Genomic DNA, 286,905 nt, shown 5'->3' with positions numbered 1-286,905 from the left:
CCAAGTGATGCTCCCAACTCAAAATAGCATTTAACTTTAGAGTAGACTCTTGTCATACCATTTTGTTGATGGGAGAACAGAACCCAACGGGGGGAGAGGGGGACTTACCTAAGATGATTTAAAAATTGACTGTGAAAGGGTCTGACCTCTGGGTCAAATCCCAGATGCCCTGAAGAGCTGAGAGAGGGTGAGTTCCAGAACAATCCCCAAGCTTGAGGAGATGAGAGCATCTCTCCAGGAGTGCCAAATACCTGTGACCCAGTGCTCTCTCAGCCACCAGCTCTGACTGGTTTCTGGTGGTGTTTTGGTCTAAGTTTCAGTTAATGTTAGAGGGCAACTAGGATGTACGTGTCTCTCAAAAGGAGCTCGGAGCCTGTCCCCGAGATATTGAGTCCTAGGCAGAGTTCTGACACTTAGATGGTGTATTCCTGACCCCACACCTCAGTGCCCTGCTGTTGGAAGAGGAAGCACATTGATGCTCAGCTCAGCCAGGGTTTGCTGCTAATGGGTTGGTGGGGTTTTGTTTGGGGGTGGTTTTGTTTTGAAGGGTTCCCCATTTTTAAAGTCTCTATTGAACTATCACTCATCTCCATGGCTGTAAGTTTCTTAGTGTTTCCAAATCAGGTGCTTCACTTAGCCCATCTTTGAGAATCAGGTAAAATCCTTCCCTGAGGCTTGGGAAGGTCCAGGGACAGCCTAGATCCCTGCAGATATGTCACACATGCTTGGGAACCTTCGTCGGCTGGAAGAGACCTGGCTCCCAGTCACTGAGATCGATGACTGACAATTGAGTGGAGCGAAGGGCAGGGCAGTGGCATCCCTGTCCTCCGGCTCTGGTTTGTTCTGGATGAGGAAGCCAGCCCTGGCCAAGGGAGTCAGAAATTCCATTGGAATGGGGCCTGGAGCTCCTGAGTCAAAGCCAGGGCTGTCCTGGGACATTAGGTGACCACAGAGATCATTCTGTGACCCTCCTGACCCTTGAGTCCACCAAGGCTGTTTTCAGGCAGTGACGTCAGAAAGGAGGCAGTAGAGGTCACCCTGGGAAGGAGAGCAAGTATCAAAGAGGGCTGTGGGTGTGGGCGCGCCCACCCTACCCCTCCTCTGCCTTAGCAACCACAACAATTTTCAGGATAGACATAATCTCCAGCCTGCAAAGGTGCTGCTTTCTGAGCTTCGGCTGGGGCTGGTTTCTAGGTGTGATGTCTCTCCAAGTCCTAGAGACAGATGCCCTGGGGAGGGGCTGTGCTGGGGGTATCTCACCTGCTAGGTGGCCAGAGGCTGAAGAGGCTGAGACATCTTTGGTGGCTTCTCCATGTCTCTCAATAAAATATGAAGCTAGGACACGAACAAAGACTGACCTACCTAGCAACGTCCCTGGTGATAGAAAAGGGGACAAGGCCACAGACGCAGCCCCATCCTCCCCACTCAAGACCCTCTCCCCCCAATCTGTGCCACACAGGTCAGGGACAGGTGCCCTCTGCTCTAAGATCTGCAATTCCCCACTGCTCCCACAGGGGGCACTCCCTGCCCCATGGTCCTCTCTTACTTCTTGTTCCCTACTGTTTCCTCACTCACAGGTTCTCAGCCTCTTCCCACCCTATCATCGCTCCACCAGCCCAGTTGAAATATCTGGCGACTAGGGAGGGTCTCTGCTTCCAACTTGCACCCCGTGGTCAAGAGCACTGGCTGCTCTTGCAGAGGATCTGGGTTAAGTTCCCAGCACCCACACAGAGTCTCACAATCAGCTGTAACTCCAGCTCCATGGGATCTGATGCCCTCTTCTGGATCTTGCAGTCATCCAACTGCATGTGGCATTCACACATACGTGCAGGCAGGCATGCATGCACACGCACACACACGTCAAAAAGTCTTAAATAATATAAATCAATCAATCAATCAATCAATGAATCAATCAATCAATAAATAAATAAATAAATAAATAAATACAGGAGACACCCGTGTCTACCCATGTGTGAGAGTCCGACAGAGTTCTGTGCAGTTTCCAATGGGAACAGAGGGGCTTCAATTCCTCTGATGAAGCTGGCTCCCTTTCCATCCCTGCCAGCTGCTCAGCCTCACCATCTGTCAGGTGACCATCAACAAGAGGTCTGCCAAGCCGTGCCACCCCAAGAATGCAGTGGGGTTCCTGACCACCTGGAGTGGAGAGCCGCCTTCCTCCTGAGAAGCTCACCTCCTGCTCTGACCAGGAGGAAAAGCTGCTAACTGCAGAGGTCGGAGCTGGTTTAATTTTATACCTTTGTTAAGTCTGGACCTCTAAAAGAAAAAACCAAAATTCTGTCTTTTTCCAACTTTTCAAAACTTAACTCATGTGGAGGAAAAAGAAAGATTAGGGTAAAATTTCAAATATTCAATTCAAATGTAGGACTTGTGACTTTGATTTGGAAGCCTGAGGGGTTGTCTGGAATTCGGGATGTTTGGGGGACATAGATAACAGACAGGACCAAGTCACCATCTTGAAAGACGAGATCCACGTCCCACTGTGTAAAACACGATCCCTCTTTCTCCAATCCTTCCTCCAGGGTGGCCTCAGAGCCAGCAATTTGAGATAAAGAATCCACACTTGTGTGTGCATGTACATGTTTGTGTGTTCTCGTAAGGGGGGTACATGTGTGCACATATATAGAGTGTGGAAGGCCAGAGTCCCAAAGCCACTCTCTATCCTATTTTTGAGGCAGGCATGCACACGCACACTCATTTGGCTAGACCGGCTGGCAAGTGAGCCCCAGGAATCCTCTTGCCTCTGCCTCCCCTTTGCTGGGATTTCAGATATGCACTGTCACATCTGACTTCTTACATGGGCTCTGGGGATCTGGACTCAGGTCCTCATGATTATGCAATGATTACTGTACCAGCTGAGCCATCGCCCCAGCCCAAGAATCAATACACTATAAGAAAGAGGTGCTAAAATATGGACCTTTACTAAGATGCCTGAGGGGAAAAAAAAAAGATAAATTTAAGAGAAGCAAAGGTATTCTCAGAGGACCAATTGGAGAAAGGGAAGACTTCTTGGTGGTGCAGGATTGCCCCAGGGCTCTGTTCTGAGCAGTCCCACTTGGGCTACATCCATGTCATTTTTCCGGCCCAGTGTGATTAGAATTCTTGAGGAAAAATTCTGAAATGAAGTCTGAGCAATCCTCCCTCTCCTCAAATGTAGCTCAGTATCTCTGGACAAAGACATCCACACAATGAAAAGAACACAGCAAGGGGAGGTGCTGATGTCGAAGGCCCTGTGTCTAGGTTCTATGCACCATGAACCTTCAGTCTAGAAAATATTCCAAGACATGTCAGCAAATCATAGCCTTCAGTGTAAATCTGGCCCAGTACTTGATTTTATAAATAAAGTTTTATTGAGACATAACCATGCTCTTTCTTCCTGTAAAGCTCACAAGGCACTTTCTGTCCTGGGAGCAGGAAGACGACCCAGGCAGGTTCTCCCTGCCATCAGCCCCAGTGGTCTGGGCAGCCAGCCCAGTGGGATGACGCACTCTAGGGCCTGAGCTGAGCTGGCTGGGGGCAGGACGTGTCAGCCTGGGCCTCCTCTCTGGGAGCATGTTCCCACAGAGCTGCTGGCAGCCTAGCCAGAGTGATGGGCTGGAGAGAGTGGAAAGGAAAGCCTGCAACATGTCCTATGTTCCCACTGCCTCAGGGTCACTAGAGCTGAAACTGTCTGTCGGACTGTAGCCACAAGCATTCAATCTGTCATGAGAGCCCAGGAAGAGGCCTAGCCCAGATACTGTTCTCCATCCCTATTATGACCCAATGAGACTTAACCTGGAAGCACTCTTGGCTCTGAATGGCAAAATGAAGCCAGCAGAGCCCTGGGACACAGTGTGCTGGGCTGGCCAGGGGCCACCTTGAGAACCAAGGTCATTGAGGCTTAGGCTTGGCAGGAGAGTGGACAGGGGCCAGCCTGGAGCCATGCCCTCCCTGACAGCTTTACAGCGCTGACTCAGTCTTGGAAAGGTGCCAGGGTAATGACATCATGAGCCTCCCTGGCATGGCATGTCGCTGTGATGGGCGTGGCTGCTACATGCTCTGGAACCCAGAGCCAGGAGGTCCCCTGTTTCAAGCTGTGGCAGGTGACCAGCACTCAGGCTGGAGTCCAAGGCTGTCTAGAGCCAGGTCTTCCCACATGGGGCCTTGCACAGTCCCTGGACTTGTCCATTGCCATAAAGGACCCTCTGGACACCATCACACACGGGTACCAGGTGAAATGCAAATGTGCCTAGGTTGGAACAAGTGACCCTGACTGGATAATGTCAGCTCTCATGGTGCCTGAGGAGCTCGGCCACCTGGCAGGGCATCCTGTGAAGGTCACCTGAGATTCTGGTCCAGGTTCAGAGCTGGCCTCCCACACGTGGGACATAGATCCAAGCCCCTGCACAGGACCTGCTCTCAGCTAACATTGCACTGGGCCTCTTGCAGTCCTGCCCCTCCCATCCCAAGGAGGAAGCCATCAGCTCACACCACACCCTGCCCAGCCCTGACTCCTTGATGTCCCAGCCACCCTGAGCCACCTGCTTCCAGCTGAGCCTCAGGAGATTCCCAAAGCGCCTGCATGTGTGCAGATGCCATGCACATGTGGATGCATATGTGTGGAGATCAACTTTGGATCTTGGTTTTCAGGTACTATCTACCCTGTTTTTTGAAATGAGGTCTTGTCATTAGCCTGGAGATCACCAGTTTAGTAGGCTGGCTAGCTGGCCAAGGAGCCCCCTATCTCCACCTCCCCTGTACTGAGATCGCAAGTATGTTTCCCAGTTCTATGGCCGATGTCCGGCTTCCCAACATCACAGGCTGGCTCTTCTTGGTTACAAGTGGCATTTTGGCCATATTCTTACACTGTCCCCCTTCTGTGTACCTTAATCACCTCTTCTTAGGAATCCCCTCAGATTGGATCAAGGCTCTTCTGAAGGACCTTCTGTTAACTCTTCCACCCCTTTGAAGACCCTGCCTGCGGGTAAGATAACACCTTGAAGTCTTCAGGGCTGAGACTTCAGTACATGGCTTCATGGGGGATAAAAGTCATGGTATCGGGTGTGCAGAGGGCTTGTTGGAAGCCTCCCCAGGGCTGGGACTCCCTAGGAAGCCAGGGAGGCAGGGCTGTCCTAGGTAGCAACAGGCCCTCCAAGTCAAGTCCCTTTCCCTCATGCATGCTGCCCTCTCCCCTCGCGGCCTCTCAAGGGTTAACACAAGGCTCCAGTGCTGGATGGATTTACTGCCCCCCAAGCTCTATCAGGCGCCCTGGCTGGAGGGTTCTCATTTCTCCCTTAATCACTTGCCCTGCAATCAGAAGAGATAGCCAGGCCTGTGCTGGGCGGCTGCAGCTGCGCACTATTTATTTACTTTTGCTCAGCCGGGGAACGGCTGCAATTTAAAGGTTCAGGTCTCAGCTACCCTGCCTGATGCAAACCCGCTTAAACACTTCCATATTGCTCCAGTGAGCTGTCACTGGAAGCTGCCCCTGCTCCCACACCCTCTCCCTAGATGGGGAGCTGAGAGAGCAGGTGTTCCAGCTCACCAGGCTGGCCAGCCAAAGGGAGAGTCAGTCATCCTTCAAACCCAAGCTGCCACTGCCTGGGAGAGCAAGGCAGAAGGCCTTCAGGCCATGAGCAGTGAGGGGGCCACACCAGGAGGGGGCCAGGTCACCCCCGACCACTCACCCAAATGGAAAACCCATCTTCTCTGCTGCTAGCCCAGCTTACCCTAATTCCTGTGCCAAATGGTGTAATTACCACTTGAGTTGTCAAATGGCCTCCAGACGGCCTTACCGTTCACATCAGAGATTTAATAAGCTTTTAGGCGTTGACCCCTGCCGCTGGCCCCCACCTGCACACCCTATTGGTGAAATCTGAGCGCACAATTAGATCTGATAATGAGAGCCGGGCGCTCAGCCTTGAACTCTGCAGCCGCCTCCAGAGGTGCCATAGAGTAACCTCATGCCCTGACAAATGGCATGCACCCACCACAGAGGCCTCATGCGTGGCCTCAGGAGGACACCTGGGAGCTCACAGGGAAGTTTTAAGGCCTGGGAATTCCAGAGGCTGGAGCTTTGCAAGCCCCAGCAGCTTGGTTGCAGGCACAGGTTCCAGTCAGTTCCACCTGGTTAGAAGCATTTCTCTTAGTCACCTTGTCTACACGAAGAGCGAATAGTGGCAGCCAGTGTGTTGACTGACCCACCCCTCTGTGTTACGAGCTACCAGCTCCATGGTAAAGCCTTCCTAGACAGCCATGGCAGCCAGTAGTCCCATTTCATTGTCCTGTTTGAAATATTAAATTATTCTAACCTGGGACGGGGCAGACACTTCTAATAGTTACAGAATTACCACTTCCAGGATGTACATGCTCATTCAATACAATAATACAAGTGCCATCTCCAGCCCGATCTGTAGATTGGAAAAACACATCACAGAGAGGTTAAGCAACTTGCCCCAAATCACACAGCTGGAGAGCATCGGAAACGAGACTTGAAGTCATGTGAGGCATCAAAACAAATGTACAGGGCAGCCAGGCTCCCATCTGGGTAAAATATAATTTGATTTAAAATGTGTTGATGCAAAGGTAGGCTGTGTGCCGTATGTATTAAACAAAGTTTATGGTTCGTGTGAGGACCTGGAGATGGGGACTTTTTCCAGAAAGGCTCCACGTGCTGGTCTTTGTGCTCCGACATGCCAATGGAGATGGGCAGGTATGAAGAAGTAGGCCAGAGGCTTCTGCTTGAGGGTGAGGGGAGCCACGGGTGAGGGACGATGGGGTTCCTGGCCAGGGTCTGAAATGTCTACGGGGAATCTCATCTCTGGTGCTTGCCAGGAAGCATTCCGCTTGGGCAGCCCCAGAGGCCAAGGCCATCTGGAGACTCCATTGGGCAATGTGTGTGTTCAGACCCTTCCCTGTCAGTGTCTCTCCTCGGGGTCAGTTCTCCATCCTTACAGGGACTCTGGGTGCCGTGACTGTGATGACTGTGTCGCCATTCCTGCTGAGTCAAATGGCTGATACTTGAGGAGAGGTGATCATACCCTGTGTTGTGATGTTAAGGTCATAAGGGGACCGTGAAGGTGACCCAGCTCAAACAGGCTGCGGACAGTGTGGCGGTTTTTACAAAACACTGGTGTGGAGAGCGATAGCTTTCAAACATAACACAAGATGCAAGGCAATGCTCTGTGGAGGTCCCAGCTGAGCTATCACCTAGGCAGACAGGCAGGTAAAGGAGGGGGGAGGGGAGGGTGGGAGCACGGTCTCAGCTCTGCAGGGAGTAGGAGTGAACGCTCTGACAGAAAGTCTTAAATCTATTTATGTGAGGTGGGACTCCTGGTGACATCCCTGGGACTCCAGTGGCACCTATGTTCAAAGACCCACCAAGAATCAGCTTCATCTTGGAACCTCCAGATGTGCTCATGCACACGCCAAGAAGTGGACCAAGGGCAGCCTGTCTTGCATCAGGGCTCTGTTGCCAAGCAAGAGTCCCCATGGCCCGAGACCACCAACAGACCCATGCCCCCATGCTTGGACATCCTCTGCTCCACCTGCCCCTGACCCCCATCCACTTGGAGAACCTTTGCTCAGATCCAGGGTGCCTTCCCCTCATCCCAGTGTGACCCACAGCATCTCCAACTCCATGTCCCTGCTTCCCTAACTCAGTTCCACCCTACACCTGACAGGCTCTCAGCTCTGGTCCTGGTTGGTGGCTGGGAATGCCTGTCCATTCACGGGTGTCCACTTTGTGTTTTCATCCTCCACTCTGCATACAACCTGCGGAGCCCCAGGAAGTGAGATGAGATGAGCAATTGTACCCATGTCACAGGCAGAGAACCGAGGGTCAGGGATGCCCGGCATGATGGCCAGGATCTACTTTACTCATGTAGAGGCAGAACCCCACTTCAGCAGGCTCAGAAGCAGCACATTCCCAGGAGGCGGCAGGGAGCAGAGGGCGGACTGCCTTCCCAATTCCAAAGTCTGTCTCCAAGCTGGGGGTGTAGCCAAGAAGCAGAATGCCCAGTACTAGAAGCCCTGGGTTCACTCCATATCACACAAAACAGAAAATCTCCATGTGGCCATGTGCGCACATAAATGAATGTGCACGTGTGGGCATGTGCATGTCAAGAAATGGATTTGGGACTTGAGTAATGGCTCAGTGGTTAAAAGCACTGGTTTCTCTTGCAGAGAACTCAGGTTTGTTTCCTAGCACACACATGGTGACTCACAACCATCCAAAACTCCAGTTCCAGGGGCTCCAGCACACTCTCCGGCCTCCAGGCAGCAGGCACACGTGGTGCACATACACACAGGCAAAATACCCATACACATAAAATTAAAATAAATAAGTATAAAAAAGAAAACAGATGCATGCGTGTGCCTGTGTGTGTGTGTCCCAGAAACAAGAACCCCAAAGTCTCAGGAAGACAGTGTGAAGCCACTGGGCTAGGCTGCCACGTTCATGTTTTCCTATGACCCTGCTTTGGGAAAACATAAGCCAATAAACAGAGCCAGCACTGAGCCTGTGGCTTCTGGCTTTAGCCAAGAGCACTTCCAGAGTGAAGAGGAATCTGGGGGTTCTCTATGGCTAAGTACAAAACCCATAGAAGACAAGAACCCCAGAACTAAGAAGAGCCCCCACTTCCACCTCAGGCTGACTTTCAGAAACAGAGGAGCCAGGGCAAGCCAGTGGGCCCATCTCTCCCTGTCGGAGGACCTGCTGGAGTCTGTCAGAGGTGATGCACCATGCATGTCTCCCTGCAGAACATAGTGCATTGCTCAGGTGGGTCAGACCCCACCGAGTACTACAGGCAGGCCTTACCACTCTCTGCCTGTGCCTACTGGGCTCCCTCCACACCTTCTCCTGTCTCTTAGCTGAAGGGAACAGCACTCCCAGCCACACATCCTCCCATATCCCTAGACACCCAAGTCCCACAGCCAAAGGATTGATCTCTAGTGTCGTCAGTATTGGCCATGTTACCATGGAAACAGTGCTGACAATGCTCATTGAAGCCTCTGCTATAGACTATAGTCCCATTGCCTCAGGGCAGTCTTCCCGGGTTTTAGGGTACTCGGGGTGTGGGCTTAGCTTACCACTATAGACAATAAGAATTTAGCCTCTCCTACATCCAATTTAGACCTGGCTGTGGACTCTGGAATTTCTTCCAACCACTGCTTCAAGGAGATAATGTCAGACCTGGTCAACAGAAGCAGACGAAAACTTTGAGAGGTCCCAAGAGGTAGAGCAGAGCTGGCAAGATGGCTCAGCAGGTCAGAACTCTTGCCACTGAGACTGACAACCTGAGTTTGATCCCCAAAACCTACATGGTGGAAAAAAGAGAACTGTCTCTTACAAATTGTCATCTGTCCTCCACACATGTGCGGTGGTACAAGAGCGAGCGCACGCATGTGCACGCACGCACACACCCACACCCCCCCACACACACATTTTTTAAGAGAAAGATGGAGCAACAGAGAACATATTTATGAAGCTGAAGATAACCTAATTTCCAGAGTCTGGCCCAAGCTCCCATATCCGCAAGATTAGAGCGCTTGATGCAAATGATGGACCCTGAATGGCCCTTCCAAGTTTTAATGTGTGACTTTGAAGCCAGGGACCTGAGACTCCGTGTTTTAAACAAGCAGTCCTGAGAGTAAAGTTGCAATCATTCCCCACACTCCTCCCCCGACTCTAGCCTGATGGGAGCGTCTTCAGAAGTTGGTACTGAGGATGGGTTAAGAGTGGTTCTCCTGCACAGCGCCCCTGCAGGCCACATAGTGCACTGCACCCCACCGCCCCTCCTGGTTGATGATCACCCTCCGCCCAACACAAAGAATGGGAGGAAACCGGAATATGCACACACACACACACACACACACACACACACACACACACACACATCGCTCTCTGCGGGGGCATCTCACACGGGCAGAGGGCTGGGGCCCGGGGCAGAGGAGTGGTAGCTGGAGCTGGGCCATGGTACGGAGGGGCCTGGGAAACACCCCTACCCCCACCCCCTACAGCTGGCCAGGGCCATCACAGCCAGAATCTGCAAGCTCATCACTGCTGGCTTGGAAACCTCACCAGAGACAGAGTACAGGACACATCCTGCTGGGCAGAGATAAGAGAGAACCCCAGGTTCTCACCACTTAGCTGCCCCTGGGGAGCAGAGAGCTGACCCTGGCTTGGCTGACTGTGAGGAAGGTGCCCAAAACAAACACATGGGGAAGTGCTGCCCTCCCCCTTCACCCTTCACCCACTTTGGGAAAGGACTTCTTGGGGAGATGAGGGGGATCTGCAACCACATGGAACAGACTCTATTAACCTGGTTACTGAGCTCAGCCCTGTGAGTTGCAGGGCCCTGGGCAAGTGGTTATGCCTGTTTCCCTACCTGAAAAATAGAAAATAAAACGGTGAGGCAGATGGAGTGTCCAAGATTCACATGGGTCCTTGTTTCAGGAGTCACAGACGATAGCTAGGACCTCAGATCCCTGCCCAGCTTCCAGGACGGTCACCTGGGTCTCCCCAACTCTTCTACTCCAACTCTGCATACCAGGGAAGGAGGACTTTCCAGCCAGGGAAGAGGCAAGCTCCATGATGCCCAGACTCCTGAGACCTCACTCAGGACTGGTGAGCATTAAACCTGTGGGAGGCTGGAGTTCATCCACATTCCACAGGGCTATGCCATCTCTGCAATTGAAACAAATGGGAATATTTGAGCTGTTTGCATACATTCAAAAATAATAACAAAAAGTTGAGTCTCCCAGAGTGTGCACCATATGTAGGGTCCCTTCCATGCCCTTCCCAGTCCCAGTGACCTGTACTCCATAGTGAGGGAAACCGAATGTGAAGCCAAAAGCCCCCGTCTGGGGTCCCCTGGTGCTAATCTGGAGCAGGTGGAGGCGATATCTCCCTTTGCATCTGTCCTGACTCTGTGCCTTCCCACCTATGAGCCTCTCTAGGCAGCGCCTCTTCATGTCTCTCTAAATGTCCCTACAGGATGTTGGGACAGTGATGAGCAGATGAACGTCTAAAGAGTCTAAATCTAATTGAATTGGTTTTATTTCCCAGATCTGACTTGAGCCTGTCTGGTCTACCAGGGATGCCCTGCCATTTAGAACCATCTGGAGGGTTCTTGGGAGCTTTGAGGGTCCCAGCTGGCAAGGATTTGATTCTTTAACCTCAGGGAAGTGGGGTGCATTAAGACCAAGCCAATGTTTGGGGTGTATGTGTGCATGATGTGTGCGTGGTGTGTGTGTGTGATGTGTGTGTGGCATTGGGGTAACACCAAATAATCTGCTAGGAGCTTGTCCGGTTGTCTGTTGATGTACTATCCCCCCATTCCCTCCCAGTGAGGCCCTGCCCTATATAAACACAGCCTGTATGGTAGGGTGGACTGACATTAAAATGGGAGCCTCCAGGGAGAAGGGGAACAGCCTCTCTGTTGCCATAAAGATTCCAAAGCAGCACTTTCAGGGCCCTATACAAGCACCTGAACTACCCCTGTGCACCTAGTCACCCCTGCCCCAGGTCACACCACGGCCTTGAGTGTAACCAGGAGCCAGGCACGTCACCAGGCTTTCCACACTGGAATATGTAATTCCATAAGCAAACATTAGCAGATCTAGAAGGAGAGCTGGACTCCAGCGCAGACGTGGATGGGAACCTCAACACGCCCCACCACCACTTTCATCAATGGCCAAACCAAAAACGTAGCAAAGACGCTGAGCTAAACAAGCCATACTACAGAGCTAGCGGACACAACAGGCGTCGACAGGCATGCCGTCCTGAAGCTGCAGAATACAGCAGAATATAACCTCTGACCCCCATGGAATAAAACCTGGGCAATTCTAAAATCCACGGAGAGAGAAGTGTGCCAAGTCAGCAGGAGTGGATGGAGAACTCAAAAGGGAAAATTTGAATTTTCTTAAAACCGAGGAACACAGCATAAAACACCTGGGAGCAGGGAGCCGACGTGACTGAGGAGGGGAGTCAGAGCAAAGCCCAGACAGCTGACCAGTTAGAGATTCCAAATGATCCAACGACAGAACTCGGGAAACTGGAAAAGAAAAATAAAACAAACCCGGATTAGCAGAAGGAAAGAAATAACAAAGACATACAATTGAGATTTAAAAAAAAATACGAAATACCAATGAATAAAGAGTTAATGGGTTAGGCTTTTGTTTTGTTTTATCTTTAAACAAAACACAAAGTCTTAGCTGAACTAATCAAGGAAAAGCAACACAGGTCAACAGAAGTAAAATTAGAGATGAGAATGGGACGTTATAAGCAGCAGCAGAGAAACACAAAGGCTCCTCGGGGACTGTTACAAATACCCAATGTGCCAGTAAGTTGGAAAACCTAGAAGGAACAAATGGACATGTCCTGGATGCATAAAACCTGCTAAAATGGAACCGTGAGAGCATAACACACACACAAACCAGTGACAAGTGACAACATTGTATCAGTCATCAGAAGCTTCCCAAGGAAGGAAGGACCAGGCACAGATGGCTTTGGGGCTCAACACCCCCAAACCTCTCAAGACCTAAGGTAACTTCCTTTCAAAGTGAAGGGTAGTTCAATTCCTGTCAAGCTCATTCTACAATGCCAACATTTCCTGACGGCCGAGATCAGACCAGGCTATAAAGAAAGAGGGAGGGAGGGGAGAACTGGTGACCGTGTCCAGTGAACAGAGATGTAAGAATTCTCAACAAATATCAGCAAACTGAGCCTAACGCACATCAGAACTACTACATGTGTCTGGAGAGGTGGCTCAGCAGGAAAGATGTGAGCCACACAACCTGATGACCCGAACACATCATCTGAGTGACCATCGCGCCTATGAAGACACACTCAGCTTCACTGGCCATTGGTACCACAATGAGATGCCACCTCAAGTTAGTGTGGCTTTTATCAAAAAAGACAAAAGCAGGGGCAAGAGGGCTCAGGGAGTAAAAATGCTCACCATGCATGCGTGAGGACCTGGGTTCAAACACACAGAACCCACAGAGAAGCTGGATGCACCGCCCATCTGTAATCCTAGCACTCCTGTGGGGAGGTGGAAAGTGGAGGCAGGAGGATCCCTGGAATGTCATACTCCTCCCCACGAATACAGGTGATTACTGTGTTCCAATTAAAAACAAAATGTATTTGTAAAAATATATTAAGTACAATATTATATAGATTCGATATAGATGCTGTTTTAAACTGCGTTGCCATAAGCAAGGAGCTCAATTGCTTAGGTGTAGCAGCCACTCTGTGGCCCCTGGCACTCAGGTCTGCTCCCTGAGTAAGGCCTGCCTCAAGTCTGAGAGGCTATGGGGTGGGTCCTTATGTCTTGCTCTGTGAGGGGCTGCTTGTCTTAGTGGCACTTGGTCTCTTAAGGACTACTTTCTGGCCCCACTCTTTCAACACTACATTTCCCCGATCTCTTTTAGCCTTTATCCCAGGAATGGGCTATGGTGGATGTTGGGACTATCTTAGATTATTCATGACAGACAAGTGGTCCATTGAGAGTCTCTGCCCTACCTGTTAGGCAGGTGCTGGGGAGGATCTTGGCATGCAGTACACCCATTATTCAGTTGTGTCTGATGCCCAGTTACATACAAAAGATGATTCTGGACAATGGGCTAAGAACTCACAAATGGTTGGTGCTCGGCACCTGTTAACACTGCAGCCTCAGAATGCTCCAGACAACCACCCCGTGAGGGGACTCAGGGGATCCTTCCTACATTATAGATTGAGGCCATGCAGCATAGCATGAGGAAGAAGTCTACCTATGGGGATGTTCTTGATACCCAAGAGTCAGCTGTGGTTGGTTGTTGTTTGTTTTTGCTTTTTTGAGGGAGCGCCACCCAGCTCCCAAGTAAGCCACACACGGAGGCTTATTCTTAATTATAAATGCCCGGCCTTAGCTTGGCTTAGTTTCTTGCCAGCTTTCCTTAACATAACTTATCCTGCCTACCTACCTTTTGCCTCTGGGCTTTTCCTTTTCTATTCCTGTCTACCTTTCTTTATTTCTTACTCCATGGCTTGCTGTGTAGCTGAGTGGCTAGCCCCTGGATGGAGTCCTCCTCCTTCTCTGGCTGCTCACTCTCCCTTTCCAGATTTCTCCTTCTATATATACTCTCTGCCTGCCAGCCCTGCCTATCCTTTCTCCTGCCTTGCTATTGGCTAGTTCTTTATTAGATCATCAGGTGTTTTAGACAGGCACAGTAGTTAACACAGTGTCACAAAGTTAAACAAATACTACATAAACAAAAGTAACACACCTTAAAATATTCTACTACAGTCAGCACTTGGAGGGAAGTTACCAGGGTGACCACAATCCTTGACTCCATCTGTGGGCCAGATACCGGTCCTCACTGCAGCCCTTGGGTATCTAGCTGCAGCTACTCCCCAGAAGAGAAAGCTGTGTGGGGTAGGAGAGGCTGCAAATCTTGCCTATGAATCTGTGATGTTCAGAGAAGAAGGCAAACATGGGTAGTCCACTGCCCTTTTGGGCTATCATCTGTGACTGACCTCTGCCAAACATGCCTTCTGCCCCAAAGATTCTATGCCTCCCCAAACTGAGGACTGAGTATTCAGACCTGAGGGGGAGGAATAATAGGGTTCTCTTGGGTGAACCTCAGAGGTCAGGGAAGCAAATTTTACCAAAGGAGTTCAAGACAAGTAAGGGTGGGAGGGGGCGGTAGGGTTGGGAAGCCCTGGATGCCCACCTCCTGCTTACCTACCACAAGTCTCCTTGCACCCTCCCTGGAGAGATGTCCTCAGTTTCCCACAGCACTATTGCAGCCTCAACTGGGAGAGGGCTGTGCCCAGGCTCTGCAGCCCCCACCTGGGGGCTTAGCACATGCATATCTCTCAGCCAACTCACCAGCCACCCTGTGCCTCAATTTCCTTCTCATAGGAGAAGCTACATGTTTGCTGGGGAGTGGTGGATCACAGTGCTGACTCCTAGGTTTCTCTAAGTTGTAAACACCCTCCTAATGAAGCAAAGACTGAAATATTCAGAAGTACCAAACATCTTGTCAGAAAGTCTGAAGTTTTGATGTTTCCTCATTGTCTAATCAGAGAAAGGACCGAATGACCTTCGGGTCTGTCCCACAGGCTCCAGGGCCCGGCTAGTCACCCACATGTCACTCCTTGTGCCTCCTGGTTGTGGGAGCCCACAGAGGCTTCCTAGTGAGAAATTACTCAGGGTCAGAGAATCTGAGCTTGCTTTACCCAGCAGGGCTGCATAATAAGGTGATTTGGTCACAGGCATGGTTACCAGGTGTCAGGAAAGGCCTACACTTGGCTGTATAGTCTGCTTTGATCTTGCAAGGGGGAAGGAAGTCTTTTGCCTCTCCCCTTGGCATATTATAAAAAGCCCTTTTCAATAAAGGATGAGGCTGCTGGGTATTGAACCAGGCCCTCCTGAAGCTATCCTGTGTTTCTTCCTTCTTATCATCTAGGTCTCTCTTTCTATCTGATATTTCCTCATTTCTTTCTCCTCCACCTAAACACTTTTCAAAAGGTGGGAGCAGGCTCCCACACCTGGTCCACTGGATTTATATGTTTACATTGTTGTGACCAAATACCCAACAGAAGTACTGGAGGGCGATTCAGACCCACGGATCAGATGGAGCAGTCCATCAAGGCAGAGGAGGGAGGAGGGCAGCTGGAGGAGTGGGTTCAGCCAGTGGCTGAGGGAGCATCCAACACGGCAGACAGGAGGCAAAGCCCTCAGAACAGAAGCAGGGTGGGGCTGCAGCCCTCCAAGCCGCCCCCGGCAGAGACCCACCTCTGCCAGGCATGCCTCTTGCCCTAAAGGTTTTGCTATTTCCCAAAACTCTACCACCTGGCGGAGGACTGAGTATTCAAACGTAGGAGCCTGTGGGGGAGGTTTGACACACAGAACAAGGCGGGGGTAGGTTTCCTCTGTTTGGGGATGGAAGAAGACTCCTGGTGTGACATTCAACCTGTCACCAATGAGGCACAGAGACTGAAGCTGAGCAGTAGGACTCCCCACCTGGGCTACCCTCCTCCAGCTCCCTGCCTGAGACAGCTCAGTTCTTTTGGCCTCTTCCCTGCAGCCCAGTGAGTTCTTCCCTGGGTCACCATGCCTGTCCTCAGCAGACATCTTTGGAAGGACAAACACAGAGCCAGTTGGCTAGCTGTCTCCATGTTCTCCAACAGCGTCTGCCCAGTTCTCAGGCCTCCTCCCTCTTGCCTATTGGAGATGATTGACAGGGAGCCATTCAATGGTTGGTTTTATTTTTATTGATGAAACTTGTCTACCTGTTATCTCAAGGCTCAGCACAGGACCCTAGAAGCAGAACCATTTCCCTCTGTGATAGAGGCTGGGATACCTCAGAAGAGTTCTGGGAAGCCACAACCAAGGGTCCAGCCAGCTCAAGTGCTCCCACATTACCCCCCCTGCCCCCCCCCGCCTCCCCCCCGCCCCCCCTCGCGCACAGCCTCCTTTTTTTTTTTTTTTTTTTTTTTTTTTTTTGTCTTCATCTATATAGTGGTAATAATCAGACCAGCCATGTGGCCTCATGGAGAGTGGAACTTGGGCATCCCTCCTGCTTCACTGGCTCTCACCCTGACCACACTGCCCCCATTATGACCCACAACCAATCTTCCATGCCTTGCTCCCTGCATCAGCTTCCAAGCCCTGGCCCTCCTCCTGGACCCAGGGATGTAAGGATGGAGTGAGCAGTGAGCCCAGGCTACCAGACTACCTGAGCAGAGGGAGAGGAGAGTGCTCTCTTTTCTTCTAGCTCTGGAGGATCCCCGCAGTGTCTCCCCAGGACCGGCACCAGACGAAGCTCCCAGAGGACAGCTGATGCTGGCACCTGCGTCTGTCTTGACCACTGTGTCCCAGAGGGTCCAGATGAAGAAAGAACTCACAAGATTCAGGTTATGGGGCAGCTATCTAACTGGAGACCTCTGGCTTTGTTTTTCATAGAAGTAGCTTCCTGCTGGCCTTCATCTCCTGTGAGTGAGGGAATGTACCCAGAAGTCCTCAAATCCTGTAAAGATCTTCTACATCTGGGATGGGGGTCTAAGACCCCACAAGCCTAACCTGAGCTGGTGGCAGCCCCTCAGGTACAAGAACACGCCTCCCTAGTTTCTAGCATATTAGAGCTGGCAGTTCCCTGTGGACATTTGTTTCGTGTTTACTGTTTGCTTGGCTCACCCTCCTCCTACAGCGAGAGAAAAGCAGGATCCAGCAAGTCTGGAGAAATGCCCCCAGGGACCCCCAGCTAGGTGGTGTCAGCAAGGTGGAGCTGGCAGCTCTCTGCTTATTTCTGAGTTGGGGGACAGAGGGGGTTGAGGGTGACAGCCATAACAGACCATTACTGCCAACCAGGCCCTTCCCTCCCAAGTGCAAATCCCCACACCTGGAAAGCAAGATGTAAACTCCAGTTTATGCAGAAGAAAACAGCCAAAGAGCTGAAAATGTAAGAAACTCACTGAAAGGGCCCTCAAAACAAGAGGCAGAACCCTACAAGACCCCAAAGCTGCCCTCTCTGGCAACTTTGCTCCCTGCCTCTGCTCCCCAATTCATCTACTCATCCAGTCACCCTACAAAGGGCTACTCAGCAAAACACTATGTGGCCTTTTAAGAATGTGCAGGCTGGGGGTCTAGCTCAGCTGGTAAGGTGCTTGCCTAGCATGTAGGAATCCCTGGGTTCCATCCCCCTGGTGGCACATGTCTGTCATCCCCACCCTTAGGAGATAGAAGCATGAAGATCAGAATTTCAAGATCATTCTCAGCTACATAGAAAGCTCATAGCCAGCCTGAGCTACGTGAGACCCTGTCTCGGGCGGGTTTAAAGTATTAAAAAGTATGGTTGCTAACTCAACAGCTTGAACTCAAGTCTCCAGTTTTCCCTGGCTCAGCCCTCAGGGAGTGCTTCCTTCAATTGTCCAGGGAGGCTACTGACATTCTCCACCTGCTTAACTTGTTGGGAGACACCAGCAAGTGAGTTTGAAAATGCCACTAGTTTGCCTACTGGATGAGTAGATGCCTTGGGTGCGTTGGAGTATCCATGGCTGGAAGCATGTCTGGAAAGTTTCAGAAATCTGGGGCACTTACACACTTATAAGTGCCTGGGTTCCAGTTAAAGGCAAGTCAACTAGTGAGTTAAAAACCAACGTTGTACAACCACCAGGTTGAGGTCCAGGACACTGGGTGGCCAAGGGTGTGGAGGGAGAGCAGTGTCACTGAACAGCAGCATGGTGCCACCCAAGCCTTTTGCATCTCCGAGCTGGGTGATCAGGAAGATTTCTTCTGTGCTGTCCGACCACTGCCCCTGCTGGCCAAGTTATATCCCCAGACAGAGAAGCCAGGAGAGAGATCTGGGATTCACCTTCCCTGCAGCTAGCTGGGAAGGGTTTTGCCTCTCAAAGTGCAGATTTGTACAAGAAGCCTTCTTTCTGAGAGCCCGGTGGGTTTGATCTGTGGGGCTTGTTTGCACAAAGGAGCATGAGTTCTTCCTCCTCACACCCGGTTCAGACATGTTAGCTGATCCCTGAACACCCATCCAGAGTTTTTTTTCTCCTTCCAAAAGGACTGCATGAGGGTATGCAAGGGGCCAAGATCAAACTCCTGGGATCCTTCAGGACCAGCTCCCCCTGAAGTGACAGGGGAGGGGGGTCCTGGGGTGAAGGCTGCATACCTCAGGAGGCTCCTGGTCTGTTGGGGGTCTGCATTTCTTTTTACCTTTTAACTAAAACACGCCACCAAAGATTGGCCCTGATTGTCTTCAGCTGTCGAGAGGAACGGACTGTGTCTCCCCACCTTTATTCCTAGAGATCAATCGTGACTTTCTCAGAAAACAGAAATTGAAAAGTTTACAAATACGAGGCGCAGGCTCTGAACCAGCACGCTGTTGTCGACACTATTGGTGACAGATGCAGCCGGCGCCTGCCAGGGATCCGGGCCTCCCAAGCCGTTCTTGTACTCCCACATGTAGAGGGGGCTCCAAGTCTGATTTCTCCCCTTCCACGGAAGGGAAAAAAAGTCTCCAAAGGGGCTGGGATCGCTGCACCAGTGGGAAAAACCCACCAGCTTGCCAGGCAATGGGAAGTTTGTGGACATGGCCAGGCAGGCTGGGGAGTTCTCCATTTAAATACTCTCCCAACAGTCCCACACATCGACTCGGAAAGTCCTGACATGCTTGGTTCCTGAAAGCTGAAATATTTTCAGTTAGATGAAAAAAAGAAATGTTTGCTGTTGAATGGCCTATTACAGCTGTCACCATCCTGATTTCTAGAAATAAACAAGGCTGTGAGAAGGCTAGCCTCGGCAGAAATGCAAGTTAACACTAATTGGTGGGGTAATTAAATTATCCCTTAAGCCAACGTGCCAGGTGAGCGGCTTTCTCTACACGTTCGTTCTGAGAGTAACCCTCCATGCAACTGTGGAAATGTGAATGGCTCTCGCCAGAGTCATTCCTTTCATTTTCTAGAGGTTTCTACGTATCAAATAGCTAAGAAACCAAGGCGCAAGGGAGTTAGTTCACATTTTCTCCGGATCATCTTACAGAAGCTCGCTCGACACAAACACAGCCCAACACACAAAGTTTATTTTTTAATGTGTTAGTATCTTGCACAAGAAAAATAGCACTAAGTTACAGGAAGATTTATTTACATGGTAACTGTTCACTGGTGTCTGCCGCTCAGTTCTGAATGACTTTTTCCCAAAGGGCAGAATCTTTAAACCAGAACAGAATTTATTTAAACAGCTGGGTTTTTTTTTCACAATCATTTTATTAATACACAGGCCCTTGCTGTGAACGGTGGGTAACTAACTTGTACAATTTGTAAATACATACAAGCATAAAAGCCAGTGTGTCATTCAATTAAAAATTTAAAAAAACGATATAAGATTAATTACTACCAGACCAGATGAAGTCACGTTTCTCCCCCACAGCTCTGTCTTTAACTAGTACTTCAAGTGTGGAATCATAGGCAACCCCCTCACACTCATCCCCAAGAAGAAATAGCACCATTCTTAGAAAAGGAAATAAATCTTTTTGCTGCTTTTGTTGAATTCCAGATTGTTTGAGATATTTTGCCGACATGCAGACTGCCTTTTAAATTAAAAATGATACGGCTAACAGTTGGCTAAAAGAAATTAATGAGTCACATGTCCGTCAGGGTCATCTGCAAATGTCTTTAAATTGTTTTAATTTAAACATTCATGCATTGAACAACGTGACCACGATTCTTAGGGAGAAGGGTAGAAAAAAATGTTCATTTGAGGAATAAAGTGAAAACTCTTCCCGACCGGAAAACAGTGACAGAAGAGAAAGCTAGCAGCCAGGTGCTCAGACACACAGCGGCTAAGGCTCAGACGCTCTCCACCATCCAGAGAGACTGGGTTCCCATGATGATTGACACCTGTCAATTCACCTTCATCACAATTCCACTGATAGCCGGTCTCCATGATGATAGAGGAAGAAGAGCAAAGGTGTCGTCCTCTTCTACATGGTCAGTCACCTTATGAAATAAAGTGGCCCCTAAGCTTCTCACACCTCTCTCCGCCCCTTGCTGGAAGCATCTCTCCCAGGCCCTTTCCTAGGGATCAGACATTTGGTGACAGACATTTGGCTTAACTACTTTAAATACTCTTTGAGAGCTGGCACCTTGCAGAGGCCTCACAGAAGTATCTCATCTTTCTGCAGAGCGCTCCGCTTGCTCGCTCGCTAGAAGAGAGGCAGGGACAGGCTTGCAGCAGACCTCACTGTCCTGCTTTTCCCACCCCCATCCTTCCCTCATGTCTCTAGAAGTCACAGCACCATCTGCTGGACAGTCGCCAGACGGCCAGAGAAGGGCGCTTTCTGCTAAGGCGTCTGGAGTGAAGAAAAGGAATGCAGACTGATTGAACAGCACAGAGAAACGGCAGCCTGCATCTCTGTGTGAGCCTTGGGTGTCTGGCCCGTTGCCTACCACTTTTCTTTTCTTTCTCTTTTTTTAATTAAGAAAATTGTTGTTTTTAACTATTTAAGAGTTTTGTGCTAAGCAGTGAATTTCTAGAGTAAAAGATATCTTCCTTTCCATTTTTCCCTCTATATACCTCCTGGAGTTGGGGATGCTAGACATACACACAAACACACCAAACACACACACACACACACACACACACACACACACACACACTCAATGTATACATGCACCCATCCCTACACACATGTGCACTGCACACATACATGCATCTATTACATATGCACATCCACAAACACACAATACACACACCTTGCTGATTGGGGCAAAGTGCTTTAAAAATAAATACCGTGTGTGTGTGTGTGTGTGTGTGTGTGTGTGTGTGTGTGTGTATACATGTGTGGGTGCCAGTGAAGATAGAGGCATTGAATCATGTGGAGCTGGAGTTACAGAAAGTTTCGAGCCACCTGATATGGATGCTGGGACTCAAACATGGATCCTCTGAAAGAGCAGCAAGAGCTCTTAAAGGCTGAGCCGTTGCTCCAGCCCCTGATCGAGTTCTTTAATCCTTCCCGGACCCCATGGGCTTCCAGAACACAAAGCACAGGACGGGAGTAACCCAAATATTATTTCAATTTTTTTTTCAGGCACTTAAGCAAAATAACTTTCTTTTTTTACATTTATGTAACTTTTGTTATAAATATAATCACACTCCAATTCCACATCTGCCTAATGTCGGTTTCTGGATTTTCCTATGCAAATAACCGCCCTGCCTTCCTCACTGTCCGCTCCTAGAGCGGCTGGCTTTGTCTTGCGGTTCAGATATTGCTTTCTCTTTGTAATTAAAGTCAAGGTATTCTTGTCACCAGAGAGGCTGATTTACATGTGTGTTTCTATATATAAAGATAGAATTTCCCGTGGCCTGTAACATTCATTTTTGTTTTCTTTACAGTTCCTTCAGTGTTTTGGGACATTTGGAAGATTTTTTAAAAAATTGGCAACTTAGGTTTACAAATTAAAATTGCAATCAAATTTATTTTGTATCACAGTTCACCAATTCTAAAAGAGGAACATTTTTACCGGGTCTTGTTTCTCTTTATTATACATCATAAAAAAAAAATAATAAGTGATCTCGGAACCCAAAGCTGGGCTTGCTATCATATTACAGTCACAGACTGTCTCGTTTCGGGTGTGTGCAGAGACCAGAGTATTTACTTTCTGTAACTTAATTTCTCACTCAATAGAGTTTGAAAGCTCTGGATATTATAAAGGCAAACTCATTTTCTGCTGGAATAAAATGAGAAAATGAAAATTTTGAAATTCATTTTATTTGGTAAATTCAGTAGGGACTCACCGTGAACCCCTGAGATAAAGCAGCCCGCCCTGTTTACTTTCTCCATCTTTTAGAGCCTTAAAATGAAAATAGAAGTCCCTCCCTGCCTTCCTATGTGATGTTTGTGTAGAAATTCTAGAATCTCCTTCCTAAAAGCGGAGAACAGAGCTAAAGCTGACTGCGCTGGCCCTCGAGAGCCGGGAGGCTGCGGAGAGTCACCCCAAGCTGAAGCAGAGCTCAGGGATGAAAGGGTTGGGGACACTCACGGTTCTGAGTCCACTTCCCCGCCTGATCTTGATTCCAAAAGGAAACGAGGCTGTTTTGTGCAGAACCAGAAATGAGTATCCAGGAAGCTGGCAAAGTCACTAACCAAACAATCGACTGCAGAAACACAACAAAAAATTTTAAAAACCAAATTCAGACTTTTTCCATAATGGAAAAGTGAGTGAGGAGTGGGGAGGGGAACAGAGCATGTTTTAACTTTTTCCAGTGGCCTGTGCTGGCCCCAGGTTAATCTAAGTTCGAGTTTGGAATATTAGCCTCTGTATCCGTGTTATGCGAAGGCTGGTTTGACTGGCTGCCATGGATGCAGGCTGATCGCAACCCCCAAGTCCTCTGTATAGACAGCCAGTTTCTCCTGCAGATCTGCAGCCCATGCCTTAAATTCACAGCCAGTGCCCCTAGCAAACTCCCTGATGACAGGAAATGGGGACATGTTAAGGACATTTCAACGGCATTTGCTTCGAAGCTGGGATGGGAGGGATAAATATTTAATGACTGGTCCGACCATGAAGACATAGATGGAGGGAGATTGGGTGTTCCAAGCATGTGGTCGGCATCCTGTGGCCTTGCAGCAGAGAGACTTCACCCTGAATTCCCATGAATTGGGGGAAAAATAAAAAGCATTTGCATCCTGCGGAGGGCCATGTTTTAAATTCTCGGTTGTTGATAAATTAATTAAAGGGCAGTCCTCCACGGCTGGAATTTCTTGGGAAAGAATGACCATTGTTTTGTGTTTGTGGTGTCGAGATGTGCATGAATGTCTGTGTCTGTGTGCATGCATGTATGTGACTGCAGTGTATGTGTGTGTGTGTGTGCATTTACACATAGTGTATGTAAGTGTGTGTACAGTAGGGGGATGTGTGCATGTATGTGTCTGTGTAGATGTATATATGCATATATGTGTGTCTGTGTATGTGGATATGTATGTTCATGAGTGTGTGCACATGCATATGTTGTATGTGTACGTGTGTGTCTCTGTATGCATATATATATGTGTGTGTGTGTGCGCACGTGCGTGCGTGCGTGCGTGCGTGTGTGTGTGTGTGTGTGTGTGTGTGTGTGTGTGTGTTTCTTCCTGGGATCAAAAGGATAAAGAACATGTTCCCCCCAATCAACTAAACACTGGCGCACAGAAATGCACAGCCTGTGTATAACAGTGTCCTGCAGGAACCCGTCTTGAATTTTTTTAAGTCCTCTCTTTGATCAAAAGCCGGCAGAAAATTCCATTTCTTCTCGTTCTGTTGCGTTTAACATGGACTAACACAGGGTGAGTTTAAACAAACAGCTGGCTGGGGCATGAATGCGCCTTTCAGTCTGGGGAGCTTGAGGTGGGCTGGATCCGTGGGAGGGGTGGCAGTCCGGGGATTAGCTGGAGGGGAGAAAAGCTAGGGTTTAGGAGGCAGCAGCTAAGACTGTCCTAAGCCCATGAGAAAGGCCCAAAGCTGCTTCCACACCCTGAGCCCGTGTGGAGCGGCTGAACTGTTGAAATTCTTCTGCCTGGAAGATAAATGGCCTACTTTACTCTAAAGTGTCAAGTAGAGAAAACAAAACAAAACAAAAATCCCTTCGAAGTGGATTTGCGAAGGATAAGCTGCATGTACTCAGCGCACAGCAAGAGGGTGCATGGGGGGTGGGGGAACCAGAGGGGCTTCTGACTCCAGCACCCAAGGGTGGAATTAAGGGAACTGGAAGAGGCCTGGGCCAGACTTGGGTCCCTTCGAGGTTCGGCCAGAGGCTGCTTGCTCCTGCCAACCCCCATCCAAGGCACCAATGTCAGCTTCCCAGGTCCAGACTCCAAGCCGCCTAAATGTGCCACAGCACTTCGGGGCCCTCCAGGGTGTCGAAACTGGCCTGTACTGGGGCACACGGTTACCTGGAGGCCACTGTGGAGGTTGAGGGTGGGATTTGGGGTGTTCCTGGGTCCAGCTACCCTGGAAAAAAAGGAATTGGCTGGCCCCAGAAGGACAGATGATCTGAGCTGCTGAGACTCCTGATGTCGCTGTCTGTGCCGCGTTCACCACCATTCACACTGGTGTTTTCGTTTGAAGAAGGCCATTGTCAGCCCAGGCCATGACAACCTTCCTTGACTGCTGAGGTCTGGAATCTCAATTGTCACACCTTGCAGAAGACAGTTGTCCTATCAGATGCAATCAAAAGAACTCCCCCGAGGCCCAGCTCAGGCAGGAATCCAATAGTCAGATGGGTCATAGCTAAAAATCGTACAGGAGTCCTATCCAACTCCATGATTTTATCTTTCCCCTGACTGTGGGTGCAACCCTCAGAGCTCAGGATGGGCACTGGACACTGGAGAGAGAGAGAGAGAGAGAGAGAGAGAGAGAGAGAGAGAGAGAGAGAGAGAGAGAGAGAAGAAAATGCCATTCCGAGTGGCTAGCGGCTGGAGTAATTTATTAGCAACTTTGTATGCCCCCAGGGAAGGCAGCTAATAAAGTAGGGACATTTTGTGAAGATTTGAGCCAGAGGAGAGGACAGGGCAGTGATACAAACTGACAAGACTGGATTGCTGTGTGGAGGAGGCTGACAAGCATCTGGCTGGTGAATGTCCCTTTAGCTCTTGGCGGCTTGTGTTCTAGTATAGTCTAGTTTTCAAGCATGCTAGCGCAGCAGACACGGTTGAAGCCTGGAGCCAGCTGGGAGCTGATGGCTGCATTAAGGTGGGAAAGGAAAAGATGTGGAAGGCCAAGGACATACACTGTTCCTCCTTTAACGGTTTTTTTTTCTGAATCACCAAAAAAATAAATAAATAAAAAATAAACCATAAATGTCGCAAACGTATGGATCAAAGAATTTAGAGATCATGGGTGTGTGCACACTAACACGTTTTATTTTAAATTTATTTATTTTAAGCAGCAGCTTGGTTCTTCTGTCCAAAAACCCCCTTTCAAACTATCACCCCGACTCCCACAGAGCTGCCCTCATGAATGTAAACACAAGCATTTCCCACCAACCCCCTTGTTGGAATGTTCCGAAACACTAGCATCCACACTTTCGTTTTACCGCAGCCGTGGCTTCGTGGCCCAGTACGAGGGTGTGGAACAAGCGGGCAGAGGAGCCTCGTGGTATGGAGCTTCATATAAATCCTGAGTGCTGGTGGGCCAGGAGGAGAGTGGGCCGCACAGCAGGCAAACCCAAGGTACCAGCCAGAGGCCTCGCCTTTATGAGGCCCAGTGAGCCGGGGACTGAAGCTGGGACCTCGGGAGCTTCATCGGGCACTTGATGAATTGGATGAGGGGTCGACTGCCCTCCTGGGGCACCAAGCACTAGAAAACCAAGTTTTATTAGCCTAATAAAATGGAAGAGGGAACAGTCAGGAGCATTTCAGCTGGAAGAGTAAATGCTGAGGACTGAAGAGAGGCAACTGACTTTGAGAATATTAAAAGAATGTGTCGCAGGAGCTGCATGCATTCCGGTGTCTGAGCCGCTGGGAAGCCAGGCACACAGAGAGGACTCCTTCCATTCCACTCAGCACCAAAGCCAGGAAGGCAAGCCAGGCAAAGGTCTGTGTGTGCAGCCCTAGGGAGCCCAGGAGAATGAGCCTGCCCCGTCCCTGACATGGGAAGTGCCACACAGGAGTCTCTTCAAAGCAAGGCAAGGAGAGCATCAAAGCAAACACATCCTAGGCAGACGGACACGACAAGGCTGTTTTACACACTGCAGCCTACGCCTTGGATCCAACAGGACAGTGGGAGTGTACATTAGGATGGAGGCCACACACACTAGCACACTGGCTGCTTAGCTGTAAAGGACAAGCTTGTGGGTCCTGGGCTGAGGCTTCATCTTGGTGACTCTGCCTGGTCCCACGCATTCACCAGCACACCCAGATGTCAAGGATGTCTCTCAGGACAATGGCTGCTGGCAATGACCCTGCAACCCTAAGAAGGGGAACAGACCCCGTGTCAGGAAACAAACAGGCCTTCTGCCTGTCAGACCGCCCCTAGGTGTCACAGACTCCAGAGCTGCAGACAGCATCAGTGACCTCAGCTCCAGCCTCCCGGTCCCCTACTCAGGAGACAGCGCTGTCTCTGGAGGAGTGTCCCCACCTCCCTGCCCAAAGGCCCCACCCCTTCTCAAACATGTTTGCACATATATATGCACATGCTCCCTGCAGGCCGACGGCCTCAGATGCAGCGACACCCCAGTTTTGCCTAGCTCTGACATGAGGTCAGTTCTCCGGTGTGTGTTAATCCACTGTGTGCTTCCTGGGTTATTTAGCCCTGAGAGTTGGGGGAGACTAGCTATTTCAAAAAGCAAAAATTAAAATTCACAGGGAATTTTGAGGACACCCAAAGGACACCTCTTGTTACAGTGACGTCTCAGACTCAGCACAGAGGGCAGGGCTGGCTCAGCTTGTGCCTGTAATTCCGGTACTCAAGAGGCAGAGGCAGGAGGAGTGCTGTGTGTTCAAGACCAGTTTGGTCTGCACAGTGAGTTCCAGGCCAGTCAGGGCCACACAGCAAACTTGAGAGAGAGAGAATAAAAGAAGGAAGACCAGCAAGAGGGTTGAGTGTGTAAAGTCACTTATAGCCCAAGACTGACAACCTGGGACCAACACGCAAGTTGTCCTCTGACCTGCACATGAGTCTTATAGCACTTATGAACCCACACACATGTAATAAACCTTTTAAAGGTCTCTTTTTAAATGTGACTTCATGTTAAAAATAGTTTATCACATGTAACAACTGCCCCACACAGGGGCCGTTCGTGACAGGGAAACATGAGATGGTTGGTGGGCATTCTCTCTTTCTCTCTCTCTCTCTCTCTCTCTCTCTCTCTCTCTCTCTCTCTCTCTCTCTCTCTCTCTCTCTCTCTCTCCCCCTCGTGTGTGTGTGTGTGTGTGTGTGTGTGTCTGTCTGTCTGTCTGTCTGTCTGTCCATCTGTCTGTGTGTCTGCCATCTCACTGCTTGGGTTACAGGATGCAGCTTCAGCTTCAAGGCTAACAACATCCTCAGGCAGATGTGGAACTTCTGGACATCACCTTGGATGATAGTGACTCACTTGGAGACCCTCCTAGCTCAGAGCCCTCCCTACTGGACTTTGCCAGAAGATGGACCTTATGTCAGATTAGGGAGAGAGACAGAGACAGAAATAGAAATGGAAACATAAAGAGAAGTGGGGACAGACTCAGGAAACATGGAGCGGAGCCTGCCACCAGTTCCAGCTACCACCCTAGTGTCCTCTCCACCAGCAGACATCTGCAGATACTCCCCCCTGCCTGGACATTGCAAATACACCGAGTCACGTGCTTGTATCTCAGCCCAGCCCCGGGCTAGAGCCAGTGCTGTTTCCATTTTACAGCAAAGAGAACTCTACCAAGTGTTGGTGGGATGACCAGGTACCCACATTCTGATCCTACAAAGGGGTCTGTATTCGGGTTTTAAATATCATTTCAGATATGATACACAATGAGGTATGCACAGACAACTTCCAAGGCCACCTCAGCCCTACACAATACAAGCCATGTGCAGTGAGATCTGTGTGCAGGACTCCTGGGACCAGGCCAGCAGCAGCATGAGGAGGGGACAGGAATGTCTTCCTGGTCAGTTTCCTCATGCAGATGGCCAGCACAAAAGTGGGTAGGCATAAGCAACCTTGACCTGGTTTTTGGAGGCCCGGACCCCTTAATGCGTACAGAAGCCCCTCTTCTGCTGTGAGTGAGAACTTCAGCCCCTCTCTGCAGCTCTGACCTGGCCCAACCCTAGAGTTAAAATCGCAGGGCTTGCATGGGGTTGTGACAACTAGAGGCAGTTGGTTGTCTACACTGAACAATCCAGATTCTACAAACAGGTGTTGGCAATATTCAATAAAACCAAGGTCACAGAGGTTTGGGGGAAGCACAGGGAGGTGTATGGCCTGCTAAGGAGGTCTAGCCGAAGGTGATCTTCCTGTGATGATCTTTCTGAATGGAGGCCATGTCTCCATGGCCCACTGTGTGGGCCCCACGGGGAAGACCTGATGCTTCCCCCATTTGTTGGCCCAGTGACCTAAATGAATGGCTGGATTAACAACTCCAGCTAGTTCACCCATGAACAGCAGCAGACATGATAGCCGGCAGTCCGCAGCCCAGGACCTCAGCTCTAAAATGCGCCACACCCCCATGCTGCCGCACCCAGGTGCTCTCTCAGAGCCCCCACCTCATGGGTCAAGAAGCCAAGGTGAGTGAAGGGTCTGCCATCAGCTGCTCAGCCACCAGTTGCTGAGCTGAGGTTTGCACCCACAGCAAGGCCCCTGCACTGTACCTGTCTGGTGTAAACCAGGGAATCATGAGGGTCCACCTCTTGGTAAGCCAATGAGGAAAACTATGGGGGGCCACAGAGGCTCCCTAGTAAGACCTTACTTAAGGTCAGAGAATCTGAGCTTGCTTTACCCAGCGGGGCTGCATAATAGGTCGATTTGGCCAGGGCTGTGAGTACCAAGTGTTTTGAAGGGTCTACACTTGGCTGTACATTGTGCTTCGATCTTGAAGGGGGAGGGGGGTGCCTTTCCCCTTAGTATTGTATAGAAAGCTCATTAGACTAAATCTCAGGTGACTGGGTATTGACCCAGGGTCCTCCAGAAGTTATCCTGTGTCTCTGTCTTTCTCTCTATCTACGTCTGTATTTTTATCTAATACTTCCTCATTCCTCTCTCCTCCCCGCAAGAACCCTTCCCACCAAAAAACCCAGGGACTAAAGGCCATTCAGACCTCACCACCACCGATTCAATGAGAGACCTGCTCCCCTGCACCAAGAACCCTCTGCTGCTCCAGTTGCAGACGCTCAGTTTGGATGCCTCTGTGGGAAAACCGGAAGCTCCCCAAGACACTGTAGCACAGGGCTAAACCTGAGGATGCAAAAGCAGCCGGTCTGAGCTCTCACTTCTTTTGGAGTGAATCTGTTGACCCAGGAAGACTTTGCTTTTTGTTTGTTTGTTTTGTTTTTATTTTTCAAGACAGGGTTTCTCTGGACTTTGCTTTTTGAGACCACAAAATGGGGGGTCTTAAAGCCTTGTTTGTGGGTTTCTTGCGTAGTAATGAATTAAAAGCCTTGGCTGGTTCTGAGCAGAGCAGAAAAAAGCTGGGTGCAGTCATCTGGGCTGCACCCCCATCTGCATTTCCTCCCCATGATCCAGGGCATTCAGTCCTGCCTGCCCACCACAGGTGATTTCCACAAGAGGGAAAGGTGGGGGGGGGGGGAGAGGAAAGTTCTAGAGAGAATCTTCAGTCATGTGTGAACCTCATTGCTTTGAAACACCCACCACAGGGCAAAGGCAAGTTCCTTATCTTTAGGAATACCAGGAAAGAAAAGGAAAGGAAAGGAAACGAAACGAAATGAAATGAAACAAAAGAAAAGAAACGAGAAGAAAAGAAAAGAAAAGAAAAGAAAAGAAAAGAAAAGAAAAGAAAAGAAAAGAAAAGAAAAGAAAAGAGCAAGACCCCTGGCTGTGTGAAAGGCCACTGCCTCATGTCCCCAAAAGGAGAGCTTGTCCACAGCCTCTGGAAAGCCTCAGTGGGTGAGGGGAAGGGCTGGAGAGAACAAGTGATCAGAAGCAAGAAGCCTGCAGCTGGGAAGGGCAGGCTCCCTCCCGGTCGGTCAGCCCAGTGAAGCAGCCTCCTGGCTTTCTGGGAGGTTTCTAGCTCTGGGAGCTCCGCTTCATGCACAAGCCAACTGTCCTGAGTCACCTGTTAAAAAGCCATTGGCTAGGAGTCCTAGCTGGGGTCACCAACATAGATTCCTGGGAGTTTCCATTGCACTAGGTTTCTATCTCGTCTCCAAAATGACCCCCAATTCCAGCTGTCTCTCCCAGTACTCCCAGAGCGGGGGCTGCCTCTGACTCTTGTTGGGTTTTGGGACCCTTATCCTCATACTGGATTGCCTCATCCAGCCTTCAGCTTGATATGCCATGTTTGGTTGATATTCACGGGAGGCCTGCCCTCCTCTGAACAGAAATGGAGGAGGAGTGGATGGGGGTGCAGAGGGGAGGTGCGGGGGGACACTGGAAGCAGAGGAAGAAGGGGAAACAGTGGTCGGGTTGTAAAATAAATAAATATTATTTTTTTAAAGGAAATTTAAAAAAAAGCCATTGGCTCCACAGATCAAAGAAGCTGAGCAAGACGCATATGGAAAAGAGAAGTTATAAAAATCAGCACAGAACAGCTCTGATGAGGAGAGGCCAAGAGATGGAGAGATCAGAGCAGAGGTCCTGCGGCCAGCAGAGGCTGGGAACTCAGCATGGACTGAAAACCACATCCAATCCGTGCAGAAGTGTCGGTGCCTGGACTATAGCTGGGCCCTTCCCAGAGCTGCAACTGCCGTCCTGACCCCCACCCCATGCCCCTCACCCAGTCCCTACAGCAGCAGCAGAGCTCAGCTGCTCTACTGAGCACAGAGGGCAAAGGGCGCATTAAAGGTAGATGTTCCCTGTGTCAGGAAAGACCCTGCCAAGTACAAAGAAAGTGGAGGACGAGCATCCAGGACAGGCAGATCCCACACTGTGAGATGCCCACATACCACTTAGAAAGCCCACTAGGGGCCAACAAAATGGCACGATAGGTAAAAGCACCTAGTGTCAAGCCTGATGGCCTGAGTTCAATCCCTGGAACCCACATGGTGAAGGAGAGAATAGATGTCACCAAGTTACCCTCTGACCTTCATAAACATACCGTGACACACACACACACACACACACACACACACACACACACACACACACACAAAGTAAATGATATAATTAAATAATGGTGAGGAACACTAAGGTACATTAGAAATAAAAGCCATCAGGAAAGCAGGCAAAATTAAAAATACAAAAAAAAAAAACCGAGAAAAAGACCCGCTCACCTACCAACCAGCACAACCAAGATAAAAACCCACTCACCTACCAAATGGCACGGCATCCTGAACACGTGAACAGTGTGTTCAGATCCGAAGAAGATTGTGCGGCTAAGAATAGTTGAATACCTTTTCAAAGCCCATCCCAGCCAGTGATCAAAGCAGATCCCACACACGCCTGCCTCTTCGTCCTTCAGCCTGGAGCGGGCAGAGCTTGGTGTTACTGTGTCACACAGGAAGGACGACTTCGGCTCCCACTGCAGCCCCACAATGTGTCCACCTCGCAGGTGTCGTCTGCACGCTCTGCTTCCCTGCAGAAAGAACCACAAACGAGCGAGCGTCTCCTGTGGGCAGTTTTTACAACTTACAGGGAGGATGCCAGTGAGGGCTGGGTGATAAATCTGCATGACAGGCAGACACCGCGGCTCCCCAGAGCCTGCATCTGAGGACCTGAGGACCCAGAACCAGCCAACGCTCACAGAAGCTCGCAGAGTAAGTCCCAACCTTGCACAGTGCCCAGCGCTCAGAAACAAGGACCAGAAAGCTGTGACCAAAACCGAGCTGGGAGCTGCTGTCCAGGTTCAGTCTTTACCTGCAGCTTTTCCTGTTTTTTCCACACCGCCTGAGTTACTTTTATAATGTCAATTTTATCTTTGAGATAGATGTGTGTACATTTTGTGTCAGAGATTCTCCTCAGAGAAATGACAATAGACATGCATTGAATTATATCAAAAATGTATTATAAATAACATTTATGAAAACTATTGGTAGCATTAACCAATACTAGTCAAAATCACACTCCCTGACAGCAGCTCTTTTGAGAATTAACACATAAAAAGTATATTTTTGCCCACTGTATATGATAACATGTATTTAAATTAGATCCTAAATGCATTGTAGATGGTCTCTATAAATATTCTAACCAAATATTTACCATTAATTTTAACATTAATCGTGTTATATTAATGTTATATAGTATTGATACTATTAACCAATACTAAATATTCCACAATGGAAAAATCTTCTGCAGATTAATTTTAGAAGTGATAACATTTACTTAAATGTATGAACTTGACTTATTAATTATATTACAAAGGTATATATGTTTATATGTATGAATCTTAATCTCAATTTTAAAAAAAAAAGCAAAGTATATAAAAATGTCTGGTCATTTATAATAAAAAATCTAAAGTGGGTTGTTCCTGAGCAGCCTAAGAAAGGAAAGCTAGGATTGGCTGAGCGAAGAAGGGGCTGTGCTTAGCAGGGCGGATCACCTGCACCCTGGAAGGCAGCTTGTGCTTAGCAGGGCAGATCACCTACACCCTGGGAGGCAGCTTGTACTTAGCAGGGCAGATCACCTGAGCCCTGGAAGGCAGCTTGTGCCTCCACCGCACACTCCAGCAGGACAATGCTGACCTCACAGAGCTGTGCAAAGTTCCATGAGCTAACCCAGAGCTTCAGCCAAGGCAGACAGGGATGCTGTCCTCCACAAGCCCCTGAAAATCTTCTTCAGTCCGTGATGTTTAATGGTTTAATGACTTTGACGATAAGTAGAGGGAATTTAGAAAAGACCAGGAAATATAAACCAGAAGGTGAATATCGTGGCTGATTTCCCACATGCAGGAGACACCTCCAGCCCCCAGGGCTCTCCAGCTCCCAGGAGGGCCCCACACCTATCCATCCTCCACAGCTCCAGAGACCAGAGTGCTGAATTTGTGCAGATGCCCCCAGAGGAGTCTGGGAAGCTGCCAGCGCCTCAGCCAATCACTCAGGACGAGGACAGGGGCTTGACTGGAGCATCTTTGCACAGAGAACTGTGGGTGCATCAGGCCCCTTCTTTTCTCTTCCCTCTGTTGTCCCCAACTCTAAAGAATGATACGGTGTTCTAGGTGAACACATGGAGTTAGAGCCAAGCTGGTGGCAGGCAGACAGGACGGGGTATCCTAGTGACCGCCTGTAAGTTGCTTGCTCTGTAATGAAAGACAGCAGCCGACACCAGTGGGCATATAAGATGGTGGGCCTCACACAGGCCATCTCTTTCAGTCACATGTCAGGGTCCCTGTTAGAGGTGCAGCACAGAACTAACCATGACAAACAAAAGCAAGCCCACACACAGAATAAATACATAAATGACAGCATGCAGGAAATTTTGTTTTTAGATAAGGTCTCACTCTATATGTAACCCAGCCTGGCCTGGAACGCTCGGAAATCCTCCTGTCTCAGCCTCCTGAGCACTAGAATCATAGGAGTGAGCTGCTATACCCTACATGGTATTTACAAATGGAAATTCTGGCTCAGAAAGAGACCCTACCACTGAAGCATGTGCCATTACTAATTTCTGTAAACCAGAAACTTCTGACTCTGGCTAGGTGGGGACATTGCCTCTGAGATGAACAAGCCAAGATGCCAGCCCTTCGCTATACTGTCCAAGAAGGGTCCAAGAGAGACACTCTGCCCCCTGGAGGTTGTGAGTGGAACACAATTCCAGGGCCTCGTGTTGGAAGAATAAGGGGGCCCGCGGATGGCGGGTTTAATGTTCTCTTTACCCAACCAGCCCTTTCTCCCTGACACTGCCAGCCAGATTAATATGATGGACAGTTAGAGGCCTTTCCATGCTGTGCCTGGGGACGTCTCTCCATAGGAGTGTGTCCTTGTCCTCCCTAGGATCTGGTGACTTTGTGCCTGCTGTCCCTTAGGCTGAGCTCTGCTGGTCTGGCTTCCAGGTCTCCCACCTTCTGGGGGTGTGCCGACACAGCTGTAGATCATAACTTAATTGTTCTCAAAGCGACTCAACAGCAAGCCATGCTTTGTGCCTTCAGCAAAACCCCAGTACATGCTGTGCCAGCACAAGAAGTGCTAATGTGTCCTACAGACAGCCGTGACCACCCACGGATGTCTCATAATCCATCTTGCTCCCCAGTGATGGGGATCCAAGCCCTTCCCGATTACTCAAACCATAGTAAACACCTTCCTTGACAGGATTCTGCCAGCACTTGCTGTTCGTGAATTTTACCTTCCTCTGAGTTGGAGCAGGGGGCGGGGGGCAGGGATTCTGTCACCCATGAGCCTGTTGTACGGGACCATAAGTATGTCACCAGCAGCATCTACACATCCCAGCTAGTGCGGGCATAACTAATCCTTATGTGTTACCCAGCTTCCTGCTGGTCTCAGGTAGACCAGCAGGAAATATCAGACCCCACACTCAAGTGACTTCATCCCTGGTCTCCTCCAAGCAGCATAATGAGGATCCTAGTGGCTGACTGGGCTCCTGGCTCCCATGTGATGCCACCAGCAAAGGCTCAGTTGTGTGTGTTCCCTTCATCTTATTCCAACTGAGGCAGCCACAGGATCTCCCTGAACCTTTCATCTGTCTCCAAACGAAGGACTCAGCTGGACCTCAGGACACTGGTCACAGGTGGAAAAGGGCCTGCTGGCAGGATAGTGTAGTAGTTATAGCAACCGATACTCTACAGTGAGGGCGCATGCAGTCCTGGTATCCATAATCCGGGGGTGTCTGCTCTGTGAGCTTGGCTGCTGGCCGCCTATAATCACTCACCCAGTCCTCACTGTAACTGTGGACATGCTGCTGCATTGTCAATAGTGTCCCATCTTACAGACAAGACCACTGAGCCACAGAGGTGAACCATGGGCCCTGGGCCACAAGCAGACAAGTTGACAAGTTGACCCATCCGGTTCCAACCCCAGGTAGTGTGACACAGCATGGCTTGGAGGCTGCAGAGCCTCAGAAGCCCTAGACTACTGTGGCCTCGTGACACAGCAGCCTTCTAGACACCCCAGTGCAGCTGTGATTGACCTAAACCCAGCCTCTGTGATGTTCACCTGCACTGCAGAGGACAGGAATATAAAGAGGGAAACACATAAGCATGCACATGCATGCATGTAATGAATGCATTCCATGTGTGTGGATATGCAGCTGTGTGTGTGTGTGCACATACAGCCACATGCAGATTCATGGCAGAGTATTGTTGTTGGAGGTTTTTGCGGGGGCCCGCCACCCAGTTCCCAAATAAATCACACGCGGGGGCTTATTATTACTTATGAATGCCCGGCCTTAGTTTGGCTTAGTTTCTAGCCAGCTTTCCTTAAATTAACCCGTCTACCTTTTGCCTCTGGGCTTTTCCCATTCTCTAACTTCTGTAAATCTTACTCTTTCTCCATGGCTTGCTGCTTGTGTAGCTGGGTAGCTGGCCCCTGGAGTCCTCCTCCTCCTGCTGCTAGCTCTTAGATCTTTCCTCCCAGTTCTCTTCTTCTATATATCCTGTCTGCCAGCCCCGCCTATCCTCTCTCCTGCCTTGCTATCGGCCAGTTCTTTATTAGACCATCAGATATTTTACACAGGCGCAGTAACACAGCGTCACAGAGTTAATCAAACTCAATATAAACAAAAGTAACACACCTTAAAATATTCTGCTACAGAGTATGTCATAAGCAAGGATGCATAAGAGTATGCATCCTTGGAGCCAGGCATGCAAGTCCACACTTGGGAGGCTGAGGCAGGAGGATCTAGACTTCAAGGCCAGCCTGCGCTACACGCCAGCTTCAAAGCCAGCTTCAACTACATAGCTGACTATTTCAAAAACAGACAGAAATGCACTCTGGGAAATCTGCCTCTGCAGGAGGTCATGACTCCTGCAAACTTGGATGGGGTGGGTCACTGTCATTACTCAGCCTGCTTCTAGATGCAGTCAGCTTTTATTTCATGGATAAGAATATGCTAGAATGGTAACAAACAGCTGGCTGACTGTGGTTAACATGACACCCGCACCACAGCCGCATGCTGTCATTACCAAGTATCTATCATGTACTGTCCGTGACTTCCTATGTGTGCTAGGCTACTGGGTGACTGACAGGAAGTGCAGCAAGTGGGGTCAAGTCAGTGTCCTACAAACTGAAGTAATTTGTCCCCAGAGCTAGCTTCATATTATGAGACCATCACCACATGAGATCTGCGGTTGACTGGATGCTCTGTGGGGCATGAATGTACACACATGCACATACTTATATGCACACACAAACATGCATGTATGTGCACACACACAGAAATAGATGGGAAAGCCATGAACATATTTGCAGAAGAAAAATAATAAGCCATGTAATCAGCAATTCCAAAACCAAATTTTCCCTCCCTACCCAAAATGTTCTGTGGCGCTGGAAAGATGGCTCAGTAAGAGTGTTTACTGCTCTTGCCAAGGACCTAAGTTCATAACCACCTGTAATTCCATCTCCAGGAGATCCAATGCCCTCTGCTGGCCTCTTTGGGCACTGCACTTACATGCACATACACATACATACATACATACATACATGCATACATACATACATAGACACATAATTTTAAAAATAAAATTTCTATAAAGTTCTGTGATCAGGTAGATTTGAGAAGCACAGCCTCTCCCAACTGTTTCCTGATGCCTCACAAGAGACCCAGGCACTGCAGTAAATGCTCCCATTCAGCTGGCTGACATCATTTCTCAAGAACATCGGACGGGGACACTCACATTTTCATCTCCTTCTTCAGCTTGATGATGGACATCTGTCACGTGCTGTGTGCTAGACAAATGGCCTCCCACCTCACCAAGGCTGCTGTCCAGATGCCAATAAAGCCAATCTGCGGAGGCAGAGTCCAACAGCGCCATGTATCCATCCAGGAGCAAGTGAGCATCCAGACGCCTACGGTCACTACAGCTGAGCTCACAAGGGACTGAGGGATCAATAAGGAGGGCACAGTGTGTGGAATGATGGTGACAGGCAGAGGCAGAGGCCCTGGTTGTGTGCAGGTAAGCCCAAGATATATCCAGATATATACAGATACCCAGTTTCTGGTGACAAAGGTAATTAAAGAGCCAGTGAGAGGTGGTGGCATCCAAGGTGGGTGCAGATGCTTCTGAGGGACCCTGCTTCACAGACGACAGGCGCTGTCAGGTAATGCCTGGGTATCTGGACTCATGTCTGGCTTCTCTTTAATGTGGGAGAAATAGTTGTGTTTATGTGTCTTTCACAAAAGCCAGTGGTTCCCCGGGGTTGGCAGTCCACATCTTGATTTGATCGTGGTCTGGTTTTGAGTGCCGTGACACAGAGATTCACAGAACAGGCCGTCAGCTCCCACTCATTCCCGATTCACCCCTTGAGGGGGCCTGGCTCTTGTTGTCATGTATATTTTACTTTTACACATGGAGTAAACACACTGCACATTGTAAACATCTCTGCCTTAGGCTGTCACGTATTTTTAGCGAAGTTAAGCATAAGAAAAACAAACCCTATTTATCTTCATTTTTACCACGTTCAGCACTTTTCTCTCCATTTCTTTCTGGGCATCCAAGATTCTGCCTCTCCATTCACTTCCTCCCTAATAAGCTCAATTTGTCGAGTAGGGCAGGCCCCGCCAGGGAAAAGGTCCCTCGTTTTCACATGCCTGGGAAAAATACATTTGTCTTCCTTTTTTTGAAAGGTGGTTTTCACTGGGGATAGGATTCTTGGCTGAAAGGGATTTATTCTGTCTGTCAGCACCATGAAGAGACCATTTCAGTGTGTCAGGGCTCACATAGTTTCTGGGGAGAAGTCCTTGTAGTTCTGGCCTTGGAGCCTCTTCTGGTACTGAGCCCTTACCTGGCTGCCTTGAAGAATTTTATCTTTACTTTCTGCTTTCAGATTTAACGATTTTGTGTGTGGAACACAAACTGTTTATTCTCCTTAGTGTTAACTGACCTTATATGCTTTTCTTCTTAGATTTTGAATTTAATATATTGTGTGTGTGTGTGTGTGTGTGTGTGTGTGTGTGTGTGTGTGTGTGTTCTCATATGTGCATGAGCATACAGAGGTATGGACAGCGTCTTCTACAATCACTTTCTACCTTATATATTGAGACAGGGTCTTTTACTGAACCCATAACTTGACAACTCCAGGTAGTCTGGCTTTCCAGCTTGTTCTAGGGAATCCCGTTTCTACCTTCCACATACTGGGACTACAGGTCGGCTGCCGTGCCCACCCTGCTTTTTTGTGGGTTCCAGAGATCTGAACTCTGGTAGTCACATTTACACACAAGCACTTTACCCATGAGTCATCTTCCTAACTGCTCGATTATTATTTTTTATGTCTTGGTCATTATCTCATTAACTGCTTTTCTGCCTCATTTGTCTGTCTATCTATCTATCTGTCTATCTATCTACCTATCTATCTATCTATCTATCTATCTATCTATCTATCTTCATTTTTCTCTTCCTCTGTCCCCTCCCTCTCTTCTGGGATCCCAGTGTCTCGAATGTTAGACTTTAATATCATCCCTTGGCTCCCAGATGCTCTGTTCCATTCGCTGTGGCCCTGGCCTTGGGGATTTCAGTGGATTTGTTCTCAACACACTGATTCTGAAGGCAATCTTCAGGCCCCACTAAGACTTGAGCTTTCTTCTGGCATTTTCGTTTGCCCTGTGGTTAGTGAATGCTTCTCACTATTTCTAATCAAGTTTTAACATAGGACTCCTTTTAAATTCCTTCTCTGATAATGCCAGCATCTGGGGAGCCTGGCTCTGTGACTTTTCTCGTCTCTCCACAGAGAATTGTCTTCAATTGAAAGCCATGAACGAGGGAGGTGGCTCAGAAGGTAAAAGCCGGGCCCCTCTAACAATCAGGGTCCATGACGGCTCTGCTCTGTGCAGAATGTTCTTTGCCTATTTTCTTCTCCAGGCCATGATGGGTTTACAAGGCCAGTGACCCTTCCCCCGAGCTTTTGTTCCTGATGAGAGGACATCTTAGCAGGGCCTTGTGCTTTTCCATCATGGAGGCTTCCCCTCCCCAGGACACCCCTGCAAAGGTCCTCGCCTGTCCTCTACTCTCTCACTAGAGTTTCTTATGAGCGCCCAGCATGGTTAGGAAGAAGTGAGCATGAGTGTGAACTCCATGAGCCCAGTCTCCAAGGAGTTCATAGCAACTTATTATCATAGCAACACCTGCCCAAGACTCACCTGTCTGATAATGTTAGTTAGTGTACCCTGCACACCTGTGCACCCCTTGCTTCCTCCTGAGCGGGGGAGGTGACCCAGGGCTTTAAGGCATCCATCTTTTTGTAAAGTGGAGAAGGGCTGTCTGCTCTGTGACCTCTGTTCACATTCTGGAAGGTCATCTAACTTCTCATCATTAGGATGCATCCAACTCTCTTTCCTACTGACCACATCCTGAGTGGAACCGAGGGACTTCCATGTTTAACATGACAAGAAAGCTGTCATTAGGAAAATGTGGGACAGAAGAGACGTCAAGGTTCCTGAGGGCATGAGAAGGTGAGATGACAGCCATCAGGGGAGGCCACTGTCGGAGCTCTGGCACAGGGAAGGGTGTGTCCCTGTCTGTCTCCATTAGCCCTTTTGTGGGATGATCAGCGTAACAAAAGCTGGGAACTTCTCAGTGAGGGAGCTGTGGCTTGGCTCCACAGGGCTGTTTTGGGGTCTAGCCCTCTGTCCCTGATCCCAGCTCTTCTCAGTGTTGGAGGGAGGGGCTACAGTAGCGGAGTGGAACCTCACGGTGACTCTGAGCCTTTTCCTGGAATTCTGTCCTGTCACTTCTTCCTTTATTCAAAGCAGAGCAGGAGACCGAGACCAGAGTTACTGGACGGGCATGCAGGTGCCAGGTGAGGCACACGGAAGTAGACTACGATGTATGGGGAACAACAGTACGGCCGGCTAGAGTGTCACCAAGAGCACAGGCTGAGGGACATCTAGTCTGATGGCATCAATTTCCATGGTGAAGTAGGAAACAAATCAGCTTTTGCTTCAAAGGGAGGAAAGTAGTCAGGTGTGTGTGCATGTGCGTGCATTTATGCATAGGTATGTGTGTGCACGTGTGTGTCATGTGTGCATGGGTTGTGTGTGCACATGTGTGTGTCATGTGTGCATGGGGGTATGTGTGCACATGTGTGTGTCATGTGTGCATGGGGGTATGTGTGCACATGTGTGTGTCATGTGTGCATGGGTGTCTGTGTGCACATGTGTGTGTCATGTGTGCATGGGGGTATGTGTGCACATGTGTGTGTCATGTGTGCATGGGTGTGTGTGTGCACATGTGTGTGTCATGTGTGCATGGGTGTGTGTGTGCACATGTGTGTGTCATGTGTGCATGGGTGTCTGTGTGCACATGTGTATGCATGTGGAGGCCAGAGTCAAGCTCAGGTGTCATTTCTTAGGAGACATCCACCTTATATTTTCAGACAGGATGTCACACTGAGACTCACCTATTTGACTATAGTCACTGACCAAGGCTCCCCACCCCCTGCCTCAGCACTGGGACTATAAACTGGCATCACCACTCCTGACTCTTTTTTTTTTCTTTTTTTTTTTTTTTTGGAGGGGGTGTGGAGTTTGAGACAGTTTCTCTGTGTAACAGTACTAGCTGTCCTGGAATTCACTTTGTAGACCAGGCTGGCCTCAAACTCACAGAGATCCAACTACCTCTGCCTCCCTGAATGCTGGGATTAAAGGCCTGCACCACCATGCCCGGCTCACCCCGGCTCTTAACATGGGTGCTGGGGATTGAACTCAGGTCCCTAAGGCTATGTGGCCAGCACTTTACTGACTGATTCAGCTCCCCAGCCCTGCAGTCAGGTGTTGAGAGTATGGAGTATAGGAATTGGGGGGGGGGGGAGCTTTGAAGCTGTAAGAAGGCATGGGGCTCCTGGCTTCAGCCCGGATGCAAGCTGGGGCCTCCTGCCCCTGATGTGTGCCTCTCAGGCAGCCTCACTCCACCTCCTTGGGGATGTTTCCATTAGCTTCCCTGCTCGGTCTCAGAAGGATAGAGAGGGTAAAATCATGTTTTCATAATTATCCATTGGCAGCAGCCCCTGCTAGTCACTGTGTTATAATGGGAGGTACTTGGCCAGGGCACCAGGAGTGAGTGACAGCTAGAAATCCAGGTGGTAGGGACTCTGTCCAGAGGTGTGCTTGACATGCCTAAATTCTGGTTTTGCTAGAACATTCCAAAGGACATTTCAGATTCTTTTCATTGTAGTCAAATGCACCCCGGTGTTTGCTCTGTCTGATTCAATTTTCAGGTCCATGGCAGCCAAAAGAAATCGAAGCTAGGTCCAAGCTACCCTGCTTCTGGTGCCCACACGCTGGTTTCTGGGCACTTGCAAATTTTACCAAGCCTTCCCTTGACCTAGAGACTGTTCTATGCCAGCATCAAGGGGATTCCAGACCTAGTCCACATTCCAATGGATAGACTTTGCCAGAGCCCTAAAGCCTGGCCAGGCCCTGATGGTCAAGAAGCTGACAAGAGTATGAAGGCCACTTCCAGGGCTGTCCCCATACCTTCCTCTCAGGTCCAACTCCCTTGTGCCACCGTCTTGTCTTGCTTTAATCTGGAGCAGAGAAAAGTCCCGATTCCCCAGATAGAGCCAATGTCATTTCAAGGGCAGTGGAGGTCTGTGTAGCTCTTCAATGACCAATCTCACAGGCCCACCATGGCTAAACCAAGCCAGCAGGGGGAGGCCAGGCCAAGGCTCTGAAGTCAGAGTGAAGCTACTTGTGCATGCACAAGAGCTTCTTCCCCACAGACATCTGACCTTGGGCATGACCTTGCTGTGACCTCATCAGCTGGCAGAGCTCAGCTATAATGAAGTCAACACAGACCAGACACAGAGCCCACGTCCAGCACTGAATACACAGACTCCCCTGGCCCAGGTCCTCTTTCCTGGGGTTGGGAAGGAAAGGAGTGGGGAGCTGGCCAGTCTCTCCACCCATCACCCCAGGCATTGTTGGAACCAGAAGCCAGCCAAGGCATCATCTCAAAATTCCCATCTCCAGACAGTTGTGAACAGGTCATTTCCCAGAACTACTGCCCTGCTGGGGTACAGAAGCAAACACAGCCCCCTAAGTAGGACATTCATTTAGCTACTGGGGGAGTCAGCTACAGAGTGTCACAACCATAGGCCATTGGGTAACCCTGTCCTTTATCAGGTGTTTGCAAGGTTATAACACAGGCCAGGGCACAACTGAAAACCTTTGAGCTCCCGTGAGGGCAGGTAATTCCAAGTGGGCAGGAGGGGACGAGAGGTAGACTTAAAGAAAGACCCCTGAGTGGCTGGAGCAGGAACAGGGCAGGCTGGCACGGAGCTGTGGAGCGAGATAGAGCCAGAGGCTGCTGGGAGAAATGATCGTGGCTTAGAGAGAGCAGGAGTGAGATTCAATGGGGGCACCTGCATTACAGACGGAGCTAGGCCTGTGTTCTAACCACAGGCCCTAAAGTCCACACGGATGGCTAGGAGGAATGGCCCAGTGTGTATGCTAAGTAGAAGGACTGACAGCCGGCACAGACCCCTGGGCTGTAAGTGACCAGGGAAACTACACAGATGTAGAGGGCTGGAATCCAAGGCTGGGTGGCTAGAAAACTAATCCGTTAAGCAGGCCTCAGACTATGGGGGTCTGGGTAAGGCCCCTCAACCCCACATAGTTTCAGTATTTAAAAACGAAAGAAATCCAAGAGACCCATCTTCCCTGAATGACCTCTCTACAGAGTCTGGAGAGAATATTACCATGATGCTCGTGGAGACTCAGTCCCCCAAACACACCCAAAGGCGGCAGCCTGGTAGCTTGCAAGCACCCCAGTGTGACCCCCTCTTCCTCATCCCACACTGGGTAACTTCTCCCCTCACCTGCAGAAGGCTTTGCCCCCTGCCAGTGAGAGCCAAGAGCCTTGCTAGTGCCTCCAGACACTTCCTTCCTCCTGCTGCAGAGCCTGCCAGGCCCTTGGGTCCAGCCTAAAGTCCCTGTGCCTCAACAGAGTTGATGGAAGCTTCTACTGTCCTGGCCCACAGCCACCCAAATGGCTCATCTCCCAGGCCTTTTGAATGTGGCTGCAGTTGGAGACCAGGTATTTAGAGGCAGTTCTATGGCCAATGCCTTATCGACATGTCCCACACGTCCCGGGGAGCACAGTGCAAAATTAGTCCCTTCCCTACCCCAAGCTGGTGCAGATGGCCTTCAGGTTACATAGGCTTGAGTCCACGTCTGCCAGTTTCCAGCTGTGCGACCCTGAGGAATTACCTGTCCTCTCTGAGCCTCTGAATGCTACAAGCGATGCTGCGCAAGTGTCCTGAGGCTTAGGGAGATGGCTCAGCTGCCAAGTGCTTGCTGCACAGGCGTGAGGAAGTGAGCTGAAGCCCCAGAATACACACTGGGAAGAAAAAAAAAAAGCAAGAGCAGAAGGTGTAACAAGATGGTAGCATGCTTGCCAAGCATGCATAAGGCCTCAGGTTCCATCACCAGCACATACACCACCACCACCACCCCTTATTTAAAAAAAAAAAAAAAGCCAAGCCCATCTGTGTACACTAGCATCTTAGTTAGGGTTTTTTATTGCTGTGAAGAGATATCATGACCACAGCAACTCTTAAAAAAAAAAAAAAAAAAAAAAAAAAAACCTTTAATTGGGGCTTGCTTACCATTTCAGAGGTTCAGTCCATTATCATCATGACAGGGAGCATGGTGGCATGCAGTCAGATGTGGTGCTGGAGGAGCTGAGAGTCCTACATCTTGCAGGCAATAGGAAGTTGCCTGAGCAGAGGCAACCTCAAAGCCCGCCCCCACAGTCACACACTTCCTCCAACAAGGCCACACCCACTCCAGCAAAGCCACACCTCCAAACGGTGCCACTCCCTATGAGATCATGGGGGCCGACTATATTCAAACTACCACAACCTGTAACCCCAGTGTTGGGGAAGCAGAAGCAGGGGGAGGGGCTCACTGACCAATCAATCTAGCAGAATCAATCAGTAACCTCCAAGTTCAGTCAGAGATCCTGTCTCAAAAAATAACATGATGAGTGACTGAGGAAGATGCCTAACATCAACCTCTGGCTGCCACACACAAACGCACACCCATAAGAACACACACAGGTGCACACCCACACCCATAGGAACACACACATGCACACACACACAGGTGCACACCCACACTCATAGGAACACACACACACATGCATGCACACACACATTTGTTGGGAAGATGAAACAAGATAGCCACAAGAAAAGAGATTTTAAGGATAACTAACCTGCAGTGAGTCCTCAAGTCCTCAACGAGTGACAACCAAGGTAACGGCTGTCATGGGTAGGGTGGGTGGGGCTTGTGCTGAACAAGAACTGCTATGCACTGCATAAACACGGTATATACAATTGCACAATTATGTCCGAAGCCTTACACAGTGTTTGCTGTGTTCAGATACGCGTTGGGTTACTGCAGCTGTGGCTGCCTCCAGACTCTCCCATCAGTCAAGAAATGCACCTCACCCCCATTTCACGGCTGAGGAAGTGGAGTGTCCCAGGACCCCTTGCCAAGGCTAGTCTGTGTGCCCCTGGGGCCCTGTAAGCCAGAACGTTTCAATTCCATTCCTCCTAAAACGAACAGCAAAAATCTACTGAACTGTAGTCCTTACATGATGCATTCAGCAAACTGTGACAGAAACAGTTCTCTTCAAAGAAGCAGTGCTCTGTGGAGAATTTGTGGCGCCATGTCACCCTCTTGGACACGTGGATGAAAAACCAAACAAGCACAAAGGTGGGCAGAGAGGTGACATTGGCAAATGGGGGACTCTGGACTCCATTCGATGCCAAGTCCTCCAACTGGGGTAATGACTAATTTGAAAAGGAATTACAAATTAGGTAAAATTACAGGAAAATCTTAAAAAACAAGACCTTTGCTGACAAAGTAGAGTATGACAAGCCAACTTGTGACTCTTGTTCTAATGGAAGGGGGCATGGCTCCCCCGTCATTTAAAACCTTCGTTGGGACCCAAAATGGACGAAAAAAAAATTACTTCAAGTAAAGTGAGCATATTGGATGACAATGCTTTTTACTTCTGTTTTGCTTTTCGTTTTGAGCAAAGCGTAAGTTGACAAAGGCATGCGCATTAACGCTTTCCTGAGTCCTCACGGGGGTGTTGGTTGTAGTGCTAGGAGAGCGCTCTCTGACGGCCTTCAGCAATGTTCATTTTCAGAATACACATTTTGTACTCCCCCAACCCCAAAAAAGGAGGGTCTTATTCCATAGCCACTAAGGCTGGCCCAGAACTCACCATAAAGTTCAGACCGGCCTCAAACTGGCTGCAACCCTCCTGCCTCAGCCTCCTGAGTACTGGGATCTCAGTGAAGTGGTCACAATGGCCCTTGTATCTCTTAAGTTAACTATTTGTTCTAAGTAATCTGTACTTTTAGGTATTGTTATGGAATTTTCTTATTAGTCTCACTTGACAGGTCCTTGCATATTAATTGTAATGTAATTGTTTGGTTTTTTTTTAATGTATGGACCTTGTAATTAGTGTAGTCAACTGAAAAAAAAAATTTAGGATTACCAGGGGACTGGAGAGATGGCTCAGTGTTTAAGAGTGCTAGCTGCCCTTCCGGAGGACCAGGGTTTGAGTCCCAGCACCCACATGTGGCTCACAACAATCTATAATTGCAGTTCCAGGGGATCAGATGCCCTCTTCTGACTTCCTTGGAGACTGCATTCATGTGGTACACAGACATGCAGGCAAAACATCCATATTCATAAAATAAATAAATAAACCTAGAGTCACTTAGGAGGCACGCCCCTGTGAGGGATTATCCTGATTCTTTTAACTGAGGCAAGGAAGATCCATTTTAATTGTTGCTAGGACCATTCTCCTGGCAGGGCACCCCAGTCTGTACAATATGGAGGAAGCCAACTGAACACCACCGTGCATTCATCGCTCTCTGCCTCCTGACTGTGGATGCCATGTGACAAGCTGCCTCAAGCTCCTGCTACCTTGGCCCCCACCCGACCATGACAAATTGTACTCTTGGACTGTAAGCTGAATAAACTCTTTCTCCCTCAGGTTCTTTTTTCAGGGTATTTTATCAAAGCAGCAGGGGAAGAAACTAAGACAGACCTTGTAATATCATGTCTGACCCCAGGAGGAAAGGGAGCCACTCTCCTGGGTTACCTGGAGAAACACCTGTCAAGCATCCATAGTCACATGTGTGTGAGCAAGACGTCAACTCCGGGCACATCTGGTGCAATGCCTGCAGTTTACCTGCATGGCAGCTTACCATCTCCACACTGAATGCAACTTGCCCTCCTGGTCACGTCCTCCTCAGTCAGAAGCCCTTCTGTGTATTCCCGCCTGCTTTCTTCCAAGCCTCGTTACACATGGCGTCTTGGGCTCCCATCTCTCTGCATTTTCCACAATCACTAGGTCTTGTCTGGCTTTCTCAACATTGTCTTCCCAGTGGGGGCAAGTCATCTGAGTCACTCATGGGCTGTCTCTCTTCCCCCACAGCATTGCCATCGTCTGTCAGTAGCCTGTTAGGACATAGTACATGTTGAAGGCCTGTGAGAGTTTCATAGCCTGAGATTCTCCGTTTAGGCTAGGCTGGCTATCCAATGAGCCCCAGAAATCTGCCTGTCTCCACCTCCCCAGCCCTGGGATTACAGGAGTATACCAGCTGGCCTGGCTTGAGTTCTATCCATCTGTCTGTCTGTCTGTCTGTCTATCTATATCTGTCTGTCTATCTCTGTCTCTCTCTGTGTCTCTGTGTCTCTGTCTGTCTCTCTCTCTCTCTCTCTCTCTCTCTCTCTCTCTCTCTCTCTCTCTCTTTATTATGAGTTCTGGAGATCAAACTCAGGTCCTTATACTTGCAAGGTCAGCATTTTATGCACCAAGCCATCTAGTCTCCCCAGCCTATTTGAAGTAGAGGAACAGACCCTCACACTCAGAGGGTGCCCCTGCAACCTGTACGGGCTGCCAGTCAAGACTATGTCACCTGCAAAAGCATCTTCAAGGGTGAGCACAAAAACATAATGTCAAGGGCCTCTGTGTGCCTCTCGCTCTCTCCGCTCCTGTCTCCAGTGCCGGGTTCCCCCAGTTTATGGAAGTATTTCCTTGCAACAAGATATGCCTGAAAGCTTGGGCCTGGATCAAGGAAAAACAGGGCATGCTAATTTCAAGGCAAATTAATTAAAATGCAACCCTGGCTCCCTGGAAATCACAGAGCAACTGCCTTCAATGGTTGGTGGCCAGCCAGCAGAAACTGTCTCTACCGTGCCCAGCCTCCAGTGCCTTGTTTCCATCTCCATCTTGTGATGTTGTCCCTCACGGAGCTCGGCTCTGGGTACCAGCAACATTTCCAACCCCAGCATTCAGTGCTGCTGAATCAGTGGGTGTTTCAGTCAGGGTTCAGTCAGGGTTCAGTGGCCGGCAGATGAGGTGATTAAGGCAGGGCGCAGTGCACAACTGTGATCCCAGCACACGGAAGGCTGAGGCAGGAGGATCAAAAGTTTGAGGTCAGCCTGGGCTGTACAGCAAGACCCTCTTTTAGGAAGGAAGAAAGCAGGAAATGATGCCAGAGGGCAAAGTGGGTGTGATGTGCTGGGAAACAGGCCCTCTAAAACTGTGACCACACCAGGCACTCTCTCCTGGGTGCTGTATTTGCGAGGGGTTTGAGTCGTAGAAAAGACGAAAATAAACAGACGCACACACACTTTAAAGATGGGGAAACTGAGGCTCAGGGGCCCAAGAAGGCTCCTGAGAACACACTAGATGGGATAAGAACAAAAAGAGGGAAAGAGATGAAATCAGGGGAGAGGCGGGAGAGGGAGCAGCTTGCCTCCAGGGTTTTGACAAGGATGGTTCTTTTCTTCCTTTTTTCTCTTTAAAGAGTGAGGGCATAGTCACTGAAGAGCAACAGCATGGAGTCCAAAGAGAACTGTACCACGCATCTGAGCTGCCTGTCCTCTGTGTGACTGAAATGGGGTTCTTATGCTGCAACATAAAAAAACCGTTGCCATGGAGCTGGGCACTGGCCATCATCCCAGCACTCAGGAGGCTGAGGCAGGAGGATCATCAGTTTGAGGCCATCTTGGGCTACAGATGAGACCCTGTCTCCAAAAGAAAAAGGAACATTTTTCAAAGCTGCTGCGGGATCATCTTGGGAGGGCGGCCACCTAGGAACCGCCCCTGTTTTCCTAAGATAGCGGCTTTACGTTTCCTCTTTCTACATGGTAATGAGACCCAAAGGGCGCTGCTTGCCCGTCCAGCCAGCCATCTATTAAAATTCATTCTTCCCTTCATCTTTGTACTGTTTATTTTATAAACAGAGACACTGTGTCTGAGAGGTCCAGTAGCTCAAAGCCACACTTTTCTGGTGAAATCTAACCACTTTCCACTTTTATATCTAAAAACGAAGCAAAGCTTTCAGAAGGTATTTCCACCCAAATGGGTCCGTTTTCCAGGGGGGAGGTGGAAACCTCATCCAGCCATCGGAGGCCCATAAATGCAGGGCTCTCTACAAGAACTCATGATGCAGGTTATCCTCTATGGAAGTCATATTACTGAGGACCCATGACTAAGTGACCTTACTCTTCCTATGGGCGATGGAGCACCCCTCAATAAGACAAGGAAACTTTTGGGACCATTGCCTTATAGATGGATGGGCAGGGCTGGCGAGACAGCTCGGTCAGTAACGTGCTTGTGTGGATACATGAGGGCCTGGCCTCTATCCCCAGAACCCACATACGCAGCTGGGCATGGCGACACATACTCTAATCCCTGTGCTGAGGAGTGATGGATATAGGGGCTCACTGTTCTGACCTGGGACAGTGACAGATATGTCCAATCCAGAGGACTCATCAAAGGCTTGTTACAAGGTAAGACGAAAGAAGCATCCTTGCTGGCCAAGGGCAAAGCCTCTAACTCACAGTCACCAATAGTCCACTGAGATAAAGAGCCTTCCCACATACAGGGCCCCGAAGAACACAGGGTCACACCCAGGGAAGAACCAGCTAGGAAAGCAAGAGCTTCATAGCCCGTAGGTGTCAGCACACGCCCTACCTGCTCCCCAAGATTGGAGTCAAGCATGAAGAGGAGAGGAAGGGGAGGGGACATGAGTTCTGAGCTGCACCATCCTGGGAGTTCATCCTCCATGAGCCAGTTAACCCCTTAGGTGCTGCAACCATTTCCAGGTGCCTCCCACAGACAGCTCCTGCCCCCAAACCCGCCAACCCTCAATGCCACCCCTCTAAAGACCCACACCCTGCCAGCCTCAATGCCCCCAATCCACCAGGACAATCCCCCACCTTGAATGCGAACAATGCCACATCACGGACTGAGGTCCAAAACTAATAAAGAGGAAAAAGCCAGCCAAACACCAGCTGTCACCTCTGTTTCCTGCCTCAAGCGCCTGCCACCATGGTGGACTGTCCCTCAGACAGTGAGCCAAATAAACCCTTGCTTCCTTAAGCTGTCCTTGTCACGTACTTGGTCACAAGGGGAGAAGCAACTAAGACAGTCAGTCCTTAGTGAAGAACGGGGCGGGGTGTAGAATCACGTGAGCTTCCAAAGCCCTGGGTAGAAGAACACAGGTGTGCTACACAGTGGCCCTGTCGCGGAATATTTGATCCCATTGTGAAACCCCGAGACTGTAATAAAATTAACCTTGGATCACGGGGTGGAGCCAGCGACTAGTTGACAATAATTAGCCATAGAGAATACAAAGGACCCAGGGAGATGGATAGAGAAGAAACACAGGACGGAATCAGGAGGGACTAGCTGGGTCTCTGATTAAATAAATAAATTAATTAATTAATTAAATTTAAAAAAAAGGAAAGTCACTTCCTCTGATTCTTTGATCTATCATGTTTCACCCCAATATCTGACTCCCAAGTCTTTATTAGTAATAGAACAACTTAGACAAAAACAACGGTGACCACGCTGCTCTCTGCTCACAGGTGGCCTGCTCACCAGCACACTAGGTAGCCTTTGTCCCCTCTCTCTTTTCCTACTTCTTCTTGACTTCCTGTGATGGCCCTGAAGAAGACATCCTGCATCCATGCCCTTGCCTCAGCAGCTGCCCCTGTGGGACCCATGGAAAGTCACCATGCATGGAGTGGACTGCACAGCTGAAATTTCAGACAGATTGAAATGCTGCATGTGTAAGCTGGACCAAAGTCCTTGAACTCTGTGTCTTCACCTGCAAAGTAGAGAGAGCATTGGGACCAACCAACAATACTGCAAAGGACGAAATGAGCTGGTTCCCACATGGCACCTTCCAGAACATTCTGTACGTGGGAAGCACTCATCCTGTTATGCAGCTCTGTCCTCCACACCTGTTGTGGTCATGGACACTATGAAACCGCAGTAGCTGTGAACACCCACAGAAGATCCTCAAAAGACTGGGCCGGATAACTCCCCTCCAGAAAGGTGTTGGGGAGAGTCCTCAGACCCACAACCTCTAGCCACTCACGAACACCTGCCCTCCCCCAGCAGCACGTGGTCTCTGGAGACGCTGGCATGCACAGGAGGCAGAAGGCTGATTAGGGGCACTCCGTCTTGGGGGAGTTATTACCCACACTGCTGCCAGTGACGCTGTTGGTTCACCACACTGGACTCATGGAATCCCGTTAGTCTTCACCGCCCTTGCTGTCTGAGGTGAATAGACTCAGACAGCCCAGGAAAAATCTCCAAACACAACATCCCTGCCAACACTGGGTGTGTTTCTAATTCTTCAATGTTTCTGCTTAAAAATGAGGATTCCAGGTGATCGATCACCTGTGGGCTGTTCTTGCTGAAACCAATACTGAGACAGAGAACTTCGATATTGTTGTTTCCAAACTTCTTTAGAAGCAGTATATTTCCACTCACTGAAACTGTTAGTTTTATAATTGGTATAGAATGTTCTCTATGAACACACAGGGCTGGAAAGATGACGACGGGTGAGAGTGTTAGCGACACAGGCAGGAGGGCCTGAGTTCCAATCCTGGCATCCACACATTCGGGGAAGAGGTAGAAAGTTATCTGGGGCCTGCTGACTGCCAGCCTAGCCCAGACTCAATGAGAGAGCCCATCTCAGGGGAATAAGGGGGAGAGTGATAGGGCAGGACTCGAGTCCTCCTCTGGCCTGTGCACAGGCACACATACCCACACGTACACACTTCCATATACAACACACAATTTTAAAATGTTAACTAAAAAGACATTTATTTTATTTATATTTATGTCGCTATGTGTGTGCCTCTGCGTGTGTGTGTGTGTGTGTGTGTGTGTGTGTGTGTGCCTGTGCACACGTGTGAGGGAATCCAGAGAGGCCAAAAGAGGACACTGCATCCCCTGGAGCTGGAGTTACAGGTAGTCGTGAGCCACCCGGCACAGGGGCTAAGAACTGAACCTGGGTCCTCTGCAGGAGCAGCCACGCTCTTAACCCCTGAGCCACCTCTCCAGCCTCTCCTCTTTTAAATGTGAACTCATTTTTGACACAGAACCTTACTCTCTCTGAGGCCTAAGCTGGCCTTGGACTCACAGTGATCCTCCTGCCTCAGCTTCCTGGGTGCTGAGATGACAGGGGTTAGACACCATCCTCAGCACCACACCATATTACTAAATCCAGTCACGTTAAGTAACTTGTCACATAGAACATCTTGAAGTGTATAGAGACAGCAGATGCATGTTTTGCACAAACACAATAAGTAGGTTAAGATAATGATAAGAAAACTTTACTGTAAATAGATATCAAAACTGTCCAGAGTAAGTTTCTAATTACATATGCATTACACATCCCATGTAGAGTTGCTGGCAGAAGTGCCTCATTCCTGCCCTAGCAGGGCCCCAGGGCACTGTTAATAGTATACAGCATAAGCATTGATTTACTGTTCTCAGATCTGACAGATTCCAAATTGTGAAACTGATCCGGCCCCAGGGCCTCAGATCTGGGCCTCAGATAAGGGACCCTAGTTTTGGACACTAGAAATTACTAAGGCTGGCTAAATACCCGTGGGACTCCACCAGGGCTCTGTGTAAATTATCTCACCAGTCCCCACAGAAATCTGAGGCCCTCAAAGCTCTGGGTGGGTGGAGACGCTGTCTCACACTAGCTGTGTGCAGCTGTCAGATGCTCTGGTCAGAAGGCTGCCTGCCCCAGAGCCCCATGAACCTCCCAGCTTGCCGTAGGGAGGTTCCTGAGGCCAGCACACCCTCACTCACCACAGCAGTGAACACAACACTCAACACACTCCAAGCTGTTTGTCAAGGGCTTACAGAGGATTTCTTGACAACCCCCAGAGACACTCTCCGTATCCACAGGACACGAGGCACAGCTGTCGGAACTCCCAGTGGCCATGAGTGCACAGCTTCAGCAGGGGACAGAGTGGGTGGCAAGTGTGGAAGCCCCTTGCAAACAATGTGGGCATTGTCTGCCAAGAAGAGAAGAAAGAGAGAGACCCTGTTGCAGACAAATCTCCTGTGCCTAACTCCCAAGGGCTTCTACATCTGCAGCTCCTGCCAGGATGGGCCACTTCAGGCACTTTTAGGCACCCAGGGCTTGTGCCTGAGTCAACAACTCTGGTTTGACCCCCAACCCTACTCCTAGCTCTGGGACTTAAGATAAGGCATGAACAGTTTCTGAGCCTATGGTTCCTCATCAATGAAGTAGGAATATGTAACAACTGTGGCCACCTCAGGGAGCCATTCCCATGCTGTGACAGGTGTGAAGAGCCCAGCCACTGGAAGCCATGGTCTAAGCAAACTGCAGCAGCTTCATGCCAAATCAAAAACATGAAACAATTCAGGTGTGCCTTAACAGGGGGATGTGTATGCTGGCTAAGATGTGTGGCCATAATGAAATTCACATAGCAACAAGAAAGAGCAAAACTCAACAGATAATTCCACATACACTGTGACAAACAAAAGAAGATCCAATCAGAAGATGATTGGTTGCCTCCATAACAGCCAAGCCATTATTACATCAGTGGGCACATCTTGCTGGTTGGTCAGTGTTGTGGCTTATAGGGTTCACAGCTAAATGAGACTGGTTTTTCTCCTCTACTGACCCACATCTTCTGGCACTATGAAAACTAGCCAGAGGGAGGAAGTTCAGTTCTAGCTTAATGTCTGTGTCAATCAAAGTGTATGGTGCTTCTAACAATCAGACCTTAATGCCTAGTTTTGGTGGGCAACCAAGATCAGTGACATCACTTAAATTGTTTGGGCTCTAACCAGCATGAGCTGTGGCATTTGGGAACAAAATTATTTATCTGCAGAGTGCCTCCCTTCAAACTCTTTTAAATTAAAATTTTTGTTAGCTTACAAAATAATAAATTTCCATATAGCTTTTTCCTTAGTTTTGGTTAACCCTTTCTCCACCCCCATGCCCACTCCACAGGAGGTCCAGGTACTGGGGGTCTGGTCAAAGCCCCTGGCTAGGGCAGTCAGGAGCCCTAGCAGAGATCTTACTCAGCCCTGTTATTATGCTAAATGGGACACATCATCAAACTGCCCTCCAAACACTTACACTTCTACCCATAGATCACTGCTACTCAGCCTTGGTCACAAGAAGCTTCTGTTTGCCCATGGGTGATGACTAAGGCAGAGACTCAAAACTGGCCAAAGGCCTGATAAGTGGCTATCATCCCCAAATGGGTTGACCCCTCCAAGACTTAGGGAACATCACTGAAGAGAGGCAGAAAGAATGTAAGAGCTGGAGGGAGGGCTGTGAATGCTGTCTCCAGGATGTGACACAGCCATGACCCTAATGAACTCACAGGAGCTGTGCTGTGGATATCGCTCTGTATAAATAAAACACTGATTGGCCAGTAGCCAGGAAGGAAGATAGGTGGGACAAGCAGAAAAGAGAATTCTGGGAACAGGAAGGCTGAGTCAGGAGCTGCTTGCCAGCCACTACCATGAGTACCAACATGTAAGATGCTGGTAAGCCATGAGCCATGTGGCAAGGTGTAGATTTATAGAAATGGGTTAATTTAAGATGTAAGAACTAGATAGCCAGAAGCCTGAGCCATTAGGCCAAACAGTTTAAATAATACAAGAGTCTGTGTGTTTATTTTATAAGTGGGCTGCGGGACGGCCAGGGCTTGGCGGGAGCTGGAGAGAAACTCTCCAGCTACACAGCTGTGGTTACTGCGCAAGACTGGACCTGTCAATATTCCATCAAGGATGAAGGAAGAGTTGGTGAGGCCCAGCCCTCCTTGGAGATCTGTAGGTAGTTAGTGGATGCTGAAGCAGGGGGTTTATATTTCTCAGGAGTGTGGCCACTGGTAAATTTCTCTTGCTCAAGTGAGTAATCGCCACTTGTTCATGCAGGCCACCCAAATTAAATAAATGGCCATGAAAGAAAAAAAGACGTGAAGGGGGTGGGGGGGCACTTACAAGAGGGAGAAGAGACTTGGTGGGAGAGAGGAAGGGATAAGTAGATAGTAGGCTGATGTGATCAAAGTACATTTTATATATAGGAAGTTCTGAAAGGATAAATAATTTCGCATTTTACAATTAAATGAGAGAGGACAACTCAAAGAGACAGGTAACAGGTGTGCTGGCTAATTTTATGTCAACTTGACACAAGCTATAGTCATTGAAGAGGAGGGAGCCTCATCTGAGAAAATGCCTCCATAATATCAGGCTGTAGGCAAGCCTGTAGGGCATCTTCTTAACTAGTGATGGATGGGGGAGGGCCCAGCCCACTGTGAGTAGTGCCATCCCTGGGCTGGTGATCCTGGATTCTATAAGAAGGCAGGCTGAGATGGGCGGTGGTGGCGCATACCTTTAATCCCAGCACTCGGGAGGCAGAGCCAGGCGGATCTCTGTGAGATCGAGGCCAGCCTGGTCTACAGAGTGAGTTCCAGGACAGGCACCAAAACTACACAGAGAAACCCTGTCTCGAAAAACCCAAGAAGAAGGAGGAGGAGAAGGAGAAGAAAGAGAAGGAGAAGGAGAAGGAGAAGGAGAAGGAGAAGGAGAAGGAGAAGGAGAAGGAGGAGAAGGAGGAGGAGGAGGAGGAGGAGGAGGAGGAGGAGGAGGAGGAGGAGGAGGAGGAGGAGGAGGAGAAGAAGAAGAAGAAGAAGAAGAAGAAGAAGAAGAAGAAGAAGAAGAAGAAGAAGAAGAAGAAGAAGAAGAAGAAGAAGGCAGGCTGAACAAGCCATGAGGAGCAAGCCAGTAAACAGCATGGCCTCTGCACTGACTCCTGCCTCCAGATTCAAGCCTGCTTAAATTCCAGCCCTGACTTCCTTCAGTGATAAACAGTGATGTGGAAGTGTAAATCAAACTTTTTCTCCCCCACTTGCTTTTGGTCCTGGTGCTTTGTCACAGCAAACCAGGACACAGTGACCCAAGGCACAGCAGTCCACTGCAGGAGAGGTCACTGATGCAGAGGGAGGTGAATGGAAATCCCCAGGAGGCAGGTGATCTCCATCTTGACCTATGTCATCACACAAGGGTCCATATGTAAAATAGTGGATCAGCTTCACCCTACATTAACCTTCAAGGGAAAAGAATGGAGAAGAAGATGCCGTTACCATCTGACGGGCGAGATTTGAGGCAGCGGCCCCCCACTCCGGGCCTGTTAGAACCAGCAAACAGAGGGTGTCTGTGAACCACTTCTTCGGCTTCACTCTGCCGTGACTTTGAGCTTCCCTCTGATTAGGGTATTTTTTTTCTTTTGGAAGAAAGAGGGAAGTTGGGGGTAGAGGGTAACACAAAGTGGAGAGCAAGAGCTGGTCCAGGGCCAAAGTAACCAGCCGCCTTCCAAGACCAGGCTGACAGGAGTGCACCCTGGAATTCCCTCTGCATGCCCAGAGCCTCGGCTTCTCCACCAAGCCCCACATTCCTGCAGGGGACCAGGCGGCCTCTGCTAGAGTGTAGCTCATGGTCAAGGTTAGGCCCTGGTGAGAGGCAGGGCCCAGGCTCTGATCCATCCTGGCTAGGGGGCAGAGAGATGCAGAGCACCACTCCCTCCCAGCCAGACCGCCTCCCTACCATTCTCTAAACACTTCTGTGTTTGTCTAGAGCACATAGGCAGCGGCTGTCCTGGGGTGCTGGGCTCAGTGAATTCACTTCTCACTAACCCCAAAGGGGAGGCAGGAGCCCAGCACTCTGGCCACCTAAGCTAGTCTTCCAGGCCCCTCTGATGTCCAACAAGACACAGGGCCAGGCTCACTCCACTCATGAGGTCCTGCCTCTTTTGTCCTGTGTGTGGCTTTTCCTAGATCGTGTGAGGCCCTTCCTTTCAGAAATTCAGGAATATTCTTCCCAATCACAAGTGACTTCTGGCTGCCCCAGTGTCTTTAACATTGGAAGGGGTCTACATGCCATCTTGTGCATGTGTATAAAGTGTGCACATGACATGCTAAAGGATAATATCTATCCAGAAAAGTGCAGGGTGACTGGGTTGTCCCAGCCTAAATGTAGCCAGTGCTGGGTAAGGATGGAAGGACCTAGATCCTGGGAGCTGCATGCAGCCCCAGTGCCAGCTTTCAGGTGAAAGACAGTGACTCCGTTTCTCTTCTATTGTGATTAAAATACTCTGGCCAAAGCAACTTAAAGTAAAGAGGTCTTTTTAGCTCACATTTCAAGGTATAGTCCTTCAGGGTGAAGTCACAGCTGACAAGAGTCCTCAATCCCCACCAGCCCCATCCTGGCCATCTGTACCCTGAAGGCATCCACCACCCAAACATATGACATCAGATGCTCCACCTGCTCGCTGGATGATAGACTTGGGGGAGCTGGGTACCAGGGACTCCATACATAGAGTACATGATGTGAATGGTTAGCAGTGGACTCTAGACCTAGTTTGTTGGTTGGCATTTTCCTGGTGCAGACTTTCCTGTTTCTTAAGTTTTAAACACTTTGTGTTTTGTTTTAGGTGTGAGCCTTGTAAGTAGCATATGGCAGAAATTTAGGCCAAGCCGTGAAAGCCCCTGTGGTTAAGGTGAGCTATTGCCCCAACCCTGCAATTTAGGAACAGAGTGCCCAGTTCATAGATGAAGAAACTAAGGCCAAAGGGCTCCCCATAAGACATGGCAAGGTATAGGATGTGCTCACATCTGGAACCACACAAAGAGCTGCTAGACAAGGGGATACAGGCAGTGTGAGTGTGTAAAACAAGAAGAATGCAGAGAAGCCATCACATCAGCTGACTCTGAGGAAAAGGCTGAGACCCCACACCTCCAACTCCCTCCTGGGGAAAGAGGAAGGGGTACCCCTACTTGGACACAAGGAGATGCAGCCAGCCCAGGCTGAGGGAGCCTGGAAATCTGTTCCTTATCTCCCACATTATCCTGCTGAGCAGTCAGGCAGGGGACTTCATAACTAAAAGTTCTCTAAGCTGGGAAGAGTGGCCTACACCTCTAATCCCTGCATTTAGGAGACTGAAGCAGGAGGATCCCAAGTTCAAGGCCATCCTGAGCTACATATCAAGACCTTTTCTCAAAACAAATCAAAAGACTGGACACGCAAGTAACCACCTGTAATTGCAGCACTCAGGAGGCTGAGGCAGGAGGATTGCCACAAGTTTACTGTGGTCTACATAGTGAGTTCCAGACCAGCCAGAACTCCATAGCAAGACCTGTCTCAAAAACAAATAAGTAAATAAATAAAATGTAGGGACAGGGAAGATGGTTCAAAGAGTAACTCACTCTCCACACAAGTGTGAGCTCAGGGGGTTGGCACCTCAGACCCACGTAAAAGCCAGGTGGACATGGCAGCTGCCTGTAATCGGGATGGGTGCTCAAAGGCAGAAACAGGGGATTCCCCAGGGCAAACTGCACTAGCCAGAACCACCAAGTTGCAGGTTCAGTGAGGGAACCTGCCTCAAAAGAGTGGAGAGTGACCAAGGAAGAGCCCAACATCAACTTCAGGCCTCCACATGCATGAACACACACACACACACACACAAACACACACATACACACACACACACACACACACACACACACACACACAATCTCTAAACATCCCAGTGCCAGCATTCTGGCCCTTCCAGACCTCTCAGGAGACGGCTCCTTCCCTCCTCCCCTTGCTGTGCACACACTTGACATTTGGCTCCAAAGCACATTGAAACTGGCATTGTGTCACAGCCAGTGTCCCTAAGTGGGAGCCTGGCACTTGCCCTGGCCTCACTGGGGTCTAACCGCTGGAGACTCCACCCCTGCCCTGGTGGGAAGCAGCCTCCAGGAAGGGGCTATCACATTGGTGGGCTCCATGGCGGCCCACTTTGTGAGTCCAGCCTAATAAGTCACCTCACCCTTGAGTCTCTCCCCTCTGTCCATACCAGCCCAGGCCACCAGCTAGCTACCTTCTGGGACACTCCTGGTGAAGAACTGGCTAGGGTGTGGTACAGGCCAGAGAGGGCCCACCCTGGATGTTCTGTCCCATTCAGCAATCTGTTTCTAATTCCCTGACCCAGGGAGCGACTAACCCACCTCCCTGGCCGCCCCGCAGGCTCCGCATGCCTTGAAGATTACACGCTGAGCTGAGTGCTGAGCGAGTTCTGTCCACCCAGCAAGACAGCGGAGAGCAGAGAGCGAGGACAACGCGTTCTATTGTTCCGCCGCCGCCGCCTTCCCAACACCGACAGGCAAGAGAATGTCTCAGAGAGATGGATGGAAGAAAAACATTCCCAGCAAGGGCTCCCGTGGACCTGCCCACCACACCTCACCCTTCAGCCTCCATGTGCCTGCGACCAGCAGCTCTTCTCCTACCAAACAAAATGTCCTTCGCCCTCCTGGGTCTCTATACCTGAGAAAGTGAGCCTGAAAAGTGGTACTTAGTACTTGGTACCTTTTTGAAGCAGTTGTTGTTCATCTGCTTTGAAGGTCTTTACATGAACACTGACCCTCACAGCAGCCCAGTGGAAGGCTTTTCTTCACTACAGTTTGTAGAGAAATGAAAAGAATAACAGAGCAGTCAAGTGACTGGTCGGTCCATGGTCGCACAGCCCCACACAGGCATGGGCTTCAGAAGCTGAACTCAGGGCCATCAATCCCATCTGCATCTTCCCTCAGGCCTGCCAACCGCCATGCTTAGAGTTTTGACAGGGAGATGGAGGACACTCACATTCTAGCATCCAGAAGAGGAGACCATCGTAGGATAAAATCGGCTGTTGTTTCCTTTACCGTTAGAATCACAAAGCCTGTGTCTAGAACATTCCACCGTATTTAGGGATTACCCCCTCACAGCCTGTTTATTGCTCTTGTCAAATCCGTGTCAAATACTGCAGGAGACAGGAAGGCACTGATTTGAAAACTTTCTGAAGAAACTCTTACCCTTCCCTGCGGCTTGCTTCCTCCCAGATCCTCTGATGTTGCCTGGGAGACACTATAGTCCAGAGTGAGAAGAGCGGAGCACAGCTGGGTCGTTCCTGGGACCAGTTGTATTTGGCTGTTCTAGAACATTCTGTGACATGCACAGCTGCCAGTAGCCAGTAAGTGGCTGTTGTAGGGCTAGTGCAGTGCTGAATCTGGACCTCAGATGCCTCACTCTGTGGGCCAAATGGTGCCCAAGGCTAAGTGGAGACTGAAGAGACATAACCAGGGCCAGGGAGGAAACAGAACTGAAGCCAAATGAGAAAGTGGATTTCCAGGAAGAACAGAGCTGGGGGCTGGGTAGGAGGTAGAAGAAGAGAAGAGATTGGCAGTCGCTTGAAAAGAGAAAGCTGTTGAAGTACCAAAGCAAGAAACTGCGATATAAAGTAACCCTTGTCAACCATTCCCAGCATCCAAGTGACTCTCCAGGTTCCAGAAAAGATAGTCCTGGAGAAAAGATAGTGTTGGAACTTCCTTTCGGGACTATGAGTCCTTGCCATCCAGAACCCCCTCTTCTTTGCTCCCATCAGACATCACTAATTGATCACAGAACACCTACTAGTTAATGGTATTTTCAAACCTGGTGTTGTTTTCAGCACTAAGCTAGCGTCGAACACTGCTGTGGCAACTGTAGTAAACAAACCACAAAATGCTTCCTGTGAGCATGGGATAAATAACTCATCTGCTTCTCATTACAGCTATGTATAACACTAGTACTGTCTCCACTTTATGAATGAGAAAGCTGAGACACAGGGGGATGACACTGATGCCCAGGTTCTACAGCTAGTGAGTGACAGAGCAAGAATCAGGGTCCAGGGAGGTGACTCAGGAGACCAAGTTGATGTTCACAGAGTAGCTACAGACATCAGATGAGGTCAGCATGCTCAGCTCAAGGTATGGAGGCCAAGGATGGTTTGATCCTGCTTACACACTAGTTGTTTCCCTCTGCTGGGATGGTCCATCTGCTCTTGACCTTGGGCCAGGTATCCATGGGTAGGCTGAGAAGATAAAGTAGTGTTGACGCAGAAAGACGATAGTGGCAGAAGCCCTGGTTAGAACCTCCCAGGCACACACCAGTCCATGGCCTGAGCACATGCAGACCTCCTGGAAAGGCATTTCGTCCCCTCTCACAGCCCACCAAAGCATCATCAAGAACCCTCCTGCTCCTCCATACCTGGGGACTACCTACCCACACCCCTGTCCAGCAGCAAAGAGACAGCGATCTCTCCTCATTCCTTTCCCCTGTCCCCACGTTTAATAAGGGCAGGGTAACATGTGGATGTGAGACAGATCTTCTCCTGAGCCAGTCACCCCAGGAGGCAGGCAAAGGGCCACGAAAACCAGCTGTGGACTCTAAAGGAGAGGCAGGTAGCCATGGAAAACAGCCGCACCCGGCTCCCCCCGACAGCCCAGTGTCCTCCACCCACCACCTAGCACCCTGGGACCCCGGCGCCGGGAACAAGAAAGGGCTTGGAGAAGAAGGTGGTAAGTGGGTTCTGCTGAGGACTCCGGAGTTCTCAAAAACGAAAGAAAAACAGGCCGTTGGTGACTCCGGGAAACGAAAGATCTCTCTCTCTCTCTCTCTCTCTCTCTCTCTCTCTCTCTCTCTCTCTCTCTCTCTCTCTCTCTGTTGTTCTTATCTCTCTGGGGACTTTGGCTCCTTTGGAAGCTGTAGGGAGTCCAAAGACCCTCCTTGGAATGTCTCAACATGTACAAAATTCATGGGGTGTAGAAGAAATTGCAAGGAATAACCATCCAAACGGCCTCAAGGGGAAGGACAGACGCACTGCTGGGGAGCACGGATCTCACAGCTTCCTGACCTCAGACACCCTGAGCTCAGACTGTAGTCTCAAAAAGCTAACACTTCTGTGCTGGGAGGAGAAACCAGCCACGGCCAGCTGGTGACAAAGTGACAGGATTTGTTAATGGCTCTGGCTCATGGCCTGTGTCCATAATGGGAGGAAAGGCCAGGTTCCAATCCGAGCTCCGGGAAGACAAAGAAGTGGAGTTTCCCATCCAGCCTCACCAATCCCTGAATTCCGTCCACAGATACTGTAGTTAGGGCACCAAGGTTAGTCCTGAGACCCCAACTTGCTATTCCGACCTCCTCAGAGCAGCGAAGGGGAAACCTCAGCGGCACGCCATACCCTTGGGACCTTTCAGGCCAGCCCACAAAGTAAAGAACATTCCAAAATGCTTGTTTCGGGGCTTGGGGGAAGCTCAAGGGTAAGTGTGCCTACTGCACACATGTGCCTTTAACCCTAGCAACGTGGCGGGCAGACAGAAGGATCACTGGGATTTGCTGGCCTCTAGCTGAGCTCCAGGTTCAATGACAGACCTTAGCTTAAGAGAATAAGGTAAGAAGTGATAGAGCAGATACCTAACGTCCTTCGTCCTATGTCCCCCATGTGTAAGTGTAAGTGTCCATCACTCAGGCTCCGCCATGCCCCAGGGAGGCCAGAGTCTACAGCTTCTAAAAACAAGGCTGTTCCATGCCTGCTGTGGCCCAGCATGAAGGTTGGGCTGAGTCTCCATGCATGTGTTCCCCTCAGCTTGCCAAGGGCTGGGCCCAGGGTGTGCACAGGAGCCCCCACGGGCCAGGTCAGGGAGTGTGTGAAGCGGCTCCCTCTGGCTGGCCCGTGGATGTCCCCCCCCCCCCCCCCGCAGCCTTTGGGCCTCACCCTGCTCCCCTACCACCGTGCACGCGCTCATTCTGCCAGCAATTCTCAGGGTGTAACCTGGAAACTGCAAAGCCATGAACCCTGGTGCAAGCCAGAATGGACAAATGCTTCAGGGTGGTCACTGGCAGGTGACCAGGCATGGCCCAGACCGTCATGTGTAAGATGAGGATAAAGCCATGGTTGGTTTGTGTCACTGTTCCCAGCCACTTGACGGAGCAGTTGCTAGGTGGCAGTTAAGATTGCTCCCATTCCCACCCCTGAGTCTACCCATCTGCACAGGAGGAATAGGGGCTCTGGGCGGTCAGCTCTGCTCTCTCCAGTACACATAGATCCCCAGAAATAAGTGTGTTCTTTAGGTGGAATGACCACAGCAAAGACCAGAGTGGCATGAGACTGGGGGATGACTGCCGGGTCTGTCACAAGGCAACACCCCAAATACCACTACACATGTAAAGGGGCTTCTCTTTGTTCTAAGTCAGCCCCTTCCAGAAGCCATTGTCCCTGCAGCCTGCTGGCTGCTCTCCTAACTCCACTTTTCTAAAGAAGCTTAAAGGACCACATACTCCCACCCCCACCCCCATCCCCACCCCGGGGCAGGGGTGCTGGAAACAAACCAGCCTGACCCTTAAAAGACTTCCCGAAGGTCCTCCAGTGGAGGGTGGATCTTTCTGGAGAGGAGCCACAGGCTCAGCGTTCTCAGACACACTGTCTTGGGGACAGACCCCAGTGACGGCCACTGGCCCAACCTGCAATTTAGGCTTAGCCCGGAGATGAGGGCGGGCGGCACCGGCTTCGGGCCAGACTCCAGGGCAACCTCAGTAATGAAAGGATGGGAAGCCAGCGTGTCACTGAGAACTCTCTTCTTCGGAAAGGAAAGCCCCCCCCTCCTCCGCAGCATCAAGTCTCTGCAGGGAAAAACTGAGGCACTGGATCTCCATGACTGGAGGTAGGAGCTCAGCTTCTGAGTACTGCTGTGGAGGGCCCCAAGCAAGCTGGATGGAGCAGACTAAAGGGACAATACCCACACAGCCCTTGTGCATTTGGAAAGCTCAGCCCGAAGCAAAGGGCCCGGGCCACCTCGCCATGCCCTACAGGAACTGAGGTTCCTAGCGGTTGGCAGTCAATGACCCCGGGTAGCTTTGGTCCCCACCCAGAATCTGTGTTCCAGAAGCCTGTGGTGAGCAGGAATTAATGACCCATGTGGCCTTGGTGGCCCCACGTTGCTAGGACTTGCTATGTGTGCTCAGCAAACTGTTTCTAGAAGATTCTATCCTACTCAAGGAAGTATTTTGAGAAAGAGTTTCTTTACATTCACTAACTTCCTGTGCCCATGTTCAGCAACTAGCCAGAGACAGGTCCACAATGTTACACAACATTTAGCCACCCATGAAGATAAGGGTGTCCTGCCAAGTGCTGCTACGGGGAAGAGCCTCAAACACAGCCCTCGGTGCCAGAAGCTAGGCACAAGAGACCACATCTGTTATTTCCTTTCTGTGAAGTGTCCAGGACGGGCAAACCTGTGGCATCCGGGAGATCATATTTGCCTAGGATGGGAAGGAGAGCTGAGTGACAACTGCCTAGTTCAAGTTTTCTGAAAACACTCTAGGGCTGTGAAGGCCACACAGCTTTGAATAGAGAAAACCCAGAACCCCACATGGCAAATGAGAAACTTCCAGTGTGTGAGTTATACCTTTAAAATTCAGAATAAGAGAAAAAGGGACCAGAGAGACAACTCAGTGGTCAAGAGCACTGGCAGCTCTTCCAGAGGACCCGGGTTCAATTCCCAGCACCCACATGGCAGCTCACAACCAGTTCCCAGGGATTCCATGCCCTCTTCTGGCCTCCCAGGGCACCAGCATGCACATGGTACACAGACACTCATGCAGGCAAAACATCCATATATATAAAATGACAAAATGAGAGAGACAGAGACAGAGAGAACCCAACATTTCCATTCCCTAGCTGTGTGATTGACCTCCACACCTTAGTTTTTTTACACCAAGAGAATCATCATAGTCTTACTAACATCCGTGTCATCAAGACCAATCAGGCACTTGGGTATGGGACTAACATGGAGCCTACTGTCCCCCACACAATTGTGCTTCCTCCCACCCCAGGCCATGCAATGGTCAGCGTGAAGCCAGGTATATGAGATGAAGCCCATTGAGAGTTCCACGTGACTTGCACATTGGCCAGCACTGTTCCCAGACACACACTTCCCTAGGACAGGACAGGGCTGTGGCTGTGCAGCTCAAGACTTGCAGGGACAAGGAACCAGGACAAGCTGACCCCTCCTGGGAATGCAAGTTGACCCAACTGTTTGTGATTGTGGCAGACAAGGAGAGACACCATCCCCTAGCAGGTGTCAGGTGCCCAGTGACTTCTGTTAATGCGTCAACACAATTCTGCATTTTTATGCATGTTGGCACCAAAATGTCGCACTGTGTGGGGTCGGGGAGGGTTTCTGTTTCCTTCTTCCAGATTCTCTATCTCCCAGGCTTTTTTTCTAGTGGACATGTATTTTTATGATACTTTTAGAGAATGTTGCTTTCTGGATTTTGAAGCTAAAAAGCCCCCCCAAAAAAACCTCTATTTAGGGAAAAGATACTTTGTGGGGGGACTAACCAGAAGAAGAAGAAAGGGAGCTGAGGGGAGCAGGCAGGGGCACAGGGAGACTATGGAGGAAGGGAATAAGTGTGTGTGTGTGTGTGTGTGTGTGTGTGTGTGTGTGTGTGTGTGTGCCATGAAGCAAGCACCAACAGCTTTCACACACAAGGCTGGGACAGTAAGCTGGAAGTGGGACTCAGAATGGAGTCCTTGAAACTGGGTTGCTTCCTGGAGGGTGGGACGGTCACATGCATGCCAGATGACAGAGGTTCTCTTCAGGAAGACTGGCTGCCCATGTTCTCACACTGCTATGATTTTGGTAAGGCCACGAAAAGCCTGGTCCCCAGAATGGCTCCCCTGGGACACAGTGGGACCTTCAGGCACTTACACTCAGAGTCAGAGTTGCAGGAGACTCAGCAACCATTCTTTTATGGTGGCAGCCAGAAGCCTGGGGATGCATTTCCCAGAATCCTCTGCCATCTAGAGCATTCTAGATTAGACTCCATCAGTGAGAGCCCTTCACACAATATCTAGGAAGGGCAATGGACATCCCCACCCCTCCCCAGCCTTCTGTAACAGACCTGTTGACTCCAGCACTGCCCCACCTGCCTCAGAGCTATAGGCTGGTACTACCATCGGCACAGTCCCCAACGCACCTGCTACACCAAACTTCTGAGCACTCGAAGCACCTCCAAGCCTCGTCCTTCAGCTCTCCAGCAGATTGGAAACACTTGATCCCCTGTGTTAATGCTCTTCTTCTTGGCATGGTGGGAACATTTCCCTCGGTGTCCTGAGAACAGGTTTCAACACAGACCAAATGCCTTCATCTTTTAGGACAATGGTACCCACCACCAAAGCACAGGTGACTGTGGTTCTTTCTCATCTGTCTAGCTCTATCTCTCCAAGTCCACAGAGAATATAATGGGCACAGCTGGACCAGGGCCAGGTCGACCACTCTCCCCAGCCAATGTCCTGATACCTGTCCTACTTCCTCCGGGGAACCGTCATAGGCCACTGTGCCCTGCTCTCAGCTTTCTGTCACAAAGCCCCACCTTAAAGGGATCCTGGGTCTCCCTCAGGGCAGAGCATCAGCAGTGGGTCCCAAGTACCTGAGCAAAGATGACTCATCCTTGGTTATTAAAGGACATTGCCTTTGCACCCTGGAGATGCAGAGAAATGTCTGTCGGCCATGTGTGGAGCACAGCTTCCTCTGGGTTGAGGTGAGTCAGGGTCAGAAGCTACTGCACAGGGAAGTGCTTGTTGTGTGGAGAACTTGGTAACGACGGGGCTGGAGAAGTGTTTGGCCTCTTGGTGAGACTATTATCCCCATTTTCTGGATGGATTATTTCCTGGATCCCTGAACTCTCTGCCCCAGTCTCTAGGCTGAAAGCCCCATGGACTCGGAGATTCCTGGAACACATTGGTTGCTCCCACTGCTGCAGGTGAAGCAGAACCTTGATTAGGGGCCCAGGGCTCCTGAGCCAAGTGAGGAGCAGTGGGGAACCTGCTTGGCCACCTCTGCCTGCTGCCTCCACCTGCTCTGCCACAGGCAGGATGTGACAGACTCAAGACACAAGAAGTCATTTGTGGCTCAGGGTTATTATTTCACATGTGGTGGAATATATGTATATATTTATTTTGGGCCCATCCGAGCTTTGAAACTTCAGTGTCTAAATTGCCAGGATTATATGAATTCCTTTTCAAAATCGCTGTCATGGTTTGGATCTGTCTCCCCACTGTGTAAGACAACACCACCACTTGCTCCCTGAAGCCTTTCTTCTCGGGCCACATGGATGGACGGATGCACCATCCAGTTGTACTGGCTTGGAGAGGACTGGGGAAGACCATCCCTGTGGGCCTGGCACCTCTGCAGACTATGAGTCACAGCCCCAGGGCCAGCTCAGGACACCCTGGGCGTGGAAATGGCTGGGGCAGGCTGGGACCACACAATTTATTATGCTACATGTTTCCCCTTGGTAATAATAATAATAATAATAATAATAATAATAATAATAATAATAATAATAATAAATTGTGGTGGAGAAAGTTTCAAGTGCCAAGCAGGTTGTTGTGAGCAGGGAGTGCTTGTATCCCAGGGCTGGCGGGGGAGGTGCCAAGTGGCCCTTGTTTCTCCAACATGAGAACATGGCAAAATAAGTTCCCAGAAGAGGCTAAAGATGACTGGATGAGTCAGAATTGCAAGGCCCTTAGCAGCATCCACACGTGGCACCCCAGACCTCTAGAACGTCTGCCCTGGGTTCACAGGCAGGGAATCAGGTACGGTCAGAGCTCTCTCCCCTCTGCCTGCACCCTGAGTCAGAGTTCCCACTCGCTCCCTTTGCCTTTGCTTCTTTAGAGAGCTCCAGTGGAGAACATTATTGAGACATAGACCTTGTCTTCAGCCTTCACTGTGTGTGTGCATTTGCCACACGTATGACAGAGGCCAACCTTCAGTGCTGTTCCCCAGGCACTCACTTCGTTTTGTACTGAAAGATTTTATTTTGGGTTATGTGTGTGTGTGTGTGTGTGTGTGTGTGTGTGTGTGTGTGTGTAGCGGGGGAGATGTGCTGTGCTTACCCTTGGAACCCCAAAGAGGGTGTCTGATCTCCTTAGATCTAGAGTTACAGGCAATTGTGAGCTGCCCAACATGGGTGCTGGGAACTGAACTTAGGTCTTCTGCAAGAGAAGCAAATGTTCTTAACCTCTGAGCCACAGCTGAGCCATCTCATGTTCCTCCTTGTGTTTTGAGACAGGGCCTCCATGGACCTGGCCCTCAAGCCCCAAGGGATCTGCCTATTTCTACCTCCCCTACTCTGGGATTACAAGCATTCACCACCACATACAGCTATTTTTCAGCTCTGGGGACTAGACTCTAGAGGATCTACCCTAAGGCAGGTCTACCCTCCCATGAGAGCTGGCCAGCCTGACCTGATGACCAAGGAGCCAGTCTTCACATACACCTGCTAGGAGGGCAGGGACTCACGCTTTGCTCTGGCCACTCCTAACAAGGAGGAACATGAGGGCAGCACTCTGGCACTGTGGCCAAGTGTTACCAGAGTGAGCTGCCCCAGCCTGGAAACATGCAAACAGCTTTGTGGGCCACATCTCCCTCCCCACCCCCACCCTGCTCTGTGGCACTGAGCCCTGACCCCAGCAGCCACCCTCCCCCCCAACATCCAGTGCCTCCCGGTGCCCACACCCAGCCAGGCTGAGAAAAGCAGGAGCTCAGCCCCTGTTTCTCCTCCCCTGAGGGATACTTCAGCAAGCCTGCCTGGGCCGCCTGGGCTTCAGGGAGGCCACCGGCCCGACCTGTGGGTCTAGTGCAGCCTGCCCAGACTAAACATCCCTGATTAAGTCCTGCAAAGGTTAAATGGGCAATTAGGCAGGTTGCGAAAAGCTGGACTGGCCCTTTGCCCCACAGGGCCACGCCTGGACGCCAGTCTCAGCAAAGGGACCCCTCCCACCTCGAAGGGCTGACCTCCCACCTATGCACGGTCTCCGGCTCCACACTGCAGGCCTGACCCACAGTGTTTAAACCAGCAGTGGACAGCAGTAATCACAGCAGCATGTGCTAACCTTGGGGGAGGGGAGCACAGTGCTGAGCGTCTGCAGCGGACCTGAGGCCACAAGACAGAGCCTCCCTCCCCTTCACCCCTTGACCCAACCCTTCCGAGTCCTGTCAGCACTTCCTTAAGAACACACCCCAAACCCAGACATCTTGGTCACCCACTGCTACCCTAGACCAACCCTTGACTATCAACACCCTAGTCCTGTCACAGCTACAGAGGGGACCTGCCTCAGTGTCCCATACCAGAAGGCCTCCCCACACTGCAAGGCAGACTCACGTGCTGGCCCGTCCCTTGGACATAAGTCAAAAGGTCCTCAGGTCTGGCTGCTCCTCTCATTAGCCTACCATGTTAACTGGCCCTGCCATTCCTGCCCTGTCTCTGACATTCGCCATCAGGTCCCGGTGTAGAACGCCCTTCTCCAAGTCATCAGCAGGACTCGTACTCTCTCTTCTTGGCTACATGCTATCCCATCAGAGGCATCCAGGGTCAACTTCCCAAAGCAACAGCAGAACCCAGGAGGCCCTGCTGGCCGTCCTCCACAGTGAGACGCCTCCTGCTGGGCCTGAGGCGCTGTGCTGTCCGTCTCTGCCTCTGCTTTTGTACCAGCTCCAGGAACACAGGGGGCTTTGGCTTTTGTGTCCACAGGAGTGTCCCACACCCAGCACCGAGACTCCCAAGAGGTGCCGTGTGCTGCTGTGGCCGGACAGCACCAACACGGAACTGACACTTCTTGATGGGTGGAGAAACTGAGGCTCAGGCTGTTAGATGCCTTGCCCAAGGAGACCCAGCAAACTACGCAGTGGGGTTCAAACCCAGCCCTTGCTGGCTTCCAAACCCCGTTTCTTAGATTTTGCTGTTGCTCTGTGGGGCTGGAATGAAGCCCAGGGTCTCACCCATAGTAACTATGAGCTAAACTACCACCAGCCCAGCCCCGGACTCTTAACCACTGCAAAGTTGGAGAGTGCCAAAGAAGGGAGCTTACCCAGGAGGATAGCAGAGGGTCATCTCCTCCCATGCCCACCTTCACATCAGTCAGATGATGGGATAAGTCCTGTGTTCACACTCCCTGGCTGTCTGCAGCCCTGAAGAAAAGCAGAACCTTCCAGACACAGGCTTCTCCCAATAAATGGTGTCTCATTACAGCAAAGGGCAGGAGCTGGCCTTGTGTGTAGACAGGCGTTGGGGCTGTGATAATTTAACTATGGGCACATCCTGACAGGCCATCAAACCAAAACCCAGGGCAGGTCGTCACTGCCACTCCCTGGTCTTCCAATGCCCACCATTTCACTGCCTTTTGACACACACACACACACACACACACACACACACACACACACACACACACACACAGGTGACCACAAATGTGAAGCCCCAAGGGAACCAGAGGCATCTGTAGGTATTTGTGTAGGAACTGACCAAAAAAAAGTGTGCCAAGGGTTGAACCCAGGGCCTAGATGCCCTTGATAAGCACTCTTCCAAACCGGGATGGGGCCTGCCAATCCTGGTCTGGATAAACCCACAGTGGAATTGGCAGTAGCCTGCCTGCCTAACCATGGAGGCACGTGTTCCCTTTTCAGCCCTCTTTTTGTTTTGTTTTATTTTAAAACAGGGTCCTGCTAAACTGCTCAGACTGAACTTGTGTTTACAATCCTCCTGCCTCAGCCTACTGAATGTTAGGATTGGCACTCACCATTATAATATATATATATATATATATATATGTGTGTGTGTGTGTGTGTGTGTGTGTGTGTGTGTGTGTGTGTGTGTATGTATATATATATGTGTGTGTATGTATGTGTATATATACATATATATATTAGTATTATTATAAGGTGGAATGTAAATCTGGGGAATAACATTTAAATAAAAAGAGCATAAAAATTCCCAAATAGTACCATTTAAGACAAAACGGTAAAGTTCTTGATCTTGATTCTGTGAATAGAGTTTTCAGAGTCAGCTTTCCAGTGAGGTAGCCAGTGCCAGCCTGGACTCTCCTGGCTTGAGCTCCTCTCCAAACACTCTGAGATGAGGATGGAGGAAGAGGTCCAGGAGCTGGGTGGCTCCAGGAAGCCCCTCTGGGAAAACAAGAGACTGAGACAAAGAGAAAAGACAGATCAACAGAATGCAAAGACCGGGAATTCGCTCAAGTTCTCGACAATTTGCAGAGAGACAAGTGGGCATACTGAAAAATAAAACCATTTTCCAAACAGCTAAAGATTTACAAAAACAGAAACTTTTAAGGATGGCCAGAGAGCTCCGTTTTATTTCCCCAACAAATACAACATCAAAAGGTCTCAGGCGTGGGGTCAACGAGATGGCTCCGCAGGTAAAGGCACTGGCTGTGCATGCCCGACAACCTGAGTTCGCTCCTCAGGACCCACATCGAAGTGGAAGGAGACAGCCAAGTCCACAAAGTTGTCCTCTGACCTCCACGTGTGCACCTTGGCACCCCCCACACACACACACACATGTACATCATACAAGCAAAAAATAATTTTAAAATGTTTTAATAAGGTCTTGGCCTTCAAATTCAATTTAATTTTTCTATATCAGGCATCTATCTAAAAATAAAATATATGGTCTTCTGCAGAAATGTAATATAGAGTCTTTGCATGGAGATCATGTCTCCATCTGACTTCTTTCACATAGCAGGTTTTTCAAGATTCTTTTAAGTCTTTATTTCCTATTATTAAGTGTGTATGGTGTATGTGTGTAGCATGATACATGTGTAGAAGGAAAACTTGTGAAGTCAGTTCTCTCTGTCCACATTTACATGGGTTCTGGGCATCAAACTCAGTCCACCCAGGGCTTGTAGCCCTGGGCCATTTCTCTAGCCCTCATGAAGCAGGCTTTTGAGCCCACTGCATCATGGGCATAGGTAACTCCTCCTTTTCATGGCTGAGCTTAATTCTGCCTGCAGATCAGGTGTATAAACCACCTCAAGACTTGGAAAGTCAAAAAGGAGGACGCTCTTAATTGCAGTGTGCAAGCACCCTGCAGAAGGGCCTGGAAGATAGACTTGAGGCTGTCCGGGTGCCCCCACATCTGAGACAGAACCTGGCTGCAGGGTCTCCCCTGTGCTGAGCAGGTAACAACTGACTTCGGGTCTTCCTACACCGGGCAGGTGACACACGAAGAAGTCTGCCAGCTCCTTGCACTGCCATCCACTACGTCACAAGATTTGGTTCCTCTGGCCCAGTGGAAGCCAGACTCCTCCTGGGGGCCTTCAAGTCCCTCTGGATCTGCCTTGTCAACCCCGTTCTAGCCTCCACCACCTCTGACTTACCGTTTGCTCTAATCCTGCTGAGGCGCATCTGACTCCCAGAACTGTACCAAACACTGAGCACGTGTTCTCTCCCTCCCAGACGACTCCCCTCTCGTCCTAACCCTTGTCACTCCAAAGACCCAAGCTCGAGAATTCTCGCCAGGACAGCGAGGTCACCACACCACATCCTGTCATTTGAATGGTGATCTGTCCCCCTGATGGACCTCCTCTATGAAGGGCAGAAAGCAGGCCCAGTCACTCCTCAAGCTTCAGCACCATGCCGGCATCTCACATTCCCTGTGAGCCCATGATGGTAAGAACAGGAATGGAGCCAGTGAGTTAGAGTTGGAGCCAGGTACCCGCCCTAAACCTGCACCCTTATTCCAAGGGGCAAGCATGCCAATATGTGTGAGGGCTACTGTCACAGTGTCCAGGATTAACAGTGGCTATGTACTTGCCACTCTGCCCAGTGCCAGCCAATGAGCCTACTCCACCCCATAGATAGGCCTACCCCAGAGCCCAGGCTGCACAGCTCTGGAATTCAACACTGCCTTCTTCAAAAGATGCAACTGATACTGGGCCCAGGTCTGATGGTTCGGAGCCCACTTGCAGACCTACATAACCAAGGTGAAGACCAAGGAGGAGTGGCCCGTGTTCACCTGCTATCACCCTGCAGTAGACATCGTCACCTCTGAGGGTGAACTATCAGGGGTACCACTCTGTCTCCACTCACTCACCAGGAGCTCACATGCTGTGTCCAAATGCTGTGAGTGAAGGAAGGAATTGCTTAGATTTCCCACAGAAGCAGTGGCCTTCAAAATCCCTTAGGGACCCTAAGACCCCATGTGGGGAACACCCAATGAGATGCCCTCAAAGACCCAAGGCCTCCTCCAGCAGCTGGTGACCTTTCACCCCACTGACCAGAGGAAGACCACCAGGGAAGCAGGGGCAGTGGTGAGGGGTCAGTCTGGGAGGGCAATGGCGTTTCCAGGAGGACCACTTCTGGGGGGTCTTTGGGGGAGGAGCAGGAAGGGCTGAAAGGCCGGAGGGGGCAAAGGTGAGGGATGAGGGCATGGGGCCACAAGCTGGGAGGTCACAGGAAGGAGGTACCCAAAAGCCCAAAGCTGTCTGTGCAGCCCTATGAGCTTCCCACCCTCCTGTAGTTCCCGTTTGAAGGAAAATAAGAGAGAAAACACAAAGGAGACAAGAGAGGAAGGAGATGACATGGAGAGACAGGAGATGGAGAGTGTGCCTGGCTGTGCCAGGCTCTGGTGACGGACGGAGACAGGGATAGATGGAGACAGACGGTGACTGGCTCAGGACTGAGCAGAGCACGGTGGCTGGGGCAGGGGTGGACAACCCAGGGAGGAGGCAGATCCCAAGGCAGGGAACCTGAGGGTGAGCGGTCAGGGGAGGGGCACCTGACTCCTCCCTGACACTCTTCCTGGGGAGCCTCAGTGACTCTGAGGAAACAGAACAGCAAAGAACGCAAGTAAAGTGGTGAACCTGCTTCAGGAACAGTGGACTCAGCCTGGACCTAAGGACCTTCTCCTCCTCCTCCTCCTCCTCCTCCTCCTCCTCCTCCTCCTCCTCCTCCTCTTTCTCCTCCACCTCCTCCTCTTCCTCCTCCTCCTCTTTCTCCTCCTTCTCCTCCTCTTCCTCCTCCTCCTCTTTCTCCTCCTTCTCCTCCTCTTCCTCCTCCTCTTTCTCCTCTTTCTCCTCCTCCTTCTCCCCTTCGCTCTTTCTCCTGCTGCTCCTCTCTCTCTCTCTCTCTCTCTCTCTCTCTCTCTCTCTCTCTCTCTCTCTCTCTCCCCTGTCTCTGTCTCCATCTCCATCTCCCTCTATGTGTCTCTGTTTCAGTGTTTCCCTCCCCAGCTCCCCCCACACACACACGTTTGTGTGTCTGTCCATCTCTGCCTTCTGTCTCCTGCTATCCTGATCTCCTCAGGTGACGTGCGGGGCAGGCGTGAGGCTCACAGACAATGCTCAGAAGAGATCAGCCCAGTGTGGCTGAGGGCCTGGAGCCCTCGCTGGCGGTGAGCGTCCACTGTCGTCAGGCTCACACAGCCCAGCCCAGCACTAATTACAGCGCAGCATGTCGTGCTATTTTGATTCATATTTCCTGTCTGGAAAACAGGCTGCAGTACTGGGCACTGGCCAGGACAGAGGCCAGGAGGGCAGGGCCGGAACCTGCCCATCACTGACCAGAGTCTGCTTCAGGAAATGGGAACTTTCCAGGGAGGCGGGCTGCCCCACCCCCACCCACCCCCACACTGCCCATACTCAGGGAGAGGGGGATGTGCTGACCCCTGGCTGCACTGGAGCCCAGGCTTGGAGTCAGACAGTGTTGGGTTCAAATCCTCCCAAGTCTCTTCCTGGCATTGGCACCAGCCAGCCCAGAGCTTGTCTGGAACCTGGCAGCCTGGTCTTGCACTGTGGTTGCACACACACACACACACACACACACACACACACACACACACACACGCCAGTTCCTCGTCACAGGCCGGATTTCCTTCGGTGTCACCCTCATTCCTACAGTGTCAGAGCAGGAGAAATGCCGTGGGCAAGAGGCCTTTCTCTACACACAGCAGAGTTACATAGGAGAGTCAGCTCCCCAGTGTTAACACAGTGAGGTCTGTGAGGTTTCTACTTCCTCGTCTGTAAAATGGGTTTGCACTAGCGCTGGCCTAGAGGGTGCTTGTGCAGACTGAGTGGGTCAGCCTATGTGCCCAGCTCAGTACAGCACTCCTTTGCTCACCATGGAGAAGGACCACAAGGAGGCTTCACACGACACAGGCCAGGTGTATCTGTGACTGTTCATGCCCAGGGGTGTGCCTCTAAGAAGCATGTGCACAATGAAGCATGAACATCTGTGAGGATGTGTGTACCATGCCCGCGTGCCTACATGAGTGTGGGGGGATGTTCATCTCCACACCAGTGTCTACATGCACACATACACCCGGTGTGCATGGGTGTTTTCCTATATCCCATGTGTGAATGTATAAACATTAATCTTGCTGTAAGGGGGAAAAAGAATGGAGAAGCTGCTTTTATGAAACCCAAGTGTCCTTTGACAGATGATTGGGTAAGCAGATGTGGCCTTTCCACGAGGCACAATATTGTTTGTAACCAGAGGCTTTTCTCTGTCCCGTCCCATTCCACTGCTGCTTTTAAATAATCACTCAGAGGCTTATATTAACTACAAACTGTTTGGCCTATGGCTCAGGCTTATTACTAGCTAGCTCTTACATTTGAATTAACACATTTCTATTAATCTATGTATCACCACATGGCCCGTGGCTTACCGGTTCTTCCACGTCTTGCTTCTTGGACGGCTTGTAGCATCTGGCCTGACTCCACCCTTCTTCATCTCCGTCTTCAGTTTGAATGTACTGCCTAACCTTATTCTGCCTCGCCATCGGCCGAACCGCTTTATTTATCAACCAATGAGAGCAACACTATTCACAGTGTATAGAAAGACATCCCACAGCAATTACTCATTCACAAAGACTGAGCATATCACAGCATGGGCAGGTGCTAAAAGCTTGATGCCAAGCGAGGGACCTGCGAGGTGGAATCCCATCCAGATGAAATGCCTAGAACAGGTAGGTGTGGGGTGAAAACACACTGCTAGCTGGGGCCAGAGGCTCCCCACAAGGGCCATGGGAGGTTTATGGGGTAAAAATGTTGTAGAATTGATTCAGAGTGGCCCGCACCATTTGGCAAGGTTGTGGATGGATGGATGAGCCTTTTCCTGAGTAAGATGAAACATGACGATGAGTTTGAAGGAATCCTGCTTCCCATCAGCTCAAAGATTATAAAATGAAGTGGTGCTCCTTGGAGGGAGTCACACCCTAAGCCTGGCAGTTCCCAGGTCCCAGAGTGGTGTGGCTCCAGGGATCACCCAGCCTCCTGACCCCAGCTCTAAGTCCTGTCTGTGCTACAGATGATAGAAGCAAATGAAGCCAATGGATTTCTGTCCTCTGCTGGGGGAAGGAACCTCCTGTTGCCTTCTGACAGCGTCTTCACAGGGCCCATGTTCAAGGCCTTGCTGTGTCTTCATTACCACACCTTCCTCATCCTCATTCACATTAAAAGAAAGGAACCTGAGGCCCAGAGAGGCAGAGGGTTGCTTCACCCTGACCCAAAGCCTGGAGACTGGCTGTGACATCTACCTTCCCAGCTGCCCTGAAGGGAGCACAAGACTTTCTGGATGGACCTGTAGATACCCACGGTTCCAGACAACTCTTGACTCAGACCCTGCCCCAGCTCTGCTCCCCACCCCTTGCTCTGTCCCCAAAACAGCAAGAGAAAGCACCCTGCCCTGTTCTGGGTACCATCCTTGATGGGAAAACATTGAGTCCCAGCAGCCAGAGAGCATCAAGACCCCCATTTCCCCCCATATAGAACCATTTCCTCACTTGGGGTCCTCCTCATGAATGGTACCTGGGAAATTCAAGCAAGCGTGGGCTCGGGTCATAGGTCACAGATCCAAAAGCCGTAGTAATCTGCCAGGAAACACTGCTTCAGATTCTTGCAAGAGCCCTGAGGGGTGAGCAAGAGGCTAGAGATACTGCCAAGGTAGCAGAGAGGGGTCCTGATGGGGTGTGAATGGGGGCCTGGAGGTCTCTGTAGCAAAAGCTGATGTTCCCCTTCTGAAGGGCTTGTCTCTTAGTTACCATCCGAAACCGTATGCCTTTCTGTGATGAAGATGTCTCCTAAGCATGGCTTTGAACAGAATATGACATGATGCAGGCTTGAGGGTGAGACCAGGCATGACCGTCAGGATAAGAATAGTACGCTCCCATTCACAACAAGCCCAGCATGGTGGATGCTGGGTCCTCACACCTCCCTAAAAGAGCTCACTTGGAAACCCCCATGAAGAAGGAGAAAAAGATGGCCTCATGGGGTGAGTGGGGAGTGTAAGACCCAAGGGGTGTGATCGAAGTCCTCATATGCACAGGGTCAAATACCAAAACAAAGCCAATTCCTCTGTAGAATTAATATGTGTTAACTAAAATAATAAGCTCGTAACATTACAGGACAGATCCACAGTAAACACAACAATGAAATGTATAAGAGTCCACCCTGCCCCTGGCAACATCAGCTGAGGGTGGAGGCTGGGTGAATTCTGGAATCCACAGACCTCAAAGACCCCAGGCTCATCAAGCTCCCTACACAGCCTGGAACCAGCTGCCCACCCTCATCCAGCTTCCCCAGCAGGTCTGTGGAAACACCTCCCACAAGGCAGTCCCACTGTGGAAGCAGCCTGGACCCCGGTAGACAGTGCTGCCCATAGTACCCACAAGCAGCTGCAGTGCTGTCCCTGCAGTGAGATTAGGAATTGTGAGCACACACAGTCACAGAGCACAGCCCAGGGTGCCACACACAGGACTGTTTTCCTGGAGATGAGAGTTGAGAACTTTTTGTTTGTTATTGAGGTTTTGTTTTTTGTTTGTTTTTGTTTTGTTGTTGTTATTGTTTTAGAGACAGGGCTTCTCTGTGTAGTCCTGGATGTCCTGGAACTCACTCTGTAGGCCAGGCTGGCCTCAAACTCGGAGGTCCACCTGCCTCCGCCTCCAGAGTGCTGGGACTAAAGGTGTGCGCTGCCACCACCATCTGGCTGAGAGTTGGATTTTTTTCACAAAATTTTTTCAAAAATTTCTTTGTATCTGGTGGTTCCTACCTCCTCTGCTGGGCTGACAGCGCACTGCTGAGGATTGTGGGCAGCTCCCAGGAGACCTGCAGGGAAACTGAGCAAGAAGCTCACCAGCACCCACAATGAACCTTCTCATGACCTCTGGCACTCTGCCCTCATGAGCCAGTCTGCTGGGGAAAATCAAGACCAAAACCCACTGGAGGTGGAAGCCAGCTTCTCTTAGCACCTGGTGGGGCCACCCAAGATGGTCCCCTCACCTTGAGACCACCAGGCTAAGGCCAACCCATGCCACGGAGCAGAGGCAACTGTCAGTGACTCTCTCTCTCTCTCTCTCTCTCTCTCTCTCTCTCTCTCTCTCTCTCTCTCTCTCTCACACACACACACACACACACACACACACACTCACTCACGCGGCTTCTTCTACTTCAAATGTTCTGGGGTTCTCCATAAATACCCAGGAACCCCCGGGTCAGCGGAGGGCTCGGAGCACTTTGCCTCCACTGTTTTATGAGCCTTGTAGTCCCCCCTCCCTTGACGCTGGTGCAAAGATCCTTCTTTAAGCTATAAATTGAATTAAAAATTCACATTTAATATTCAGTTATGGTGCGGTTAGGGGTTTTATGGGCGGCCGTTGCCCTTCCTATTTGCTTACAATGTTGCCCCTCATGTTGCCAAACCCCGGCTGCTCGGCCTGCCAGGAGGATGCCAAGTTATTAACAATTATTACCTTTTACAGTCGTTTTTGGCCCCAGCCTGCTTTTTTGGTGGTCTCATAATTTCAAAACAGGGACCTTTGAAATCTTACCCCAAGACCAAGCGGGCTTGGGGACCACACTTCCTCACTCCCACCGAGCAGCCCAGTTCCCATTATGAAAGTTTGTCTGCCTTTGGCTCCCAGCGGGAGCTCCAGGCCAGTCCTGAAATCTGGGGAACAGGATCTCCCAGAGAGGGATAGGACAAGTCACCCCACTTGCTGGGAATGGGAGACCTTATGCTGTCAGGACGTGTGCCAGGAGTGATGTAGTCACCTGAGCTGGGTCACAAACTGGAAGCATGCTGTGGCCCCATTATGCCACCCTCAGGACTATCCTTAGCTACAGACTATCTGGAGTTGTTAGCTACATTGTTAGGCCCCCAGGTGTGTGATCTGGGTACAGGACAGACTGAGTCCGTGTGTGGGGAGGCCAGAAGAAGACATCAGATATCTTCCTCATTCCTGCTGCATGTGTGTGTGTGTGTGTGTGTGTGTGTGTGTGTGTGTGTGTGTGTATACAAGTGTTTTGCCTGCATATGTGTATGTGCACCATATACACAGCTGGTACCCGAAGAGACCAGAGAGGATATAGAATGCCATATGGGTGCTGAAAATTGAGCCCAGGTCCTCTGCAAGAGCAGCAGATGCTCTTAACTGCTGAGCTATTTCTCCTTATTTTACCAGACAGGGTCTCCCTCTGAACCTGGAGCTCATCAGTTCAGCTAAAATAACTGAGCAACAAGCAACCAGGAGCCACTACCTCCTTAGCGTCAGGAATAAAAACACAAGTTGTCACACCGAGCTTAAGTGTGTGCTTGGGATTGAACTTAGGTCCTTAAGCTTGTCTGGCAGGCAGTTTATAAACTGAGCCATCCTCAACCTGTCAAGTGTTTAGTGACAAAATTAAACAATAATTGAGCTATGCCTGCAGACAATATTGGTATAGTTAATACATCTGTTCTTTTGCTTTTTAAAGTGTAGATAAATAATATAAGAAAAATAATTGATTAAACTTAAGCTACATATCCTTAAAAAATAAAATAAAATAAACTGAGCCATCACCCCAGCCCCCAAGAAGCTCTGAAAAATGCTTTTTCTTCAGTAGATTGCACTTGCTTTTACAGTTGTAAAGATGTTTTTATTAATTTGTATATGTAGAATGTAGATATCATGCTGCTACTCTTATGTATTCAAAGTATATTGTTGTAAATTTTATATAAATGATAATTTATAGTATATTGTATAAGTAAAAATATAGGTTATAATGCATTATAGAAATATCTATAGCATATTATATAATTTTAAAATATAAATTTGTGGACTGAAGGGACAGCTTAGCAGTTAAGAGAAGCTTTGCAGCTTTGCAGAAGACCTAGGTTTGGTCCCAGCACCCACATAGCAGCTTTACAATCACCTGCAGCTCCTGTTCCAGGGGAATCTAGTGTCCTCTTCTGGTCTCCATGCATACTCACACACATACACGTGCATCCACACATAAATAATAAAATAAATCCTTTTTAAAAGGCTGACTTTCAAAACTGAGGCTCCCTCGGCATCTCCAATCCCCACTGAGTCCAGCTGTTCCAGGCCTGTGTGTTCCTGAGACCTCTGTGCCTTTCTAAGTGACCATCACCCCCCACACACACACAGGTACCCTAGAGACTCCTGAGGGCCCAGCCTCTGCAAGGATCCCAGTTATGTCCATTATTCAGAGACCCCAGGACAATAGCCGTTACTGGAACTCAGTCTTCATGCAAGCAGCCACTGTACAGCAACAATCTCATGGGCATCCGAATGGCTGAGCCAGCAACAGTGTGAAGACAAAGGAGAGGTCACTGCTCCTGGTCATGGGGACATCGCTCTGCTACATTGATTTGGATCCTTGGCACGGTCAGGATACAGCAGCAGATCTTCAGTCAAAAGACTTCCATCCCCAACTCCCTCCTTGTTGCACCCCCCTCACAGCAGCAACCGTGAAGATGGCCAAGAGAATCTTGAACAGCTCAGGCTTGGTTCAGAAGGTGCAGGCAGGAGGGTAGGAAGTCCAGACTTATCCTCCTTGGTCACACAATGAGCTTGAGGCCAGCCTGAGTGCTGTGGTTAATATAGATGTCAGTTTGACAACGTCTAAAATTGTCTAAAAGCCCAGCCTTCGGGCATATCTGTGAGGAAGTTTCTAGATTAGGTAAGTGAGGTGGGAAGACCCACCTGACTTTGGGTGTCACCATTCAGAGAATGAGGTTTAGCACCAGTGAAAGAGAGAAGGCAAGCTGAGCACCAGCATCCATCTCTCTGCTCCTGCCTCCATGCCTTCCTCTCCAAGATGGACCATATCCCCAAACTGTGGGGACAAGAAGCCCTTCCTTTTTTACGTTGTTTTTGTTAGGTGTGTCATCATAGCAGCAGAAAGAAACTGAGTCACAATCTTCCACTCTGTTGGCAGCACATCAGCCACCGCCTCCAAGGTGCACAGCAGGTCCGTCCTCAAGGGACTGGAGAAGGCATCCTTCCTCCACAACACATCAAGAGGGCCTGTTCCATGCTTGCCCACATTAAAGACGGAAAAGCAAACGTGTGGCCAGCTTGAGCATTGAGCAGCAAGGCCATTTCTGGAAAGAAGTGGGACAGCAATGGAGTTTTTTTCAGCCCCTGAATAAAAAGTGTCCTTTGGCAGGCGATAATTACATTCAGGAAGGCAATTAAAGTTTTAATAATTTAATTACCTTCCTGCAAACCCATCAAGAGAAAATACAGAGTGAAAACATTTTTGAGGGCGGGCAAGCCCAAGGAAGGTGATCAAACGCCTGAGATAGCTGGGCTCCCGGGGAGTTGACACATTAATTTTTACGGGCTGGCCGCCGTTATTAATAGGCAAAGCTAGATGGAAGTATTTTTCCACCGCGGGGGACCACACCATCATTTGATCCCGGACGCTACAGCAAACACAGCCTTGGTTTCTTTCTGGACGGAAACCTTGTTTTCCTGGACCCACATTCACTTGAGGCGAGTCCAGCTTTTTGAGGCTGAGCTTCACAGAGTGAGCTCGGCTGCATTCAGGACTGCCCTTGGGGACATCAATAAGAAACCCAGAGAGGAGATCAAAGCCAGCTGGTTAGAAACCTTGGGACAGGGCTGACGTGGCCGGGCACCGTGGGCAGGAGCCTCCTGCAGCTGGCCGCCCATCATAGCTGGCCTGGGCCTCCAGTCTTAACCCCATCATTAGAGTCACACCTACAACCGTCACCTGGACAGGTATTTAGTCCACGGCTCTATAGTAAAATACACACAAGGTAACATTTACCCTGCTAACTGTCCTGAGCGGTACAGTTCAGTGGCAGGACCTGCAATCACTTCCTGTCACATGAGCACCACTATGCAGCCTCCACCCAGCCAATCAGCAGTTCGGGTCTGCATTCCAGCACATTTCCTGTGCATGGTATCTGATACACATTCAGAGAGAGAGAGAGAGAGAGAGAGAGAGAGAGAGAGAGAGAGAGAGAGAGAGAGAGAGAATCTGAAAAGAAAACTCAGAATCAACCTGGAAGACCTACAGAGCCACAGATGATACAATACAGGTAACCATAAAAATTACCACACAAAACCAGGCATCTGGCTCACAGAACCCTAGCACATCCCAGGCTGAGGCAGGAGGACTGCTACAAGTTTAAGGCCAAATAGGGAGTTCCTGAGCTACTTATAAAACTCTTTCTCAATAAACACACACTGGAAAGAGGTCTATGCCACCTCAGTTTGGTGAGGAAACACCTGCTGAGCAGTTGAGAGCTAGAGCAACTGGATGCTGTCCACTGGGTCTGTGAAGACCGTGTCCACAAGACAGGAGGCAGGGATGGCTGCCAACCCCATCAGGTCCTTCCTGCTCTCCTGAGTGCTGCTTCAGGGAGGTTCTAGGCAGGAAAGGAGAGATGTGAGGGTTCCTAAGAAGAAGCACAAGTGAGGTACCCAGGAAGGGTCCACCCACATCAAAAGTGGAAGGGGTACAAGCACTTGTGGTCCAGAGGAGGCAGTTATCACATCAGGATCAAGCATCTGCCTCTTCCACTTTAAGGCTACAACTGTGTGATCAAGCCAGTGCTTATTGAACATATTTTCTAGCAAGGGATCCTTATGATGTTTTCTTCCCTTTTTTGCATGAATACAAACAACACTGAAAGTGATGCCTTTGTAATTGTATAGATTTAACTTTTCTTTTTGTTTGTTAGTTTGTTTTTACTTTTCAAAATTAGCTATGAAGCCCAGTCTGGCCTTCAACTTACAGCAATCCTCCTGTCTCTGCCTTCCAAATGCTAGGCTTATAGGCTTACAACACCTTTGAGACATTTTTTTCCCCTGGGAGATATGAATATACCTACAGATAAATTCACTACAGATACAGCACCAACAGATTCCACTCAATCCAGACTGGGAAGCCAATGGGCTGAACTGGGGTCACAGGAGCCTGGGGAGCTTAAGGTTAGTCGCGCTACCAAAGAGCTCTCTCCGCTGGCCAGAGTTAAATTACACCCTTGGGAGGGATAGGGTCTCATGTGCCTGGCACTGTCTTCCACAGCCTCCTCAGCTTCCACAAGGAAGTGCTAGGCTTAGTGACCCAGTTCCCTGAGATGATCTTCAGGCGACCACAGCTGCACTGATTTCAATATGACAATGGCCAGAGGGTGGGATTCCACAGGTCACCACGAGTGGGATCTGTCAGAACTAGAATGACTAGGTCAAAGGATCCAAGCTTTACATTCCCAAAGTGCCTTCTTGCACATGGCCTCGGTTTACCCTTTCATCAATGGTGAAAACACACATTTCTGCAGCTCCATAAGTCCTTCCACAATCTACCCACTCAAGCAGCTTCCAAGAAGAGTCCATGTGCAGTTAGGACAGAGTCTCATGCACTGACTGCGAGGTGCAGGAGAGAGAGGCCACAGTTTGAGCGAGGGTCTAGTGACCCTCCCCAACCCCACCTTCTAAGTGAGGATGTCAACCGAACCAATCTTCAGAGCCTTTTGCAAGTAGTCACAGTTACTCTGATGAGGGTGGCCGCTGTATGCTCAGAGATAGCGTTCCACGACACTAGAGATGCATGTTCCTACCTCCATTCTGAAGATAGCTCAGAGACATTAAGTAACTCACCCAAGGTTGCACAGCCAGTAGGTATGAAGCACAAATTGAAGCTCAGGCTCAGGCCTACCTGAGCTTAACCTTGACTGCTTCTTGTGAGTTGTAATAGATCCTGTCTCTTCACGGTGGGGCTTACATCACAGGTGTGGCAGAAGGGCCTTGCTAGCAGGTCCTAGATCCCTTGTGCCTGACTCAACATAAAGAAGACGGACATCCCAAAGCCTTCTTGGAGAACTTGGGGACAAGTTGTGCCGGCCTGCCCACCATGCAGCCACTGAAGGAAAGTAGGATTCACAGGTTTCAGGTGTGAGGATGTCCAAGGTGGGGCCTTTGAGACCCAGAGCCTGATGAGAGGTCCTTTGGTCACCAGAGACTTTGTCTTTGGAGGGAATTACTGTAGTCACCCATGAACACTGGTTAGTTCTCAGGGGAAGGCTCTATCCATTAAGGGCAGCCTCTCCCTAATCAACACAACACCACTGGCCACATAGCACTCGCCCGGGAGATCCTCACCAGGGCCAGGGCCAGGGCCGTGCTATGTAGACTTCCACCTCGAAAACCATGAGCGGTATCAACCCATTAATGCCTCTTATTTCTTTTCTTTTTTTTTTTTCTCCTGAATTTGTGACACACTGTAGCTGAAGTTTTCCTGATCCTGCCCGGTTCCCAGGGCCTCACAGTCCCACAGCCGCTCAGATCCAAATGAACACACAGAGGCTTATATTAATTAAAACTGCTCAGCCATTAGCTCAGGCCTACCACTGACTAACCCTTACACTTAAACTCAGCCCATTTCTGTTAATCTATATGTTGCCACGTGTTCCGTGGCTTTACCTGTGTGCCATTAATGCTGCTCCCTGGATGGCAGGATGGCGTCTCCTGACTCAGCCTTCCTCTTCCCAGAATTCTCCTTGTTTGCTTATCCCACCTATACTTCCAGTCTTGCTACTGGCCAATCAGCGTTTTATTAAACCAATGAACAAAAGCATTATTCCACAGTAACACACAGTCTCATGTAGCCTGGAGCCACCATCACCCGGGGCTCTGTAAATGCCAGGCAAGCACTCCACACTGACCTGTACTCCAAGCCCCTTCTTTTTATAAGTACCCAGCCACTGGTAGTTTGTGACAGCCACAGAAAGCAGACTAAAACTAAGAGCCCAAGAATCATTGTCACCCGCTAGACCTCAAAGTTCTACCTGTCTCCCTACTGTGTGGTCAGTAAGTTGACCGCAGCTGATTCACACTGGGCTTCAGGGGCGTTTCTGCAGGGAGTGTCTGGAGGTGTGGGGGTGGTGCTAGATGCAGAAAGCACAAGGAAATTGGGGTCCCTTCCTCTTACCATGGGGCACACCTAACCTAACCCTGCCTCCCAGCACCATATCTGGGCCTAAGATCTGTGAAGCCTCCTCTTCTTGTGACTATGTCCAGGTCCTGAACCTTGATCCCGCCAGGGCCTCTGCTGGCCACTCAGCTGCTGAAGCCAACACTCTCCATGCTCTGGTATGTAGCTGGGCTCCACACTCTAAGCAGGGGGCTCCGCCGGCCCTCCCTTGAGAGTTCTACAGGCTAAGGGACGTTCCCACTGCTCTGAGGTCTGTCTGACTCTCAACCAGGGCCAGGTGCTAGGCCTGGCAGCTTCCTGGGACCAGTAGGTGAAGGGTGTGGGCAGCAGCAAGGACTCAGTACCCCTGCTCTGGCCCATCCCTCCTCCAGCTGAATGAGACCCGGCTGGGTCCTGCAGCTTTTCCCGATCTTAGAGTCTTCTATACTGCCACTTGTGCACTTTTCACCTCCATCTGTGAGGAATGAGCAGAGAAGTGATGAGCTTTGGTGATATTTTATTTGTATTAAAATGTTATTTGTATGTTAGTAAATGAAGTTGCCCGGGGGTCAGAGCTATTAGCAAGCCATAGGAAAGCAGAGCAGTGATGGCGTACACTTGTAATCCCAGCACTTGGTAAGCAGAGCTAGGTAAGTCTCTGTGTGTTCAGGGATACAGCCAGCATGGAGACACATACCTTTAATCTCAAGACCAATCATAGAAAACCTAGAGGTCTATACAGACAGGCCGTGACGAGGTGGTCATGTGGTTGGGTTTACAACCAATGAGAAGGCAGAACAGAAACTCTATATAAGGACTTTAACACAGGAAGTAGCTCTGGTTCGGAGAGGTAGGACCACCGCAGGAGGAACAGTAAGGTTTTAGTTTAGCTCTGACCTCTTGGCTTTCTTCTTTGCATTGGTTCTGTGTTTCTTATTTAATAAGATGGTTGGTTACTTCTACAATGAGCCCTTCTCCCTCCCAGTCCTTCCAACAAGACAGTGTCCAGGAGGCCCATGTGTAGGAGTTGGAGAGATGGCCCAGCGGCTAAGAGCCCTGAGTCGGCTGAGAAGAGACAACTTGGTTGAGGAATTGCCTAGATCAGATTGGCCTGTCAGCACACCTCTGGGAGACTGGTATCCCGTCATCCTCCTTCAGGAGCTGTGGTGTCCAACCCTGCTCCACTGTGACCTAATGGACGGATGTGACTAGGCCAGTTCAGCACAGTCCTCACCAGCTGTCCCAGCATGGAGCAGGCAGTGACCTCATGGCCCTCTAGAGACAGTGCTCAGCTGCAGGACCTGAACTAGCCCCACCCTAGAGCCCTCCCAGGGGAATCTCCAGATAAGTGGAGTCATGAGTGACCACCCAGAAAGAGTCAGAGACTGGAGAGAGAGGAGCAAGGAGTCCCCAGCACACAGCTGCAGTCTCAGACACAGAGATCAGGAGCAGGGGGAGAGAGACAGGAGAACCCCCAATCTGTCATCTTCAGTTCCTCTGTACCCAGTTCTGAGCTGTGGTGATGGCAGAAGCTTCCTGTTTGGTCAGGTGATTAGAGTGAACCTGGGTACACAGGCTATCTCCATCCTAAGGCCCTGCCTCCCTGTGCCCCGCCCCCAGCCCAACACAGGTGCAGATGGGAGGTGACAGCAACAGACAGGATCATCAAGTCCCACCTCTGAACAAGAGGACGCCAAGGGAAGCCCCAGGTGGCAGACGACACAAACAAGACACTGTTTAAAGCTGTTCATGAACACCAGCTCACCTCCACACCTCACAGCAGGTGTGTGACCCTGACACAAGGCCCAGAAGGCTAGAAGAGCTTGACTACAGAAACAGGACCAGCTACACACATTCAGGACCAAAACATCTTGAGCAGCATTGTTCCAATGTGCACAGCTAGGCAGCCACACGAATCCCAGCTCAGGAAGGAAACTGGGCAGAGCATGCCTGGACACAATCAACAGTGTGGACAAGCTGGGTGTGGAGGTTACCACCTGTAAACCCAGCCCTCACACAGCAAAGACAGAGGACTGAGATCCTGGCCAGCCTGTTCTATGTGGTCATACCCCGCATCAACAAAGCAAACAACAAAATAACAATGCATGACCTACATCCTCCATGGTAGTGACACAGTCCTGGACTCCTAGTCTTACAAAGAAACATCGAACCTTCCAGGTAAAAATCAAAATCACATTCCAACGACTTCCACTCAGAACAAAACTCACAGATGCTCACAGTGACCTGCCGGATCCCGAAGGCATTGTGCTGAGGGGAAGGACCCAGACTGACAGGCTTACCTGCTCCATGTTCCCTCTATGTGGGCCTGGGATGGCTCTTACTCACTGTAGTGCTTGAAGTCTTGGCCATAGCAGTAAGGTGAGAAAGGGGATACAAATCAGGAAAGGAGTCAGGTTGACTTACTTGCAAACAGTGTGATCCTATACTGAAAAGAATCTAAAGCAGTGTTTCTCAACCTTCCTAACGCTGCAACCCTTTAATACAGTTCCTCGTGTTGTGGTGACCCCCAACCATAAAACTAGCTCATCGCTACTTCATAACTGTAATTTTGCTTCTGTTATGAATTGCACTGTAAATATCAAATATGCAGGACAGCTGACTCCCAGAGGGGTCACTACCCAGAGGTTGAGAACCACTAAAGATTCCATCAGAGGTTGTCGATCTGATAAGCACTTTCAGCAAAGTAGCAGTCCTCATCAAAATTCCAATGATATTCTCCACAAAAAAATTAGGGAAACCTAATCTTGACTTTCACAAGGAAGCACAGAACCAGACTGCCCATAACACGTGAGAATCCTACAGGACCGGGAGATCCGAGCACACCCAAGGGCAGGAAATCGTTTTCTGGACAGTGACAGTTGCCTTGCAGTGACCTCGGGCTCCACTCCTGCAGCAATCTGCTGCAGAGAGAAGACACCAACTCCCCACCACCTGCCTCTTGCTGAGGCACCTCTGCTGTTCCTGACTGTGCAGAACAACCACTTCAGAGCAGGTAGTTTGCACTCCTGGACCCTGGCCCTGAGTACAACAGCTCCTCCCAACCGTATGCAAACCAAACTCTTCCTGGGCACTTCCAACAGCCCTTAGCGCTGAGGAGGAGGAGGATGGTGAAGATGGTGAGACGGTGGCATGGCTTGTGGGTGTGGTGGCAATGGCAGGGATGGTGGCGATGGTGATGGTGACGATGGTGATGGTGGCGATGGCAGTGATGGTGATAAACGGTGATGGTGGTGAATGATAATAACGAGAACAGTGATGGTGGTAATGGTGATAGTGATAATGAGGATTGTGATTATCGTGGCGATGGTGGTGGTAGTGATCATAGAGATGATAATAGTGGTATCATGTTTTTAATGATGTATTCAAGAAAACTATCTAAAAGCCTTGATAGGGTCCGTGGCTCACACCAAGCCATCGGGAACAGCTCTGTTGATTGCTTTCTCACAGGAAAGCTCTGGTTTGAAATGTGACACTAAGCAATTCTGAGTGGTTGCTGGTGTCTCTCGGCACACAGGTTTATGAATTATGACTCCTCAAAGCTATAGCCAGCAGAGGCCCTTTGCAAGCTGCCCCACACCACTCAGAGGAGTAAACAGCTTCTTTTAGCCACAATGCCACGTTTCAGTTAGGGTCTCCCGAGAGCCTCTGACAGCATGTCCAAGTCTTGATCTCTCTGACCCACACTGTTCCCCTCTGTGCTAGCTACATTACAGGCATGCAGTCCCATAGGGAGGTGGCAGAAACTTCCAGTAACCTCATGCCCAAACCTCACAGCTCAGCAACTCCCAGGCACAGAGAGCCTCTCTTTCCCAAAGTTCCAGCAAAAGACCTTTCTCAACGGCCCTGCACAGACTGCTGGTCTGTGTGACATCACCAGGCTGTCACTGTGGCCAGAAGCCGGTACCACAACCACACTAAGCAAGGATGAGAAAGAACTGGGCTGGGAGAACAGGAACGGGGCTCCTTGAAGGGGAACTCAGATGCTGCTTCTAGAAGAAGTTGGTTGCTGAGGAAGAAAACACAAAAATGGTCAATCGTGGCAACCCTCCAGCACCCAGCAGGCCAGGCCTAGCCAAGCCTGCTGGTCTCACCTTTACTGGGGGCTTTCGATTAAGGCCTGACTGATTCCTACAAACCCAGGCAGAACTGAAGAGATGGGGCTTCTGACCCAGGCTACAGGGAGAGACTGGGCTTCACAGCCTTGGATGAGAGAAGACAGGTCTGCCTTCCAGGAAAGAGTTAACATCGAAGGGGAGGCCCCAGCATGGTGCCCAATGGGAGGAAGCCCACCCACTGCGCATGTTTGACCAGGCTTCCTGTGGGGGGCAGGAAAGACTGGGTGGCCCAGCAAGGTATGCTGGGGTGAGTCTGGTTAGTCAGAAAGACCCAGAGCAAGGGAGCCTTGGGTCAACTCGTGTCCCCTGGGCCCTTGGGTTGAGTTCATTCTTCTCAGCTGATATCATGAGGCATCTCATGGTCTGGAGGAGAAAGGAAATGATTCCCCTGGAATGTTCCATCTAGGGGTTGTACTCGGATCCAGGAGGTCACAGGAGCTGGAGGATGGAAAGAATATACCAGTGTGTGAGTATATTTGCATGAGAGTGCATGTGTGTGAGCATGCTTGTGTGTGCCTGTTAGCATACATATGTGTGTGTGTGTGTGTGTGTGTGTGTGCCTCTGTGAACAAGAAGGTGTATGAGCATGAATGTGTGTATATGTGAGTATATGTGTTCATGTATGCATGTGTATGTGGGAGCATGTTTGTGTGTGAGCATATGCTTGGACACACACCTGGATCCATGTGAGTGTGTTTGTGTGTAGACATATGTGTGAACAGGTTTGTATATGGACATGTGTGTCCTTCTCCAACAGAAAAAGTCTAGAAACAGAGTGGGAGACCCAGAACCACAAGGCTGCCATTCAGCCTCCAGCAAGGAGCCGCCAACCTGCCACAGGCGACTTCTTCAGACTGTTTCCATCGCTCAACAAGAGTGAGTCAGCCTGGAAGTCTTGCCCCTAGGACATGTCATCATGGTGATGCATTTGTGTGCAGACACGTGTGTGGATGAGGGGTGGAGCCCAGCCCTCCACTTTAAACCTGAGGTTCATCTCTTTCCACGAAGCTTTCTAAACATCGGCAGAGCCACCGTATTTACACCCAAGCATAAACATTGTTTTTTCCTCCTAGTTGACTGCTCACTGAGGGTCCAGGAGGAAAGGCCTTAGGCTCAGCACCCGCCCCTGAAGCAAGAACCCAAAGCCTTTTGAGAAGGAACTGCCAGATGTCCACAGTAGACATAGTCACTGTCACTCAGACAGGAGTGGCCTAAGGACCTGGGGCCAAGGTATAAAGGTGGGTGTGGCCTGTGAACAGGCAGGAACCGCCTGAGAGGTGTGGTGCTTCCAGCAGTCCCTAAACAACCAAGAGCAAATTCCCACAAGAGAAGTGTCCCCAAAGATACACAGGTCTCCAGCCTCAAGGCTCCTGCAGCTTCTCAGTGCAGCCTTTCAGCGTAGAAAACTGACTACTATGGGGGGCGGGGGAGGGGAGTTACAGAGCATGTGCACGCACGCACATAAGCATGGAGGATACCCTCCGCAGCAGCTGAGCAGGGTGGACAGGAGATGACACTCATGTCTGAGGACGGCTGCCCCTAGAATGCAGTGAGGGGAGGTCGGAAGCAGTGTGGAGGTCCCAGGGGCTGATTAGAACCATTTGTGGGGTCAGCACGAGGCAGGCCTGCGAGCTGCAAACCAGGACAATGTCGGCTCTGTTCTGCTCCAGAGCAGATGCCAACGCTGCCTCTGACTTTACAGCTTTTTCTTGGCTGTGCGGGTGAAAGAGCTGATTAAAAACGGGCCGCTGGATACTCAACAGCCTCCCGGAATGTGGTACAGGACGCGCCGGGCCGGGCCATAATCCTCGCTGGCTCCAGCTCCCACGGAAAATGTGCAACCCGCGCATCCAGCCTCGAAGGCCAGAGGCTCAGGAACTGCCCACACTCTCTGGGCCTCCTGCCAGCTCGGACCCAGGGCCCAGACCTTACTAGCACTGAGCAGCAAGGGCACTTCCAGCCTTTGTGGGACTGATGAACCCTAAGCACCGAATGGACCATCCAGGTCAGGTCCACGTGCTGAGCAGCGGCAGCCTGGTGTAGGTAAAACCCAGAAAGCCTGGGGCGTTGGGTTTCAGAGACAAGTCACTGTGTGGTCTGTGCCGAGTGCCAAGACTTTCCAACCATACATTTGGACAGCGGTTACTCAAGTTTGGGTAAGAAAACACTTACCCAATTTCCGAGCAGACTGTGGAGTAAGGGGCCTGTACCAGACACCGGCATCGCAGTGTGCTTCCCAGAAGCGTGGCCCTAGCCACGTATGTCCACGGGGCTCATGGGGCAGCGGCCACGCCTGGCCCTGTGCCCCATCCACGAGATGGCAAACTCCCTGGAGCCTTGCTGAGACGTCCACACCACCGGTTCCCTGCCAGAAGGTCGAGGCTCCCGAGAGGGAGCTGGAATGCTGATTGGAAACTGAAAACACTCCGTTAACGAGGAGCCAGAGGAGGCTGGAAATGCCAAAGCTGGAAGGAGATTTGGAGAGGGGCGAGCTCGGGTCTCCAGGCCTCTGAAGCCTTGTCCATAAAACGAGGGGGTGAGGTGAGGGAGGCAAGCCCAGGCCACCCAAGGTGTTAGTGGCTCAGCTGGCCTCAGACCCCTGACCCCGTGCAGGGCCACCTTCCACATGTCAGGCCTCATCTAAGGCAGAGCCCTGGGAGCTGCTGCCTCTAGGAATGTGAACACATCTGCTCCTGACAGAGGGAGGGACTAGCCCATACAAGGGCACAATCCCACCATTTCTTTCTTCACAGGGGACCAGAGATGGGCCTGACCCCGGAGCTCTGCTGACTAAGGCTGCTGCATATGGAACACATGAATTCTGCTGCATATCAGCATGTCTTGTGCTGTTGGAAAGAAGAGAGGAAGGGAGACAAGAGGGAGCAGAGAGAGGAAGGGACAACCATAGTACATTTGTGACTATATATATATATATATATATATATATATATATATATATATAATGTTTACTGAGACTCTGCCTCACCCCATTCCCAGCCACTGGTAATATGAAGATGCCCAGGTATGACCTCTGTTGACATTACCAGTGAGATGTGGAAGGCATTGAAAGGCCATAAGAACCCAGATAATTCTCCTCCCTTCCCACCCAATGGATGGGGCATGTGCTTGCTTCCCCAAAGCCCAGTGTCCAGCAGACTGACAGAAACCCAAAACTGGCTGGTTGGTAGCTGATGCTGACTAGCTGTTTGGCTGGTCAGCTGACTAATTACTACTTGTTACTGGTTAGGATGGCTATGGCTTATGGGTTTATTGACTAATTTTGTGGGCTGTTAGCCAGGTAGGTGGATGCTTGGTTGGTTGGTCTTTTTGGTCAGTTGGTTGGTTAATTGATTGGTTGGTTGGTTGGTTTGGTTGGTCAGTTGGTTGGTTAATTGATTGGTTGGGTGATTGGTTAGTTGGTTGGTTAACTGATTGGTTGGTTGGTTTGGTTGGTTAATTGATTGGTTAGTTGGTCGGTTGACTAGTTAGTTGATTGGTTGGGTGATAGTTAGCTAGGTGAAAAAAAAAACCCAGATTGAACCAACATAGTAATCTAAATAGAAGATGGACTTCAGGGTTGAAAGCTAAAGAGACCATCCCCATCTCTGCCACTTCAACATCCTGTGGCCATGAGAAAGTCCCTTCATAGCCTTTATCAACAGCTAAAAGTGTTCCCTGCAGAAGCCTGGCACTCTGAGTTTGATCCCTGGAGCCCACGTAAAGGTGAAAGAGGAGAGCCATACAGTTGTCCTCTGATCTCCACACACATCGTGCACACATGTTCCCACACATAATAATAACGATGATGATGATACATTTCTATGTTTAGAAAAGAAAGTCCCTTCTGGAAGACTAGTCAGGAAGAGGACAGAGCTCTGCCAGAGTAGGAAGGGACAAGAGAAGGTAGTGGGAGTGAATAGGACCAAAATGTCACAATAAAACCCATTACTGTGCATTGTTGATACGTAATAATAAAATGGATAAGTAAATCTCTTTAGTCAAGCCTCATAGTTCACAGTAATCCCAGAAGTCTGGAGGCTAAAGCAGGAGGATCACCATGAGATCAAGACCAGCCTGAGCTACAGGAAGAGACTCTCTCAAGGACAAAAACAAAAACCAAAGTCCCTTCACATTGGTCCCCTCCAATCTCTAAGTTGCTCACTGCACAGCAGGTTTGTGTCAAATATTCTGCAAGTAGCATTTTCAAGGGACAAAAGTGCACTCTGTAAGTGGCAGGTGTTGTCATCTGCTCAGCAACCTTTTTTCTTTTTTTTTCTGGAGCTGAGGACCGAACCCAGGGCCTTGTGCTTGCTAGGCAAGCGCTCTACCACTGAGCTAAATCCCCAACCCGGAAGGACTCAATCTATAATGTGTGAGATGTGCTTGCCACAACCCCACCAGGCACCACTTGGAGATTCTACACATGGTCTCCGTGTAAGTCTAGCAGTCCCCATGAAGAAGGACTACAGATCATGCCAGCTACTGCAGGACAAGAGCCAACCTGAAACTCCCAAGGTGTAAAGAAAACATTTGAAGGGGTTTCAGATTCTATGGACTGCAGGGTAGGAGATGGCCACCTGGGATGAGGAACCAGCTCAAAATGCCCGCTCTTAAGGAAGGAAGCTCCAGGGACAAACACAGACAATTGGTAAAACACAGCCAGCCACACCCAGAGCAAGAATGATGACTAGTGCCCACACTTAAGAGGTGGAAACAGGGGGTTCAAGAGTTCAGGGTCAGCCGGTAGTGGCACACGCCTTTAATCCCAGCACTCGGGAGGCAGAGACAGGCAGATCTCTGTGAGTTCAAGGCCAGCTTGGTCTATAGAGTGAGATCTAGGACAGGCACCAAAACTATACAGAGAAACCCTGTCTTGAAAAAAACCAAAAAAAAAAAAAAAAAAAAAAAAAGAGTTCAAGGTCATCCTTGTCTACACAGCAAGTTCAAGGCTAGCTTGGGGAACATGAGACTCTGTCTCAAAACAGCAGAAAAAAGCATGCCCATATCTCACACTCACAAAGATCATATTCCTGTTACTATCCATTTCCAGATGAGGGAACGGGCTCAGGCTCTAGTAAACCTCAGGTTGCTAGAGTTTGAAAGCCCTCTTTTCTAGTGCCGAGGAACACTTCCAGAGTTCTGAAGCAAAAACATGTACTGAGCACAAACCTTGTGTTGCAGAACATCTCTGAAACCGACGTCCCGTGATTTAATCCAGGCAGGTAGATGTTTGTGTCCATGTGTTTTGCAAAGCTACTGCTCAAACAAACATAGATGTGTCCCAAGTCATTCCTTTTTTAATTTCTCATTTAAAAATCCCAAAGACAGCCGGGCGGTGGTGGTGCACGCCTTTAATCCCAGCACTCGGGAGGCAGAACCAGGCAGGTCTCTGTGAGTTTGAGACCAGCCTGGTCTACAGAGTGAGATCCAGGACAGGCTCCAAAGCAACACAGAGAAACCCTGTCTCAAAAGACCAAAAAGAAAAAACACAAAGACAGCTGGATGGTGGTGGCACACTTTTAATCCTAGCACTTGGGAGGCAGAGACAGGCAGATATCTGTGAGTTCAAGACCAGCCTGGTCTACAGAGCTAGTTCCAGAACAGTCAAGACCACACACACACACACACACACACACACACACACACACACACACACACACGGACAAAAAAAATTTGTCTCAAAAAATCAACAAATAAATAAATAATAGAATAAAAATCCCAAAGAACTATAAATGAAAACTAAAATTGTGGATACATCACACAACTGTGGAAAGCATCATGACAGCTGGGTTTTTAGCTCTTATGAAATGGGCTCAGCTTTCACATACCTGGGTGATAGAAGACCAGCCCAACCTCATTGCTCCAGGATGCTGAGAAATAAAGATGGCTTCCTCCTGCTTCCTGGTCATGTCTGACTTTTTGCAGTGAAATTGTTCTACTTGCCCATCCCTACATGTGCCCTCCTTATTCTGATGGTAGATTAGACACAACAATGGAGAAAAATCAGTGAATTAAGCTAAAGGATCCTCCAGAATGCTGCACAAGAAACACTAAGGGAGAAAACACGCAGGGGATCTAGAGGCAAAAGATAAAATAGGTAGTTCTAACACATGCCCCAGAACATTCCTAAGAAATAAAACAGACTGAGAAAAATGTTTTTAAATGAATTAAATTCCAAAATGTTTCCAAAATCAAACCAGATCATGAGTATTCAGTCTGAAGGAGCACACTGACTCACAAGCAGTTTGGGATGGAAGGATAGATGATGGATGACTGAATAATAAATTCATGGTGGCTAGACAAATGGATAGATGACAGATAGATGGATGGATGGGTGGGCGGGTACATTGTAGAAGATAAATGACTTATAAAAAGACTTTCTAAGGATGGAGAGACAACTTAGGGGTTAAAACACTGGCTGCTCTTCCAGAGGACCCAAGTTCAATTCCCAGCACCCACATGGCAGCTCACAACTGTCTGTAATTACAGTCCCAGAGGATCCAACACCCTCTTATGATTTCCTCAGATTCCAGGCACACAAATGTGGTACACAGACATATATGCAAACAAAACACCCATGTGCGTTAAATAGATGTAGATAGATAGATAGATAGATAGATAGATAGATAGATGGATGGATGGATGGATGGATGGATGGATGGATGGATGGATGGATGGATGGTTGGATGGATGGATAGATAGATAGATAGATAGATAGATAGATAGATAGATAGATAGATAGATAGGTGTTTTTAAGTAGAAAGACACTCTCTAGTCTTAAACCATTTGGAAAGCAATATGGGAAAATTGCTAACTAAATTGATAATGGTTTTAAAATGAGAGACAAACATGCAAATCATAAAAGTTAGTAAATTTGAGGATACTGAAAAGGAGGCAAGGCTGTCCCCATGAGTGACTTTTCAGTGGTAGGTGGATGTAAGAATGTCCTTCAAATTGCCCTAGGAAGAAAACAATCATCCCACAGTCTCCAAACAACTAAGAAATGTTCATCCTTATTGCCATGATCACCCACAGCAGCAGCATCACCATCATCACCATCGGCATCATCATAACCATCTGTACATCACCACCATTATCATGATCATCATTGTCATCATCACACCACGACCACCACCATCGTCACTCTCGGTCATCATTTCTAGAAATCACTGCTGTGAACATTGTCCACCACACTTAATTTTCCCTGCATCCACTCATTTCATCCTCATGAGACCCTCAGGGCCACAGGCAGAATCACTGTTACCATTTTGCAGATGAGAAGCTGAAAAGTCACAAAACCTGATGCCTGTCCCACAGCTGAAAACTCTTAGCTTGATGCCAGGGGGGCATGCCTATACCCTCTGTCCTGCCTCCTGTCTCATGCCGAGTTCATGGTGTCAACTCCACTGTTTTGCAAAGGGCATTCCTTGTACCTGGAGCCAAACGCATTCATCAGCGCCATTCACAGAGGTTTACGAAGACCCAGTATACCCTGGAGCTTGTTCAAGGCCCCCAAGACCCTGAGTTAGATCTTGCATGGCTCATTTCGTCACACGCTGATGGGAAATGCCAGGGAAAACATTTTATAAGTTTAAAAACACAAACAAGCATATTAAAAGCTTTCCAAGGTGTCCGTTATAAAGAGCATGGGCGTGAGGGCACTGAGCCTGGTGGAAAGGGAAGGCCCAGAGAGACGTGAAGGGAGGCCCCTCCCCCGCCCCCCCCCTCCTCAGTTCCCTGGAAAACTGTTTTCACAGGTGGAAAGTGACTGCATTTCAATCGGGATCAAATCCCAGCAGCCCTGGCAGCCCTCACAAGCGCCCACGCGGAGCAGAGCTGGCTTGGCTAACTTCCCACCATATAGCCTATTTCTGCAGGTCTCTGGATATTAAAAAAAAAAAAAGATAAACTCAACTAAAACCCAAATGCATCGACTTGCTCCTGCCCAGCACGTGGGAGGGTGTCTCACGGTTTACACTGCATGCCTTCAATGCACTGTCTTTAAATACTGCAAACTTAATATAATCACGGTGCCATGTGTCAAATCCTTACCAAGTCCCAAACTACAGAAGCACAGCAATCTCCTACCCCCCCACCCCCCACCCCACCCCACCCCCGATAAAGCATGTCATGCTCAGAGAGCCGTGGAGAGACTTGGTTCTCCAAAACCGTGAGGTAATCTGGTCCTCAGGGCTGTCCCTATCTCAGCAATCACCCGGCTGGCCCCAAAAACATGGGGGCTTAAAAAGGAACAGCAGCTAACAGCTCCAGGGGTTCTGAAGCCTATTTCCCATGGGAAAGACCTTAGACTGCCTTTAATACAACCAGTAAATGCTGCTGCAGGCCAGGTTCCTGCTCTAATCACTTTGCAGAGAGATATATATATATATGCATATATATATATGCAAATACACACACACACACACACACACACACATCTATGGTTCAAGGGCCAGTGTCCCCCTCAAGAAAGTGTCAGGAAGAGGCTTCGACTCCATGTCACCCTATGAACAAAGAGCTACCTGGTTTAGCCCACACACAGGGACTTCTGCCAGTAATCCCAGAAGCACTCAGGAGCCTGAAGCAGGGAGGTATCCTTAAGCTCAACACCAACCTGAGCTCCGTAGTGAGTGTATCTCAAGAAACAGGGCTGGGGGTGTGGTTCTCTTGGTAGAATGCTGGCCTAGCACATACAAAGTCCTAGGTTCCAGTCCCCACAGGGCATAAAGCAGGCATGGTGTCGCTCACCTATAATCAGCACTCAGGAGGTAAAGGCAGGAAGGTCAGGAGCTTAAGGTCATGCTTGGCCACATAATATCTGAGGCCAGCCTGGGCTACATGAGACCCTGTCTCAGAGGAAATAAAAACCTAGCAGTCCACCCGAAGCTGAATGCCCCAGCAGTCACCTATTTGCCCTGAATCTTGTCAATTTGACGCTGGGACCCAGAGGATTGCATCTCTGGCCTCGAAGCTGCTTCACAGCTGATGAGGGTTCGAGCTTTGTGGGTCTACTGAGCAGCTGCCTCTGCCCAGCCTGGGACACAGTGGGCGTGCCGCCCTCTGTCACTCTGTCGGGGAGGTTTCTGAGGCAGCTGTGCTCCTGTGAAGCTCAAGGGAACTCAGATTCAAGCCTTTTCTCCCTTGGGCTGGGAGGAGTCCAGAGCCTGGAGCGAGCACTATATGGTGCCTCTTTCCTCTGTTCTGGCTGCTGTGGAGCCAGCACCCGGATACCGCCGTCAATTTCTGAAGCCGGCAACAGTTACCTGACTCAAGTCCCTGTGTTTTTCTGCATGGCCTCACCCTCCTTTTTCCAAATTTCCTGAGAGAGGACCATGTCGGAGCCTGGACAGGAACAGTCCAGATAGCACTGGTTACATCTCATCTGAAATCAACACCTGCAGCAAGGGACAGAAAACAAGATGGGCAGTCACCATGGAGGGTCCTCCAACTACAGGTGACATGGAAGCCAGTCCTGACACCCGTGAAATGCCATTATTTTACAGTAAAGGAAACGTTTTGAGGAGCTCCGTGGGCAGGGGAAGAGGACCAACAGGAAGCAATGGGTGAGGGTGAAGGGCAAAAACAGCGAAGTCCAGTGACTTACATCTCAAAACCGCAGATTCCTGCACGTCCCAGAAGGAAAGGAGGGGAGGGATACGGGGAAGTGTGCTCAAAGTGTGTCAGACACACGCGCGTGTGACCTTATAGAACCCTATGTAATAAAAAGAATTTTCTGACGTATGATGTGTGTGTGTCCGAGTGCACATACACACACACATACACACATACACACACACACACACACACACACACACACACACACACACCCCAAAAAGGAAAATATAAAGAAACCTATTATTTTGTACATGTACTAAAAACAATAATAAATTGTTTTCAGTGCTTTACTTAAGCCAGTTACTTATTCTATCATTAATATTCTTAAAATAGCACTAAAAGCCCAAAACTCTGCTATCTTTGGTATAACTGAAGAGGACCAGAGTGAGATCTGCAACATCATTGCTAAAGCTAGAAACCAGAAGGTGAGAGACCCAGCTTCCCACCCCAGAGCCACCCAGAGCTGAGAGACAGATCATCCCCCCACAAGTCTGACAGAAGTTGTTATGTACATGGCATGTGTCCCTGTTACACACAGGTAAATGGTCAATGAGGGGAGGAGAGAGAGGCTGACCCTGCTCGGTTGTGAGCCATGGCGGCAGCGGGTCAGATCACAAAGAGGGTTCTCGGTAAATCTGAATGATGGACATAGAAGCGTCTCCCTAAAAGAATGATCCAGGCCCATCTTTCCAGAACTAGGAGATGCCTTTCTGGAAGTGCCTGGAAGGTGAGCACTTCCCGAACACATGGCAAGCCTCAGCCTCCTCAGCAGGAACCCTTCTCTAAGCAGGTTGGATTCTTGTAAACTCTCCAAGAAAGTCCCAAATTCCATCCTCGTAACCCCAGACCCGGGACCCTAATGGGACAGGCGGTTTCCATTTTCCTCAGCCTCCTACTTTTCCAAACAGGACAGGAAGATGAGTAGTCTTCAAAGAATTCTTCATGTTCATACGAAAAGGCAGATTCCCATCTGCCTGAAGGTTGCTTTTGGGCCAAAGCCACAGGGATCATGGAGTGCCTTTGGATGCTCTGATGAGCTCCTGGCCGCCCAGTTTCACCCCAGCAAGGAGGAGGCCAGCCCCAGTTTGCAGAGCCCCGGTCCCAGCCTAGGCTTTGCTCCCTACTCCCTGGAGCTCACTGGGACCTGTAGCATCTGGCAGGCCTCCCACTCGCGGGGCTGGCGGGCCTGCAAAGCTCACATCTGCTGCCCTGGCCACAGTGATCTATGTTCCCACCGCCAAGGCCTGCGGTGCCAACCCCACGTCGAGAGCAGGATTGTGGTGGTCTGTCTGTGTTTGTTGAAATTGGGCCTGGAGCAAGGGCCTCGCCGGCCGGCGAGACTCCCTGGAATGTGCGCGAGGGCCTGTGCAGCCAGCTCTGTCAGCAATCTCAGGAAATGGCTTCAGGGCTGGGCCAGCACAGGCTCCCCCAGAACACACCGTCAGGAGGGGACCAAGGGACAGACGCAGCTGCCAGGACAGAGGTCCCTTTTGTGTGAACACCACCATCCTATCCTCTCTGGGTTTGCAGTGTGAGGCCCTGACTTATCTGGACTAAGTAGAAAATCAAATAGGAAAGCAGAATTTTTTCATCTGACTCAGAGAGCGTTTTCCAGAAAGAAAACTAAAAGCATGCTGTGTTCGAAGCTGCTAGCACAGGCTCTGAGCACTGGTGTTAATGTAAGAACAGCGATGCACTAGTAATCTACAGTGTATTTTGCCTACATTTATATCTGTGGACCACAGACAGGCCTGTGGAGGCCAGAAGACCTGGATCCCTGGAACTAGAGTTACAGACAGTTGTCAGCCACCAGGTGGGTGCTGGGAATCGAACCTGGGTCCTCTGAAAGAGCAGCCAGTGCTCTTAACTGCTGAGCCACCTTTCCAGCCCATTGTGCTAATTTCCAAATAAGGCTGTCCACATCCACGTGACTCACTGGGCAGGGGTCTCAGCACTGGCTGAGGGCAGAGTGATGGTGATGTCCTCTATGAAAGACGCATGACAGAGGACACACCTTCACAAGGGACCGTCTTAGAAACAGGAGTGTACGCCTCAGAAGGGGAGCTCAGGCAGCACTCCCCAAGGGTTTCCTGGCAGAGGCGGCAGCTCAGTTTCCCAGCGTGGAAGAGCATAGAGGAACTCGAAGCATGGCCCGTGGGGAAACCGCACTCACTCTCCACTCTGTGGATCTGAGGGCCATCCCCAGCAGCTCTGGTGGCTGCTCCCAAGGGCCAGCTGTGGTTGGATGCAGGGCTCACGAAGTAAGGAGCAGCTGGCAGAGGCCACACCTGTGTGTGACAGATATGGTTCATTAGACTCTAATGTGGAGCCAAGGGGCGCTCACGGCAGGGTGAAGTAGGCAGGGTAGAAACAGTGAGACAAGAGTGGAGACCCAGCAGAGGCTGAGGTCTGAGAGCAAAGTACCGGAGACTCGCAGGCCCTTGGGGGGGGGGGGGGGTACGGGGTCAGGGGCAACCAATGCCATGTCCTTTGCTTCTGTCGTTCAAGTAGCCGTATGTGAGCTCTGGTGGGGAGGAAGTCACCTCACACAAGTGCTGGGACAGGAGCTGACACCAGGTGCATTCTGTGGCTGGCTGGCTGAGTACTGTTCTTGGTTCTCCTTTGTTTATGAGATGCTTGCTGCCTGGAGGGAGGAGGGTCCCTTCACAGTGTCATTGTGACCCAAGAGCTAAGGGGGTAGCGCTAGCACAGTAGAGCTTCTAAGTCCAGTTCTAGTACATTCAAGGACTGTGTAGATTGCCATGGGCAGAGTACAGTAGGCATTCAATTAATCCAGAGCGCAGTAGATGTCCTCCCTGGCTGGGAGCTCACCAGCCTAGGCTGGCTGGCCAGTGAGCCCCAGGGAGCTCCCTGTCTCGGTCTCCCCAGCACTGGGATTACAAGCGCACACCACCAAGCCCAGCTTTTACACAGCTTTGGATCAAACTCACGCATCTGAAGCAAGCACTTTACCCACTGAGTTATGACCCCAGACCATCAGCAGGGCTTTGCATTATGGGCCAGGATATGGCCTGCCTCACCACCTTCAAGAGGACTTTGGCTTTCCAGGACATTTGGCAGGAGGCCTTCCAATGCAGCCAAGCTCCTAGGAACATATTCACACGTGCTCTCACACAAGCGTGCCAACACACATGGGCTGCAACACTCACTGAAGCAAAATGTGCAATAGCAAAGACTCAGAGAGTTTACCCAAAGGGGACGGTTCAGTGAACTACAGCGCAGCCATACAAGAACTCCGTGGAGTTGAAAAGGAAGGTGGAAGCTCTGACATGAAAGATGGGCCGCGGCTCATGTTGAGTGAAGAGAGCGGGCTGCAGACCCTCGAGCCTCGTATAATCCCATTTGTGTAAGAAAGCATAAATACGCGTGATTGTTTATACAGACATTGGAAGTTCTGGACACAGTGACAAGAGACTCTTCACCAGTCATTCTGAGAGCCATCAGCCTTGCGGCCGCTTTGCTTCCCTTTTCCATCGCTTGAATTGTTTCCAAGAGCGGCATGCTCGGGGCGAGTAAACGTGCCCTTCCTCTGCTTTCTGTTATGGAAAAAGTCAAACGTATGCCACAACAGAGAGGAGCCCCATCGTTCCCATCCCCAGCTTTAAAAACCACGGGCTCACATCCAAGCCTGCTTCATCTCCACCCTGCCCTCCCAGCCCCCACCCTTCAGCACACCCCAAAATCACATCACATCGCCGGTGACAGAAAGTATCAAGTGGGTGTCCTGATTTACAATCCCTTGTTACATTGTAAATTACTTTGTAACAGTTTGCTTCTACCAGAATAAGGGCTACACATTGCAAATGTGTTTTGCTTGGGTTTGGTTTATTTATGTATGATCTTGCGTGTGCATGAGTGTGGGTGTGTGGGTGAACGGGTGTGCATGCACGTACCGTGACCCATGTGTGGAGGTCAGAGGGCAACTTTCTGGCGTCAGTACTCTCCTTTGACCACATGGGTTCCAGGGAAGGGGTAGACAACCCAATACTTTATCCAGGAGTCAGCCAGACCCCTACCACTGCTCCCTAGCTTTGTGACTATGGACAGTTTACTCAGCAGGCATGATGCCCTTCCCAACAGAGCTGCCCCATCTCTATTATGTAGGCCAAGTCCAAGCCTCTGAGGGCCGCTGCACACAATCTGTCCACTTACAGCATGAAGGTTCAGGGCTAATGGTACGGGGTGACACTGCCTGGCCTTCTTGGGCCATTAGTGTCACAGAAGCCCCAGGAAACCCATCCATTTTTACCCCATGCAAGTTTTCCACCACTGCCAAGGATAGAGAGTACCACCAGCCCTCAGCAAAACCTCTGGAGCCACATGTGTCTCAGAGCTCCTACGTGGGGATTACAGACAGGCCACATTATCTCTGTATCTGGCAAAGATAATCAAATATTTAGGCCAAGCTCTGCCACTCAACTCCTCTGTGTCAAATTTACACAAAACGTTTCTGGGCTCTGGTCTGTCTTAGTCACTTTGGTGATTGCTGTGACAAAGAGGGGAAGGAGGGGTTTATTCAGGTGCAGCCCGCCATGGTGGGGAAGGCACAGCAATGGGAGCATCAGGCTGTTGGTCACATTGAGTCTGCAGTCAGGAAGCAGAGAGAGATGAACTCGGGTACTCAGCTCAAGCTCTCCACTGTGCAGTCAGGACCCCACCCACAGGACAGTGCTGCCCACATTTAGGGTGAGTCCTCCCTCCTCAGTTAAACCTCTGGAACAATCCTCATAAATACATCGAGGGTGTGTTTCCATGGTGATTCAGTTCTATTGGTTAGTTCTTACCGTCAGCGTGACACAACCTGGAGGCTCTTAGGAAGACACAACCCTCATTGACTAGTTGCTTCCATCAGATTGGCCTGTGGCTGTGGCTGTGAGGAATTATCTCAATGGATCATTGATATGAGAGAGCCCAGCCCCACTGTAAGGAGAGCCATTACTCCTGGGCAAGTGGGCCTGGACTGTACAGGAAAGCCAGTCAGCAGCATTCCTCCAGGGCCCCTTGTTGCTGAAGTTTTCCTGTGTCCCGCCCAGTGTGCAGCCACTCAGAGGCTTAAATTAATTAAAACTGCTCAGCCATTAGCTCAGGCTTACTACTGACTAGCTTTTACACTTAAACTCAGCCCATTTCTGTTAATCTATATGTCGCCACGTGTTCCATGGCTTTACCTGTGTGCCATTACATGCTGCTCCCTGGATGGCGGGCTGGCATCTCCTGACTCAGCCTTCCTCTTCCCAGAATTCCCCTTGTCCCACATATACTTCCTGCCTGGCTACAAGCCAATCAGCATTTTATTAAACCAGTGTACAAAAGCATTATTCCACAGCATCCCCTGCTTCGGTTCCTGCCTGACTTCCCTCAATAACCTGGAAGTATAAGTTGAAATAGACCCTTTCTTTCCCTAAGTTGCCCTTGGTCATTGTGTTTACCACAGCACAAGACAGCGAACTAAAATACTGATCAAGTTGACAGGGATGAACCATCACATTGTCTTTTGAGATTTGAGTGCTGCAGATGAAGGTGTGTGATTGGCCAATGTGATTATGAGAAAGCCACATTGGGGGGGGGGGGGGGCACACGGGGCAATGGTGTGACTCACCCATGTGATCTGGTGACAAGCACAAGGCTAATAATAGGTCCTAAAGACCTGAATCTTCTGACCAGTAATAATCCAGGACCCTACACTTGAAAGGTCCTTTGGGCTAAGGGAGGATTGGGCGGCAATGGGGTCCTGAGAGGAGAGCAAGCCCAGTGATCACGTCACCCACACACTAGTCACTAGACGTGGTGCCATGGGCCTCACGCTCCCAGAAGCCCTGGAGATCTGCTAATGGCACCCATTCTGGAAGCACACAGTGGGCTTTCTCCATTCCCCCAGCACGTCTTCTTTCTTCTAGTACCTCCGACCTCTGATACAAGCCACCTCTCTCCCCAGTCAAACACTACCTTCTAGTGAGAGGGCCATCTGCTCATGACTCCACTCTCAGGGCGGCAGGAGAGAATGGATGATCCCATCAGAATCCTTCTCTGAGCGCTTTCATGGTCCTTAGGCAGGAATGGCATTCCTGGCCACCGTCAGACAAGAGCGAGGTCGGGTGGCTTGTAAGGCCACTCTGCTTATGGGCAGAAGTTGCTCAGGGCAAGAACCAGGGAGAAAGGGGAGGCAGGAAAAGAGGAGGAGGAAGAGGAAGATGAAGAAAAGGAAGAGAATGATGGGAAAGAAAAAGAGGAGGAGGAAAAAGAGGAAGAAGAGGAGGAGGAGGAAGAGGAAGAAGAGGCGGAGCGATGAGCAACAGCCCGAGTTAGAGAGAGTAACTGAGCCGTCATAAACAGCGGGTGCTCTCACCCTCTCCTGTGGTCTGGATTTCAACGGAGCTGGGGAGGCGGGGACACAGGGTGCAGGTCCCCACCAGGTTCTAGCAGCTGGCCAGGCACAGCCACCGCCTTGTAAATGGGAGCTGTGTTGGAAGCAAGTTCATGCTTCTGTGTGGGTTGGGGCGTGGGGTGCCTCTCCCCCGCCCCCATCCTGACCCACCCAGCACCTGTCAGGAAACACTGACCCCATTGCAGAGCTCAGCTTTACACGGACTCTGTCTAACACCTTGTAAAGAAGGCCACTGGAGCAGAAGATTAAAGGGCACCATTAACTAAGTTGTTTTATTTCTTCAGAGACCGAAGGCAAGCTGAAACTGTGCAAGGAAACATCGCCCCGTTGTTTACTCTCTGTTACCAGGCACTGTGAGGTGCCCCCAGAGGCACCCCAGGCGGGTCACGGTGGTGGTTTATAAGGTGTAAGTGTTGGGGGGCAGCCAGCACCAGCCTGCAGGGAAGCTGGGCCAGTCACATGGGTCAGCATGGAAAGTCAGCACCAATAAAAGCTCACAGGGCCCCAGCCCAATGGGGTCCTGAAGGAGGTCTGCTTGGCTCTCAAGTCCTGCATGGAATGTATGTCAGGACCCTGCCCATTTACACTACTGTGCTCCTACATGGAGGCCCTCAAGGAGCTCAGGCTGGCTCGGGAGAGAGCGGGGCCTGCCATTCTGATCACGGAGTAGGGGCATGGGAGGAGGGGGAACTCCACTGGGTACAGCTTGAGACATTGAGGCTCTCTGGGTGATGGCCTTCTCACCTGCTCTACCTCAGGAAGCAAGAGGCTTTGGCAAAACCTTCCATGGTGGAAGACCAAAAGCCAATGTGGATGGCAGGATCCAAACAGAGGGCTTTAGGTGGGAAGAAGCCCAGAGGGGCAGGAGCCTTCCAGACTCGGCAGCTAGCGGTTACCCCTCACCCCGTGTCTCATTCTCAATCTCCCTCTCTCTCTTTTTTCCTTGTTTCTTCTTTCTCCTCTCATGTCTTTTCTCGCTCAGGCCCTCTTTTTCCTTCTCTTCTCTCCTCTCATCTCTCTCTCTCTCCATGCCTTACCTGGGCTCCCCTCTCACCCTTGGCTGAGTGTCCTCTGCCTCTCCTGGGTCTTCTGCTCCTCTGGTATAGACTGCCATCCAGGTGGGCTAGGCGATGTGCCCAGCCCTAGAGGGCAGTCTCTGAGTTTCTAGGTGGGAGGATCTGCCCATGTCCATCTCTAGCCCAAAAAACAAGGGCTAGAGGATACAAGAAAAGTCACCCTTTCTCCCCTCCTGAAGCTGTCACAAAAGCATATCAAAGCCAGGCATGGCGGCACTCGCCTTTGATCCCAGCACTCAGAAGGCAGAGACAGGCAGACCTCCCCAAGTTCAGGGTCAACCTGGTATACACAGTAAGTTCCAAGTCAGCCAGGGCTGTATAGTGAGACCCAGTTAAAAAGAGAGAGAGAGAGAGAGAGAGAGAGAGAGAGAGAGAGAGAGAGAGAGAGAGAGAAGAAAGAAACCTGCTTGCTGAGCCCCTACCATATCTTCTAAAAAACTAAAAGTAAAGTAATTTCTAAAAGTAAATTTATTTCCAGCTAAGAACATGGCTCAGTGGTAGAGCACATGTCTAGCATGCACTTAAAAAAAAAAAAAACAAGAAGAAAAAAAAGAAAAGAAAGAAAGATTCATTTCAAAGCTAACCATGGTGGCACGCTCCTGTCACCCCAGCTCTCCGGATGCCTAGGCTACTCAGAGTTCAAAGCCAGCCTGTGCTATAGATTAGACCAGTGAGGGAGGGAGGGAGGGGAGGGAGGGAGGGAGGGAGGGGAAGAAGAGGGAGAAAAGAAGGGAGGGTAGAAAAGGGAGAAGAGGAGAGGAGAAGAGAGAAGGGAGGAAGGGAGAAAAAAGAAGGGGAGAGAGGAGAGGAGAGGGGAGGGAAGGGGAGGGGAGGGGAGGGAAGGGGAAGGGAGGGGAGGGAAGGGGAGGATTCATTTCTAAATGACCCCCTTGCTTCCTTTGGATCTTTGCTCTCCTGGTTCTCCTTTAAGCCAACTTTCCCTTCTCAACAACTTGCTGGTGCCCTAAATGCTGCTCTTCTTTATGTCCCTGTTGTATTTAAAGAAGAGTCACAGTTTGGTCTTTTGAAAGTATGCACTGTTGACCTGACCAAACCAGGCCTGGCCTCTGCTCCAAGGGCCTCTTACCAACAGGCACCTGGGGTTAGGGCTTCGGGTTTGTACACATCAGAAAGCAGGCACCAGGAAGACATCTCTGACCAGGAAACTCCTCAGGGGTCACTGGTGTGGGGGACAAGGACAGCTTCAGATGGGGCAGGGTCTCCAGGAGACTTGGGAGGAGGGAACCTGAGGCTCAGATGTGCCAAGTGCTGACAGGCTTGTTCTGTAATTACAGGACGCTGAACAGCACAGAGAGGAAGAGGGAGGGGCCTGGGAGCAGGAACGCTGTTATTCTAGCATCTCAGAGAGGAGGCATTTTCTTCAAAGATAATCAGATAAGGAAGCAAGATGAGACTTGTCACAAGCTTGCCCCCCCCCCAGCACAGTGCTGTCTACAGGAAGCAAACATTAATGAAATGATGGGTCAGAGAACAATCTAGAAACCCGTAGTAGAACAGGGGGAGGGGCTGCACGTCTGAGCATCTTAGAACCCTTCTGATGGCAATGTGACCTCCATGACAAACAGGAGTCCAGGATGCCGGTCCGGACACCTCCTGTCTCTGGTCAGCATGGGACAGTGCTGTGTGGGGTGCACGCTATGCTGCTCAAGGGAGGGACGTCCATGAAACCGGGTCTTGATCCGGAGACTCCACCCCTCCTTGCCCGTTGAAGGCAGACAGGATGATGCCCGTCGATGACTCCTGGCTTCCCTCTTAAACTCTGTGGCTCCATCAGCTTCAAACCCTCCGACAAGGAGCAGAAGTCAGTCTTTGTTTCCACTAAGGCCAAAGACTCAGGGCTAAGAGGGGGTCAGCCATTCTCTCAGAACCTCAGGCCCCTATCCGAACAGGGATTCATGCTGAGCTCAGGTCATCCTCCCATCGGAACCCCAGGATCCCATCTTAATAAGGACAAGAATGGTGGCTGTCGGGAAAATGCCAACATTATACTCACAAGGCCATTTGATTCAGGGACTCTTAGACATAACAATGACAGCAGAAGTGATGAAATACACGTGTCACCACACGATGGGGACAAGGCACTGTCATAAAGTCTTTCCTTGGTTTGTCCTGAACACTCAAACTGAAGTCTTTTCTTTTGTCATACCAAACCTAGGGGACAGCCCTAACTATGGACAGGCCTGGTTCTGTCTGACCCTCAACAAATCGGTGGTAATGGGTGCTCTCCACACCTTGCTTTGACAGCTGGAGAAGCCAGGACCCAGAAGGGCCAATCAACCCGCCAGGACACAGATATGAGCCCCACAGCCCAGCCCTACAAAGAACGCCTCCCTCCTAAGACCCCCTTTTCAGTGAAAGGACATGGAATAGGTGGCACAGACTGAGGCCTTGGGCCATCAACTTCCACACCTTGGGCCTGGATGACCACCTCTGAGCCAATCAGAGTGCCTCCATGATGACCCTGGCTTCTGCCTCTTCCCACTTGAACAAACGTATTCTGGTGGCAGAAACCAACTCTTACCCCAGGATGAGAGAGAAGGTTCCAGCAACTTACTACTAATTATGTCCAGGCCCTGATGCAGTCAGGCTGGGCTGACGGTCACTCCATGAGGACACAGGGAAAGGCAGACTGTACCTGTGGTACCTGTGCCATGGTTTCCCTTTGCACAGGAATGAATGAGATTGAAAGAGCCAAGCCAAGTCTTTTTTTGGGGGAGGGGGCTTAGTCGGTTTTTGCTTTTGTCGTTATTTTTTAGTTTTTAAGACAAGGTCTCTCTGTGTAGTCCTTGTGTGCCTGGAACTCACCCTGTAGTCCAGTCTGGACCCAAACTTACAATAATCCTCCTGCCTCAGCCTCCTGAGTATTGAGATTACAGGCCTGAGCCACTAGGATGTATCCAATTTAAGCAATTTTATCAAGGTCCCTCCAATACAGTATATTGGAGGCCAACACACAGTCTCATAGGCTGAATGGCCCTACCCACCCAGGGCTTGGGGAAAGCTAAGCAAAACTTGGGTTAAGGGCACAAAGACACCCTCAAAAGGCTGCACTGGGACCCAAGAATTACACAGTGGGGCTCCAGAGTGCCTCAACTCACTCCACCCAGCGAACAAGAGAAACCTTTCACTACACTCTCAGGGGAGGGGTCAGAGAAAGCAAAGCCTTTCATGGTAGAAAGCTCAGCCCTCAGCAAAACTAGGTTTTCTTAAAAAAAATAAAATTTTAATCAATTTTTGTGGTTTCAATAAAAGCAAAGGATCCTGTGGGTTTTCCCTCCAATTTTTCACCATTTTCCATTTAAAAAAAAAAAAAAAAAACCAACATTCAAAACCATTTCTCCCATAATGAAAGTGACAACATTTTGCCCAGGGACAATTTCTTGGACAAACACCTTTGTGACATTCCAGCCTGGGACAGCCCGGCTGGGGAGGCAACAATGTCACACAACAACACCAATTTTCCTCGCAGAGATTGTGTGAAAGGGGGCACTCTGCAGAACACAAAGGCCCCACGGTGTGTGGCATTATGTGAGGATGAAAAACCGTCCCCTCCTGGAGCCCTCCTAACTCACAGCCACCACCTCTGAGATTCCAGAAAGACGGTGAACTAAGTAACTAAGTCAGATGAGTCACTCACACGGACCGTTGGCAGCACTGAAATCGGAGGCCAGGCCTCTGCTACTGGTTTCTTTACTTCTTGGACTTCTACATCCAAGCGTGTACCCTTTCTCAGCAAGACTTGACAGCCTTGACTCAGGACCAAGGCAAGATGATGAAAAAAATCAAAACCTGCCAGCGGTGGTGGCGCACGCCTTTAATCCCAGCACTTGGGAGGCAGAGGCAGGCAGATCTCTGTGAGTTCGAGGCCAGCCTGGGCTACCAAGTGAGTTCCAGGAAAGGCACAAAGCTACACAGAGAAACCCTGTCTCAGAAAAAAAAATAAAAAATAAAAACTCAAAGCCTCCCTGGGCTACAGAGCCAGTTTAAGGCCAGCTACTGAGCAAGAAGACCCTGTCTCAACGAAAGAAGTAACAAGAGGCTTGTGAAGTAGCTCAGTGTAGTGCACAAGGCCTGAGGACCTCCCTGCCACCAGGAAGAGACAAAACCTGGCTTTTACCCATCCTTCACTCCAGGGTCAGAGGCCATCTTCACTTCCCCACTCCATAATACTTTCCAGCTAGAACTCAAGTGCACCCTCCCCCTCTTGGGCATGAACTTTGGCAAAACCTCTCAAACTCTACCAAATGCTCCTATCCAGACAGCAAAGAAGAGCATTCCACAGCTGTGTGTGTTAGTGCACACCTTTAATCCCAGCACTCAGGAGGCAGGGGCAGGTGGATCTCTGTGAATTTGAGCCCAGCTGGATCTACAGATCAAGTTTCAGGACAGCCAGGACTAGATAGAGAAACTCTGTCTTTTAAAAAAAAAAAAGTTTCAGAAACTTCTGTAGGTTCCCTTTGCTTCTCAAAATGCTGGCATGCCTCATTCCTGACTATCACACACCTCTAACTCCAAATCACAAACCTCTGGGTCCATCCCAGCAGTGCCACAGTGGAGGGTCGCTTAGAACACACCAACTCCAAACTCACCTTTGCACAAACATGGCACTTGGGGACCAGAGAAAGTGAGTGGTCCTTTTCAAGGCCGCATCCTTGCAAGTGGTGAACCTGAAGGGCTTTCTCTGGGATCAGGCCCTGCTCCACAGATGAGCCTGCCTCCACCGAGCTGTGTGAGGCAGACTTCAGAACTTTTAAAAAGATTTATTTTTATTTTTAGATGATATGTGTGTGTGTGTGTGTGTGTGTGTGTGTGTGTGTGTGTGTGTACATAGATGTGAGTTCAGATGCCTGTAGAGGCCAGAAGAGGGTGTCAGATCTTTTGGAGCTGGATATTTTTTTTTTTTTTTTTTTTGAGACAGGGTTTCTCTATGTAGCTTTGCGCCTTTCCTGGAACTCACTTGGTAGCCCAGGCTGGCCTCGAACTCACAAAGATCCACCTGCCTCTGCCTTCCGAGTGCTGGGATTAAAGGCGTGCACCACCACCGCCCGGCGGAGCTGGATATTTTTACTGGTGGTTCTGAGCTGCCTGACATGGATACTGGGAAACAAAGTCAGGTGTTCTGCAAGAGCAGTAGACGCTCTTAACCACTGAGCCATCTCTCCAGCCTCCAGACTTCAAAATTTAAAATATCAACAGAAGTTCTTATTTTCAGACCCATATAAAAACTAAACTACTGGAAAAGAGTCTGTTTCTACTAAATGATCCATGACAATCAACAGGAGTCCTGTATGTACATAGTTAAGCATATATGTGTGTGTGCATGTATGCGCATGTGTGCATGTAAGCATACAATATCTGTGTCAGGATAGGAAAATCTCTAAAACCTTCACAGCCAAATTTCAGGTGATCATTGGTAAAATCTAGCCACCACACCTATTCTACTTTCTTAAAAAAAAAAAAAAAAAACCACAAACTCTCTCCAGGAGCCTGTGAGGTATATGGAAAAGAGGCAAAGAACTCAGAACAGGTTTGAGCCCCAGAGAGCTTCCATCCCAGAAAGCTTAGGGCTGAGAAACACACACTGGTCTCCACCCTAATGTGTGGAAATAAATCCTGCACTCTGCGTGGTGTTGGGGCAGGAGGAAAAGCCGGCCTCTTGATGGATGAATGAGGCTTCCTTCTTGTGCACAGTGGTCCGTCAGCACACTCGGTGAAGGACAATACTGGCATTTAAACTTTCCCCACACCGTGGGTGTCAGGCCTGTGGCTGGCAGTCAGGAAGCATTGGCCTGACCCTTCCTCAGGCTTGGGATCTGCAACATTGGGGTTCTGTGTGCTCCTGGAGGCGATTGATTTAAAAATGTTGAGAACGTTTTAGCGGTAAGAGTGAGTGGTTTTTTGTTTTTTTTTTCAAGGAAAATTTTATTGGGAATATTTCTTCCCCTTAGGTGTGAAATTTGGCAGGGCAAGTGCATTCTCTGATGGACTGTTGAAGACTGGGTCAATTAGAAACGAGTCTCGGGTCCAAGGCAAACACCTTGAGCCTGCTAAGTCTCCTTACGGTGGTTGTCTGTAATCTTCTGAAAATAGTATAGCTTTCTGTAAAGAAATGTTACCCAGTGCTCGCGGAGGAAGCTGACTCCAGCCTTCAGCTCTTACTAAATTGCTATTAGACGAGGGATTAGCCTCTGATTTTATCTGAGACTCCCCAGAGGAAGCCATGGCTCTCTTGGTTTTCCGAAAGGCGACTGCAGGATCCTCTCTAACAGCAGCAGAGAGAGGCTTGGCACTGAGGCCGCAGTCCACTGCTGCTGGCTGGGTCACCCACCACATGAGCGGGAGACACCCTGGGGCAGAGCCACAGGTAGCCATCCCTGAAGCCAGGCCACTCATGTGCACCGGCCACCTCCGCTCCTTTTAGTCTTCCCCTTTCTTCTCTCAGTCCCATGGGACATGAGGAGTACACACTCCCAGGGACAGTGGCACCCTGAGAGGGTGACCTGCTCTAGACAGCTGATGGTCCCGGAGGGAGCTGTGGGGCTCTCTATAGCGCCCTCTGGTGACCAGATACAGACACGACCTTCCTTCTTGCTGAAGCCCATAATCTGAGCACACTTTCTTCTCTAATCACTGAAATGGGGGTGACCCTGGGTAGTTCCTGCAGTGCCCTGCCCCACTCTCCCTGCTATAGTAAGCCCTGGTCCCCGTAAGAACTGACTCCTTGGTGCTTGTTGTTGTTGTTGTTGTTGTTGTTTTGAGATGGCATCTTGCTATGTAGAGCAAGCTGACCTCCAAGTTCATGATCCTCCTGCTTCAGCTTCCTGAGTGCTGCAATCACATCCACGTACCAACACACCTGGCTCTTGAAGCACCTATTAGACCAAGAGAAAATCCAGCTGGTGTGGAGGGTGAATAAAGGATGCAGATAGATCTGCCAGCCAACCAGCAAACAGGAATGTGGGGAGACGAGCGTCCCACAGGGTGTTATAAGAAAACAATCAGGAATTCATCCAGAAAGAAATCTGCAAAGATTGGCAGGGAAGTACAATGATATCACTCCTTTTCTGATAGATGGAAGTGATATATCCAAGGTGTGCGTGCGTGCGTGCGTGCGTGCGTGCGTGCGTGTATGTGTGTGCAGAACAGGAGTCAATGTCAACTGTCTTCCTTTCTCTCTCTTGGCCTTCACGATCTCTCACTAAACCTAAAGCTCAGCAATTCACCAAGGCAGGCTAACCAATGGCCTAAGGGACCCTTTTGCCTCCCCCACCACAAGCCCTGCCCCACCACTGAGGTAGACAGGCACACACCACCATATCTGGCTTTTTAACCTGAGTGACAAGGACCCAAACACAGGTCCTGGAGCTTGAACAGCCAACATTTTACCAACTGAGCCACCTCCATGGCCCCTGATAGCCTTCTATGATAGTATTTTCTGATCATGTGGCATTGCTCGAGTTTCCTTTCACCCAGGACATACTGTTGGGAATGCAAACTAATGTAACTGACATGAAAACCATTATGGAAGCTATCAAAAGATTTTTAAAAAGAACTAGTGTACCATCCAGAAGTGGCACTATTGGGAATGTTTCCAGGAACTGGAACTCGATGGTCAGAGACATGTACCCTTGTGTTCACATCCATCACACATCAGGGCTGAGAACTAGGTTTGACTCGAGTGCCCACCAACAAATGAAGTTGTGTGCATATACACACCACGGAGTGCTATTCAGTCTTAAGGAAGGCAACTCTGTCCTTTGCAACAACCTGGATGAGCCGGAGGCCACTACGCCAAGTGCAACAAGCATTTGTGTGACTTCACTTGTACATGGAGTCTGGAGAAGCAGAGAGCAAGGGTGACTTCCAAAAGGGATATTTGGGAAAGATACATGATTTCAATAAACATACTGAAAAAGGCTCACCTCACTGGCCAGCAGAGAAATGCAGATCAAAACACACCGAGTCGATCTCACAGATGCCGGCGAGGATGTTTACAGTGTTTGTGCTGTGAGCGGCAATGCAGACCACTCCAGCCACCATGGAATTCAGTATGGAGTTCCTCAAAAACCCAAGACTAGCTCTTCCATATGACTCACCTGCGTCACTCTAAGGTATTGAACTGAAGGGTTCCAAGTCCACACATCCCAGAGACACCTGTGTATCAGTGTTTACTGCAGCCCTGTCCACAACAGCTAAGTCATAGGAACAACCTAACTATCCATCAACAGAGCAATGGATAAGAACATGTGGCTTATGTACAAGGAGATTTATTTGCAATCATAAAGAACACAGTCATGTTATTTGCAGGAAAAAAAATAGATATTACTGGAGATGATCATGTTAAGCTCATTAAGCCAATCTCAGAAAGACACGTATCATGTTTTCTCTCATTTGTAGCTCCTAGATTTTAAAGACATACATATACATACACACACACATACACACACACACACACACACACACACACACACACACACAAACAACCACCACCACCACAACCCACCACACCATGAAAGTTAAACAGTCTAGGGCAGTGGTTCTCAACCTTCCTAATGCTGCCACCCTTCAATACAGTTCCTCATGTTGTGGTGACTCCCAACCATGAAATTACTTCCATTGCTACTTCATAACTGTAATTTTGCTACTGTTATGAATCATAATGTAAATATCTGTGTTTTCCAATGGTCTTAGGGGACCTCTGTGAAGGGTCATTTAACCTCCAATGGGTTATGACCCTTTGGTCATGACCAGGGTTGAGAACCCTTGTCTAGCCAGACAAAGGACAAGGGACTAATGAAAGGAGGGAGAAAAAAGTGAGGGAACCGGGGTATGAGTGGAGATATATAAACATGGGAGATGTGAGTGTGGGAAAACTTCAATTAACTAAATAAAAGAACTGCAAAGACATACAATTTCAGTCACAAAGGAGGAGCAGGCTCAAGGGGCTATTGCCCTACCTGGTGACAGGAATTAGCAGCAGTGAATGTCAGAGCAGCACTGGGTGCTTGAAGACTACTAAGAAAACCACAAGTGTCCTAAGCACAAAACAAAATAAGTGCACAGGAGACCCACAAGGTGCAGGAGGAGACCCTGTGAAGTCTGTGAGGAAACCCTGTGAGGTATATGAGAAGACCCTGTGAGGTGTGTGAGGAGACCCTGTGAGGTGTGTGAGGAGACCCTGTGAGGTGTGTGAGGAGACCCTGTGAGGTGTGTGAGGAGACCCTGTGAGGTGTGTGAGGAGACCCTGTGAGGTGTGTGAGGAGACCCTGTGAGGTGTGTGAGGAGACCCTGTGAGGTGTGTGAGGAGACCCTGTGAGGTGTGTGAGGAGACCCTGTGAGGTGTGTGAGGAGACCCTGTGAGGTGTGTGAGGAGACCCTGTGAGGTGTGTGAGGAGACCCTGTGAGGTGTGTGAGGAGACCCTGTGAGGTGCGCAAGTGATCCTGTGTCACTCTGCTTGATTTAGACATTCTATAAGGTACAGCAGTCAAAACACAGAGTCATGGAGCTGGAGAAACGGCTCAGCAGTTAAGAGCACTTTCCATCTTGCAGAGGATCCAGGTTTGGTTCCCAGTACCCACACGGCAGCTCACAACCATCTGAGTCCCAGTGAATCTGATACCCTCTTCTAGTCTCTTCAGGCGCCAGGCGCACATGTGGCACATAGACGTACATGTAGGCAAAACACCCTGACACATACAAATAAAAATAATAAACATGGAGTTGTGCACAATGTGTGCAGTCCACCTCTCCTCCTTACATGTGGCAGGTCTCAGGGCTGCACCAGGACACCCCTCTCTTGGGGGTGACACTGCTCTGTGGCAGGCAGCCCTGGTTACAGGGTCTCTGAGAGTGTGTGTGCAGAAACTCACACATTTAAAACTGTGAAACCTGAGCCAGGCCTGGTGTCTCACTGTTCCAAAGTCAATTTCCTGGTCCTGCAATTTTACTGCTTCTGTAGGATGTCACCACTGGGGAAGCCGAGGGAGAGCTCAAGAGACCCCCACACACTACTCCTGCAACTTCCTGTGAATCTACAACCATTTTAAAAGAATGAAAATGAACCCCCCCCACTCACCCCAAGATTTCCTCTATTGATTGGTTTTTGTATTGCAGGATTTGAGTTGCACCATTTATAAATTGTGACCTTCCCATAATCTGGGTGAGGAGGGGGTTGGGCCTGACCTCTATAGGAACTCCTGTTGTGACTTTTACCAGAGGACCCTAAGTTTTCTGAAATGCCATTGGTACCTTCACGAAACTCAAACTCCCATGGACATAAAAGTGTGCTGGGCATGCTCCCCCACGGCTGCATTTCAGCCCAGTAATGTTTTTTCAGGGGCTGGAGAGGTGGGTCAGTTGGGAAAATGCTCCCTGCCCCAGCATGAGACTCAAGTTCACCTCCAACACCTATTTTTTTAAAAATGCCAAATGGTTGCATGTGCTTGTCATCCCAGCTTTGGGGAAGCAGGGACAGGGGTATCCTTGAGTCTAGTCTAACCAAACTGATGAGTACTAAATCCAGTGTGACCCTGTCTCAAAAAGTAAAATGGGGTCGGGTCGGGGGCTCAGTTGTTAAGAGCACTTGCTGCTCCCTTAGAGGACGTGGGTTTGGTTCCCAGCAGCTACATTAGACATTCAAAACTGCCTGTAACTCCAGCTCCAGGGCATTCAATGCCCTCTGGCCTCTGTGGGCACCTGCATGAATGTGGTACACATAAACTCATGCAGGCACATTCACATATACATAAATAAAAATAATGAAACAAAAGCCGAGTAGGAAGTAAAAGAAAAAGCAAGATCTTAGACTAGAGCACAAGACTTGGGGGTTAAGGGTATGGTCGGGTGACTCACAGCTGCCTGTAACTCCAGCTTCAGGGGATCTAATGCCCTCTTCTGGCCTCCGTGGGCACTGCACTCATGTGTGCAAAGCCACATAGAGACTCACACACATAATTTAAAAATAAAATAAATCTTTTCATCTACCCCCCAAAAAAGTAAACTCTTTCTCGGCCTGTTTATAATTTTAAACAACTGAGAGCTTAGTTCACGATCTCAAGGGAACGTGAATGACAGAAAAAAATCTAAAATAAGTCTAGCACAGTGGCACACATCTTTGATTCCAACACTTGAAAAGGCAGGCATATTTCTGTGAGTTCAAGGCCAGCCTGGTCTAAATAATTGGTTCCAAGCCAGCCAATGGCTATATAGCAAGACCTTGTCTCAAAAAAATATTTCTAGCTGGGTGGTGGTGGCGCATGCCTTTAATCCCAGCACTTGGGAGGTAGAGGCAGGCGGATCTCTGTGAGTTCGAGGCTAGCCTGGGCTACAGAGCGAGATCCAGGAAAGGTGCAAAGCTACACAGAGAAACCCTGTCTCAAAAAACCTATATATATTTCTAAAATACTAGCCAATGGGGAAAATTTGTAGACATCTCAACCCTCCTACGACGCGTTGTGGGTGCCCTGACTATAGCTCCAAGGCCAGGGAGGGAACCCCAAAGGAACACACCATGCCTCCCTCAACTGCCAGCTTCATGGGTTCCCAGCTTCAATAGTCTGGCCTACCTCTCCCCTTCTCTATGTGCATGTGGGACTTCACACCAAAGGAACGTCAGACAGGGCAAACATTTATTCAGAAAAATGCTTCATAGTGTTACCTCCCCAGAGTGCTTGGCTGGGAATGAAAGCTTGGTACACACACCCGCTGCCGGAGGACAGGAAATGGAGCCCTTTGCTCAATATATTTTCAGCTTTCATGAGCTGGTGTTGGTGGAAGTGTGTCAGCTTCTCAGCTGAAGACAGGCTGAGCAGAGCCCTCCCTGCCCTCCCCGCCAGCCCCAGGCTCGGAGAAGGGGGCACAGAGGTTGGCATCCAGGGTCTCGGTGAGCAAAAGAGTTCCTGGTCACTTCTCAGCTTCAAAGGGGCCTAGTCACTGACAAGTGGGATGGAGGAAGGCAGGACCCAGTAGGTCAGAAGGGAGGGGTCACTCTTGTCCTTCACCCTAGACCAGCAGCAGTACATTATCACCATGTCCCCAGCACTGAACTCTAACCCTCAAATTCTAACACTCTACCCTTCTCCACTGAGCTGAACTGCATCCTGGGGGAGCTATCTCCAGGTCACTTACCTGCACCTACAAACAGATCTGATTCTGGGAAGGTTTTGCAGATGGGACCAAGCGAAAATGAGACCATCCTGGATTCAGATGGTCCTTGTCCAGTGACTGGTGCCTTCAAAGAAAGAGGGCCACAGGACAGGTGTGCAGAGAAGCCATGTGAAGATGGAGGTCAAGCCTGGGCACGTACAATTACAGCCAAGGGACACCCCCAGTGCTCCTGATGATTGAGAAGAGTCAAGTTTACCCCCATGAGTGCGTGGCCCCGCTGACAGCTTGAATTCAGCTTTGGGCCTTCCAAACTGAAGGAATATCTATCTGTCTGCTGCATTCAGCCCCCGAAGACTTTGTGGTACTTCCTTGCTGTGACGCAAGAAGCACAAAGCACCCATTATGGTACACACACTATTTTCTGCTGTTCATGGTCAGCATGTGTCAGGTTGGCCCTCATCAGCTAGTATCAGGTGAATTCTCAAGAGATCAGGCCAACATTTCATGGAGTGATGCCAAGGGTAGGGTCTTTCTGAGGTTGAACTTGGCTGGGAGTTAGAGCAGCAATGGGAAGAAACCACCTGCTCTTCCTGACATGTCTCCCCAGAACCCCAGGATGGCTCCATGCTCCCCCATTGCCCACCAACCCCTCACCATAAATCCCATAACTCCAAAGCAGCAAGGGAACAGCCCAAGACACACCCACATTTTCACAGGGATCATACCAATCAGAATCCAGTTTACCTGATACCTTTCTTCTGAACAGACACAAGCACAGCCATGTGGTAACAATTTTGCAAACGACAGACCACATGCATGCAGGGGTCACATCAGATGACATCACCTAGTGACATGTAGCCATTGAAGGTATTCCCATGTGGACCAGAAAGGGACCATTTTCTCAAGGCATACATAACTACACACACATATGCAGGTGCACATCCTCACACATGCACACCCGTGTCCTCACACATGCCCACACTCACCCTCACATGTGCACATTCATGTCTTCACACACATGCTATGTATTGAGCCTGATGAACTGAGCCTATATAAACCTGTTGTTATTAAACATGTCCCTGTGTGTGTCCATTAGGATTTTATTCCCAATGAAAGGTTATGAGTCTTAATTTATTTGAGGGAAAATAATTCCCTGAGGGTGGGCTGCATGGGTTCCTGTGAAAACAGGTGACCAGTCAGAGCTTAGAAGTCTGAGATGGGGAGGAGACTTGTTCTGCAATTTAATGCATGACGTGTTCCTGGCAGTACGACAGCCATGCATTCCAAAATTATTTTTTAATTAATTTCAATCATAAAAGAAGTCATTGAGTAATTAAATCTCTTGCCTCTAAGCATTTTCATTTAAATAGAAATCCATTTGCTTTATAACTGACTCAATAGAAATTCACAGACCCAAAAATACCAGACCAGAGCTGGTAGCCCTTGCCAGACCACAAAACTGGCCACAGAGGCCACCCTAGGCCCAGCTTCAACTTCCCCTGTGGTCCTGGGTGAGTTTCTGGGCCTCGCCTTGTGGCTCTGTGGAGCATGTCCATCTCTGGGCAGGACCTTAGGGTTCTATGCAGGGCACTCATCACCAGGATCTGCTATAGGGCACCTGTTACAGACCCTGGGTAAGACAGGCTAGCTCTACAGTTAGTGCATCTACCATCTGCTCACTCCCTGGAGGCCGGGGGCCACAGAATGCTCCCATCCCTGCCTGACCTTCTTCATGGAAACAAAAGAAGGTCCTGGAAGCTTCCTGTCATTAGGATAAAACTCCAGGAATAGGGGTCTGCCCCTGAAGCACCACACAATGGTTCTTTCTTCACCCTGCACTGGCCCACACCTGGGAGGCTGGGGCTTTCCTTCACCAGTTTATACCCAGTCCACAAAAGCCAATCCTCCAACCAGCAAGGAGACCTTTGCACACATGCACCTACCCCATCCTTCCACATTCCTGGCCAAATCCTTCTTCCTCTGGATGTGAAAACACTGGGCTCCACAGACAGGCTCTCTCCCCAGACACCAAGTCCGGCTTCTGTGGCTGAGGGCCCTCTTCACAAACCACACGTGCATGTCCCCCTCCACATTCTATCCAATCACTGTTTTTTAACTATTTCTGTCTTCCTGGCTAGACGTAAGCCTAAGGGAACAGACTGCAGTCTCATGTAGCCCGGGCTACCCTTAAACTCACAGTCAAGGTTGACCTCGAACTTCTGATCCTCCTGCCTCCACCTCAGTACTGCTGACATTACAGGTATGAGACACCCCACAAAGTTTATACAGTGCTGGGGATTGAACCCAGGTCCTCAGGCATGCCAAGAAGCACTCTACTGATGGAGGCATGGTCCCACCCCCTGAACTACGCTCTTTAAAAAATAAAAAGCTTTCAGTGACTGATGTATTTAATTAGCACCTAAAATATAGCTACACTATATATTTTATAAAAACTACTAATCCACATGTGTGCAAATTTGCCTCTAAGGACAACTTAGCGTTTTTACGATCTGCTTTCAATATTTCCCTATTGTTCCAAAGTAATATTTCTTGCTATTAAAATACATAATAAAGTTCTCAAGGAAAAAAACCCCACCAGAGTCCGTCTAAGCAGGTAATAGAAAGAAACTAAGACCTCGTGCAACCACCTTCTTTCATTCGCGACGAGGGAAAGGTCTGACATTAATTTAAGTCCTGAGAAAGCTTTAGGTCCAGTGAGAATCTTCCCCAGCTTAGACACAGGGATCTTGCTCCATGAGACTTGGAGGGGTGCATGCACCCCAGCCCCAGCAGAGAAAACTATGACTGTAGCCAGCTTGTGACAGTTTTCCACATGGTGAGGCCAACAGTCCTGGCCACTGTGGGCCACATGGGACTGCTCCCAGAATGCCTACTGCTGTTGTCTGACTGTGAGCTTTCTCTGTGGAAAAACTCTGGTCCCTGTCAAAGAGAGCTCCCTGATCCCGAGTTCCATGGGTCTCCCTGAGCCAGAGAAGCCACATCCTAGATGGGGATGGCAAGGACATGTGTGCTGAGACACTATGGGGCTACTAGGGTCTGAGGGCATGAGCCAGGAGAGGGGCTAGAAGTAAAACTATCTGAAGTGAAGGGCTTTCTTTAATCCCAGCCTGTACTGTGTGGCCTTGGCCAAGCACTTAGCCCCTCAGATTCCTCATCTGTAGAAGAAACGTCAGTTCCCATACTATGGTGGGTGTGTAAAACCCACAGACTGAACTCACAAACACAGTCAAATGTCCATAGAATTCAGAGAGCCCTGTGACCTGGAGGCAGCACCCACTCAGGACACCACTGTGGCTCATGCTTACCTGAGAAAGCAAAGTCAGATGGAACTGAAATCCGGCTTTATTATCATCCACACACTGGACCCCAGACACCAGGTATAAGGGAGTAGAAAGAGCTCACTGACTTTGATGTTGATACTACATCGGGAGGACAAAGTTTTGATACATCAGGCTAAATGAAAAGCATGCTTGATCCCCTTTTCATTTTCACTACCAGGTGGCTCCTGGAAAAATTTAACTTCGCCCTTGGCTCCTGGCTTCTCTGTGGGGCAGAACTGGTTAGATGGGTTGTGGGTTTGAACCGTTGGCAAGCCCACTGCTAACAATGGGACTGGCTTTCCCTTGTGCCACCTCGTCGGAAGCCGCACTCCCAAGGGGGTACTCCCTCCCCAGGTGTGCCTGTTGGCACCCCTTCCCGGCCTTCTAGCCTTGCAGGGCTGGGATGGGAGGGGTGTTGGGGGAGTGCTGCAGCCTTTGTCTGATGAAGAAGTGATTGGCAGGGAGATGCGAAGCAAGAAAAGCAAACAGGACCCTCCACGTGTGGTTGTTTCAGAGAGATGGTAGAAAACAAACAAGAAAAGTAGGAGAGAGATCTAAGCCGCTAATGAGGTCCCTTAGAACTCACTCCAAGCTCCAGGGGGTGGGGGTGGGACACCGGAGAGACCGAGAGAGAAAGGAAGCCGCCATAGAGGGAGGGGGAAGCTGAGAGGAGAGCAGGAAGAAGAGTGGGGGGTGGAAGACTCTTCAACTCCACAAGTACAGATGTACTTGTGGCTGGTGTTGGTTGTGGAGGGGAAGCAGGAACGAGCCGCTCCACCTCTGGAAGTCGTTGTTTAAACCTCAAGCACCTTTCAGGACAGCAGACAGCACTTTCCAGCTTCCAGGGGCTTTGTGCTCCCACTTGTGGGGCCTCCTGCGGTCTGAACCCTACTGACCAAGGGGCTTTCAGCATTGGACCACATAGCCATGCAGAGTGGTTAATCCCAGTGGGTTTGGGGGCAAGGACATTCTGCTGAGGACCCTCCATGCATTGCACTGGACTGGGGACATGAAGCAAGAATACATGGATGAGCTAGGAGGTGGTGGCACCTTTAATCCCAGTCAGAGGCAGGTGGATCTCTATGAGTTCGAGGCCAGCCTGGTCTACAAAGCGAGTTCCAAGATAGCCAGTGCTGTTATACAGAGAAACCTTGTCTCAAAACAAAACAAAACAAAACAAAACAAAACAAAATGTGGATGGTTTGTCTGCTGTTGCTGGGTTAGAACCAGCTGGAACCCACCTACATCCTACACTGACCAGCAGTCATTCTAACCATAAAGATCAAGAACTTGCCCTGGACTGTGTCTTAGAGGCAGGGCTATCCTTAGAGTTTTGGGACCATCCAGAAGGAGAGGTGGGTCTGGCTAGCTAACCACAAGGCACATGTCCTGAGCCATCACAGAGGCCTTGTCAGGCAGGAGCAGCTGGGAGCGGCTGGGTTTGCAGACCGAGTCCCACACCCCATGCTTTCTGCAGGCACCGGTCTGCACCCCATGCTTTCTGCAGGCACCGGTCTGCACCACACACCACTCGGCAGAGTGGCTATGAGGCTACAGCCTCCATCCACCTGCTTGCTCCCGAGAGTGCTCTGGTGATGACCCTGCCCAGCCAGGCTCACCAAACAGAGGGTCCGGACTCTGTTCTGCTATCTTCCATCTCAAACACAGGTGACTCCAGACGCAGAGAATTTTCCCGAATGTACCACCCTGGACACATCCATCCTCCTGGCCAACAGTCTGCCTCTTCTTAGAATCTTCCTGACAATGATGGATGGATATGGGAATGAAAGGTGGATAAATGGATGGATGGATGAATGGATGGATGGATGGATATGTAAATAGATGGATGGGTGGGTGGATAGATGGATGGATGGATGGATGGATGGATGGATGGATGGTCTTATAAATGTACAGTAGATGCATCGATTGGTAGATGGATGGATGGATGGTTATGTAAACAGATGGTGGGTGGATGGGTGGATAGATAGGTGGATGGATGGATGGGTGGATGGATACATAAGTGGATGGATGGATAGATAGGTGGATGGGTGGATGGATGGGTGGATGGATGGGTGGATGGATGGGTGGATGGATAGATAAGTGGATGGATGGATGGATAGATAGGTGGATGGGTGGATAGATGAAAACTGAAGAGGCAGATAGTTCAGAGCCTTGCTGAGCATTTCCTGTCAGGAACAAACTCTGAAGCAGTGGCTAGGTTTTGAATCTTCTACCACTGTGTAACCTTGGACAAGTTATTTAACATCTCTATGCACATCAATGATGTCCAACCTCCAGGGGACTGTATAGGAAGCATGCTGAACAGGACTAGACAGCCAGACAAGGGAACCAAGCCATGTCTCTATGAGCATGGCCCTTGCATAAAGAACAGAAAACCAGAGGTTCCTTTAAAAACTCCATGGGCCTCCACAGCCCCTTGGAGCTCACTGAGAACAGAAGGCAAAGAGCTACCCCAGCCTTGGGAAAGGGATTAACAGCCTGTGTCTGTTTAGTTATTCAGCTCTCTGACTCACTGGAGAAAAATATCTTGAAAGATTAGATTATGCAGCGCGAACTATAGGACCACAGTGCTGAGGAGGGGTTTAGTCCCTCCTGGCTAAGTTGGGTCTGCAGGCTAATTTCCCTGTAGGTGGTCCAGTTTCCTGGAGGTGGAAGGACAGAGCAGCCATTCCAGGCCCCCAGGGCTACAGTGTGAAAGCAACTTTTAAATCTTAAATTAAAAAAACAAAAGGCCGTGTTCATCCTGTGAAGTCCGGGTACTTGATCTCTCAAACACAGCCAAGAGCTGAGACACGGAGCTGGCTCGGGACTATAGAAACATGTTCATAGTGAATAACACCCAGGCAGGATGGCATGTGCCTGACAGGATTATCCAAAGAGCATTTGTCCTCTGAGATGTTCATCACTCCCCGAATGAGAGTTTAGAAGAGGTACTGGCACATGGTCCACACGGTGATACTACAGACCTCTAAGATGGGCTTGACTGAGTGCAGGAACTAAGAAACTGTCCTTGCTCCACACATAACTGACGCTGGAAATGACAGAAACAGCAGTGCCTGTGGCAGAATGTTCTAGAAGTGTTCGTGGGTATACACTCCACCAACTCATGCCTACCCGGAGTTGCCCACAGGAGCAAAGTCAGATGTGCAGCTTAGAAGCCGTAGCCATGTGTGAGAAGTGGGACATCACAGTCAAAGCCCCACAAAGCTGGGACACAAAGCTCTCTTGCCATTCCTGAGCTGTGTGGCCTTGGACCAGCCTCAGGGCCTCTCTGAACCTGAGTCTTCATCTGTAAAATGATGGAACTGGAGCTGGGGGTGTGATCGGGTTGATAGAGTGCTTGCCTAGTGTGCACGAAGCCTAGTACCATAAGCCAGGTATGAGTGGCATATGTCTGCCATTCCAACAACTCAGGAGGAAGAGGTAGGAAGATGAGAAATTCAAGGTCAAACAGCTATACGGTTAGTTTGAAGCTAGCCTGGGCTATGTGAGACCCTGTCTCAAAATAATATAATATAATATAATATAATATAATATAATATAATATAATATAATACAATACAATACAATACAATATAATATAATATAATATAATATAATATAATATAATATAATAATGAAAAAGTAATGGATAGAACTGCTCTTATTTGCCCACAAGCCAACAGACCAGATCTGGGAAGAGCCTACTTATGAAGATGTTATTCTGCAGCTGTGACGTGGTGCTCCAGGGACAGCTGTGACTATTATAGTCACTCCTTCGGCCCTGCCTCCATAATCTAATAGCTCTGGTCTCTGGTTGACCACTGTCAAAGGGAAATTGACTCAGGTGATTCACTGCTCTGAGCAGAAACCACCTTTGGCTGGCCAGGATAAGGCAGCGATTTTTATAAAACACTACTTAGATGCAGCTTCGGGAGCTTGCAGAAGGCCCCATCGGAGCCTCTGGTGGGACCACAACCACATCCACCTCTCTCAGGACGTCCCGTACTCTGGGCCGTGCTTCAGAGCCCTGATCTCCCCTGAGCCAGGTGCCAGTTGCTAGAGACAGCCCTTATGCCTCAGAGCCCACAAGGCCATTCAAATCAACCTACCCACAGGGGGCCTGGACACTAAGTGAGCCATGGGCTGGCCATGCAAACACTGGCCGGCAACTCGCATGTGACGTCACTCCATTCTCTGTGCAGCCCCTCAGTGGCGTCACTTCCCACTTCTCGTCCTATTTTGTTGTTGTTTGGGTTATTTTTGTTTGTTTGTTTGTTTTAATATTGTGGTATAAACAACAGTAATGAGCTTTGGAAGTGGCTTACTTTCCAGTAGCTGTCTTCAAGGACCCGGATTTTTATTCTTGGGCTGTTTTGATGCTCTCTGTCAGTCAGGGGGTGGCTTCTCAGCGAATCCAGCCATCACAAGGCCATTTACTGACATAAGGTATGTTACATGTGGTCTGCCCTTTCTGTCTTCGGGCAGAGGGCAAAGTTACCCCAGCGTTGCCCTCACACCTTCCAGGAGCAGGAAGCTGACAGGGCAGCCAGAAAAACACTGCCAGTGTTATAATCAAATTGACTAAGAAGAAGATGACATCAGAGCAGCCGAAATGGGGACCAGAGCGCTCCTACTCCGCCGTTTAGCTCACTGCAATCATTCTTGTTAATAGGGAGACTCTCAAATGGGCAGGTGAGCTCAACCCCAGCATGAGCCCTGATGGGAGCGAGGATGGAGCGGCCCATTTACCTCCCCATGGCCCTCCTCGGCAGAAGCCAGGGATACCCTCAAGACATGGAGGGAAGCATCAGACTGGTGACAGGTCCTGTAAGGGGCACACTCTCTTCTTTCTTTGTCTCTTTACTCACACAAGCACACACCACAGCTAAGGACTTCAAAACAAATTAATCCAGAATGAAGGTTGGGAACAAAATCTCCCCCAGGACACCAGGCGCGTTTGATGTTGGTTTTCTGTTTATTTGCTTTCACACTCTCTCTTGAACAATGGGTGAAACTGTCTTTGGAGATCAGGCAAGGTCTGTGCTGCCTTTTAGTCAAAAGCTGCCCAGGTGTCCGGCCACCTCCTCACCATCTCTGCGTCCAAGCCCCAGGGTTTGGTCACTGCTCACAACCTCCCAGGCCTTTCTGCAGGCTGCACATTCACACTCCAGCTCAAGGGTCGAGGACTCACGTGGCCATGGTGGGTATCTGCTAATTGCCAGGCTCTAACTGGAAGTCCCCTCGGAGTGTTCTCGTGAAGACCCATCCCATCCTGCCCCAGCATGAACTCCAGCTGGAAAACCAGCAGCTTTATCTTCTCCGGCATCTTCCGGCATTCCCATCCAGAACTCGGCCCTTCCCAGGTGTTCTTATCTCCTTATCTCCCACCTTCTCTGAGCACCGGGTGCTGGAGCTCCATGTCTGTGGGTTCTTCCACCTGGTCCGACTCTTGGAGGCACCTGGAGGTTCTGGAATGGGAGAAAGTGGCGTGGCTCCGGATGAGCCTGAGGAGACCCAGGTGGAAAATCCCACAGAAAGCTGGGACAGTGCTGAGAAAGACAGAGAGGACATGGTAGAGTCTGTCATGATACAACATTGAAAGGTTGGTTCTCTCCAGCCCAGGCACACATAGCCATCTTCTGGGGAACTGCTCCTCCAGGATGAACCATTTGTCCACCAGAAACCACCACATTCTTGAAGGAACCTTCAGCATCTTTTACCAGTCTCAGCCCTACCAGGGTCAGTGTCCATGTTTCCAGCAACCGGAAGAAGCTGCTGATGGAGGGGGATGAGATGCCAGAGATGTGAGGCAGAAACGAAGTTTTCAACAGTCCTGATGGGATAGGTGTTCAGCCCCACCTTCCATGCTACGAGACAGCTGACTGACCTACGGTCCAGATCTTGCGTCTGTCACTCAGAGTTCTGGTGAATCCAAGAAAATTTTCCTTTTTAAATCCTGATAAAATGTGTATTTACCAGAGGTTGGAGAGATGGATCAGCAGTTAAGAACACTGGCCACTCTTGCAGAGGACCTGGGTTTGGCTCTCAGTGCCCACATGGTGGCTCACAACTGTCTGTCCGTAACTCCAGTTCTAGGGTATCTGATGTCCCCCTTTTGGCCTTCATTGGAACCAGATGCACATTTGATGTACACATGATGTACACATGATGCAGACAACACACTCCATACAGGGCCTGATGTGGTGGTGCAGATTTTTGTTGTTGTTATTTGAGACAGGGTTCTCTCCCTGTAGACCTGGTTGTCCTGGAACTCTCTACGTAGACCAGGATAAACTCAGAGATCCATCTGCCTCTGACTCCCAGGACATGTGCCACCACACCTGGCTGATGCACCCTTTCAATCCTAGGAAGGTACATCTCTGTGAGCTCAAGGCAGCCTGATCTACAAAGCAAGTTCCAAGCCAGCCAGAGCTACACAGTGAGACCCTGCCTCAGAAGAAGAAAATAAAATACAAAATTAAAATTAAAATATTTTTTAAATGTATTTATCATCTTAACTATTTTTAAACTGACTTTTTTTTTCTTTTTTGAGACAGGGTCTCAACCTAGAGCAGTGGTTCTCAACTTGTGGGCCACCACCCCTTTGGGGGTCAAACAACCCTTTTACAGGGACATAGTGGGTAGCTGTTCTAGCTATGACCTGGAAGCACCGCCCCTAGTGAGATGGCAGGTAACTGTTACACCTGCCTGAGACCCTGAAGTACATGCCCCTGGGGCATGGCCGCTGGGGACCCTTAAGACCTGGGATGCACATACAGCTCTCTCTACGCTCACCTAAGACCATTGGAAAACACAGATATTTACATTACAGTTCATAACAGTAGCAAAATTACAGTTATGAAGTAGCAATGAAATAATTTTTAGGTTGGGGGTCATCACAGCATGAGGAACTGTATTAAAGGATCACAGCACCCGGAAGGTTGAGAACCACTGACCTAGAGCTTGCCATCTTGCCAGTGAACCCCTGGGATCCCCATTTCTGCCTCTCCAGCACTAGCATTATAGGTATGTGCCATCATGCCTGGCTTTCCACAAGGTGCTGGGATCCAAGCTCAAGTCCTCATGCTTCTCAGGAAGCCCTTCCCTCACCAAGCCATCTCTCCAGGTCCGTTTTAGCTGTTTTTAAAAACAGAGGTGCCTAGCCTGCTCACAGTCATGCAACCACCAGTTAGTGCTTGTAGAGTGCCTCCTTCACCTGGGGAGGAAACCTACCCCTGGCTTACATGAAAGGAGATAAGGGAGACACCTGGTGAAGTGTCCTGAGCCACCCTTGGACTCCCCCACACACATGGGGCTTGCCCATGAGATGTCACCCCTACTGAGACACCCTTACTCAGGACTATTGTGGCTGTAGTGGCAGGCACTGTGGCATGTGTCCGCTGGGGTGCAGATCCATCTGCAGGGCAGCACCTGAGTGGCTATAGATCCTATGTTAGCATGAACAAAATCCTGCAGCCCCTACACACACGCACACATGGGTACCTGGGCTGCCACTCTCATGTGCTTCAGGCCCCAGCCACCTGTCCCCTCATCTGGTGTCAGTGAAGCGCTACAACAGAAAGAAGCCGCAGGAAAAAATGAAGAAATGAGCCTGGGACTTGGGAGGCTGACCAGCTTGAGTTGCACAGGCTGGGAGCACTACAGGCCCTGTGTGGCTGTCTGACCAGGGATTCCTCCATCTTGGAGAAGTTTGGGCCTCTCTATATGTGCTGTCACCTAACTAGATGAGATCCACTCAGCTAAAGGAGAGCTCTATGTCTTTTAGAAAGCCAGAGGACCACAGAGGTGACAACCAGGTTGGTATCACCACACAGTCCATCAGGGTCTTAGACAAGTGTCAGACTCCACAGAGGCCTCAGACTGATGCTCAAGACATCTCTTAGAGGTACACAGCGTCTCCAGCACGTTCTGGCCTGCAATCCCTTGCCTGCTGTCTTAGCCATGGAAAGTTCCTTGGGAGGCCCTTATACATGACACAAACTGTAAGTGATGGTTTCGTGGGTCTGAGTGCTCTCATCAGATGAGCCACGAGACAGCTTAAAACCTTCCTGCAGAGCCATCCCAAACAGCCATCTCCAAACGACAAAACAAAACCCCAAGGTCTATGTTTTAGGGAACCAATGTTCATCTTTCTTTGATAAAAATAACTCCAAGGACTGGGTCAGTGGTTCAGTGGGTAAAATGCTTGTCACTCTGAGTTCATCCCCAGTATGCACATAAAGAGCTGGACATGGCAGTGTGTGAATCCGCAGTGTGCACATAAAGATCTGGACATGGCAGTGTGTGAATCCGCAGTGTGCACATAAAGATCTGGACATGGCAGTGTGTGAATCCGCAGTGTGCACATAAAGATCTGGACATGGTAGTGTGTGAATCCGCAGTGTGCACATAAAGATCTGGACATGGTAGTGTGTAAACCCCCAGTATGCACATAAAGATCTGGACATGGTAGTGTGTAAATCTCCAGTATGCACATAAAGATCTGAACATAGCAGTGTGTGAATCCGCAGTGTGCACATAAAGATCTGGACATGGTAGTGTGTAAATCTCCAGTATGTACATAAAGATCTGGACATAGCAGTGTGTGAATCCCCAGTATGCACATAAAGATCTGGACATGGTAGTGTGTGAATCTCCGGTATGCACATAAAGATCTGGACATGGTAGTGTGTGCCTACAATCCCAGTGCTGGGCACAGAGACAAGCAGATCCCTAGAACTCACTGGCCAGACAGTCTAGCCGAATCAGTGAGCTTCAAGTTTAGTGAAAAAATAAGGTGGGTTGGGGCTGGAGAGATGGCTCAGAGGTTAAGAGCACTGGCTGCTCTTCCAGAAGTCCTAAGTTCAATTCCCAGCAATCACGGGATAGCTCACAACCGTCTATAATGGGATCTGGTGCCCTCTTCTGGCATACACGCAGAATTATATATATATGATAGAGAGATGATAGATAGATAGATAGATAGATAGATAGATAGATAGACAGATAGACAGATAAATGAGGTAGGACCAGAAAGATGGCTCAGCAGGTAAAGAGGCTTGGCACAAAGCCTAAAGACCTCGGTTCAATCCCAGGGTCCCACAGTAAAAGGAGAGAACCAATTCCCAAAAGTTGTCCTTTGATGTCCGCACATGTTAGGCATTTGCACAGATTTTAAGAATGTAATATTTTTTAATATATAAGGTGGAGAGCAACTGAAGAAGACAATGGGTGTCAATCTCTGGCCTCCGTGTACAGTGCACACCTACATGCACGCTTACCACATGCACAAACACAAACACACATATATACCACACGTACACAAAAATCACTGCAGTGGAGGAGAGGGGTCAGTGAAGACAACTTTTGATTGAAAAGTCATATAAAATCCAATGTTTTGTGTGTATTACAGGGAGGGGAACACATGCCTCAGCCCGTGTGTGGAAGTCAGAGGGCAACTTCAGTGGGTCCCAGGGATTGAATTCAGGTCAGGCTTGTCAGCAAGTGTCCTTCCCTCCTGAGCATCTAGCTAATTCTACATGCTAATTAAAAAAATAAAAATTTCCAATTACTAGGTGCCCATAGTCCTAGCACTCATTAACCTGAGACAGGAGCATGCAAGTGTGAAACCCACCTGGTCTGCTTGACAAGATACTGTAAAAAAAAAAAAGTAAAGAAAAAGAAAAAGACTGCAATAGAAACATCCCGAAATAGCAAGGGAAATGCCCGCTACAATCAGCACTGGCATCAGTCCAGCCCCATGAACAAAGACAGAATAAACAGTGACACTGTGGCTCTCAGACCAGAAACGTGAAAGATGGGACTGGAGGAATGAGAGAAAAGTTGTTTATACCACACTGAAAACCAAAAAGGCAGCGTGTTGAACAAAGGCCCTTCACGCATGCGCAGGAGAGCCTCGCCATCACAGACACACAGGAGAGTATGTCACAAATAGCCTTTCACAACCGCTGAAGAAAGGAGAGAGAAATCAGCTTGGGGCGGGGGCCTCTTGCAATGAACCTGGAGGTACAGTTGAGGGGTGGGGGAGGGGACATTTGGGATTACAGACTGTCACTTGAGCGGCACAGCCAAGGCGAGCCAGGAAACGCTCTATGTGAGCAGCGAAGACCTGCCACTCTGATTTTACACTCCAGACCCCTGAACAAAAGCCACACTGTGAGGTGTTTGGCGGAGCTTCGGAGGGAAGGGCTGTCGGTTCCCTTTCACTTTAACGACTTCCCGGTGTGGACTAAACCTGCCTGCAGTACCAGGCCCCGCCTCCTCCTGGCTGCCAGAAGCTGGGGTCCTACCCAGGGACAGTCTGCCTGGGCCTCACCTGGAGACATTCCGAGCTGTCTCATGCCCCCGGTGCTGCCCTCACAGTCTGGCACTGTCCCTACTCTGGTAAATCGACCTTCCCAATAGAAAGGCAAACAGAAAAGAAAAAAAAATGGGAACTGTGGAGACGCACGCCTTTAATCCCAGCACTCAGAAGACAGAGGCAGGCAGATCTCTATGAGTTCGAGGACAGCCTGGTCTACAGCATGAGTTTCAGGACAGCCAGGGCTACACAGAGAAACCTGTCTCGAAAAACCGAAGAGAAAAAAAAAAGAAAGAAAGAAAGAAAGAAAGAAAGAAAGAAAGAAAGAAAGAAAGAAAGAAAGAAAGAAAGCCAAACAGCAGCCTGAAGACTCAGACACACGTGTCTGTGTGTTGGTGAACCTGAGTGTGTGTGTGTGTGTGTGTGTGTGTGTGTGTGTGTGTGTGGATGCACGTTCAGAGCTGGATCCAAAGCACCCTCAGGGTAATAGCAGATACTGCAGCTGACCATCAAGAGTAGCCAAGGGGATAAGCCACAGGGCCCAGAGCCCCCTGCTTTAATTTACAGCATTTAGCCAGCAGCTTCCAGAATAATCCAGCTAGCCCTCCAGATACAGTCCTGGAGACTCACAGACCTAACCTTGTGGTGGGGTCTGAGGCCCTAGGGAGAAAAATCAGGGACCTAAGAGGCAGGAATGGAAAACAGCCGGGATCCGGAACCTCCTCACACAGTAGCCACCGGACAAGGCCTTGGCACAGGCATGGATGGACAGAAAGCTAGAGAGAAACAGCAGGTAAGCCTGCGGGTGGGGAAAAACAAGTCAGGAGTGGTCCCCAGGGAGGCCTAAACAGCCAGGGATCCCCTGAGCTGGACGGCCTGTTTCCAGATCTGCACTTGTAAACATGAAACTCCAGTTACCCTGGATGCAGTATCTCAGGGAGAGGGTGTCAGAGCTGTGCACCCTGTCCCTGCTGGACAGGTTCCCTACCCTACACCCTGGTGTGAAGTCACTCTAGACACAGCTGGAGGCAGATCTCTGCATCGGAGGCCAGCCTGGTCTACAGAGCGAGTTCCAGAACAGCCAGGGCTACCCAGAGAAACCCTATCTGGAAACAACCAAACAAAACACTAACAACAAGAAAAGACACAGCCGGGAAACCAAAGGTTGAATGTGTCCCCCTTCATGCAGGTGTCCACGGCTGCTCTCCCTCCAAACTGCCCTCCTACAGTTCCTAGCTGAGCCTCTCCACCTCCTCACCTTTGCCTGGGTTGTCCCTTTCCGTATATACACTGAAGCAATCCTAATTGTCCTTCTGTGACACCCTCCCAGAGGCTTCTCCATCCAGGACCTGGAGAGAGGCCTCCAAAATGTCCATGACACTCTCCCCCATCAAGGAGGGTCCAGCCTGAGTACCCTGGGCGAATCAGAGCGGCAGCTGCTCGCCATGCACCTGCCTGCAGCCCCATAGGAACTCCAGTCACAGAGCAGGTATGGCTGAGCTCTTCATAGCCTGTCCATGCCGTCCAGACTCCTGTATCTGCCTCTAGGCTTAGGAAACTGAAGCTCAGAGTGATTCTGAAGCTTGGGTACAAGGCTTCACACTTGCAGTGAGCTCGAGATGTGCTTCAGCTCCCCGGGAACAGTGGAATGAGGTGGGGTGAGAACAGCCCCAGGTAGTTAGTTCCGAGGAAGCCTGGATGAGGGGCTCAAGCTGGGGCACTGACCAGTGTCCAACCTGAGCCTTCCCACAGGTACCCAGCCAAGAGCTGAACGAAAGTCTCTTCTAAACCAAACAGACCTCAGAACTTAGTGCACAGCCTGGGCAGAGACCTGAACCCATTTCTATTTTCTTGATTGTTTTTCTCTTCTACACTGCTGGCCCAAAGCCCCATCGCTTCCTCTTGCCTCCCAGCTTGGGGATAAATCTGGCTTCCCTGAGTCTTATACCTGCATCCATAAAGTGGGGGACAGCACCACCTTCTGGAAATCAGGTGCAGGACTGCAACATCTAACCTGGGATATGTGTAGGTGGCAGAAGCCCCAGGCTGGCCTTGAGACCAGAGCTGCCAGCTTTGTCAGCTCCCACTAGGTCAGAGGGCACACAGGAGAGGCTGAAAGCATTAGATGAGCATTGCTGACCCACACTACCATGTGAATGAACCCTGACCCTGAAGGAAGAAGCCAGACACAGAAGGCCACGTCTTGCATGATATAAAACTTTCAGCCTGGCAGTGGTGGCACACATCTTTAATCCCAGCACTCAGAAGGCAGAGACAAGCAGATCTGTGTGAGTTTCAAGGCCAGCCTGGTCTACAGATTGAGTTCCAGGACAGCAGCCAGGGCTACACAGAGAAACCCTGTTTCAAAAAAAAGAAAAATAAAAACATTCAAAACAGACAAGCTTGTTGAGGTGTTTGCTAACAGGAAGAGGGGTAAGAGGCTACCCCAGATATGAGAATATCCCTGTATTAATTTTACAGACTTCCTTCCATGTCCATATGCTCCCTATGAAGCAGGCAGATTGGGAGTGTGCGAGCTAGGCCTTAGCAGGAGCACACTCTCATGAGGGGGACGGGGAGTACAAGAGACACCAGAGTAACTCTCGGGGTATAGAGCAGGGAATGGAATCAGAGAGAGGTCTTTCAGCAGAGGTCCTGGGGTCCTCTCTGTGGATAGACACAGTTTGCTCTTCAACCCCACCCCCACCCCCGACACTGGCGTCTACCATTTCCCAGACTCCTATGAACACCCAGACAGTCCCTCCGGCCCCTACCCACATGTGACTCTTCTCTTGCCCCATAATTAGGGACTAAGAAGTGGGCTCCAGCCCACAGTAGAGAGCCATCCCCAGCTTGAGTCCCTCACCCAGGCTTTCTTATCCCTCCTTGGTCCTCGAATCTCATGATCCCCAGAAAGCTGAAGAACATCTCAAGCTCACTGCAGGTGAGAAGCCTGGCACCCAAGAGAGCTGCAGAATCAGCCTAGGATCCTGGTGAGACCATCTGTATGTGCTAAGAATGTTCATAGTGAGTTACAAGGAGCACCCCTCCTGAGTCCTGGCCGAGGCCAGCCTGGGCTCCATGATACAATCCTTAAAAGAAACAAGGAGCCAGCAAGTTGGCTCAGCAGGTTAAGGTGCTTGTCTCCAAGCCTCACCACTTGAGTTTGATCCACAGGACTCACATGGTAGAAGGAATGAACCAACCCCCAGATCGCCCTCAGCCCCTGCACCGTGACACGCGTGTGCAAACACGTGCACACAAAATAAAAATAAGTGAATGAAAAATAAATAAACAAGGTCGAGAGAGACAAAGCACAACACTTGACATTCTCCTTTGTCCTCTGCCTACATGTGTGCATGCACATGTACCTGCACACACAGGCGCACCTACACCTGTATACACACAATGTTTATAAAGCAAAACAAGCGAAGGGTTGTAGAGGCAGAGATATGAAATACTCTAAAAGGTAAAATAAAAGTGGATGGGACAAATAAGAGTGTCGGCAACAATGTGCAAAGGCTGGAGGCAGGAACTGGCTGGAGTGGGTCCTTGTGCTGCATGTGGAGTGACATCACATTCGAAGTAGGCTGTCACACGGTGATGACGTAAACTGTCAGTCTTGGGACAGGAAATCGCTATCAACCTACCCACACTAACACTGGACTGGCATCTGCTACAGTTTTCAGCACTTGTGGATGTGTGATGAGCCCTGAGCTCATCACAGGGGAATGAAGACTTCCACCTACATGTCTTTGACCAAATCTGAAGATGAGAATATCTGCTAAGCAAGGCTCTGGAGAGGACACCTAAGGTCACATGTGCAGGTCTATCGGTACCTAACATCTAATGAGCGCTCAGTAACTGTCTGCTGAATGGATGGGATTATCCAGGTTCATCTATGTATCCCTTCATGAGACCCCAAAGATACAGGGGGACAGATATCCTTTCTGGGACTCTTAGAAGTTGGTAACCTGACAGCTGGCTTTGCAACTTTATGTCCTCATCTGTGTAACAACCCTCAGCCCCCCTCGACAGAGAGCAGTCCCCTCCCAGCCACTGAGGCAGAGTTTATCTAGTAAAAGCAGTCAGGAAAAATAAACCTACCTAGGGGGGAAAAGGCGCTGAGGGCCACAGCTTGTGCTGTGGAAAGGAATGTTCTCATTGCCCCACATCTGCACCGCACATTTAGCCTGGGTGGATGTTTGCACCTCTGGGTCTGACCTCGGCAAGACCCTGAGCTGCTCTGCTTGTGAGTCTGCCAAGAAACAATCTCTAGCCTCCCTTGACATCTCGCTGGAAGCAAGAGCCTTAAGCCTTATGCTCAAATCCTAGGCCAGAAGCACCCCCAACGTGACATGGAATATTTAAATGCATATCAGCTGATGGAATCATCAGTTTTTCTACTTTGCTTGACATTGTGTCCTGGCTCAGAGGGACTTCTGTGGCCAAGGAGGCAGTGGAAAGCCAAGGACACGGAATGCAGCAGGAGGGAGTCAGTAGCCATCATGGGGATGTTTACAGCCCTTATTCCATCCCTACCCCATAGCCCACCAATTTGCTCCAATAACTTCTCAACCCAGCAGCTGTACATAGGCATAGACCAGTCCCTGGCCTGGCTGCACTGTGTGGACCCTGCTTCTGCCTAGCTTCTCTTCCACTGTTCCACAGAAAGGCAAAGGCATGTCAAAGGTGAGTTCCCAGAAGGCAGGTGAGAGCCAGAGTCTGAGGCTTGCCTTCCACAGAGGATAATTCCTGAGGTATCTCCTTAGAAAGTCCTGGAATAGTGGGTCCCACTCATCCACGGTGTAGACTAAGAACAACCCTGACTGAAGCCTCGCCAGTGATCTGCCTGCCTCCAGAATGCTGGGATCCAGGTATGTGCTGCCTCACCAAGTAGGTAATGAATTTTCATATTGCCTTTATAATAGTATTTTCCCCAGCAAAAAGAGGATGGATGGATGATGAATGGATAGGGAAGGAGGGAGGGAGGGAGGGAAGGAGGGAGGGAGAGAGAGAGAGAGAGAGAGAGAGAGAGAGAGAGAGAGGAGAGAGGGAGAGGGAGAGAGAGAGAGAGAGAGAGAGAGAGAGAGAGAGAGGGAGAGAGAGATAAGTAGATAGATGAATGGCTGATGACTTGATGATGATGGATGGATGGATGGATGGATGGATGGATGGATGGATGGATGGATGGTAGATGGTGAATGGATGGTAAATTGATAGATGGATGGATGATGGATGATGTCTTTTCTATTGCCATGACAAAAACCATGACTAAGGCAACTTATAAAAGAAAGCATTCAATTGAGGGCTTGCTTACAGCTTCATAGGATGAGTCTATGGCCATCATGATGACAGGAAGTATGACAGGAGGCAGACAGGCATTGATCTACAAGCAGAAGGCAGAGAATTGTGGGTGAGGCCCCCACTTGGGCTGGTGGTCCTGGGTTCTATAAGAAAGCAAGCTGAGCAAGCCAAGTGATACATACTGAGCCTGGTGTGAGCTTTTGAAACTCCAAAGCTCACCCCTAGTGACACATCTTCTCCAACAAGGTCATACCTGATCCTCCCTAAATAGTTCACCAAATAGCAAACAAACATTCAATTATATGAATCTATGGGGGCAATTCTGATTCAAACCCCCATAACATCCATCCATCCATCCATCCATCCATCCATCCATCCATCCATCATCCATCCATCAATAATCCATCCATCCATCATCCATCCATCAATAATCCATCCATCCATCATCCATCCATCCATCCATCAATCATCCATGTTGATTTGAATGAGAATGGCCCCCAAAGGCTCAAATATTTGAATGCTTGATCCACAGTTGGTGAACTGTTTGGAAAGGATTAGGAGGCATGGTCTTGTTGTAGGAGATGTGTCTTTGGAGATTGGCTTTAAGGTTTCAAAAGTCTATACCATCCCCACTGAACTCCATGTCATGCTTGTGGGAACAGAATGATATCTCTTCCCAGCAATAGAACAGGAATAAAGACAGATGATGGATGGATGGATGGATGGATGGATGGATGGATGGATGGATGAATGGATGGATATATGGGTGATAGGTGGGGGAATGGTAGATGGATGGATCAAGCAGGGGATATTATTTAGGAGTTGATGGTGAATATATGTACATATATACACACATACAAGGGTGAATGAATAGATGATAGGTAGAAAATAGCTAAATGGTGAATGGAGGGATGATATGTGAATAAGTAGGTAGGTTGCAATGACTAGTTTCATGTCAACTTGACACAAGCTAAAGTCATCAGAGAGGAGGGAACCTCAATTGAGAAAATGCCTCCATAAGATCAGCTGTAGGCAAGCCTATGGGGCACTTTCTTAATTAGTGATTGATGGGGGAGAATCCAGACCATTGTGGGTGAGGCCCCACCTTGGGCTGGTGGTCCTGGGTTCTATAAGAAAGCAGGCTGAGCAAGCCATGTGAACAAGCCAGTAAGCAGCACTTGTTCACGGTCTCTGCATCAGCTCCTGCCTCCAGGTTCCTGCCCTGTTTGAATTCCTGTCCTGACTTCCTTCAGTGATAAACAGCAATGTAGAATCATAAGCCAAATAAACCCTTTCCTCCACAACTTGCTTTTTGTCATGGTGTTTCATCACAATAGTAACCCTAACTAGGACAAAATTTGGTGCCAGGAATAGGGTATTGCTGTGACAGACTTGACCATGTTGTTTTGGGGAAGACTGAGGAAGGACTTTAGAACTTAGGGTGAGAAAAGCCATTGAATATTCAAATGTTGGTGAGCTGTTCTATGGGAGAAAAGAATGTTGAGAGAAATGCAGATGATGGAGGCCTGGCTTGTAAAGTTCCAGAGGGAAGTTTAAGAGTTACTTAAAGACTATTAGGGCTGTTGCATATTTACTATTTTGAGTTTAGATTCTGTGGTTCTGGACAGCTGGGGCTGAAGAGTCACCTGTGACCAATAAGAAACCAGCACCATTGAAATGAAGCCTTTGCGTTACTGGGACAATTAATGCTGGTTAGCTAGGGCTGAGAAATTAGTGGTGATTAAGAAGAGACCAGAAGATCCTGGAGAGATGGCTCAGTGGTTAAGAGCACTGGCTGCTCTTCCAGAGGTCCTGAGTTCAATTCCCAGCAACCACATGGCAGCTCACAACTGTCTGTAACTCCAGTTCCAGGGAATCTGACACCCTCACACAGACATACATGCAAGCCAAACACCAATGCACATAAAATAAAAATAAATCATTAAAAAACATTTAAAAGAAGACCAGAATCATTGAGGTGCCCATACCTCAGAGAAAGGCTGGGGACGGCACCACACAGCCGCTGCCCCACAGCCTGCAGTCGGAGAAGAGTGACAGCTGGTGCAGGGAGTGCTGAGCAACCCAGCAGTGTAACCCAAGTTACCGACTCACACTCAAACCCACAGGCTAGCAGGCACCTCGCCTGTGTGTGTTCTTGCAGAGTGTGCAACCCCCACCACAGTGTTCTGACTACCTCTCCCTGGAGCAACACTGAAACCATTCCCACACATAGGTGGCGCTCTTACAAGTGCCTTTAGGAAGTTGGGCAGCGGTGGTTCACGCCTCTAATCCCAGGACTCAGGAGGCAGGTAGATCTCTGTGAGTTCAAGACCAGCCTGGTCTACAGAGTGAGTTCCAGGACAGCCAGGGCTGTTACACGGAGAAACCCTATCTCAACCTCCCCCGTTAAAAAGTGCCTTTAGGGTATGTTCTGTCCTCTCTTTTTATTTTTTGAGGCAGGGTCTCATTTGCCCAGGCTGGCCTCAAACTCACCAGGTAGCTAAGGATGATCTTGGATTCCTGATTCTCCTACCTCCGCCTCCTGAGAACCGAGATTGTCGACATGGCTGCCGTACCCATCCACCCCACTCCCCGGAGTGTGCCTTTCCACAGTGCAGACAGAAGGCATGGCCAGATATGTGTGACTACAAGCTCTTCCCGTAGCCAGGGGTCCTTGAAGCCTATGTAGCAAGAGCTGGGTCCAGAAATCATCGATCAATAGAGATGCTGAGATGTAACTGGGAGACAGCAGCATTAGCAGGGAAGAAATAGGATCAGCTGGCCATACTAGCAAGCCCAGAATTTGGGCAACTGAGGCAGGAGGACTGTGGACTTGAGGCCAGCCTGGGTTACATAGTGAGACCCTGTCTCAAAAAAATAAAATAAAATAATAAAAAAAGGAAAAAAGAAGGAAGGAAAGGAAGGAAGGAAGGAAGGAAGGAAGGAAGGAAGAAGGAAGGAAGGAAGGAAGGAAGGAAGGAAGGAAGGAAGGAAGGAAGGAAGGAGGAAGGAAGGAAGGAAGGAAGGAAGAAAGAAAGAAAGAAAGAAAGGAAGGAAGGAAGGAAGGAAGGAAGGAAGGAAGAAAGAAAGAGAAAGAAAAAAGGAGAGGGAGAAACAGACAGAGAGAAAAAGAGACAGAAAGAAGGGAGGGAGGAGAGGGAAGCTGGGTGGAGGGAGAACAGATCCTAGGACAGATTCTGGCCTTCTGAGGCCCCAGAGGACCCCAGGTGGCTCTACAAATCTCGGTAAGCTTGCTCTGTTCTCAGCCTCCAGTCTGCAGGCACAGGAGTCCCAGGGCTAAGACCTCTATTTTATAGACCTGTCAAATATTAGATCAAATCCATGATCACGAGGGACACTAAGCCATCGGTGGAGGCTCACATAGCCAGGCTGATCCTCCATAACCTACTAGCCAGTCACAGTATCTGAAGACTGAGACCGCCAGTGTCAAAGATCTCCTGGAGGCAGGCGGATCTCTGTGAGTTCGAGGCCAGCCTGGTCTACAGAGTGAGTTCCAGGAAAAGCGCAAAACTACACAGAGAAACCCTGTTAAAAAAAAAAAAAAAAAAAAAAAAAAAAAAAAAAAAAGATCTCCTGGAACAACACAGGTACGACACCAGGAAGCCACCTTGCAAAAAGCCTTAGCCATGGTCTATCAAGTCTCTAGGTCCATGGTGAGTGTCTAGGAAACACAGAACTGAAGTGACCTTTGCAAATATCTTTTGCCAGGCAGAAGTGGTGCACACCTTTAATCTCAGCACTCAGGAAGCAGAGGCAAGTGGATCTGTGAGTTTGAGGTCAGTCTGGCCTACAAAGCAAGTTCTGGGACTGTTACACAGAGAAACTCTGTCTTGAAAAAAACAAAATTAAAAAAAAAAAAAGGAAATGACAGATTTGCAAACCTGATTCTACGTGTAAACTGGTTTCCTGTGCAGTAGTGGTATGAGGGTTATGGTAGCAGCCAACCACTTTCTGGTTGGATTTGAAGGCCACTCAACAAAACAGAATTCATTCCTGGTACTATTTGGGGCCAAGAGGACATTGCTGGCTAGGTTATAAGCCCTAGGGGAGCATGTACTACTATTATTCCGCTAAATGGACATAGTGATAGACTGCCCCCTAAGTTCTTACCTTTATACTCATAAACTAGTGACCTGGAGCAGCAGCTCATTCTTGAGTGACAGGTTACTGAGAGAAAGGACCAGGAGATGAGAAAATAAAGAAGACAGGGAGATTTGGGATCCAGAGGACATTCTAAGCAAGTTTATTAAGTACAGCATCTTACATACAGTTTGGGGGAGTTGGTGGGGGATGGAGTGGAGGATGGGACAGAATCAGCAGAAAACTAGCATACAAGGGGAAAACCAGGAAGCTAATCAAGCAAGGCTGCACAAAGGGAACACGGGATATCTCAAGTGTATCACACACAGACCAAGGGCTCAGCGGCCTTGGAACTGACAACCGTAGCCTTCAAGGAGTGGGGAGAAGTTGAGTGCTCGGGATCTGAAAACCCCAAGGCCCTGGACCCAGGCCATTACTGACCTTGCCAAGCACCTTCCTGGTTTTAGAAAAGGAGCTAAATCCCTTCTCCAAATATCAAGGCCTCAGGGAAAGTCCTGGTCCAGCCTGGCCCTCAACGAGTCAACACATCTCTCAACCCTCATTAGAGAGGCTTCTCTTTTGCAGTAGATAGAGATTAATGCAGAGACCTACAGTTGGTCAAGGTGCAGAGAATTAGAAACTGTGGAATGCTTGACTATGAATGAGACATCTGCATATCACACACATACACACACACACTCATACACACATACACACACATACACACACATACACGCGCGTGCACGTGCACACACACACATATACACACACATACATACACATACACACACATATACACATATACACACACATACACACACATATACACACACATACACACACAGACACACACGATCAGGGCTTGAGGATCATAGTGGAAGAGGGGGCAGAAAGACTGTAAGAGCCAGAGGGAGTAGGCCCCTGCAGCTAAATTTACATGTGAACTTACACTGGCTGTGACTGTGTGCACAAGGCCTGTAACCACATCAGGCCAGCCAATATCCCAGCATGGATGTGGAAGGGGATCATGAATTCCCACCCTTATCTAAGGAGCTATTAGCAACTGATAGCTGCTAAGGGAAGGCAAGTGGGTTTTTTTCAGGGATGCAGCCCCTGAGTGACTACCCATGATTCAATACATAGCCCTGTGCCCATGCACACACAGGCAGTACTAAGTGGACTCAGTGGTTTTGGAGTGGGGGAGAGAGCACACATATGAAGTTTGAGGGCAAGGGATGGAGGAATAATAAAGGAATTGAACAGTTAGGAACAGGGCTAGATTTCAAAACATACATGTCATTTAAAAATAAAACATTCATGGACAATAAAAATGTTTTCTGGAAGGAATGGGGAGCAGGTACATTGGAGGGGGCAGGAGAAGGGGCAGACATGGTGGGACAAAGCGGGGACTGTCCAGGGATTGGCAGAGGCCAAGGCTATAACACAGACAAGAGCCTCCCTTCACAATCACCTCTCATGGACAACTGTGCCTGGCTCTAACAAGGCACCCCAAGCTCAGAGCACCCCTAACCCCATGCAAAGCCTGTGCCTTTGTTGAAACACAAGGGTAAACGTAACAGTTGAGGCCACTCACCGCTCTGTAATAACCTCCAGCTCCCCAACCCTGAGCCGGAGGGTTGTGATGGCAGTGATGGCTGGCATTTCCTCCTTCCACGTGGGATGTCTGGAAAGGACATGCTTGCTTGGCAATGCTGAGACACTCAGGAATGCCAGTCTTGGCCTTCTCCAGAATTCCAGCACCTTCCAGGGCTCCTAGATCAGCCTGGGGTTTGCTGTTTCAACACAAAAATGGTGTCTTCAAACAGAGCTACCTCTTAGAAATGGCAAAGGAGAAAACAGGAAGCTCCCGTTGCTCCAGGGCGGGGGTGGGCTGTGCTCTCAGACACCCCTCCCCAGCTCAGTGAGAGGCACTGGACAGCACTGAAAACTTCAGGACACTCCCGATCCTGAGGCCCAGCCTGGGCTTGAAGCAGACATCATCAATTGATTGAAGGCTTCCATTTCCCCACCAAGCCAGGGTCCCTAAAAGAAGTTCACCGGCCATTCCTTTGGCAGTGAGTATGGAAAGTCTCCTCATGGAGGGGAGGTGGGGAGGAGGCCCCTGGAAGCAGCCTGGACAGGAAGAAGCAGCTGCAATCAAGGCATTCCACTCTCTGGACCCAGCAGCAGTGACTGTGGATGGGGCACTCCACTCTCTAGACTCAGCAACAGTGTGACTGTGGATGGGGCACTCCACTCTCTGGACCCAGCATCAGTGTGACTGTGGATGGGGCACTCCACTCTCTAGACCCAGCAACAGTGTGACTGTGGATGGGGCACTCCACTCTCTGGACCCAGCAGCAGGGACTGTGGATGGGGTGCTATACTCTCTGGACCCAGCAGCAATGACTGTGGATGGGGCACTCCACTCTCTAGACTCAGCAACAGTGACTGTGAATGGGGCACTATCTCTCTGGACCCAGCAGCATCAGTGTGACTGTGGATGGGGCACTCCACTCTCTGGACCCAGCAGCAGGGACTGTGGATGGGGTGCTATACTCTCTGGACCCAGCAGCAATGACTGTGGATGGGGCACTCCACTCTCTAGACTCAGCAACAGTGACTGTGAATGGGGCACTATCTCTCTGGACCCAGCAGCATCAGTGTGACTGTGGATGGGGCACTCCACTCTCTGGACCCAGCAGCAGGGACTGTGGATGGGGTGCTATACTCTCTGGACCCAGCAGCAATGACTGTGGATGGGGTACTACACTTTCTGGACTCAGCATCCCTGTTTGGGAATAAAGTGGTTAAACTGGATGTCCCGAGTAGCCCCTTCCAACTCCTAGTGACTAGGTTACCCTAGTTAGACACAGCTAACCAGAAAATCCTGGGGACTAGCCAAGGGGAGAGGAGCAGAGGTGCCCACAGTAACGGAGTTACAATGACGAGGGTGGACAGCCAGCCAGTGCCTCTACCCTGCCCTAGTGGCCTGGTACAGCCACTAGAGCTGTTATAACACAGCACTGGAGCTGTTATAACACAGCACTGGAGCTCTTATAACACAGCACTGGAGCTCTTATAACACAGCACTGGAGCTGTTATAACACAGCCACTAGAGCTGTTATAACACAGCACTGGAGCTCTCAAACACAACACTGGAACTCTTATAACACAGCACTGGAGCTCTTATAACACAGCACTGGAGCTGTTATAACACAGCACTGGAGCTGTTATAACACAGCACTGGAGCTCTTATAACACAGCACTGGAGCTGTTATAACACAGCACTAGAGCTGTTATAACACAGCCCTGGAGCTCTTATAACACAGCACTGGAGTTCTTATAACACAGCCCTGGAGCTCTTATAACACAGCACTGGAGCTCTTATAACACAGCCCTGGAGCTCTTATAACACAGCCCTGGAGCTCTTATAACACAGCACTGGAGCTGTTATAACACAGCACTGGAGCTCTTATAACACAGCACTGGAACTCTTATAACACAGCACTGGAGCTCTTATAACACAGCACTGGAACTCTTATAACACAGCCCTGGAGCTCTTATAACACAGCACTAGAGCTGTTATAACACAGCACTGGAACTCTTATAACACAGCCCTGGAGCTCTTGTAACACAGCCCTGGAGCTGAGGCATTCTGTGAGGCCGTGTGAGGGAAGCCTATGAGCCACAGAGGCCAGACAGGAGGCCCCAGCTGGCATAAAGCATAGAGAGGGAAAGTCAGGCTGTAAGGGCTCTCACCAGACCACGCCCAACCCTTCACATACCAACTGACTTCCCCAAGCCCACTTGTGGGCACGTGGCCACTTCCATGAACAGAGTGTGATGTCTTCTGGCATGGTGGGGCTCCAGAACTCACTCCTTCATTGAGGGAAGTTGTCACCGAGTGCTATTGTGTCTATGCTGGGGTCTCAGCAGACAAAGTCATCAAGGGCACCATGGCTGTGACTCAGACACCATAGGTCCTAGGCTAGCACCATGTGGGCAAGGAGCCCTGCAATGTCACCTCAGCCACAGCCAGGATGTTGCAGGCAGACACTCCTAGAGTCTACTGGCAAGGTTTTAGTTTTGGTTTTGTTTGTTTTCATAAGAATGTTGGAACCTGGGTCCTGTGCAGTCACATTTGGGGATCTGGAACTAGGGCGTCACTTATCAGCTGTCAGCTTTGGGATTCAGACTCCAGCTGTGTGCAAAGAACAATCCAGACCCTTCTTCCTGTGGCTTTCCCCCATCCTAAAGAAGAAGGAGAATAAGCAACCCAATGTCCAGGGTCCTCGGCTGTTCTGTCCCCCCTAGCACTGCGCAAAAGGACTCCTGAATTCTCCTGCCTCCCCACTAAGGGTAGCCAGAGAGGAACCGTCTGGAAGATGTTTGCATATGAGTGCACTGTTTAGAGCTTTGGGTATGGGCATCTAGGAGCGAGCATGCCCAGGAGAATGATGACCACCTCCCCCCAAAGCTGAGTGTGTGGTGACCTCTGAGACCCAGGGAAGGCGGCCAAAGGACAACTCTTGAGAAAAGGAGTAGATGAGTGTCAAGTTCTTGGGGGTGCAGATCCCTCCCAAGGGGAGTCTGTGGTTGTACTGCTTGCCTTTGAGAGGCAATGCCGCTGTATTGGGAGCTAGGCACCATCTGCTTGTGTGGTCCAGTACAGTTGGGTAGCATCTGGAGCCTGCTGGAGCCTAACGGCCACAGACTTGGCAGCCCTTGACCGACCCTCTGCCAGGAGGATGGCCTCACTCACAGACTCCTTCAGCTCTTGGCCCAGAGCACGTTGTTGCCTTCAAGCACAAAAGCTGCCATTGACCTCCACTCTGCTGTCTCAGGACAGAAGTGTCACAGCTGCTGGGTACAGTACAGGCTAGGCTTTGGGGAACCAGGCTGCCGCTCTTGCCAGCTACCAAGAGGGAAGGCAGGACCCTGCACACTCATGGGTCAGTTGTGTGAGGCCAAGGAGACGCTGGTAAAGTATGGAAATCTTATCCTGCAGAAGGCTGGGACCCAGGGCTCTAAAGTTGAAGCAGATTGGTTTCCCAGCTGTGAAGGACTGGAAGGGGACCTCAGGGTGGGAGGGAGGATGGTGAGGGTCTCTTGCAGGATCCTTTGGAGGCGCTGGAGAGGTGGCTCAGTGGGGAAAGCGCCTGTGTGAAAGCATCAGGACCTGAGTTCAGAGTCCCAGCATTTCCACAAAGAGAAATTGGTGCAGCAGTGCACACCAGGAACCCCAGCACTGGGGATGCAGGCAGGGAGACCCCGAGAACCAAATCCTGAGCCCCAGGCTCAGCGAATGAATGAACTTCAAGGTGGTGACTTTTACATCATGCAAATGATGTCCCCATCCACATTTTAGTTCATGCCAACCATGGTGTCACACACCTAGAAGTCCAGCACTTGGAGGGAGAGGCAGGAGAATTAGGGTGAGGCCAGCCTGGTCTACATGAGAACCCTGTCTCCAAACAAACAAAAACAAAACAAATAAAAATAAACTCAAGCTGGGCGGTGATGGCACACGCCTTTAGTCCCAGCATTCAGGAGGCAGAGGCAGGCGGATCTGTATGAGTTCGAGGCCAGCCTGGGCCACAGAGTAAGTTCCAGGAAAGGAGCAAAGCTACACAGAGAAACCCTGTCTCAAAAAACCAAAAACCAAAACAAAACAAAACAAAACCTCAAGATGCTGGAGAGGCACAGCAGTTAGAATGCTATACAGTTCTTGCACACATTTTTTTAAAACATAAAGAAATGTAAATTTTCAATTCACATACAATTTTAAATGCTATTTGGCATTAAAATGGGACACTCTGGATCATGTAATAAATAAAACCCTTTCAGGCTTTGATTCACACCTTCAATCCCAGCACTAATGAGGCAGAGGCAGATGGATCTCTGTGAAATCAAGGCCAGCCTGGTCTACAGAGTAAGTAGAACTCCACTACAGCTAGGGCTATGTAAGAGACTCTGTCTCAAAACAACAAAACATACACACACAAAACAAACAAACAAACAAACAAACAAAAAACCCTAAATAAAACCCTGTCAATCCTTGAGAGGAAAGAGATGTAGAAACAAGTCCCCTCCAGGGACATAGAGGACAAATTTCTCCTACCAAAGGAAAAGCATGGGTCGTCCTTTAAATGTGGCTGGTTTGGGGACAGGAGAGATGACTCAGTGGTTAAGAGCACTGGCTTTTCTTCCAGAGGACCGGGGTTCAAATTCCCAGCACCCACATGATGGTTCATACCGTCTGTGACTCCAGTTCCAGGGGTCTGATGCCCTCTCCTGGCCTCCATGTGCACCCAGGCATACACACGGTGCACAGACACACATGCAGTCAAAGCACACAGTGTAAAACAATCTTTAAGCTGATAGTTTAGAGTTTCACAAATAACATTTATTGGCTGCATTCATAACAGACTCGTTTGGACATTCACACCAGCCCCCCTTCAACTAACAGTCACATGGTGGCTTCTAGTTCAGATTGGACCATGGGTGCAGATCTTATCGTGTGTGGAAACAGCAAGTGTCACAGATCCTCCTGATCTGAGGGCTTCCCTTGAGGACCATGATGGTGACTGACATTCTTGCTCAGGATCTTGACAGTAGCTGAAGACTCCACTTCAGTCCCAGAACAAATGGCTAGAAAGCCAAGAGAAAGGCAAGTGCTGGGAACTGTCCCCCGGGCTGAGCGCTCGCTGTCCTGGGCATGGGCTTGCTGAGAGCCTTCACAGAGAGGATGGTGTGGGCGTCCCCTCAGTCACTGGGTTCCCCCTATGCTCAGGAACTGGGGAAGTGGACTGGGTCAGCACAGCATCTCTGATTCCCAGCTGCGGGACCCAGTGAGACTCTGACCTTCAGCACCCACTCACAGGAAGGGAGAAAACACCTAGTTTTGTAGAGCTGGGAGAAGAAGCTCCACAGCATCCTTGCTCCTTCGTAGGCTCTGAGCTGGACTCCCTGCCATCAAGTGTCTGCCAGGCCACAGGGACAGTCAGGTATGTGATGTGAAGGTTCACAGGGCTCCCCACATCCCAGCTGGACAAGGGGGCTGGGCCAGCACCACTGCCCCAGAGCCAGGCCCGTGAAGCCAGGGGCTCTTCTTGAAAGAGGCTTACAAGTGCTGTCACCGTGGTATCCAAGGGCTTAACGGTCTTTCAGAAAAGGACATAAGGCAAGTCTGGGGCAAGATGCTGGTGGCAGGGACTCTAGACTCCAAAGTGAGGGATGAGTCTGGGCCCACCCCTTCTCAGCTCCCCAGCAGCTCACCGAATGGCCATGATGGCCCTCAGGACAGCCTGCAGCAGGGTCAGGAGATTGAAGCTGATGGGCAGGAAGAGGCCCAAGCGGCCAGCATGTGGCTCACCCTCCTGAGGCCTGAGCTCCTGAGGCAGCTCATCCTGATGAGGGGCCTGGAGCTGCTGCCACTTGAGGAGGAGACGCTGGTCCCCGCAAACCCGCCAACGGCCATGGCAGCTGCTTGAGTCCAGGGAGCACTCTAGGAGCAAGAGGAGCACTCTTGAGGACAGAGCATGACACCACCTGGGGCTGTGGGGCTGTGGGGAACTGGCCCCACCCAGACAAGGTGCAGGGTGTGTCAGAATGGTGACTCAGCAGACAGTTTCTTTTTGTTTGTTTGTTTGTTTGTTTGTTTGTTTGTTTGTTTGTTTTTTCAAACAGGGTTTCTCTATGTAGCCCTGGCTGTCCTGGAACTCACTCTGTAGACCAGGCTGGCCTCCATCTCCCTCTGCCTATTGATAGAAATATAAGCCCTAATTGTATCAATGCAAAAATACTCTTAATATGCAACATGATAAATACATTTTCTTATGAAAAACTCCCACCACAGTACAGAGCAGAAAATCGTGGAACCCTCATTTTAGAGAAAAATATAAGATCAAAAGTGTCTGGTGGTGTAGTCCAGCGTGTGAAAAGCCCTGACTGTGATTCTAGCGTGCACGCACACACACACACACACACACACACACACACACACACACACACACACACGTGCACGCACTATCTTCAAATGGAAACCAGTCGGATATGAAACAAAATGATGAAATCACACTGAGCTGGAAGAGGGGACAGAAGTGTGGACAGGCTGTCCTCCTGGTCCTTCCTTCCAGGTCTCCTAGCATGAACAGTGAGAGGCTTGAGGAATGCATTCTGTAAGTCACCTGAACTGAGGGACACAGTGAAGCGCCTGCAGTCCCTACCACAGGGAAGGCTGAGGAGGGAGGACAGCTTGAGCCCAGGAGTTCACAACAGCTGGGGCAACACAGGAAGATCTCACCTTGAAAACAAACAAATCACCTCAACTAGAAAGCGTGACTGGAGGAGCTGGAGAAAGAGCTCAGAGGCTAGAGCACTGTCCTCTCTTGCAGAGGACCAGGGTTCCACCCTCAGCACTCACATGATGGCCCACAACCAACTCTAACTCCAGTTCTAGGGGATCTGATGCCCTCTTCTGGCCTCCATGGGCACTGCATGCATGAAAACATACATAAAATAAAAGTAAGTCCTTAAAAAAAAAAGTGAAAACATGAATGGAGTAAAACCTAACACTGGTTTTGAAAATCTATCAGCTAATCCTATAATTTGACAATAAACTCACCTTTCCTAATCATGTAAAGCATTCAAAGTGAAAGCAGTCGATGAAAACAGACCTCAAGGGAGCGGCCACTGGGTCTGGAGACAGTTCCCTGCTTCTCTCATGTTCCTGGGAGAAGGTTCAGGTATGGGCTTCTGGCTTTGCCAGAGCCTGCTCTGCTCTGGGAGCCTCCCTGGGGTAAAAGTCTACTCTTCCCTGCACCCCTGCCCCGCCAGGCACCTACCACTCACCTTTCTGCCCTCCCTCTGAACCCTGCAGGTTCCAACTCTGAACATGTCTGAGGACGTCCTTTTGTGTGGCTTCCTAGGACCTGATTTTCCAGGAGCCTTGAGTCCTGGGGACATGGTCATTGTGTCAATGTCACGGTGGCTCAGAGCTCTGTCTCCCAATAGCAAGTGCTGCATTTCGGGTACAGCCCACTGCGACTATTCTACTGTGACAACAGGCTCAAGTCACCCCAAGATTTTGCTATGACATTTCCCAACACTGGTGAGAGTGCTGAGTTCCCTCGGGCTGTCCCCAACAAATGCCATGCTTCAAAACCTGATGTCTCCAAGCCGTGTCTGCAGGGCTGGGAGGGTCTGCACTCTGGAGTAACAGTGCTGCTTCTGGGATTGGAACTGGACATTTTTACACATTTAAGAACAGGTTGGGCTAAAGAGCTAAACAGAATTCTCAAAAGAAGAATCTCAAATGGCCGAAAGACATTTAAAGAAATGCTCAACATCCTTAGTCATCAGAGAAATGCAAATCAAAACGACTCTGAGATACCACCTTACACCTGTCAGAATGGCTATGATCAAAAAACACCAATGACAGTCAATGTTGGAGAGGATGTGGAGCAAATGGAACACTCCTCCACTATTGGTGGGAGTGCAAACTTGTACAACCATTGTGGAAATCAGTATGGCGGTTTCTCAGAAAATTGGGAATCGATCTACCTCAAGACCCAGCCATACACTCTTGGGCATATACCCAAGGAATGCTCAATCATACTACAAAGATACATGCTCAACTATGTTCATAGCAGCACTATTTGTAATAGCCAGAACCTGGAAACAACCTAGATGCACATCAACTGAAGAATGGATTAAGAAAATGTGGTACATATGCACAATGGAGTACTACTCAGCAGAGAAAAACAATGACAGCATGAAATTTGCAGGCAAATGGATGGAACTAGAAAATATCATCCTGAGTGAGGTAACCCAAACCCAGAAGGGCAAACATGGTATGTACTCACTCATAAGTGGATACTAGATATAAAGCAAAGAACAATCAGGCTGCAACCCACAGAACCAGGGAGGCTACATAGCAGGGGGGACCCTGGGATGACTGTGGCTTATAATAAGTTTTGGTTTTACTCAATTACTGGGCAAGCCTCAGTGAAACATTTCACTATTAGGATAAGAATTTGTATTGTATCAAGCTGATAATAGAAATAAATAAATAAATAGATAAATAAATAAATAAATAAATAAATAAATAAATAAATAAATAAATAAATATGAAAAAAAAAGAACAGGTTGGTTGGTGGCTATCCATTTCCCAAGCGCTTCTCACCCTTTCCTCCTGAAAGCTCCTCTCGTCTGCCGTCCCCAACCCAGATCCTGCACAAGGGACTTCCTGTGCAGAGCTGGCATAGTGCACCGAAGAAGCACCAGACCAAAGCCTGGACGTGCCTTCAAAATCAAGTCCAGGAAGGAGTTCAAAAGACATAAAAAACATGGGGAGGAGCCTGTCTCTCCCAGAGAGCTGAGCCATGGGGGTATGGCTGAGGGCTACATCACCAACGTGTGAGTGTGCTGCCAAGTGTGTATGAACACACACTGAGCACGTGAATGTGAGCATACATTAACAATCATGAATACAGGAATGCATACATGCCAGGTCACATGCATGAGCATCTGAACACACTAGTGCAGCACACATCCGCTGTATAAGGCATGCACACGTGTGTGTGTGTGTGTGTGTGTGTGTGTGTGTGTGTGTGTGTGATACAAGAGCTGTCACATCAGAAATACACACCAGTTCAAAAATGAACATGTACACACACTACATACTACAAGTAACAGAAGTTCAGAGCTTAAATAAACCCACTTTAGACACCATCAGCCCTAGCTTGTCACTGCTAAGACTGGTGGTCTGCCGCCATCATTTGTAAGAAGGCAGCCGGCGGGTTGTGACGCCTGGCAAGGGTTGGAGATGGCTGTGTCACCTGTGTGGCCTTGCCCCACCCCTTTCCCAGGGCAGAATGAGGTGACACATGGTGTGGAGTTACCTGGAGTGCCTTTAACATTCTCCAACCTCTTCACCACCTAAGAGAAGAAAAAGTGGATCAGTATGTCATCTAGAGACCCGCAGTGTGTGGGGGAGTGATCAGGACTTGAGACCTCAGGGCAGGGGTGGTGTGGCTCCCAGTTCAGGACTGAGTTCTTTGTGCTGGGGATAGCTTGCTCCTCGGTGATGGAGAACCCAAAAAGTGGGAAGGCAGAAGAAAAGGAAAAAAGACTTCTAACTAGTCTCAAATACTGAGGAGACCCTCTAAGCTGAAGGAAGGCTGGATGTGGCCAATCCTGGCATCATGGCCTGGAACTACAGCTGTGGGGGTGCAGATGGGTCCAGAGGGAAGAAACCCAGAGCCACGGTCCCTCTCAGCCACCTCTGCAGGACTATAGACAGACACAGAAAGGTAAGGTTGGGCACAGGGCATGGTGCGGAGAAAGACGGGGGAGGAGACAGCAAAGAGGAATAGATGCAGTGGCCTGGATACCAGATGACCCCTCGCTATGCTCAGAGAATGAGGCTCACACTTCCCAGCAGCCTCCACAAGACACGACCTTCTGCCCTCAGCTGCCCTCGCCATGGCCATCAGGGAGGGGGTGCCTCCCTGGACTCCTCCCCTTCCCACCCCTCACTCAGCCCTGTCTCACAAGCTCCCTTCTTACCTTCTTCTGTGACCTCAGCCCCTGGGGCACCCAATAGGGCATGACAGCCCTCTCCCTGGGCATCGGAAGGCGCCCCCCAAAGCTGTGGCAGGGGCAACGGCACGACCTTATGGCTCTGGGGACATAACACCGCATCATCTTTGAGACCTACCAGTGGACAGTAAGAAAGGTTCAAAAGGGTGAGGGGGGCACCAGGCATGGTGGCACATGCCTTTAATTACAGCATTCAGAAAGCAGGTGGACCTTTGTGAGTTCGGGGCTAGGCTGGTCCCCATAGAGAGACTTTAAGAGGGGAGGCTACAGCCCAGCTAGTAGAGTGCTTGCCTAGCATGCACAGGGACATGGATTCCACCTCCAGCACCACTAGGCACAGAGGCCAGCAAGATGGCTCAGCGGGTAAGGGCACCTGCTGCCTACCCCGTACATCTGTGTTCGATCCCTGGGACTCACAGTGGAAGGAGAACTGACTACTGTAAACTGTCCTCTGACTTTCTACACATGCCCCTTGGCACATATGCATCCCCACACACATACATACACAACACAATAAATAAATAAATGTAAAAAAAAATTCCTAACAGGCATGGTATTTGTGGTAGTTTGAATGAGAAGGACCCTGATAGGCTCCTGTGTTTGAATACTTGGTCTGTACTTGCTGAGACTGTTTGGAAAGAATTAGGAGCTCTGTGGTCTTTATCTTTCTTTTTTTAAAATTAATTTATTTATTGGTATTTTATTTTATTTTATTGGGTTTTTTGAGACAGGGTTTTTACATGTAGCCCTGGCTGGCCTGAAAATCACTATGTAGACTAGGCTGGCCTTGATCTCACATGCTGAAGAACTTCCTTGGCACATTGTCAGTGGTAAATGAACTGTCTAGAAGCCTGTGGCAGGGACAAGGTAACTGTCCTTCTACCTCTCCACCCAAGTCTAGGGAGCTCTTTCTGAGTTCCTTTGGCCCTGGAAGATGAGGTCAGGGGCGGATCCACGGGTGTCAATGCCACGTCACTCAGTGAATTGCTCTCAGTGGACATGGTGCCCACAGAAGAGAAGCAAGTACAAGGGATATGGGAGAACACTCCAGACCTAATACCCACGTCGTATGAATGAATCTCATAAGAACTATGTAAGCCAAAGAAACGGTTTACCAGGTAAGGACGAATGGACACAAAGCCTGACATGAGTTTGATCCCTAGAACCCATGTGGTTAAAGGAGAGACTACCCCAAAGGTAGTCTTCTGATCTCCACAAGTGTACCATAGTGCCACATGTATGTACACACACACACACACACACACACACACACAATTAAAAAGAAACAAAAGAGGTGGTTGGGAAAGAGAAGAAGGTGGGCAGGGACTGTCACTCAATGGACAGTACTTAGCTTGTTCAATCCCCCCAGCTAAAACCAAAACTGTGTCTCAGAAACTTCATTCATACAATACCTAGGATTCTGTGTCCTGGCCCTAAGTGATGACCTGCCAAGTCACTTAGTTACCTGCTTTCGTGGTCTCAGGGACAGAGGGACCCAGTAGGGCAGCAGTGCATCAGCCCGGGGCACAGGCAAGTGGCCCCCAAACCTGGCATAGCATTGGCAACATGTACACTCCTGAAGGACGGTGCAGAGTCCGGGGTACACCTGAGTAAGACACACAGAGGACAGGACCAACCAGTGTGGTGATGTATTGTGTAGCCCAATAAAGCTTACCTAGGGATCAGAGGACAGAGCCAGCCACTGGCTCACCTCTATGAAATCCTCAGCCTCAAGAGAGAGCGTTCCTGTTTCCTCACACCTTATATACCTTTCTGTGTCCTGCCACATTACTTCCTGGGATTAAAGGCGTGTGCCGCCATTGCCTGTCTGTGTCTCTCCTATACTGGATCAATTTCATGTAGCCCAGTGTGGCCTTGAACTCACAGAGATCCAGACGGATCTCTGCCTCTCGAGGGATAGGATTAAAGGTGTGTGCCACCACTGCCTGACCTCTATGTCTAATTTAGTGGCTGGCTCTGTCCTCTGCTGCCCAGGTAAGTTTTATTGAGGTACACAATATATCACCACAAACCAGGTTGCACCTAAGCAAGACACAGAGGACATAAGTAAGTGTGAAAGGCATTTATGACAGTAGTGAAGGACAGCACCCAGGGGAAGGGACAGGTAACTCAGGTCCACCTGTGGCTCAGGATGAGGCTGGCTACAGGTTTACCAGCTTGGATCTACAAGCTGAGTTGGGCGGAAACCTGGCCACTCACTGCTGCCTCACTGTGAGCAAGTCAGTCTAAGGAAGATTCAAGCAACTCCAGTCAGGAGGAGGTGACAACTCCCTGTGGCTTTCTGCATGGTACTGACCACCTGCTGGGGCCACCACCCCCTCCATGGGGCAGACAAAGAAGCTGGTGATCAGTGCAAGTCACTGAAGGGGCTTCTGGTCTCAGGAGGGACTAGAAGGGAGGAAGTGACACTACACAGAAATATGTGGGCATAGAGATGACCCATACAGCCGCATGCTTCTAGGCAGGGTCCAGCCTGAGACCCTCATCTCCCCCCACCCTTTCACCCACAGGAGGGATAAGAGGCTGAGGGCATGTCCTTACCGAGTGACCTGTGATGCACACCTCCTTTCCAAAGGTCTGAAATGAACCCTTCCTGGAAAAGAAAAGCACACAGCTCAGAGTGTTCTGGCCTCCATGCAAACTGTAGGCTGGGCACTGGTGACCCTTGGCACTAAGCTCCGTGTGGAGAAGTCTTCCTTCTGAGCCCAGGAGGTGCTTCAGATGACAGAAAGGCAGACTCACACACGTGATAACCTCCCCCACTGGTGTGGGACCCTGTGTTCCCAAGCCAACTTGCTTCAGTACACTCCAACTAAAGCCAGGCTTGGTTCTCAGGAGGATCCTAAAGCTAGAACCTCCCAGGGCTCCACTGAGGCTTTGTTGGGTATACACTGGCTTACGGCAATAAGAGGGAGAGCCTGTCAGAACTGCAACAGAAACCCAGTAGACCTGGTGACTTTGCCTCAAGTAACACAAGGCAAGGCACAGGGGCACAGAGAACAGAACAGAGGGGGCAGAGTGCCACCGAGGAGAGGAAGGGGATAGAGGGGACACAGCAGGACAGAATTCTTAGAGTAACAGTTACTCTTCCCTGACCCCAGCCACACACTGCCAAGATGTTGGCCATGAGAATCTCTGGCGTGTAGACATTGAATGCCAGGCAAAGCTGATTTCCCATGGTGGGTGTCATCTTGCTTCACGTCAGAAAGCACACACACTATCTGAGTGGTTTTGTGTTTCATTATAATCATCACAAACATTACTGGTCTGCTTTGTTGTTGCTATATTTTGCCAGGCTTGCCTCGAACCCACAGCAATCCTCCTGCTTCAGTCTCCCAAGTGCTGAGATCACAGGAGTGTCTGGGTGTGCTTCAGGCCTTTGCACTCAATTTTCCTAGCTGATGACCAAAAACAAGACATGGGGGGGGGGGGGTGACCTGTACAGCATCCGGACTACCCACAGCATCCCAGCCTGGAGGTGAGGGCAAAATGGACTCAGAGACTGATCACTACAGCATCATAACCCTTGAGACTAAATGTGGAACTAGTAGGAGCAGCTGGGCTCCTTTTTTGATGAAGGAGCTACCCTAATAACAAGAAATCCTATACGGTCTGGGTGGTCACCTGACCTAGGAAGGAAGCCAGCACAAGGGAAAGGTGAGGGCTGGGGAGAAACCATGTAGGGCCACAGTCCTTGCACACCTGGATACAGCCATGCCTGAAGGCCTGCTCCTGACATTTCCGGGGATGGAAAGAGTAGGTCGCCCTTCCGTTTCTTTACCACTGCGCTACCGCTGGACCGGGCGGCCCCGGGGCTCCGGGCACTCACAGGTGAGCTCCGAGGTCACCTGTGCAGGCTCTAGGCTGACCTGATCTGTCATGATGCACAGTGCAGGGCATGCGCTACACAGCCGTGTCAGACCAGGGCCAGGCGAGGGCCAGACTCCTCGCAAGGGCCGGAAGGTCGCGGTGCTTCGCAACAGCTTCCCGCTCCACTAGCTGATTGGTCCTCCAGCAGCCAATCAGGAGCTGGCGTATTTGGTCGTGCACTGAGCTGACAGCTGATTGGCTACTCGCAGCAGCGGCTCCTGGGAACCGTGGGACAGAGTGGATTCTGGACATTTGGCTCCCGCTCGCTTGGCTGTCGTCGCCCGAGTTGACGTGGAGCCCAGCCTGAGGCCACTCACCATTTCCTGTGGATGGTCCTGTGCGTGCACGAGGCACCCCGGTCCCGGTCCCCTGAAAAGAGACAGGAGGAGGTAGGGCAGGACGGGGAGGTTCCCATGGGCTACATTCCCTCTGTGGGTCCCAGATATCATCAGGGGCCCACTTCTACCCAAAGCCATTCTTTATCAAATGGAGTGACACCTTGGTGACCCCGAACTTCACGCACCCGCCAGATATGCGCAAATTGTAACTTTAAAAGAAGTGTACCCATCCAGGACTCTGGTCAGACCAAAGATAGCACTTGGAGTCAGTTAGATGGCTCAGCAGGCCTGGGCGCCTGCTGCCAAGCCTGATGGCCCGAGTTCGATCCCCGGACTCACATGGTAGAAGGCGAATACTCCCGCCAAGTTGTCCTGTGACCACCATATGTGCGCCATACACATCCCACCCACCTACCCCAAAACAACCCACAGAATGGGAGAAAATCTTATCCAGCCGTACTTCAGGCAGGGGTTAAAATCCAGAATTTACAAATTATTGCAGAAGTTAAACACCAAGGAAACGAAGCTGCCAGTCAACAAATAGGCAGACAAAGGGAGCAGACTCCTGCTAGGTGGCTCCTTCCAGCCCCATCCCGGGGGTGCCCTTAGCAGGGGAGGGGAATGTGGACACTTGCCCCTGCCTCCATACTACAGTAGCGGCCATTCCAGAACAAACCCCTACAATCACCCTCTGGCCCCGTGGATCTTGGTCCCTGGGCATTCCTTCTCATATGTTTGCTGAGTCACCTCCCCATGACTGTTTTGAATCCCTGTCAAAGAGGCTGCCACTAGAGGATCCCAAATTGAGGCAGGCTCCTCCCTGCACCCTTCTGACCGTCACACCCACCAAGGTGAGGCTAGGCCTCCCACTGCTGCAGCTGTGCCACAGACCAATGGCAGTCGCTAGCAGGCAAACAGCTCAATCAGAGACCTGGTGGGCTGGGGTGGGCACACCAGCCCTGCTGCATTCAGAGATGTTAGCCGATGCAGCAGCATGCTGGGCCTCTGCTAATAAACAATGGGAAACAACCCAACAAAAAGAAAATCCGGAGGATTCGAGAAGAGAGAAGAAAGGATGGCTGCCGCAGCCCTGCTGGGTGGTACAGCGAGCCCCCAGCCGAGGTTGAGCACAGAAGCCACTTGAGAGCATGAGGACTGTCTAGAATCCCAGGTCTACAGAGTAACCCTGATTCAGAAAAAAGAAGGAAAGGAGGAGGGACGGGGGAGGGAGGGAGGAAGGAAAATGAAAAGGGGAAAGGAAAGGAAAAGGAAACAAAATGCTAGGAACACAATGCCCTGCTGAAGACACTTTCCAGGCCTTTCAGGCTGGACTTTGGAGGGTTCTAGGGCAAGTTCAGCCCAGTGCCTCTGACCAATGTTAGTTTACATTTTCTTCTTCTTCTTCTTCTTCTTCTTCTTCTTCTTCTTCTTCTTCTCCTCCTCCTCCTCCTCCTCCTCCTCCTCCTCCTCCTCCTCCTCCTTTAGTTTAAGGTGAGTTTTGGGTTTTGGTGTTTTTTGTTTGTTTGTTTTGGTTTTTCAAGACAGAGTTTCTCTGTGTAGCCTTGGCTGTCCTAGAACTTGCTCTGTAGACCAGGCTGGCCATGAACTCACAGAGATTCACCTGCCTCTGCCTCCCAAGTGCTGGGGTTAAAGGTGTGCGCCACCACGGGCCAGCTCAGATGACATTTCTTGTCTGGTGCCCTTGCTATGGGGCGCTTAGCTTCTTGCTCTGACTGTGGGTCGATACTGTCAGCTCTGCTCTCTTGGCCCTTACCTTGTCCTCTCAGGGTCACTGGTATCATCGCCACCCTTTCCTCCCTGTCTCCAATGGTGACACGTCCCAGTTCTTTCAGTGGCTGTGCCTGGTCTTCCTTCACTCCATCCTCCCCCAGTATAATGTGGGACACAGTGTCACCGTCATCTTCCTCACTGTCGTTAGAGCAGGAAAGGAAAGAGGGCCACTCAGGCTCTAATAGCTTGCTACTTCCCAAATGCCTCTGTTAGCCTGCAACCCCATGGTCCTAGGGCTCCCTGTGAAATATCTGGGAGTGGCAGCCACCTACTTGTCTGTGCACCCTCTGTGTCCCCCACAACCATGGTGCTCTGTGGGAGCTGGCCTTCCAATGGAACTAACTGTGGAATGCTGGGAACAGAAGCTCCACGGTGATGCTAGGACAGGCCGTCTCTCTCAGGCATCCCTTCTTCCCTGTGGACTCCAGAAGGGCAGCGTAGGTCCAGGGACTGCAAAAGTGGACAGAAAAGAGGTCTACTGTGCTAGGCTCAGGGTGCGTAGAGCTCCGTGGTCTCTTTTTGTGTGGTTATCTGCAAAAGGTCCCCCCATCACAGGACTCCAGTGCATGCTTTGTGGAGTCAGCAGCAGCTGTCCTGACCTGGTGTCGCTCCATGCAGCAGGCTCCAGAGTTTAGCCACAGACTGGTGGGACCCAGGCACTGAGTGGTTCATCAGAACTCCACTGATGCACAGGCAAGTGGAGTCAGACCCAACAGTCAGCTCTTCCCTCAGCTCTGCCCCACATCCAACCCTCCCTAGCTCCTCAGCCACACCTTGACACTCAGGAACCCATACCTCCAGGCCTCACAGCAGCTGGCTCAGTGCCCTGCATACCTGTAGGCCATTCTCAGGAAGGCAGCCAGGGTATATTCTCATCCTGTTCAGGGCCTTCTGTGGGATTGAGAGAGCCACAGTCCTTATGGTCTCCAGGGCCATAGTTAATGTGGGCACATACACATGCATCCTCATCCAAACAGCCACACTGACAGATTCCATTCACTCAGTGGCTCAGCCTCCTTCCCTGACATGATTGGTATTCCTTGCTGCTCCACAGTGCTATGCGGTCCCTTTATTAAACCACCTCCTCCCTCAGCCTAAATTGCTCTGCCTGTCACCAGCTGTTTGAAGGCTTCACTTCTGAGGGTCCACATAAGTGACCTCACTAAGAGCTGACTGCGCAAGGCAGAGTGTGAGTTTCAGATGACGGAGATGGAGGTGATAACAGCTAAGGTTTGTAGGTGCTGGGCACTTTCTACATTTTCCACAGTTGTCTCTTTGGGTAACACTGAGGGTCAGAGAATTGCAGTCAAGAAAGTGAGTTCTCAGCACCCAGGCTGGGCTTCCTTGGACCCATAAGAAGCAAAGAGTTGCCAGGCGGTGGTGGCACACACCTTTAATCCCAGCACTTGGGAGGCAGAGGCAGGTGGATCTCTGTGAGTTCGAGGACAGCCTGGTCTACAAAGCAAGTTCCAGGACAGGCTCCAAAGCTGCACAGAGAAACTCTGTCTCGAAAAATCAAAGAAGAAGGAGAAGGAGAAAAGGAGGAGGAGGAGGAGGAGGAGGAGGAGGAGGAGGAGGAGGAGGAGAAGAAGAAGAAGAAGAAGAAGAAGAAGAAGAAGAAGAAGAAGCAGCAAAGAGTTTATCACCAGGCTGCCAGGTATGCATTCTCTGCAGGATACCAGGACCATGACCCAGCTCAGGTCAGCCACTGGCCCATATGGTTTTGTCCCCAGACTCCAGCCCCCAGGGTTCCCTACCCAGCTGGCTCCTTGTGTCTGCTTCCTCCTTCCCACCCTTCTCCCCTGGTGTTTTCTGCAGGGACAGTGCAGAGGCCTTGAACAGACATCTATTGTGCATGGCCATCATTCAGGTTTGCATACCTTGGCCATTAATGAGCACCGCTGCAGCCTGTAATGATGACTGGGGTGGAAATGCCCAGGGACAGTGAGTGGCTGCAAATGCCAGGAGTCATCCCCAGCAGTGGACAGGTCCCAGCAGAGGATGTAAAGAGTTGGTGAGGGAAGTAGATGAGCCAGGCCATGGTGGTTAGGAGAATCTTTTTTTTTTTTTTTTTTTTTTTTTTTGGTTTTTCGAGACAAGGTTTCTCTGTGTAGCTTTGCGCCTTTCCTGGAACTCACTTGGTAGCCCAGGCTGGCCTTGAACTCACAGAGATCCGCCTGGCTCTGCCTCCCGAGTGCTGGGATTAAAGGCGTGTGCCACCACCGCCTGGCAGTTAGGAGAATCTTGCAGCCTGACTGACTAGCAGCCAGAATGCTTCTTTATTTATACAGAATTTAGTAAGCAGGGATACATTCATGATGTTCCAAAACATAGATCATATCATTTTTTATTTTGCACATGTGTTTCACTTCCTTTTGCTCATCTTTTAGTCATCATTAATAAACTATGACAGAACAGAGTTATCATTTCCAATCATTTTTCCCTCAAGTTTTGACATCATTAATAAACAGAGTTAACATTCTTACTCATTAACCCGAAAACCACTTTTTAAGAATCTAGAGGCATATGACAGCCTGTTGTCAGGCTGGTAGCTCTGGTTGCTTCATGGACACTAGACCAAAACAAAATCTTCAAGCCACCCTGGGCATTTTGCCATGGCTCAAGCAGTGTGTCATTAACTCTTAATGGTCATAGTGCCTAGGGAAAAAATCCTCAGGCTAAAGTTGCTGCAGTTATTATTCAAAATCTGGCATAAACAATGTTTGTATTTTATATCTTTATAGAATTTGTCTATTATGTCTAATCCTGGCATTCTTTTGTTTCTTGGTCATATGACACCACAGTGGCTCTGCATGTGCTAACTTTTCTTCTAAGAAATGGGGGTCCTGACATCTCATTCTTTTATCATCTTCCACTCCATACTTTGCTCATCGATATGTCTCTGTGTAGGGCAGAGGTATATACCACGTAATTGTCTGAGTGTACAGTAGGAAGAGGTTCGTAATCTGATGTGTGGCCAACTCCTCTAGCCCACTGAATCTTGTTGACCTTTTTAAGTTTACTTTGTTTTGATTTTCTTGTTCTTGAGTAAGTATAGGGACAGATGTTTCAAGAATGTCTCATAGCCTCATGAAGAGACCTCTGGCTTCTTCTTTATGTGTCACAACCTCCAAGGCATAAGGAACGTAGATAAGGATATCTTCCTAAAAGCGGGAGTGGGGGGGGTGGGAATAGTATGTTCAGGACTTCCCTGGGGAAGCCTAGAAGCAGTACTCCTGGAAGAAGGCATAAATGATCCATAAGGAATTTTCCATCAATCCAATATCCCCAAATTGTACAAATATTAAAAGTCCCTCAAGTATGCAACAGGTGGAGATGAAAACCAAAGGTGACATGGCAGCCATCATGCGGCTCCACTTGGCTGGATCCCTGTCAAGTAGCTCTGCTGGCTTTGTGACTTCTGCCATTCCATTCAGATATGGCTGTGCCATGCGAGGCTAGGGGACAGCACACACTCATCCTGGGATGGTGGGAAAGCAAGATGGTGCAGCCACTATCAGACCTAGGCAGGATTTTTTAAGTATTTATTTTATGTGTATGTGTGTTTGTCTTCATGTATGTGCACCACAGTGCCAGAAGAGGGCATTGGAGCTCCTGAAACTGGAGTTATAGATGGTTGTGGGCTGCCTTGTGGGTGCTGGGAATAAAACCCAGATCCTCTGAAAGAGCAGCTAGTTCTTGTAAACAGTGAGTCATCTCTCCAGCCCTGGGCAGGTTCTTAAGGCTGTGACCCCACAGTGCTTGTCCCTCTCTGAAGGCCCTAGCCACACAAAAAAATATGCCAGGGTATGTACGACTATTTATAAAACATCCAACTGCAAACAATCCAAGGTCCACTAGCAGGAGAGAGACAAGCTATGAGGTGCACACCAGAGTGAGTATTCAGCCATGCAGGCGTGTGAGTGACAGGTGCAGCAGGGTGGGGGAACCCCAACATGGGCAGGGGTATAGTCTCAACAGGGAAATGACTTCTGTAGGACAGATGGCTGTAAGTGGGCAGCCCAATCTGCCCCTTGGAAGGATAAAGCACAGACAGGTAACAGCACGCACTATTAGATTTCTGGAGGATGTGCAGGTGTGGAGATACACACCTGTAGTCCCAGCACTCGAGAGACTGAAGCAGCAGGAGCATTTCAAGCCAACCTCATCTGTTTAGAGACATGCCGTCTCTCCAGTATATATCCCCGTGGAAGCACTTGTGAAAACACACCGAGAATGGCTCTGAGAAGGGACTGAACTCCCTTCTGTGTGCATAGACTGGACACTGGAAGAGGGAAAGGAGTGAACTACAGGTCAGTTTAGACATGGAGGGGTGACAACATTCTGTCCCCACTGTCAGGCTTAAGTGGCCCTCATCTCAAAAAAGTAAATAAATCAATCCGTGCACTTGCTGGGATAGCTCAATGAGTCGTAAAGCATTTGTCCAGCATATGCAAAGTCCTGGGTTTAATCCCCGGTATAGCCTATAAACAAACCAATTTCTAGCCAGACGGGAGTGGTGTGCTCATGCTGCACTCAGAAGGCAGAGGCAAGAAAGTAAAGAGTTCAAAGCCATCCTGGGCTACATGAGGGAACACGCAATCTTACTATCCAAAAAATGCCTGACAAGGCTCATCTATTTGAAAAGGCTTCTAGCTCTGTAGCCTTGGGCCAACAATTCACCTCAAGTTTCTGCTTCCTCTCCTACCTATATACACAGCCCCACATTGTGAGAGGGGTCTCCTCTACCAGCTGCAGGGGAGCCTCTCCCTGGCCACAACCCCTTCCAGGGAACAGCCAGGAGCCCACTACTTGAAGGGATGCAGACAGACAGACAGACACTGGGTTACCAGGCAGGAGGTGGTGGCTGAAGCAGGTCAAGGTGTCAGACATATCCCGTTTGGAAGAGGGTTGGAATGCCCTCACTCACAGCAGCTGCCCCAGAGGACATAGGACACTGCCTTGTGCTACCTGTGGACTTGAAAGCCACAGTCGGGGCTGGGCACGCACTACAAGTGTTGTCTTGGCTCAGGTATTGTGGTTGCAGTAACCCTAAACCCCCACTAGAGGTCACACCACAACCTCTTTGAAAGGAATTATTGGGCCATCAGATTGACAAAAATGCTGTGCCTTGGAGATTGGAGCACTAGACACCCAAAATAGGAAGTAGGCTACATCAGTGCCACGTGACAGGTCATGACCCCTCCATGAGCCCCCATCTGCAGTCTCAGCTCCAGAAAGCATGCAGCCCTGCGCTCATGGCTGGCTGCTCTTTCCCATGGGACAAAAAAGCCCAAGTTCAGACTCAGGAAAGGGAAGGACAGTGGAGCCACCAGATATCTTGCTTTAAAGTACTTCAGACCCAGGGCTATACCTCAGAGGCAGGCAACTTACCTAGTGTCATCCCACCCCTGTGAAAACAAGACTATTTCAGAGAGCTGTGTGGAGACGCCTCATCCGCCCATCACCAGACACACCTTCCCCATGTGGACATCAGTGTCTTCGTGTTCTGACAGGAGGCCACTAATGGCTCCTGCATTTCTGATACACCTGCACCAGTGGCTCCACCCTGGTGTAGGGCAGAGGCCCAACAGTTGCCACAAAGCAGTATTGACTGCATGCTTTTTAAATTTTATGTTACATCCGTGTGCATGTATCCGTTGTGGCCAAAGGTTGACATGGAGTGTTTTTCTCTGTTGCTTTCCACTATATATATATATACACACACACACACACACATATATATAACATTTTAATCATAAAACCAACTCAGACTTATATAATATGTAAATGTTTTTTTTTTACTTTTATTCTTTGCAGATTACACATCATGCATCCCAATCCCACTCATCCCATATCCACCCTCCATCCTTGCAGCCTCCCCCAAAAAAACAAATTTTAAAAGAAAAAAAAAAAAAAAAAGAAAAATCTTGTGGAAGTTTAAGTGCGGCCTGTCGAGACACACAGTTCACCCTTCAGTCCTTTCATCCCCACATGGAAGTGTTTGTGCCCATGAGCCATTGGTCTGGCTCGAGGCCTCTGGCTTCTGCTATGGCACCGATGACGGGCTCTCACTGGGGCTCTCTTGGATATTCTGTTGCTGTCCTGTGTGACGGGGATCCTGCAGCTTTGGATCTGTAGGCTCATCCCCTTCACATGCTCCAACAGTTCACAGTTGGGGTGGGTGTTGGGGTGGGCCAACCCACAGCCCTGGTTCTGGGCCTGGGTGGTAGCTGGGTTGGTCAGCCTGACAGCTCTCCCTCATCCTCACTCTCTACCCAGTGAGCTCTCAAGCACTGCCTTCGCCAGCCCACCCAACACAGCCTGCAGCAAAGAGGGGGGCCAGTTCTCCTGCTCTCGGGCTCTCCGGTCCAGCTCACCCACACTCACAGCATCAGGGCCAGCTCCACCGTGATGTAGAATATTTAAGGTGTGTTACTTTTGTTTATGCTCTGGAGCATTTGTTTAATGATGCAAAGGTGTGTTTGATTAAATAAAATTCATCTGTGGTCAGGAGGCTGCGTCAGCAACTAGCTGACAGGAAGTGGTAGGAGGAGCCAGGTGGAGAATTTTTTAAGCAGGGGGGCTTTGTGGAGGACATGAGCAAGGAGAGGTGAGTTACTTGCTACTCAGCCTCTCTGAAGAGCAGAATCCACACCCCACCTTAACCTTTGAATCTTGAGTTCTTTAGAGGTAGAGGTTTAGTTAAGTTCCCTTCGTAGCTTTGAAAGAGTCAGTGCCTGAGAGAACAGAATTCCCTCAGGCTGTGGCTCTTGCGGCATAACCAACCACTGCTGGTAGCGTGCAGTTGTGGATTCGAACAGCGTGTCTTAAAAGGCAGCAACAATTTAAAAAAAGGACACCACCACTGTCTTGCCCAGGCAAGGTGCAGGGCCCTCTCTCTCGATTGCTGTAGGGACATTTGAGGGGATGGCAGGGTCAGCTCTCCTGCTCTCCTGCCCTCAGGGCAAGCTCACCTGCCCCACTGACAGCAGGGTCAGCTCTAGTGTGCTGCCCTGGTTCAAGATCTGCTCTCACGTGTGCTGCCGCTGATGAGGGGCAGGGCTAGTTCTTCCACTTTCGTGACTCCGGAGGCAGCTCCCTTGCCTGCTGCAGGTGGTGGGGGCATCTCGAGCCATAGACGTCAACACAGCCGCCAGCCACAGCAGGACCACAGACCCAGACATGGCCCTCAGCAGCAGCACTGGCCCAGATGACACCATGGCCCTGAGTGACAGCACAGGCCACTCAAATCAGCATAGCCCTGGCAGCAGCATGGCCCCTGGATACCCACAGGACCACAGGTTGTGGCCTAGACCCTGTGGCATCCGTGTGGCTTTTGGTGGCAACATGGGCCATAAATATCAATACAGCCCCTGTGAACCACAGACTCAGGCATGGTCTTAGGCCATAGCCTGGGCTCAGATGTCACCATGACTCCAGGTGGCAGCACAGGCCACTCAACTCAGCATGGCCCTGGTGGCAGCACAGCCCTCAGACATAAACATGGTCACAGGTTGTGGCCTAGACCCTGGGCATCCATGTGGCCTTTGGTGGGTGGCACCATGGGTCACCAGACATCAACAGACCCCGGCTATGGTGGGACCATGGACCCGGACATGGTCCTTGGCAGCAGCCCCGGCCGAGATGTCACCATGGCCCCAAGTGGCAGTGCAGGCCACTCAGATCGGCATGGCCCCTGAGGCAGCATGGCCCTTGGACACCAACCTGGCCCCAGGTGGCGGCCCAGAGTACAGGCCTCTCTGCACGGCCCTCAGTGGCGACAGGAGCCACAGGTATCAACCCATGCCTCCTCAGCTGCTTCATGGCCTTGGACCAAGATGAGCCCTTGGCAATAGCCCAGGCCCAGACATCACCTTGGACTCAGGTGGCATGCAGGCCATTCACATTAGCCTGTTCCTCACTGCCCTCACCTCTTCAGATCTGCCTTTCCCCAGCCCATGAACCGCTCCACCTCTCTCTTCCACCTCCCCACCCTGTACTCACTCACCATAATGGTGTCTGACTGCCCGGTGCCATAGGCAGCAGGTGGTTCCTAGTCAAGTCCTGCCCCCGCCAGCCGCATGGCATGGTGCAGAGCTGCTGCTGTGTTGCAGCCCCACAGCCCAGGGCTAGAGACCCCTGGTGACTCCTAGTTGAGTCCTGTCCTTGCCGACCACATGGCATGACACAGAGCTCTGCTCTCTACTTTTTAAAAATTATCCAAGTGTGTGTGTGTGTGTGTGTGTGTGTGTGTGTGTGTGTGTGTGTGTGTGAGAGAGAGAGAGAGAGAGAGAGAGAGAGAGACACATGGTTGGTCCGAATAGCTTTTAGAGTCAGTTCTTCCCTCTTCTGCATACATGAGCTTCCAGCTGATTCTCCTGTCCTCACCTCTCATCCGACAGAATGCTGGGATTAGACTCCAGCCGTGGCATCTGGGTTGTTTTGGTTTTTTATGGATTCCAGGGATCAGAGCTCAGGTCTCCTGATTGCACCTGTATTCACTGGGCCGCTTTAGTGGCCCCTCCACCTTACCTTTTAAGTCAGGTTATGTCACTGAGCCCAGAGCTCGCTCTCCAGTCAGAGACCCCCCAGGGGTCCTCCTGGTACTGCCCCCAAGTACTGGGATTACCGGCACATGGGTGTTGGAGAGCTGAACTCAGATTCTCATGCTTGCCAAGCCAGAAGTTTATGTGTAAATCAAACAAAGCTGTTTTGTTCTTACATTCTACATAAACATAATAATGTGCCTCTTCCAACATCCCATCATGCAACAGTGATCCATGCACACTGGCCCTGGGCTCTGCCTGCCCATGCCCTCAAGGTGGCTGGGTGCTCCCTCCTGAGCTTTCTTCAGCCACCCAGATAGGCATCAGAGTTCTCAAAGCTGCCACCCTGCTGTGGACGCCTGGCACAACACTTAACTGGTTTCTGTCCATCAAGGGCATGACTGCCCTCCACCGAGTTTCCTTTGTACCTAAGGGGTATTGGGATGGGGTCAAGGATACAAGCCAGCGTTTTTTACCTTGATCCTTTAGATCAGTGTAGGGGGCTGGAGAGACGGCTCAGCAGCCAAGAGCAGGCTGCCCTTGCAGGGGACCCTAGTTCAGGTCCCAGCACTCACGTGGTAGCTCAAAATCACCCATAACTCCAGTGATAGGGGATCTGACATCTGAATTCTTCAGGCACCAGACATGCGTGTGATGCACACATGCAAGCAAAACACATATATAAAATTTTTAAGGGTGTGTGTATGTAGAAGGCACAGCCCCAGCCACCCCTCCTGGGGGCCCCCATCCCCATCTTAATAACACCCCAGAGAAACAAATCACAAGGCCCACAACAAGGCTTCAAAAACAGGTTTACTGAAAGGAGAAACAACCACACATCCTAGGTGACAGTGTCACAGGTGATGTTGGGCCCCAGACACACAGCAGCGACTGTTTCAGGGCCCTTCCCTGATCCTTAGACAAAGCTGAGCTGACCCGAGAGGGCTTCTAAAGAGCCAATCTCTGTCCAGAGCTAGGAGGCACTCCAGACAAACCACATTTTCCAAACAGGCTTGTGAGCGCAAGTGACTGGGCTGAAAAAGCACGTTCTGGTGGTTTTTGTTGGTCTCCATGCAAACACAAAAGATCCAGCCACAGAAAACTAAACCCCTCTTTGGAGGTTAGCCATATGGGCCAAGGGGCTGTGAATGCCAGTGCCTCATTCACAAGTTCTAAACCATGTCCTCCTATCTGCAGCTGCTTCTGGGAGACATCTATCCCGCTCTTCCCCAGAACCACAGACTCGGTCTGTAACAGCAAATGGGCGATGATGACCTGAGGAGGTTGACACTCTACCCAATCAGGACAGAAAGGCGGGGGCAGAAGGAGCTCAGCACACCCAGATGCTCTGCCCAGCATCACTGTCTTGAGGAAAAGAGGCCCAAACTAGGAACACAGGTGTCCTGGGGTTCACAAAATCCTGACAGCCGAGGAGGATGGTTCCTCTCCACTAGTGCCCACAAGTACTAAGAAGTGAACATACAATGAGCGGGTGTTGTTCCCAGCAAGCTTGGCGAGCAGACAGAGCCACTGGAGGGCTGGGATAGAAAGCCGGCCGCTGGGGAGGAGCCCCGGCTGTCCAGCCCCAGCAGTGCTCAGCTCCCAAGTTCTTGGTGAAGGAACAAGTCTAACAAGTGCCTCCGAGCTCATTGCATGATGTGAGGAAGGGCTGGCTGACCAGCATCTGGCCAGGAACTGCCAAGCACCCACCCTATTGGTAGACATGCGGGGACAGGGAGGACCCAAGAGGAGGCGCAGGGATGCTGCGGAGCTGACAGCCCAGAGCAGAGGGGCCCAGGGTCTGAACACATGCCACAAACAGCCAGGCAGGTGATGCCAGAGGGACACAAGGTGAGTCAAGACCAAAGCAAGGAGTCTAGGACTCCCAGTACTGGCCTCCCAAGGGCGGACTAGAGATGCCGAAAGTCTGAGAAATGATAGCCAGTGTCCTATTCATCAGGGCCTGAACACATCGGGGCCTAAACAGACATCAGCAACATCCTCACACAAAAGAACTGTCCCCACTAGAAAAACTTCCTGAGGCTTGCACCTGACCTCAACCACACACAGCAGAGCGGGCCAAGTGTGGAAACCCACAAGAGGTCCTCTCTCCAACCTCCATGAACTATGCAGCCTGAGTAGCAAAATGATAAGGCTAGCCAACAGTTCTCACATGGGGGGGGGGGGGGGGCAAGGGACAAAGACATCTATCTGCCGCCTGTAGAGTACCTGGGCCTGGCTGTTCCCTACACTGGGCAGCACTGTCCCACCTCCACCCAACAGTGATGCCAGCCCTTGTCAACCCTCACCTGCAGCAAATGGGGCATGCGTTTAGGAAAGTCAATGCGTGACTGGCTAATATGTGAGACCGCCCTTACTTAACTGGAAGTGCCTGGGGACACTTGAGAAAATTCCGAACTACAGCATCCCCACAGTAAGCCTCAGGGCCTGGGTAAAATGTATTCTTGATTTTCTCCAAACACAGCGAAACCAGAAGAGCAGCCACCTGCACGCCCAGCTGTCCGGTCTTCATAGTCACAGTCCCCACCGTCCAGAGCCTGCCTCATTTGGCACAAGAGGAACACTCATGACTAACAAAGGAAGTAACAAAAGGCTGGACTCCATCCTGCAAAAGATGCTAGAGGCCAGAACCCAGCCCTGGCAGCTCGTTGCAAGCTGTCACAGCACCGGGGAGAAAGCCAGCATCCCCAAACCAGTTCACAAGGGTCCTTTGCCACGCTACCTCCCGAGTCTGCAGGCCCTTCTGACAGGAAAGGCCTGCCATTGCAAGGGAGGGTACGGCCATCCTCGTGTGGCTGCCACCTTCCTAAGGTCTCTCCCCAACAGGCCGAGTTCTGAACACCAAGTACAAGGGCTTGCAGCAGCCCTCGGGGACGACGGTCAAGGTGGGAGAGGCGGCCTAGAAGTCTGCTGAGTACTGGAAGTGCTGGCGGGGGTTCCAAAGGCCTGAGCTCTCGGTCTCTGCCCCGGGGGAGACACTGATGTCCTCAGAAAGGGTTCCCAATACAGACATTAGCACAGCCCAGCGCTCAGGGTCTCTGACCACATGAGTCCTCAATTAGCAAAGATCCCAGTGCACTGCCACACACAAGTGTGTCCGTCTAGAAAGTGGCCCTCTCTCTTTGCCTGTGAAGGGCTTCACAAGCATCTCTGCGGACACCAACAGAGGCACCTGCACAACCATGAGATGAAAGCAACAGGGACGTGGTGTCCAGCAAGGGCAGGCCCTACAAACAGACAGGGCCAGCTCTCCATCGTATGTGTGGAAGACCAAGGGAGTGGTGTGTGGCTGCTGGGGACAAGCAAGTGGCTGGCCTGACAGCTTGGCTCTAACGCTAGAGCGGGTGTGACACAGAGGACACCAGGGGGCCAGGATGGAGACAGCAGTGACACACCTTGATGGCTCCTATCAGCCAGAACAGGAAAACAGGTCATGGTAGAATGCCCTTGTCTAAGCAAGTTAGTGAGGAAATAGATACCCATCCAGGGTCCCTGGGCCCGATACCCCAAACTCCACTGAGGTCACCTTCCAGCTGTGACTGTTAGGTCATCCAAAAGGAACAGGTGCAGCAGAACACCTCCCAGATCCATGGCGACTGGGTCATAACCCACCCTAAAGACAGATTCCCTTTCTCCAGAGAACCTGAAGGCATCCATTTGACTCTCTGTACCACAGCCACCAGCTTAGTCAGACTCCCCCTGGCCCAACTGTTCACTTCCCCACCGTGCTCACTCCTCTCCTTCACAGCTACCGACAAATCAAATATACAAGAGTATGTTACACACTATACAAGAAGTGCCTCGGGGCAACCGGGACCCTCGTGAGGAGGTGTGCGTTCATCTCCAAAGTGCATGCTTCCCCCACCCCAGGCCCCAGTGCAGCCTCTCCGCCCACGTGGAGGTCAGGAGGTGAGAGACTGGATGTTCCTGAGCATCTCATCAAAGGCCTGTGGCGACGGTGCATCGGCATTCTGGAAGGTGGCCTGAACTCTGCTGTACAAGCTGAAGGACTTCAGTTCCAGCCAGAGAAACCCAAAGCGGTCCTCATCAAACAGGACGAAGACTCCAGGAGTGCGCTCAGGACTGGTAAAGCCATGGCCAGCGATGAGGCCTGTGCCGTAGAAACTAGAGAGACAAGGGAGCATGCCATCAGAAGGCGCCCAGAGAGCAGGAGCCCACACCACATGGGGCACATACAGTGCACACTGTTTTCCATAGCTCCATTTCCACAGCTCCAGCCATACCACAGCAATTAGCCAGTAAGCAGCACCCAAGGAGGGCCTCACCTCACAGGGTTAGGGTCAGGCTCAGGTCCCTGACTGAACTCTGTCAAGGATAAGCACATGGGAGCCCCAAGGGCTCTGAGCTACTTAGGTAGTCTGTGTGCAAGAGACCAAGATTTGCCTACTTGTGGCCCAGAAAACATTGTGGCAACTGAGGTCGGAGTGCCAGGCAGGCCCGCCAGGAACTCTCCCGTGCCCCTCCCTGTACCCAGGGACGTATCAACTGAGAGACTGCTCAGGAGAGCAGAGAGAGCAGCACAATGGATCAGAGGCTTCTCAGACAGGGAAAAGCTTGTCCTTCTCCAGACGGGTAATCAATGGCCATGGTACCTAGAGAGGGCCACAGAGGCTTCCTGCCTCAGAGTGCAGGGGCCTGGCCCTTACTCCTCTTTGCAGAATGGCTTGGATGATGAGGGTGGGCCCATCATGAGCTGAAGACAGTGGCCAGAGCTAAAGCCTAAGAGGCAAAGGTCGAGGAGGTCTGGGCTGCTGCCCAGCTGGTTGGGTTGTGGGTCAGATGCCCCCTCTCCCTCAACAGTGCGGGCACATAGGACAAAAACCACCAAGGGGCTGTCTGACCTCGAAGGAGCAGAAACAGGCAGTGGGAAGAGAGACAAGAAACAGCCAAGGGCCTGGTGAGCTGCAGCCACCAAGCAGTTGAGATGTGTACGATGGCACCACCTATAGGACACGCAGGCACACTGCAGGACCGGAACCCTCTCCCGCTCCACCCGCTTGCCGAATGTGGGGCATTTTCCTTGTCTGTTTTTTTTTCACCTGACTAACCAAGTCAGTCATCTTTTGAGCCCCTGGCGAAGCTTGGCAGTCTGTGCCACCTGAAGTGGCCCCATGTCCTAAAGGCTCTTGAAAAATCCCACCCTGGGTCCTTCTATAGGGTGTTGCGTTTGATCTGCAATGCTGTGTGTCCTGCCCCACGCCACCCCCAGGCTCTGAGTTTGAATACTGCTAATGTTGTTCTGGAAGAGTGTGGAGCCCTCAGCAGGTAGGGCCTAGCTGTAGGAAGGAATTTGCTGGGGACAGCCACACCCCTGTTTCAGGCCTATATTCTGTTTCCTGCTCTGCATGTGAGCTGCTTCTGTCACAGGCTGTAGGAGCACAGGCCAGCCTCTCACCACAATTGGCTGAAACCATGAGCCAAAAACAGACCTTGAGCCGGCAAGATGGCTCAGTGGGTAAAGGCACTCGCTATGCAGCCTGACCACCTGAGTTCAATCCCTGGAACCCACATAAAGGTGGGAGAGAACTGACTCCACACAGTTGTCCTCTGACCCCCACGTGCATCATGGCGCGTGCACCCCTCCCCGACCCCCACATAACAAAATATCAAAAAACAGGCTTCTAAGCTGTGAGGCAGGGGTCCCTCCACCCTCCCAGAAGCACACGAAGTTGTGCTGGCTGAGAGCTGTGGTCCTCACCATAGCCTGCAAGTGCGGGGATAGTCCTCATTCCTCGAGCTGACGCCCACGGGCAACACAAACGGCTGCCCCTGCCCAGTTGAGGCCGACTGCTCAGCGGAGGCTGCCTCAGCTCCATTGCCAGCCTCTTTGCTGTCCCCGGCGGCGGCGGCGGCGGCGGCGGTGGCGGGTGGCGGCCCCTCGGGGCCCTTCGCGGAAGGCTCCCGGGGTGGGGCGGGGTCCTCGCCGGCCTCCTGCTGCTCCTGCCGTACCTGCTCTCGGACCTCCAGGACGATCCTGGAGAGTTCATTGAAGTTGCGGAGGTTCTCCACATCGGGCAGCTGGATGCGGCGATGCAGGTCAATCTCCACAGTCTGCTGCCCCGCGGGGATGTTGGGGTCGCCCTGAGGAAGGGACAGGTGGCAGTAAGCAGGACTGAGAGGCCCATGAAGACCTCCCGGCCTGCCTGCTGAGCATGCTCAAGTTCTGCCAGGTCTTGCAGCAGCACCTCACAAAGCACTGGAGTCCGAGGCTTCCTTAACGAATCAGCTCCCAAGAACAACCATGGCTCCAGTGAGGGATGGATGCAAGATGCCTGCTGGGAGTGCAGACTCACACAGATGTCTAGAGATCCCGCCTGTGAAGCATGTGCACCCTCCCAGGGTCTGGCCGAGAGCAAGCCAGAAGCTCAGTTCAGGCTGGTCTGACTGAAACAGTTTCTGAGCCTGACTAGAGGAAGTTCCCATCCCCTCCACCAGCCACTCTGTGGTGCTGGAGTGCCAAAACCCCAGGGGAGCAGTCAGGTATCATGAGGGCCCTAATTCTGGATTCCTGATCCACAGCACAGGGACATGGGCCACAGAAGCCCCCAATGGAGGCTTGGCTGCTCAGGACACAGTAGTAGCATCTAAAACCCACCTCCCAGAACTCGGTGACAGGCGAGCGTGGTGGCAAAGTGGCCCTGGCAAGGCACAGCCACACGCGCAGCCAGCTATTCAGAGCTCAGGAAGAGGGGCTTTATTTGAGGCTCAGATCCCAGCCCAGACCATAACAGGGACCAAACCAATATGAGCTGTGAGGCTGCCTGCTTAGGCAGTGGGTCCCAATGAGGTGCACAAGGATGTTAGTTAGGCAGCCTTTTCCAAGTTCTGCTCATTCAGAACCTAGGAAGTCTGGGTCATCAGTGGAGAGGGCCTAAAATCAGCTTGCCCAGCACTGGCAGGGTCCTCGTTTGCTGAATCCTGTGTCTCTGGAGCACAGTGGACTCATGCCTGCCCACCAGATGGCTGTAAGACACTGGTACGGCTCACCGTGATCTTGGTGCCCCTGGCACGTGAGCCGTGGAAGCTGAGCATCACAATTTCCAGGCCATGGCTGCCATAGGTACCCTTAAAGAGGCCGGGCTTGATGAGGTCATCGGGGTGGCTGGGTGGGAGGTAGATCCGGCGGTACGTCAGGCAGTTGCTGCAGGGGCATAGACAGAAGAAGGGAGGGGTTCAACTTGACTGGACAGGTGTCGTCCGTGCCTTGGGCAGCCCCTTGGCTAAGCCCCAAGCTTTTGGGCACAGCACTCCTGGATCCAATATGCACCCTCAGGGCCTAGGAGGGGCAAGCCCAGGAGCACAGCACAGCTCACCATTACCCTCAGGAAAGGAGCCCATGCCCATAGCACAGGGAGGGGTCGTGGTCAGGCATGGAGCCAGATGCCAGGAGGAGGCTAAGACCAGGCTTCCCAGAGCCACCTGGCTTCAGCACACACTGGCCACTGATGCCTATACTAGGGCGACAAAGATAATAAATACCACAGTAGGGGTGGAGGGTACGGGTGTGCTCACAGCACCACAGAGAAAGGGGACCTACATTCACAATACCCATACTCAGAAAGGGGGGACTAAGTCCACAGTACCTACACAGAAAAGGGAGAACTGAATTCATAGTAGCCAAAGAGGGGAAACAACTGTGTTCACAGTACCCAGAGAAGGGGGACTGCATTCATAGTCCCCACAGAATAGGAACCGCATAGTCTCTATAGAAACAGGCCACACTCACCCAAAGAGAGGGCAGTACTCACACCCACAGTGAGGGGAACTACTGTCACAGTACCAAGAGACTGCTCTCACAGCACCACAGAGGCCCTGACTCACTCGTACTGACTGGTGTAGATGAACTTCATCAGAATCAGCTCCTGCATGTGCTCGTGGAAGATGTCTTCCAGCGTGCGGCCCCACTCCTCCCTCAGCCACGTCCGAAATTCCTTCAGAGAACAAGGGCACGGGAGTCACCAAAACGGAAGGACAGAGGCTGCTGTATGAAGCTGACTGGACGAATACTTCCAAACCGAAGGGGCTAGCTGGTGGGCAGGTATGAGCCAGAGCTGGTGAGCACCTGGGATGTGGGTCTGAGGATGGCCCACCCGTGATAAAGGACAGGTTCTTCACCTTCCCAGGGCACACAGCCTCAGACTCTCAGGAGGGCAGCAAGGTCACAGGGTTCCCTTAGGCAAGGCTGGGGAGCTCCTGTCCTGGGCAACAGCCCCTTACTGTGCCCATGGTGGGAGACTGGTATCCATACTGATCCAGCTTGACCCTGCACAACCCAAGAGACCTGAGGCAGCTGGAAAAGTGCAGGCACAGCAGAGCCCCATCCTAACCCCAGCCAATGAGAAACAGCCCCTGCTCACCCAGGACAGGTCACTCAGGCAGCCCCTGCTCACCCAGGACAGGCCAGACCCTGCTCAGGACAACCCCTGCTCAAAGGTTTGATTCTACATGATTAACATAGGCTTCCAAACCTGACCTGGCATTTCCTGACTAGCAAGCGCTCCACAAATGGAGGCAAAAGCAATTCACAAAATTAAGAAAAGCTACAATCTTGGGATAGGTTTCTTTAACATGTCACTGCAGGAACCCAGAAGCCATTGCAGGGCCCAAAGGAAGCCAGAGGCACAACACAAAATCTTACCAATTTCTATTTCCAGCATCTTGTACAAAGTAGAGCTTGAAATCACACAAGCCCTGTGTACAGGGCTGCTACTATGCAAGTCACAGAACAAAACTGACCAGAGGCAAGGCCTGAAGGAAAAGTCAGGTACTCTGCCCTGTCAAGGCTACAAACTGACCTCTAGGTCCAGCACCTCAGATACAAGCTCACCATACAGCACACCAAGAAACCAGAAAGCCCATGGAACCATACAGAAATGCAAAGACTCCAGACACATGGACAAAACGGGAAGATGCCAAGACTCTCAATACCATCCATCCACAGACATGAGGAGCGGTGGGTGGGTCCCCAGAGTCATAAGACAGACAGGACCACAATCTGGCCCATTTTCAACAAGGATGTCCAAGCTCTGACTGGGGAAAGTCTTCAACCAACGGAGTCACCCCTTCCTCACACAACACACACAAGAGGCAATAGACATGACCACAAATCAAAACCGGTCCGCCTTGATCCCAAGGGAGGGGTTGAAACACTAACAGTAGGTCTCCATGCCTCTGTTTAAACAGAGGAAAAGGGGTTGGGGATTTAGCTCAGAGGTAGAGCGCTTGCCTAGCAAGCACAAGGCCCTGGGTTCCGTCCTCAGCTCTGGAAAAAAGAAAAAAGAAAAGAGAAAAAAAAATGTGCTTCATCAAACAGAGGAAAGGAAGGTTGTCTGCAATCTGGGGGGAAGGCTTTTTAAAACCCCAGCACTCGGGAGGCAGAGCTAGGTGGATCTCTGTGAGTTGGAGGCCAGCCTGGTCTACAGAGCAAGATTCCAGGACAGGCATCAAAACTACACAGAGAAACCCTGTCTCAAGAAATAAATAAATAAATAAATAAATAAATAAATAAATAAATAAATAAATAAATAAAGCCCAAAAAAAATGTTTTAAAATTAGGCCCCACTGACATTAAACTCCTCATGCTGAAGAGCTGGCTCAGTGGCTGAGAGCATTTCCTGTTCTTCCAGAGGACCCGAGTTCAGTTCCCAGCACCCACATCTAGCAGCTCACAATGACCTAAAACTCCAGATCCAGGAGATTTGACTCTTTCTTCTGGACTCCTCTGACAAATATTCACATAAGCGCGCACACACACACACACACGTGTATATTAAAAATAAAAATTTCAGCCGGGCGGTGGTGGCGCACGCCTTTAATCCCAGCACTCGGGAGGCAGAGCCGGGCGGATCTCTGTGAGTTCGAGGCCAGCCTGGGCTACCAAGTGAGTTCCAGGAAAGGCGCAAAGCTACACAGAGAAACCCTGTCTCGAAAAACCAAAAAAAAAAAAAAAATTAAAAAAAAAATAAATAAAAAAATAAAAATTTCAAAAGGCAGAGGCAGGCAGATCTCTGTGTGCTGGGCCAGCCCAATCTACAAAGTGAGCCCCAGGACAACCAGGCTGACTTAATTAAGACTTAGTAAAACGCCGGGCGGTGGTGGCGCACGCCTTTAATCCCAGCACTCGGGAGGCAGAGGCAGGTGGATCTCTGTGAGTTCGAGGCCAGCCTGGGCTACCAAGTGAGTTCCAGGAAAGGCGCAAAGCTACACAGAGAAACCCTGTCTCGAAAAACCAAAAAAAAAAAAAAAAAAAAAAAAGACTTAGTAAAACCTGTCCCACCTCAAAATTAAGCCTTTCATTACATTGGCTGGTCTTGTGGAGGAAATATTTTTCATAAAAACCAAATAGGTAACAGACAAAATAAAAGCAATCAAGTGGGAGCAGGAAAGACTTCATCAGAAGCACATTGAGCTGACTGGAGCGACCACCGCTGAGAAGCCCCAGCCCACTGCTCAGAGCCAAGGTCTGCAGCAGGGTGATCATCCGTCACCCCACCAGGGCAAGCCCCAGCTACATGAGGACAGCACCAGGGCCTGGAACACAGCTCAGGAGTGACTGTCATATCCATCCAGGGGACACACTGTGCCTGGCACTCAGCAATCACCATCATATGCTCCCGGGAGCCCTGGGAGACGGCCAAGGATGACGACATGGCCAAACTTCCTCCTCTCCCTGCACCTGCTCTCCCCAGCTCTCTCGCACCCCCAGCGGCCACTGTCTCAAGGAAAGGGGGCTGGTTTAGCTGCTGTAAAGAGAAGTTTGGGCAGTGTCTCTGGACACCTGGGATGGACATGCCTGTCTGGATGTGACTAGAGACCTACATTTGTTACCAGGGCTCAGAGCTAAGGAAACTCAGAACTTATGAACACAGGATGTCTTTGGCTCATGTCTCACGAAGACACTTCAGCTCTCAGGAAAGCACTTGCTCCTGTTTCAGCCAGGAGCGCACTGTGTTGGGAGCCTTTAGAACCCTTCAAATCCCATCACATTCTTCCAGAAAATGAGCCCATGACCTCTAAGGACTTCACAGCTGAGGGCTTCGTAAATGAGAATTCCAACAATCTCAGAGGGGCAGCAAGTCATGACCGCAGGAAACCAAAGTGTAATGGCAGTGTTAGGGCAGGGACTCCACCAAGTGCAAGCACTGTTCACTGGAACTCTCCTGTGGGTCTCTGGCCACCAGGAACCCTGGAAACTCAGAAAATGGCTACAGATGCACACCCATCATAAACAGCTCCAACAGACACCCACATTCAACAATCTCAAGTTGTTCTTAGTGGTGGTGCAACGTAGATGCTCACAAATCAGAGCTCAAACCTCAAAAGCAACATAAACTCACTTGTGCAAGTGGCAGGAAGCCAAGCACATGAGTATCCACTGTGCTGCCATGATCTAGAACCCCAGGCCGCCAGGTCCCCTGTGTGGAGAAAATAGCCCTGAACAGCTTTCAGGGGGCCCCTGCATTACACATCTAGACACAGCTTCTAGCGGTCTAAGTGGGTGGGTTCCCACTAGAATGTGCAGGAGAGAGCAGGGATTTCCAACTGCTTGGGGAATATAAGTTATGTCATGCACACGTCCGCGTGGATGCTTTTGTAAGGTGGACCACAGACACGCTCCGCACAGAAGGGGTTGGCATGACAACGTGTAGCAATGATGCTGGCTATGAGGGGGCAGTTCCAAATGATGGGACCTCCCATGCCTCTACTTCAACCAGCAGGAGGCCAGGTTAGCGCCCACGAGAAAAGACAGCCAGGCATGCAAACATCTTTCCACAGCCTCCCTCCTAGACCCCAGGACTCACCTCCTGCCTCCCACCGGACATCCTGTGGTGGTCTGTCTGGTTGCACTTGGTGGAGAACTCATCTCTCTTCACGATCTTCAGTGTGACCACAGAAGGAAAAAAAGGACCAGGAGGAACAATGAGTCCTAATGTCCACCACCCTCCCTACCAAACCCACTGAGACCCAAATATGTCAAGTCTGATGGTGCAGGCCTGTAATTCCATCTACTTGAGAGGCTGAGGCAGGACATTCCAGGTTCTGCCTGGACAAGAGGGTGGACTCCAGGCCAGGCTGGGCAACTCAGTGCAACTGTCTCAAAATAAAAGGAGGGCTGGGGTATGTCACTCGGTGGCCATGGTGACAGCTGTCAGTGAGATGCTTGCAGTGGAAGCATGAGGACCCGGGGGGTAGTGTGCTGGCACAGCTTGGCATCTCAGAGCTGGGGAGGCAGAGACAGGGCGATCCCTAGGGCTTGCTAGCCAGCCGAGCATAATTGGCTAGCCCCAGGTCACAGCAAGAGACCCTGACTCGAAACACAAGAGGGACGGCTCAGAGGTAACAACAAACAACACCTGAGGTGGGCCCCACCACCACATGGATGCACCCACGAGCTCACGGGCATCCACACACAGGTGAATATATGCAGCACACATGCCCACCCAAATAAATTTTCTGAGGGGCTAGTGAGATGGCCTGGCAGGTAAAGGCACTTGTCATCGACCAAGACTGAAGATCTGAATTTGATCCTCAAAACGTACATGGTAGGAGAGAACTGACTCTCATAAGTTGTCCTTTGACCTTCAAATGTGCACTGTGGCATGCACACTTGCGCGCGCACGCACGCACGCGCACACACACACACACACACACACACACACAAATGGTTGATTTGTAATTTTTTTTTAAACTTTCAAAACAAAAAAGACCCAAATGCATCTATAACAGGCCATTGGAAGGAAGACAGCCAGAGCCCCATCTCCCGGCATGTGCACTTCCAGAGGCAGGCACAGCATTTCCCCCACCCGGCTCATGGGAGTCAGCATCAGACTGGAGCATGTGCCTGCACACTGACGCACCAGCCAGCAGAAGGCAAGAAACTAGCCTACAGGGAGAACAGAACAGCTCCAGGCAAAAGAAAGTTCCAGTGGGCTCTGGCAACCTCCATCTTCACACAGACACACACGGCGTCGGGGAGACCCTTTCCCCACTCCACTGAGCTGGACAAGCCACAGCCTACAGCTAGGGGTCATAGTAGAACTGTGACAGGCCACAGCTAAAGGTGCCATGGCACGCGTTCCTGGCACCCACCAGGATGGCATGGGACTGTGACAACCAAAGGAGGATAGCCCTTCAGTTATACATGCCTGTGTCACGTCACAGGGGACCTAGCTCTCCTCTACCTGGATGTGGCCGTTGTGGGGCCCTTTGTGGCCGTACATACACTCCACCGTAGCTGACTTCCTCTCCATCAGGTGGATTCTAAACAGTGGCTTGAATCGCATGGGGTCGCCAACATGGGGGTCATGAGGAGGCAGGTACATCCAGCCGATGATGAACAGGCCATCCACCTGCAGCAAGGAGACAGTGGTCACACCAAGGCAGGGTTGTTCTCTCCTTCAGCCAACAACTGCACATCAGAGCCTGTGGCTCCAGACATGAGCCTGCAACCTCCGCATCCAGGAGCTGAGGGCCCTATGGCTGCCTGAGTGTCTTTAAGCAGTCCAGGAGCACAGCCAGAAGGCTAGTGGACTGCTTACAACCAATCGGTGTGCACTTGCAAAGTAACATCTGGCTTTTCAGTCTCCTCTACTGAGCCAAGAAATGGCACTGCCGCTCTCCAGTGTGGGCACCTCCTGCTCGCACGAGAACCACCACGAGGCTCCCACTCACCACCACGTTCAGCAGTCCTCCATACGGCCCGATGTCTGGCTGCCACAGCCCCAAAATGTGTCTGTATCGGTGAAGCACTGTGGGGAGAGAAGGAGCACTATTACCCAGCATGCTCCACTCACCCAGTATGCTCCTGAGGCTCAGGAAACACCTCCACCATAAGCCACTAGAGACGACAGTCCAGCCTGTGCCTGTCACCATGGCCACTGCTTCTGCACAACTGCTGCTCAGAGTGACAGATGGATGAATCAGGGTGCTCCTAAAGGCCCTGACTGTCCGGTGCAGGAGCACGGGGTCTCTGAAGACCGTGCAGTCACAGACGGCTACTGAGCACAGCTTACACTCAGGCCAACCAGGCAGGACCACAAAGGGATGGGGCCAGAGGCCTTGGCCCGGGGTGCAGGGTAAGGGACAGCCCAGCCTTTGACACTGTTTAAGAACTGCTACCACCCCTAGGTTCAGCCCAAGGCCATCACGGGGGATTCTAAAGAGAAGGTGTGGGTCATCCGCCCAGGGTCAGGCTCAGGCTCTCTGACTTTTGGAAAGGATGAAACAGCCATGACGGATGCTCACACCTGAGCTACTGACAAACAGCTCAGAGACACATGCCGAACTCAACACAGGGAAGAGTCCAGGGAGGGCCAGGCACGGGGCACACCAATGTGGACATTTCAGTCTGAATGCATCAAACACCAGCCACATCCTCAGCAACTCTAACAAGTATGAGGCTGGCTAGTTGGCCTGGGATGCCACCAGCCTTTTCCAAAGAACTACAAGAATACACAGGCTTCAGGCACACCGACCCACAGGGACCAGAGCTTCCTAAGATTGCCTCGCCACCTGTCTCTAAACTCACAAGCACAGCAGGCAACATCAGAGCCTAGAGTGCAGGGTAATGGGGGCACACTCCAAAGAATGGCCACTGTGTCATCCTGCAGTATATATAAGGAGGAGAGATCTTAAAGGGCCGGTGTAAAAAGAAAAAAGTAACATTTTGTTATCATTTATAGTTGAAAAATAGAAAAGCTGGAGAAATCACCCATTTTAGAAAACACTGCAACTCACAAACATTAGTGACTGTGTGCTATGGGAACAGGAAGGACGCGCCACAGATGACTCCATCTGGTGGTGCATTAATTCACACATAAATCCTGAGAAGAAGCCAGCCTCCTCCCTTTGCTCACACCAGCAAGAGAGCTAGCTGGACACCCAGAGGAGAGGAAACCAGCTGCTTCTCCCAGCAGCCAGTCTACGATGCTTACAAAATCAACTGACACACTAACTCTGCCTCCCAGGGTGAGTCCTGTGCTATCCCAAGTGATAGCCTCAGCTTGCCCAGAACAAAGTCAGTTAAGCAATATTCAGAAAAACAGCCCAAACACGGCCCCCACCAAAGACAGAAAATGACTGACTGCGTTTACGTCTTCAGGTCTGTCTGCAGACAGTGGATGAGCCTGAGTGGCCCCACATTTCCCTCTTGTCCAAAAGGAAAAATGCAACTGATAAGCCTCTCGCCCTAGTCACTGGGTCAAAGCCAGAAGTGCCATAGAGCCCAAGAATGAGAAATGAGCCCACCCTGAGTGTCTGTTTTAGACTTTCTGATGCGCTCCCCATCCCTCTGGGAGCATCGATGTTAGAGGCTCCTTAGGGAGGGAGGGTCTGGACTTCTCTCTATTAGAGGCCTCCCCCCATACTCCACTGTGCAGCCCAGGGTTCACAGGGGCCATCCACATCCTGTTACCACAGGCAAGGCCATGTCCTCGATCCTGCACCTGCCTCAGAACTCTGGCACATCACCCACAGGCCTGGCACCCACAGTCACTCCAAGTGACTTGTAAGTTCAGAACACTCTGCAGTCACCCTCAACCCACACAAGGAAGGACAGGTGACAGCACCAACCAAAGACACAAGTGTCCCTGAATGCTCTACAGAGGCCAGTCACTGGCATTCCACAGATCTATGTCTGCCTGGGACAGTCCTACACTCAGGACACCTCTCATCACTTATCCACCCCAGGACCCTGGGGTCCAAGGGATTTTACACATAAGTCCCAACACAGACCACTGTGGGTGACAATAACTGCTGTGGGATGGTCTGTATGTCAAGTGTGTTGCTGATTGGTCAGTAAATAAATCACTGATTGGCCATTGGCTAGGCAGGAAGTATAGGCGGGACAAGGAAAAGAATTCTGGGAAGTGGAAGGCTGAGAGAGAGACACTGCCAGCCGCCATCAGGACAAGGAAGATGTAAGGTACCAGTAAGCCACGAGCCACGTGGCAAAGTAAAGATTAATAGAAATGGGCTAAATATAAGAGTAAGAGCTAGACAATAACAGGCCTGAGCTAATGGCCAAGCAGTTTAAATAATGTAAGAGTCTGTGTGTTTATTTTATAAGTGGGCTCTGGGACTGGCGGGACTTGGTGGCGGGAGCTGGAGAGAAATTCTCCAGCAACAAATAACCCAGAGAGGGCCAGGTCCCAAAGCTTTTGTGTGCAAGGCGTCACAGCAGGCTGGTGAGAAAACACACCTCAGAACCCAGCTGACACTTGCTAAGTGCCTGGAAGCCAGAGGCATGAGGACTCCAGGTCAGATAGTGGGGTTCATTTTCTTCTTTTCTGGCACTCAGAGGCCATGGACTACCAGGGGCTCACCACCAGCGATGGTTCTTGTACTGCCCAGGCTTTCCGAGCCCCTACCAAGTTTTGTGTGACTCAAATGTACTCAAACCTTGGCAGGACAGCAATTCTGCCACTCTGCTGACGGTGACAAGCAGCAGGACCACCAAACGGGAGGCTGAAAAACCCAGGCAATACCTCCCAGGAATGAAGGAGAAGGCTCTATACTCTCCAGATCTCCTGGGAGGGCTGGGCTTCCATGCTGTTCCAGAAGAATTCCATGGCTGCAGCAGGACTGGGGGTGGGGAAGATCCTTGGCCCTGTACGGGGTCAGTTGTTCCCATGGCTTCCCAGAGCCATCTCCTCCCTGTGGGGCTGGCAGGACCTGCTGCTCTCTGCTCAGCAGGGAGGGCTGGTTGGCTCAGGACACAGTGTTCTGGAAACACTGTCTCTACTCTGTAAACTGCCAGCCTTCCCAAGCTCAGTCTTGCCCAGGTCCCGTGCCCTCCCATGCCCAGGGCTTCCCATGCCCCCGGTCATGACCTTGACAGTTAGTCTACCTCTGTGCCAGCCAATACAGCAAAAGTGTTTGTTAGTGGCTATACAGAGTGCCCACACGCCACTCAGGAGCACACCAGACAAAGGCAAGCATTTCACAAAGCTCCCACTGGGAGTCAGAAACTGGTGTCCAGTGTAGCTATGTGCCCGGCCCTTGACAGCACACTGGGAAACAGCACAAGCTTGTCTATTCGTTCTACGGCTTTTATTAGAAGGGAAACGGCCATTCAGGACTTTTGTTTGGGGTTTTATTGGAGATAGGACTGGCCTCACACTTACTATATAGTATTATATAGTTAAACTAATCCCCCTGCCTCCTCCACCTGCCTCCTAATCCTCTACCAAAAGCTGGGTGGCAGGCAGGGCCACCATTCCCAGCTCTGATCTCTTTCCTATGTATTGGGCGCTCTGTCTGCATGTATGCCTGCATGCCAGAAGAGGGCATCGGATTCCACTATAGATAATTGTGAGCCACCATGTGGTTGCTGAGAATTGAACTCAGGACCTCTGGAAGAGCAGCCAGTGCTCTTAACCTCTGAGCCATCTCTCTCCAGCCACTCTGATTTCCTTCTTGACACCTGAAATTCACTCTCCCTGTGTCGAGGAAAACTTCCAAGACTCAGTCAGAGCAGGAAGTCAGGTGACTTTTTAAAAACTTCATTATAATTTTGTTTGTTTGTGTGTGTCCACATGCCACTGTCAGAACGTGGAGATGAGACAATTTGATGGAGTTGGCCCTCCCACCTTTTCGTGAGTTCCTGAAACTGAACTCGGGTAATCCGGCTTACAAAGCAAGCACGCTTACCCACTGGGCCGTTTTGCTGGCCCAAGAATCTAATTCTAAAGAAGCAGCAGTGGTTTCCTGTATCTGACGGGAGGTAGGGGGATGGGGAGGGGTGATTTTTCTGTAAATTCACATGATTAACTGACAAACTTAGAGGCTGGTTTACATTTCATTTGTTTTTTTGCTTGTTTTTCTTTATTTTGTTTAGTTATCCTACTCTATAGCTCAGGCTGTCCGAGAACTCACCGCAATCCTCCTGCCTCAGCTTCATGAATGCTAGGCTCACAGGCATGTGGCACTGAGCCCAGTTACATGTTATTTTAGAATGGAGGAGCTTTAAGGGCCTCTACACTGCCTTCTGCACTCTGCTCTACCTGAATGTTTCTGTCACTGCCCTAAAAAATATAGGTAAGATATGCCTGCCCAAACCACTGTGACTGGTGCTGCCCAGGGCCCTAGAAGCTGCTGTGGAAAGGCATCCCGCGCGTACAGAGTCTAGGCTACCACCCAGCATGGCCCACCACGGCAAACCACGGGCCACAGCTGCAACGAGCAAAGGAGGGAAGGAGAAAAGGCCAGGGGTCAGCGTCTCCCCCAGGCCAGGAATTGAGCCTGTGGCCATCCATGCGGCAGGAGCAGCAGCCACAGCAGGGTGTGGGGGGGGTACGTACGGCAGGTGTACACATCTCTGTACTCCATGTGCTCGTAATCGGGGAGGATTTTCATGAAGCGTCCTGACTTCACACGAGGGTTTATACCTGAACGGACACAGCAGGAAAGGCTGAAGGGCCCCTCTCACGTGCGAGCAGATGCCATGTGACTCGGCACCTCCTCCTCCTGCTGCCCCTCCGACTGCTGGGAGTCAAGCTGCTGCAGAGCAAACTATGGGGCAGGTTTCCCTGTTTACTGCAACTCACAGAGGCCATAAACTCAGGTGGCCCCTGTGACTCCCTTCCTCCCTTGTCACAGCTCTTTGGGGCCTAGAAGTGGGAGAGCAGGTGTGGCTGACGGGTCCCTAGAGAGTAGGACAGGGTTCCTTCCCTACAAAGACACTGGCCCACAACCAGCTTCAGGAGCTCCCTGTCCTCATGCTGTGTGTTTAACACAACGTCACACCTGTCATTGCTGACTCTAGACTGACCAGCCTGGTCACCTGTTCAGGGACTCAGGCGGACTCTCTTCAACCATTAGTCCCAGAGTTTAGCAGTGTTCACAGGCTTTTAAAAATCTCAGCTCCCACACTGCAAGAGTCACCACCCACGTATGCTCTGGCCAGTGCAGACCAAAGCCCCGCGCATGCGCTAAGAGGCAGCAGAGGATGGGCTCTGCGGCTGCAGCACATTCACGGAGCCCAACAGCAGAACCCTGCTGTCCTCACCGGCCTGCCTCCACCTACATCGGCAACACTGTCCCCAGGCCCTGTCCTTCCCCAGGTGGTTTCTCCCACAGGACAGAGGAGCGCAGCTGAGGAAGCCCGTCTCTGGGTGCTCCTTGGGCTCCCACAGGACACTGACACGTGGGCAGTGTCCACAGCTGCGTCCCTGTGAGGATAAGATGCCCGGTGCTCATAACTGCCCAGGAGCAGCTGTGTCTGCTGGCTCAGGATGAGGGTCGGGCAGCCACACAGAGCAGTCAGAAGGGGACAGTATCACCCAAAATATGAACGGCAGCCACTCGGCCACAGTGTGGGACATATGAGCCACACGGGCTCCGGAGAGAGGCTGACTGGGGACACGGGATGCTGAACATTGGGGGGGGGGGGGGCATGTTTAGAAAGTGAAGGAGCTGGTGAAATGAGAAATGACCAGGCATTAACACGCTTTACAGAAAAGGGAACGTAGAGCTCCAGAAGGATGGGAAGCACGGTGCACTGGCAGCCACTCTGAAAATTGAGGGAGTTGATGGAAAACAGGGCTCTGCTTCTCATTTCCTGCAAGCTGTCTACATCTCACCAGGCTGCAGGCCCAACTCAACTCCAGGAGACCAGAGTGTTCCTGCCCAGTCCACACTGCACAGCACAGGTCTCTGGTAACAGGGGCAAGCCGTAGCTGGGCAGGAGGCAGCACCCGTGTGCTACAGCAAGCAGACAACCGTTCACACTGACAGACAGAGTGCTCCCAACACAGGAATAAATGTTTGGGGCAACAGATATGCCAGTCACCCTGACCTGACCAGTATACACTGTGTATATGTAGTGAGGTCACTGCAGCCCACAAACATAAACAATTATCATGTATGTTAAAAGCAGAGCATATGGGCTGGGATGCGGGTCACAGACAAAGAGAACATTGCCTAGCACTGAGCCCCCAGGACTACCAGAAGTAAAATCTAGATTAAATAAACAGAAACACAGGCCCCGGATGTCTTGATTAAGATGTCTTTAGCCGGGGACTGGAGAGATGGCTCAGTGGTTAAGAGCACTGGCTGCTCTTCCAGAGGTCCTGAGTTCATTTCCCAGCAACCACATGGTGGCTCACAACCGTCTATAGTGGGATCTGATGCCCTCTTCTGGCATAAAGTTGTACATGCAGACAAAGCACTCATTCATAAAGCAAATTAACTAATTTTAAAAAAAGATGTTTTTAGCCATTGTGAACTTAAAAGTGGTATGTCCAGGACAGGAGAAAGCAGAAACCCCGCCGTCAGTCACGGCTACCACCATCACTGCTCGCTGGCACAAAGGCAAGGGTGGTGGATAAGACAAAGGGACCGACTCACGCTTTGCATAGACGTCCCGGCAAGACACGCCTGTGATCTCCAGCTTCCGCAGGTTCTCACAAACGCCATACTCTGCAACAAGAAACACACTCGAAGTAAAATCAAGACCTTACAAAGCAGCAGAGATGGTGACCAGAACAGGCAGGCAAGGACAGGCAGACACTCCTTTACGAGTAGGAATCTGCCTTTCACTGTGGTGATCTCTCTGCTGGCTCACAAATGAAGGCCCTGCTCTGCTGCAGTCAGGCCCACCCTCGGTGCACACCCACTGTGCTGTCCGCTGCAGTCAGGCCCACCCTCCGTGTACACCCACTGTGCTGTCTGCTGCAGTCAGGCCCACGCTCAATGCACACCCACTGCAGAGTCTGCTGCAGTCAGGCCCACCCTCCGTGCACACCCACTGTGCCGTCTGCTCAGCTGCAGTCGGGCCCACCCTCAGTGCACACCCACTGTGCCGTCTGCTCAGCTGCAGTCAGGCCCTCCCTCAGTGCACACCCACTGTGTGTCTGCTCCGCTGCAGTCGGGCCCACCCTCAGTGCACACCCACTGTGTGTCTGCTGCAGTCAGGCCCACCCTCCGTGCACATCCACTGTGCCGTCTGCTCCGCGGTGGTCCAGCAGCCTAACTGTACAATGAGGCGAGGTACTCAGCAGCCTGGAAATAGAGATTGTTCACACCTATATGAAGTCTACACTAGTGTTAGGGTCCCAGGAGCACAGTATGGCTCACCTCAACCCTGGACCTGTCCTCACCACAGATGCTGGAGAGCAGTGGGGCACCCAGTATCTCTTAGGTCAAACTGCCCTAGTCCCACTGAAGGAAATGTAAATGGATGTACTACCCTTTCTGTCGAAGGGCTGAACGGGACAAAGGACATTCCATCTTCAGAGAAATCTGTACAGAGGCATCCAACAGGAAACCCTCCCTTCTCTAAGATCAGAGGTTGTACCTTGCTAATAACTGTCCCTTTAAGTTAGTCAGACATAAGACTGTATAAGAGGATGAGGTCGAGCTCTGACCACTCAGAGTGAGACTTGGGACCTTAGGAATAAAAACTAAGTGGGAACCCCACTGAGTGTGGCTGCCTGCTTAATTTGGCACAGCCACACACAAACCCTTCTGCAGAAGTAAATCTTTTTCCTTTTCAAAATACTTTGGATGATGTGGTTATTTTCTTGATGGCCCAGACCCATTTCTAACACCACATCAATGGAAAAGTCCTTAGCACCCTCCCACCTCCTCCATTTCACCACAGCTCCACCCCACACCCAACTCACCTCAACCAAATGCCAGCTCTCCGCCTCAGGCCTCAGGCTGAGGGGAGGGGGAGGTACCAACCTCACCAGTCCTCACCACTAGAGAGCTGTCTGCCACTGAGCATCCCCCATCCACAGTGCCATCCCTCACCAGGGTACCCCCGAAAGGGCTAGCCAGGATCCACTGTGTTTAGACCTGCCAGTATGCCCAGGAAAGGCCCATGTCCTCTCCATTAGCACCAAGGTGGGACGCACAGAGGTGATGTGACCTGAACAAAGGACCATAGGCCTAGAGTGGGACCGAGGACTAAAGCTAGGCCAGCACCCCTTAGGTGAGCACACGGCATGAGAAGGGGTAAGAGGACCCTGCGACCCAAAGACAGCTACAGTTCACACTTGCAGTATCACACTCTGTGAAGTGTCAGGCTGGGCGTCATATCAGATGTTCGCAGTGACCTCCCATGTCAGGACTCCAGCCCTGCACAGGGTGGGACACCAGCTGCCTGGGATGGGACACGGTGCAACCCAGTGGGGGGTCTCCAATGCCATGCCCTCAGCACTTCAGTTCTGATGGTGCCCAGAGGCTGGTCTTTCCCCCGCAGTGAGATGCCTCCAGCCCCATGCTCTGGATGGGTGGTTCTGCCAGAACTCCTGGGCTGTCAGATGCAGGCATCAAGGGGGCTCTCTGGATGGCTTTGGTGGGGCCTGAAGCGCCAGTTTCTTTCAAGCTCCCTCCCTCCACCCTAGTCCCACACAGCCTTCTCCTCTCAGATGTGCCTGGCAGTCCCCTCCAGGGAGAAGATCCAGGCAAGGTCCCTGCACTGGTATACTGGTGTGTATGCGTGTGAATGCATATTACTGATGATTAAACTCAGAGACTGAGTCACACGGGTCATGGCCTGGCTCCAAGGCTGCATAGCTTGGCACCTCCCACTGGTGATCTCATCTCTCTGGCACATCACAGGGATCAGGCCAGCTGCCTGTAAGGCCCTGCCTACTCACAGCAATTCTAACTGTGAGTTAGAATGAGGAAAGGATGCTCATCAACAAATGTGCAGGAGACAGGAAGTGGAGAAGCCACGGGCCAGGTGGGCCAGGATGTAGGCATCTCAGCCGTGTGTCTCGGGCTCACCTTCGGAAAGCCACCATACCCCACAGCCAGATCACAACTTCAGATTTGTTGACCCAGCACAAGTCTATCCTTGCAATTGATTGCTGGAGCTAAGTGGTTCCTATAAAGTCAGGGGAGGAGGAAGGGACTCAGACAAGGGCAGCAGTGTGGCTCAGACCCAGCACCTTGGGCCTGACCTCCATGGAGGTGTCCTTGCCAGGAAGAACCAGAACGGACTACCAAGCCCAGCTGCACTGGGTCTCACTGCACTGTGGGTACGTACACACGATGGGGAGGCACCAGATCTTAATGCTGTCTAACCTGAGCTCCTAACAGCTGCCTCTACTCCCGTCCTCAGGCCTTCCAAACTGAGAACTCCAATGCCCAAGCCAACTCCATATGGAGTAACCATCGGCTAAGGGACATTTAAATGCCCACCTTATTATCACAAGGACATGCTATGGAAGGCCTCAGCCCTTTGTAATAAAGCACCAACAGATTTGATCCAGGAACCAGGCTAACCTCAGAGAGGAAATCTGATCATCAACATGATTTAAGTCTGCAGATTAAACACAGGAAATTCTTATCCTGGGCTGGAAGCAGAATTCAGGAGAAGAACATGTGCCTCCCATCCCAAGGCCTGTGCTCCATCCCCAGCACCAGGGATTGGGGGGGTTCCTCAGACAGACTACCCAGTGATTTCAGTCATCACAAGGCTTCCACCAATGGCTGACATAGGAGGGTGGCCAGGTGTGTGGTGGCCTGCAGTAATGCACTCCATGGTACCTGTACAGAACCTGTCCAGTGGTCAGGCAGCGGGACTGTCCTATGGGATTGTGAAGGTCTCTGCAATATTTGAATGTCTCTGAGAAAACAATGTTAAAAACCTATCTGCCAATCACTACTAAGCCAGGGCCTCAAGACACCCCAACACTGTGACAACTGTTTGACTTTGTCCTTTATTTCTGTGAGAGTCCCATTCTGTACTCCTAGCTGGCCTGGTACTTACCACAGAGCCCAAGGTAGCCCCAAACACCTGGATATGGCTCTCTGTCTTTTTACTGGAGCTTTATTTACTCTCAAAAAAGTACAATTTGTGCTAGGGATGTAGTTCATACCTGCCTGGCATGCCAAAGGCCCAGGGTTCAATTCCCAGCACTGTACCAAGTAGGTAGGCATGGTGCTATCCCAGCACTTGGGAGGTAGAGGCAGGAGGACCAGGAATTCAAGGTCACCCTAACTGCACAATGTGTCTGAGGCCAGACTGGGCTATAGAGTTTATTCCAGGCTAGTCTGGGCCATAGGGTAAGACAGTGCCTTAAAAATTAAAAAAAAGGGGGGGGGGGCTAGGTTAGAAGTGGTGAGAAGCCCTCCCTAACTCAGCAAAAGCTGTTAGGGAAAATAAAACTGCTCTCATACCCCTCTAAGCCTGTGGCAGCCAGACTTAGGGGGGTGAGGCTGTGCAGGATCCTGACCAATGGCAGTGGCCGTCGGGACTGGGTTCTGAGGCACAGTGGCTTCCCCTGGTGCAGAGCAGGGACTCGCTGGCTCAGTGGCATTTAACAGGATGCCGGATCAGCTGGAGCAGAACTAGACCAGTGGGCGGCAGTCTGATGAACGCTCCCACCACCTCCGGCTGCCCACCAGTGTTGCCTCGGTGACGTGATCCTGCAAACCTGGCAAGCTCTGAGCACGAACAGCCATCCCTCAGCAACACTGTTCTCCGACGGTGCAGTGTAGTCAGGCCCAGGGGCAGGCTACAAACAGGCCTACCCACTGGTGGCCAGGGGACTGCAGCCGCTGTCCACCCAGTGCTACTGAGGAGCTCCCCACCCACCACCAGTGACCTTCAGGGACCAGTCAGCTGGCACTGCTTGTCCACCCTGCACTCATCTGACGGACACTCTCCACTGTCGCCCTACGGTCATGCATGCAACGTCCCTGAAGACCGGGTGACCTAACTGACAGAAACGGCATTAGAACTGAGGGCAGCCACTGCGTGCGTGCTGCAGTACTGATGAAGACAGCAAGCTGCCATGGGTTTTTCCTTCTCACGGAATCTGAACCCCCACAGGGAAGAGCGGAGTCATTCTGACCTCACAGCTCCTCCTGTCTCCACGGGGCTGAGAACGATCCCACATCCTGGCATTGTTCCGCAACCTTCCCACAAGTCATCAAAAGGAGCTGCCCTTAGCTTAGTTCCCACACTGGGCCCTGGCCAGCAGCAAGGTGGTACCTCCCCTTCCAGGAAAGCTAACAAGTGCTCACGCCATCATTCGGCACCAAGCTCAGGCAAGAGGTCTGAAGTTAGCGTGCCAATGTGGTTTGTTTGGTTTTTTTTTTTTTGCATGGTGTTAGGGATGGAAGCCTGGGCCATCCCTAGCTCAGTGCATGGTGCTCCTCAAGCCCTGGATTTAGTACTGCAGGTTGGCAGTTTCTCCTACTCTAGTGAAGTGGCGGAAGTGACTCTCTTTGAGAAGCATCTACCCCACAACAGGCAGCACAGCAGAGGCAACACCTGGGAGAGTGTGTGCATGAGCAGAGTGCAGGCGAGCCACAGACCTGCAGTGTCACAGCCCCACGGAAGCCAATTCACACTCACCATGGGCCAGCCTGTCTGCCGCCAGGTTTAGGCCCAAGGAACTGAAAGTCAGGTCTCCAGAGATGTCGCACTGCTCGCTCATACACCCCTCACAGCAGTTCAGCAGTGGGGTCTGTGGCACAAACATGCAATGAGACACTTCTCTGATCCACACCACAGCATGGATGATCCTTGAGGACTTGACACTGTGTGAACCGACCACTCACAAAGTCCATACGGAGTGTGCTTTCTTTATAGCACAAGCTAGCCATCTGGGCAAGAAGCTGCCCTTGCCTCAATTACTGACAGTATACTGTCCAAACTGGACCAGCAGGACACATAAAAGTGACTGCCAAACTTTGTCAAGGTAGGACAGTCCTTCAAAATTCCCTGCTTCTCAAAAAAAAAGTGTCAGATATATTAGGCCTGTGGGCCAAAGTTGGATGCCCCAGCGTTACAGAAGAACTTCGGGTGACTGTCCAGGCAGCCAGATGTCCCTGTCATTAGGTAACATTACACCCTTCTGGGGTCTTTGATGGAACTAAAGACTAAATAATTAGACTTAAAGTTTTCTTTAGTTATGATAAAAAGGTAAAAATTAAGTATAAAACCTTAGATTCAAAAAGATAGAATTTTCTCTAAATTTGCCAAATACAAATTGAATGGATGTTGTAACTGTAATTCTTACTTAATAACTGTTCTTGTTGTATATAATTTTACTACTTTAAAGTAAAACCTTCCTTTTTAATTAGACAAAAGGCGGGAAATGTGGACTATTCCTTTACACTGTGTGAGTATACGTCACTGTGACTGGTTTAATAAAGACGCTGACTGATCAATAACTGGACAGGTAGAGATTAGGAGGACTGGGAGACAAAAAGAGAGCGTGGAAAAAAAAGAGGAGTCTCAGGAGTCGTGAGGACATGCAAAGGAAGCAGGAAATGAACTTGCTGTACTGAGAAAAGTCCTGAGCCACGTGGCAGAGCATAGATAAGAAATATGGGCTAATTTAAAATGTAAGAGTTAGCTAGTAACAAGCCTGAGCTATTAGCCGAATATTTATAATTAACAAGTCTCTGTGTGGTTATTTGGAAACTGGCTGGCAGGAAAGAAAAGCCCACCTACATTCTGCTTCTGAACTCCCTAGAGCATCACTTTCATAGGCTTGAGAAGAATGAGGAAGGGGCAGCAAGGGGCTGCACTGAACCCCAACAGTGCCTCAGTTTGGATAGACAGTTCTGGAGAGGGCAAGCCGGCAGTGTACTTCAAGAGTGAGCCTACCACCCCTGAACTGAGTGCACACACCTAAGGGAAACTGGATTTAATGACAAATGTTCGTCGGGGTTTTTTTGGAGGCAGGACCTTACTGTGTAACACAGATTGACCTCAAACTTGTGATACTCCTGCCTCAGTCTCCTGAGTGCTCTGGTAACAGGCATGCACCTCCATATCCACCTGTTACATATTTTTTTTACTCCAGAAAAAAAAGAAGAAGAAATAAAAAAACAAAACAAAATCTGTCGTCTCACTTCAAATACTACAAAAGTTTTGTGATTCAAAAAAGGAAGGCAGGCCAGGTGTGATGGTGAACCCTTTAATCCCAGCACCTGGGGGACAGAAGCGGGGGAAAACAGGTCTCTGTGAGTTTGAAGCCAGCTTGGTCTACACTGCAAGTTCCAGGACAGCCAGGGCTACACACAGAGAAACCCTGTCTTGAAAAAAAAGAAAGAAAGAGAGAGAGAGAGAGAGAGAGAGAGAGAGAGAGAGAGAGAGAGAGAGAGAGAGGAAGGAAGGAAGGAAGGAAGGAAGGAAGGAAGAGAGAAAGCAGGTACGCGCTAACACAGGGTACAATCCTGGGATGGCTGTGGCTGCAGCAGGAGGATCACCTATGAATCTGAGGCCAGCACTGAACTACATAGTGAGTCCTAGGCAAGCCTGGCCTGGACTACAAGAAAGAAGAAGGTGCTCCAAAGGGGGCTAGGGCTACTAAGGGGGAAATATTCCAACTATTCCGATGGGAAAACTTCCAAAAAACTATTTTAAAAAAGATACTTTGAAGTCAAGTGTGGTGGCGCACACCTTTGAATCTCTGTGAGTTCGAGCCTAGCCTAGTCTACTTAGCAAGCTGCAGGCCAGCCAGGACTACTGTCAAATCACTGGGCTCCCCCCCGCCCCGCCTCAGGGCTCTAGTGCAGGGATGCAGCCTCTGGACATGGACTTTGGCCCAGGGAGGCCAACTCTGCAACACAGCTGCTCCCTGCAGATGGTCCATCTCTCAATCACAGGGGACTTAGTGTCACTGTCCTCAAGTGTCTCTTTCGGGAACCCCTGACATGTGTTCCAGAGGAAGTTCAACACAGACAGCACAAGGTTGAGGAAGAAAAGCAGCATGGGTAACTCTGGGCACAGACAAGGGGCCAGCAAGTGATACTGGACTCCCACAAGGTCCTCGGAGGCAGATTCCTAGTCAAGTCACAGGACCAGGCCATGAGCTAGTGGTGACAGATGAGCTCACCAGTGACAGGGTGGACACTCAGATCACCCCTCCACCCACGGTCCCAGCTTTGGACATAGACATCTGTCTGCCCAGCCACAGACACTGGACTCAGCCACTGCTGGACTGCAGGAGACACTGGTCCTTTATTTATTTTTTTTAAGATTTATTTATTTTAATGTGTATGATGAGTGTTTTGCCTGTGTGTGTGTCTGTGTACCATGTGTGTGCCTGGTGCCTGAGGAAGCCAGAACGTGTTGTATCCCCTAGGCCTGGAGCTACAGAAGGTTCTGAGCCACTGTGTGGATGCTAGGAATCAAGCCTGGGTCCTCTGCAAGAGCAACCAATGCTCTTAGCTTCTGAGCCAGCTTTCCAGCCCTCATTTATTTTTTTAAACATTTCTTCATTTGTTTTTATTTCAAGTGCACAGTGCTTTGTATGTATGTATGTATGTATGTATGTATGTGTATCATAAGCATGCAGTGCATGTGGAGACCAGGAGAGGGCGCTGATTCCCTGAAACTGGAGTTACAGAGGCTTGTGCGGCACCATGTGGGAGCTGGGAACTGAACCCAGATCCTCTGGAAGAGCAGCCAATGCTCTCACCACAGAGCCACCTTGCCATCCCAAACACTCAATCTTAAATAAAGCAAATTCAGAATACCACTCCTGCAGCTACTGCCTGCACTGTCCATGAGCACCTGAACATTCATGGGCTAACAAACAGACCAGCTGAAATGCACACAGGGTCAATGCGGCCTCTCAAAGAGCCAGCAGGAGGGGAGCAATCCAGTCCCCAGGAGACAGGCTCAGGAAGCCCATTCTGTTCTCATGACAGGCACCACTGACCACCAGGTCATCCCCAAGACACCTGCACAGAAGGGGCCCGTTGTAGGCAAAGGCCCTACTCGTCTGTGGTCTGAATTTGGCGTAGGCTGCCCTGGACCCTTCAGAGGTTTGGGACATGGTACTTCTGCCTGCGGATGCCAGGCTTATGAGTCCTGGCCAGCCCTCCCGTCTCTACTGGGGACAACTGGACATCTGCCAAAGGACAATGACTCACAATGCCCAGGCTCAGGCATCACTGAGGAGAGAGGGAAGGTGTGTGGGTTTCAGGAGGTGACTGTCTCTGCACAGCCCGACATGCTGTGTTTACACTCTGCCCAGGAGGGAGACACACCCAGTTCCTCAGATGCCCTGTGGCTGTCTCAGAGAGCCAGTCCACCCACTCACTGTGGCAGGCCAGCCTTCCCCTAGGCCTGCAGAACAGACTCAGACTCAGCCTGTTTTCCTATGGCAAAGCAGCAGCCTGAAAGACCTTGTAAGCACAGATGTTCCTGCTGCCTCTGCTGCCAAGAGAAAGGCCATACAGGTTGTGCTCGGAAGTTAACTTTTGAACACCTTAGAACCGGGCTGTGATAGTACATCCCTGTCATCCCAGTTCTGGAGGCTGAGGCAGGAGGGGACAGTTCAAAGCCAGCCTAGACTACCAAGTGAGATCTTGTCTCACAACAAGTCAAACAGGCTTAAACCTGGTGTGGTAGTGCACATCTATAACCCAGCACTGTGGAGGATGAAGTCAACTAGGACCACAAACCAAAATACTGTCTCCAAAAAAAGTAAGCAGACACAAAGAGCTGAGAGTCAGGTCCAATGGTAGAGAGCTCACCTGCCAGGTACAAGGCCTGGGTTTGATCCTCACCCCACCCCCCAAAAAAAAAACCCAAAGCCGGGCATGGTGCTCACATCTGTCATCTCAGCACTCAGGAGGCTGAGGCTCGAAGATTTGTCCAAGCTTGAGGACAGCCTGGGCTACAGAGTACAACCTTGCCTCCCAAGAAAGAAGCAAACCAACCTAAACAAAAGCATAACACCACAACCCAAGAGCTTAACTGCTTCCTCGAGCAGGGAAGTGTGGGATTCGGGGGAGATGCCTCAACTCTGGGCCTTCAGCCCCTCTGTCTCCTGGACAGTCTGTTTTCTCTGCTGGGTCCCCTCCACAGGACAGGCAAGCTCAACATGTCCACTGGACATTAAATATTCCTAAGCCAACTTCAGACCTCCTCCTAAGACAGCACCTCCACATTCGGCTCCTTAACCAAGTTTCAGAGCTCATACTGACAGTCAGCTGGGAATGAGGGGGGCGCTGGCTTCTCCTCTCCACCACCATCGGGTCAGACAGTGAGGGGCATGATGAGCAAGCCCCTGGCGACTCCGGACCACAACACTGTACAGGAACTAGGGGGGTCATTACGGTGAGAGTCAAGTGTGCCTGCCTTCCAGCCCCTGCAAGGGGCCAAAGGGGAAAGTGAGCAGGAGCCCCTGTGGAGGTCAGAGATCACCTGCAGGGGTCAGTTTTCTCCTTCCACCAGGTGGAATCCAGGGATTGAACTAAGGGCATCAGGCTTGGCGGCAGATGATTTACTGACAGAGCCATCTTGCCAGCCCCTGAATGAATACTTTGATCTAGAACTCAGGCCTGAAATGTCTAAACTCAACAGCCCTGGGCTGGCTTTGGGAGACACATGCAGCCACGACGGATCAAAACTGGACAGCAGCAGGTTTGGATGAAGCATTAACCACAGAGGCCTGCCAGGCAAGGACAGGCCCTGAGGCTCCTGCCCTCGGTGCTCTGGAGTCCAGGACTTATTTACAGCCCTTTCCACATGACATAACTGCAGGTGGCCTTTGGCCAAGGGGGTGACTCATCAAAAAGATGTTTATGCCCAGGTGGCTGGGTACTAGGCTCTGTCCCTCTCCTCTGGGAGCAGCATCACCACCCATGGCACAGCCCTAGAGGCAGGACAGAACTGGCTAACAGGAGGCACTCTTTGACCTGCCCAGAAAAGACCTCCAGAAACGACTCCAACAGCACTCAGCTGCCCAAGTCTCTCTACAACCTAACATGTGTGCCACCACAGCAGAGGGACCAAGGCAGCACCTGCGTATGTCACTAATGGGGGGCAGAAGATTCTGAGGTGCTCACTGTGTTAGCAACAGTCTACACACGGATGACATCATCCCAGGTTTCCAGTGTCTCCCAGGTCCAGACCACCCTACCCTTGTAGAAAGAAGTAGTTTGGCTTTTTTGTTTGTTTTAATTTTCGACAGTTACAAGAATGGAAATCAGCGACTCATACATGCTGGGCCAGTGTTCACCCTCTGAGCTCCACTCCCAGGCTCTTTTTACCTTTTATTTTGAGACAAGAGCTAGCCTTGAACTCATTCTACAGCCCAAGCAAGACTTGGATTTCTGATCCCTCTGCTTCAGCTTCCTGAGAGCTGGGATTGCAAGCCTGGCCACCAAGCCCCATTTATAAACTTACTAAAGCAAATGTTCCATCTACGCCTTGCCTGTCAATCATGGCCCAAGTCTCAAAAACAATAAATCCCAGCAATAAACACTCAAACAAGTCTCATCCACACCCCTGGGCCAACATCACAGCCCTGCCAGTACTTGGGAGGCAGAGCCAGGCAGATCTCTGTGAGTTCGAAGCCAGCCTGGTCTACAGAGCAAGATCCAGGACAGGCACCAAAAGTACACAGAGAAACCCTGTCTTGAGGGGAAGAAGAAGAAGGAGGAGGAGGAGGAGGAGGAGGAGGAGGAGGCGGCGGCGGCGGCGGCGGCGGCGGCGGCGGCGGCGGCAGCGGCGGCAGCAGCAGCTGCTGCTGCTCCAGGGCTCAGAAAAGGGCAGGACTGTCTCACACAACAGTTCCCCAAGGAAACTGCACACAAATCAACTGCCTCTGAGAGCCACAAATCCAGGCCTGCCAGCCCAGCCATTCCTGACCTGCATGGATTAGAGTACACCCGCCTGCACACGTAGGTGCTCCGACATGCCTGTACCCAGTGTGCGGATGGTAGAAGCAGGAGAATGGAGAGTTCAAAGCCATCCTGGTCTCACAAAAGGCTGCCAGGAACCCAGACAGCACCAGCACGGACCAAGTGCCACACCTTAGAGTTGCCAGCGACCACCTAAAACAGAAATCCTTCTGATTAACTGAAGAAAACTCACAAGTCAAAGAAAAAAATGCTGGGTGTAGGGCTGGAGAGACTGCTCAGCACTTAAGAGCACATAATACTACTCTTGTAGAGTGCCTGAGTTTGGTTCCTAGCATCCACATGGAGTGGTTCACAACCATTTGGAACTCCAGCTCCCGGGGATCTTATACCTCTTCTGGAACCAGTAGGTACCTGCAGCCATATGCACATACCCCCACACACAAACGCACACACATACACAAATAAAAATGATAAAAAAAAATTTTAATTTTAATACTAGGTGTGGTAGCTCACACCCATAACACCAATACTCCAGAGACATTCAGTTCTCGTGCCTTTAACTTCTCAAAATTGGAATTTTGGTGTAGGTGAGATGGTTTAATTCTGTAGTCATGGCTCTAGAGCCCCATAAAGCTGCCCGAGAGCTGTAGGGGGCGGGGTGGACTAGAAGAGACCCTCCCAAGCTGCCACTGCTTTCCATACTGTCAATGGGACACTACACACTTTTGTTCAGGACTCAGAGTGTGTCCCAAGCTCCAGTTCAGTTGGCATGACTGGAGCACCCCTTTGAAATTTCTAGTTTAAGAAAAAGTCTGTAATCCTGTTCTTAGCAATGACCTACCCACACCTCCGACAGCTCCCCTAAAGATCAGTACAGGCTCAGCTGGCTGATGGAGAGCACTTTGGAGGACGCTGAGTGTCACAGGTGTACACAGTAAACATCGGATGAAAGACCAGTCAACTCGGCGGGCAAAAGCCAGCGGGCAAAAGCGCTTGCTGCCATGCCAACAATCTGAGTTCCACCCCCTGAGCCCAGAGAGCAGAGGTTGTCAACCTGTGGGTCGAACAACCCGAGCACAGGGATCATCTAAGACCACTGGAAAACACAGATATTTACTGTACGATTCACACCAGCAGCAAAATTACAGTTATGAAGTAGCAACAAAAATAATTCCTCTCCACAACATGAGGAACTGTATTAAAGGGTCGCAGCATTAAGAAGGTTGGGAACCACTGCCATAGACGAAGAAGCTGTCCTCTGATCTCCATAAACATGCATGCCCCGCTCACACACTCGGCACACACACAATAATAATAAAAAAGAAAAGACAGTGCTCAGAGAGAAAGTGAAAACAAAGCACTACACATCGCCAACAGACACGCCAAACAGCCACGTCCAGAACTGAGGGCTTTGCATGCTTCTTATAAAACCATCAAAGTCACTCCTCGGGAGAAGCACCTGCCACCAAATGCTCCCACTCAAACTTGGGGTAATCTGCCCAACACCCCACAGTGGGTATGTGGAGCCAAGTCCAGAACTCTGGTGTCAACCATGAAATTACACGGCCAAGGTAAAAGAACCCTGGTGCTGGGGAGGACCTAGGGAAATGCTTTTCTCACACAGCCTGCCATCCCACAATTCCACTTGGAGAAGTGCAAGCCCACGAAGATCACCTCAGGGGCTCCAGAAGATAAATGTAAATCCCCTGAATTTCTACAAAATGCACAAAGCAGTCTTTGGAGTGCTGTGGCCAGAAGACAGAAAAGTGCTGAAGCCCACATTCAGGGGACTAGCCTATGTGGCATGCAGGCAGCGAAATCCCTGAAGCTCTCTTCACCAGGAAGGCTCTAGGACACACACCAACACGCCACTCAGGATGAGAGTACCCTGCTGTGTGCACATGGAAGGAAGGCCTTCCAAACGAGACTTTGACAGCTTTTGCGTCCTCATTCTTGCTGTAACGCACTGGATGGGTGAGCTGACTTACTGGCTGGCTAGGTTTGGGGTTTGTTTGTCTGTCTGTCTGTCTGTTTAGGGGGTGGGGGTTTTAAAGACAACGACTCACTCTGCAGCCCAGGCCTATTAATTAGCTACTTGTCTAAGACAGAGTCTCACACTGCAGCCCAGGCCTCTTGGCTATGTGGTTTTCTAAGACAGAGTCTCACTCTGCAGCCAGGCCTGGGTTGGCACTCTGCATCATGCTCCTATCTCGGCCGAATGCCCGAGATATGGGATGACCCCGCTCACCCTCGCGGCAGCGCCGTCTCCAGATAGTGTCGGTGTGCAAGATGCGGCGGAACCTGCTGCAGACCTGCGCCAGGCTGGGCAGGTCGGTGCCGGGCAGCGAGGCGAAGATCTCCACCAGCAGCTCGGGAGGGAGCTCCAGCAGGGTGCAGCGCGCCGGCCCCGCCTCGATACGCTCCTCCTCGGGGTCTGTGTCTGCCTCACTGTCCGCCGCTGCTGTCTCGGCCGGGCCGCGGCGCTGCTGGCGGCGGCGGCACCCACGCGCGGGGCCCACGCCGCAGAGCCGAGCACATACCGCCATGCCCGCCACCACCGCAGATGCGCGCACGCGAGCGCGCACGCACAGCGCTCTGCGTAGGCTAGAGGACCCTAGTGCCTGCCAGCGCCTCAAGCTCCACCCCAAACATGGTCACGCCCTCCGACAAAGCCCCACCCACAGAGCTTCGCCCTGCCCCGCGAGGGCGGAATAGATCCCGCCCCTAAACGTAGGCTCGCCCTCCCTCCAGGCCCCACCCAGACGCTTCGTCCCGCCCCTCGAGCAGATAGGCCCCGCCCCTGTATGGGTCACGCCCTCTTTACGGCTCTCGCCCAAGGATGTTGCCACGCCCTATTGCCAGGCTCCGCCCCAGAGCGTTTCGTCCTCCGACCTATGATTCCCTTGCTCACCAAAAGAGGGTTGGGGGTTCAGGCCCGGAAAGCCCCGCCCTTAGAAATGGCCACACCCCTCCCACCACTGATTCCCTCTTGCTACAAAGGATCCAGATAGGGAGTCCCTTCCCCAAACAAAATAACGCAGGATGCCCCGTGTGAGGATCGAACTCACGACCTTCAGATTATGAGACTGACGCGCTACCTACTGCGCTAACGAGGCTCCTTAGCAACCTCTTCTGAGACAGGACCTTTGCACAGGCGGCCTCCTAGCGAGCAAACTGGCGAAAGATACCGAGGCTACCATCGCCTAGCAACGCCACGTCTAAACCGACTTGCCCAGGTTGCGCCTCATAGGAATTGCTGGTGTCCTCAACCTGCTCTCCTGCTCACGTCTCCCTGCACAGCACAAGGCACTCTGGAAAGGAGCAGTCAGGTGTATTCTCCACAGCTCTCTCTCCACTTCATGACCCTATATGACTATACCAACTTTTTAAAAATTTATTAAAATTAGCCGTTTGCATAGTGGTCTCTAATCCCAACTTGAGGTTGGGGGTCAAGGCAGGAGGATCAGAAGTTTAAGGTCATCCTTGGCTAGTTAGTGATTTTGAGGCCAGCTAGGCTACATGAGACCCTGTCTCATAAAAAGCCTCCACTTACTACTGACCTATGTGCCCCCTTGTAGTCCATTCAGTAAACTATCCCCCCAAACAAGCAAACAAATATTACCTAATTCATTGATTGATTGATTAATAATAACATTAACCAAAGGCTCCACTTGGTGGCCTGTAATCCCAATCCTTAAGAAGCTAAGGCAGTTGCTTGCTGACCTTGACCTTGATATCCTCCCTATGCTAATTCCCTGCCGTGTTCCACCCTCCTGAATGCTTAAGGGAAGATCCTTGTCTGTGTGTCCTGCATAATGGGCGTTAACAGCTTAGATGCAAGATTGTAAAACATCGGTAGAGAACTTCTGCCCTATGGGGTTCTCCCATTGTGCTGTAAGCCTGTATTTAAGACCTCCTCTCTCCTTCAATAAACGGCATTCACATTAAAGAAGAAGAAGAAGAAGAAGAAGAAGAAGAAGAAGAAGAAGAAGAAGAAGAAGAAGAAGCAGCTGAGGCAGGAGGATGGGGACTGGGGACTTTTAGGACATCCTGAGCAACACAGCAAAATTTCATGTTAAAAAAAAACTTAAGTTACATAATAATATTAACATTAACATAGCGTAAGAGTGTAGTTGAGCACACAACGCTCTTGTTCTGATGTGTTAAGGCCCATGCGGAGGGTAAGCTCCATGTTGGTGTGTGGCTAAGGCCACTCCAAGCTGAACCTCCTCAGGTCCATCATTTCATGAGCTTTATATCCATGGGCCTTCACTGAGAAGACAGAGCAACAGTGAGGTGTGTGTGTCCTAGTTCCAAATCCAGCCTCCGGCACCCAGGAGCCTCAATTCAATGTCTCAAGGGTCTCCCTTCACAGATGCATCTGCCTGCAAGCTTCCTAGCTGCTGTTCCTTTGCATGTTGCTGTGTTGCTCACTTACTGGAAAGTATCCACTGACCTCAGTGACTCCTCACCAGGTCACACATTTCCTCACAGCCTAGCCCTAGCTACCTGCTGCCTCACCTCTATTCTTACTCACCTCCACATTGGCTGCCCTGGTGGGAGAGAGCAGGGATGTCCCCTGGAAAATGCAGTTCCCATCTGCCTGAACCCCCACTCCCCAGCCTCAAAACCGAACCTTCTAGGAAGCATCCTACGCTGTCCCTCAGGGGACATACCAGAGCAAAGGTCCTGCTTTATTATAAACACCATTTGGATGTAGCAACCAGCACGTGGGGAAATGCATATTTACTCTCTGAGTATTCGAAATGGAAACAAACAAGGAGTCATGGTGAGGAACGAGGAACATGAGGCTGAGAGGGAACCCAAGGCACTGGTGGTTGCATCAGCTTTTGCAGCTGCCTGATCAGACTGGGCACTACTGCCTTGAGCATCCTTCCACTCCAAAATGTGATATTTGCTCTGTTTACATCTTGGCCTGTTCAAGATCAAAAACAAAGCTAGCCATGGTGCCAGGTTCCTGTAATCCCAGCACTGTGGAAGTGTGATGGTTAACATTACATTTAAAAAGTTTAGACTTACTATGCTTGAAAGACCAAAAAGCAAAAAGTTAAAAAAAAAAAAATCCTCTAACATGTTAAGCCCCTAGCTTGTACAAGCTATACCCTAGCAATCCACTTTAATTTTTTCCCAGACATTGAAGGCTATTCTTAAATTGACTGATCTTAGTTCGAGGCCAGCCTGGGCTACCAAGTGAGTCCCAGGAAAGGCGCAAAGCTACACAGAGAAACCCTGTCTCGAAAAACCCAAAAAAAAAAAAAAAAAAATTGACTGATCTTGTAGAATTTGCTGTAATAGCAAGATAGTAGGTCATAAGACTAACCCGATATTTCTGTTTTTGTAATCAAACTTTCTAACTCTGCTCAATGACGCGGACAACTACAAGATATATGTTAAAACTAGACCCTGCCGACAAATAGACAAAATACATGTAATCCTATAGTTTTTGCCTTTATAAGCCCTGCGCTGATATGACTAGGCACTGCATCTTAGAAGTGCTCTCAGGTCCAGGAGCCAGAAATAAAAAGCTTCCTCTTATTAAAATTTATTTATGAACTGGGCAGTGGTAGCCTTTAATCCCAGCACTTGGGAGGCAGAAGCAGGTGGATCTGTGAGTTCAAGGCCAGCCTAGCCTACAAAGAGAGTTCCAGGACAGCCAGGGCTACACAGAGAAACTCTTGTTGTTTCTCTGTATATAATAATAATAATAATAAAAAATTATAAATAAATAATTAAATATAAATAATAAGGATAATTAAATAAATGGTGACATACATTAAATAAATATAAATCTAATAATTGAATAATAACAATTACTTTTAAAAATGTATTCATGGTCATGGCTAATCTCTGAGCAACCCCAAACACATAACAGAAGTTGAGGCAGGCAACTCAGTGGACTACAGATGACAGCCTGTCTCAAGAAATACAGACAACAAATCTATCCACCCACAATAGCAGTAACAGGAGCTGGGCAGAAAAGGATTAATACAGCACACCCTTCCCTAGAGGCGCTGAGAGCTTATTAAAACAAAACATAAAATACTTTGGCTAAGTTTTCCTCTTTAGAATAAATGTGCCTATGCTTACAACGTGACTTCTGAAACTGCAATTAAAAACTGTCAGACAGATAGACAGACACAAAGCTACACAGCATATGTAAAACTCTATTAATCAGTGTATAGGGATGCTTATGGTCAGGGAGGAAACTGGATTTTGTTTGGAGAGTCAGAGAAAGGATCTTTGGGGAAGCAGCATTGCTGATTACAGTCAGTGCACAGGCCCTGAATTCACTCCCCAACACCAAAATATCGAAGAAAACAGGTGAGACCTCAGAAGTGGAGCCCGCCTTTAATCCCAGCACTCAGAAGACAGAGGCAGGCAGATCTCTGTGAATTTAAGGTCAACCTGATCTACATAGCAAGCAGTTCCAGCCAGACCTACATAGCAAGACCTTGTCCAAAACAACAACAACAAAAAAACATATGGAGGGAAAATTACAAAGAATATAGAAGAATATGTACATATATAAAGAAATGAAGTTAGCTAGGAGAAAAACACAAGAGGTAGCTTTTGCTAAATACTAACTTAGCGAAGTAAGCCGAGAGCTGTGCCAGGCAATGACACACACAAAGATAGGAAAGCAAAGACCTGCCAGGAAGCAGGGACTGAACAGGCAGAAAGGCAGGGAAGAAGGAAGGCTCAGGCCAGAATGGAATCTGAGCAGATGAAACAGGAGATGGAGCCAGGACCACAGAGGATGACGCAATCCTGAAGGTGGTGTTTTGGGAAGCCAGCTCAGGCTTCCAGTGCAGCGTGGGATGCAGATGAAGATGCAAGATTTTGTTTCATGGCACCAAACACATTTTGTTTTGGTTTAGCGTTTGATATGCACAGGTGAAAACTTAGTACAGAAAATGTATACATCTCTGTTGCAGAGATGCCTCTACATATAACCAAGTTCCTTTACAAACCTTCAGATAAACCTGGAGCATTTGAAAGAAAATGGTGGGACTCCCAGTGCTGCTGGGAATGGAAACTGGTGCAGATGCTATGGGAATCAGTATCAAGGTTCCCCAAAAATCTAAGAATGGAACTATCTAGGTATGACACTCCTGGGTAAACCTGAAGGACTCCAAAGTCCACATGCCACAGACACTTACACAGTGTTCACCACAGCTCTGTTTACAACAGCCCTGAGACCGAAGAATGGATGTGGAAAATGTGCATATCCACAAGGGAATTCTATTTAGTTGTAAAGATTAGTGAAGTTATGACGTCTGCAGGAAAATGGATGGAACTGGAGGTAATTCTATTAAGTAACATAAGCCAGATTCAGAAAGATGAAGAACGCATGTTTTCTCTCATATGTGGACCCTAGGTTATATGTGTATGTAATCTAGGACATAAAAGTAGAACGGAGACCCTGAAGGGGAGGAAGACTCCTAAAGGGAAGGAGAGGACAGAACACAGGGTTTGCAAGGCTGTGTACAGCTGCCCACCACCAGACACAAGGAACCAATGGTTCCTGGCCAGGAGGGAAAAAGAGCAGTGTAGACTCCGGCACAGACTGTGGGGAAGGAGGCAAGAGACCCCAGCTGGTGACAACATGGCCTCTCTGGATTAGTGTGTCATACTTAAGATGCTTTTGCAGCCTCGCATTCCTACTAAAGGCAGGAAAACTACACGGAAGAGTAACCAGGCTTGTAATAGTGATGTGTTAGAGAAAATAGGAAAATAGAACAGCGTATTTCAGTGGGTTGCCTCTAAAGTATTTCAGAGAGAGAGAGAGAGAGAGAGAGAGAGAGAGAGAGAGAGAGAGAGAGAGAGAGAGAGACACTTGGGAGAAGGGAATTGATGAGTCAGTTCACCCTGGGCTGCACTTGGAGTTGGAAGTCAAGCCTAAGCTACCTGAAACCAAGTCTCAAAAAAAACAAGCAAAAAGTGTTGTCTTTGCCAGGTGGTGATGGCACACACCTTTAATCCCAGCACTCGGGAGGCAGATCTCTAAGTCTACAGAGGTCAGCCTGGTCTACAGAGCGAGTTCCAGGACAGCCAGGGATACACAGAGAAACCCTGTCTCGAGAAAAAAAAAGAAAAAAAGAAAGAAAGAAAAAAGGAAAGAAAGAAGAAGGATGGACTTTGGGTAAACATCATGATTCATGCCTGTAATCTCAGAACCTAGAAGGCTAAAGTATCAGGAAGGACGCGAGTTCCCGGCCAGTCCAGGCTACAGTATGAGACCTTTGAAATAATAAATACGTAAATGGTGGAAAGCGTCTATTTGTCGGTGCCAGGAGTCAGAAGCACAAGTGCAGAGCGGTAGAAAGTGCGGGAGGCGCCAGGAGGGAGCCAAGGCACGACCACCTTGCAAGAATGAACGGCCCCGCGGCGAGTAAGGACGGAGCGACGCTGCAATTCCATCCCAGTGGCCCAGAGGTCTCCCCAGGCCGCTGTCCCCGACGGACTCGGATGCCCAACAGATTGCCCTGCTCCCCTAGACGTTCTTGAGCAATTCTTGTTTACTTGTTCTAAAGAGCCGGTGATGCTGAGATTGACTGCACAGCTGGCCAATAGCTTCTCAGACAACAAAGCCGATGGGCGGTTTCTTCCAATCAGAAAGAGATGGGGGCGGGGCGGGCCGTGCGCAGACCCCTCAGCTCTGCGCACGCCCAGGGCCCCTCGCGCCCTCCATGTTGAGTGTGGCGCCTCGGCTCTGTGCTGCGGGCGGAAGTGTCCTCCCGTCTTCTGGTGTTCTGGCTTCCGGTTTTCCGCGTTCCGGAGTGCCCAGGTTCCAGCCTAGGCTCATCCTTGGAAGCGAGCGTCGGTTTCCAGGTGTTTCCTCATCTTATCTACCTCCTAGGAATATGAATAAGCAGTGAGGTGGGAATTTTTCAAGGTACCACCGCCTGAGTTCAAGAATGTTTGGTTGATACGCTTGTTTTTACTTTGTGTTTTTAGAAAAGGGCTCATTATGCATATACCAGGGTGGCCAGGAACTCATAAAGATCCTCCGGCCTCTGCCTCCAGAGTGCTGGGATTAAATTTAAAAGCACCAGAAAGTTCTCTGGGTAAACGGAATAAACCTGTAGAAACGTTGTGTTCTTGCTTTTCTACTGTATGTGGACTAACTCGGAGAAAAAGATCTTACTACTAAAAACAAATTATACTGTGGAGGTAGAGCAATGCCGCAGAGGTTTAGAGCACCCAGAGGACCTGGGTTCAATTTCCAGCACCCACATGGTGGCTCAGAACGGTCTGCAACTCCAGTTCCAGAGGATCTGATGCCGGCTTCTGTGGCCACTGCACATACATGGTGTACAGAAATACATTCCGATAAAGTTCATAGACATAAAAATAAATGGATATTCAAAATAAATCAACTATGTATCATATAAACCTAAAATTCATAGACATAAAAATAAATGGATATTCAAAATAAATCAACTATGTATCATATAAATCATGCATCTTTTGAGTTTTGACTGGAGCTGGAACCTAGGGTACTTTGGAAGCTGGGCAGGCACTCCACCACTGAGGGTGTTGGTTCACTTGCCTAGCAAGTGCTAGGCCCTGACTCAGTTCCTTGCACTACTAAAGAAAACCAAACAGACTCAGGTGAACTGGAATCTCTTGGGTGACTTATGCCCATTCAGGCACACTCCTGTTTGCAAATTTCCATGAGTCTGCTTCTTGTGTTTCTATGTGAAGAAAAATTAGCCCGCTCTGAATAGAATCTGTACTCTGTAAATATAAACCGCCATTCTCCTGGGGGAGGCGGGACTTGTAAAGCCTCATTTGACTACCCTGGGTTCCGTTTGTTTTCTTCTCACAACATCGTGTTGGGATAGATGGTTCTAGACTCACACTGCAGTGAGAACTTGGGGTAGCATCAAAGCAGCTTTCAGTCGGGCGGTAGTGGCGCACGCCTTTAATCCCAGCACTCGGGAGGCAGAGCCAGGAGGATCTCTGTGAGTTCGAGGCCAGCCTGGGCTACCAAGTGAGTTCCAGGAAAGGCGCAAAGCTACACAGAGAAACCCTGTCTCGAAAAACCAACAAAGAAAACTCATTTCTTACACATACACAATAGTAGTTAGTCAAGAAAGCTGCAGTGGGCAAGGCTCACTGTCATAAACACCCAGAAAAACAAGCAGCTCCTTTGTCATTGTCGGGGACAAAGCTACAACTTGGTTTTTCTTGTAGTTTATGGCTCAGTCCCAGGGTCTTGTACAGACTGGGAACACTACCACTCGGTTACATTCCCTGGGACCTAGAAGACTTTCCTTTATTTTTTTGTTCTGAGGTCAGGCAACAACTCATTCCACATGCCAGAACTGTGTTCTCCTGAACCAGGTGCAGGAGGTGGGGTTTACAGCCAGAGATAGGCTGCAGAAAGCATCGATCGATAGGTATATAAATAAACAAAACAGAACTAAAGCAGGCAGCAGTGTGAGACTGCCCATTTCCAAGTCATGTTCCTTCTAAGGTGGGGACAGACAAGAGAAGACGGACTAGCTGACATCAGACCTCCTTGGAAAGGGCTAAAGGCAGAAGAAACCTTCTGTGCTAGTTGAAGTAGCCTGCAGGGAGATGTGGCTCCTCCACAGCTCCTGTTTTGGGGGTTTGGTTTGCTTGAGACCTGTTACACAGGGTCTCACTATGACACTCTGGCTGGCCTGGAACTCGGTATGTAGACCAGATCTGCCTGCCTCTGCCTCCCAGGTGCTGGACTAAGGGTGTGGGCCACTGTGCCCGGCTCATCCTAGTTTTGTCCTGGTTTTTGTTTTTCAAGACAGTTTCTCTGTAGCTTTGGAGCCTCTCCTGGAACTCAATCTATAGACCAGGCTGGCCTTGAACTCACAGGAATCCGCCTGGCTCTGCCTCCCGAGTGCTGGGATCAAAAGCATGCACCACCATCCTAGTTTTATGTTTGGACCATCAATTTTAGCTTAGGTGACTCTATTCTTTTTCTTTTTTTTTTTCTCCTCGAGAAAGTTTTGTAGTGTAGTTTTGGTGCCTGTCCTGGATCTCGTTCTGTGGATACAGGCTGGCCTTCGAACTAACAGAGATCTGCCTGTCTCTGCCTCCCAAGTACTGGGATTAAAGGCGTATGCCCCGGCTGTGACTGCATTCTTTTCTTGTTTATCTTTCGAGATAGGGTTACAATGGGCAAGGCTGGATGGCTCATACTTTCAATCCCAGCACTCAGGAGACACAGCAGGCAGATCTCTGTGAGTTCAAGGCCAACCTGGTCTACAGAGAGCATTCCAAGACAGCCAGGGCAGGCAGTTACACAAAGAAATCTGTTGTTAAAAACAAAACAAAACAAAAAACCCGGGTCCTCAGCTCTGAAAAAAAAAATACACATGCAAAAAGATTTTTATTTAATGTATATGAATGTTTGCCTGTATGTATGCACTGCACCGTGTGGGTGCCTGGTGCCTGAGGAGGCCAGAATAGGGTGCCAGATCCCCTAGAGCACCCACACGGGTACTGGGAACCAAACCCAGGTCCTCAGCAAGAGCAGTCCGTGCTCTTAACCACTGAGCCATCCCACCAGCCCCACTCCACCTCACCCCCCCCCCCTTTTTTTGAGATAGGTTCTCACTACGTAAGAACTTGCTATATAGAACAGGCTGCCTTAGACTCACAGAGATCAGACCGCCTCTCCTCTGGGTGCTGGGATTAATGGTCTATGCACCATGCCCAACGTGGCCTTGAACTTTCAATACTCCTGCTTCAGCCTCCAGGGTGCCAGGATGACTTGCCTTGTGCCACCAGACCTGGCTTCCGTTTTGACTTTTAGTCTGGTTTTTGGGGGCCTCAGTGCAGGAGTTTCACTCAAAACAACAGTCCTCAAGTTTGCAAACAAACGAAAATGAACAGCCCTCTCTGATTTTACTCAGTAATGTGTTTTGAATGTTTCCTGTTCACATCGATGTATAAGGCAATCAATCCCTTTGACAAACAGCATGTAAAGAAAGTTGTTTACTCCAGAGTTAAAGGAGGAAGTTCCGAGTGTAGGGATGGTGCAGTGCCAGGCAGTAGATCTGCAAGGACACCAGGCTGGTACAAACATGGCATCACACACAGAGGTGGGGATGGCTGCTCAACACTCTTGGTTTGCACTCTATACCGGTTACCTGCTCTTCCAGCTGAAGTGGGAAGGCAGCGGTGCCTCTCACAGGGAGCCTGAGGCTCAGACTTGAGGCTAAGACTGCTGCTGACAAGCTGAGGTCATGTCATGGCCTAATGAGACTGAAACCTGTCCTAACCTTAGGCAGCCACGGCTGAGGAGTGCGCAGGCCCAGGCTCTGCAGCAGCAGAGGTAGTCAGCAGGCGTCAAAGTGGGGACAGGCCTGTGATAAAGCCACCCAGGGGTCAGCTTCGATAAAAATATCTGTCCGTGAAGGGACAGCTGAGGTAAAGGTCTCCAGACAGAACTGTCCTCCTGGGCTTTCCAAGGTGGATCATAGCTGGGTCAGGCTTCTGCTGGTGTTCCAGGACTGACTGCTCACATACCAAAGCGTGAGAGGTGGTGGGAAGGAAATGAGGGTTACACATGGGCGGGCACTCTGGGAAGTCTAGGTGAGCCATGTCCCCCCACCCCACCCCACCCCCAAGTCCATGCTCAGGAGCTCAGGTACACAAAGGGGCTTTTATAGGAAGGGAAAACGGACACGCTGAACACTAGGTGGGGTCATCAACTTTTTGCTGGAACACGTAGTTGACCTTGACCTACCCCGACAAGTCTGGAGTTCCCGAGACCTTGCTTTTCTCCAAGTTCAACCTGTGTTAGTGGCGGTTCAGGACACACAGGGGAAGGAGCCACAATATCAGATTCAACAAGAAGTCTCCAGACGTGTTGGGATTCGTAAACGTAAAGATTGTTTAGCAGGCAAGACTTCAAGTCGGCCGTTTTGTTTGTTTGTTTGTTTTTGAGAATTTAGGGATGACAAATGACATCAGCAAAGGGGCGGGCACTGGGACACCGGCTGGGCCATGCGTGGGCAGAGGGGGAATGATGTCTGCAGGTCTCCAGGGCTCCAGCACCCGCTACAGGGAGGCGCAGACCCTTAACTGACGCTCGGCAGCACCGGCCCAGCGTGGCTGGCGCACGCGCAGAACAGACCGTTCCTTGGCCGCTGGCACGCACGCGCACCGCCCCGGATTCCGCCACTCCAGTCATGGCGGTTGTCCGGGCTGCCCTGGGTCCCGCCCTCGCTGACGTACCGCGGGTCACCTGACTCAGCTGCGGGCTGAAGAGACACAAGGGAAGTCGCCGTCGCGGGAGCTAGAGCCTCCGACCCAGGACTCCCGCGCCATGCCGTCCGAGAAGACCTTCAAGCAGCGCCGCAGCTTCGGTGCGTGCCCCGGGCCCTGGGGTGGGAGATCCGGGTGGTGTCGTCAGGGGTGGTGGTCGGGATCCGGGTGGTGTCATGAGGGGCCGGGTCGTGCCAGGGGCCGGTGGGGTCTCCCTCTCCATCCCCCAGCTTCGCGGTCCCTACGGGCTGAGTCCCCTGGGTCGCCCGGGCCCGGAGCGTCACCTTGGTCGTCGGTGGTCTCGGCGTCCCCGCCGGGACAGGAAACCCGACCGGAGTGGCCGAGGGGACCGTACCGCGGCGCTCTCGGCTGTGTCTTTAGTGGGCCCCAGGTCCGGGCGCCCGCAAGCCCCCGGACAGCACCCAGCCGCCTCCGCTCGCTCGGACAGTCGCCTGGGGACGTTTGTGTAGGAGAGGTTAGCCTTTGTCTACTAACGGGAATTTGATAGCTATTTGATTTGCTTGTAGTGATCTCTAGTTATTCTGGAACAGTTGTCAAGAAAGGAGTAAGGGGAGTGCGAAGTGAGACGTGCACATCGGCTAGACCCCGGATTCCCAGAGTGGCCGAGGGTGAACTCTCCAAAGCTCCATCCGTCTTTACCTTAGAACGCGTTTTAGGTGGTTTCCCCGAGTTGGCTTTCATCTCCCCGTACCCCAGCCATTCTGAAGAAAACGCGGCGATCTGTCTGATGACTGCTGCTTTCCTTGCTTCTAACTTTAGTGGTCCTGACTGTGGGCACAGAGTTTAGAGGTGTGCCATACAGACGTTGTTTGGAGCGGCCCCTTTGTGGAGGCCACACCAATCTTGCTTCTCCATTTTAAGGTATCTAGATTGGTGGAGCTCTGGAGTCTCCTATCTGCATTGAGGGGATGCTTACTGGGTGGACGTAGGGCTCACTCCAAACAGACCCTTTGTAGCTGAAGAACCTGGGTGGGGCCTAGGGCAGTGAAGCTCAGGATCCGCCTAGTGGCAGAATCCCTTTAGCTTTCTGTCATACATTCTTGCACTTCCAGTAAGTAGCCATCATCCCCAGTGCTGAAAGGGGACTAACATTCTGGAGGCCAGGCACCCTTACAGATCCTTAGAAAGACAGGACCAACTTCAAGTTAAAACTGATTGAGAGGCAGGCGGATCAGATCTGAGTTCAAGGCCAGCAAGTTCCAGGACAGCCACTCTACACAGAGAACCCTGTCTGGGGAAAAAAAACAACAAACAAAACTGATCAAATGATTTCAAGGTTCACTCTTCTCAAAAGTGGTTCATCCCCCCTAGGGTGACCCTTTTATTTTCCAACAAACCTGTTTCCCACCCAGTGCTCATTATTTTCAGGATGGTCCTAAGCACCAGTGAAACTGTGTCTCTAGGGAAGTTTGTGTGCTGGGCCAAAATAAATAGCCCCAGGGACTGACCCGTCTCCTGGAGGCAAGATTCCCATCAAATTCAACTAGATGTCAAGCTTTTAATCCCAGCACTGGGGAGGCAGAGGCAGGCCTGTCTGAGTTTGAGGCCAGCCTGATTTACATAGTGATTTCAGGCCAGCTAGGTCTTCTAGTGAGACCCTCCCTCTCTCAAAACAAACAAAATGACCTAGGTGGCTCAGAGCTTAAGCTGTCACTCTGGGCTGGGCCCAATGGAGAGAGAGAACTTAGTAATGGGGGTTGGGAGTGGCATCTGTTCTTCCAGGCACTAGAAAAAACAATACTTAGACTTCTACCTGCTGATTATCTGCTCCTGCGACTCTTGTTCCCAGAGGCTAAGGAAAGGAGCCTAGGCTTGGACCTTGCTGGGCCTCACTGCCATGTTGTGTTTTTTATTTGGTCATTAGTCATCTCTCTACAAGCCTGGGTGCGAGGCACTTGGGATGCTGAGAGGCTGAAACTGTTGATGGTTGCATGGGCTGGTGTCTGGAGAGAGGCATGATAAATATGTCCTTACAGTTAAAGGATTGGTCTCCTCCAGTACAAACTGTTGGCCTCTGAGCAGCTGTCTGCTTACAAATGCCCCTAGCATGCCCTGAATGTCCCCACTCTTCCAGGGACACCCCAGTTCACTGTCCCTGTAGCCAAAGGCTGAGCAAGTCCTACAGGCCATCAGTTTTGTCCCTTGTTTACTTTAATAAAGACAACTAATAGCTGGGCAGTGGTGGTGCTCGCCTTTAATCCCAGCACTCTGGAGGCAGAAGCAGGTGGATCTCTGAGTTTGAGGCCAGCCTGGTTTACAGAGTAAGTTCCAAGACAGCTGAGGCTACACAGAGAGACTCTGTCTCAAAAAAGCAAAACCAAAAACTTCCTGTCTTTCCCTTTGGGGCCTTATTTTGGGACAAATGAGAGCGACATCGTAGTTTCTGGTGGAGCCCTTTGGCTCGTTCTTTTCATTCTCAAATTGTCGGTGAAAACTGTTCCTACTCTAAGAAATCTGACTCTGCCTGAGCATTCCCGTCTTAACTAGTTGGGTCTTAGTTGTGGTTGGTTATTTTAAACAGACTGGGCTGGCCTTGAAATTACAGAGATCTTCCTGTCTCTGCCTTCAAGTGCTGGGATTAAAGGTGTGGGCCACCACGCCCAGTTTTTATTTTTATCAAGCCGGGAGGTGCACACCTTAAATCCTACCATTCTTAAAACAGAACAAAACAAAAAAAAGGAAGCTTGCCCAGCTGGGGTCTGGGGCCTTGTGAGTTAAACCCTTAGTTCTTCTGCCTCCATGTGTGTCTGCACCGTGTGCCTTGTCGGTACCCATGGCGGCAGAAAGGGAGTCAGAGATGGCTACAGGCCACATGTGCTCCTAACTATTGAGCCATCTCTGCAGCCCCGAAGTGTGGAGTGTGCAGGCCAGGTATGTAAGCAGCTGCTGGTCTGAGTGAGTTAATTGTAGTGACTTGTCCTACATCAGCAGGGATACAATGGAGAGTTTTTCTGGAAAGAGGCAGGATGCCATGTATAGATGGAACCACCCCATTTGTGGGGTGACAGGGAGAAATGGTGCAGAGAGATCAGCCAGCTCTTGAGAGTAGAGAAGGAAGGGTAAAGGGGTAAGCCACTCGGTGCTGGTGACTTGTTATTGCAGAGCCTGACATGTACCAGGCAACATTTTGTCACTAAGCACACCCCCAGCTCCTTGAGTTTACTATGAATGGCAGCTGAATCTGCAGTTGGCCCTTCGTATTTCTGTAAGGAGAAAACTAAAAAGGTGATCAAAAAGTTCTTTTAACCCACATGCAGTTGGCCGTGACACAGAAATTTGTCCGTCATGTTGGCCACAGCATCATTTTTTTCTGTAGCCTTGTCAAGATTTTTCACAACACTGTTTGCAAACACCGTGAGTCCTACCCAAAGTGTCATAGTTCTGTTTTGTTTTGCTTAACGCCACCTCCTCCTTCCTGAGTGACGTGTCTCCAGCTGTATGGCCGAGTCCTGGGCTTTTTCCTGTTAGCATAGAAAGCCTGGTACAGTGTTGAAAATGAAGATAAGACTGGCTCTTGGCCTCCCAGCTTTGGTCAGGTAGAGGCGGAGGAGTTCAAGGTCATCCTTAACTACATGATGAGTTGGAGGCCAAGCTGTGTTACAGGAGACTCCATCTCCAAAACCAGACAGTGAAACAGAGCTGTTCTCGGGAAAGTGTTCATCAGCAGACTCTAGGGGTTTTGATTTGGGGTAGGGGGATTTGAGAGAGCGTCAAACACTGTAGTCCAGGTGCACAGCTCTAATTTCAGCACTGGGAAGACTCAGGCAAGAGGGTCTTGCCAGTTTGAGGCCAGCCTGGGATACATAGACCATTTCAGAAAAGAAAGAACAAATCCTGAATGGTACCAAGTGGCTCCCCTTCCTTAACCAGAAGTGCTAAGTGAAAATTGCATTAGTCCTTGGTTTTTCCAAGTTGGACTGAAAAACTAACAAAACTTGACAGGAGAGATTGGAAGACACCCCCTTTTTCCCAAGTTACAGTAAAGTTACAGTAAACCTGCACTGTGTGGCTGTACATCTGCGTTTGCAGCCCCTTGAAATGAGGGTTTACCCTCTGGGCTGTGCTGAACTGCCTGATAGACCTGCTGTTGCTGCACTGACTGCCTCAGTGCTCAGTGGTGAGATGTGATCTGTACCCGAAGTCCAGGGAAAGGTGTCCCCACTGCTGCTCTGCCTCAGTACAGGACTGTCCCCAGCAGGAATTGGTGGCATGGCCCCTGATATCACTGTGTCTCTTCTTTCTTGCAGAACAAAGAGTGGAAGATGTCCGGCTCATACGGGAGCAGCATCCCACCAAGATCCCGGTAGGTCCTACTGGGGCTGTGGTGATACTTCTGGCCACACACGACAGCTCTCCCCTGCCCCACAGGAGCCCTTGGACTCTGGCTGTGTATACCCACCTAACCACATGCTTCCCACACGCTTCTCTTCCTAATCGGGACTTGTTGCTCTTGTGCCTGTTGAGGGAAAGGGACAAATGGGCTAGAACTTAGCTTTTTTCCTTTTCTCCGTGGTATCCAGATTGAACCCAAGGCTTGAGCATGTGACTACTAAACTACTCCAGCCATCAATGCTAGGGAAACAAGGATGACTTCTGTGGGACAGAGTCAGGGACATGACTCTGAGCCCCTTACTGAGTGTCTTGCTGACAGACAGCCATCAGTACCCCCCTACGCGGTGTTCCCTGGTTTGAAGTCAGGCATGGACAGGCCAGGGTTCAAAGTATCTCATGTTCTACAGCCAGTCCCCACATTCTGGGAGGAATTATGGTGTCCTGCCTCTTTCACTATAGAAGAGGACTTAGCCTCTCAGGATGTCAGCTGTCCCTGGGTTAGAAGGGAGCCCTAGTGCCAAGTGCTGCAGGTGTCTCCCTGTGTAGCTTTCTCACCAACCCCATCATACCACTCTCAAAGGGAAAAGTCGAAAAGGGAGGGGTGGGGAGAGGTGGCACATGTTGTTCTAAATGGTTGGACATTTCCCAGTCTGTCCTCACATGGGGGTAAAGCTTCCTGGGCAGGGCCCCGTAAGGAGCTTTTCCTGAACTGAAACAGTCCTTCATTTGGAGTGCCTGCCCAACCTACTTGCAGGAAACAGCCGCCCGAGCCTGCCAGGATCTGCAGGCAACTTCCTGCAAGGCTGTGGTCTGGGCGTACAGCAGCAGCTCCTTTCTAGAGTCGCTTGGGATATTTGCAGAAACTCAGCTGTTGATCTGCTCGTGACACCAAGCAAGTGTGAGAGCCAGGCTCAGCGCTGCCTAGTTGAGAATAGTGGCCAGAGTGTCTGGCTCCCAGGCACTCCAGGCTGGAAACCTTGAGGGCAGAGGCCTGTTTCAGACTAACCAGTCACCTGTCTTCTGCCATGACCTGTACATCTTCCCAAATTGGAGAGTGAAGGAAAAGCACAAGTTAAGAACTGGAGAGGGAGCCAGATATGATTGTTTCATTATGGGGATTCCCAACAAGGGGCTGGAACCTGCTCAGGGACAGCCCTCTAGTGTTCCCACATTTCTGACCTCCTAGAAGAGTGCCACAGTCTTTCTTACATGTCTTTAACTACTCTGCACTTTGGAGGGTCTGCCTCATAAACCCAGGTATGTGGCACCCACAGCTGGCATTTCCTGTGGATTCCATGCTTCTGAGCAATCCACAGGATGGAATTTTCAATCTCCCAGGAATGAGGATGGCAGCTTTTGAGAGATGGCCTTTCAAGGAACCACATGCAGGTCACATGCAGACAGGCGCTTTCCCTCCAGAAGCATGTCGCCATGTTCCTTCTTCCATGACCAGGCAGGGATTTCTGTTCTCTGGGTGGATACATGGCACTTGGAAACTGGTGTGCTGAGGTTTGGTTTTTTTGAGAAAGAATTTCTCAGTGTAATAGACCAGGCTGGCCTTGAACTCACAGAGATCCACCTGCCTCTACCTCCTGAGTGCTGGGATTAAAGGTGTGCACCACCACACCCGGCTGCTTTTATTAACATTTCTTAAAAATTATGTTTTGGGTAGAGAGATGGCTCAGTGGCTTAGAATACTTGATGCTCTCACGGGGGACCTGGGTTTGATTCCTACCCCCACATGGCAGCTCACAGCCATCTGATCCATAAAACTTATAGCTGTATATATTACTGGGTATGAGGAGGTTCATGTCTGTGATCCTAGCACTTAGGAGGCTGATGCAGGTGGATAGCCATGAGTTAAAGACTATCCTGGGCTACGGTGTAAAACTGTTTTTAAAAAAACAGCCGGATATGGTGACATACACCTTTAATCCTAGCAAAACAGTTTTAGCAACAAAAAGGGTGCCTGGTGGCCAGTACATGTCCTGTGCATTCACATTCCACAGGCAGAGCTGTGAATGAATGCTGGTCACGGGAATGTTAGGGGAAGCTAATGGAAGACTGGGTTAGGCCCAACTCTACATAGCACATGCTGGCCACAGCATGGGGAGCATTGTGCCTGCTGCTAAGTGTCTCTGTCCGGCCTTTGCAGGTGATAATAGAGCGATACAAGGGTGAGAAGCAACTGCCCGTCCTGGACAAAACCAAGTTCCTTGTACCTGATCACGTGAACATGAGCGAGCTCATCAAGATAATTAGGTATTTGGCCATTTCTTATCTGTTTCTTTGAGTGACACTTCTCCTTTCCCCATCTTGGTGCCAGCCTAAGGTCCCTCCTACTTCTTTCATGCCCTTGTAAGTCAGGTGGGTCCACCCTGTAGCTGCATGTATCTCAGGACAGCTATGAATGTGGTCTAGCATATTTATAGAAAGCCATCACATCTGAGGGGCTAAAGGCTGGACATACATACTGTATGACGATTCTTTGAAATATTACTAGATTGCTGCTGGCCCATTTGAGATCCCCTATCCTAGTAAACTGTCAGGAATACTTAAGCTTGTGGACAGTGAGAGTTAGTAAGAGAATGTGGACTCAGAACTGCAGCAACCTGAAAGGCTATGGCCAGTTGTAGATTTTGAATACTAATGGCCATTTGGATGGCAGTTTCAAACTGGCGTGAGATGGAGAGCCAGTCCCTCCCGATTCCAACCATCACTGAGGGCTGTCACATGCTAAGAAGAGGGCTGTGGGCTTCTCGGGTTTGCCAGATCAGTGGGGGTTTGTTTGTTTGTTTGTTGTTGTTTTAGTGGCCCAAGTTCTTCACAGTATGGCAACCTCAGTGAGTCTCCCCACTGTCTTCTCTCCGCAGAAGGCGCTTACAGCTTAACGCCAATCAAGCTTTCTTCCTCCTGGTGAATGGGCACAGCATGGTGAGTGTGTCCACGCCCATTTCCGAAGTGTACGAGAGTGAGAAGGATGAAGACGGCTTTCTGTACATGGTGTATGCCTCCCAGGAGACATTTGGAACAGCACTGGCTGTGTAAGACTAAAACAATGTCTAATGTTTGTCAAGCCCTTATCAAGGAAAAAAGGGACGTTACCAGCGGATGCTGGTCAGCTCACACTCAGATCAGAACGTAGGCGCCCACCTAGGGTGTTAGGAACTGTTTGTCAGCCAGAAACTGAGCTCCATGCAAGCGCATTCAGCTTGGAAACTCATCTAAACTAGGCTCTCTTGTGTTCAAACTTTAGAAGTTTAAAAATAAAATACTTTGCATCCTAAGTTGCCAATAAAACAGACCAAGTTATTTTGACATTTTTCTCCTCAGTAGGGATTTAAAATGGAACAGCATCATCAGGGGCACAGTCTCTTCCTGGGATCTGCTGCTTTCTCTAAAAGGGCTTCAACTCAGTAGATAAGTCTGCCTAAGCGGTCCCTTGGCCCAGGTTGTCTAGCAGAGGACCCCAGAGGGCTCTGGCTTTGACCAACACAGGTCAGATATGTAGGCTGTAGCTCTAAGTAGCCTGGTCCTGAGCCCCAGTTGCACCACCATGTTGACCCTCAGCGGTGCAGGGAAGCTTCTTCGCTGCTGTCTAGATGCTACCACAGCACTCACCACTGCTCAGAGGCCAGGTCCAGCCTTGAACAAGGGGTCGCTTGGTCCAGCTTCGTAAGAGGCTGCAGACAGAGCAAGTGTTTTTCAACTGGTTTGGATTTTGTCTGGCCTGTACCTGCTCCAGGGAGGGGAGCAGGCAGGTGTGCGGTGCTGGCATTAGGACGCAGCTGTCAAACAGGAGACTCAACTCTGAAGTTGAAATGCACTCCCATCTGCACTTGGCTTACAGCTGTAGATAACGTTAGTGTGTAACTGTCTTTGTAAGAGTAGTTCTATCAGACAGCTGTTGAGATTCTCCCACTCCACCTCAGTCCATTAGATGTCAGCTGTGAAGACAACAGCAGCAGGAGACACATGCTCTTGATGATATCCATGGCCAGTTCCAACTAATGCAAACCACTGCTTCCTGCTACCTGCATGTGGTCCACTGTGACACTCAGACCATCCTTGGTCACTCACTCATCCTTGTGATCTGAGAATCTCAGTGAGAACTGCCTGCTGTCATGGAGGGAAACCAACATAGCCACCTCCTACCCTAGCTCCTTACAGGCACCCCTCCCCATCCCTGCATGCAGCTGTCCACTTGCTAACTTTCAATTTGTTATTTTATTTACATCATGTATATTCTGACTACCCTGTCTCATGTAGGTTGTGTACGTCATTATTATGTCCCCGGTTTTTATAACTATGGTGCGATCAATAAGGATTCCTGTAATACTGCTTTAAAAATGCTGCTCAGACGGGCGGCCTTCATTTATAGGACATCTGTACACTTCAATGCACTAAGTGAATAAAGGCACAATTGAACCTGTCCTGAGAGCTGTCTCATGGTGTCAGCGTGGGAACTACTGGGCCCTGCAGTGTGCTGAGAGGGAGGGCATCTTCCTCTCCTTGGTCAACACCTTGCCACTAGTTCCTGCTTTTAAATTCTCTGGACAGCTGACTGATATGCCAGCTGTCAGGATGCAAGTTGGTGCTGTGGTAGTAACACACACGTGATGGCCTTGCCTACCAGAGCACACACAGCAAAGGATGAGTGTGGGGTGGGGCTTTCCTCCTGTGGACAGCTGCTCACACTTGGGAGACAGTGAAAACAACTTCAGCTCAGAGCAGACGGCAGCTCTACAAAGCTGTCCAAGAGTCTCCTCAGGCCAGCCCAAGAAGCTGCACGGGGGTTGCAAATACTGTCCAAAGGAAACGGGACATTTCAGGTGCAACACCGTCTCGGTGACCCTCACAATGCAGATACTGGCAAGTGAGTCTCACCAGCGCTGTCACCAGGTCCCCGTTCTGCAAGACCAGGTCGGCCATCTCACATCCTAGGGTTCTGACTGTCAGAGGTTGTGCAGCTGAAACATGTTTAACCCAGTCAAGTATCTGTACTGTGAGGACACTGTTCAAAGCTGGGAACCTTGGCAGGAAGCAGAGTAGGGCCCAAGAGTCCTAGAAATTGGAGGAGCAAAGGAAGACGGTGCCTCACCTAGAGAGGAGACCTGAACTGGGAAAGGGTCCTGCCTCTGAGACAAACATCTAGGGACATCGAACACGAGTTTTTTTTAATTTTTATTTTCCGTACATTAAATTTACTCATAAAAACAGTCTAAAAATGTACAATTTTTTCCTTTTTAACAAAGTATAATAAAACATAAAAACCCCAAAAACAGAATACTTGACATTTACAATTCAAAATCAAATTAGCAGAATATTAAATATTTACAAAACTATATCTTTTAAAAATATTTATAAAGTTACATGCAATTTTGTAGAATTGACAAAAGAATGGCTCAAAAATGGGGAGAATTGTCCTTCATTCCTAAAAAGAAAATATGCCCAATAGAATCTGAAGGTTTCAGTCTTGGTACCAACATCTCCTCTGTGTGTGCGTGAGAACTGACCTGTGCTGAGGGCTGGGCCACTGCCCGCCTTGTGGTAGGACAGTGACCTGGACCTGGCCTTGCCAGTACAGTATGTGGTTTTCTGAAATATTGCCAAGTGTTGACTACAGGTGCTGCATTCAGTCAAACTCGGACAGGCCAGCAGTCCAGTCTCTGGACCCCATGGTTTCTTAGGCCACCTGACTTGCTCTACGGGAGTGATCTACGCTTTGGAAAGGACAGCTCTCCCTGCTCAGGTTCCCCAAGACTGCCCTTGGGGATGAGGCTGAGCAGACAGAGTCCCTACAACCTTTTAAGACTTTAGCAAGTAATGTCACCCATTAGCTGGCTGTAAAACTAGCACGTGTCAGACCAAATGCCAGGGAAGAAAGATAGAGTGACAGGGACGGAGTGCGGAGAGAGACCCAGTTCCCATCGGGCTGTCCTCAAGGGACTGTCATGGCACACATGTAGGCGAAGGTACCGCCACTGCGAATGCCTCTGACGTGCGTGTGGTACACCCCAGGCTGACCTGCACGAAGGACCGGAAGCCTGACTGGAGCTTCACACGGAAGCTGCTAACTATTGCATTAACAGGCCAGCTGCTGTCATCTTTGCGAGATGAGCGTGCCGCTGGTTTCCTAATACCCAACAGTATATATGTTCAAGAAGTATTTTGTCTTTATGGTAAGAGCTAGCTCCCACTCCTCAGTGCTCTTCAGAAGTTAGGAGTTTTCAACATTAAAACACTTTCCAATTTTCGCTATCAAGCATGAAATAAAAACTAGAAAGTAAGGTAGAAAATTGAGTAGTTTGCTTAAACAACAAAAAGGTCACATAGCTGTTTTGTCCCAACATTGTGCCCTCCTTCCTATCTGAATATCCCACTTCCTACCCTGAGATGTTAACACAGGATTAGAACTGACGCCGCAGTCCCGGGGCTATGCCCACCTGGGTACCACTGCCATCTGACACAGCAGTTTTAGGAAAATGACTGGAAAGGGCTGGTCTGTTCAGTGTGTAACAAGTCTCCCAGTGAAGAAGTAAGTGTTGGCCATGCTGATGGCCTCTACAGGCTATGGGAGTGAGCCCCACCCATAAACATCTGCCCACGATTCCATGTTGTGCATGCTCCTTTGCGTGATATAATCCTTGCCAGCTTCACAGAAATGCCACACCACACAAGCTCTTCCAAAGACAATCGGCGGCTTCCAGACACAGACTTCTGTCGTCTGGACAGCAGAGATGGTGCTGGGGCTCACTTGCCTCAGCTGAATGCCAAGTCCTGTGGGAGTTGCCGCAGCAGACTGCTGCTGTCTTTCAGGTTAACAGCTGAAAGGGTAACAAGACACTTCCATTCCCTATACTGACCACAAAACAAAGAACTTAAATATGATTTTTTTCTTTTGCTATGAGACAGTTTTCAACAATTTCTGTGTTGAAATAGGATTTATTTAAAATATTTCTTTGTTTAAAAAAAACCAAAAAATTTAAAAGTTTGGCTTTCAGCACATATCCAGGCCACTGTAACGGCCTTCAGAAATATTAAAATCGTAAACATCAATGAACACTCTAAGTCTTCCTTATTAACACAATGCGACCAATCCCAGTCTGGTGCTCTTTAAGGCAAAGTTGTGTCAGTTCTTGTATTGGACATCTGTAGTGTTACTGAGTGAGAGATCAACAGAGCATCCCCTAACGCCTCATCACCATCACCTCAGAACAGATGTGATACTGTGTGCCATGGACAGAACAGAGGTCTATCAATCCTGCATTGCATAGAATCGACAACACTCAAGCCTTCCGTGTGGGTCTCCACGGATAGAAAGCCCATCTTAGAATATGAATATGAAGCCTTGCATCACAGCGCCTCCAGTTATAGGGTATTTTGTGATTTATACTAATTTTGCATGAGGGTGATTGTCCCATCTGAAGAATGGTCTAAGGACTGAGATTTTCTTCTCCATAAATACGAAGCTGGAAAATCCTTGGCAAGATCTTACCATTAATTTTTTTTAACACCGAAGGCTTCAGCATTTTAAATATTATTTGAGCATAAAATTCCCTTTAACCTGGAAGGTCTAAGGCCCTCATGCTTCCGTTGTGGTGGGTTGAAACGTTCATACCCTGTTGAGGAGTGAGGACCCACCCCCACCCCTGGTCTGGACTGTAACTGGTGAGTGGTTTCGAGGAGTCTTGCATCTCTCTACTGAAGTTTTCCAGGCAATTTTAACGGAATTAACTATCAACACACAGCCTACCACAAAAGAAGCTGACAGTTTCCAGTCTTTTGTTCATAAATCACAGGACTGTATTACTGCTGAATGTCTGTCTCAAGTGTCAATTCAGCAGTAAGCTCTGGGGCTGGGGTCCTGGGGAAGCCATTTGAGACACGACAACTTGCCAGCTTCCTGAAGAATGAGGAGCATCGGTCAAAGCCAACTCACAAAGTCGAGTCATTCCCATGTCCTCAGGAGTTGGTTCTTGTTTGGAGAGAGCAGGCTCAAAGCCACCAATGGGAGGGGTGGTCTCAAGCCTCGGTGACTGGATTCCCTGGGACTTGGACCCTTAGAAACGAAGTTGTCAAGAGTGAGCTATGTCTTATCTACTAATATTGTGTAAATTTGTTTACAGAAAAAATATTAAAAACCTGGAACTGCTCCAAGTGTCTGCAGAAGGACACCCTGCGACCTCTGGGTGTACTAGGCCGAGCAGCCTGCTGGTGCCAACTCCAATGCCCACTGATGGAGTCCCCTACATTGTCGGGTCCCAGAAGAGTCTGCCTCCCAGACTGAAAGGGTCCTTGTCAGGTAGTGCAATCCTTAAGAAGCCAGACATGAGGCTCCCACTCTAGGAAACAGCAAAATCCAGTTGGCACTTCCTAGCCCAAAGGGGTCTTGGATCCGACTAGGGAACTCCACTTGAGAGAACTCCGACCTGCAGTCTTGACTCAGGTCGTGCATAGCTGCCCTGGAATTTATGTGTGAGCCTAGAAGGACCAGCGATCTTCAGGAGACAGGTCTCCATACTGCAACAACGGTGTGGTGACCACATCACTGCTGTGGAGATGTCTACTAGGCAGTCCTTATATCAAGCTCCAAACTAGGATTTTGGCAATGAAATCGAGTTTGACGCACTTCTATGCTAGATTCTCTATCCAGTATAGTAAAGTAAAGCACCTTTGGGTTAAAAATATTAAGCTCCACAGCAACTCGACTTCAGTTTTCTATGTGATTTTCCTTAGGTCTCCATGGCTCCATAGCAACTTGACTTCAGTTCTCTATGTGATTTTTCATGGCTTAATAAAATGTTCTGTTGCCAAAAAAAAAAAAAAAGGATCAGTCCGTGGAGTCCAGACTTTCTGCTGGAGGGGCATATTTCAACCTAAAAGTTCCTGGAGAGAAAGAATGAGAGAGAGAGAGAAAGAGAGAGAGAAGAGGGTGAAGCCTGAGTCAGTTGTAGAAGTGCACATACCACCCATCTTCCCCTGAGCTCCACTTAGGACTGACTACTCATGCACAGCTGGATGTCATGGGTTTACAAGACTCTGGGAGAAGTGACCAAGAGAGCAGCACAGACTATCTCTCCACGCCTTGGATCTCTTTCTCTGGACATAGACCGTGTACCCGGGCTGGCAGCACACCCATGCGGGCAGGAAAGGCCTGGACTTAGAAGGTGTAGATCAGCTCTGGGAAGGGAGGCAGCCACCTGTACCACCATTGGATCTCTCAGGTCACAGGTTTCAGCTTCTAAAAGCTCTCTAGGTGGTGAAGATCAACAGGGAAACTGCACAACTTGAGATGGAGGTGCAGGGAGCCCAGAGATGGGCAAAGTGGGACCAACTTTCCTAACTTTACTGTAATTTTTTCAAAACAAACAGCAATTGTAAACCTAGTGACCCAGGTGTGTGGTAATAATGTTAATCCCAGCACCCTGGAGGCCAAGACAAGAGGAACATGAGTTCAAAGCCAGACAATAAAACAACAACAAAAGAATAAGCCTGGTCTAATATGGTAGACATATTTAAATTTAAATAACAAAGACAAACTATAGGAAATAAGAGACAAGGGGAAGGAAGCTGCAGCCAGTCACCAAGACACAAAGGCATATAGCTGCCCTGAATGGACAGACCAGCAGAGGTGGCTGTGCTGGCCAAGGAAACCATAACCACTGCCCCACCCTTAATTTTCACATATCTTCCAGGAGGTGGCAGCAATCACTGGCTGCTCCAACAGCCCTGGAAGTTCCATCCAGCTCATTCTGCTTAAATAAGGTGTATTGTTTTTAAGGTGTGTGTGTGTGTGTCTGTGTGTGTTCATATGTTTGAGTGTCTACAGAAGCCAGGAGAGGGCTCTAGATTTCCTAGAGCTGAAATTACAGGCAGTTGTGAATGGCCTAACAATGGGTACAGGAACTGAACCCAAGTTAAATAAGTTGGCTTTAAAAACAAGTTTACGCCAGGCGATGGTGGCGCATGCCTTTAATCCCAGCACTTGGGAGGCAGAGCCAGGCAGATCTCTGTGAGTTCGAGGCCAGCCTGGGCTACAGAGCGAGATCCAGGAAAGGCGCAAAGCTACACAGAGAAACCCTGTCTCAAAGAAAAAAAAAAAAAAAACAAGTTTACTATGTTTTCAAAAAGCCAAGCAGCCATGGGTACTTCTCCCAGGAGCCACAACCAGCACAGCAAGGAAAATCCAGCACCTCCCTATGTTTACCTTGCCGGTTGAAGTCCATGGACGGTTGCTTGCAATCCTGAGCACGGTGGCCAGTAGCCCCACAGTTGTAACAGGACAGATTTCCACTCTTTTTGTGACTGGAGCCATTGGTGCTGCCCACCAGGCCTTGGGTTTGGTACACCCCTGCTGTCCCAGCCATGAAGTTCTGCATGGGTGGCACCGCAAAAGTGGATTGCCCACCTAGGACGGGGTCCGGAGTCACACTGCCACTGTAGGGCGCGTGCACAACAGGGAAGGCAGAGCCACCCCCGTACTGCTGGGTGCTGACGTAGCCGTTGCTGCACATGGGGCTGAAGGGTAGGAAAGGGAAGGTAAACATGGATGGCCCAGAGAATGGGTGCTGGAAGTAGTTGGCATAGCTGACAGTCAGGCCACTGGAGCCACAGCTGCCACTGCACCCACAGGACGTGCACACAATGCAGCCAGGTGGGGGCGGCGCAGGCTGTGGGGGTGCGGGAGGCTGCTGATGGTGGTGGTGGTGGTGGTGGTTCTGACTTGAGGCAGGAATGTTTCCTGGGGAGCTGCTGCCAGCACCGCCGCTGTAGAAGCTGCTTTCAGGGACAGAGGAGAGGGCAGGGCTGGAGCTGGGGGCAGGGCAACTGGGCAGAGTGGCCATGCTCGCAAAAGATGTGGAGGGGTGGCTGCTGGGGGAGGCAGTGTTGCTGTTGGCGCAGAAGCTGCCCTGCAGTGGGCCCACAGGCACACTGCTCACTGCAGAGAAGGCAACTTTGGTGTTGGCTGTATACAGAGCAGTCCGGGGGTTGATTATTGCAGGGGGCACGCTGATCTGCCCGTTGTTGGGGCAAGAAGTCTGCCCAGAGATGGCAGCATCAGCAGGGACGGAGGAGGACAGCAGCAGCTTGATGGGTGGCCGGGCCACATGCAGGACGGTGCTCGGTGTCCCTGTGGCGGCTGAGCTGGTCTCCACAGTCAGGGCTGGCTGCTGTGCTGTCTTCAGCACCCTGTCCAGTGTGGCTGCATGCACAACTTTGGCCCGGGGACCAAAGGAGACCGTGGGTGACACAGAGTTGTTCTCTACAAGGCCCGAGAGGACCTGTACTGGCGGATGGGGTGCCGCTGAGGGCAGTGCGTCCAGCACAGGGCCACCAAAGCTCTTGTCTACTTTTGTGCCACTTCTAGGGCCAGGCCCCTTGTTCCTTTCTTCCAAGGACAGAAGGGAGTGGACAGAGGATGAGAGGAGCTTCACATCCGTGCTGCCTCTGTCCGACTTGTGCACTGAGTTCAGCATGCGGACAGGTGCCAGGTGTGAAGCTGCAGGCATCAGCTGTGGGGGCAGGGGATGGTGACCTGCAGGGCTGGAGCCAGCCTCATTCTGCACAGGCAGAACCTGGGCCGTGGGTCTGGCAGAGCTGGATGGGAAGTGAGTCAGCAACATCACAGGCTTCTCCTTATCAGTGCCCTCAACATGTATGTCCACACCTGAGGACGGAAAAGACCGTTAGCACAGCGTGCATCCAGGAGCGAGCTCAGAAGGTGGGACAGAAACAGGCCACAGCACAGGTGTCTTACGTCTCTCGCTCTCCTCAGCGCTGTCTGAACTCTCCTCTCGCACCTGCACACCCATGGGGCTAGAGGAAGAGCTGGAATACTCAGAGGAGCTGCCTTCCCGGGGCAGCTGGTGAGCCGGTGGCTCCACCTCCACCCGCAGCTCTGTGGAGAAGGTAGGGAGAGGTCAATAGCTCTATGGCACTCGCCCACAGGCAAAAGAACCCTGCTAGGAACACTAGGAACCACGGTCCCCAATCATGGTCAGATTACACTCCAAGAATCTTGAAAACTGAACCAACCACTTAAGGCCATATTGTTAGGTGACAGATCAAAGGGGTACTTCTGACTCAGGCTATCACACTGCAAGGTTGATGCCCAGTCACTGTGGGGGGCCCTGTTCCATCCTGAAGAGTGCAGAACAGTACTGCATTATCTGCCATGAAAGCTCCCTATAGCAGGCTGAATTGTCCAAGCTGGACATTTATTTCTTACCCATCTGCCATGACTCTTGCTATTCATCACATTCTGTTGATGAATAAAGCAATGCTCAGTGCTTTCCTGCAGGAAAACACAGCCACTAACTTGTATGTCCCCAGCCTCTTCCACGTACAGGGAACAGGGGCAGAGGAGGAGGATGGAGGCTGAAAACCCAAGCCCTTAAGCCTCTCAAGTCTCCAATGGAAAGACAGGAAGGACAACAGTGGTCAGAGAAAGGGCACCAGCCTACAGTTCATGACAGGCACCTGCGTGGCAAGGGCCTTTCACCTCTCTGAACTGTATCTTGCTTCCCCTGACAGCATGAGAGTTCAAGGTCTAACAATGCTGCCCAAATAATCTGAGGCTGGGCATCAGTGTCTGGCAGCTAAGGCCAACCATACAATACTTTCCTGTAGTAAACACTATAGAGTCAGGATAAAGAAGACTAAGTGTAAACATTTAAAACCTGTAAATGAAAAACAAGAGTGATCTGAAGTCTAATTCTGATCCAAAAGAATACCATACCACACCTGTACACACGCCACACATCTGAACCACAGGCCCTCACACACCTGCAGCATGGCTGCTACGCCCAGGCTGCACAGGCCCCACGTGGCTGGTGGGGGTGACTCGGGCCACTCCACTGCTGGTGACCAAGGATGGGGCTGAGGAGTTGAGGCACCGTCTCTCTGACTTCTCCCTGTGAATGATAAGCACAGTCAGAAAGCTCCTCCTTCACCACACTCCAGTTTCCAGTGCACCTCCCAGGCAGGTCCTCCCAGGTGATGTTGGACATCACCTGAGGACTGGGTAAGAAAGAAAGTAACCCAGACCCTGGCATTTAAAAACCTGCAGGTTATAACACTGCTTGGTAAATGAGAAACTAAAATGAACACAATTTATTCTGTGTTGATTTGGTGTTTTGAGACACAGTCTCACTATGTAGCCCAGGTTACCTCAAACTCAAATCCCTATCCTCCTGCCTCAGCCTCAGTGCTAGGAGTGCAGTGTGGCCACACCCAGAAAAGCACACATTAAGTAATTTCTTTTTTCTTTTTCTGTTTGTTTTTGTTTTTTCGAGACAGCATTTCTCCGTGTAGTTCTCGCTGTTCTTGAACTAGCTCTGTAGACCAGGCTGGCCCCAAACTCACAGAGATCCACCTGCCTCTGCCTCCCAAGTGCTGGGATTAAAGACGTGTGGCACCAACACCCAGCATATATCAAATGATTTCATGCTTACTTTTCCAGCTCCAACTGCGTCTTGAGCTTTTTCTTTGCTCCCATGGTGAGGGACTCAAATTTATTCAGATCTTCTTCAGTAAGGCTCAGGAACTTGCATAGGACAAACAAAGGACAGTTACTGAGATGACCATGAGGACTCTGGAACCAACAAACCTGGATCTGAGTGCAGGGTAACAGATCAAAGGGCTAGCAAACAATGGACTAGGGATATGGACACCATTTCCCATTGCTTGAAAGAGCTGTGACCTCTCTCCTCTATACCTCACCACAAGTGCAGCTGACAGGCACCCTGCAGCCCTCTGGTCCCTGCACCCCAGTCATGCACACCTCAGACAGTTTGAACCACTATTATAATTGAAGGCTGTTGCTGCCCCTGTACTCTGGGGAAGGTCTCACTGGCGTGCACCAGCCTCTGCCCACAGAAGCAAAGCACAGTTGCCTTAAGACCATTCTTTTTGGCAAACCTTCAGTAGCTTGGTAAGGACCCAAATAATCTAGAAAGAAGGCACTATCCAGAAAAAGTGGTAACTAGCCCACAGGCCTGACGCCCCAGGACAACTGGCAACACAAGTGGCTTACCACATCACAGCCAGCTGTGGGATTCAGACATCTCATCATAATTCTGAGTAGAAAAATTCAAACTGATTATGACCAATGTAAGAGGATCTCTTGTCCTTAAGATTCAAGGACCCAGGCCGGGCGGTGGTGGCGCACGCCTTTAATCCCAGCACTCGGGAGGCAGAGCCAGGCAGATCTCTGTGAGTTCGAGGCCAGCCTGGGCTACTAAGTAAGTTCCAGGAAAGGCACAAAGCTACACAGAGAAACCCTGTCTTGAAAAACCAAAAAGATTCAAGGACCCAGCTGTGAGTGGTGGCACATGCCTTTAATCCCAGCACTTTGGAGGCAGAGGCAGGCAGATCTCTGTGAGTTCGAGGCCAGCCAGGTCTACAAAGTGAGTTCCAGGCCAGCCAGGGCTACACAGAGAAACCCTGTCTCAAAAAAAAAAAAAAAAAAAAAAAAAAAAAAAAGATGCAGGGCCCCTCAGCAGCAGCATGTCAAGCAGAAACACTGTGTTTCCCCACCTCCAAAGCTCCATCTCCAGGTTTAACAGTGGCCTTTTAGATGTGTGGAGCTATTACAGAGCCATTTTGTCCAGCAGGGGGAGTTGAGACTTCAAACACCTTGTGCAGGTGTCATTTGGCTTAGCCAGTGGCATTGAGGTTTAGAAAACACCAAAACTGTCCACTAAAACACTGCTCTCTGAGCAGGCCACCTCTCTTCATGACTCCATGTCAAACCGTTCAATGTAGCCTTGGCTGAGCCCCACTTGCTTGTGTCCAAGGCAATGACTCTGTGAGCTGGCCACACGGAGGCTCGAGCTACACAGGAGCTGCTCCAAAGAGGAGAAAATGGTATCTGAATGAGCACTGGCCTACAGCAGCTTGAGGGATGGAGCCAATTGAAGTCACAGAGTCCCTGGTTTGTCAAGACCTGAAACATCTAGAAAAGCTATGTGTTTATGACAAATCCTGCTTTGGTTTGTTTTGGCTTCAGGCAGCCTGGGGGTGAAATCTTGGTCCCCTCTAACACCAAGCTATATGATCACCACCCAAGTTCTTGACACCCCTAGGAATGAGGACATGGCACAGGCTACAGACGAACACTGGAGAGTGTGACCCTCTGAGTAGCCAACATACCTTCTCCATGGTGAGCTGTTTAAAGACGGGGTAATACTTGTGCAAACGCAGCTTCCTAAGCCAGTCTAAAATCCCATTTTGCTCCTGGGGCTGAGGGGCCTGCAGACTAGAGGGCATCAGGATGGTAGGCGAGTTGTCCACTTGGGTCCGGTAAGCCAGTGCCGAGCCTGTCCCCCCTGTGTGGGAGCAGTGGGGCAGGGAAGCAGATGCACTGGCCGAGTGTGGCAGGTGGTGCTGGGCGCTGCTCTGCGAGGATGGAATGCCGGCCACTCCACACACAGGCCTGCAGGACAGGGGACAATAGAGTACAGGCACTGCTCTACAGACTGCCAGCTGGCACCAGGAGGTTAGAGGTATCTCATGCTGGCACCTACTCCCTTAGGGCATCTGGTGTTCAGCTCATGGCACACTTGAGCCTAATCAGTGTCCTGTCTACTATCACCCCCATCACAACTTCCCTCCTCACAAGGCAGTGCCCACAGGGACACTTCTGTGTGCACATGCTGTGTGTGTCCATGTGCACCAGAGATTCAGCTGAGCTACCTGGTGTCTGTCACTTCTAAAAAACAAGATGATACCCATAAATCATGAGTTAAAACAAGCTACTCAGCACTGTGAAAAAAACATGAAACTGGGAAGCCCAAAACTGGATTCTTTCTACCCAATTCCTCTCCTATTATTATCCAAGATATAGGTTGAGCAGACAGCTACATAGGAGGAGGCAGTTTGCTGGCCATGCTGGCTAGAGAGGACCACTCACCTCCCAGACACGCCCATCATGGCACCTACTTTAGGAAGGGAGGGGTTGCCAGGACCTACAAAGTAGAAGAAAAGTGTCATAGAAACTGACAGACAATAATATAACTTTATTTTTTAACCATTTCACAAACTTACTTGGACTTTGGAGCTGTTGGGTGGGAGACGAAGTGCTGAAGAACTTCCTAACGTGGTCATGTTTCAGTGTGTGTGAAGGTATGGAAGCCAAGTACCTGGGGAATAACACAGCAGCTTGTCAGCACTGAAGTCTCTCTCCTCTCTCTCTCCTCTCTCTCTCTCTCTCTCTCTCTCTCTCTCTCTCTCTCTCTCTCTCTCTCACACACACACACACACACACACACACACACACAAACAGTGGGAAAATCTGAAAACTTTACCCAAGAGAAGGAGAATTAGAGAAAAAACAAGCTAGTCCTACAGCCTGATACTTGTCTTGCTTTTACTCATCTTATATAGTTCCCTTCAAGTCCCTTCTCGTCTCTAACAGCGAGTGACTCAAGAGTCTGTGACATGAGCACTGGAACCGTAGTGCTCCTGAGTCTGCCCCAACTAAGTCACAATGTGAAGACATTGGTCCCAGGGCTCAGAGAGGACCATGACCTCTTACACACTAGAGAACCAGCAAGAGGCCATAGCTGTGGCTCAGTTGGTGAGTTTTTATCCAACATACATGAAGCCCTGGGTTCCATCCTTAAACCACATCAACTGTGTATACTGGGGCACACTTTGATCCGTCCTTGGGAGGTGGAAACAGGAGGATTACAAATTCAAGGTCATCCCCAGTCTCCAAACAACAGAACAGAACTAGTGAGCCTCAGTACTGCATGGACCATGTGTGGGCCACGACTGAAGATTCAGAGAACCTATTTTCAATCTGACAAGCTTCAGATTCTTCTTTTCCCTGAGACAGGATTTCTCTGTGTAGCCCTGGGTGTCCTGGAACTCATTCTGTAGACCAGACTGGCCTCGAACTCACAGAGATCTGCCTGCCTCTGCCTCCTGAGTGCTTGCTGGGAGTAAAGGTGTGCTGCACCACCACCACCACCACCCAGCCACAGCTTCAGCTTTAACCACACGACACAGCTGATTGCTCATATCATCTCACAAGGACAGCAAAACCCCACACGGCACAAGCTTTTGATTCCTTCACCTCATCCTCAACTCACCCTGAGGTTGTCCATATCCTTCAAACTCTTCTAACAAATAGTCCTGGAGATAAAGGAAAGACCAGAGCAGTCACAGCCACCTAGCCAAGAGCCTTACTTACCTCAGACCTGCTTCCAAATCCACATGGTTGCGCTCCACATAGAAGGAATCTGGGCCAGCCAAGCAAGGAATGAGTTTGTCCAAGTTCTCTTCAGGATAGAGCTGGGATAACTGAAAGAAAAGACAAGGCAGAAGGTCGTCTCCACAGAACACCAGAACCTTGCCTTGCCACAGGGGCTTGACAAGGGGCCTCCGGAACATCTGTGGTAGGACAGTTTGGACCTTTCCAGCTGCTTAGGTTCTATACACATGTAAGACACCCCACCACAGGCAGGAGATACCCCACAATCTACTCATCCTAACTATCCCTGAGTCTTACATAGTTTGAGCCACAGGGCCAGTTCCTGACCAGAAGCCGAACAGGGACCAGGACTACAAAGAAAATTCAAAGACTCTTTGATGCCATACTATGGTCAGCACAGATGGGATAAGATGGATATATCCCCCTGGGCCATTTATGCTAGGCCAGCAGTGAGGTCCTAGCAGGGTCAGTGTGGACAGGAATGGCTGGCTCTGGACATGATTGTAACATCTTTGACGGGCTGCTGCTTCCTGGGTCTTGAGCTGCCAGAGCTTTGCTTAACACTCAGCTTTCAGCTGTCCCAATACACTGGAGGGCTCTTCCTGTTGTATCCTCTCTCAAGGACAGGCTGCCAATGCCCATTACCTGGTGCTAGACTTTTCAGGCACAAGTACCCTGGGAACAGATCTAAACTCCCAGGGCCTTATCTCTAAGGCAAAGGTTCTTAGTCTTTAGGGGAGAAACTGGAACATGATATGTTCCTGGCCCAATGTATAAAAAAGACCTCAGTTTCTTAGGCAAGAAGTGCTTTGGGTGGAAGAGAAAAGCAAACATCTTCTGGCCCTGGAGCAAGGACTTTCATGAAACTCCATGGGTGCAGGACCCTATTTAACACACAAGCAGAGGTCATCTACTACTGGGAAGGGGCTGAGGTTATGACAAAGTCTAGCCTCCAAAACCCAGGCACAACAGCCCTGTGTCTAGGATCACGACCAGGATAGAAGAGTGGAGAATCCTTCTCTCGCCCTTCCGTAAGTCTAGCACCAGGTAATGGGCATTGGCAGCCTGTCCTTGAGAGAGGATACAACAGGAAAAGCCCTCCAGTGTATTGGGACAGCTGAAAGCTGAGTGTTAAGCAAAGCTCTGGCAGCTCAAGACCCAGGAAGCAGCAGCCCATCAAAGAGGTTACAGTCATGTCCAGGGCCAGCCACTCCTGTCTACACTGACCCTGCTGGGACCTCACTGATGGCCTAGCAGGAGACGAGTACCCACTATAGGCACGACTACTGTTTCCACAGATTCTGCAGCCTTCCAAACATAATGCCTATATAATAAAAATTTGAAAAAAAAATTGAAATAAAAATTTCAAAGACATGAGAAAATACAGGGACAGGGAGACTACTGTCAATGCTGTCAAGAGATAAATTAGGTGGGGTGGCTCATGCTTGTGATCCCAGAACCTCTCTGCTGGCCGTCACGACTAGGTCAAGGATAGAAGCCACTGGTATCACTGCACCACGTAGTTTTCACTGCTTGAAGAGCCCTTGGTCACCTTACCTTTGAAATAAATTCAGTCACTTCTGAGGAAGACTTGGTTACTGATGTTATTGAAGAATCAGACCATAAGACCTTAAAAACAAATATACAAGTCTTAACAAACAGATACCACATACTCAGATTCCAACTGCCTAGGGCCCACAGCTAGTAACTACTGCCTAGTGAATGGTACACTCACACTCCTGACTTGCTAAGAAGACAAAAGTCATATATTCCAAGTCCATTCCAAGTCACTAGGGCATGGGGGCCACTCCTAGGGCATCTCTGCCATCCAAGTACCCATGTGCACCAGGTATGCTTCCTTCTCTGCATGATGCATGTGACTCTGGACAGAGCATCAAGTCACCAGAAATCACCCTTTTCCTCTGGAAGCAGGTGTCTGTGCCACACAGTTGCTGTGGCTATGTGAAAACATGAGCCCAGGCCTAGCTTGGGCCCTCAGGCAGATGACAAACGTGGAACGGGAGAGGTCCTCCACAGGAGGGCTGCACCAGGCCAAGAGAGTCTGAGAGGTGAGCAGGGCTTGGAGGCAGAAGCTGCACATGCCTGTGGGCTTAATACTTACTTTAGCCCATGGCACTGGGGCCAGCATCATCTTGTGACTTCACAAAGCTCCTGGCACTGGCTGAGCTCTCCTGTCATCCCTTCTTGAATGCAACAAGCCTACTGCTCACAACAGTGCTATGCAGCCCGAATGCAGCTACTTCTCAGGTGTATATGTGTGGGGTTTTTTTTTGGGGGGGGAGGGGGGTAGTGGCAACATGTGCAAAGGACAACATGAACCCACTTAGAAAGGCAAAGATAGGAGGCATGAAGTCTAGGCCAACTGGGAGATCCTAACACACAAATTTTGCTAAAACTCAGAAGTCATTGCCCAAAAGGGACACATCACATTTACCATGGTGTGGAGGCAAGAGCACAAGATGCCAAGCCCCTAATCCCTTCCCTGTGTGGCTGAGACAGCCCTGACCTGGGAGGGCTCAATCATGTTCCTCTCATCTGTGAGATGCACATGGATCTGCATGCTTCACCATCAGCAGTGTGTGGCAGCTCTCCCAAAGCCACAGCAAATGGAGAGAAGACAACCCCATGACTTCACAGGTGAGGCAACTACAGTCGCTGAGCTACCCTGCTGCTAGGAGTGTGGCTTCCATCCCAACTTGTGTGCACTTTGTAGAAAGATACCTCAGTGCTGCTTGGCTTCCAACCCTCCCACAAAGCTGGGGTTCCTCAGTTTGGGCCACATCAACCCTGATATCCCAGATTGAAAACTGAAGACTGAGTCACCCAGAGCCTTGAGTAGAGACAGCTGGCAATCTGTTTCTAGCAGGAGTCTTTTTTCCCCACATCTGACCCAAGGAAAGCACAAAGCCCAGTCAGACAAGGGCAGTACGACAGCCATGCTGAAAGAACAGTCTAACCCCTGCCATGGCATGGCTTGCCCTGTGTGTGTTCCTGAGTTTCTCACAGCCCAGAACACAGAGTGGGAGATTCACAGCCTAGTCTCAGGGATCTAGTCCACTTCCAAGTTGCCTAGCTTTGGCCAGGGTCCAAGGCTGCACTGGCCTCACTCACTCTCCACACAACACAAGGTACTGGAGGAAGACAGGCCACCACAAAGGCATGGAGACGTTAATGCATCCAATCAGAGCTGGCATCTGCCACCCTCCTCCAGGAGCCCATTCCTTCCCACTCCACCAGCAGGTACTGCAGGAAAGTTGAGGCACACTGCACCAATTACTTCCTCCAAGAGCTGCAGAGCCATACTGTGGCTGACTTGAATCTTTCATCACACAAGAAATGAGCAACACACAGGCTCAGGGAAGCTCCAAATGCAACCTCATTTCCTATTCACATGCAGCACCTTTGTCTAGAGCCACCAAAATGGCATGTGCTTTCTTCTGTACCAGCCAGGTGCTGGGCAGATTGGCCCCACCCAGCCTACAAGGTACCTTGTAAGATCCCCTACTCTTCCCAAACTCCCAGCCATCTTAAGGAAAAACAGCACGGAGGATGAAGGCCTGCAATCCACATTCTCAAGGGACTTGATGCCAAGAACAGAAAGAAGAGCTTGGCTGAGGCAATGGTGGCGAGCAATGGTCTGGCACAGCACGCAGCACAGGCCCCAGGGAAGGATCTGGAGGATAGCCCAAAGCAAATAAACCTCCAAACATCCACACTAAAAACCAGAGAAGCTGAGCAGAGACATGATGCCAGGGAAGACTGAATCCTCTAAGATGGATGAGGCAGGTGACACCAAGACTCTTCCAGAAGTCTAAAACCTTTGGCTGGAGACACTGAGGCTGCCAGAGATCCAGCCAGAGTGAAACCAGGTAAGCATGCTCCCATATCCCTCAGGAAAGCTATGGCTAGGACAGGCATGATGGCATACTCCTTAAACCCTAGCACTCAGGAGGCAGAGGCAGGAGGGTCTCTATGAGTTCAAGGCCAGCCTGGTCTACACAGACAGTCAAGACTACATAGAGAGACCCTGTCTCAAAAAAAAAAAAAAAAAAAAAAAAGAACGAAAAAGAAAAAAAGAAAGAAAAAGAAGGGCCGGGCGGTGGTGGCGCACGCCTTTAATCCCAGCACTCGGGAGGCAGAGGCAGGCGGATCTTTGTGAGTTCGAGGCCAGCCTGGTCTCCAAAGTGAGTTCCAGGAAAGGCGCAAAGCTACACAGAGAAACCCTGTCTCGAAAAACCAAAAAAAAAAAAAAAAAAAAAACCAAGATGACTATTTAAAAAAAAAGAAAGAAAAAGAAAAAAAAAGAAGGAACAAAAAACTTGGCCAGCCCATTATCAACCACCAGGGGGTGGGGTGGGGCAAAGATGAGACACCTCCAACAGGAAACATCAAAATGGTATTGCCTGGCTAATCCTTAAGACCCTGCCACACTTTTTTCTTCCTTCCTTCCTTCCTTTCTTCCTTCTTTTCCTCCCTCCCTCCCTCTCTCCCTTCCTTCCTTCCTTTCTTTTTTGGTTTTTCGAGACAAGGTTTCTCTGTGTAGTTTTTGTGCCTGTCCTGGATCTCTCACTCTGTAGACCAAGCTGGCCTCGAACTCAGAGATCCACCTGGCTCTGCTTCCCGAGTGCTGGGATTAAAGGCGTATGCCACCGCCGCCTGGCTAAGATCCTACAACACTCTTAAAAATAGATGACTCAGTAAGGGCAGTAGTTCACACATCTAACTCCAAAACTCTTGACAATTCCTATAACCCCATGCTGAGATAGGATGAAAAATTCCAGTCCTGCCTAGTAGGCTACACAAAGACACTTTGCTTAAAAACAAACAAAACAAAACCACAACTCTAAGAGAACAGACCCGAGTGAGTCAGAAAAGCATCAGGCTCAGTATTGGCTGGCCTGTGTTGCCCGGTCACCCTATAGTCATGTGCAGGCAGTACCACCTTGTCTGGCTAGTAAAGAATGCTCTCAACTGAAAATAAACTTTCTAAGACAAGACACAACAGACCAGTAACTGCAATGCCTTTTGAGGGGTGCACTGTACAGCGGTGTCCTGGAACCCAAGACAAAGTCTCAGTTACCATGCTTCCGAAATGGCACCCCTCCACTGTTCCTCCAGCACACCGTCAGGTGTAGGGAGCAAGCTTCTGAAGAGTCTGTTAGTTGACTTTCTTCAGACACCCCCCCCCCCCATCTGCTTCCTGCAACTCTGGCTGGATCTCCTCAGGCCTAGCAAGTGCAGTTGCAGCAAAAATAACACTAACTCTCTGGAAAAGAGCAGGAAGATTCACACCTGTCTGCAGCAGGGGCTTGAGTGCCTCCATCCAGTAACCCAGTGCTGGGAAACACTGTGTTCTCATCAGATTTTTGTCAACTCAACACAAGCTAGAGTAATTTTGGGAAGAACGAACCTCAACTGAGAAAGTGACTCCAGCAGACTGGCTTGTAGGCAAGTCTCTAGTGCATTTTCTTGGTTAATGATTTATGGGGGAGGGCCCAGCACACTGCTGGATGGTGTCACCCCTGGGTAGATGGTCCTGGGTTCTATAAGCAAGCAGGCTGAGCAACCCACGGGGAGCAGCCAGTAAGCAATATTCTTTCATGGCCTCTGCTTCAGTTCCTGTCTCTGGTATCTGTCTTGAGTTCCTGTCCTCACTTCCCTTAGAGTATAACCTGAGAGCTATGAGCTGAAATAAACCTTTTCACCTTTTCCTTCTGAAGTTGCTTTCTTTGGTCATGGTGTTTATCACAGCAATAGAAATCCTAACTACGAGCCAGGCAGTGGTGGCGCATGCCTTTAATCCCAACACTCAGGAGGCAGAGCCAGGCGGATCTCTGTGAGTTTGAGGCCAGCCTGGTCTACAAAGCTAGTTCCAGGAAAGGTGCAAAACTACACAGAGAAACCCTGTCTTGAAACCCACCCCCCCCCAAAAAAAAAAAAAAAAAAGAAAGAAAGAAAGAAAGAAAGAAATCCTAACTACGATACACTGGCAGCCATCGAATGGAATCTAGAGAACCACAAAAGATGAGGATGGGCAGGAAGTTCTGGGCTTCTCCCTAAGCACACAGAGCCCAACAGACACTTCAGCTGTCCAGCGCTCAACTCACAGTGAAGCAGCTATTGCTTTTACTTACTGTTCTCACCATTTTCTATTCTACTCCACTAGTCTGTGGAGTACTTTGATTCTCAAACAAAATTTTAAGATTTTGATACCAAGTACGGTAAGCCACACTTGGGAGGCTGAAGCCAAAAATGGCATACTCAAAGCCAGCCTGGGGTACACAGCAAAACCTTAGAGTCTATCAAGAAGTAAGACAAAGATGTTCACCTTCGATTGTAGTTGATGGTAAGCCACATCCAAGTGTGTGATCGGATGTTGTGGCACCTGTGACACATCTCCCACTCAGGACAGTTGAGCACATCACCCCTAGACCCTCAGCAGACTTTCACTCTTTCCATAGAAGCTTTCTGACATGCTCCCTCACCAGGGAGTAGTTTGCATTTTATAGAATTGTAGTTTATATCTATTATATTCTATTTCATAGGACTGGCTTGCACAGCATACACCTGTTTGAGGAGAGTGTGAGTCACTGTGCCTCTCTGTGCCCCTCTCTTGAGCGGTGTTTCACCGTGGACAGTACAGCCCTGGGGACCCAGGTTCCTAGGGCAAATACTCACACCATTCATCTTGCATCCTGAAGCATCACAAACAAAGTTGTGCAGCACACAAGTAAAGGAGGGTCTACAGCAGATGTGGGTTCAAAGGCTGCACTGAGGAGTCCCTTTGCCCAGTATGCCATTCCCCCACCCCCTACCCCCCCACCCCCCGCTCCCAGCAGCAAAAGCACACAGAATTCCAGTCTTAACAAATCAAGTAATCAAATACGGCCAGCTTTCCTCATGTGAGCCCTTCCCATAGGCAAGAGCTCTTCCATAGTGCTTTAACATTGTGCCCCAGCTATGAGGCTGCTGGCACACCTTTCCACACATGCTCACTACCACTACCAGCCATGCCTTTTTCTTGGTACTCTGTCCAAATCATTTGCCAATTTATTCTCTCTCTCTCTCCCTCTCCCTCTCCCCTCTTTCTTTCTCCCTCCTCTCCTTTCTTTATTTTTCTACTCACTCTGTAGACCAGGCTGTCCTCAGACTCACAGAGATCTGCCTGCCTATCTCCCAAGTGCTGGGATTAAAGGCTGCACCACCATCGCCTAGCTGATTGCATTTTTTAAAAAGATTTATTTATTTATTTATTATGTATACAGTGTTCTGTCTGCATGTATGCCTGCAAGCCAGAAGAGGGCACCAGATCTCATTATAGATGGTTGTGAGCCACCATGTGGTTGCCGGAAACTGAACTCAGACCTCTGGAAAAGCAGCCAGTGTTCTTAACCTCTGAGCCATCTCTCCAGCCCGTGTTTTTATAACTGAGCTCTGAGAGCTCTTTGTAGACTTTGGGTATCAACTCTTCCTGCCTTATGGCTAGTCCACCCATTCTTTTCAGAGCCCTAGACAACAGCTTTACAGAGGATAGCAGTCCTATCTACTAGCTGCAGCTTTTATAGAGCACACTTTAGCACTGGGCTGTGAAGCCTTTCGCTAGTTTGTTTCCCAAAGCTTCCCCTCTCCTCTCCTCTCCTCCCTCTCCCCCCTCTCTCTTTCCTCTCTTCTGCTCCCCTCCTCTCTCCCCCTCCCCCTTCCCTTCTCTCTCCCTTCTCCTCTTCCCTCTCCCCTCCACCTCTGGTTTTTTGAGACAGGGTTTCTCTGTGTAGGCTTGGCTGTCCTGAAACTCGCTCTGTAGACCAGACTGGCCTCAAACTCAGAGGTCCACCTGCCTCTGCCTCCCCAGTACTGGGATTAAAGCTGTGTGCCACCCACTGCCCAGCTTTTCTCTGTTTTCTTCTGGAAGCTTTATAGCTTCTGCCTTCCAGTCAGGTCTCTGGTCATTTCTGATTGAACACCTGTGAGGGAGGTCTAGGGCAGGTGTCTCTTCCAAGCTAACCTGTCTTCCTTGAGCCAGTTCCCTAGGAAGCCTACCAGTTCAGCCCTCTGGGCAGAAAGCATCTCTGGTCTTGTGGCACTGATGAGTCACTGGATGAGCACCAAGCAAATCTGCTCCAGCACAGCTACACTGCACCTCTTGAACCTTGGCTGCTCTGTCCTCAACATACAGCAACAACTACTCTTCCCCTCTCTGGTAAGAGTTCCTCCTTCCAGAAGAGGTCAGGCAGCTGCTGTATTACCAACATCCACCTCTATGTGGAAAAGCTGTAGGCAGTTCTGGGAACCATGTCACCAAAGCCCACAGAAGCTGCACTGAAGACAGAGGGATCCGAGCCCACTGTGACAGACTGGCAGAAGCAAAGCTGGCTCCCAGGATGGCGCCATTGCACATCATCTCTACAAACAGAACATCCCTCTCAGATAAACTAGAGCAACACAGACAGACAGAAAGGAGTGACTTGTGAACACATCCTCAACCACCACGAGACACCAGGCTTCCAGGTGTGTAGCTAGCTACCACAGCATGTCCAGGGTCCTGTAAAACCTGCTGCCCACTACCTTGAGCACTGGGGGCTTGGTGGGTCCATGGTGCTACAGGGTTACCTACCAGTCAACAGCCTCCAGAACATATACCAAGGTTCTCCTTGTGTTCAGAAAAGACCCTACCTGTGGTACAAAGGATTCTCAACACACAGCACCTCTAGAAAAACAGCCCTGACTCACACACAGTACTAAACAAGAGTGTCTTCTGAGTGGACTTCCCAGTACTGCCAGGGCAGATTCTCACAATCTGTCCATGTCTGAAGACAGAGTCTAAGAAATATCTAACTTGCCAGGCCAGGTGGGTAACAAAACCCTGATACGAACCAGCAATGCATTTCCCAGTTTCCTTTGCAGATAAAGTGAGACCAAGAACCTGAATTCTTGTCAACAAAATGTAAGTGGAAGCTCTTCTAGCTGCTCCTGAGCATGTCCCTCCTCTCTAGTTTGCATCCGGCCCACTGCCATCTTGGACCACAAGGTTAAAAACTATATCCTGCGAACACACACACAGTAAAAGCTGGAGTCAGCCAGAACTGAGTTCTGATGAAGGTCTGGGACTGCCTCCCTGAACACCACAATAGAGAATAAAAGGAACTTTGGACTGTCTAAGCCTTTGTTATGGCCGGCTTCTCTTACACAAGATAGCCCTTTCTTCATGGTGCATCAGTTAGGAGCACATTCCTCTATACAGACCAAGTGGCCACAGCCATGCAGTCAGCATGTACGTGCGTCTCATCTAGGGGTACTTGCTGTCCTAGAGTAACCAGTGTCATAGCCTAGATTTCACTCTCTCTAGACCCAGGGTGAATGCAACCAGGGAGGAAGGCCACAAACAGGTTCAGCCACTGTCCTAGTTACAAGTGACAAGGACTGAATTGATGTTCTTTAGAGCTTAGCTTCTTCTTGAGAAGGTGGCTGTCCTCCAATACCTTAGCCCACTCCAAAGACATCTGCCCCAGCCAGGCTCCAGGTTCATCTCACTCAGCACCATTGCTCTACAAGACGCACAGCTTTTATTATAGTACATAAAGTGGCTAATTGTGACAAATGTGCCCCTCAATACCTCCAAGGTAAGGGAAAAAACAGCATCTTACCTCAAAGGAACACTCAACACTTCTGTCATTTTTCGTGTGTGATAATCCCTTCAGGTCTATTTTTTCAACACTCGCTGTAAAAACAAACACAAAATTTTAAGGAGGCAGTAAAACTTCAGATACAAATGATTGCTGGGCATGTGACAAGTAGCTATTCCATACAAGGCTGCTAGAACCAAGACCTGAGTAGCAACTGCATCAGCCTCAGCTGGTAATTGGCATCTTGGAATACTAAGTGATACTCAGACACCAACCAAATCCCAAGAAAGGGAGTGTAGTGAGATTGAGTGGGACAGCACATTTGTGAGCCCTTATGCTGTCCTTTAAGACAGTCAAAAACTTGGCCCAATTCCTAGGAAGCTCATGACCATTGTCTCCCATGGTGAATGGTCTGCACAAGAAGAAACCTATCACATTCTTTGAGGGTCTTTCCATGGATCTGTATGCCACTGCTCAGCTTTGCTGCTAGGGCAAAAATGGAGCTCTGAATGGCAAGGTCTAGGAAGAATCACAGTGGTTCCCAGACAGTGTGACATGATTATGAGGTTGGGGACTGCCCATGATAAAGGAGAGTTGCTGTCATCATGGAGTTCTGAGGCCTCACTCTACTTCCTGTTCCAAACTTTTCTCCTCAGAAATGGAATGGCACCATTAAACTACAAGCACTGCTTCCAGGAAAGCCCAAACGTGTGTTCACAATCAAGCTCTCTATCTGGACACACACATCCTCCCCCAGATGACAGGGTTGCTGATTGATCCCATCCGGGGACTCAGCTGCTTCTTCCAGGCAGTTACTTTCCACAGGCATGAGAGAGAGTCACATAACCCACTGTATTAGGCAACTGGGGAAGACTACAGCTGAGGAGTACTGCTATGTTGATGGAGCTTCCAGGATTCCAGAAAGCCACTGCCGTATCCTGCAGAGCTTTCTTCACACTCAACTCTAGTGATAGACGGTGACATACTCACTAGGCTTTACACTCCCTGCAGGGACACTCTTCTGGTCAGCAAAGCCAGAGCTTTCGAGAATGCCAGTTCTATGAGATGTTGAGGGACAACCCAGAAATTTTATAGACAAAAGATCTAGAGGAGAAAAACCCCTTAGCAATGGCAACCTGCTCTGAGGCTGCACTGGGAGGTTCCTATACCTGTAGTGCTCCATGCTGGAGTCACACACGGTGGTATTCGTTTAAATGTATTAAAATGGAATAAAAATAGACTAAACTCTGGTCTAGGTATTGAACAGACACATGTGTGGGGCCACTCCTCTGGATGGTGAAGAATGGATATTTCCAGTATTCACAGGTCTTTTGTTAGTACTGTGTGAACGGACTAGCATACAGACCAAAGCACTTCCTCCCATTTGTGAAAACAGCTTTCTTAGCACATGACTACACAATTTGCTCTAGTACCACTGACAGCTGCTCTCCACCTACTATAGTGAAGCTGGACTCAAGAGCAGAGACAGGCACTACATTAGGACCCCAGTCTGGATGCTGCACCACACCACAGCAGAGCATTTACCCACTACACTTAGCAGTGCCAGCTGCAGGAGAAATGGGAGCAGATCAGGAACTGCCTGGAAGAAGAGATGTGCCATCATCCTGATGGCCATCACAGCACCCCTGCCATCCAGCCACTCCTTCAGCTAGAGGCCAGCAGGAAGCAAGCCCTCAGCATAGACTCAGTGACACCATTCTAAACACCCTCCTTCTCTAAGCAACAGACTGTAGGACCAGTGCCTGCCCTGCCCAGAGAGAATCAATTTGTATCCAGTGTTCCCAGACCAAAGAGCATGAGGGTGTATGAGAAAGGAAAAAGGAAAAAAACCACTTGGACCAAGGGAAGTGACTCAGAGCTGGACAGGAAAACGGGCAGAGCAGATGAATATCATTTAGCTGTTTGCATATAAAAGCATTCTGGAACCAGGCCAAGTACTCACAGCCAGCCCACTGCCTATAATATGTTTTAAACCTTAGTACTGATCTCATTGCCTTACTGCTGCTAGCCTCAGCACCCAACTAATTGTGGGCTCTTCTTCCAAGCTCCTAATGCCAGGGCAGTGGCTTAGCAAGTAAGGGTGCCTGCCACCAAGCCCAATGGCCTGATTCAATCCCCAGAACCCAAGTGATGAAGACGAGAACTAACCCGTGCAAGTCCTTTGACTTCCACAGATGTGCCATGTCACAGCACACACAATAAACATAAATAAATAGACAAATAAATGTAATAAAAATGTTTTAAAATACCATGTTTCAGTTTACTCTCCAACTTTGGAGTCACTAGAGGCCATGATTATAGGAACTAAATTGGCTCCGTGGCACAGCACATGCCTCGTGTGTATATGGGTCTGAGTTCCAGAGTTCCAGCCCCAGTATCACAAAGGCAAAACAAAATTCACACAACTGAACAAAGTTGAAGGGTGTGTGGGATGCCAGAGGCCAGACATCTCCTCCAAGCAGCACCATGCACTGGGAAAGTCTCAACTCCCAGGAAACTGCTGGGTTTTCAGGACTGAGAATTATGACTCTTACACCAATGGCACCTTATACTGCAGCTGGCTGGAGCAGCCAGTGGGTCTGCCATCCTCCTCCTTTAGCCAAGAGAGTCGGAGACATTCAAACACAATGGGCGCCGCAGCTTTGCAGTTGCCTTTAGGGCAGATCTTGCCAGAATCCTGCCCACCGGTCTGAACAGCTCCCAGGGCTACAGTGCAGGGCAGCTGATACCTTGGAAGCTTCGTGGGCAACAGGGAATGCCTTTCTCAACCTTTCTTTCCCTCTTTTTATTTTTTTTAAATATTTATTTGTTTCTACTTATTTATTTTGAGGCAGAGTCTTTCTCCATAGGCCTGGCTACCCTGGAAAACTTTATTTCCTGTATTTGTTTATTTTTCGTCTATGTATGCGTGCTGGGAGGGTGAACTGACTTTGCCTGGCTGTGACTGTGTGCTATCTTTCTTTACTGCTTCATTCTCTCTGACGGCGATTGCTGCTACAAGAATGGCAGACAGTAGGCTTTAACAGGGCACCAGACTGTCAGCAGTTCCTCAAAGAATTCTTCTAATACCTTACTATCAAAACAGGTGCTGGGTGCAGGCCCATGGATCACACCAACCCTGGAAAACATGCTGCCCATGATCAAAACTAGACTCACCATCTCAGAAGGCTGTGGGACAGTGGTTTGTGTAGCCTGTTTTGAATATTTTTTTTTAATTTTACATGCACTGATGTTTTGTCTACATGTGTGTCTGTGTGAGGGCATTAGATCCCTTGGAACTAGTATTACAGAGAGGTGTGAATCAGACCCAGGTCCTCTGGAAGAGCAGCCAATGCTCTTAACTGCTGAGCCATTTCTCTAGCTCAAGTATAGCCTGTTTTTATGCTCAGCTTTGAAATAAACCTAATTAAATAATGACAGACACAGGAAAGCATTTCCAAGGGTTTTTCATGCTTAGTGATGCTGTTCAGAAATCAAGCTACATAAATACTTAGGAATTACAACTGCAATCAAGGAAGCCATTTTTGTCTCCTGCATAATACACAACCTGGCTTTCACCCCACAGAACGTCTTAACACTTTGGGGTAAAACGTACACAGAGCAAATGCAAGATCTCAAGTCCAAAACCAGTCAGTCAGGGTGAACATATGGACTCCACCCCCAGGTCATCAGTCATTGAGTCAGGATGGAAGTGAGCTGGCTGGTGGACTGGCACCTGCAGGCTGAAGCAGGGCATACAGATGCACACATCCCTCTGCTCTGTGCAGTGTCTGATTCTTAACCGACTTCTGACCAAAGGATACCTACACCTCCTGCAATTACTGGTAAGGTCTGAGCACTGGCTTCCAATGCTGTTCCTTTCCTGTATCTTTTTGGGATACACTGCACCACACTTGGGAACTCTAGCAGTGTGTGGGTTCTTATGACCTCACAGCTCTGAACTAAACTGTGTGATCTACAGAAATGAAGTTCACAGCAGATACTCAAGAAAATCATGGGAAGAGCGGCTGACACTGTGTCACTTGGATTTTACTCAGTATTAGTGTGGACTAGCCACAGCTGGTGCATGTCAGGGTCCAAGGGAAGGACACTGCAGTTGTTTTCAAGCACTGTGAGAGTAATGTCAGGTGAGACAAGACCAGGGCCAGGGAAAAGATAGAGGAACATAGGCCATAACCATGATGGCGTGTGAAGGAATTCTGAGCTCTCCTACAGGTTCTGGTCAGCTTACAGCTCCGTTCAGATGGCCTGCTGGTATGAGGCTTGCTGCTCACAGCATTGGCAGTTACTGGGTCCCTATAAGCTGCATGACTCACCTCGGCAGAGAAATCCTAGCCCAGCTTCAGGGGACTATAGCACAGCAGACCAATGCAGACAGCACTGGGGCTTGAGATGCTGCTGGGCTGTGAGCTAGGACAATGGTCCTCTCTTGGAGGATAAAAACAGAGAGGCAGGGATGGAGGCAAGAGAGCCCAGAATGATGAGGATGTAAAAGACAAGTTGTCTGATATTTCCTTTTTCTTGATTTTTTTTCAGATTTTTAATTTTATGTGTATGAATGTTTTGCCTGTATATATGTATGTACACATGTATGTACACCATGTGTGTCTGGTGCCTGTAGAGGTCAGAAGGCGGCATAGAACCTCCCAGGACTAGAGTTACAGATGATTTTGAACCAACATGTAGGTGCTGGGATTCAAACTCTGGTCCTAAGTGGTGGTTTGAGTAAGAATGCCCTCCATTGTCTGGGGTACTTGAACATTTGGTCCCCAGTTGATAGCATTATTTGGGGAGGTTTAGAATGTATAGCCTTGTTGGAAGAAGCATGTCACTGGAGGTGAACTTTAAGCGGCTTTTTTTGTTTTGGTTTGTTTTTGTGTTTTTGTTTGGTTTTTTGAGACAGAGCTTCTCTGTGTAGCCCTGGCTGTCCCGGAACTTGCTCTGTAGAGCAGACTGGCCTCCAACTCACAGAGATCCACCAGCCTCTGCCTCCCAAGTGCTGAGATTAAAGGCGTGTGCCACCACCATCCAGTGGGCTTTAAGAGTTTAAAAGACTGTGCCATTTCCAGTTTTCTATCTCTGCTTTGTGCTTGTGGTTCAAAACTATGAGCTTTTAGCACGCTACTCCACGACCATGCTGCTGACCTAACATTATGAACTCTAACTCTTTGGAACCTTATGTCAAAATAAACTCTTCCTTCTATGAGTTGCCTTGGTCATTGTGTTTTACCATAGCAACATAAAGTAACTAAGGGGGCTGGAGAGATGGCTCTGCAGTTATGAATACTTGCTCCTCTTTTAGAGAACCTGGGTTCAGTTCCCAGCACCCATATTGCAACTCACAACGGTCTGTAACTTCAGTTCCAGGGGGGATCTGATGCCCTCTTATAATCTCTGTGAACACCAGACACCACATGGTACACATATATTCATGCTAGCAAACACTCATAAATAAAAACAAAAGCAAGAACTGGGACCAGCCAGGTGGTGGTAGCACACACCTTTAATCCCAGCACTCAGCAGACAGAGGCAGGCAGATCTCTGAGTTCAAGACCAGCCTGGTCTACAGAGTGAGTTCCAGGACAGTGAGGAATACACAGAGAAATCCGGTATTGAAAAGCAAAACAAACAAACAAACAGCAACAAAAAAGAAAAAAAAAAAAAACAAAGAAAGGAAAAGAAAGACTGGGACCATCTCTAGAAATTCGGGTTCACTGTAAGATATTTTTCCTTCCCAGAATTCCTATCCCTTAGAGTAGGGGTAGGTTTGGCTGGGTCTGCTCACCTTCCTGCATCCTGACTTAGAAAGGTGTAATTACTTCTTTTTTCTTCAGATGGCCAAGGCCTAACTTTGGCTTCAACTTCCTAACTAAGCTTTAGGCTTCCATGCTCTTTTCCTAAAGTGCCCTCTGTGTGGCTGTCGCTGCTATGGAGTTGCCCTCCACACTATCTTATCATCTCTGTTCTCCTCCAGGGAGCTGTGAGATTTACAGCTTGCCTGCCTAGGGTTTTCCTTTCAGGTTTTAGAAAACTGTCTTCAAGCTTCCATTTGTGTCCCTTCTTAAATTATTCTATTAGTGAGACCAAGAGCACTAAGAGCGGCCCCAAGTTCCATGGTATCATAGTACAGTGGCTCTGCTGGAGTCCCGGGTTCCAGCCCTCTTACTGAGGTATCTGCTTTCTATCTCACTGTCACTGCTAATAGTCTTCCTTTGCAAACCTGCTTTCCTACCTTTTAACTCTGTGCTCAGTGGAGAAAACGAACCATTTATGCACCCCTAATTACCATCGGTACCAGAACAACCAATCTGCTGGGTGTGGGAGCCAAACCTGAATCCCAGCATTAGGGAGGTAGGGACAGGGGCATTACAAGTCCAGGGCCCTCATCAGCTATGCAGCTGAGTTTGAAGCCAGCCTGGGCTATGTGAGATCCCACCACCACAACAAAGCCATGTAAAAACAACCACAAAAAAAAAGACACACATTATCTGATGTAAGAACATCCAGTGGACAACAGGCTGGGAATAAAAAGAGGGACTGAATTTACAGAGCAAAGAAAAGTGTCTTGTCTAAAGAGGAGGGAGTGAGGGTGAAAATGGTATACATGGCTTACAGGACCTGACATGGTGAGGGCACAGCACACACAGCCTCTGGAGTGCCAGCTGGAAAGGAGGAGGAGGAGAAATGAGTCCGTATCAGCTGGAAATCCTCCAGACTTGGTACAAGCAAAAGAGCTATAAGAAAAACCACATGTAGGGACATTGTAGTCAAACGAATCCCAACCAAAGAAAACTATAAAAACAACCAAAGAAAAATGGCACTGGCATAAAAACAGCCAATCGCACACTGCAGGAAGACTCTCATTAAAGAAGACCGGCAGGCAGACAGACCGCCTCTGGCAAAGCTAAAGAGCAAATCCAACTCAGCCAAGCATTCCATGATCAGCAAGAATGAAGTCACAGGGAACCACATCTTCAGACTAATGAAAACGGGCAGAGTCTTCATCCACAGAGCTGCACAAAATGAACTGGGAGCACCACTTTCGGGAAGAAAAAGGGCAGGCAGGGAGTAAACACACAGAGCATTCAAAGACTATCCTTCTCTCCCTGTCTCAAAATATATGCAAAAACTCTAAGGTTCTATCACGGGGGCACAAGGAACACAACACCTAAGCTGTGGTACATGTGGTCCTCTACACAGGGCATGTGGAAACCATGCCAACACTGTAAATACCCTCATTCACAGCACCTGCCACTTCTAGAGGTGTAAACACTGTTACCAAGGAACATCTGCAAGTTCAGTATTGACTCTGAAGAGTCAGTATGTACACATACACAGTTTCAAGATTCTCAGATTTTTTTGCTTTTTAAAATTTACTTAATTTGGGCTGGAGAGATGGCTCAGAGGTTAAGAGCACTGGCTGCTCTTTCAGAGGTCCTAAGTTCAATTCCCAGCAACCACATGGTGGCTCACAACCATCTATAATAAGCTATTCTGCCCTCTTCTAGCATGCAGCTATACATGCGGAGCACTCATACATAACATATAAATAAAAACTGTTTTAAAACTTACTTAATTTTATGTGCATGAGTGTTTTGCCTGCATGTATGGATGTGTACCACATGTGTGTGCCTGATGCCCAAAGTGGTTAGAAGAGAGCAATGGATTGATTCCCTGGAACCGGAGTTAGGATGCTTTGAGTCATCATTTGGAATCAAGCCTGGGTCCTCCTAAAGAACAGCCTGTGCTCTATGCTGCTGAGCTATCTCTCTAGCCCAGATCCTTACATTTTATCAAGATATTAGCTCAAAGTAGAGTCTGAAAAGTGAAAGGTGCACACTACACTTCCTCCGACTCACCCACTGCCTATAGAAACTCTGTGAGAGCAATGTCCCTCACTCCCAAATCCCAGCCTCATTTTCTTTAGGGAAAGTGAGGAAGCAGTCACTTGGGTAGTTTTATATGTCCTGTGGTTCAAAGGAGAACTGCTGAGGAAGGCTGTGAGTAGACTGCTTAGAAATGTCCTAACGCAATTTGTGCACGGCCCGAGGGTTGATTTCCAGCACTGCAAAAGAGTAACAATGACAATAATAAATTAAAACCACAAAGCACAATAATAAGTACAGTAAAATAAAGCTGTGTGTTCCGGGGGGTGGACACTCACTGCAAAACTCTGAACTCTGCTGTCTGTCCTCACAATGAGGCCCAAATACAGAACAAGGAATGTCCCATGCACTAAGGCTTCTTATTGTTGCTACACTGTGATACCCATGAATCTCAGGAGAGGTAACACACTGTTGTTGTTTCAGGAGTTAGTTTTTAATCTTCAATTACTGTCTTGTTAAAATTCATGCACGGATTTTGAGTTTCTTTTTTATTAAAAGTCCAAGAATGATCTGGGCATGGAGGTGCACGCCTTTAATCCCAGCACTCGGGAGGCAAAGGCAGGTGGATCTCTGTGAGTTTGAGGCCAGCCTGGTCTACAACAAGAGTTCCAGGTCAGCCAGGGCTACACAGAGAAACCCTGTCATGGAAAACAAAAAAAATAAGAAAAGCCCAAGACTTTTGAGGTTCAGGCTCTCCCCACTTCCCCCCGAGACAGGGTTTCTCTGTGTAGCCCTGGATGCCTTGAAACTCTCATTGTAGACCAGGCTGGCCTCCAACTCACAGAGATCCACCTGTCTCTGCCTCCCAAGTGCTGGGACTAAAGGTGTGCACCACTGCTGCCAGGCTCAAGGTTCAGTCTTTAAGCTGCTCTTCATCATGATAACATTATACAACAAAGCCATAAGCCTCAGTAGCACAGAACCAAAACACTGCTCAGGCTGAAATATTCCACTTTGTCTGATGTGTAAAGTTGCTACAGACATAAATTCTTTCAAGTCTATCATTTTTAAGAGTGCAAAGAACCTTAGTTCAGAGATATTTCATATCTGCAGTTTAATCAAGGTGACAGAACCAGCCTTCCTTCACTGTTTTGCCAGAGACAGACTCCAATTCTAGCTGTGAAGGCACAAACCTCCCACACTGAGCATCACTGGGGGGTGTTTCCTCTTATACTCCTGACCCTTTGGCACCAGTAACAACTGGCACAGGGACTGGGACCTGAGACAAGTTATCTTTTGTACAATGGTCCCCAACCATGGCAGGGAAGGAGGGAGGACAACCATTCACCAGGCCTGTGGACTTCCCGCACCAAACCAAGACCTCTGCTCCTACACAGAAAGGTAAAACCCAGCACCAGGAGAAAGTGCACTTTGGCACTAACACCTTCACTCTCCTAACACTCTCTTCATCCCCACAACACAGGTCTGTGCCTTAGGAGCTCACCTATGACTTCAATCTCATCTGTAAAGTGGGGTGTATTACTCCTGGGAATAAGGGATTCAGTTCCATGATCCCAGGGTCACTGAGAGCTCTGTGAGAGAGTGGGAGTACAGATGCTTTAGGAATGCTGCCCAAAGCCTGATCACTCTGTAAGTTCCATCATATTGCTGTAAGACTTCTAAGACAACAGAGAACATTGAATAGAACTTCAGACTACAGTGACCACAGACCAATGTCTGGCAAAGAGGAAGGGACCATGAGAAAAGTACTGAAAATTCAGTTAGCTTGCCTGCCTATGCTGGACAGAAGAAACTCCTGGTGTTGGCTGGTGATGAGTGGTGGGATGCTGGACTGGCTAAAAGTGGGCAGCATGGTCTTACAGGACAGTCTCCCTGGTGTGCTCCACCACAGCCAGTGCCACAGCTGCTCAGCCTTCCTCCTCCTCAGCACTAAAGCATACAATCAGAGACCAGCAGACAACAGCCATGTTTTTCAAATATACCCAGAGGCTGGAGAGGTTTCTCAGCAGTTAGAGCACTGGCTGCTCTTCCAGAAGACCTGGGTTCAGTTCCTAGCACCCATGCTCACAACTGTCTCTAACTCCAGTTCCAGGGAACTGATGACTTCATCTGGCCTCCAGAGACACTACACAGACATGGCACAGACATACACGCAGGCAAAATACCCATACACATAAAACACAAATCTTAAAAAAAAAAAAAAAGAAAGAAATTATACCCCATAACCCAGGGTCTTGGTTATGTCTCAAGAAAAAGCACTATGGCATAAGGTGGATGCCCTGCTTGGTCTGGAGGCTGCTACAGAAAGGAATCAGCCCTCACAAGAGGCCCTGCTCTCAGCTGACTCTCTCCAGTAGGCAGTCTTGCTCTCCAGGTGCCAACTCCAACCTGGTGGGACAGTCAACAGAGGGACATAGTCTCCTGCATCATATGCATTGTGACCTTGTAGCTAATGCCAGGTGGAAAACAGGTTTCCCAGGATTGTTGTCACCCACTGCTCTCCACTGTGCCATGGTCTTAAGACACAGATGTGGCACAGTGGCAAAGAAGCAGACCACCTAGAGCTGCAACCTAGCAGAGCAGACAGCACTCCACGTAGAGTAAGCATAGGCCTTTAAAGCAACAGCATGGAATGCACCTGTGAGAGAAAAAGCTGATGCTTGGGACACAAGAGAGAGAGGAGGGCAGAAGGACCAGCTCAAGTTACAGAAGGCACAGACACAACTGTGAGTAGCCAAGCCAAGCAACTCATTAGTAGGGATAGGCAGCCTCAAGGCACATGAGCAGCCAGGACAGACACCCCTGCCTAACTCTGCTAAGACCTGGTCCCACCAATAACCTCATCCAATTTCAAATTTGTGCCTGCCCAGGTGCTTCCTGAGTCAAGGAAGTCAGGAGGGCCAGGGTCTGTGATGAGAGGTTTCATCAGCTGCAGATCCATACTGAGCAAACCCACACTCCAATTACATTTTTAAAAATTGCACTTGTTCAGTGGCACGAGCAGTGTGGAACTTCACTGAGGCTGGTGGCACTGAGGGAGTGAAGACAGCAGTACCTGTCACCACAGCAGCATGGAGTAAGTCTCAGGAGCCCGTTTAGTTGGGAAAGAAGTGTTCTACAGCCCAGCTGCTTTAGATTCTAGGCTTTGTTCTGGTGTGAGGAGCAGAGAATATTTAAACCTTCCTTTTTTCTCCCTTAATAAACACCAGTATTTGATGTTTTTTGTTTTTGTATTTTTGAGACAAGTTTTCTCTATGTAGCTTTGGAGCCTTTCCCGGAACTCATGCTGTAGCCCAGGCTGGCCTCGAACTCACAGAGATCCAACTGGCTCTGCCTTCCAAGTGCTGGGATTAAAGGCATGCGCCACCACTGCCCGGCTAGCATTTGATGTTTATATTGCTGAAATGTGGTGGTGAGTTCCTTGGGAGAATCAGAAAGACAACAGCCCCCTCTGAGCATGCCTGATTGAAGGGACTCTGGTCAGCTCGAGTGTGGCAAACATTGGCTCTGTCAGGCCTTGCCTTTCTCCCTGATTCCCTCTGCCTTGCTAAAAATCATTAGATTACATCCCTAAAGCTAGCTACCGAAGTCCATTCCCTTATTTGGCCACTTCTTCCTCCTGAGGCTGACTACCAAGGTCCAGCTGTCAAAGTGTTGAAGTCCAGCAATCAAAAGTCCCCTTTGGCTCACCTAATTAACATGCCCAATTAAAATTAAACACAGGGTTTCCCCTTGTACCTTTATAAACCACCATTTTCCTATATGCCACATCTGTCTCCTCTCTGTCCAGAGGCAGTCCTTTGTCCCCTCCAGGACAAATACCCCTACCCCCTCTCCCTTGTTCCCTTCCCCTTCTCTCTCATCCTTTATCTCCTGTCTTTGTCTTTTATTCCCTGTCCTCTGTCCCTCTGGAGCAAATAAATCTCCTCTGTGCTGGGAAAACTTGGTCTTGGGGTCCTGAGCTGATACTTTTCCTTTCAATAATGACACTATGTCCCAACAGTCCACAGCTCTGTACTGTGGATGCCTTCTCCCTGCACCTGGAATCTCCCACTAATGTCCAGCATAACTCACCCACCTTTGCCATGTTTTCCCAAAGGCCTCTTGGGCAGGGACTCCTCCGTGGAATGTGCTGATGTATGCAATGCATTCTCCAGACTGTTGCTAATGCTGCTGACAGGGGTCTCAGTTCTGGGCGCCATCTGAGGAGACAGAATATCATTCTCTTACTTTTTTTTCTGCATGAGTGTCTCTTGTTGAAAGTTAATACACACAAACGTGGCTTTGAGTTTTCCTACCATAACACAACATCAGACAGAACAGTAGTCTTAGCCATGGTGGCATGTATCATATGCCTTCATCTGAGGCAAAAACCTGTTTTTACATCTTTAAATTAAATGCTTTCCTATAATGAATTCCACAGAGCTCTGGAAGCCACAGAAAAACACAGCACAGCACATCTGGCCAGGTAACAATTCCAACAATATATAAGAGACTCCCTCGGCAATTCCTCTTCTAGGGATCGTTGTGTAACACCTTCCTCCAAGATTGAAGCATTCCACCCTGAAGGGAAGCTCCTTGAGCAGGAAGGTAAACAACTCAAGATAGCTTCCGGAAGTGCCTGAAACTGACCAGATTCACTAGGCCCTTCCCTAGTGAATGAACAATAAATGTTCCCAGAATGAACAATAAAAGCAGAGAGTCCATTCAGATGGAAGGTAGTGGGCAACACCAGCTGAGCTGCAAAGTTAACTGAGGGGAACAAGAAGACTCTGAGACCAGGACAGCTGAACAGCTGCCTGGAAGAAGTAGAAACCAGCCAGAGCCGCCTGCAAGAGGTTTAGACCACTGAGGCATCTGGAATGGGCACTCTCCAACCTGTTGAGCTGCCTGCAGGTGTGCAGTGTGCTCCTGGTTCCCAACGTTGTGAGCTGTCACCCATGCTGGGGTGGGCCTTGGTGATACAGCTGTCTTGGAGACATTTGTGTCCTTATAAGTAACCCCTCACTATATTCATGCAAGTAACCCCAATAAAACTCACTGGTTCACCAAATACATATTTTGGTGTGTCCTGGGATCCCCATCTAGGGTGAGATGTGTATTGCATCTCCCCAGGAAAAGTTTTGTCACACAAAAGGATTCACCACATTAAATTTTTACACAGGAAGACCTGACACTGAAAACTTCATTATCTAGAGACAGGGACCTGCTGATATAAGCCAGGGGACACCACAGCTAGACTGTGACACAGCCAGCCTCTGCTGTTGCTGGGTGTAAGGAGAAGATTCTTATTATGTACACACACAGAACTGGGCCCACAGCCCTGGACAGCTGACTGGTCTTTGGGGAGGGGGTGGACTGCAGTATTCTCCATTTCCCCCTTAACAGTACTGGAAAAATTTACAGCCCAAATAAACTAGATATAAAATAAAAAAAAACAGCAGTGCTTTCACTTCAGTCTTACCTAAGATTTCAAATATTAGCCGGGTGTGGTGGTGCACGCCTTTAATCCCAGCACTCAGGAGGCAGAGCCAGGCAGATTTCTGTGAGTTTGAGGCCAGCCTGCTCTACAAAGCGAGATCTAGGACAGAAGTTGAGGAACTAGCAGTCACTCTTGGTCCAGCCTTTAACTTGAGCGGTGAGCACTTGGGACATGCTTGCTCCTGATATCCTAGCCCTGTGCCCATGGCTTCCCGTTGTTACCTGCCTGGTGGTGGCAGGTATCACTGGCTGTTCAGAGGCCAGACCCAGAGCCTGAGGCTCTGAGGTAGACAGGCAGTTGAATGAAGGCACAGACCACCACCAGTTTGTCAGAGTCACTCAGTAGAAGCCTGGTCAAACTGGGATCAAGAAGGCTTACCTCTGACTTGGTGTGGTGGTGTACACCTTTAATCTCAGTACTTGGGAGGCAGAGGACGGTGGATCTCTTCGAGTTACAGGCCAGCCTGGCCTACACAGTGATTTCCAGGCCATCCACTGCTACACAGGAAGACCCCCAACTCAACAATAAAAGGCTTATTCTGCACCCCAGTATCCAGTAGAGCACAACAGATGCCTATAACAGCATGCCACCAGCCAGTCTCTATGAACTTGAACAGAACTCAAGGAAACAAATCCTAGTCATTCATTCACTTTAGAAATACAATTCATTGTGGCTAACATTACCAAGAAGTTGTCAAGAAGGTTAAATTTGGGGGGCTGGAGAGATGGCTCAGAGGTTAAGAGCACTGACTACTCTTCCAGAGGTCCTGAGTTCAATTCCCGGCAACCACATGGTGGCTCACAACCATCTGTAATGAGCTATGGTGCCCTCTTCTGGTCTGCAGTCATACATGCTGTATACATAATAAATAAATCTAAAAAAAAAAAAGTTAAATTTGGGTCTTAAGGTGTTGGTAGAGTGCTTGCCTAGCATCCATGAATCCCTAGGCCTGATCCCCAGGCATGATGTTTCCCACCTGTAAAACCTAGCACCCATGAGGTAGAAGCTGAAGAATCAAAAGTTCAGGGTTTCCCTTGGCTATACAACAAGTTCAATGCTAACCTGGGCTACATGAAATTCTGTCTCAGGAAGGAAGGGAGGGAGGGAGGGAGGGAGGAAGGGACATCAATAAAGAGGGCTGGGTAAAACGGCTCAGTGGATAAAAACATTTGACTAGTAGCCTGAGTTCAATCCCTGAAAACAAAGTAAAAAGATAGGACAACTGACTCCACAGGGTTGTCTTCTGACTTCCACATGCATAGTAGCATGGAGACATGTACCCCTGTCATGCACATACAAGTAATAATAACAATAAAATATAATTATAGAAGAACGTTAAATTATAAACCTGGCATTTCATATCTGCCTATAATCCCTGCACTTGGAAGTCAAAACAGGAGGATCCTGAGTTCCAAACTAAACTGGACTACACCGCAAGCTGCCTTGAGTGTAGCCATTTTTTTCATCATTCAATAGTTGAACATTAAGAACAAGAAACACCCATATCGGGAGACAAGATTCTCACCCAACTCTGTGAGTGGCTCAGATACAACCTCTCAGTCTATGGCTACCAGCCACCAGCAGCCTGTCCGAGTTGTTTGACTCAGACAGCTCCTGACTCTACATCCAAGAGGCCATGGTGGTTCTGACTAGTCACAGGAAACCAGCATCCCTATCACCAGAGGACTACTAAGCAAAACCCAGCTCCCCCACTCCAGCCTCCATGTGAAGGCAGTGAAGGGGTGTGCTGACAACAGGTCTCACTAGGGTACCCCTACACATCCAGGTCGGAGTCCTGCAGGGGCTTATCCTTGTGTGGTGCCAGCTGCTGAGACCCAGGCTGAGAGAAGGACTACTTCACAAAGAATCAGCTTGCCCAGCTGCTGACTTCAGTAAGTGACAACAACAGGAAGCACTTCCTATGTCCATGTAGACACAGCCCAGAGCTGAGGGCTGCTGTCCTTAGGCCAGTGGCCAGGTCTAGGACAGTGCAAAGCTGCAAGCTGCCTGATGAAAACACATGCAAGGAAAAAAATGCCTTAAGAAGTGATGACCCCAAGGCCAAATGTGTCTGCCTGTCTATCGGTCTGGTCTTCTTCCTCTTGCCTCCTCCTCTAGTCTCTTGCTCCCCTGTTTACACTGAATGCTGCCTTCAACTGCAGTTCCCAGAAATGCTGTTTTAGGTTATTTTTGGTTAGGTTAATTTGTCCACATGACCCGCAGTTCAACTCATATTCTGACTCACTTTCAGCCGAGCTGCAGTGGGCCTGATGTTCACATGTTGCCCTCCCATCCTGTGCAAGGCCTGTAGACTAAGCCAAGGCACTCCCTTCCCCAGTTCTTCCTGTTAGTCCAAATCCTCTCTGAGCAAAGCACCTTACTTTATTTCCAAGGAAAGGTCACAGGTTCTACTGTCCAACTAACTGTCCTTTCATCATCGTGGCCAACATTTCCAAGACCATCAGGACCTGTGGCACAGCCCACAGGGACCCAGATGGGCACCCCCATCTCATTTACCTGGTCCAGTGGACACAAAGTCCCTTCTATCAGACCTTGGCTCTGTGCTCCTTGTCCATATGGCTCCCTCAGTACCGCTCATCTTTATACAACTGCATTGCCAGCATTCAGCGAGGCATGTTTTTTTTTTTTTTTTTTTTTTTTTTTTGGTTTTTCGAGACAGGGTTTCTCTGTGTAGCTTTGCGCCTTTCCTGGAACTCACTTGGTAGACCAGGCTGGCCTCGAACTCACAGAGATCCGCCTGGCTCTGCCTCCCGAGTGCTGGGATTAAAGGCGTGCGCCACCACCGCCCGGCGAGGCATGGTTTTGTTTTGCTTTTTGTTGTTTGTTTCTTCTCCTGTGGGGCTGTTCTGTTCATGGAGGGATCCTCCACATGTACAAAAATGTTGTTGTCAAGGGTTAGGAAAAGGGCTAAGCAGAGGAGATTAGATTTAAGGTTCTTGTTAAAAAAAAAAAAAAAAGAAAAGAAAAAAAAAGACAATTACTAGTTTTAAATACTTTACATTGGATTGGATTGTTTTATATTGTATACAAATTATATATATTGAAATTGATATTGTTAGAAAATGCTATATGTATATTTCTAATTGTACTTATACCGTTCATTTAACAATGTAATGCAATTTTCTGATCCTTGAATGTTATTATTACCAACTATTAGGATATAAAGAAATGAAAGTTAGTAGTTAGACATTATAATAGAACTTGTAGTCATATTAGGTATGTTTTAAAAATTGAGCAGATATATTTTAGATAGGTCATCTTCAAACCCTTCAGAGATCTACAGAATATGGCATTTAAAATGTTTTAATAACTTAGAAAAATTTTCTTTTTTGTTTTTTAGAAGCACTAGGCATCTGTAAGACATCTGTAAAACATTCAGCTACAGCACCAAGTTCCAATGGCCCCAGTGGCACTGATGTCCAGGTGATGCTCTGTATTCCCATCTTGCCTGGCTGTCATCACTAGGGTCTCAGCAGCTCTGCTCAGGCACCAATAAGATATGATGTTCAGCTCTTGTGGAAGTCCAGGACGTACTCCTCTTTCCTGGGGCCCCAGAAGAGCTCACTTGAGTTCTAGTGATGCTGCTTGCTCAGAAGTGCCTTGCTGGAGTGGAGTTTAGACCACTGGCCCCGAGCAGCATACCCCTGGCTCTTTGAGGTATACCTGCTAGGTACATAGAGATGAACTGGTACATCCAGACCTAATATGTAAAGACCTGTAGGTCCAGCCTGGAGGCACAGGCATGTAATCTCAGATAACCAGGAGACTAGGACAAGAGGATAGAAGGTTCAGGGCCAGTCCAAGCTAGAGACTAAATTCAAGTCCAGCCTGGATGACTTAGTAACAGCTTGTCTTAAAAAGTGAAAAGAGGGCAGTGTGTCCTCAGCTCACTCAGAGTCTCACCTGGAACATGCAAAGCCCTAGAACTGGATTCCCAGGACCATGTAAAACAAAACAAGAGTTTCCAAATCATGGTATATGTGTATTCTGACTTGGGTCCAAGGTGGATCTTGAGATTCTGCATTCCTGACTATCAGGACATTTCAAAATAAAAGATTACACCTGGGTCAGACCAAAGGCTAGGCAGCTCCCACAAAAAGGGACATGAGCATCAGGATCCCAATGCATGTAGATAATCAAACCAGATGGACTTGGATCCCTTCCAGGGAAGTAAGTCATGGAGTCATGTGGCTTGATAGCTGATGTTGGTCCTATCATGATGGCTAATAACTGTTCCTCAGACATAGACAAATTTTAAAAGGTTTTCCTCAGACTGTAATAACCCATGAAAAAGCTCACATTTACAGGCTTCTTTAAAGCTACGTGTACATTCACTTTAATATTCATACATCAGCGACACAATCTTTAGAAATTTAATTTTTAAACATCAATTCCATTTTCAAAGAGGACATGCTCACATGCAATCATATTTCTGGAAGTAGAGCCTGCTAAATACAGACTGCAACAGACAAGCCAACCAGGGGAAGCCTGGGCCTCCCATAGCCCAGTGCCATTGCTCCCACAGGGAATGGTAGTGAGCTACTGGAGGAGGTACACACATCAGCCCACACAACAGACCAAGTTATCCCCACGTTACAAATCAAATTGGGGCACAACTCCCAACACTTTGTCTAGGGCCATATGCCCAGCTGGGAAGAAAAGAGTGAGGCACTGCAGCCGGTGAAATCAAAGGGACCAGTGGGCATGGTGGCACACACCTATGGTCCCAGCACTCATGGAGGTGGAGACAGGAGAATCACAAGTTCCAGGTCAGCCTGGGCTACATAATAAGACACTGTCTCAAAATAACCAGGAGGGAGGGAAGGAAGAAAAGAAGGTGAACACGAGTATGGGCAGATAACATGGGCACACGGTGTGCAGACGGCAGCACAGGCCCTTGCTCACTGATGAGATTTCATCTTGTTCTGTTTCAGCCTCTTTCACTGCAACGTGGAAATAATAGCAAGTAGCTCACAGGGCTTTAATGGTAATTAGAATGCATTTATTAAGGTTACCAAGCTGGAAGACAGATACTAGACACTGTTACTGCTATGGCTGTGGCACACACAGTGGGGCTGCTAAGGAACCTCAATGGACTAAAGTACTGCCACGGACAGCACAGTAAAAAACATGACCACACAGGAGGGTCGGTCACAAGCCACGGGTCCTACAGAGCCTCCCTGCCCTCCTGGATGTCCCCTAGGCATTGGGTGGAATTCCAAACAGTTACCCAACATCCACATCCCTGTGTTAGAATACAGGGGGTCTCTCCTCCTTCAAAAGGGCCCTTCTTAATATGTCCATCACGACAGGCCATCCCTCCATCTAAAATTAACAATGACAGCTTGAGAAGTCATTTCATCACCTGAATTTCAGTGAAACAAAGTCATCACAGCAAGGCAGCAGCAGTCTCAGCCCTGGCTGTCAAGTATTGACTGGTGCCACTGCTGGACAGCCAGTATGCAGGACAGAGCTAACTGTGACACCTCTGCACCTTCCGACCTTCTAAAGCTACCTAGAGGAGTCAACAGATTCCTAAGCTATACACCAGCAATAGAGCCAAGGACCTGTGTGTAGGAAGATACAACTCGCCTTCACAAGATGAAAATCAATGATGACATCACCACACATCAAATTCACAGGTGACACAAAGCCACAGTCATCTGACTGCAGACCAGGAGTCCTTTAAACAGAAGCAGAGGAAACAAAAGGTATGGGGAATGTTCACAGGTATGTGAAAAAAGGAAAATGTGTCTACAAGCAGACAATCACTGGAAAGAGACAGGGAAAAAAAAAAGCCTTGAAAGAGCTCACAGCACTTATATCTAGGTGACTTATTTATTTAGAAAGGTTTAAATACACTTTATTGTTATGGGGGGGGGAGAACGGGACCCCATCAAGCAGAGCCAATAAATGTGGTCTCAGCTGTCACCATGGAGATATCAATATGTCATGATTGCAGAACAGGTAACTAGAATTGAACCATGATCCTAGGGAAAGCCTGTCATGACTGCAGGAGACATGATCAGGAAGAGTTGGCAAGGATGGTCTGTCTGGTCACAGGACGTTGGGAGGACACCCCCCTTTCTCTCCTGCTTCTTATAGTTCTCCAGATGTGACAGGACCTAGCCCACAGACAGAAGGGAACACAGGAAGCACAAGTGAGCCCCCAGCTGTTCCAGTAGCATCTTGGAATGGTCCAAGCACTGCCAGCCACAGGGTGGAGCCAGTCAGGCCCTTCATCAGCAATGGCATCAGAACAGACACAACAGTGTGAAGCAGCCAAAGATGAGTTAAGTTTTTGAGACACTCTTACTTTATAGCCCACAATGGCCTCAAACTCACAGTGATCTTTCTGCCTCAGTCTCTTGAGTAGTGAGGTTATAGGCACACACCACCGTGTCTTGGCTTTATTTTTCTAATTTTCTGTTTTCCAACTTTTCTACAAAGAGCAGACACTACTTTTAGAAAAAGAAGCTAAAGATTCAGTCTAAATATAGACGCCTTCCTACCAGGTATGAGCAGCTCAGAAAGGCACACACAGCTTGTACTTCCCTTCTATAGCCTCCATACCCATCCCACAAGCTAAGTCCCAGGGTGCTACCCCTGGACTGTGGGATAGGTAGAGACACGTGATCAAGACCCCAGATGCCCTGTTTCTCACTGGGAAGATGACACCTTCAGGATAATCAAGTGGAAAGGATGAAACAGCGGTCAGGAAACCACCACGGAGCCAGGGCCTAACTGGCAGGAAGAGCTACCAAACCCTGGGGATGGGCCTTTGAGCATAAGAGTACATGTAGAACCAAGGCAGCAGGAGTTGGCACTAGTACCCAAACACAGTCTAGTCAACCACCAGCTATGCCTAAACAGGAAAGGGTAACATCTGCTATATGCTTTCAAGTCAATGTAAGAAAACTGATTTGTAAGCACTTTACTAAAATAGTCATTTTGTGTCTCTAAACCAGAACAAGAAAATAGTTTAATAGTGAAAGCTATTTGCTGACTTAGGCCAAATGAAAGCCAATGCTAACCAAAAACCACTTTCCACACAAAAAATTCCTTTTAATGTTTCTTACCAGACGGACAGAGAAAATGGAGAGGAGAGTGAAGACAGACTGCTCGACTGTGGCAGAGTATGTATAGGGAGGGATCCCCAAGGTGGGGAGAGAATAGGCTTTTTCCACATCCAGTGAGGTCTGCTAGGACACAGCTTTGTAGTCCTGGACATCCCACCACAAGCTTGTCCCACATCCTGCATGGGAAGCTACTTTTAATACAGCCTGCAAAAGAGCCCAGGCCTGCTGGAAGAACCCTGCCAGACACTGAAAAGAGGTAGGAACTGTGCAAACATGCTCCTCCTGGTGACCATGTACTAGTTTATGGTGCTGAAACATGTCACCACAGATGTAATTGAGGGCTGAGATGGTACACAGACAATGTCTCTGAAAGAAATAACCTGCTTCTCATCACCATACCCTTTCTGATATGGTCTGAGGCAGGTCCAAGGGACTGTCTTGCTGACTGGGGCTGGCTACTGCCTAACTGCTTACAGCTTCTGCCTTACTACACTCCATTCTATCCGAGGTTTGCACAGTGAGTCCAGCCACTAGAGATAGAGAGAAGGAGGAACATGGTGGTAAAGCCTCCTATAATCAAGAGCCATGGCCTGCACTCATGCCCTTGGGGACCTTGGACCATACACTGGTTGTGCATGCAGCTAGAGGAAGCAGGTGGCATCTCCAGCAGCTATCAACCTCAAGACTAAAGCTGCTAGCTCTCAGGAACAGTCTAGAGTGGGGCCTGTCATACTCACTGATTCCATCAGCTGCCACACAGCCCTGTCAGAAGACACACACAGGCAAAAGGAACTCTGTGCAATACACCCCAGCCTTAGACTCAGACTTTGGTTTCAGTGTCTCCTCCATGATGAGTGGTGAGAGGCTCCCTGGCTAGGCTGGGGGAAGTAGGAAGTGCCACAGTTATCAGAAAAAGGTCCACTATCAGCAGTGAGGTGTGATCATGACCATGAAGAATGCTCAGAAGCCAAATTTAAATTTTTTTTAATTCTGTGTATGTATATGGGTATGTATACACGAGTGCAGGTGCCCACAGAGGCCAAAGGCATCAGATTCCTCCTGGAGTTTGAGTTACACATGGCTGTGAACTGCCTGATATGGTGCTGGCAATCAAACTCAGATCCTCTGGAAGGGCAAGATGTACTCCTAACCCCTGAGCCCATAATTTATGTTAGTTATTGTTTGAAGCAGAATCTCACTATGTAGCCTTGGCTGGCCTGGAGCTTTCCATGTAGACCAGGCTGGCATTGAACTCACAGAGATCTATCTGCTAGAATTAGTGTGCACTGCCACACTTAGTGATTTATTTATATTTTATACATGAGTGTTTTATCTGTGTGTTTATCTGTGTACTACATGAGTGCAGGGCCCAGGAGGCCTAAGGGTGTCAGATCCCCTGGAACTGGAAATACAGACATTTTGTGAGTTGCCACCATTAGGTGTGCTGGAAATCAAACCCAGTTCCTAGGTCCTCTGGAAGAGCAGCTAGTGCTCTTAACTGATGAGCCATCTCCAAGATTAAAGGCACAATGAGCCCCAGTACAAGAAGCCCACTCTAATACACCAAAAGCTGCCATCTAAAGTAAAGCAGCAAACCATTCCTCAGCCCTCCTCCCCTGGAAAACCTGACTAGAGAGACTCAGGATGCCTAAATTCAGGCAGCAGGTGCCACTCTCTGAGCCTGCAAATGGGAGTTAGGTTCCCAACCCCACACCCAAGGGGCAGCAAGGGGCACTAATTGTGGGTGTTTATCCCAAGGACTGCTGATATTAAAGACACATTACACACAATATTGTTACAGTGAATATCCTGGCTAGGAATGTGTTTCTTTAACAAATGAGAAGGGGTCTTGCTACCTTGCCCAGGCTAGCCCCAAGCTCCCAAACCTTTAGGCTCAAGGAACGTTCTCATCTTAGGTTCCCAAGGGGCTGGGCCACAGGTGTGTATATCTGAGTCTGGCTCAGAAGCATGTTTCCACTCTGGAGTTTTGTATGAGAAACTGGCCAAATCACAGTAAATTCACTAACTCAGCTGCCTAAGATGGACCCTTGACAACAAGCAGAATGCTAAAGTGACTGCTGTGTAGCCTTAGAACATGGACTCCACACCACCAAAGCAACCGGCACTATCCAGTAGTCAGTCCAAACCTACAAACACTGACAAGCTGAACAGCACCAAGGGCAGCAAGACTACCACAGGACAGACAAGGGGTAGGTATCTCATCTTGTGGGCTGTGCCCCGTGCCCAGAGAAAGGAAAAGGGAACCCATGAGCTGATCCAGGGTGCAGCCTATTGGTAAAGTTCCTGTTCAGCTGCACAAAGAGGACCCCCCTCCACTTTCAAGAGAGATACCTATACCCCTCCTATCAACTGTGCCATGTTTCAGCATAAGTTCTGAGAAACACAGGCATGGGACTGGTTCCAAGACACTTTACATGCATAGTGAACACTTAGAACACAAAAATAAAGAAAACAAACATGGAAACACTCCTGCTCAACATCCTGCCATCAGAAGCAAGAACCTGGGTATAACCAGCAAAGCCCTGGTGACCCCCCACCAATCAGAAGTTGATTTGGAAGACCAAAAAATGCTCCGAAGGGTTCTAAAAACCAAGTCTCCCAGCAGCTCAGCAGACGCTGGTCTCAAAATGCCTTAACTCAACATACATGAACCACATACACTAGCAACAAGGGACCCTTTCAGTGATCACATCTCCCACCAGGATCTCCTGTCTCTGGCTTAGCTCTGACCTTAGTGACTACTCAGTCTCCAGCACCCTAGCTGACCTGGATAAGCAAAACTGAGGCCATACCCAGCTAACCCCTGTCACTCTCCAGCAGCATCTTGTGCAGGGCCAGAATCTACTCACTGCCCTTTCCCCACTGGTGGATGTGAACATAGTGGCTTGTTGTGCACTGGTCATTCAGACTGGTGACTGGCTTGTCCCACCTCTACCTACTGTCAGTCCATGCGTGAACTCTCCCTATGGATTCTGTCGTATCACTTACACCTAGACTGTCGGGTTGTTAGGTTTATTTGCTGTGAGTCATTTCTCTTTCCCTGGCGTGTGAACAATAAACCATGCATTTGAAAAAGACACCTGATTGACTGCTTCTCTGTGACTCATAAATTCAAGCCAACATAGCAACTAGAATTGCTGAGGAAAATCACAGCTGACCATGGGCTAAGAAGAGAAATGTGTGGTATGCCCAGCCAACCAGAGCATCTTTATTCCTCAGAACCAATCCACAGGTCCTACGGTATCTCCGTCACAGAATCCAAGAAGCAACCATAATCAATAGACACCAGAGAAACATAAGTAGGCCCCTGGCAGAGCAAAAGCCTCCTGGAAATGACTAAGCTGGTCAAGAGTCTCAGGTAGAAACAGCAGGGAAGTTTTATTAAGCAATACAAAGGGAAGCACAGGCTGAAGAACCAAAGAGCACCAAGAGAAGAACAGAGATGGTTTGGGGGAGGATTTTGGTTTGTTTGGTTGGTTGGTTTGTTTGTTGAGACAGGATCTCACTAATTCTAGCTTGCCTAGAACTCACAGAGATCCACCAGCCTCTGTCTCTTGAGTGCTGAGATTAAAGATGTGTGCAACCATACCCCTCCTCAAGAAAATGGAGTTTTAAAAGTGAAATTTCAGAATCAGAAAATGCCATTTCTGAACTAAAAACCCACTGGAAGGCTTAGAAGCAGGCTTGAGATAACAAGACACTGTCATCTTGATGGCTTTGAAGACGGACCCATGGAAGGTGTCCCATCAGCAGGACAGAAGAGAGATCTGAGAGGACACCTATGGGGGAAACAACAAATGGGTAAATGCCTGCAATTGCATCCCCACAGGAAATAGACACAAGGACTGGAATGTGTTGCTGAAGTCCCCAAGTTTAGCAAAAGGCATAAATTCACAGCTCCAAAACATTCAGAGTAGCCAACAGGTAAGCTTAGGAGAGAGAGCATGCAGACACAGCAGAGCCACAACACAAGAAAACTCTGAGCCCAGTCAGAGGGTGACACGGGCACAAGGGAGGTACAGAACGGCTCTCTACTGTCTACCAACCCAAGTGATGAGACAGGGAAAAGCGAAGCTGTGTGCCAGCACCTGCTGAAAGGATGCAGTACAAGCTGGGTCTTCTAAGAGGAAAAAAAAATCACAAAATGGGAACTATGTGAGCAAATGTGAAAGACTCTACAGTCAATCACTCATTCACTCACTCACTCAAGACATGGTTTTATCCTGTAGCCCAAGCTGGCCCTGAACTTGTGGTCTTCCTGCTTCAACCCTCCAAATGTTGGGATTACAGGTATGTGGCACCACTTCCTGCCTCTCTCCATCCTCCCTCCCACCCTCCCTTCCTTCCTCTCCCCTCCCTTCCCCTCTCCTCCCCCCTTCCATGGTGAACTAAGGTGTAAAAGTCTTGTGCACACTAGGTAAGTACTCTGCCACTGAGCTTCAGCCCAGAATCTATCTTCATCTTGATTTAAAAAAACAAAAAACAACTCCTCCCACTGAAGCAGATTACTACAATGTACTGTGAGGTTTAGGGCCTCTGTTGCTGGCATAGGAACCACCCCTCACCCCCCGGGACAAAGGTAGCCCCCAACACAGGTGAGAAGTATTGCATACTCAAAGTGGACTTGAGAGGTAAGACTACACCAAGACCCCAAGATCCACCATGAAACCCCACAGTGTGAAAGAAGACAGGAGATAAAATGGAATTTCATGACTTTTAAATGGAGTCTTCGGTGTACACAAAACTAACCAGTTAATAGAAAAGTAGCAGAACAGGACAAAGAAAAAGAGCAAAAAAGCCTGAGGAGGGCACAGGATGAAGGTAGGAATGGGTTAGAAAACAGCGAGGGAGTAGAAAATGGCCCTTCTCTACCCTGAGAGGCTTGTGTCACATGGGTTCACACAGCTGTCAAAAGACAGGGCAAAGGGAAGAAAAACAAAAACAAAAACAAACAAAAAAAAACTATGCATTTCGCCCAGTCTAAGTTTTGCCTGGAAATGAATCCTAGAGAACTACTGGTGTGTAGGACTGAGCAACACCAGGCCTAAAGGCTCCAGTGCAGTCAGTCCTAGGAGAGGACTGTGGGTCCCAAGCCAGCACCCTGCAGGTAGTCCCACTCTCCTAAACGGCCAGCCGGCCAGTACCCACCTCTGCAGCCTCCTAGAGCAAAGCTGCCTTCCCATCTCACTGTCCTGAGATCCCCTTTCATTTCTAACAATGAACTAAAACAAATGTCATCATTTTGTCTTCACATAATAAAAATAGCCACCAACTGATGCCACCTTTGCAAACTGCTAAGGCTTACCTGTTTTCTTGGTGCTAAAAGAGGAACATGGGTCAACTAACTCTGGTGAGGATTCAACACATCCCTGGAATGCACTGGGGACAGTGCTGAGCACATGGCTGATGTGGGCTACCATCCATCCCCCCTTCTTGGACCCTTGTTCTCTATCTCACGTTTCACATGACCCTGAAGGGGAAGTCAGAGCCGTCAGAGCCTCCCTATCAACCACTGGACAGCTACTGCAGGCACCCACACACCCCCTCAGAAGATCACCCTCCCAATGTGCTATGCCTGCCAACCTTCAGCACCCTGCACAGCACAGAAGCCTCTGACCCCATCTCAAAAAGCCTGGTGCTTGGCAATACCTGGGTGTACCACACCAACCTCTCCACAGCTGCCACTTGGCACCTTCAAATGTCCCTTCAACTTTACCAAACGGCACCACAAGACTGTCAAGAATCATTCTCATGTCTAGAGTGATGAGGGAGGGGGTTGGGCCTCTGCTTCATAAACTAAATCTTAAGTGCAAAAGTGCTTGTGGCTGCACTGGGCACATCCAGACTTCCCACCTGCGCGTGCTTTAATGAGGCTCACTGTTGAGTCAGTATGAGGCCTGAGGACATACAAATTCCTTTGTAGGAACTCTACTGATACTCTCTGTGGTTCCCAAATAATCAGGAAATGATTCCATGCCTCTCCCTTCTGAGGATGAACTGGTATCACTGGTTAAACTAAGAGAGAAGCAGGCTAGACACTGGAATGACATGGCTGCTCCCTTTACTGCTAATCATTAGCAACCACAGCATCCAGCTTGCCACAAGTCAGAGTAGCATGGACACAAAAGGAACACAGTACACACAAGCCTTTCTCGGGACTAATGGTTACTCTACAAAAATGAATTAAACCCCTCAGACTGCCAAGGAAAACAGTCTACTAAAGTGTTCCCAATGCTTCACAGGGCCCCCACCACTCGGTGCACTTGCTCAGGATCCTGTGGATTCTATGTGTTGGCAGTAAAGACAGCGCAAAGCCCAACACAATGGCACAGCGTTTTTCCAGAGAGCTGTGCAGCCGGCACTAGAGAAAGATCAAGTCAAAGACCATTACATAGGACACAGAGGAAAGTCCCTGGAAAGAGCCCACAGTACATGAGAAAAATAGTTCCTGCCATGCCACTGAGCTGCACCAGGAACTGGCCACAGCACCTGCCCTTCCCTCCTCTCACTGGCTGGAACAGATGTTCCTTGGAACGAGCAATGCAGGGATGCTGGATGATCACCATCTCTGTGCTCCAGCGAATGAGCCTTTCAACAGAAACACAAAGACATCTATGATCATAACCGGGCAGAAATCTCTAAGGATGTAATGGAAAGATTAGAATATGTGAGCCATTAAGTGGGCAATGGAGTAGGTTTGGACCCAGGGCAAAGTCACAAGTTAGGCACACTGCTGTGGTTTCTAAGGAGAGTTAAGGCATCAAGTTATCTGGTGATTTAACTAAAAAAAAAAAAAAAAAAAAAAAAAAAAAAAAAAAAAAAAAAAAAAGTCAAGAAGCTGTAAAGTTGTTTCTTGTCCACACTGAATAATGACACTAGCTTATGAAGAAATGTACCATATATGTGCCACACTCATGGCCCCTTCATGTGTATCATGCACAGCACATGCTCTATGCACCATCTGTTTCCTGTGCATATACATTGTGCCATATATCTATCCTCATAAGTGTTGCAGGGAGCAAGAGGGGTTGGAAAGGAGTCAGGGAGAAAAGAGTGGACAATACAGAACTTGCCAAATAACCCTCAGAGGGGACAAGGATGCCTAGAAGGCCTGGGCATCTGGGTGGGACAGGTGGAGTGAGCAGCTTGCCTAACCACAGACCAGTTGACTGGGGAGCCCACTTGGAGCTCCAGTGTGGTTGGGCACATAAGATTGGGGTGTGTGTGTCATGGTTATCAGCCAGAAGGGTAAATCAAAGCTGAAAATAACAAGTATACAGCTTAAAAAAAAATGACAAATCAGCCTCATCACACAACTCAATTGCAGTTGGCCAACCCCCACCACAAGCCACCATGTGGGAAGCTGTTCAACAGCCATGTTTGCTCACAACCAAAATGGAAAAGCTGGCATCCCCTGGACAAAGAAAGAGTGGCCAGGAGCAAGAGCTTAGACTACACTGATGGCCACTAATCACCTTGGGAAAGACATCACAGGAGCCAGCCTGGTGGCACACAACTAGGGAGGCTAAGGAAGGAAGATCATGAGTTTCAGGCAAGCCTGGGCTACAGAGTGAGACTGCATCTCAAAATAAGTAAATTAATTAACTGAAAATTTAACAACAAACAAACAAACAAAAACTCTCCCACACATCCACAAAACCATCCAGAGAGTTCAGAAACAAATCCAGATAGTGATGGGGTGTGTGATGAGAGCAGTTCCGCCTAGAGAGTAAAGGCCACCATCTAATAGACAGTGCTGAGAAAGAGCCCGGCATGTACAGTGCCAAGGAGCTTTGCCCCTCACACCAATCAAATCCAGATGGGGTAATTCAACAGAAAAGAGACTGAACAAGTTCTGTCCAGATGATACCGGGAAGTATCCTCAAGCTGCGTCATGCTCACATGCATGTGTCACATATGTATCTTTTATAGTAGATGTGCTCCTTAACAAATTTCTACTTAGGCCAAAGGACATATATGGTATAACAAACCAAACTGTGGACAAGTCAAAGCTAGGAAAACAAACAAAACTCTTCCTAGAGTCAATGTTCTCACAAGTCCAGGTGTTCTAGAACACAAAGACCCATTACCTGGTAGGAAAGAACATGAAGGGAACATGAAGATGCCCCAACAATTAGTGACCAGAAAAAAAGTGCAACATCATCTGGAGAGGACCCTGAGGATGGTTCTTCTCTCTGAATGGCAGTGACCAAGGTCTGCTATTGCACTGGCAGGTGTGGGGACAGGAACAGGTAGGCACAGCCATGTTTACAAGGTCAAGGTGAACAATTCAGTCATACTCATATGGTAGGCACATGTGATGCTGACAGACTGCATAGAAAGAGTTCAAGGGATAGATGTGTGAGGAAAAACCATGTTAAGTACATACAGTCTCTCCCAAAAGTTCTACAAAGAACTATTTTACAAAAAGGATTGAGGGGCTGGGGAAAAGTAAAAAACTGTTTGTTTTTTTTTTTTTTTTTTTTTTGTTTTTTTTTTTTTTGTTTTTTTTTTAAGGATACTTTGCTTGTTTTGAGGCCTCTAAAGGGCTGGCTGGAAGGCCTGCAAAAGCCACGGCTATCAAGCTCCTTAATGCAAAACTAAATTAAATAGCCTGAGCCCCAGAGAAAGAAAGGAGCAACAGCTGGACCTGGTGAGGGGACTTGTCATCCAGAGTCCTTTTGTACCATTTTGGTCATTTGTCTCTGATTATACAACTACTTAAAACTTAAATTAAGAAACTACTGAATTCCCCTCAATAAAAAAGGCATCTTAGCAAGCTGGAGAGTGGTGGAGCATGCCTTTAATCCCAGAACTTGGGAGGAAGAGGCAGGTGGATCTCTGTTAGTTTGAGGCCAGCCTGGTCTATATAGTGAGTTCCAGGACAGCCACAGCTGTTAGAGAGAGAAACCCTGTCTCAAAAAAACCGAACAACATCAAAAAGACTTAGCTGAAGAAATGAGAGGGCAAAGGGCAGTAACAGAAGACTAGGTCTATCTGAAGATGAGAGTAGACACCATGGGCATGGAGCAGGATGGCCCTGTTCCTAGTTCACACACATGTGGTGGTACAGCAATGTGTAAGTATATGTCAAGACATACATGGGTATGTACAGAAGAAATGCTGACCTGATTAGAGGGTGGAGCCATGCTTAGAGGGACAAAGGAGGGTGGCTAGCTTTGTTTAGAAAGCCAATGAACATGCTTAGGGACCAAGCAGAAAAACAGTAGTGGTCAAAGGTGGTGAAGGGGAAGAAAGGAGACAGGAAGTAGCAAAGTTCAGACACCTGACCCTGCCAAGTCCCTGAGGAAACCGAGGACAGGACTCAAACAGAGATCTGAAGAAGGAACAGGGATGTTAAGGCCAGGACATCAAGAGAAAGCCTCCTAAAGGCCTGTATCTTTCCATCTGTGGCCAAGAAGAAGCAGGCAAGCTGGCTGCTGCAGGACCAGCTTAGGATCTTCCACACCCTAGCCAACTACCCCGTAGGGTATCAGAAGACCAACTAACTACTGCAAGAGAATATTTGCTCCCATTCTGGTCTCACTTTAAATAACTTCAAGCCTTTCAACCCACAACAAAATTCTATTCAGAGTTGCCTGCTTCATGAGATCCTGATGGTCTCTTCGCTTTTTGTTTTGAAACAGGGCCTCACTATGTATCCAAGGCTAGCCTCTACCTCATGACAAACCTTCTGTTCCAGTCTCTCAAGGGACAAAGATAACTTTACCTTTGTCATGCCATGTTTCTACTGCATTCCTTCCTCAATGGAGACACCTGCTACTGCCTTGCTAACAATGGCTCAGAAGACACATCTAAGGTCTGAAGTCAAAGCCTGCAGCAATCTTGCTGGTAAGCTCACCCCTGATGGGTCCCAGCTGAAGTCCTAGGAGTGAGGATTTTTTTTTCTGAAATCTTACCCTGCTAAGGGAGGGAGGGAGGGAGCCCTAATGTACAAATTATTTTTCCCAGGAAAAATAATTTTAAAAAACGTGGGGTTGGAGAACTGGCTCAGCAGTTGACAGCATTAGCTGCTCTTCCAGAGGACCTGGGTTCAATTCCCAGCATCCACATGGCAGTTTACAACCATCTGTAATTCCAGTCCCATGGATCTGATACCTCTTCTCTCCTTCACAGGCACCAGGCATGTATGTACATACAGGCAAAACATCCATACAAATAATATAAAAATAAATCTTAAAAAAAATTTACTGTTCTCTACCCACAGCCTCACAGAAGCCAGGAGCCATCCGGTCTACAGAGAGCACATCTAGGTGGCACCTTTAGCAGTATGCATGCCAATGGTCTGGAAACTATATATCGTAAGTGTGCTCTCAACCCAAAGGCAAGGTAAACATGGCACAGAGGACTAAGACACAACGGACAGAATGGAACTTCAGCAAACAATGGCTTCAGAAAGCAGCAAGACTTGGCACTGTTTGTTCCTGGTCATTTGCTAGCTACCTGTGCACACAATGTCACCATGCTATGCATCAGACCCTGTTGTGACAGCTTCCAGATTCTGAAGCATGATGCTCCAGCACACAGCTCAGATGGGGCTCAAGTGATGACTAAAGTGCGCATAGGCTGAATACTGGGAAAGCAATAGTCTTAGAGCTCAATGTGAGGGCAAGGGACAATCACTTTAGAGCCATACAGTCACACCACTCCGTGGCAGCAAGCGGACCTGCTGTAACTGCAAGACACTACTAGGCTTCCACTTGCTGTTGGAGATCCAGCACTGAGAAGGCCATTAAAATAGAGTTTGAGGGTGTCTAAAAGCCCACATCATGCACTTCACTGTGAACAGGACAGTCACTCTGACCATGAACTGGAGTACTCCCACCTAGATAGAAATACAGGGAGCAATGTGTACAGACAGTGGACTCAGGGAGATCAGCTGTCCTGGAGAAAAATGGTAACTCAGTCCTGGGTATCCTGAAGACACAATCTACTCTAGCTCTTTAGAATGCTGGGGGCTTTTGGCAGCAGTGTGCAGCGTCAGGGTTAAAAGAGAAATCAAGCGAAGCCATCTACTCCTCACGTGATAACCAAAGGACAAACTGCCTCAATGTCTGACCTTTGAACTGCAATGACTTGCAAGAGCTTAACACAGACAAGCAGCCAAGTGGAAGCAAAGCCTGTCTCAGGCAAGAGCTTACTAGCAATTTTATTAGTAGTCTGTGGAGATTGCTGTAAGTCTGCAGAGGTCAAACCCTAGGGCACACACAGCCAAAACCAGGTGGACAGCTCTGGAACTATTCGGACATCCACCAAAATCAAGAAACCTCAACCACCACCCCCACCACCACCACACACACACACACACACACACACACACACACACACACACACACACACACAGCACACCACTTCGGACCTCCTTTAAGAGAAAAACAATCCCATGAAGTAGTTCTGGCTTCCAGAACAGATACCAGGGTCACTGGACTGTGCCCCGTCACACCTGTAACAGGACAGACTCACAGCCAACTCCACCTGCCATTGTAACCATAGTACCTAGAGGGCCCGGCAGCTATGTAGCCTGCTCACCAGTCCCCCAGGTGGCAGCCCATCCCAAGAATGAAGTCCCTTGGGATAGCATGTGCTGACAGAGTGCCAAGGAGTATGTGTTAATGTTGGGCATTCAGGAGTTTACCATGAAGAATGATCTCAACTAAGCATCAATCCAAACCCCTACCCCCTGATGAACAGATAAACCATGGCCCATCCACATGATGAATAAATATTAATCAGTCATAAAAAAGCGCTATGCACATTCTCACAAGTGAAGCCTTTAAAGGCATGCCAAGTGAAAGAAGTCCACCACAAAAGGGCCAGTATCTGTGCTTCCGTTTACATGGTATGACCACAGAAGACAAATCCATGGAGATAGAAATTTGACCATGAGTGTCTGCTGAAGGACTGGTAGGGAGAATGGGAGTGATGGCTGAGAGGCATTGGTGTCTTTAAAGAGTGATCAGATGATCTCAAGTTCGACCATGTTAATGGCCACAAAGCACTGCACAATACCTCTGGCCAGAACAATTCAGAGTGAATGCTCTCTTGCACCAGCTCCCTGCCACCAACCTGAACAAGTGTACAAGTCTACCCTGCAGGGCAGCCTTGAACTCCAGATCCTCCTTCCTCAGCCTCCTGAGTGCTAAGATTGATTATAGGTCAGTATCTCATTGCCCAGTCAAAGGTCTTGATTTAACATGCTTCCAAAATCAAAGCTTTCTATTTAAATCAAATGCAAACACTGTTCTCACCATAGCACCCTGAGACCACATCTAGGGGACAGAAAGCATTGGCAGCATTGAGGAGACTAAGTCCTGCAGTCCCTCACCCTCCCATACCAGTACAACAGATGGTTTTCTGAAGTAAGCCATGCCTATGTAATGACATCCACAGCGGGGCCTGGTGCATACCTAGCCTCTCAGCTCTCAGGAGGCTGAGGCAGGAGGATAGTGACTCGCAGCACAGAGTGAGCAACACAGAGAGATTCTGGTCTTTAAAACAAATAAACCACACTTTTAAACTCCTAGAATTACTCAAAACATTGTGCATTTTTTTAAATAAAATGAAAAGTGAGGGCTTACAGAACTGACTACAAATAATGAGTTTTTTCAAAAAGGTAAGCGAAATAAAATTTTAAAGCAGACAAAGACATCTGAAAGCAACCCCCCCCCCCATCTTTGTTTCTGAGAGCACAGCCTCAAGATCAAGTGCACCTCTGAGGAAGGAATGCACGGGCTGCCTGCTCCTGAGGACAGTGAGGCCCAGGTCCAGTCTAGGGCTAAGCAGGCACTCAGCTGGACTTCATCCTCCAAGCACACCATTAGGCTTCAATTTCAGAGCTGCCAGTGGGCCCAAAGTCCAGCTAAGGGAGCTAAAGTCCCTTTGGGAGTGACTAAGAGCCAGGGAGAAGAAAAAGAAAAAGGTCTGTTTGGACCTAGGCAAACATGACCCAGCCTTCATTGCTAAGCCAAGGGTCCCCATGGGTCAAGCAGTGGCCCTAAATTTCCAAAGAGGACCCTAACCCTGTCAAGCCCACATAATTCCTATAACAACCACAATGCCCCAGGCAAGACATTTAAGATATTTAAGCCAGACAATGCACACCTCTGCAAAACGCACTAAAAAGCCGGCATGGTCGGGAAGGCCACATTGATGGCACAGCTGCCAGCTGCCCTGTTACCTCTGGAGTACTTTAGCCCAGCCTTCTACTGCACAGGATACAAAGGCTGAGGTTATACAGCTGGTGACTAGTACCCTGACCCTGGGGACTAGATTAACTCCTTCACCTCTCAATGGACTTTTGACTGAGACAAAGGCTATCTTATACAAGATGTTCTGAGGGCTGGCTGGAGTGGGGTGGAGCCTGTCAGTGGCAGAGCACCTGCCTGGCATGCACAAGGTTCTAGGCTCCATCTCCAACACTGTGTAGGTGGGAAAGGACCCAAGACATTTGTTCTAGACACTTCTATTCTGAACTGACTGCCCTACTGAACTAAGAGTCACCACCTTTTACATCCCCTGGATGTACTGTAAGCTTCACTCACACAGTGGTCTGGCTGAAGCAAAAATGGGGAATGGCAAGTGCATGGTCTTGAACAAAACGAATTGCAGGTGAGGAGACCACAGCAACCTAGACTCCCTAGACAGGTGACAGTTTGTTGGCCTGGGGAGCTGAAATTTCCTTGGGCCCTGCCTTTCTTGTTGACAGATACCCAGCACACAATAGAGAAGTGAGGTGGGAAACTGTCTACGGAGGGTAGGGGGCAGATAGCGGGGGGAGCAAAAACAAAACAGAAAACCACCATTTCAGAGGCAAATGTCACTGAAAAGATAAGACACCACAGAAACCCATCCAGGAACCACAACCACTTCTTAGAGGAAGACATTAAAAAGGAGAAGCCACAACTCAAGGTTCAAAGAGAGCTGAAAGAAAACAAAAAGAGGCTTGCCTTCCTGACCATCCCATCTTGTTCACCTTGGGCGAGGGAAGAGTATTAGAGCTTTGACTTCAAAAGAACTCAAAGGCTGCAGAGAAGGTGGGCAGAAGGCCCAATTGTGGCCTCCTACTGCCAAGGACACCCTGTGGTACCTCAATGGCCCCCAGGCACTGGAGAGCCTTTCTCTTACAGCAAACATGGGCTCCCGGATCCAAAGCTGCTAAAGGCCTCCAAAGGTCCAAACACCCACTGACTTTATCCTCCACAACTATGGGCTACGGGCTAAGAGGGCCGGAGGGGCATGAGTTCCTTCAGCTCTTCAGCATGTCATCAAAAACCCGGCCTTCAGCTTTCACCAGAAGCAGGTGCTGCGCCTCAAACACTTGGGCCAAAGCTGGTATTTCTGAGCAGACGGTCAGGCTGACCTTCCTGCCCAGCAAGCTGACTTGTCATCCTAAGACCAGATCCCACCTCAGTGGTTTGGGCTCTCCCCATGTCGGGTAACTAGTGACAACTCACAAGCATCGAGGCAACGAGGCTGCAAAAAACCCTTGTCAATGGCCAGGCTCTCCAGACAGTCATGCTTACCAGTGTGCACAACCCACACGAACGCACACGCACACACACGTTCGCGTACATCGTACCCCTGCCATGCACGCGCGCGCCCTCCCGCCCGCCGGGGACACCTGTGCCAGGAAGTCAGGGGCAGGGCCCACCTGGGCCAAGGTTCCAGAGCCTTCGCAGAAACACCAGATCTAGCCAGAGCAAGTCGACATATTGCTGAACTGTTATCTGTCACCCAAGAGCCCGGGTGACAGCACAAAGGCCTTATCGCGTCTCCAGCGTGGGCTGTGACACAGAACACACAAAGGGGCTGCGCACTGACGCCAGCCACCGGGTCCCTAGTGGGTCCTCTGCAGGCTGGCCAGAGAAGGACCCCAGACGCGCTGCCCGACCGCACGCGCGCGCTCACCTTGTGGCAGGCGGAGCAGGTGGGCAGAGCGCCACCGGGCCCGGGCGCGCTCTTGCCGCCGCCACCGCCGCCGCCGCCGCCGCCGTTGCCGTTCAGGCTGCTCTGGATCTGCGTGAGCTCCTGGCGCAGCACCTGCTTCTGATGGAAGCTGAAGGCCGGGTGGTTGGAGGCCATGGTGAAGAGCAGAAGGAACTCATCGCCCGTGCGTCCCTCGTTGAGCTGCAGCCCGTAGTTGTGGATGATGGAGTCGGTGTGCGTGAGCGTGCGGTACAACACGCCCGCAGCCTCGCGCTGCTCCGAGCCCAGCAGCGCCAGCGACACCAGCAGCTTGCTACGCACCACCTCGTCTGTCAGGTTGGTGAGGCTGCCAAGGTCCGCCGGGTTGTTGGCCTTAATCTCCGAGTCGCGCAGCGAATGGTAGTCCTTGCGTGCCAGGTCCTCCAGGCACGAGCCGAGGAAGCGCAACTCGAGAGGGATGCACAGGTCCAGCAGGCCGCACAGGAACTCCACGCGCTGCGGCGACGGCAGTTCGGAGAACCAGCGGTACACGCCGTCCCTCTGCAACGGGCAGCGCTTCTCCACCATGCTGCCGCCCGCGCCGCGCCCGCCGCCGGGCCCGGGAGCCGCGCGCGGGCGGCCGGGGGGCGCGCAGGGCCGCGGCCGGGCGCCGGGGCCGGAGCCGGGCGAGGCCGCGCGCGCGCGGGCCGGGCGCGGGCGCGGGCGCGGGCCGGGCGCGCGCGGGCCGGGGGAGCCGCCCGCCAGGGGCCCCGCGGCGGCCGGAGCCGGGGCCGCGGCCGGGGCGGCTGGGGGCGGCGAGCGGCCTCGGGGCCGCCGCTCACGGGGAGGCGCCCTGCCCGCGCCCGTCCCCAGCGGCGGCCGGTGCGCGGCAGCGGCGGCGGCCGCTCCTCGTCGTCGTCGTCGTCGCCCGGGAGGCGGCCGCCCCCATCTCCCCGCGCGCCGCAGGGTCTGTCAGTGCGGGCCGCCCCCCGACGGAGCCGCCCCGGCCATGCCGCCTCCTGCGCTTGCGCCCAGGCCGGCCGTTACCCGCTGCGAGGCTGGGCGCGGCGCCCGGACGGGCCTGGCGTGGCGGAGTGATCCAGCCGGACCCGCGGACGGATCGCGGCCCGGGCCGTCGGAGCTGAGCAGAGCGCGCTCGCGAGCACGGGCGGCCGCGGCCAGCGGAGTGGGCGGGGTGGCCGCCTCTCGCGACAGCCTGGGCTGGCCGGGCCCGCCCCCCCACGCCGATTGGCCCGGCCGCCTGTTCTGCGGTCGGACTCGGGCCAGCAGCTTCGCAGGATTGGTCAGAGCCGAGGCCCCGCCTCTGAGAGGCACTGTCGATCACTCCGGGTCCGCCCTCACCCGCCCCCTTGGCGACCGGCGCTAGCGGATTGGTCGGAGGGAATCGGAATGGTGGAAAATCTGGGATGGATTCTTGGGCGCTTTTGTTCCCTCAGATTAGCCCGGAGCCTTGTTTTTGGGAAAAGACGGGCGTTGGGCCTTGGTGCTTTATTCACGAACGTGATGGCAAGGAGGTGGCGATGGGCCTTAGAAGAACTACTGGCGCCGGGTTTCCCTCTGATCTGCCCGAGCCACGCTGTGTGACCTTGGGCGAGTCGCTATTTCTCTCTAAGCCCTAGGCGCCTTCCCGGGAAGATGCGGGTAATAATACACTCCCGGGGGGCTGCTGAGAAGGTGGTGAGCTCACAGTGGGCAAGCACCTGCGTTTTTGAGGCGGCAGGCCCGCTTAGGGCGAAGGTGATGGGAAGAGCAAGCCTTCTCCCCAACATCTGTCAGCCAGGTCTGTCAGCCGGCCAGTCAGCCCGCCCTGTCAACGGGAAACCTCGGGCCCTGGAACGGAGAAAATGCAAACCCACGAGCAGGGTCAGGGCTCAAGGACTGCCTCAACCCTGGCTTTTGATTGGCACCGAGAAGCAGTTGGGGGAAGGGGAGGCGAGCATCCAGCCCCTTCCAGTGCTTAGGATGTAGGGCCCACCTTGTGCAGACAGAGAAACTGAGACCCGGGACGAGATGCCCCACTCCCATTCCTGGATGGCGTTCTCTGATGTCCTGGAGGTATAGGCCGACTGTCCCTTCCTGGGCATAGGATATCGGTACCTGGGTCAAGCTGAGACCCGCTGCAGAGCCTGCAGTCAAGTCTGTGAAGCCAGTAAATAGAGCCTGCCTGTCTGGTCCAAGGTGCTGAAAACTCTAGGCAGAACATTCCTGGCCTCGTGTCTCCCACCTTGAGCGGATATTGCCCGCCAAGAGCCGGTAAACTGTTCCCGTGCCCTACCCACCCCCTTGGGCGCGTTTTTCTGGCTAGCCCCATGTGCTGGGAGGCTTAGGGGTAAGTGGGACTCCTGGGGAGGCCACTAGGCCCCCACCTGGTTTCCCAGGGCAGACTACCGAATCACAGTTCTGTGTAGTTGCTGAAAAGACGTCCATCCCTAAGTGCTTTAAGAGCCACGAAGCAAAAAAGCCTAACCTGGAAAACAGCATACCCCTACTTGCTGCAGGAATGCCCCAGAACCCACGGACACTTGGGTGCTTTGCCCCAGCTCTGGTGGCTACCTGTGAGACCTGGGCCACCTTCTTAATTAACCCTTCTGAGCCGGTTTCCTCACCTGTAAAGGCAGCCTAGAGCCCAGCCTGGCAGGTGGCACTGGAGGTCATGGGTGTTGCCCAAAGCTCTTTCAGGCTGGAAAGCTGGGGCTGGAACCATAGAAGGCCCTGGATGGAGCTCTTCTAGATCAATCTGCCTTCTTGCTGTGTGGTATGTTATTTAAAGCCATGCTGGATTGAATAACGGCCCCTAAAAGTTCATGTCCATCTAGAGCCTCTAAATGTGGCCTTATTTAGAAATAGGGTCTCTGCAGATATAATGAAGGTCAGAATCAAGTCACACTGTGCCAGATTAAGGATAGGTCCCCAATTCAATGAGAATGCCCTAGTAGAAGCTGTGTCTTCCCGGGCACAGGTGGCTAGGTGCGTGTAAAGATAGACTCTATAGTTGTTTTTGTTTTTTTTTTTTTTTTTGGTTTTTCGAGACAGGGTTTCTCTGTGTAGCTTTGCGCCTTTCCTGAAACTCACTTGGTAGTCCAGGCTGGCCTCGAACTCACAGAGATCCGCCTGGCTCTGCCTCCCGAGTGCTGGGATTAAAGGCGTGCGCCACCACCGCCCGGCGATAGACTCTATAGTTAAGGGATGGCAAGAGGCTGGCCAGATCCTCCCCTGTGCCTTCTGTGGGGATGGTGGCCACCACACTTTGACTCTAGATCAAGGCCTCCAGGGAGGAGGATGTGGCTTATGATTGAGGTTGGGGCAACCACAGGAAACCAGGGGCAGATTACTCCCTCCTTCCCTTCAGCTATAGGACCAGACCTCATTCTGAGATTGGGGCTATAGAAATGAGTAAGACCCAAGCCCTCACACCCAAGCTTTATGGGTCTCTGCTCCCTTGCCTCCCTTCTCAAGCTTCCCAGCCTCAGCTCAGTCCCGGGCGCACTCTGTCCTGGGAGAAGATAGTCAGTGTCCGTGCCTCTGTTGCTGTCCCTACTTCAGCACGCTCCAGGCCTCGTGTTGCGAAGCTCTGGGTGTCTGTGGCAGGCCCCAGTGCTCAGGGCTCCTTCCTTGGCACAGCCTCGGCTGTGGGCTCCTGAGCCTTCCACTCCATGTTTGCGGAAGTTCCAGGGATTGCAGGTTTTCTTCCTGCAATCTACCTCCTTCCAAAGTACTAGAGAACTAAATATTTGGGAGGTCTGGGGGACCCCTAGGGGATGCTGGGAACTAACCCTAGGGCTCAGGATGAACCAGAAGGGCTACTGAGGTTCTTCTATGGGATCAGCATAGGAGAAAGCCTGCAGGGAACAGAAATGGCTGTAAACCGAGTCCAAATCCAGCTGACTGTCATTCAGGTCCTAAACCCCCATGCCTGGAGAGGCAGGCGTGGGGGTGCTGCTGGTGCATATAGACCCTGAAGCCATCCAGAGTGTGATCCAATCTAGGGTAGCTTGGATTGCCTGCCTGTATTTATGTTTGTTCCAAAATGGCTTCCTTTGGGAGTAAGATGGGAAGAAAGAGGTCCCTTCAAGAGAACTGAGTAGGATACCAATTCCTTAAAACAGAAATGTGGTGTTCACCTCCAAGTTCCAAGAGCAAGCCACCCAATGGTGTGAAGTACCTGTAATTGTTTCTGGGTGTGTACTAGTAATCCCAACTCTATGGGACTGCTCATCACCTGACTCCCCAAGTGCCCTTCCCCCCATGCCGGTATCCTGCTTTTCTTCTGCCTCAGCATTCAGCCAGGGAGAAAGACTAGCATGGGGGCCCAGCAGCCATGAACCCATGAAGACAAACTGAGACATGGCTCTGATTAGGGCAAAGAGCTCCATATAAACTGGGTACACTGGCAGAAGGAACAGGCTCTAACCATGCCTCTGTCCCCTGGCCCAAGCCTGCTCTCTATGAGGTGGTTTGGGGACCTTAAACCCCTAAGTGGGGGCTATACCTCAAGTAGACCCTAACTTGCTGGTGGGGTTCTTGTTTTAAATTTTTTAATATTATGTGTATGAATGCTTTGTATGTCTGTTCACATATATGCCTGGTGCTTGCAGAGATCAAAAGAGGACATTGGATCTACTGGAGCTGGACTCACAGATGGTTGCGAGCCACAAATCAACAAATGCTTTTAACTTCTGAGCCATCTCTCCAGCTCCCACTGATGGGATTCTTAGAGGCCTAGGTTCCTAATACCTCAGCAATGGGTCCTAATGCTGCCATCCAAATCACAATTCCCAGATGTGGAGCAGTCCAGACATCAGCTTGGTACAGCAGCTTATTCATGTTGGAAGTAGAATCTGGCATGCCAATCACCTACCAATGGCACCCTTCCCAGGGAAGAATTGTAGGCACCACAAGTCATTGACTCAATGTTTTGCCAGCCCAAGGCAGCAAGCCTGTCTTCTGTATGCTGCCTTCTACTGCTGAACTTACCTGTAGCCATAAGCAGGTATCTTCCCCCAGAACTCCTGGACCTAGCATCTGCACAGGCAAGGTTTGCCCGTAGCCCAACTGTTCTCCCAGGGGTCTGGTGTGGGGCCAGATGTCCTATTTTCCCAGTGGAAACAGAAAAAAAAAATCTGGACTTGTATTTAAATGGAGAGTCCTTCCAGGTATAGAGTGTACACCTGTCACCCTAGAACTCAGGAAGCTGAGGCAGGAGGATCAAAACATCAATGCTACCCTGAATTACATGACCCTTGCCAAAAAAACAAAGGTAGAAGCCAATGAGATGGCTGAGTGGGTGAAAGTGCCATTGTAATCACTCCTGCAGAGGATGGGAGGGAGGCGGGGATAAGAATCTCCCAGAGGGTCAAGGGCCAGCTGCCCTGGAATATGTAGCACTACAGAAACATCAAGAGACCCTGCCTTAAAAACAAAGGAGCCAGCAAGATAGCTTGGTAGCAGAGTCACCTGCTGCCGAGCCTGACAACCTAAGTTCAATACCCAGAACCAGACAGCAGAGAGAACTTGCTCCTGCCAGATGACCTCTGCTTGTGTGTCATGGTGCTTGCAGCCCCTACACACACACACACACACACACACACACACACACACACACACACACACACTGGAAGCACTCCTGGGGTGTGGTGTTTCTGCTTCCAGGCCTCTAACGGGGGTTTTCTTTTCCTTTTTTCCTTTTTTTCTTCAATCATCTCTTACAAGAAACTTATTTTAAAATAGAAATATGTTTTTTATATTCAATATTTTGAAACATTCAAACCAAAATGAAATTATAAAATCGTCTTGTACATACGTTTTCACGTTATCCTAAACTCTTAACCCTGAGTTAATGGGCAGAAGAAAATGCTGGCGGAAAGGTGAGAACAAAGACTAAGGCATGAGATTTCCATCATGCTTAGGTGTTTGAATATACAGATTCTAAGTTTTTATTTTAAAATTTTGACTTTGTAAAATTTGGTGGCTTTGTAAATGAACATGATTAGAGAATTATGAATGAAATATTTTTATGACAATTTACCATGTACTTTTAAAAACAAAAATCAAAACTTTTTCCCTCCCTAGGGGCTTTTCTACATTAATAAAAAAAACCTTTGTTGGGTAGAGTGGCTCACACATGTTATCTCAGCATTTAGGAGGCTCACGTAAAAGGATTGCTAGCCTGGACTACATAGAGAGTTCACTGTCAACTCAGAATACACGGTTTTAAAAAGTCAAAAAGCCCAACTAAAATGATCGAGTTTAAATGCATACCACTTGGCAAAGGCACTCTTTGATTTCCAGAAGGGGGGACTAAGACTTGGCATGGTAGGTTCCTGAGCTGAGGTCACACAGCCCATAGCTTTAGGGGTCTCTCATGGCCTTCTGCTGCTTGAGAGTCTCTCTCTCTCTCTCTCTCTCTCTCTCTCTCTCTCTCTCTCTCTCTGTGTGTGTGTGTGTGTGTGTGTGTGTGTTCCTTCTGTGTTTGTGTTTCCTGTATTCCACAACAATGCCAGTGCCTAACTTACTACCCTCACAAGGTTCTGCTTGTTTTCACCCTAGCAATGAGACTTTAAGGAAATGTCAAAATACCCCAAAGTCAGGGGAGTAGTACAGCAACTCCTCATACCCCTACTTCCTGTTTTCATCTGAGATAGATTTGTTTTTAAAGACTTCTGTATAGTAAAAGCGTTTCACCACTTTTATAAACTGTATGGATATATATGTGTTTGTATATAGTATATTATTAAGGCTATTTTATTTTTAGTTATGTTTATGTAAGGAAACATGCCTGTGGGTGAGGGTGTCCATAGAAGTCAGAGGTTTCAGATCCCCTGGATCTGGAGTTATAGGAGGTTGTGAGTTGCCCTACTACATGAGTGCTGAGAACCAAACAGGTTCTCTGGAAGAGAGAGCAGTAAGCACTCTTAACCACTGAGTCCTGTAAGTACATACGTAATTTTTTTATATTTGTTTTTGAGACAGGGTTTCTCTGTGCAGCCCTGGCTGTCCTGGAACTCTCTCTGGACACCAGGCTGGCCTCAAACTCACAGAGATCCACCTGGCTCTGCCTCCCGAGTGCTGGGATTAAAGGTGTACGCCACCACCGCCAGGCAATACATACATACATATATATATATAAATTTTTAAATTGGCTCCCTGGCATCTCTCCAAACCAGCCATGTTATTGTCAGTGGTGGTACAAAGGCAGCACAGAGCTTTGCTGTGCCTTAACCTATTAGACAAGTCTCTCAGTTCTAGACACTCAAGTCTGTGTTGAGGGAGATACTGAGGACAGTTTTACCAGCCCTGGACTTTGTCCCCTCTGGGTTGGGCTGAGGTTCATAGAAGGATCACATTCCAGAGAAACAGGAAAGATAGAGGAAATGATCTGCCTCCTAGTGCCACCCAGTCAAGCCTTCCTGCCTCCATTGCTGTTCTGTTAGACGTCTCAGGAGACACACCCAGACTGCACTAGTTGGGTAAGGGAGTATACATCTGAAATACCAGAAGCAAGACAGCTGTGGTCATCCACATTTGTAATCCTAGCACTTGCAAGGCTGAGGCAGGAGGATTGAGAGTTTGAGGCCAGTCTGGAGTACCTGGCAAGTTCAAGGCCAGTCTGAGTAGCATAGGGTGACCTTGCTCAGAAAATAAAGTAGGGGGCAGGCAGGCAAGATGTCTCAGTGGGTAAAGGCACTTGCTGTGCAAGCCAGGTGCCTGACTTGGAATTTCTGGGACCCACATAAAAGTGAAAGAGTCAACCCTACAAAAACTGTCCGTTAACTTCCACATGGCAGCACTGTGGAAGGTCCTCACCTCCCTACAATAATAAATTTTAAAGTAAAATATTTTTTTTTGGCTGTCCTCAAATTCACTACATAGCCAAAAAATGGCCTTGAACTTCTGGTCTACCTCTACCTTCCAAGGGACAGAATTACTGGTGTGTGCCACTATGCCCAATTTATGAGATACTGGGGTTCAAACAAAGGGCTTCATGTGTTCTAGACGCTCTACCAACTGAGCTATATCCCAGCCCTTAATCAAAAATTCATAACACCAGTTTTTAAATCTATTTTTTAAATATTTCTTTTTAAAAATCATTTAAACTTTTTTTTTAATTGTGTATATGAGCACCTGGTGTGTGCCTGGTACTGGAGGAGACCAGAACAAGACATCAGATCACCTGGAATTAAGGTTACAGACAGTTGTAAGCCACCATGTGGGTGCTGGAATCTGAACCAGGTCCTCTGCCAGAACAGCCAGTATCCTTAATGGCTGAGCTATTTCTCCAGACCCTTAACACTAGTTTTTAACCCTAGCTTGTT

The 286,905-nt window shown here is 49.8% G+C and overlaps 4 protein-coding genes and 1 non-coding gene across 15 annotated transcripts; 1 reads left to right on the top strand and 4 right to left on the bottom strand.

Annotated features, from left to right (window-relative positions):
• Nucleotides 1-147,277: 147,277 nt before the first annotated feature.
• On the bottom strand, nucleotides 147,278-158,850 carry C5H16orf95 (chromosome 5 C16orf95 homolog). 5 transcript variants are annotated; one of them, XM_059263904.1, is made up of 9 exons: nucleotides 158,790-158,850; nucleotides 158,501-158,655; nucleotides 156,706-156,757; nucleotides 155,060-155,111; nucleotides 153,963-154,103; nucleotides 152,465-152,611; nucleotides 151,798-151,834; nucleotides 148,172-148,400; nucleotides 147,278-147,628 (listed from the first exon to the last, which is right to left on the bottom strand). In XM_059263904.1, the coding sequence occupies exons 2-9, from the start codon at nucleotides 158,526-158,528 to the stop codon at nucleotides 147,526-147,528; spliced, it is 789 nt and encodes a 262-aa protein (XP_059119887.1). In that variant the 5' UTR covers nucleotides 158,529-158,655; nucleotides 158,790-158,850; the 3' UTR covers nucleotides 147,278-147,525. The 5 variants fall into 5 exon arrangements, with proteins under 5 accessions (XP_059119887.1, XP_059119884.1, XP_059119882.1 ...); XM_059263901.1 differs by lacking the exon at nucleotides 158,790-158,850 and adding an exon at nucleotides 156,221-156,606 and having other exon boundaries at nucleotides 158,501-158,783; XM_059263899.1 differs by lacking the exon at nucleotides 158,501-158,655 and having other exon boundaries at nucleotides 158,790-158,849.
• Nucleotides 158,851-167,861: 9,011 nt separating this feature from the next.
• On the bottom strand, nucleotides 167,862-201,233 carry Fbxo31 (F-box protein 31). 2 transcript variants are annotated; one of them, XM_059263897.1, is made up of 10 exons: nucleotides 200,929-201,233; nucleotides 187,455-187,526; nucleotides 185,408-185,494; nucleotides 180,780-180,856; nucleotides 180,290-180,457; nucleotides 178,910-178,984; nucleotides 174,930-175,039; nucleotides 174,096-174,249; nucleotides 172,807-173,189; nucleotides 167,862-171,212 (listed from the first exon to the last, which is right to left on the bottom strand). In XM_059263897.1, exons 1-10 carry the CDS (start codon nucleotides 201,224-201,226, stop codon nucleotides 170,990-170,992), a joined length of 1,647 nt encoding a protein of 548 aa, XP_059119880.1. In that variant the 5' UTR covers nucleotides 201,227-201,233; the 3' UTR covers nucleotides 167,862-170,989. The 2 variants fall into 2 exon arrangements, with proteins under 2 accessions (XP_059119880.1, XP_059119881.1); XM_059263898.1 differs by lacking the exon at nucleotides 185,408-185,494.
• A 490-nt stretch (nucleotides 201,234-201,723) lies between these two features.
• On the bottom strand, nucleotides 201,724-201,796 carry Trnam-cau (transfer RNA methionine (anticodon CAU)). The gene has a single exon. It is a non-coding gene; the product is annotated as a tRNA-Met (tRNA).
• Nucleotides 201,797-211,837: 10,041 nt separating this feature from the next.
• Nucleotides 211,838-220,747, top strand: Map1lc3b (microtubule associated protein 1 light chain 3 beta). Its single transcript, XM_059263896.1, has 4 exons — nucleotides 211,838-212,062; nucleotides 216,230-216,285; nucleotides 218,470-218,576; nucleotides 219,188-220,747. The coding sequence occupies exons 1-4, from the start codon at nucleotides 212,023-212,025 to the stop codon at nucleotides 219,360-219,362; spliced, it is 378 nt and encodes a 125-aa protein (XP_059119879.1). The 5' UTR covers nucleotides 211,838-212,022; the 3' UTR covers nucleotides 219,363-220,747.
• A 2,492-nt stretch (nucleotides 220,748-223,239) lies between these two features.
• On the bottom strand, nucleotides 223,240-279,172 carry Zcchc14 (zinc finger CCHC-type containing 14). 6 transcript variants are annotated; one of them, XR_009379411.1, is made up of 14 exons: nucleotides 278,576-279,172; nucleotides 255,123-255,246; nucleotides 243,198-243,271; nucleotides 235,093-235,164; nucleotides 233,515-233,624; nucleotides 232,365-232,459; nucleotides 232,231-232,285; nucleotides 231,471-231,753; nucleotides 229,772-229,863; nucleotides 229,104-229,231; nucleotides 228,076-228,216; nucleotides 226,525-227,985; nucleotides 224,460-225,203; nucleotides 224,268-224,376 (listed from the first exon to the last, which is right to left on the bottom strand). XR_009379411.1 is itself a non-coding variant. In XM_059263891.1 (13 exons), the coding sequence occupies exons 1-13, from the start codon at nucleotides 279,158-279,160 to the stop codon at nucleotides 224,150-224,152; spliced, it is 3,447 nt and encodes a 1,148-aa protein (XP_059119874.1). In that variant the 5' UTR covers nucleotides 279,161-279,172; the 3' UTR covers nucleotides 223,240-224,149. The 6 variants fall into 6 exon arrangements, 5 of the variants coding, with proteins under 5 accessions (XP_059119874.1, XP_059119877.1, XP_059119878.1 ...); XM_059263891.1 differs by lacking the exon at nucleotides 224,460-225,203 and having other exon boundaries at nucleotides 223,240-224,376; XM_059263894.1 differs by lacking the exons at nucleotides 224,460-225,203; nucleotides 278,576-279,172 and adding an exon at nucleotides 278,319-278,430 and having other exon boundaries at nucleotides 223,240-224,376.
• Nucleotides 279,173-286,905: the final 7,733 nt, after the last annotated feature.

The sequence above is a fragment of the Peromyscus eremicus genome, chromosome 5 (genome assembly GCF_949786415.1).
Source record: "Peromyscus eremicus chromosome 5, PerEre_H2_v1, whole genome shotgun sequence".
NCBI lineage: Eukaryota > Metazoa > Chordata > Mammalia > Rodentia > Cricetidae > Peromyscus > Peromyscus eremicus.
This window is presented reverse-complemented; position numbering and strand designations above follow the sequence as displayed.

What these genes read in the sequence shown, in the direction of transcription:
- Map1lc3b (XM_059263896.1), top strand. Translation starts at nt 212,023, where the DNA reads ATGCCGTCCGAGAAGACCTTCAAGCAGCGCCGCAGCTTCG. An exon ending in CAAGCAGCGCCGCAGCTTCG is followed by an intron (nt 212,063 to 216,229) that starts GTGCGTGCCCCG and finishes TCTTTCTTGCAG; the next exon opens with AACAAAGAGTGGAAGATGTC. An exon ending in AGCATCCCACCAAGATCCCG is followed by an intron (nt 216,286 to 218,469) that starts GTAGGTCCTACT and finishes CGGCCTTTGCAG; the next exon opens with GTGATAATAGAGCGATACAA.
- Zcchc14 (XM_059263891.1), bottom strand. Translation starts at nt 279,160, where the DNA reads ATGGTGGAGAAGCGCTGCCCGTTGCAGAGGGACGGCGTGTACCGCTGG. An exon ending in GATTTGGAAGCAGGTCTGAG is followed by an intron (nt 232,460 to 233,514) that starts GTAAGTAAGGCT and finishes GTTATTCCCCAG; the next exon opens with GTACTTGGCTTCCATACCTT. An exon ending in GCGTAGCAGCCATGCTGCAG is followed by an intron (nt 228,217 to 229,103) that starts GTGTGTGAGGGC and finishes CCTTCTCCACAG; the next exon opens with AGCTGCGGGTGGAGGTGGAG.
- Fbxo31 (XM_059263897.1), bottom strand. Translation starts at nt 201,226, where the DNA reads ATGGCGGTATGTGCTCGGCTCTGCGGCGTGGGCCCCGCGCGTGGGTGC. An exon ending in CCGGGACGTCTATGCAAAGC is followed by an intron (nt 185,495 to 187,454) that starts GTGAGTCGGTCC and finishes GTGTCCGTTCAG; the next exon opens with GTATAAACCCTCGTGTGAAG. An exon ending in CCAGGGGCACCAAGATCACG is followed by an intron (nt 173,190 to 174,095) that starts GTGAGCCGTACC and finishes TCCCTTCCTCAG; the next exon opens with GGCGACCCCAACATCCCCGC.
- C5H16orf95 (XM_059263899.1), bottom strand. Translation starts at nt 158,823, where the DNA reads ATGGTTGTGGGGGACACAGAGGGTGCACAGACAA. An exon ending in CACAGAGGGTGCACAGACAA is followed by an intron (nt 156,758 to 158,789) that starts GTAGGTGGCTGC and finishes GTCTCTTTTCAG; the next exon opens with GGGACCGGGACCGGGGTGCC. An exon ending in GAATGTTAAAGGCACTCCAG is followed by an intron (nt 148,401 to 151,797) that starts GTAACTCCACAC and finishes TCTTGCTCCTAG; the next exon opens with AGTGCTCCCTGGACTCAAGC.